Raw genomic sequence first — 288,358 nt, 5'->3', positions numbered from 1 at the left:
TTGATGAAACTGGATGTGAAAAATATTCCAGAATATTATAGTTAATATATCCCTGTGATGATGTGTTGCGTTGTTCTAGAATTGTAAATCGAGTGAAAATTAGGGGAAGATCGACTGAGTTTCGGACGAAATCGGTAGGTTTTGAGACACACAGAAAAGCAGTGGCGAGTGCCACCATGATTGAACAATATTTAACTATTAATTAAATGCCCAAGACAAGTGGCAACTGCCATTAGCACATGTGGTGCCCGCCACCTACATGAAGGGGCGCCTGCCGCCTTATGGAAAAGGGAAAGTGGCGCTAGCCACTAGGTGGTGGTGACTGCCCCCTTAATTTAATTCATTCTCATGTAGCCCATGTAGCCTTAATGTAATTCATTCTCTTAATTAAATTATAAATATGGTTAGTAGTAGCACATGTAATTAATGAAAGATTAACTGATTAGTGAGAAAGAGAAATAGGTGGCGTCAGCCACCATATGGAAGAGGGAGAGTGGCGCTAGCCACTAGGTGGTGGTGAGTGCTCCCTTCTAAATAGTGAGTGCCCCTTATTTATGTAGTGCCTTTATTATATTAATATCAATTCCCGTAGTTAGTATCATTAATTAATTAATTAACTAATTCGTGTACATATAGTAGTTAGCAGAAATCATTTCATGATTAAATTACAGTGATAATTAGTAATGTAAAAGCACGTGTGGTTAATTAATGAAACATAAAATTAGTTGGTTGAAAATAAATAGTAAAATTAATAGAGGATTAATGGTAGCAGAAAATTACTAGCCGTGAGTATCCGTAGAAAATAATTAACAAAAGAGTAGTACAATAGCTAGCAATGAAAATATTAGAACATCATCAAAGCTGAAAATAATAGTAATTTAGCAAAAAATAAATTAGTGGAATATAGTCGAACTGCCCGATTAATTATACAGAGTGGTTGAGAATATTTCGGTTGAAACCAAGGATTGTACAAAGTTGTTGTAAAGTAAATACTATTGATGTGAAGTTACCAGTGGTGACGAATTTTGTTGTGTGCCTTTATTGAGTGGCAAAAACCGAGTTGTAGGCTTATGTCAACATTGAATTGTTGTTGTTGATGTTGTTCGTTGTAGGCTTATGCCAGTGTTGATTTGTTGCCATTGTTGTTGCATTCATAATATTGTCGCACTCATAGCATAAAAGTTGGGAGCTTATGCTCTGTAAGTTGGCCTGGATTGGAAAAAGTTTAAAGTTGAAGGCTTATGCCTTGTTGATGCCTCTATTAATTGGCAAATTATTAAGTTGGGAGTTTTGCGTCGTTGGTACCACATGCATGTGCCTCGCAATGAGTCGCATTTCAAGTTGCGTCTCTGAGTTGTTGTGATGATGAAATAGTTGTTATGCCGTGTTGATGATATAGTTGTGAAGCTGAAATAGTTGATATGTTTTGTTGATAGTTTTGTGGTGATAAATGTTGTTTAAAAAGCTGTGAAGTGGTGATTTTGCATGAACTAATTATAATATAGTATTTATCATACATCAGATTATATTGTTTGATATCTCACCACTTCTGCTTGAATGTCACCCCTATGTTAATAACGTACAGTTAATCCAGAGTGAAGGCTAGTTACCTTCAGTAGTTCGAGTCAGGTGTTGGTCTCTCTGATATATAACGCTCGGGGATGAACACTTGTGTTTTATCATTGTTAATATATATTTAGTTGCTGAATTTTAAGTTGAATAGATTAATAAGTGTTTTGTGGTTTTTGAAGTTGTTTTTAGTTGAACAAGATGTTATGTCCTTTGAATTAAAATGGTGATTCCGCTGCTTAATTAATGAAAGTTGCTATTGTGTTCAAAGATCAAAAAATTATGTTGTTATCGATTCATCAGAGTTTTAAGTGTTATGTATCTGTTTTGTATGCGATTATATGTCGTTGTTTTAAGTAGAAAATGTGGCATCCCGTTTATATATTGGAAAATTTGTAAGTCTGATTTTTATAATATTTGCCGGGTAGAAATAGGGTGTTACAATCATTGTGTGTTTTTTCGGAATTTCTTTAAAGGTGATTTTATTATTCTCTTGCTTTATGTGGATGATATGCTAATTGTAGGAAAAGATATTTCAAGAATTAAAGAGTTGAAGAACACTTTAAGTGAATCTTTTGCTATGAAGGATTTAGGAGAGGCTCGAAAAATTCTTGGTATTGAAATTGTTCGAGATCGAAATGAGAAAAAGTTGTACTTGTCACAAGAAATGTATGTGGAAAAGGTCCTTCTGCGTTTTAGTATGGATAAGGCTAAAGCGGTGAGCTTTCCACTTGCTTCTCATTTCAAGCTTAGTCATAACTTATGTCCATCTACAAATAAAGAAAATTTGAGTATGAAGAATACTCCACACTCGTTCGTCGTTGGTAGTTTAATGTATGTTATGGTTTGTACAAGACCCGATATTGCTCATGCCGTGGGAATGATGAGTCATTATCTCTCTAATCCGGGAAAAGATCATTGGGAGGTCGTGAAGTGGATGATGAGATATTTGCGCGGCACTTCCAATTCAAGACTAAATTTAGGATGCAAAAAGCCTATGTTGGTTGGATATACAGATTCAGATTTGGCCCGAAGCTTGGATGATCGAAAATCTACTTTGGGATATATGGTGACTTTTGTCAGGGGAGTCGTGACTTGGAAATCAAAGTTGCAAAAGTGTGTTGCACTCTCTACTACTGAAGTCGAGTTTATATCCATCGTGGAAGCGTCAAAAGAGTTGTTATGGTTGAGGAAATTTGCAATGGAACTTGGTGTGAAATAAGAAAAGTATGTCTTATTTTGTGATAATCAAAGTGCCATTCACTTATCAAAGAATTCCTCATTTCACTCGAGGTCAAAGCATATTGATGTTCGTTATCATTGGATTTGTGACGCATTAGGTTCCAAGTTAATAGAGCTTGAGAAGATTCACACCGATGACAATGGTTCAAATATGTTGACGAAGGTGTTGCCTAGGGGAAAATTGAGTTTTATCGCACGGTAGCCGGATTGGTGTTGCCCTCCAACTACTCGGTCGGGGGAGTTTTTTGGGATTTCCCTCCTATTTTGAGTGGCCCAATTAGATGTGGGTTAGTGACCCATGTGTGTGTAAGCAATTGTTATCACCCAACAAAGAGAATTAGATTATTCATTCATTGTGTGAGAGAAAGAACAAGAAAAATTAAAGAGAAGAGTGAAATCCAGCAGCCCCAATTCTGCACAAATCAGTCGTAGGAAATTGAAGCTTGCGCAAAATCCAACGGTCCGATCGTCCTGACATTTTGACACAACATTCATGACTTATAAGAGCACATTCTGAATGGTGGTGGTCGAATTTAGAGCTTTTTAAGTCGGCATGTCGAGTCCATCTTTGAGGTCAGAATTTCTTAGTGTTTTTGGGTTATTTTGTCTCTCTTGATTCTGCTTGTATTCTAGTATTGATTGCAAATCTTGATGATATTGATGTATAAATCTAACTAGTGTTAGAGAGAACCTTATTTATACCCATTGTTGATTATTGTGGAGATTTTAAGTGGTCTCAAGTCCCTTGGTTTTTTACTCCTAGTTAACGAAGGTTTTTCCATGATAAAATTGTGTTGTGTTGTTTAATGTGTTTTTGTTGATTGTTGTTGCATGTAATATTTGGGAGATTTTATGTTGTTAAATTTTTCGTTGCGTTTGTAATTTTCTCCCAACACCTCACACCCTCAACAACACCTCCATCTTCTCTTAAACCAACAAAATTTCCTTTTCTTATTTCTGTTTGGCATTAAAATCTCGTACATATTTCGAAACTATGTAGGCGCAAGTGCCGAAAGCTTTAGCAAAATAGAGACCAAAATGCCCCCCGGTTGCATTTCACTCGCCTCATCGTAACCACTTCACTCCTCTTGTCGTCGTTGTTGCAATCACACCCATCGCTAGTGCTCTCTCTTTCGTCGAATATAACTCTCCTCTAGATTCTTTAACTTAAAGAAACAACAAGTAAAGATTTTTCTGATTGGCTTAGAACTGTGTTGTTCATTCTTTTGTTTTATTAACATTGTATGCTTATAATCTCAAGGTTTAGAGCCAAATTGAGCCATGTTGTTATTCTTTTGTTTATTCTTTTATTTTATTTTCATATTCTTCTGCTTTGAGGTATAAAAGCTTTTGTTTATGGAAGTGTAAGGGTGTTCTTGGTTTTCCTTTTGCTGTTTTAATAGAGCAGTGTTGTTTTGATTGAAGAAACTAAAATTTAAGTTGTAATACATTTTCCTCTATAATAGACATTATATACATGCTACATAAAATGTTAAAATGTGGAATGTTAAATATGAATTCCTCATGGCCTCAAGTTGTTTTTAGATATTTTAAATTTTTTAAGAATTTGAATAATTAAAATGAGGTGTTAAATTCGATTCCTCTTATACATAAATATTTATTTTTAACAATGAAATTTGAGAAACAAAATGAAAGTTGAATATTTAGTATATAGCATGACAATTAATATTAAAAGAAAAATGAGTGTAAGTATTGTCGCAGCGCGAAAAATACTCGAATGTATCGTAAAATTTTGAAGTGTGACAAGTATAATTTTGAACTTATTATTATAGATTTAGGATTTCAAATCACTCTGAAAAGTAAAAACACAAATCATTACTTTGAGTTATTTTAAGTTATATTTTTTAATGTTCTACTTTATATTTATTATAACATGATGGTTTGTACACAACTTAAATGATATGGTGTCGGCCATTCTAAAATTTTTAGTCCGACTCCACCACTGCGTTGTGAATCTAAAATAATTATCTTTGATTAATTTGTTAGCACATTAGTCAAGACTTTGTACATGCAGCATTGCAGCTCGCCAAGGACTATCCTTTTTCAAAACCAGGTCAATAAATGTAAAATTTGATCCTTTCACCAATTTGATATGTTAGATATCACACCAAAATTCTTTCAAGAAATTGAAATTAACTTCACCTGGTCCAAGACGTGTTTAATCATCACAACCTCAAACCAAATTTCATGTTTAATTTCTTATTCAGCAAACAAGACAATCAAGAGATCATAATCTCAAGAATTAGACATTAAAAATAAAGTTATCCAAACTAGGTCTAAAGGATCCCACAAATTTGAAATGATTAGTAAAGTGATTGAAAATTGAATACCATTAACATAAACACTTACAATTTTATTGTTATGTTATCTACCTATTATTATTAAATTAAAAACAAATATAATTAACAATTCCTTCTCTGAACCATAACACTAGGGGTGTTCGCGGTGCGGTTTGGTTCGGTTTTGAGCATAAAAGTCATCCTAACCGCGAGATAAAAGTGCATGCGGTTCGGTTTGGTTCGGTTAATTTTTAAAAAGTCATCCAAACCAAACCAAACCAATGCGGTTAGAATTGGTTCGGTGGGCTACGGTTTACACCATAAAATAAAAATGTACTAAAATAAAAAAAGAAAATAATTCATTCTTCCATACATATATTACATATATTACAGTACCATTAAAAAGAAGTTTTTCATACTAATTATACCAGAATCATTCATTCTTCCATACATGTATTTTACACCAAAATTACTACCATATAAGTGTATCATGTATTTTACAGTAGCATACTATGTATTTTACATATACTACATACTAAATTACTAATATAACTTTAGTTATTCATACTACATACTATATACAGTTTTTCATACTAATAAACTACATACTACATATACAAGTATCAGATAACTTCAGTTCTAAATATTAATACATTACAACTTCAGGACTAAATATTATCAGTACTACATATACACCCAATGCTTCTCTAGAATGAGTGAGAGAGAAATCAGAGAATGAAGTTGAAATGTTGAATAGGAAGGAAGAATGAAGGAATAGTGAGTCACGTGACGTGAGTGTACAATATTGCAATTGGATTGAAAATATAATTAATTAATTATAGAAATTCAAAATTTTAGTTAAATATGCGGTTCGGTTCGTTTTGGTTCGGTTTGGCAAAAAAATCATCCAAAACCATCCAAACCAAACGCGGTTTTTGCGGTTTTCGGTTTGGATTAGTTCAGTTTGCGGTTTTCCTTTTGGATTGGTTCGGATACGATCACCCCTACATAACACAGACGGATGTCTTTTTTCCACCTCTATAACCTCTACATTCTCACCTTTAAATCTCCTCGTCCTTCAAATCTAGAGCAAGATCGGAAGAAAATGTGTTTTAAAAACCGGACCGAACCGGCTGATTGGACCGGGAATCGGAGAGATCATCGGTCTGGTTTAATTGCTAGATCGGGTGTGATATTGAACCGGTGAGAACCGGCCAAAACCGGAAAAAATCAGTGAACCCGACGGTTCAAATGCATGCTCTTTTTTTCTGCAAAAAACGACGCTGTTTTCATGATTTTTTTAAAAATAAAAAATAAAATATAATTAAATTTTATTTAAACCTTATTTGGAACAACTTTTTCCCTGTTTGCAATTAAACCTGGTTTAAAATTTATTTAAATTTATATTTTGTATTATTTTGTTGTGATTGATGATTATATTTAGAATTTGAATGTAAAGAATAAATATGTGAAATTATGATATTTTGAAATTTTAAAATTTTGTAGGTGTTTTGATATTTTTTAGAGACTGAGTCATTCGATTTGATCGATTTAATAAATATATAGTATTGCAATAGAGACTAGTTTATTCACCGAGTTATCCGATTTAGTCATGCGGTTCGACCAGTGACCCAGTGGTTCAACCAATGAACCAGTGAGCCAGTACTCTCACTGGTTTGATGACTGGTCCGATTTTTAAAACACTTGGAGAAATAGTCCCACATTGGATAGAAATGTGGTGACTTGAACATTTATAAGTGGGAGAATCCAGTCACCTATCACCTTAAGATTTTAGGTGGATAAGTTGTGTGTGTCTCACAAAGGTGCATAATTCTTAACTTTGTATCAATGCTCCTAGTAACTCCCCCCAACAAATAGTATCAGAGACTGGATCAAGAAAGGGACCGACTTACGCGTATCAAAATGTCCAAAAAGTGGTGTGGTGTCCCGTTGTAAGGTGTCAACGGTGGTACAAGTGTGAGGGGGAGCATTGTGGATTCACACTTGAGAAGGGGGGGGAGGGAGCATTGTGGACTCACACTTGAGGGGGGGTGTTAGAATAATAATGCAAGTGTAAGTAAGTGGGAAAATAGTTCTACATATGATAGAAATGTGGTGACTTGAGTATTTATAAGTGAGAGAACCCACTCACCTATCAGCTTAAGGATTTTACCATGATTTTGTGAAGTTGCTATTTGTAGTTTCTCTCTCACCGTAATTTACTACAGTAATATATTTTTCACCAAACAAACACTTCCTATTAGGGGTAGTAAACGGGATTAGGCATGCCCTGAAAAAAAAAACAGAACAAAGCAAAAAATGCGTAGTTGTGGGTGCATCTCCCAAAAAAATAAGGTCGGGGTGGGGTAGGTCCACATACACGACAAATTTTAAACTTAAAAATGTAAAAATTTATGTTAATGTCCACATTCGCAAAAGTCCACATAAAAAACAGGACGAAACGAAACAGACACATTAAAGGATGCGGACCTAAACTTTTAATCCACTTCACACAGAAAAAACAGATAAAAACCGAGTCCGTTTTGAAACTCCCAGGTACTATACCCCCTCATTGTAGTGGCGCCAAAAAGTATGAATATACTTGTGCAAAGCAAGATAGGCCACGCTCCCCTCTACATTATCATACACTCAATATTGTCACTTCATTTTTCCACCTGTCTTGGATCCCACCAATTTCTTAATCATCCATTTGTTTTGAATTTTGTCCATTTATATCTCCAAACACATAAACAACAAAACATTTTCTTGAAGCTTCCATTGTCTTTAACCCTACGAAGAGTATATGAAATGGATGTTCACCATAACTATCGACACATGGATAAAGAAGGCAACATCATATATTATACACAGGAAATCCAGCATAACTTTGCTGTGTTTTTCTATAGCCGACGTGGTCTAAATTTTTTTGTGTGACTCATCAATTCCAAAAATGTTCCTTTCATTTCATCCCCTTAATGTTAATTAATTAAAACCAAACTGTTAGGTTAACTAAAACAACAAGCGGTTGTACACTATCTATGTTCGTTCACTAGAAAAATCACAATCATGAATTTCACATACGTATGCTTTGATGGAATAATAATACGAATAAGTTTAAGAAAAGCATATTCTAAAGTTATATACACGTATTGTAGGACGAGCAATTCTTGCATGGACACTGTCATAAATCTATATTCTTAGGCACAACCAATAAGAAGCTAGTAATTTTTAATTTATTTTTATTTTAATTTTGTTTTTAATTGGATTCATGGGGTGACTGAGATTATGAAGGAGAGAGAAAATTTTTAATTTATTTTTTAATTAATTAAAATTATGTGATTGGTGGTGTGTAAAACAAATTCTTAGGTCCGTGTCCACCTGAGAATTTTCCTTGTAGGACTACGTGTATGAACCACAATCACTCTTATGCATTATTTTTAAAGATAATTTTGATTAAATGTGATAATTTGTTCGATTTGTTCTTTCATTTTTTTTAAAACTGTGTAATTTTTTCTACTAATATCTATATAAAAGCACAAATCAAATAATAAGAAATGATATCTTTTAACATCATACTCAACTTTTAAGAATTACGTTAAATATTTAATATTAAAATTTGTGAATTATATAAGTTCAAACATGTGTCACTAAGAATTTTACAATTTAAATTCGGGCTTATGATCAAGGATGACAACGGGTAGGATCGGATGCAGGTTTCACATTATTTAAACCCGCATCTGAAATTATTACTCGAACTCAAACCCAAAAAGTATTCGAGTGGTAAAATAACACTCACGCTCACACCCGTTGAATTCGATTTTTTTCACCCAAATCCACAGTAAAACACATAAAATACAACAACAACATTGAAATTTTTCATCAATTTTTCTACAACTTATATATATATTTCGGAGTACTTATGTAATTTCATGTCTACACATGTGTGATTTCGGGTGCAGATTTTACACTACCCAAACCCGCACCTGAAATATTGGGTGACACCCGAACCCAAACTCAATCAACTCAATTTTTCACTCATTGACTCATATTCGGGTGCGGGTGGACCCGCAAGTTTAAATCTGTCTGCCATCCTTACTTTCAACTCATTAACTCAGATTCGAGTCTACTTTCAACTTATTAACTCAGGTTCGGGTGCGGGTGGTCCCGTGAGTTTAGATTGTTAACATGACTCCTCATGCTTTGGCTAGAAAGTAATTTCATCATTTTAAGGTTTACCTTAGAAATTAAATTCCCTTCCATCGACTATTTGTTATAATCATGCGGTCACAATGTTCTTAGTTGTTCGATTTTAATCGGGCGACTACAGATATCCGTGGATACGGATATATTTGCCATCCCTACTTCCATTTGAAATCTAAGATTTTTTAACTTATGAGTTTGCTTCTTATTACTCCCTCCGTTTTTTATTATAAGTCGCTTTTAAAAAAAAATATATTTTAATATAAATCGTTTTATAATTTCAATGAATAATTAATGATATTTTTTCTATTATATCCTTAAATATTTATTATTCTCTCTCATTTCTCATTTCAATTATGTAAATTTATCTTAATAAATAAAAAATCGGAGGGAGTAATTAATAGATTATTATTGTTAAATACTCTTTGGTTTTATTCACTGTAATCATATACATTAGTGTTTGAACCCTTCATTTGAAAACATCTTATTATGCCAAACATTTATTCATACAGTGATTCCCCTGAAATCCCTTTCAATAACCAAATCAGGAAGGAGAACAAAAACAGCTCATTCTATCTTGTAAACAAGAGGGAAACACAACCACCATTCCCTCAAACCACTATCATACCACTCATACCTTAGTCTTACAGAGAGTGAGGCATCTTAACATCTAGAATACAGCATAAGAAAATAAAAGATTTGGCACAGAAATAGAACAGAAGCAAGATTATCCATTACTGAATAAAATGACATTCATCTTACAACATTTGATAGAGATTCTTTCTTCCTCACACAAAAATAACAGCAACTAGTAACTAATAATCAAGGTTTTACAATTCTTGATAATCGCCGCAGTTATATGCAGTGATAACAGACATCAAAACCATTGATGTTAAACGCGTCGACCAGCGACATCAAAACATCAAATTGTGGTCGCAGACCTTTTTTGAAACCATACTAATACTAATAATAACTCTTCGGGCTTAAAATTACCCTAATACTAGCAAGGCATGGATCCAAAAAACCATAAATCCAACTGCCTTGGAGGAATACACACTATGTGACTTGATCTTCAGAGACATATCTTCATTCTCACAAGTATATATACTGCTTCATGGTATTACACCAAACCTACACTGTACAAGGATGAAGTCAAAAGACGCGGTTGCTTACAAACTGACCGCATCATCTTCCAGCACTGGTTAGAGTTCTCTCCAACGATTCAGAATTCGACGTCAATGACTGTAAAGGAAGCGACTCTGAACTCGCAGGGACAGCTTCGGTCCCCAACTCTTCATTTGCAGGCAGAGGTTGAGGTGTGTATGTAAAGGAAAGATCTTTGTTTTGAGATAGAGCTATGAGCTCTTTCTCCTCTAACCCTTTGGTTGGCCCCAAGCTGCATCTTTCTGGAGTGTGTTTCGCCAATGCATCTCTAAACTTCTTGATCTGTGTCATGTATTCAAAACCTATCAGTTATCTTCAAATTCAATGTTATAACTAATAACAAATCGAATACAGCCAAATATGTAGACTAACCGTGGCATTGGTGCAGCTAAAGCTGCATACGCGACCCTGCGCGCCTCTATAGAACCGGAAGAAAGGAAGCACATGAACACTAAGGCTGTAACACATGGATTTATGCTCCTCATAGTTCACAGAAAGGAACTCAACATCAGGATTCATCTCAGCAAATTGACATATCTGTCATAACACCAAAAACAAAAGAAAATCAGAACCTTAACAATGAATTTCATCCCTGAATTAGTTATAGCTTACGTGTTAAGATTAAGAACAGTACCTTAGGATGAAGGGCTTTGCATCCACCACAACCAGGAGAGAAAAAATCAACAATCACAAGCTTGTCCCCTGCGTTTAAAAGTGAATCTACAAGATCTTGTGCTGAAGTCACCTCTCTCATGTTAGGCTGAAGACCCTTTTCCCACCATTTCTGAGCTTTCCCTATTCTAAGTGTCATCTACAAAATTTCACAACAGAAACAACATCAATAACCAAATTCCACAAACCCCCCAAAAAAAATCACAAATCATTCCGGTAAAAAAAAAATTGAAATTAGGGTTTTCACTTTTGCAAAAAAATAAAAATAAAATCAAATTAGTATGATTAACATAACTTTATGAACTAAAGGGTCTTAATTATTGATGGAAACCAAATTAAACATAACTAAACATGATTAAACAAAATAAAACATGATTAAACAAAATAAAACATGATTAACATATTAAAATCAAAAGGGTATATTTATTATGATTTAAGAACCAACCTTAGGAGCAGCAGAAACTGAAAACTGTGAATTGACCCTTTTAGGTATTGATCTATTTACACGAAAGATAGCCTTTTTGCCATGAAACTCAGATGAAAAAGAAGATCTGAGAAACTGAGATTTCAGCTTCAAAGATGGAACCATGGAAGCCCTTTGAAGTTGTTGATTTCTGTTTCCATGCCAAGAAGAAACCAAGCTAGTCTTGATCAAAATTTCAGCCATTAAATATCAAATATTTCTTCACAAAAAAAAATCGGTTACGTCTTGTTTCAGATTTTCTCGAGAACAGAAAAATGGAAGAGAGAAAGAAAATGAACACTTTTTGTTCTGAGCACACAAAGCGCAGAAAAAGAGGATTTATCCACAAGCAAAGTGGGACAAGGTTGCGGTTCTGAAAAGGAAACGGAAACAACAGAAAAAATAAATAAAAATTAAAAAGAAAAACAATTTATGTTACATTAAAAATTACATTAAAAACTAGATAAAGTTGAAATATTCTATGGATGGTGTTAGATTCGTATTGGACGGTTACGATGATTTGTGATTTAAGTAGTCGGTTGAATCGGACGGTTGTCGATGAGAGAAGAGGTACACGTGGTTACACGTTATGGTGATGTGGGAAGTAACAAATGGATAAGAGACATTTAAGGTACTGTGGGGTCCACATATTCGGTGAGAGTTTTGATAAATGGTTTTTGGATAAATGGGGCAGTGTGGTTTTGCTTTTTTCTTTTTTTGCCACCTCATTGCCATTCAATTCAATTTCGTCTTTTTCTTGGTTTGAAATTTGAATGAGTTGGTGGTGACAATTGTGGGGAATCAAATCAATTTCTATCACAAAAAAATTAAAATAAAGTTATCGTTGATAAATTTCTATCACAAAAAAATTAAAATAAAGTTAAGGTCGATAAAATTTCTTTATTGAAATTAACTATAGAAGTCGGCACGTCCTATAGTTTATAATTTGAAATAATAAATAAATGAGAAGTCGGCACGTTATATTTTATAAGAGAAAAAAGTAAATGCACTGACAATGTAAAGTATTTTTACACTGTCAAACAATGAGAGACATGCATCAGAATAAATTCAATTTTTAATTTTAAAAAATTGAAATTAAATGTCAAATTAAAGCATTTTGATTGGTTGTATGTGTAAAACTTTTTACATTGACAGTGCACTATCTTTAAACTCTATTTTATAAACATTGTGAGTTTCTATTATTTTTAATTAATAAGAAATTAATATAGAGTGAAGTTCAACTTAATACTTCAAATTATAATTCTCAAAGTTAAACAATTTCTCAACATATCTTATGCATCTCTCACGCGCCATCGAATTGATCATTTTGCTCTCGTGCTTCCGTAGATGCATCTTCGGAAGCACTCTTTTTTTTGTTTAACGTTGTTCTGTTCCGTAGATGCACCTACGAAAGTCTTCCGCATGTGCATCTATAGAATCAGCCTAAACCTAGTAAATCAGAACAGAGGCATTTTTGACCATAAAAGACATTGCATTGATTAATTGATATTATAACGAAATTTCAAACAGAAAATTAAGAAAACTAAGAGATCTAAGAAATTACAACGGTTAAAACAATGTCATCTAATCCATGCATCATTTGAATGCAATCCATGTCGAATTTCACTTCATCCCACCAACATTATGTTTTTCCGAACTCAAACGAGGTCCTTGTTCTAAGCCTCTGGATCATTTTGATTTCTTCTTCGGGTTTGTATTCCCCCTCTAAAAAAGACATGATAGTCCTCTTGAGTTAGTCGAAGGAATGGATATTCCAAAACTTCACCGGCACAAGGGGTTTGACGGGAGAGAAAATGACGTGCCCTTCCCTTATGTGGTATTCCGGTTCAGGATCGGGATGCTTCATTGATGTTCGGTGACATCCATCTGGTCTAATGCGAGACACTTTGTCAAGAATGGTGCTTTCAATGTATTTCAATAAATCGGGATATTTTTCACATATTTTTTTGAAATTGAAATACGGCATCGACATACAATTCTTTTGTCGACGAACTTGCAATACGAGCCCATGCATCCATTATTTGGTCAACAATCACTCCGGGCTTCACCGCTTTCCCACCTTCGGTCGCTACTGGTTTTGTCCCCACATCGGGTTTAACCTTACTTCTCACATTACATGATATGTGATATCGATAAAGTAATGCATCGGAAGAAGGAAATACCTTTGCAAACGCATTCATCAAAGCGGGGTCGCGGTCCGTAACAATCGCCTTAGGCATCTCGACTTGTTCTTTCAAAAGAGCGACACACCTCCAAGGCCCACCTAAAATTATCCTTTTTTTCACACTCCAAAAAAGCAAAACCAACGGCAAATGCCTTCTCGATGGATGTAACACCGACCATCTCAAATAATGGGAGTCGATACTTGTTGGTCTTGTAGGTAGAATCGAGAAGGAGCACTGTCGAGAAAGTGTTGAACAACTTTATAAAATCCGGATAAGTCCAAAAAATATCTCGGACTGTAACCTCGTTATCACAATTTCTGTACCGCACCACGTATTTGTTATCATCCAACATTTTAAACAAATGTTGCATCTCGCTCATATCTCCCCTACTCGCCTTTTTATTTCGGTACCGTTGATTATAGACTTGCCTTATATTTGAAATGTTGTCGGATTCCTTCCTTTTCAATGGGCAAATATATTTTTCGGTTGGACAAAATTCAAGGACATGTCATTAATAGATGTCTTCTCTACCGGATTGAGCCGACATGCAATAGGATGACCTTGTAATTTTGCGCACAAATCATGGTTATGCAAACCACAAACAACAGAGCATCTCTACTTCGTGCTAGCCAACATATAACAATGGATTTTAAATGGACACTCGCATTTTCTAGTACCCGTGTCGTCTCTTTTAAAATTCTTTAGAGGAGGATGGTATTTCCCGCTTCTTTCGCATAATATTGTTACAAACGGGTTTCTTCTTGCCGTACCATTATCCGATCTTCCTATCACCACACCAAAACCAAGATTAGTTGCGTTCCTACGAATCCATGTTAGCATGCTTTCACGATCATCAAAGTCTTGCTTGCTACGAAAGTCACCTCCGACATCTACCACATTTGCGACTACCCTATCGATACTCGTACAAACATCAACTAAAGTAGCTAATTCTCTTGAAATATTATCGGGGTGCACCATACCTATTTTGTCAAAATCACACAGAATTACAAAATGCTGGAAAAAACTGTTGAGACTATTCCGTGGATGCATCTACGGAAGTGTTCATCTTCAACACGTTCCGTAGATGGATCTACGGAAGCTACGTAACTTTTTTGCAGAAAAATTCATTGACAATGTGAACAATGTAGTGGTTGAAAGTGATTATTTACTTGAAATTCAGACTCTTCTTGCTCCCTTTGATTTGTTGCACCAAAAAGTTTGAGGGTTGGAGTGAAATAAGGTATTGATGACGTAGGGTTTTTAGCGTGTGGAGTATGAAAAGTTTGGAGAAATGAAACAATGGGGGGAGTGATCATTCTGGTTCAAACTATATCAGAACTTCCGTAGATGCATCTACGGAATGTGGCGCTAAGCTTTTCCGTAGATGCAACTACGAAAGCTTCCCTTAAGAGATTTTAATGTGTATTTTTTCCCATATATACTAGTTTATTACCCTTTCGTAGATGCATCTACGGAAGGAATCAATTTTTTTTTCAAAATATGGAGTGCTTACGGATGTGCATCTACGAAAGCAGGGGATAAAAATAAAAATTTGCATGGTGTGTAAGATATATTTGAGGTGCGTTGAGAAACTTTCTAAAATTAATATTTTTATTTAATTAATTATTTAAAGATTATAATTCAAAGTAAGTTTAAATTTATTATTAAGCTGGTTAGATTTTAAAAATTATTTAATTTAATTTAATTTTTTTAAAATAACATTTATTCAATCCATCTATTATGAAGTTAAAAAAGTAAAACAGAGAGGATTAAAGAGAGTGGAGGTAGAGATTCATACATTTAATTTTTAGTTTATAATAATTTATTTTCTTTATTAGAGATTAATTCAATTCTCTCACATTTTGAGATTTACGCTATAAAAATTAAAACAATTTAAATTTTAATTTTTTTATCTCATATTATAGAATTTTATTATTTTACATTAGATGACTTTCTTACCTTAAATTTTTAAGAACTTTCTTACCTCACACTAAAGAACTTCGTTATTTTAAATTTTTAAGAACTTTCTTACCTCACACTAGAAGACTTCGTTATTTTAAATCTTTAAGAACTTCCTTGTTTCACATTCAAAATTGTTCTTATCTTAAATCTTTAAAAACTTTGTTGTTTTGTACTATAGGACTTTTAGAGTTTACAAAGATGTTTGTTTACAACAACTCACATAAAATAATAAACTTGATAAAGCTAAATTACAATTGTATAACTTTCTTAAGAAAGATGAGTGAATAAATATAATTGTGTCTAGGTTTGTGCTCTTTTCAAATATTACTCGAAATTTAATTTCTATGTCGAGATTTGTATTAATTTTATCATTATCTTTTGAAATTTAAAAAATTCATATTTAATCCTTCTCATTTTAAAAAATTCTATAATTTAGTAAAGAAATATTTTAGAATATTTTAAACACGTATGAAAAAAATTATTAAAAAATTTAAAAATTTAAGGGTAGTTAAACAGCTTTCAAAATTTTAAAAAATAGTAGAGACTAAAACTGCATGCATAAAATTTTTGTAGGGACTAAAATATGTCATTTTTATTATAGGGACTAAAAATAAAATTTGAGATATTTATAGGGATAAAAGCATACTTAATTTTAAGTTTGGAAAAATTGAGTAATATCTAAAAAGTAATGTTATTTGAATTGCAAAAATGATTTTAATTAAATATGTAGTTTTATAATTAACTCATCTACATTCAATTAAGTTTTGTTAACTCATCTGGATTCACGAATAGATCTAAACGTATCTATGAGATAAAAGCATACTTAATTTTAGGTTTGGAAAAATTAAGTAATATCTAAAAAGTAATGTTATTTGAATTGCAAAAATAATTTTAATTAAATATGTAGTTTTATAATTAACTCATCTACATTCAATTAAGTTTTGTTAACTCATCTGGATTCACGAATAGATCTAAATGTATCTATGAGATACCAACTGTAGACTATTGATTTTAATGTCCATCTTTTAAATATTTCTCTTGCTTGCTGCTGTTTTAAATACTACCATGTAAATATGAATCAATGCTTAAAAGTTGGTGCATATTATTAACATATATTTGTAACTATGTCAATGTTAACCAATTGAAGAATGAATTCAAACTTTACAAATGATGGTTTGGTAGACATGTGTCAAGTTTATGAAGAGTGTATAAGAAAAAGATAATAGATAAAAAGTTAAAGTATATAAAAAAAAATTGAGATAAAGGAAAACATGTGTCAAATTTATTTTGGTTCTACCCAAAATTATGAGGTCTACGTATAGCCCCCAAGAATAGTATTTTGAGATTTTTCGATGTCGACTAAACTTTTAACACAAATTTAACTTCCAACATTTACACCAAATTTTTATCATGGATTCAAATTACAACCTTTCACAACAAATTTTTATTACAAGTTCAGCTTGCAACTTTTATATCTTATAATCTTCAAGAAAATAATTCACACTCAATTTACAATAAACATAATGGCAACAATAATAATTACAGAGTATTATATATTGGGGTTACTCTTTTAGCATCAAAAATATATATGTGAAGTATATGAAAATTTAAACAAACTGAGAGAAGAAGATAAGATTTTCATATTGTTAATATATGCTTTCAAATGAGTATTTGGTCTCTTTTTATACTAAAAAAGTCACAAAGATTCACCCAAAAAAATTATAGAAGATCAAAAATTGGTCCATAATCGATTATGGCAAGACCATAATCAATTATGCAAAGGTGTTTTAGGACATTTTTGCTCATATCTGAATCATAATCGATTATGCTTAATACATAATCAATCAATCGGCGAGACATATTTCATAGTCAATTATACCACAATTGATAATCGATTTGGGGGGGGGGGGGAGCAATTGATAATCAATTATCCATACACCATAATCAATTACGCTTTAATTAAAAAGATTTACGGATTTTCAATGAGTTTTCGAAAGAGTTTAAAAAAGATGAAAATTAAAAGTAGTTTTTATGAGCGTGTATATATAGCACTAAGAGAGTTACACACTATATTACAATATTATCCTTAATAAAATAAAAACTCTTAAAATTTGAATCAAAGTCGTACTTTAAGATCCAGGTTTATTCCTTGATGATATTCATAATATTTAGTCTTGATTGAATCAATCATCAAAAACTTTATTTTACATGTTCATATGTTTGATCTTTGTTGAGTCGATCATCAAAATCTTGTTTAGTCATAAAACAACATATTTACTTTCTAGAGATTTGGTCAAACTTATTAACTTTCGAATATATGATAATTTCTTTTAAGCGGTGGCAGACGGTCATTTTTTGACTTGACATAAATGATCATTTTCCTTTTTTTTTTGTAAATGATTAAAAATTTCCCTACACATGAAAACAAACGTATTAGAGTATCAACTATTCTTAATTATTTTGTTTTCATCAAAATTTTATGGCAAAATACCCTTTTTAGTCCCTTAACTTTACCTCGGGGTCCATTTTGGTCCCATAATTTTTAAAATGTTCAAATAAACCCCTTATCTTTTAAAAAGGTGGCACGTTAGTCCTTTCCGTCAATGTGATGGAAACGGACGTTAGACTGTGCATATGTGGCATCTGACGAGGCTATGTTTTACACGCATGGCAGGATGACGTGGCATATGTTGTCACCAAGTTCCTGAAAAATCTAAAAATTATTCCAAAACTTTGTCTTCACCATGGTTTGAACTCAAGACACTTTAGTAATGGAACAAATGGGTGTACCACTAGGCTATGTTCATTTCATTTGCTTTCTTATCTTTCTGGAGCTACTTATTAACTACTGCTTTAGTTGATTTCATTTGTTTCTCCATTAATAATAATAATAATAATAATAATAATAATAATAATAATAATAATAATATGACTAACACAGTAGTTAATAATAATTTATTATTATTATTATTATTATTATTATTATTACTATTATTATTATTAGTAGTAGTAGTATTACTATTAATATTATTAATATTACTATTAGTATTATTATTATTATTACTACTAGTATTTTTAGTATCAATACTATTATTATTATTATTATTATTATTATTATTAGTATTATTATTATTATTATTACTATTATTATTATTATTATTATTATTATTAGTAGTATTACTATTAATATTATTAATATTACTATTAGTATTATTATTATTACTACTAGTATTTTTAGTATCAATACTATTATTATTATTATTATTATTATTTGTATTATTATTATTATTATTATTATTAATTTTATTATTATTTTTAATACTACTATTATTATTATTACTATTATTATTATTATTATTATTATTATTATCTCTATTATTATTATCTCTATTATTATTATTATTATTATAATTATTATTATTATTAATATTAGTACTATTAATATCAGTACTATTATAATTAGTATTATTATTATTATCACTACTATTACTATTATTATTATTACTATTATTATTAGTGTTATTATTTTTATTATTACTACTATTACTATTAGTATTATTATTACTATTAGTATTATTAGGATTAGTATTTTTAGTATTAGTACTATTATTATTATTATTATTATTAATACTATTATTATTATTAGTATTATTATTAATACTATTATTTTATTATTACTACTATTATTATTAAATTAGTAATATTATTTTTATTATTACTACTATTATTATTAATATTAGTACTATTAGTATCAGTACTATTATTATTAGTACTATTATTTTATTATTACTACTATTGTTATTATTAGTTATATTATTATTATTATTATTATTATTATTATTATTATTATTATTATTATTATTATTATTAATGGAGAAACAAATGAAATCAACTAAAGCAGTAGTTAATAAGTAGCTGCAGAAAGAAAAGAAAGCAAACGAAATGAGCATAGCCTAGTGGTACACCCATTTGTTCCATTACTAAAGTGTCTTGAGTTCAAACCATGGTGAAGACAAAGTTTTGGAATAATTTTTAGAATTTTCAGGAACTTGGTGACAACATATGCCACGTCATCCTGCCATGCGTGTAAAACATAGCCTCGTCAGACGCCACATATGCACAGTCTAACGTCCGTTTCCATCACATTGACGGAAAGGACTAACGTGCCACCTTTTTAATAGATAAGGGGTCTATTTGAACATTTTAAAAATTATGGGACCAAAATGGACCCCGAGGTAAAGTTAAGGGACGAAAAAAGGTATTTTGCCAAATTTTATAAGTAGAGTTATTGTTCTTCAAATTATTTTTTATTAAACATATTACACTCGAAATTTAAAGATTTGAAGGAACTTGTTGAATAAGATGAGATGATAATTTGAAGATATTAGAGTAGGTTGGATTTGAAGGGAGAAAATGTTAATTATAAAGGAAAACATGTTCGGAAAGCACGTGACAAAGACATGTGAATATCAGTTGGAGTGTATATGAGTTGAGTAAATTCACAAAATCCGGTCGGTCAAATCGAACTCAAACTCAAAAAATTCACTAACTTACTAATCAAACATTTATTATTATAATTTTAACGATTTTGGTGAAAATTAATTTAGTTGTTGCAATTTTAGCCTCTTGAACATTTACTATTTTAATGAATCACGACTTAAACTAATTTTGCATATTTTATTGTTCGGTTATTTTGATGCTAATACAATTTTATGTCATGTAACTTTAGTTTGTTGCTAGTATTTTATGATAATTTTTATTAGTTGATGCTATCATTTATTATTTTATGATGCTAAAAATTAATAAAAATACGTTATTTAATTTTGTTATTTAATTTTTTTAAAAAGATATAAATGTTGAGTAATTTTTATAAAAAATACGAGGACTCTTAAATTAATAAAATAGAAAAATTATATGGGCAATCCACTACCCAACTTAAAAATTAGTCGATTTGCCTCTTAACTGACCCATTAATATAACAGATGATTATTTTATCTAATTCAAACGGAAGTGTTACGATAGAAAAATATTACGATAGAACCTTAACCGATCCACGTACAACCTTAAATATTATTATAGAAAAAATTGTTGAAAGAGTTTTTAGGCCATTATAATAGTTTTTTTCCTCTGCGTAATTAAATTTCATGCATATAAACAAGGTAGTTTATTATTAAAAAAAAGAAGGGATTAACCTCTAAAATTGATAGTTAATTTCTTCCAAGATACTAATTCTAAACATGAAAATATTTTCTATATTAGGAATCACCCTATTCCAAGAAATATAATTGTTTCTTTTTTTTACAAATATAAAAAAACATATTTCTATTTAGTAATTTTTAAGCTTTAGGACTCGTAACATGTTATAAAATTCTCCCTACATTCATCAAAAACATATTAATGATGTAATAGTTTAATACAGTATTAAATTAAGGTCTCAACTTTTTGTTTTTGTAAAGAACATATTGAATCAAAGGAGATACTATAAATAAATTACACATTAACTTATAACAAAAATTTATTTAAAATATTAATAACTTACAATTTTACAACACATAGGACTAACTTATTAAAATTCTATAACTTATCAAAGAAGGTATTTGGCATAAATAAATCGTTTTATTTGTTGAGTAGACATTGTCAAAAGAATTAGGTAAACAATAAACAATAAATATAAACATTAAAACTATGAACTTTAAACTAAACCGTGTCAGGCATTCATACTTCATCATAATAGACTAAATGAGAAAAGAATACTATAGTTCTGATAACTAGACAACATGACGTTGGTTTGACCCACAAATTCAAAATCCTTGGGCAGAAAAGAAGCCCATGGTATTTGAGACTTTTCTGTGTTCTCCATTAATCTCAAACCTTCTAGATGGTCCTACTTCTAATTACATTATTCACCTTGCTTTGGTATATTGAATTTTTTATCTCTCTCCAATTTGAAATGCATGTGATTGGGACATTGCTTTGCATCAAGAATTTTCTACTATTTTTTTCACAAATGTTCTATTATAGAATATTGCCAATAGTTAGGGTGCTCAAGTTAATTTTGACGTTTCTACTAGTTGTTTCCAGAATATGTTGTTACTATCGATCGATGCTCATCAATTTAGCATAATGTTTCATCAATTTTTTCTAATTCATGTTGCTGTACTATATCTATTTTTGAAGTTCTTCGGATCTTTCATAATTGATCAGAAGTTAATGGAAACATGATGCAATTAGTGTTAGCTTCATAGCTTCTGGAAAGTTGCAAAATTAAAATATAAAAAAGATGAAGAAAAATTTGATAAGTATGTTAAAGTAACAAGCTGGGATAAGACCAGTTGAAAGTTTGTGTGTGATTCTTCAATTTGTAGATGTATGTCACACTAATGTTTTAAAAATCGAACTAGACCAACGGTAAAATTGACAACCAAAAAGGTCATCGGTTTGATTTGATTGTTATATCGGGTAAGGTATTAGTTAATCAAAACCGGTAAGAACTGACCAATAACAATAAAAGCGGCCAACCAACGATTTTGGAAAACCAATAGATTAAATACTTTTTCAGACAAAACGATGCCGATTTAATAATTTACTTAGAAAAATAAATTAAAGATATAACTAGACTTTGTTCAAATTTTTAGAGACTACAATTATTTTATTATTCAGTTTATGTTGCAATTAGACTTTGTTTGAAGTTTATTTGAATTTGTATTTTTTACTAATTTTTTGTGTGTGATGATTATATTTAAAATTTAAAGAATGAATTTGTGAAATTATGATATTTTAAAATTTTGTAAGTGTCGTGATTTTTTTAAACACATAATCATTCGATTCTACTGATTTAATAAATATATAATTTTGTTATAAAAATTAATTTATTCAACATAGTTATTCGGTGTTCGAGCAGTGATTCAATAATTCGACCAATGAATGACTGATATATTATTTTAAAAGATTGTGTAAAACCATTGTTTTTTCTGTTTTGCTTAATCCAAAGCTCAACTATTATACACTAGATCATTTGATAGCTGAGATAATCCATTACCCTCTTTTGAAATTTTAATTCTTGCTCTTCTGTCTCTGACAACAGGTTTTCATTCTAAGTTTGTCATGTCAATGCTTATTTGTTGAGTGAATGTATGAGAGTTGAGAAGTAGCTATCTTTTAGGCACGAAAGTGCTTTTAAGGGATCAAATGAAATAAAAAACATTACAATGTTCAAACGTTATGTAATATTACAGGTATTAACCTTAAGCAACTCTTTAATCTAGAACTAAGTTCAATTAGCAGCATGTGTTTTAAAGCTTTTTTGTTTAGTTTGTTAATACAATTAAAGCTAGTCGAAGTTAGTAAAGAGTTTGTTAGAACTCAACCAATTTCTATTCATCTATATATTGGAATGCTAGCCAATTGTGAAAATTAAGCTTTGCAATAAATAAAACCATGAATTAGAGATTCACAAGAGTTTTGGAATAAATAAAACCATGAATCTGAGATTCCCAAGAGATTTTCTTAGCTTTAACATGATGTCAACTGTCTTCGATACCTTATCTTCCGCTACCTAATTCTTCTTTATCTTCTTGTACTGGTTTTGTTCAAGCTATTCAAGCTTCCAATAATGGGGAAGTTGTTGAATCACCTCTTGCGTTAAAGAATTGGTCCTCGCCACAGGTTTCAAATTCTACAAGTGGTAGCTCATCATTATCAATCTCCTTTGGTCCAAATCTTTCCACAGAATTGCAAGATAACATCTACTTGTTATGGAACCAACAAATTGAAGGTTTGATCTTGTTAGAACAGAAACACGAAAACATATCAGAGTAGGGTGAAACACGCAAAAGCTTTATTCATTCGGCCAAATTACTTATGTATGCGACTATAGAGTGACCATTGGATTCATTTTTTAACAATTGAGATTTGTTGTAAAATTTTGACACCTTAATGTCATTTGATCATATATATATATATATATATATATATATATATATATATATATATATATATATATATATATATATATATATATATATATATATATATATATATATATATATATATATATATATATATATATTTTCTTAATTCTTAGTTTTCCTCAACAAACAATTATCTCTATCCATAATTTTTTCAACAATATGAGCTATTCTCTCAATAACCTATAGTTATTTCAAGAACACATAATTATCTCAACAATACGAGTTATATTCTAAACAATCCACAATTATCTCAACAACTCATAATTATCTCAACAGTATGAGTCATATTCCACAATCTCCACTTTGACGAATATCAAACCCCTATGAAGACTATCTGCATAAGGTTTCATCCTGAAAATTAGGGAGGTACACCTCCTGCTTAACACTGATAAACATGTAACAAGTCCATACAGTGTTTGAACTTGTCACTGGTGACTGGCTTGGTCAACATATCAGCTGCATTCTCTGAAGTGTGAACCTTTTGAAGTAATATCTGTCAGGACGCCAATAACTCCCTAATCTTTTGGAACCTCACATCAATATATTTGGTCCTAGAATGATACACCTGATTGTTCGTCAAATAGATAACACCCTGACTATCACAATGCAACTGAACTCCACCTTGCTTAACACCCAACTCTTTCACTAACCGAGTAAGCCACACTACTTCCTTGACAACTTCAGCTACTGCCATGTATTATGCTTCAGTTGTAGACATAACTACTATGAATTGAACTAATGACTTCCAGCATATAGGTCCTCTGCAAGAGTAAAGACATACCATGTTGTAGACCTCCTATCATCCAAATCACCTGCATAGTCAGATGCCACATATCCCACAACTGATGCAATACCATGCTCCATGTTGAACATGATACCGCGATCTGTTGTACCCTTCAAGTACCTTAGGATCCACTTAACTACTTGTCAATGTTGCTTCCCTGACTTGGACATGAACTTGCACACTTGACTAACTGCTTGTGCCAAATTCGGTCCAGTGCAAACCCTAACATACATCAAACAATTAAATGCATTGGCATAAGAAATATTAGACATATCTTCAATCTCTAAGTTTGTCTTCGGACATTGTTCCAAAGAGAGCTTAAAATGATTCGCTAGTGGAGTACTCACATGATTTGCTTTACTCATGTCAAATCTGCTCAAAACACCTTCAACATAGCTTTTATGAGACAACCATAATTTATTAGCTCTTTTGTCCCTATGAATTTCCATCCCAAGAATCTTCTCTGCAGTACCCATATCTTTCTTATCATACTCCTTACCCAACTTGATCTTCAACTCATTTACATTATGCAAATGGTTGGAAGCAATCAATATATCATCAACATAAAGTAATAGGAAAATAAAAGAACCATCCCCAAGACTCTTCACATTAACACAACAATCATAATCACACATTCTATAGCCAATCTGGAGCATGTATGAATCAAAGCACTTGTACCACTGCCTTGGAGATTGCTTCAGGCCATACAAAGACCTCTTCAATTTGCAAACAAGTTTGCCATGTCCAGTATCATTGAATCCCTCTGGTTGCTCCATGTAGACTTTCTCATCTAGATTACCATGGAGGAAAACTATTTTCACATCCATCTGCTCTAAATGCATATCTCTGCTAGCTATTAGGGCCAATACTGCTCTACTAGAAGTGTGTCTAACGACTGGACTGAAAATATCATCATAATCAAACCCCTTCTGCTGTGAATACCCCTTTGTAACTAGGCGAGCCTTGAACTTTTCCCTTTCTTTTTCTGTTACTGTTGGATTTTTCTTGTACACCCACTTGCAACCAATAGCCCTCTTTCCCTGTGGCAGTTGAACAATATCCCATGTATCATTCATTTTCAAGGACTCCATATCCCCCACCATAACACACATCCACTTATCTTTCTCTTGGCTAACCATAGCCTCTCGAAAAGTAGAAGGGTCACCTGAACTGGTAAGAAGAGCATATACTGCTAAGTCTTCAAACCGTTATCTCATTGAACGTGTAATACGACGGGGCTCCCTATCACGCACAAGTGTATAGTTTGAATCTTGCATTCCACTTGAGTTTGAGCATGGTTCATCCTGCTGTTGGGCTGCAATCTTCCTTGGACTTACTGGTGGCTCCTCAATTTCCACCTGAATCTTGTCCTGACTGAAATTTTATACCTCAGTATTTGGCACAACTTGTTAGATGACGACAACTTATCTAGAGGGGCGTGAATAGATCCCTTAATATAAATTTCAGTTCTTAAAAGATTTTGAAATGTTAAAAACTATGGCAACCAGAAGTATCGTGTTTAGATTGAAAGTCGTCTAAACTGAACTGATTATTGGAACCTCAGATATGCGAACAGAATTTAGTATATGATAACAATGATATAAAATATTAACCAATTAAATTCTCAATCAGTCGTTCTAATAAAATCACCTAAGCAACTAATTTCCAATGAATTCAATAGAAAAATTTAAAGTATCAATTTCTCAAACACTTGGCGTGCGGTCGATTTTTCAGATTTTCTTTTTATGTTTGTTGATATCAAAATCCTCTTACAATCTATTTAATTGTAAGGCAATCAACAAATCAATAATACTTTTAACAATTAATGGAAAATTTTTACGAACCAATTGTTCAATTAATGTGTTTTAACAATTTGATAATGAGAATTTAAATGTAAGAGATAAAGAGATATAGAGAGAGAGGACACGAGGAGTTGTTTAGGCAGTTCATGATTGTCCTCGCTACGGTTACGTCTTCCCTAAATTCCAATTTGGAATTGAGATATCAATCTTACTATGCAAAAAATTATTTATAAGAGATGTGAGGCAATCTAACCCTATAAACCATATGTTTGATGTTGATCCCCGCACTTCTCTTCCCTTTATCTGAGTTTGATTAAGTCACCCAACAAATACCAATTGATTCACTGTCTTGCGCTACTCAATTTCATGAAACCACCATTCTTCAAAGCTTTCACTCGGTTGAATCTAAATTGCAAGTTGTTGTCACCCTAGATTACTAATTGATTCTCCCGTTCTTCAACGTGTTTCACCCGATCAAACCTAATTGCTTAACTCTTGTCAAAAAACCCAAAATCAACACCTTGATCTTGGAGGAAAAAACCCTCACAATTTTTCCGATGAAACCTCATATGATTCTCAACCCAACCTTAGGTTACAGCTGTCACGGCAAGTAAGTTGAGATTGAGCTATTGATTAACTTAACTCGGAAAAGCAAGAGTTGCAACCGAACTTTATTAATTCCAGTGGAAAGGGAAAATATCAATAAAATCCAACAAGAAAATAAAGCAAAGACATATATGGATATGAGGGTTGGTTATGCAAGGGGGAGATATTAGCACCTCTCACATCCATGGTCTCCATAGGAACCTCTTGAAAATCTGTGTTATGATAAAACTGGGTTGTTTGCAAAAACGATTGGCGTGATGAGAAAAAAAGTATTTTATTATTTTTATGCTTGCCAAGACTTCAAGAGTCCCGTGCCTATGTATCCTCCATGTGCAATGAAGAAGTCATAGCCCCGTAGTTCATGGTAAAAATAACCACGAAATTTGTTGATTGGTTTTAAATTGGAAAGATATTCCATCGTATTCGAGTGGAAAACACAACTTGCCATCCACAAGTATGAGGGAGTGAGTATTTGTATCATCTTGATATCAAGAACTTTTACTTGGACTTTCTCACAAGCACGTCTTAACATTCAAGTGGAAAAATATCAATCAATCACTACAAGAATAGACTAATATCCTCCCTTTACAAAGGTTTTAAAAAAAAGTGCACAAAAAGAAAGTTTGATGAGGTTTGTATTTTTTAGATGTCTTGAAAAGAGTTTGAATATGCTTAAGTGCTTTAGCATTTATTAAGAAAAAGAGATTTTAGGGATCATTTGACAAAGTCAAGGTTTGTTGATAAAAGATTTGAAGTTTGAAGAAAAAGTTTTAAAAATAGGGAGAAGTTTTGAAAATTGAAGAAGTGGGTAGGAGATGAATAGACTATCCTAAAACATAAAGTAAATGATATGAAATAAAATGTCTCATTGTAAGGTAGCCCAAGAGAAATCCTTTATGTGTGCAAGTATACTAACCAAAAGATGGATCAAGCATTTGACATTGGTCAAAATGAGCATTCCCTCCCCTTTAGATTAAGCCACAAGATAAGCAAAGCAAATAAGTAAGCACATAAGCAAATGAATCATCAAGAGAAAGCAAGAGAAGTAGATGAATAACAAGAGTCTCAGAGAAGTATCAAGATCACAGATCCACAGAGGAAATCCCAAGTCTTCAAAGTAAAGATCAAAGTTTTCTCAGAATAAGGCCTAGTCTTGAATTGAAGTTCAAAGGTCCAGATGAATCACAAAAGTTTCATATACAACCACTCCAAGCAAAGGAAAGCACTAAATCTTAAGGTCCAAGATCCAAAATACTCCTCAAGGAAGGGATAGTAACACAAAGTCCACAAGACTAGATAATTTTTTTTTAGGGTTTTATCCATTTTATAGTGTTTTTATTCTTTTTGAATTAAGAAAGCAATAAAAGTAAAAGAGAAAGGCATAATGTAAAAGGAAAAATAAAATGGAAAGAATGTAAATGACATGAAATTAAATGGCAATAAAAGTAAATAGCATATGTCATACCCCAAAATTTGCCCGTATTATTTTAAGTTTGGTCTTTACAAAGATTTTGGTCCATTGTTACTAATACCTTGACATTAACTAATTTTGTTTATTTAAAATATACGATGGTTTACTTTAAACGATTTGTATCTTTTAAATAACAAATATTTGCAAGACATTCATATGTTTTCAAATGCCATTTAGTTTTTAATAAATGAGTTGACACAACTGTTAAGAAGGTAAGACTTGCAGGTGAGAGGTCTCAGGTTCGAATCCCTATCACTAACCTTTTTATTTATTTACTTTACTTTTAGTTTTATTTTCATCTTTTCAAAAAATCACAAAAATGTCTTTTTTATTGTTTAAATTGTATTTGTCATTTTTTATTTTAATCAATTTTCAAAAATATTATTTTTTATTTAAATCTTGATTTCATGTCTTTTTAGTCAAAAAAAAATTGAAAATACAAAAACATTTTAGTTGATTCTATTCCATTTTTATTTTAGGATAATTTCTACTAAATTAAATAAAATAGTTATAGTTTAGAAATCAAATCAATTTTGATTTCAAATTTCAATTATTGTGGATTAATTTGTGACTTTATTCCTTTCTTATTTTAACCTAATTTTTCCTATAAATATAACAAACAAAATCCTCCCAAAAGGACAACAAAACTTTTCTAACCCTAACCTATACAATCTTTCACGTACATATTCCCTGACTCACAAAAACAATTAACCCTTATGCAAAAACTTTTCCAAAAAACCCCTAATTTCTAATCATCACCTTTGTAGTTAACTTTTTGTTTTCGTTGAGTCAAAGTCTCTTTTACATACCATCTCTCATACTGTCAAAACAACCCTATTTCAAAAAAGCCTGCAAAAACCACAGCACAAAATCCTGCTATCTATCGTCACTTCCACAAAAACGCCTCCTTTTTTCAATCACGAACAATCCACACTTCCATTCCACAAAGACATTCTCACAAACAATTCACACTTCCATTCAACAAAGACATTCTTTTTCACGTTTTCATCAAAACAATTCTAAACCCAAATCAATGTTACTTGTACAAGTGTTTTTTTTGTTGTTTTTGTTATTGTGTATTTTTTTGCAGAAAGAAACAAGAAGGGATGGGAGAAATCACAAGTGCGGTGATAGCAGTGGTCACAGTGATTCTAAGTTGGATCACCATGGAAATCGTATGTAAACCTTGCCCTGAACAAGGTTGTGAAGCCATCGATCGGAATCTCAACACCGATTACGGTCCCGACGATGATGTCCTATCACAACACAGACACCACCGCCTGCTTTTCCGATCGACATGCAGAAGCAGATAATCGCAATCCAACTTGATTCATCCGAGCATCACCTTCTCACATCCGATTCACCAACCACAGCGATCAACGACAACACACAGTACCAGCTTGTCATCACCGAATCGGTCTCATAACAAGCGACGCACTGTTGGTGATTTTAGTATCATCAATGTATTTTGGTAGTAATGTGATTTATTATAGGCCAATGCAATTATGCGTTAAGTTTGAAACGAGTTAGGGTAGTGCGGAGTGCACGCTCGTCGAGCCAAACGTGTAACTGAATACGAATAATAGAAACGAGGTTCCGAGAGGCGTAGCCCCTGGCGGGGTGCGGGGCAGCGCCCCGTCGGGGTCCAAGGGGCAGAGCCCCTGGCGGGGTGCGGGGCAGCGCCCTGCCGGGGTCCAAGGGGCAGCGCCCCGTTCGAAAAATTCGTTTGAATAGTTGTACCCTTTCCCAACAGACATGACCGTTTTTTCCCGAAAAAGTGTGTCTGTTTGTTTTCTGTTATTGGTCTCCTATATAAGGAGTCATCTGGCCTCGATTTTGGGACACGAAATATACTTCCTCTCTACATTCTGATCTGTTATCTATTGTCAGAAAACAGATTGCTCTTCGAGAATTATCCCCGCAAATATTTTGTGAACCCAGACAAGAATAGGGTCGAAATACTTTGTTCAGAAAGTGAACGAACACGATTCTTCGAAGATATCCAGGGTTATCATACCAGATTTCTAACACGCACCGAATCCGCCTCCAAATCAAAACAACCTACAGCAGCGTGATTCACCCGTCATTAAGCGTGATGCACTACTACAACAACTTCTTCTCCGAAGGTAATCCGATTCCCTTCCGGCTGTGTAAATCAATCAATGCATAAATACTTAAATGTTTGTTGTTGCTGCTATGATATTATTCGTGGTTAGAGATAATTGATTTTGTGAATAATCTGTTGGTGTTTCCACGAGTAAGTTGAGGGATTTTGTTTAGTAATCTGAAAAATAGAATAGAATAGATTCTGTTTAGTTCTAAAACGGTGTGAGAGGCTGAGATGTTCTGAATAGTGAGAGAAGGGTGTAGCAACCTGCCCAAAAAATTAGACCTTTAGAGTCGCCACCTATTCTGAAGGGCGAATAGGAAACCCTACGCAGTTAAGATATCGGGGTAAGTTATTATAATCAGGTTGAGGGAAGGTGTTAGGCACCCTCAACCCTTTCCTATTGGCTTTGAATCTAAGGTAAAGGTTTATGGCTAAAATGTTCAGGTTTAATAGCTAAGGAAGTGAATAGGGGAAGAATGAGATTTTATGGGAAGGGGGCTCGCCTTGGTTATCCAAGTGCCTACGTATCTCCTTATGGAGAATCAGAGTCAACGTAGTTCGGGCACAGGGTTGTACGCCTTTGAATTGATTATGGAGGTGTTTGAAGGCTTTTTGAATGGCCTATCGTAGTTTGAATTTGATTTGAAAGGCATTTTGGATTGACTTGTCGGAAAGGATGAAAATCCGTAGTATCATGGTTTAGTGTGTTTTGAATGTTTGGGCGTACAACCCTGATTTAATATGGCACCGTTAGATGCGATGACCAATAGATTTGGTCAGTATAGCTAACGGATTAAGGGGCATTGCTGGTTACTCAGATCGATAGATTGATCGTCGCGGGCAGCAAATTAAATATGTTTTAAATTTTACGTATTTTTTATCGCTTTATTCAGATATTTGATCAGTACGACATAGAGAGTCGACTAATTCGAAGGCAGGATGAAATAGATATTCATCCGTCATTTATCCGTTAAAGGGGAAGTTAGAATTGATATTTTTATTATTGGATTTGATTAATTAAATTAATCGATTGTTAATCATTGCGACCAATAGGTTTAGTCGGAACGAGAAACAAATTAAATCCTAAAAAAACTTCGGCCAAATGGCCAATGGGATTGGGTCAACCCTAATTTCTTAATAGACTTTTCTAGGGTTTTTGTGATTTAATAATTAAAAATAATTAAATAAATTAAATCGATATAATCGAAATAATCGGGAAATCTAGTCCTAAAACCTAGTTTTAATCCTAATTATATTTTTTAACCCTAATTGAATAAGTTAATCAAATTAAACATAATTAAATTACATTTAACCTAAATAACTAACTAAATAAATAAATAGAAAACCTGGGCATAATCCTGTGTGGTGTGCCTCTTGGTGGTCCATGGTGTAGCCTCCAATTCCCGTCGTTGGATCTCACGCTGGGAGATCTGACGGTTGAAAAATAAAGAAAAAAAGCACGTCGCACGCGGGGATCGAACCGCTGCTTTGATGGTGATAGGTATACGCCCTTTGCCACTCATGCTGCCATGACAACCTAATAAACTTGTAATGCCAATATAATTTAACACAAACAGAGTCAAGGAATAAAAATTAAAAAAACCCACGCCCCTGTCTTCATCTTCCTCGTTGGGGTTTTTCTTAAAACCCAGGGATTTCCGGCCACGGCTTTTACGCGTGGCCTCCGACCTCCATCCCCAATAACCTACAAATACCCAGTAATAAATCCAACACGATGGCCTAAAGTAACCATAACCGAACCCGTGAAACCAACAGAAGCATTAGTTTCCGTCAATTTCCCTTCGTCCCCAAATCAATGTTTCAAAACCCCAGCCATTGTCGCGGGTCAAAAAATGATCGCCACGAAATGGTAACAAAACAGAGTCGCCACCAAATTTTATTTATTCCAATGGGAATGGGAAAATATTGATAAAACCCACAAATGAAATGGACAAAGATGGTCATCTCAACCAAATTTGGGTTCGGGAGTCGGTTAAGCAAGGGGAAGGTATTAGCCCCCCTTACCTCCATCGTACTCGATGGGACCCATTTAGTTAATTTTGTGATTTATTGTTAGCTTATTATATACTTGCGTTCTAATTACTATATGGACAAGAAAGAAACGGGATTTGGGTTTTTTATTATTGTGCTCGCCAAGACATTTGAATCTTGTGCCAACATATCTTCGATGGAAGAATCAGAGTGATTGTAGTTCTAAGGAACTACAAATTTGTTGGTAGATTTTACAGGTCTAAACGCACTTGTGCGGGAAGACGAGTTTTTTGAATGGTTCGCACTTGGGCGAGATTTGCACTTGGGCAAAGAGAAGATGAGTTTTGAACTGAAATCGTTTTGTGAAAAAGTGGAATTCGAGTACGTAAACAATGGCTTAACAGCCATCGCCTAAAATACTTGAAAGAACATTTGCTAAATTGAGCTTGATGAAGTCTTTAATGGGATACAAGCATTCAAACAAAGGCTTAACGGCCATCGCATAAATGCTTGAAAGAGCAACTTGTACAAGTACGTACAAACCCCTCTTGGGTGGTGAAAGAGATTGAAACGACTCGAGTTTTGAGAAGTCTTCAATGGGATACAAGCATTCAAACAAAGGCTTGACGACCATCGCCTAAATGCTTTAGAACAACTTGTACAAGTACGTACAAACCCTTCTAATTTCATCCATTGTAGACCCAACTCAATTCGATTGTAAAAAGAATTTTCATTAGAAAAAAGAACTTGGTATTGACCAAGGTTTGTTATGAAAATATTCGCACTTGGGCGATGAGAGGGATTCGCACTTGGGCGAGGAAAAGAACAAATTGATGAGTTAAAATTATTTTTAGTGTTTTGTAAAAGAAGGAGGCAAATCGAGTTTGAATGAGTCCTTAATGGAATCTAAGCATTCAAACAAAGGCTTAACGGCCATCGCCCAAATGCTTTAGAACAACTTGTACAAGTACGTACAAACCCTTCTTTTCATCCATTATTGACAAAACTCGATTCGATTCTTAAAAGCATATTTGAAAATTTTGATTGTGACAAAAGAAGTTTGAAGAAGATACTTGGTGTTGACCAAAATTTATGAAGAAATTATTTGAAGTGAGCTCCACCATCGAGAGGTTTATTGAATGAAAAATATTTTTTTAGGTTTAGACCTTTATTGGTGAAACGGTTTAATTAACCAATTAAAATGTATTTAAATATTTAATCAAATTAACTAAAAAAACAACTAAAGTAGTCAAATTAAACATCATTAGTTAGTCAAGAAAACATTAAAACTAACAATAAAAAAAAAAGGTTGTGAGCATGAGACAAAAAAAAAAAACTTTGGCCCAAGACCTTGTACTGGACTGGGTCGGTTTGATCCGAACCCACTTAGAACACACACGGGTTGGAAAACCCTAAAAGAACAAACCAGTCTTTCATGAACCAAAACAAAGAGAAACTAAGTTTTTTTCTCAGCTTTACTCGCGATTTGCTCTGTTTCAGTGAATCAATAACAACACAAAAAAAAAAACCGCTCTCTTCCTCACTCGCTCTCTCGATGAAATTCAAACTACAACATCAAAAGCTCATACGCCAATCTCTCTCGATTCATTCTCTCTCGGTTTAGTTCAGTTATGGCCACAACAACAACAATCGAAACCAAACACATCCCTCTCGTTCTCTTTTGATTCTCTCACGGATTCAAGAACATATTAACATTCAAACAGCTAAGCAATCACAGCATATAAATCCAATTCCCAGCAAGAACCCTAAAAGCCCATTCCAATACGATTCCGAAGAGATTTACAAGATACAAATTTCAATCGATTGAAAGGAAAAATTAACGGAAAAGGAAAAACGAAAGAAAACAGGTACGTTACATTTCGACTTCCTCTTGATCTTCTTCGATCAACTTCTTCTGTTGCTTGAGCTTGTTCTGCGATTCTTGTTCGTCTTTCTTTCTGCGATTTGTGCGCTATTCCTTCTGTAGTTTGAGTTTATGTGTCTACGGTTTGTGTGTTTTCGGTGGGTATGCAGTGATGTTTTGTATGATTGTTTGAGGAGAGTGAGATTAGGTTGTATGTTCTGAGTTGAAGAGTTTGTTGTAGATGAAGGTTTTGTGTGAGGTTTGTTTAGTGAGGATCCGGTTATGGTGTGGTGGTTTAGGTTGTGAGATGAGGGATTGAATGGCAGGGTTGAGCTGAGTTTTTGCAGAGGTTTGAGAGGAAGAATGAGGTTTAGCAGAAGTTTTTTCTTCTTTTTTCTTGTCAATCGTTTTCCCCCTCTGTTGTGCCGATTGTTGTTGTTTATATAGTGTATAGGATTAGGGTTTGGATGAGAACTTGAGATGAAAATTGGGGGGAAACCGGGAGAGCATTTGAACACTTTGGGTGCTCTGTTAAGTTGCTTTTTTTTTTATGCAGGTTTTGGTTTAACTAAAATGGTGAAATTTTTGGTTTGTTGCTGCAGGTTTGTGGAGCAGAGTTTTGTTTTGTGCAGCAGACATGGCATGGGATGAGCAGGTTGTCTGGCGTGGGAAGTTTTGGTGAAGAGGGAAACAACATCTTTTTTTCTCATTTGTTTGTTTTTTCTGTAAAATGGGCCATGTTGTTCTTTTCAATAAATGGGCCTCATGGCTGCATTATTTTCTCTAACAATGCTAAAAATAATAAAATTAATGCATATAATACAATGTATGAATCCTATAGTTTTAATTTTTAAATTAAATTGATAATAACTAAATAACAATTTAATTATTAAATCAATCTAAATAAAAAATTCAAGAAAAAAAATGCAAGTTAATTTATTAACAAGGAAAACGCAAATGATAGAAAATGAATTCAAGATGCAAAACTTAATGAAAAATATGCAAAAATTAAAATGGTTACTAGTTGAAATGATGAGGAGTCGACTTTGAATTTCATACTAATAGAAAAAGACGTAACGCGCAAAGTTGAAACTTAATACGGATGCAGATGAATTAATCGATGCTAATGCGAGTGAATTAGATAAAAAAAACTTAGGTCAAAATTTAGGGTGCGACAGCCATGGCATCATGTTAGAACCGTATCAAAACTCAAATTAATTCATTCAAATCGCTTGCCCACAGGATTATGAACACGACTATGGCTTTTAAACATGGATAATGACGCGCTTATACATGAATTCGATTACAAAACATTTGAGACCAAACCTGGTCGTACGCTTTCGTCTCAGTGCGCTTTGGCCATCGAGGAGAGTTTGAGGGCAGAGCTGCTCGCGATGCAGTCAACAGCTTCCGTCTAGTTGGTGTCGTGCCGTTGTGATTCCGATGTTGCAGAACATTTGCACAAAACAAAAACAGATAATAAAACCAAATATTTCCTGCAAACAGAAATCACACAATACAAACTGGTTCCACAGAGTAAGTTAATAGATTCAAGTGATGATTTTATGGAGATTGAAATTGGTGTATGGTTATGTGTTATGATTGTGAAGCCAATGGTATTGTTAGTTTGATGGTTAGTGTGAATCAAAGTGTTTGATGAGAGATTTATTTTGATCAAAGCTTCAATGGTTTATGGTTGTATAAATGTGATATATAATGGTTAGGAACTTAGGGGATAGTTATGTACAATGCGTTAGAAACAAATGATGGTATATGTATAATGTACTGGATTTAATATGGGGGAAGTGGTGGTTAGAGTATGTGACTGTAAGGAATTTGAATCGGAGTTGTATCGTGAAAGGTGAGTACAAGAGTTAGAAAACCTGGTGGAAATTGTTACTGAGAGTGGAATAAGGGTTAAGATTGTTTTTTTTCGGCCCCTCCCATGCGTACAAAAGTCTTTTCTTTATATTAGTCAAAACTAGGGTTTTCTACACCTAATGGGCCTATTGCCCAATTAACTTAATAATTAAAAAAAACTAAAATTAATCCTAATATAATTAACTAATTTAATTAAATAATGAAGTTAATACTACTACTCCTAATAATATTAAAAAAAATCAATATCCTAATAATATTCTAACCTATTTAAACTCAATAATAATAAAAAAAACCTAAATAATACCCTAATATAATCTTACTTTAAGAAAAATAAATTAAACCGAATATTGATACCTAACCATAATCAAGAGGTAAATAATAAATTATGCGAATAATTATAAGAATGGATAAAACCCAGATATGGAATAGATGGGCCAGATGGTTGGGCTCGGGCACCTTCTAACCTTAATCCCCATTTTAACTCAGGGTATTTTATAAGAGGGTGGGTTTGACAATAGGAATGTCACACCCCATGACTCTTAATTTCGGCCCTTGATGAATTAAAAGACGCGGATTTGATCGGGCAAATTTTGGGGTATGACAGCTGCCCCTGTTCAATCTTCTTAAACCTGAAGAGTCGGATAGGCACGTCTGCCTATCGTGATCTAAAGGTAGAAGATGATTGAACATTGAGAATGTCCTGAAATTTGCATTTGTTGAAGAAGTTTTGTGGGAGATGGGCTTATAGATGCCATCCACGGTAAATACCCCTCTTTTTCTTGGATGTGAAAAAGATGCTTTTGAAAGGAACCACTGTGTTTTGGTTGTAGCACGGCCTGAAAAGGCAACCTGGATTTTATGCAATGTTAGGATGTATGCGATATATGATGCAGCGAGCTTCTCAAAATAAATGAGAGTGATGTATGTATATGCATTATGTATGAATGAGGTATGTTAGTTGAATGACGCACGATTGTTAGTTATGTTAGTTGAAGTATGTTAGTAATTCTGAAAAGAAATATAAAACCTTTGCGTGTTATTGATGATGTTTTGAAAGATATCACTACCGAGGGACTAACGTGATAAGAAACCCAATTGAGAAACCCTTTTGTAGATCCTTGTTGTAAAATCCTTTGTAAAACCCTGTTTGCCTGGAAAAGCTCCTAGAAAGGATGGAATACGTCTTAAAGAAGACTGCCTGGAAGGGCTCCTGAAAAGGACTGATAATATTCATTTGATTGTAGAATGACCACTATGTGGTTGAAATGTATTGATAACTCCGTGTAGAAAATCCTGATATGGGAAAATAAATCCCTGCACCAATAGGATCATTTGCTATGATTATAGTAAATCCACCTGCACCATTAGGATCATTGCTAGGGTTATAGCAACTCACCTGCACCAATAGGATCATTTGCGAGGGTTATCGCAAACTCACCTGCACCATTAGGATCATTTGCTAGGGTTATAGCAAATCCACCTGCACCATTAGGATCATTGCTAGGGTTATAGCAACTCACCTGCACCAATAGGATCATTTGCGAGGGTTATCGCAAACTCACCTGCTCCAATAGGATCATTTGCGAGGGTTATCGCAAACTCACCTGCACCATTAGGATCATTGCTAGGGTTATAGCAACTCACCTGCACCAATAGAATCATTTGCAAGGGTTATCGCAAACTCACCTGCACCAATAGGATCATTTGCGAGGGTTATCGCAAACTCACCTGCACCATTAGGATCATTGATAGGGTTATAGCAACTCACCTGCACCAATAGGATCATTTGCGAGGGTTATCACAAACTCACCTGCACCAATAGGATCATTTGCGAGGGTTATCACAAACTCACCTGCACCATTAGGATCATTGCTAGGGTTATAGCAACTCACCTGCACCAATAGGATTATTGGGTTTTACTGTAACAGTCAGACGGGAACTGACTACCAAACGAGAATTGGATTTTCATGTACCAGTCAGACGGGAACTGACTACCAAACGAGAATTGGATTTTGATGTACCAGTCAGACGGGAACTGACTACCAAACGAGAATTGGATTTTGATGTACCAGTCAGACGGGAACTGACTACCAAACGAGAATTGGATTTTGATGTGATTTTCCAGGATGAGAACTGGACTTTTAAATGATTTGGGCTGCTAATGAAAATTGGACCTCTGTGATATGTATATGCTAATGCTAATGCGTATGTATGTATGCTAATGCTGATGCAATCCCAAGACTTTATCTCCTTAAACCCATTGAACTTTGTTTAAACCATATTTGCACCTATACCTCGGCTATGCTTATGCCGGCTTGGTAATGTTTATGTATGTGGATAATGCTTATGCATATGTTGGTTGATGTAATGAGTGGAAACGAAGTAATGTCTTCTATAAGACTACCTGAAAAGGTTTCTGGAATGGATATGAATATTTGTCTTAAAGAAGATTACCTGAAAAGGTTCTTAGCAAAGAATGAGGAATGTCTTTAAAGACGACTACCTGAAAAGGCTGAAAGATGTATTTAAGAAGGACTACCTAAAAAGGTTCTTAGCAAAGAATGAGGAATGTCTTTAAAGACGACTACCTGAAGAGGCTGAGAGATGTCTTTAAGAAGGACTACCTAAAAAAGTTCTTAGCAAGGATAGAAATTTGTCTTAAAGAAGACCACCTGGAGAGGCTGAAAGATGTCTTAAAAAGACTACCTACAAAGGCTGAAAGATGTCTTAAAAAAGGCTACCTAAAAAGGTTCTTGGGAAGGACGATGATTTGTCTTAAAGAAGACTACCTAGAAAGGTTCTTAGAATGTCTTAAAAGAAGACTACCTGAAAAGGTTCTTGGCAAAAGAATGTCTTACAAAAGACTACCTAAAAGGTTCTTAGGAAAATAATGTCTTAAAGAAGACTACCTGAAAAAGGTTCTTAGGAAAATAATGTCTTAAAGAAGACTACCTGAAAAAGGTTCTTAGGAAAATAATGTCTTAAAGAAGACTACCTGAAAAAGGTTCTTGGAAACGATGACAATTCGTCTTGAATAAGACTGCTTGAGGAGACTCCTAGAAAGGATCGTGAGATTTGTCTTAAAGAAGACTACCTAAAAGGTACGGTGTAATGTATCGACCAATGTATGTAATGCGTGACTTATATGTATTTGCATGATGCTTCAATGATAGGTTGTTAATAACCAAAGCGTATATAGTTCGCTGGAGTTGTAAGGTTGTTGGATGCTAGCGCGATTCCCCAATACCTATTTTTTGAACTTTGAATATCGTAGTTAGGAGAAAGATTTGTTCGATGTTTGTAGAGTGTGAGAACGCCTTTTCCTTATGTTGTGCGCCTTGCCCCATTTTGGCTTTGTCGTATGCTTCGACTTTTAGATTGAAGGGGTATGCCCTTGATTCCTAGGATATGGAGGGTTATCCATAGTGTGCTATCCTTTTGAATTTGAATTCTTCCCATGTTTGACATGCCCCTGATTGCTATTGCTTCGAGATGTGACCCCAAGTCGATTGATCCTTAGGACGAATGCCCCTAGTCAATAGGATGTTCGATTGCATGCCCCTGTGATCCTTGAAATTTTTGCCCCCTGTTTAGGAGAACCCCCTAGATGTGGTTTCCCCCACTTCAGAGTCTTTATTAGAAATGATTACCTTTGATTAAACCAATTTCGAGATTTCCTCGATGCTAAGTGTGTATTCGTAGATGGCGTTGTACCCTTCGAGAAGTAACTCCAATGCGATGCATATGCAAGTTTTGAAATCGAAGTCCGTTATGAATTAGGACTGGATGATGAATGCTTGAAGAAGCGCAGTGGTTAGAAATAGTTTTAACAAACCTAGGAGTCAGTATAACAAAATTCTGCTTGATATGCTTTCGTAGTTGACCTTGCCTCAATTAGGACTTTTAAATGTTGTAACTTGGCCTGGTTCATGTTTTAAGAAACAATGGATATAAGGCTCAAAAGTTATTTGCCCCACCCTTTCTCCTTGATGTACTCCAAATCCTAAACATTCGCTTAATCCAATGAACGTGCTTTGTTTGTAAGAGAATCGTTTTAGTTTCGATGTTGAGCAGAAAGCTTTAGTAAAAATTCAAGCATCGATGATGAATGTGGTAGAGATCCCAGCATTATTGGGAAGCTTCGATGATTTAGCAGTCACAAGGTTATCCTTGGTATTTCGCCTTTGTTTTGTTTTTTATCCCTTATTTTTGCATGATCCAATTCCCTTGAGTTTGATCCATCGGGATGCCCTAAATTTTGCCTAAGTCATTTGGTTTGCTTTTATGGAATTTTCCATTTTGACTTAGCGGGCGTTTTTCTTTTGAATGCTCCTTTTGAGATTGATCCTTGGATATTGAATGTTGTGACTGCCGTGTTGACTTTGATTTGCAAGCTTGGAATTTGATACATCCTCGATCTTGAATGATATATCTGAGGAAGAAGATGTTGTCTCCATTGCTCCCTCATTCTTGGATGAATGCGGGGAAAAGGATATGCGTGAACCTTTGCTTTGCCTGATCCTCTTGACAATCAAAATACACCATTGAATTAATTGAAATCTACCCTGCCCCTGGTTAAAATCAAGGTTTATTTGAAAAGCAGAAACAAACTCCAACTCCTGGCTCGAGGGGGTGACGAGGGATTAACATCCTTATATCTCCACTATTTGGGAATTGAAGCAATGCCTGTACATCCTCGGCTCGGTCTTACCTTGAAAGCATATATTTAGCTGGACTTAGTTATTTGTATTCGTCATTCTCCCTCAAGTTTGTTAATGATTGGGAGTGATAATTTGAAAGATAATTTGAAATGGAAGGTCGTAGTAATGCAAGAGTGGAGCGAAAGAATTGATTTCAAAACATGCATGATTATTTTATTGAATTATTATTCGAAAGGTACAACGTTTTACATCAAATAACACTTTGTGATCGTAGAAGTTACAACTTGAAATGGTAAAACCTATTGATCCTAGGGACAATCTCCTTTGTGAATCCGTTGCCCTTGTTTTACTCCTTAGTTCGTGGATTTGTAGAAGTAAAGGGTAATCTCGAAACCTTCTTTGGGCACGTCAAACCTGTCGGGAATAGATTGTTAGCGGTGAGTTTTCGTCGTATCGGAACTTCATGAGTTTCCTTTGACTGAACCTCTTTTGCTTTTTCTAAGGATAGTATCACACCATTCGCAATCTTCGGAGTTCGTATATTGATGGAGAAAACCTATAACCCTTTTGCCCTTTGGTGTGGAGTTAACATATGTTGCCTTCCCTCCGTCGTAGTCATGCATCTTTGTTCAGGGTATTGCCCCAGTTGAACTGAATCTTGCCCCCAGGTTATCGTAGAGCGTCCTTGTAAGTTTGCTATGTTCATAGATGAACCCCTTTATGGCTAGATACCCCTTGAGTGTATCTATGAGGGAACTTCTTTCTTGAACTAATCCTTGTTTGGCGATAACCTTTGTTGTATGGAAAAGGCATGGGCATGTAATTGGCATGGCAGAAGGCATCCTTTTTTTTGTAGTAAGGCCGAGATCGTTCTCATTAATTTATCCTCCTTTCTCCATATGTGATGATCCTCTTATTTCTTTGGGAGTTTCGGGAAACCGGCTAGCACGGTAAGTATGGATGTGGGCGAAGGTAGAAATGCAAATGTGAATGTAAATGTATGAATGCATGAAAATGCGAATGCACGCGTATGCAAAGGACTCCTTTATATTTTTTTTTGTATATTATGACTCCTTGTATGTAATGCATTGCGGACGTGCGATAGATATAATCCTAAGGATAGCCTATGCGGATTTAGGGATAACATTAGACTCTAATGAGATACTTGCAAGCTAGATGTTATGACACGTTGATGGGAATCCCTTAGATTAAGTGGTACGCGGGAAGTAGTAGCTGACGACCGTTCAGGACAGTCACCAAGTCTCATGACCTTCGAGAGGTCGTTCGACATGTACTTACGAAGTTGTCCCTCGTGGGAAGGTTCTCTATGCGGAACACAACCTATCTAAGGACGATATAAGACAAAGTGAACTCCCTACAGGCTAGGGATTGAAGACGCATAAATGGAAGTCCAAACACTACAAGTCAGAGGATGCGCGAGAATAAACACGGGTTAACCGTTCAAGACAGTTACCAGCTCTCATGGCCATCGCGAAGCCAATCAACGTGCATTAATGAGGATGCCCTTCAGGGGAAGGACACGTTGTTGTAGAAACACATGGGTGTAAAAGAAAATCCCTATTGGCTAGGGGGTTCGTAGAAGCAAGCACAGAGTGACCGTTTGAGACAGTCACTATATCTCATGGCCATCGAGAGACCAATTGACGTATGCTAACGAAGATGTCCTTCGTGCGAGGGATGCAATTTTGGAAAGGAATCCCTATAGGCTAGGGACGAAAGATGTAAGCACGGGGTGACTGTTTAGGACAGTCACTGAATCTCATAGCCATCGAGAGGCAAATTGACGCGCGTAAACGAAGATGTCCCTAGTGAGAAGGACACGTAGTTGTAAAAATACAAGGATATAAAAGTAAAATCCCTACAGGCTAGGGAATGCATAGACGGTGATATCCTTCGTAGGAAAGACGTGGTCTTAGAAATTAGAGTCCCTACAGGTTAGGGACCACGTAGGGATACCTGCAAAATTGAAACGGATAGATATTCGAAGTATATAAATTGCAAACACATGATGAGCACAGAAGCACAAAAGTCCTAGGTTCATAGGTTCGACGTAGCGGCTCTAGGGAGCCTACCCTTTCCATGGGAGTGTTCTAGAAGGTCTCATGGGGTCGTTCGTAGCCGCCAAGACTTTTTGTCTCTTTGGATTTTAGAACAACTCATTTTATCGATGAGGTTCGAATTTTTGGGGTAGGTTCTCAGAGAGATCAGCCAAATACCAAGTCCTGCCCTCAACAAAGTCAAGCCTCGTATTGGACATTTCCGGATATTCAACCCACTCTGAGTGGAATTATCAATAAGACTCGTAGGCGATTCAAGTCCCCCCTGGTCTTAAAGATAATTCCCACACTTAGGTTTTAACAACAGTTTATATATAACCCAGAAGATGTAATAGGAATAAAAATATTCAATTAAATAAATATTTAATTAAATTACAGTAATGAAATTGCAAAGGAAAATAAATAAATAAATAAAATTTAAATATTTAAACTAACCTCGAAATCCGGCCGCTTATAATAAAAAACAATTATTTAAATAAACAGGTATTTATTTAAACTACTATAAATAAATAGCATTGCGGTAATGGAATTGCAAAGGAAGTAAATAAATAAAGTTTAAATATTTTAAAAACTAACCTTGAACTCCGGCTGCTTACAATTTAAAATGCAATACACAACAAATATTTAAATAAACAGATATTATTTAAATAAACATGTATTTATTTAATTGATGTAAAAGGTGAAATAAATAAATAAATGAATAAAAATAAAAATTAAATATTTACAAAAATAAATAAACCCTAAAATTGGCGAACTAGCCAAACCCAATTTTTTTTTTGCCAAAAACCTAAATGCTTCGCCAAAAACCTAAACCCTGCAAAAACCTATAGGGGCATAATAATTCACCATTATAGTGTTTCCCCAGCAGAGTCGCCAGCTGTAGCAACCTGCCCTAAAAATTAGACCTTTAGAGTCGCCACCTATTCTGAAGGGCGAATAGGAAACCCTACGCAGTTAAGAGATCGGGGTAAGTTATTATAATCAGGTGGAGGGAAGGTGTTAGGCACCCTCAACCCTTTCCTATTGGCTTTGAATCTAAGGTAAAGGTTTATGGCTAAAATGTTCAGGTTTAATAGCTAAGTAAGTGAATAGGGGAAAGAATGAGATTTTATGGGAAGGGGACTCGCCTTGGTTATCCAAGTGCCTACGTATCTCCTTATGGAGAATCAGAGTCAACGTAGTTCAGGCACAGGGTTGTACGCCTTTGAATTGATTATGGAGGTGTTTGAAGGCTTTTTGAATGGCCTATCGTAGTTTGAATTTGATTTGAAAGGCATTTTGGATTGACTTGTCGGAAAGGATGAAAATCCGTAGTATCGTGGTTTAGTGTGTTTTGAATGTTTAGGCGTACAACCCTGATTTAATATGGCACCGTTAGATGCGATGACCAATAGATTTGGTCAGTATAGCTAACGAATTAAGGGGCATTGCTGGTTACTCAGTTCGATAGATTGATCGTCGCGGGCAGCAAATTAAATATGTTTTAAATTTTACGTATTTTTTATCGCTTTATTCAGATATTTGATCAGTACGACATAGAGAGCCGACTAATTCGAAGGCAGGATGAAATAGATATTCATCCGTCATTTATCCGTTAAAGGGGAAGTTAGAATTGATATTTTTATTATTGGATTTGATTAATTAAATTAATCGATTGTTAATCATTGCGACCAATAGGTTTAGTCGGAACGAGAAACAAATTAAATCCTAAAAAAACTTCGGCCAAATGGCCAATGAGATTGGGTCAACTCTAATTTCTTAATAGACTTTTCTAGGATTTTTGTGATTTAATAATTAAAACTAATTAAATAAATTAAATTGATATAATCGAAATAATCGGGAAATCTAGTCCTAAAACCTAGTTTTAATCCTAATTATATTTTTTAACCCTAATTGAATAAGTTAATCAAATTAAACATAATTAAATTACATTTAACCTAAATAACTAACTAAATAAATAAATAGAAAACCTGGGCATAATCCTGTGTGGTGTGCCTCTTGGTGGTCCATGGTGTAGCCTCCAATTCCCGTCGTTGGATCTCACGCTGGGAGATCTGACGGTTGACATTCGCAGGTGCACCATAATCACATGCAGGTGAGCGACGCTGGATCTACAGGCTTGTTACCATGAAAAATAAAGAAAAAAAGCTCGTCGCACGCGGGGATCGAACCGCTGCTTTGATGGTGATAGGTATACGCCCTTTGCCACTCATGCTGCCATGATAACCTACTAAACTTGTAATGCCAATATAATTTAACACAAACAGAGAAGGAATAAAAATTAAAAAAACCCACACCACTGTCTTCATCTTCCTCGTTGGGGTTTTCAGAAAACGCAGGGATTTCCGGCCACGGCTTTTACGCGTGGCCTCTGACTCCATCCCCAATAACCTGCAAATACCCAGTAATAAATCCAACACGATGGCCTAAAGTAACCATAACCGAACCCGTGAAACCAACAGAAGCATTAGTTTCCGTCAATTTCCCTTCGTCCCCAAATCAATGTTTCAAAACCCCAGCCATGGCATCATGTTAGAACCGTATCAAAACTCAAATTAATTCATTCAAATCGCTTGCCCACAGGATTATGAACTCGACTATACAAAAAAAATTGTTTTCGGAAGTGCATCTCCGAAACCACCTTTTTTTCATAAATAGTTAACTTTAGAAATGCATTTCCGAAATAAAGGTCGTTTTAGAAATTTTAGCGCGGGTGACCAAGAGGACTAGGACGAAATAAAGGTCGTTTTAGAAATTTTAGCGCGGGTGACCAAGAGGACTAGGACGTCTAATAAAAAATTCTCTTTGCTTTAATACATGCTATCATTCTGAGTTTCAATTGAACTACTTTCTTTTGAAGACCACATATATTTAATGTTTCCCATGGAAGTCCATTAGGGGTGGACAAACGGTGACCAACCGCCGGAATCCGACCGAACCGAAGTGATTTTGGGTCTACGGGTTGGTTATGTTCGGGTTTCGGGTATGAACGTAGCATATAGGTGGGTGTGATTGGGTATAGACGGTCGGGTTCGGTGTTTAATATTTGATCCGTCGGAATCCGTAACCGACCGAATTATCCAGTATAGTATGTTTGTTTCAGAACTGGGCTGGGCTTAAAATGCACTTGGCCCAGAAACTTGTTAAAGCTAAGATTACTAGGGTTATATTATATTTTCAATTTCCACTTCACTTAATCTCTTCCGCTCCTAGGGTTTACAGCCGCCACCACCATCCTCAATTCCTCATCTTCATCCCAATCGAAACGCCGCTCAAGGATTCAAGCTACCATCGTCCTCTTCGTCATCCATCATATGTTCTAGGGTAAGTATCCTACTTTCTCCCCCACTCAATTTTTTTCTTCTTCTTCATGATTCAGTTTCTTACAATAGTTTTACTTATCACCTGTTTTTGTTCATTGATTTACATGTTAAAAGGTGGGTTGTGATGTAGCTTAGGAGTTATGGTCAGCTGAGATTAACTTCACAGTTTTAAGAGGTAGTTTCTCTTCATTTTATCTCTTACATTTGTTTAAGTCCAGTGTTTGGTTGTTCTTCTGTTTTTCTTCTTATATCTCCTCTATTTTCTGCATGTTTATTGAGTTATGCAAGAAGTTGGATATATGCAGAGGTTTAGAGCAACAGGAGCTGGAAATGTGCAAAGTAACGGTAAGCTTTCTTTTGTTTTGAGCATATTCAGTCAAATTTTATACATGTTTGCTTAGTTGTGAAAATTTGAGTTATGTCTTAAGTATGTTTTGGTTTGATTTTGTGTGTATTTGAGTTACCTATTGTGTATAGTGTATGCTTATTGTCTTGAGTATGCTTATTTGAGTTATGTAGTGCTTATTATCAGACAGTAATGTTAAGAATGTACTAAATATTTTCTCTTGTACTACTACATCTTTAGACCTTTTCATTATAAACAGGTTGCTGTTTTTTTACATTTCGTTTGTATATGTTTAATATGTTTCTTTAAGTAAAAAAGAAACAATCTATTTCTGCATATATAAATTAAAGTATTATGGTCTCATGCAAAAAAACTCTTGATTTATATATTATGGTCTCATGCATAGGATTCATATACCTACCTCACTTACATATATATCTCTACTTAAATTAATTGTTTAAATCAATTCAGCCCTGCACATCAAATTTAGCCTTGCTATTCTCTGGTGTGAAGATCACTATAATTTTCAGGTTTTGGTGTGAAGCACTATTTCAAGTAGATTTTTGATCTAATTTAGGAAGTATTTTTCTTGATACAGTATTTTGGTCTGACCAAGTCATTTTAATTATATAATTGTAGTTGATTCTTGATGCAACTGACCATGGGAATGCATAATATATTTGTTATGATGCTGTTGGAACTGTAAAAAAAATATCTCAATGATTTAATGCATCAGTGTGAGCCCTTTCAACTTATTGATTTTTTCAGGTTTATCTCATTTAAAAGTCTCATTGATATAAGTGAATATGAGCTCTCGTTTTTTAACTTATTGCTTTTTTTTTCAACTTAATGATTTAAGGCATTTTGCTTGAAAGTGTTGTGTTGGAAAGACACTAGATAATTTCTTCTTTTTCTGAAAATTTTGAAAATGCTCTCTCATGGAGATAAAATCTTGTCAATTTTCTATTTGAAATTATGCTTTAGGTCTTAATTTGAATTAAATCTTGTCATTATGTTTGAAATATTTTTATCTTTCTAAGTCTTGATGTTTGCTCTATAATTTCCAGGTGATCAGGATGCCATCCAATTTATGTTGAACTAGGTGCTGGAAGTTTGATGGACAACAATTATAATTTATGTTGGCTATTTTATTTTATATTGGCTTGTCATTTTACTTCACTTGTGAATTTGTAATGAATTTAATTCCCTGGCTAGCATGTTCCAACAATGACACTAGGTTGGATGATGGACAACAATATTAGTTATGAGCAAAAATGGCTCAATGATTCTTAGAAGGATAAACTAGAATGGCTAAAAGTAGATCATTTTTACAAAAAATTACAACCTTTTTTATTCAAATAAAATAATTTTTTATTTTTATAAAAAATTAGTTCTTATTGCCATATTAAAATTAAAATAAAATTCAGTTTGTAATTAGATTTAAATTTTGAGTGGCCCAGTTACTACTTTGTTAATCAGAATTTTAAAAAAAAAAAACTATTTGAATTTATTATTTTGGCTGAATTTTGTATTGGCCCAACAATAATTTGAATCCGAAATAAACCGGTTCAATTACCCGAACCGTTTCAATCCGAACCGAAAAAAACCGATTTTAAATAGGGTCGAAATTGGGCCTATATATATCACCCGAGGGTTGGGCCGGATTTGGGTTTTGGGCCCGAACCCGAACCGGCCCGAACCGATGTCCACCCCTAAAGTCCATAGATATTGAATGGAAAAGTGGCTTTTAGTGCTTCTAAAGTTATGCCTAAGCGCAAAGCTAGGCAATCATCTAATAAGGCAGCTGGAAAGGAATCTTCTAGAAGAGGAAGTCGTGTGAAAAATGCAAGCCTTGTTATAGAGTCTGAAAAAGTGATATACTAACCAAAGTTTTCCATAACCCATTTCCTGTTTCTAACGTGATTTAGGTGTTAATTTTTAATCCTAATCATCACTGTCACGTATGCAAAAATGGAGGGGGACCACAACTATCCAAAGGCTATTAAAATTAAGGGACCAGAATAACGGGTAACGGGTTTTGTAATAGGGGGCCAATTGTTTAAAATGTTCAAATTAGGGGACCAAAAGTGCATTTAAGCCTATAATTTAATGTTATAATTTGTCAATTATATCCTTATTTTCTCAATAACTCCACCTCACATTTTTCAATTTGTTATTGGAAAAAGAGAGTGTATGAATGAATTTATTTGGAAAGAGAAAAATAAATAAGGGTATGATAGGAAAAGTAGATATTATGTATAGTGTCGAATTGGTTTCAGTGTAAAAAAACGTGAGAAAAATGTGAGTGAAAAAAATGTTAGTTTTTAAAAATAATATCATCAGAGAATCATCACTTGGCAAAAAACAAATTAGAAATAAAAACGGGGGCCTCACGTGAAAATTCGTACCTGTGACCTTCTATTTGAAGGAATTACTTCCTAAGCAACTGAGCTGTGTTATTTATTTGAAATAAAAAGCCAATTGAAAGTGTATGAAGCATAGGCAAACATTTTTCTATTTATTAAAATATAAATAATTTAAGAGTAAACTATTATATTAAAATAGACTTTAAATTAAATATTTATAAAATTCAGGATGTCAATGTAAATAAACCCAAGATTTTATAAAAATCCAATTTTGAAAATAATTTTAAATTATTGTAAAATGTGGGCAAATTTTGGGGTACAATGTAACAGCCGGAAATTTATTTAATTATTTAAATAAATTATTCAAGGATTTAATATGGAAATTCGATCGAAGTTGGGTTTATTAGTGATATTATAAGATGAGGAATTAGATTATTTAGTCGGTTAATCGGAGAATTAATAAAGTTGATTTTTGTTGAAAAAATAATATTAGTATTAATATTATTATTTAAATTGGTTCAGTTGTGGTGTGGCATATATAGCAATATGGTAGCCTACGATTAGTAGGCCCATTAAGAAATAATAGTAACTATATTATTATTATTATTTGATTTATTGGATTAAAAAGGAGAATACATGGAATAAGGTTTCTATGGAAATAAGGTTTGGCTTTTGAGAGAATAGATCATGAAACGAAGTTGCCGATGAAGAGGAACGAGGCTTTGGCAGCAGAGGAATTGATCGTGGATTTCGGGGAAAAAGGCAAAGGCTTGCACTCAATCGGATATTAGAGGCGATCTTCAATCCAAGGTAAGGGCGGGGTTCAAATCTTATAACCGGGAATATGATGATTGTTATGTGGGATCGGGGTTGTATAATTTCTACCATAATATTGTTTAACAGTGCGATCGTTAAATCGTTAATTATTCGGTTTTGTAAATTGGTGAATTTATGTTGAACTGTTGTTGTTGGTATTGTCGAGTAATATGTTGTTTTATAGTAATTGACCCAATGTTGTGATCTGATAAATTAATGGAATTGAAATCGTGGTATGGCTTTTGTATAATTATCGCAAGTAAGAGTCTGTAGTCGGAAGGAATTAGGAAGAAATTGGAAGGAAGAAACAATCTGGAGACGGGGGCCTCCAAATGGTGGTGGGACCCCCTTGTAACTGAGGCGGGCGCCTCCACGGGCCCTTAGAAATTGGAGACGGACGTCTCCTTAACTGTGACGGGCGCCCTTGGAGTGATATAGGGGGGACGGTCGTCCCCTTGGGTTGGTGCGGGCCACTTTTCCTTCTTCTTTTGCTGTTTACGCGCGCGTGTGTGTGTTTTGATTGTGAGGGCCACATGTTGGGGGTGGGCGGCTCACTTTTTTTTGTAGTCATGAATGTTTAATTTTATCTATTTCTAGTAAATTTAGTTTATTAGCATGATTGACATAAATTGATCATAAGTAATCATGTGATTGATAAAAAAAAATAGGTTGATTAGTATATTAGGTATATATATGTTAGCAGGATTAATTAGTTCAATGGTAGTAGATAATTATATATTAGCAGAGTTAATAATTATAGTAGGTTGAGTATTTTATGAAAGAGCAAAGTTTGGTTAACATTGATCGTGACCCAGTAATAGTGGAATTATATATCTGAATAACAGTGTAATATTTTAGCAGAAACTGGTATTTATCAGAATAGGAAATTGATGACAGTCTAGTTGCTTAGCATGATTTAATTTGTATCAGTGGAGTAATTAGCACAAACATTGTGATTAATTTATAGCAGAAGCAATATAAGTAGTACGTTGGATTTAAATAAAAATTAGTATCGGATTGGTCGAATCAGCCGAATTAGTAGATTTAAGCGGTATAATTAGTTGTCCGGAATTAATTGAAAATTGTCGGAGTCGGTCGTGTATATTGGTAGATATTTTTGATTGATTTTTTTTTTGTTATAATTATGTCGAATAAGTTGATTTGCAGGTGCAGTTGAATTTTCTCGATTTATGGACATGTTTGAGTTGTAGGTCTGATGAACAATGTTAGATTAAGTTGATGCAATTTGTTGCATGTTCAAGTTGTTGTTTTCGTTGTTGTGGTTCTGGTTGTCGTTATCATTGATGTTGCATGGCATACATTTCATTGCTTAAGTTGGCCTTGATGACACCTGTTTAAGTTGGCCTTAATGGCACCACGTTGAAGGCTTATGCCTTGTTGAAATGCCTCGATAACCTGGCATCTGTTTAAGTTGGGAGTTCTGCTCCAAATGGTACCACATGCATTTGCATAGTTGTTCGCATTTTGAGTCGTTGTGAAGTTAATGTTGTTATGAGTTGCTGTTGATATAAGTTGTGTTGGTTTGAGTTGTGAAATAATTATTGTGAGAATTTTTGTTGCTGATGTTTTGTTATAATTGTTGTTACAAATTATTGTTAAAGTTGTTGTTATAACTGTTGTTGCTAGTTGTTATTATAACTGTTGTTTGAAAGTGGTGATAATTGTATGATCTGATCTAATATATTAATTATCATACTTTTGTTTATATTTTTTGATATCTCATCCCTTCTGTTGATGTTTCCCCTACCATGGGAAACAGACAGGTACTCAAGATAGCAGTGGAAGTTTGAAGTGATTTTATGAAGTCTTTAGTTGCTGTTAGTCGAGTTAGTGTCTTGCTCTAATACGTAGCACTCGGAAAGGGATCATGATTGTATTTGTTGTTTTGTTGTTGTTATTATTATAGCTGTTAAATCCAAGTTGAAAATAAGAAGCAATTACTGTTATTTTTAGTTGAATAACAGTTGATGAATAATTATAAGTTGAAGTTTGATCTAGTTGAATAAACTTGTGTATGAATTATAATTTTAAAGATGTAGATGCCAAATGCTATGTATCAAAGATAAATGAAATACAAGTTGTTTGTGGTTTTAAGTTGAAAATGTAATGCCTCATGTTTGATGTTTAAAATTTTCCGCACTCTGATTTTATTATAATTACCGGGTAGAAAATAGGGTGTTACATACGATATCTCTCTATTCTCTATTTTTTTCTCTTTCATCACTTTCTCACTTTTTTCTTCCAAAAAAACAAAACTATTATTGATTTATATATTTTTATATACGAAAAATAGAATTTATGATCCAAATATTTTTTTTTTAAAAATGGTATACGGGAAAAATTTGTTCAAAAATTATATTATTGATCTAAATATTTTTATATACGAAAATTTGATATTGATCCAAATATTTTTGTAAATGATATCTAAACAAAAATAATATTTGTATAGGGAAAAAATATATTATTTAGGAAAAATGGTATTTATGATCCAAATATTTTTTATTTAAAAATGGTATACAAGAAAAAAATCTACTATTGATCTAAATATTTTTATATACGAAATTTACTTTTGATCCAAATATTTTTGTAAATGACACCTAAACAAAAATGAAGTTTGTATACGGGAAAAAAATTTATTATTGATTTAAATATTTTTATATATGAGAAATGATATTTAGGATCAAATATTTTTTATCCAAAAATGGTATACGGGAAAAAATATCTTATTGATCTAAATATTTTTATATACGAAAATTTAATATTTATCTAAATATTTTTTAAATGATACCTAAACAAAAATAATATTTGTATACGGAAAAAAGTTTAATTATTTATGGAAAATGGTATTTATGATTCAAATATTTTTTATTAAAAAATGGTATACGGGAAAAAATCTACTATTGATCTAAATATTTTTATATACGAAATTTACTTTTGATCCAAATATTTTTGTAAATGGTACCTTAACAAAAATGAAATCTGTATACGAGAAAAAAATCTTTTATTAATCTAAATATTTTTATATACGAGAAATGGTATATATGATCAAATATTTTTGATCCAAAAATGATATATGGAAAAAAATATATTATTGATCTAAATATTTTTATATATGAAAATTTAATATTGATCCAAATATTTTTTTAAATGATACCTAAACAAAAATAATATTTGTATACGAAAAAAATATATTATTTATGAAAAATGCTATTTATGATCCAAATATGTTTTATTCAAAAATGGTATACGTAAATGATACCTAAATAAAAATGAAGTTTGTATACGGGAAAAAAATTATTATTGATCTAAATATTTTTATATACGAGAAATGATATTTATGATTAAATATTTTTGATCCAAAAATGATATACTGAAAAAAAAATATATTATTGATTTAAATATTTTTGATCCAAAAATGATATACTAGAAAAAATATATTATTGATTTAAATATTTTTATATATAAAATAATCAATTATGGTGGTGTCTAGAGTGAACCATCATTTAAATCTTGCATAATATTAGATTTTACTTTTCTCTCCTCTCTTTTTCAAAGAAAAATGATGATGTGGCGTGTTGGATTTTTTTATTGTTGATGTGATTGTCAACTAGATATATTTACAAGGTATTGAACCTAAGACCTTACACTTGCCTAGAAGAGTGTATACCACTATACCAGTTGGCTTTTTATGTTTTGTTTTCTCTACAACACTACTAGTATATATTATCTAGTTAACATTAAATAAAGCAAAGCAAAACAAAATACACATGAGAATCCTAGCAATTGGCATGATTGGTTACTTTCTAATTTCTAGTCTAGGATTTTATGATTCCAACATTATTTCTAGTCTTGGATTAATTTAAATCTTATTTTTGGTCAAAATAAATTTAACTAATTTATAATATATAATTATATACAAAAATGCATTAACCTAAAATTAAAAATTAAAAAATAATTAATAATAAAATTAACATAAAAATAATAAATATTAAACTAAAATTAATAATTACTAAAATGCTAAAAACGCTACTTAGTTTATTGTAAATAAATTTAATAATTATTAAACAAATATTATTTAAAAACTAAGAATAATAAAATTATAATAAACTGAAAATAATAAAATTATAATAAACTGAAAATATGAATAAAATTAAAAGTATTAAACATTCATTATTTTAATTTTATTAATTTATTATTATTAATTATTTTAATTTAGTTTATTTAATTTAGTTTAGTTTTTTAACATTAAAAAAATGAATATAACAATATTAATTTAGTTTTATTTAATTTTGTTTAGTTTTTTAACGTTAAAATGTGTTAATTAAGTTAGTTTTATAGATTCAACGTTAAAATGTGTTTTTTAACTCAATTTAATTAAGTTAGTGTTAATTTATTCACTTTAATATATATTAATTTTAGTTTAATATATTAATTTATTTTAAAACTAATGTTAGTATATATACTAAATTAAACTCAGTTTAGTTTAATTTATTTTTAATTAGTTTATTTTAATTAATTTAATTTAATTAATTTGGTTTAGTTTAGTTTTAATTAATTTTGTTTAATTTTAATCTAATTAATTTAGTTTAGTTTAATTTAGTTTTAATTAACTTAGTCTTATTTTATTAGTCTTAGTTAGTTCAGTTTTAAAAAACGTTTGCATGCTATAAAAATAACTAAGTGTATTGGTATTTAATTCGTATAAAATAAAAAATGTGAATATAAAAATTAAAAAAATAATAATTTAAAAAAGAAGCAAAACAGGGGAATCTACAAATGGCATGGATGAAATTTGTGTTTTTTTACAGAGTTGTTTTTTAGATTCGTCCCAAATGACAGTGGCAAAATAATGTTTAACCCAATAAATAATTTATCTAAATGTATGTAATAGAACAGAACGCGTGCGTATGCCCATGTTTGTTATTAATTCTCATAAAAAATTGAGTTGATTACTATATTAATACAAAATTGACTTGATTTTTTTGTTTTACACTACCGAAAATACAAAAGTTAAATGAGAATTGCGTGTGATCGAAGAGATTTGCGGAATTGACGGGGTAGTAAGATAGAAAATTCCCGTGTCCTCTCCAGTCCACCAAAATAAAATACTTACTGTAACTAGTAAGTACTTCTCCAACGCGCTTTTACTTTAATTCCACCTTTTTTTTTCTATCACACATTTCAATAAAATATTCGTATTCCACTAACGACTCTTTTTGGTTGTTGAAATTAAAACAATAATGTAATAACCAGTGCTATCTCAGCTATCTCAAATTCATCTTTAACGCTCAAAATGGGTCTTCAAATTCCACATGACCACAAGGTTGAAGATGTTGACCGACCGATCTGTACAAACGTGGATTTATCTCACCACAAAACAGATGATGAGCATGTGCTTTTAGTGATTCCTGATAACCTTCCCGTAATTTTTTTTACTTGTATATTTATTTTGATCGATTCTGAAACTGATTTCAGATTTATATTATTTACATGTTTCTTACGGCGATGCAGGTTGAATTTAAATTCTCGAGTGATTTGAACAAATTGTCCTCCCAGCCGGATGATAATGAATCATATATTGCTCCTCGCTTGCATAAATTCATTTCAGAACAAGACTTACGCAAGGAAATTCTACGACGCTGTTCTTCTTTTTTAGTCTCAACTGTTGTTTCTATGGCTCTTTTCTACAATATAGGGAGTAGTTTATTACCACATCATAAACAACATATTCACCGCCTTTCCATATGGATGTCCTTTCTAGGGTTGTTGGGTTTTATGGTCTTTGTTTGTGCTGTGGCAGTAATGATTCTTGTTGGTGGAGTATTCACTTGTATGCAGAAAGCTATGCTTATCGTTTTGCTTCTTTGGATGCATATTCAATCTGCTAACTCAATCATTGAAGTTTGCGTTATATTACTCGCTGGATTTTTCATGGCGTGGTATGCTTTTTGGAAAAGGGACTCACCAAATAATGAAAGTGATCTCAAATCATCCAATATGCTAACGAGTTGTCAGCTCAAACAATAAAATGAATGTGTGTTTGTGTTTTCTTTTTGATACAAAGGTGTTGTGTTTCTTCTAGAATTTGTGTTTGTAATTTGCAGCTCATCATCTTGTGATAAAATCAGCTGTGATGTTTTGTTGGATTTTACTTTCCATTGATACTTGTATTGTATTGGCTACTAAAATTTAACTTTGCTAATTTTCTAATTCATATCATCATATGGATTGGCAAAATTGGCACTTTCATAATACTATAGTATATATTACAACTTTGTCTGCTTAATTCTTTGCGAAAAGGGATGTAAATAACACAGGTCCAAGCAATACTTCCTTTGTAATAAATAAGCTTGGTCTGCATATTCGACCCCTCTTGCAAACAATCTGATTCCGAATTCTATAGATTTCTAAGCAAAGTAGTTTTTTTTTCATCTGAACACCTCACTATACACCCAAAGAGAATAGAATGCACGTGAACATTTGCTAATGTTGATGCCCTAATGGTCTAGGTCTATCACTGTCCTCTTCCGGTCATTGAATGAAGAATGCATCATTAGCAATTCGGTAGTTATCACATAATCGAACGGCAGCAGAGAATCACGCTGTTCTTAAAACACCATATCGAAACATCCTTTCTATGACCATAGATTTAAGTTCACTTGGCAGCATCAAAATACATGTCCATTCACTAGATTCTGCAACCAATGTTCAAATGCGTTAAAAACAACATTAATAACACAGAAGAAGAAGAAATCGATGAATGGACTCTTTTCAAATGAGCTCGCGAAAATTAAGATAATAATTAAATTATTATCACCTCGAAAGGAAGCTAGTACCAAGACTATTGATTTTCTTATTTGGCAAACTCTGCAATATAAAAAATTATGCCAACAGAAGAAGAAAATAGACTGATATACTGCTAAATCTAGAAAAAACTACAAACATAATCATTTCGAGTAAAACATATATATTTATAAAAAACAATAACTTGTGACAAAGCTCGATAAGCCAGTTCTGAGGAAGGGGATTGTTAAAAAAGCTTGAGCCCTCATCCTTCCTGAAATTCAAAACTAGCTATTAATTCGGGGCTCACAAAGATGCTGCTACAAGAGTTTCATGGGACGCAATTCTGGTTAGTTGAGTAAGTACTCTGGATCAAATTGCACCAGCTATTTAAATGGATCATATTCTAGCAAACGACTAAAACTTTGGAATTATTTCTGCATAAAATAAAAGAGCAAAATTTTACCTGCATCAGTTTGACTTGAAGACCAGACAAAGCCAATATCAGATAAGCTGTGGAATTAACACCCAGACAACAACTAGATTTCAACAAAAAAAAAGAGACAAAAACAATAAACTAAGAAAATCCCAAAGCATCTATATTTTCATTAGGTTACTGAGTTATATTTCATTTGGATGGTGAAGCATTTGAATTGCATGAGAAAAAAGTATTAAACAAAGCCTGTATATGAAAGTCTTGAAAACTCACCAAATAAAAAATAGAAATCCTCAGTAATCACATTTTTTGCCAAATTCTTAATATACAACACAAGCAGTATTTCCTGCAGTATAGTTCTGCAAGCTCCATCTGTTCAAAAGTGTAAGTCTCATAAGCATACAATTGTACACCATGGAAGCTTTCACAAATTCAATATTTTGACCTTTACTATACCATGCACAATTCCAGTGTCTTATTCCCTATCAAGAACGTGCAATGGATCCGATGCATTTAAATATTTGTAGTCACAAAGGTTCATTAGATTAATCATTTCATCATCAAGAACTCAGTGGTCAAAACCCTGATGAAAAAGTGGCCAGGTGGTGCAGTGAAAGAAGACTAAATTGTCAGCAGCTAGAGCTCCAGTAATGAAAGAGTAGTCAATAGCGGCGCTATCCCGCTATAGCGGAGCGGAGGCCGACCATTGCAGGAAGAGTCTTAGCGGCGCAAAACACTATAGCGGTCGCTATAGGATAAATAGAGGGATAGAGGAGCAGAGTGGTTCCCGGCCCGGAGCAGTTTCTGGCCCGCTATCCTTCTCCCCTCTAAAAAACTGAAATTACCCCCTTAAATTGACATTGTTTTAAGGGTAATTTTGGGGTTTTCAATCTAATTTGAGTTGAGACTCAACCTTAATCTTCTTTCATAGTCGTTTATGCACTTCAAGAGTCATGCGTGAATATATTATGAAATGAAATCTAAGCAAATATTAACAATATCTCATTATTTAATCATTACTATCGCTTTAATACTCTTCATTTAATTTAACTTTTTGTATTTCTAATAATAACTCAATTTATTAGTCTTTGAGAGGGTAACTTCAATTGACTAATTTTTTATTGATTGAACATATTAAATATGGTCAATTACCTTTTATACTAGGCTAATTTAGTCCGTTTTTGCATATATTTCATTTCGAATGGAATATTTTCTAAGAAAACTTCATCGAGAGAGCTCCTAAGATTAAGACTGGGAAATACAAGGCTACTTCTAAATGTATTTCATGGTGTAAGCATGCAAACTGGTTTTCATTATAGTTTGTGAAGGTAAATAAAATGTAAATAACATAATCTTTCCCTTCACTGAACTATGTTAGTGCAGACTGGTAAAACTCTCAGTTTCAATGCTTGCTTTCAAGTGATCATCTTAAGGAAATTAATACAACCAGATAATAATGTATCCTGAAAGAAGTTTAAGTTTCCAGCTTACATTTTACCAACATTTGTCTTCTATTGGACTGAGATAAGATCCATACCTTAAACATTTGAAGGGATAATATTTCCTCAGGAGGCAACTTTCCTCTCTCAAATTCATAAGGTGTCAAAAACTTGTAGGGATCTAAAGTCTCTTTTCTGACTCTTGTAACTCTGGTCTTGTGTCATTATCCTTATGTTCATTCAGGGTTGCTTTTGGAGCAATTTTGATCTGCAAAATTATAAGGAAAAACAAGACTATTGATAGATAAAAAAACAATGTTAATACGCTTCTGCTACCAATATCAAGAAAAGAAAATACCTTTAAGATGGGGCTCATTTTATCTTTGGGATTTCTATCGGGATCAAAGTGGCAGGTTTTCTTCCGTTGGACTCATGAGCCAAATCTTTATCAATAGCAGGGCCAACAATGGCCCCACGCCTGGCATGTTTCCATCCAGAATTTTCTGTTCTTGCTCCATCCTCCTAGAAAGCTTCGATTACTTTCCATTGATAATCAAATTTCACTAAAAGCAGGAAAAAGCATTTCCTATTGGCATTTGGCACCATATAATTATAGTTTGATATTCATTGACAAAATAATTTTGTTTCAATGAAAATTTTCTCACACAGCACGCCAACAATGGCCCCACGCCTGGCACATTTTCGTCAAAATGGAGCCATCCTCCTCAAAATCTTTTATTATTTTCCATTGATATTCAAATTTCACTAAAAGCTGGAAAACATATTCTCCTATTGGTACCATATAATTATAGTTTAATATTCATTGCCAAAATGAATATGTTTCAATGAGAATTTTCTCATACTGAACCACAACAGGAAGGTGCGGCCTAAGCATAGTGTGTAAAGAATGTCATTAAATATATTGATGGATGAAAAACAAAACATAGTGTTGCATACCATTTCAGAAAGATTAGGCTGTCATACAATAAAGAGGCTAAGTTTGATCCCTAACAAGAAGTGGAAACTGGAAATGTTACCTCATCTGAAGATTCCATTTTTGATTCATCACTAGACATATCTGCAGACTGAAGCTTCACAGTTAAAGAATGAGGAGGAGGCACAAGTGGTGCTGGCACCCCTGGAGGTAATGGTGGTGTGGATTGAGGAATGTTCATTTTGTTCATCAAGTGTAGAGCCTATATTAAAGAGGTACAGTCAGTATGACAGGCTAAGTATAAAATGAGCACACAGAAAATGATACATGTGATGGTAAAAGAAACCATAAATCCTTGAAGCTTCATTTGATACTAGACCAACCTGAGTGTAAGAGCATGGAATAACAATAAGAGCATTCACGATGTTGGTCAGTATATTTCCATCTGGTGGAGGATAAGCATACTTGAAAAACAATCACTATCAGGCCTATGGAAAATCGAACAAAATGATTCTACACTTAAAAATCATTTTCTAAAACTAATCAGTCATATGTAATAGTTTCCCTGATTTATAACAGGATACATGGGTATTAGTAAACACGATAAATGCTTGCAATACTTTCACAATTTTAGGAGAAACCCACTAAAAAGAGAGGTGAGCACAGATTTTTGGGGGACTCTAAAATTCATCGACTCAGAAAGTGTTGAAAAAGTGTGTTGCTAAAATAATTCTAGTAAGAATACTCAACACTCAAAACTAATGGGGAGTGACAGTTGACGGAGCCTGAGTTGTATTTGTCAGCTAAACTAAAAGCTTAACAACTAAGCTAAGAAGGCTGACTCAAGTCAAGCATCAATTACATGCAGTCTATGATACAACAAAACAACAACCAAGTCTTATCTTACTAAGTGGGGTCGACTACATGTATCAACTTTCGCCATAATGTTCTATCCAGAACCATGCTTCTATCCAAATTGTTAATCTCGAGATCTTTCTTAATAATTTCTCTTATAGTTTTTCTAGGTCTTCCTCTAAACCCTAAACCCTTCTCTTCATCTAGTTGTTTGACTTCTCTTCATTTGATCTACTCTCCTTATTACTAGGGGTGTGCAAAAAAACTGGTTATCCTTAACCAAATTAGTATCCAAATTATTTTATCTGCTTGCTCCACCATTTCTATACTGCCCTTAATTCCCTTCTCTATCTCCATTTCTCTTTAATCAAGCACTGTGTATGTGCATACTTATATATAATATATCTCTCGAACCACCTTTTCATATCAGGTTTCTCTCTTTGAACTTGAGTAAATGAATTTTTAAGCTTAGGGTTTCTAATATTTAGGGAAACAAACAAGAGTTTGGTTATTTTATTCAGCAATGAAAAATAATTTTTTCACCTATTTGTTGAACAAGTGGACTAATAGGAGTATTGTAACAATCACAAGCTGCAATTCATTGATATTGGTGTTTTCCGCATTGTCCCAGATGATAGATACGGTTGTGCTTCATAGTTTATGCTAATTTTATTTGTTTCAACTCATTAAATTTTAACCATTTGGGAAGTATAGTTAATTGATCGGATTCATTTTCAGTTTCCCCTGCTAAACTAAATGTGATTAAAAATTGGTTTCTCGTTCTGTTATCATATCTACATTTGAAAATAAAAAACTGGTTTTGAGAGATACCGGTTTTAAACCTTTTTTTTTTTAAGAAAATAAAAAATTGATTTTGAGAGAAACTGGTTTTTAACCCTATTTTTTACAAACATTGGTTTTTATGAGAAATCGGTTTACAGCTGAACCGATCCACATATAAACCGATTTTAAAAAAATTAACCAGTTTTAAAGAAATGGTTTTAAGATTCAAACCAAACCATATATATGGTTCAATTTGGTTTGGTTATTGATCCATGCACACCCCTACTTATTACACAATCTACCGATCTTCTCTCTACATGCTCAAACCATCTAAGTCTATTTTCCAACATCTTCTCTACTATAGGTGCTACTTCAACACTCTCTAATATTTTCATTTCTAATCCTATTCTTTCTATAGGCAATTGCATCTATTGGATTATTAAAAATGAATACCAATTTAGCTGGTGCTGTGCTTGAGTTGCCAGCATATCATTTTTGAAACACAGAAAAGCACAATTTCTCAACCTGCATTAGTAGATCAAGCAATTAAAAACTATGCATTGTTTTACGGTATCATTAACTATGTAGCATGAAACTTCAGATTATGTTGCGGTCGCATTAATCACTTCAATTCTCATAAATTATTAGCAATGACTGGGTAGGTATCTCATAGATCACGAACAACAATGAATTGAAAAGAAAAAAAAAACAATATGAAAGATGAATGATACCTTCCACCAGAACAAAAGGCGAGAAAGGGTGTTCTGAGGAATGGCGTCTGGAAGGTGTTTGATTAAAAGCGTAGCCGGCGACTCCAACGCGGAAGTGTATGGCTCTGTGCTGCCTTGAAATCCAAGTTGAAGCGAAGGGTTGGCAGCCACTTTGATTTTACTTGAGTCATGGGAAGACATAACAAAATAAGGATAGACTATGATCTGAAATTAAACAAAACATGAGATTGAAGAAAGTGTTGCGCATTCGAAATTGAAAGAAATTAAAATTTTAATATGTTCGATTCAATGTGAAGAGAGGGTAAAGTTACCGAGTCTGTGACGGAGGGGTTTGGTTTCAGACTTTCAGGTTACTTAACCATAACTTGGTGACTTTAGTCATTTTTATGAATCAAGAAATGATTAATGCATATTATATTAAGAGAATTTCTTTATCGACTTCCCTATCTTCTTGTCATCTCTGGCGAAAATCCTAAAATGTCCTAAACTTTGGAAATACATTTCCGAAGTCACTTTTTTAAGAGAAAAATTTAATTTCGGAAATGCATTTCCGAAAACATGTTTTTTTAATGAAAAAAACTGATTTCGGAAATGTACATCCGAAACAATGTTTTTTTTTCTCCAGAAAATAGGTGAATTCGGAAGTGCATCTCCGAATTCACCCCCTTGGAATAATTCGGAAATGTACTTCCGAAATAAGGTCTGATACAGAAGAAAAATAACAAACAACAACGATTCGATTTATTTAAAGGGTGAAGATTACAAAGATCACATTACATAAAATTAAAGTTACATATTGTTAAACACGGGTAGGTGAGGATGAGTCAATATTTTGATAACATTGGCCCCTATCTTTGAAGTTTCGCATCCAACTCAATCGGACCTTTCGAGGAAAATTGGTCGAACGTTGTCCACAAAACCGCTAAATCCTTGTCGTTCTTGACCTCGAATGGGGTGAACTCAACGTCTCCTTTGTCGTTTAGCGAATGGAGAGCGGTACTCAAGCTTGACGACCCTCCGATTTTCTGAATATTGCAATAGCGTGTTGAGCGACGTTATCAATTCCGCAAACGACGTGTCGCGCGAGAAGCGGAATTGGAACGGCATCGGGTAGTCACTAGTGAAGTAGACGAATGCTAGGTGGGGAAGGTTTGTGTCATTGGTGTTTTGTGGTGCGATGAGGATGAAAAAGATTGTGTTGTATTTATAGACTTATTGGAGTAATAATGGCCCAACAAACCTTATCTTACATTCAATGGATGTTTCCGAAATGAACTTCCGAAATAAGTCTAAAAACATGTATATTTCGGAAATGAACTTCCGAATTATGCAGAAACAGAGGTGAAAAATCAAATTTTGTGCATTGCATTCTGTTTTGAGATAACAATAACAATTACATACAAAATAGGCAAAATAGGCACAACATAACAATGACAACATTAAACATACTTATATTATATATGTATTGAATCGGTTTGATTTTACATGGTAAACGACAATACATACAAAAAATGACATGCACCGGTCATTACAAAAAAACGGTCCGGTTAAAACTAAAATTCGCCGAACCAATCGGTGGCGCTTAGATCTAAAATCGGTATGTTCTTCGACCGCTCTCTATTTTCCTTACGCTCTTGCTTCATCATTTCTTCAAACTCCGTCATTCTTTCAACGAAAGGATCCGGCCAAGTCTCTGCCTCATTTGTATGATGTGCCGTCCACTGACAAGAAGTAGCCGGTATAGGACACCCCGGTTTCTAAAAAACTTGCACAAAGTGGCGCGATCTTAGATACCTGATACATATGATGCAGCTCGACGCGTCCAAAGGCGGTCGGCTATGAAGTGGAAAGAATGTCTCACATAATCCAAATCTCGTCAAATCGACACACACCCGATCGTACGCACTTGCTATGAGATGACCCATATCGGGGAAAGACATCCACTTCGAAGCCGGGGCGATACCGCTTAGTGATGGAACAAGTGAATCATGAAGTTTCTCAAAGTTTTCTTGATTTTTATAGAGTCGGGCGTAGATGTCCATATGCGAAGTCAACTCTGAAATAAGTGCCCATCAAATAAGAGTGTGATTTTCTTCTCCTTTTCCGAGCAAACCCGCAACGGCCCGATATCCACAATTGCCGTCGGCTCCAACATCAACTATGTTATCAATATATTTGTGCATAAAAAGCGACATCTCATCAATGTAGATCATGGGAGATTTTTTGATCGGAGGTGTGCGAGGCGGCTTCGAAATACGCGCTCCTTTGTTACCACTACACTTGGACTTTGGTGTTGGTGAATCTGGGATCAATGCATCAACATGTTCAAAGTAGGATGGAGATCGTTTGGTTGATGTGTCTTCTTGGGTATTTTTCGGCTTTTTCGGCGTACCTTTCGTTTTAACCGATTGAGATGGCGGTTTCAAATCGGTGGTCTCCGGAAATACAATTTTCCGCAATTGTTCTTTTATATGCATTTTCATTGTGTCATCCGCTTTAACAAACTTATCCATTATCACTTCCAACTCGTCAGAGATGGTGATTTTGGAATCATTTTCTTTCGGCGGCTCGAAATCATCAAAACGGAGTTTCTTCCAATGGTCGATTACCTCATCCATGCGTATCGGTGAATTCAACTTCATCTTTTTAGAAAGTATACAAGCACATGGAAGCCCGTATATTTTTCTAATTGTGCACCCGCATTTAGAACTATCCGGACCCGTTGTCTCCGCCCGCTTCGCTTCATGAAACATAAAATTCAATCCCGAACGGGATATGTTGTAAATCAATTGCGAGAATAGATTTTGGCCCTTAAACCGGCGTTCCATAACCGTCTTGCTCCGACCGAAAGATGTTTGAATTTCATTGTGTTGATTTTCAAGCATTTGGTTCACGGTGTCCCATCCCCGACACAAATCCCCCTTGCTATCACCTAACCATCTCTTCAACGCCGCATGTGCGGATTCAACTCGGTTAGTTGTGGTGCAACCAAGATGTCTTACTCGATCCGTCCAAGCACAAACAACTTTTTCCTTTACTTTGTCAAGGATAGTGGATTCGACATAATGACAAAAAGTCTTAATAGAAACGCACAAAGACCTAAAGTGTACCAATTTCTCGGTATACATCTCTTCGGAATGTGCATCTAAAATTTCCCTCCATGCGGCCATAATCCTATCCACCACAACACCGGCTTTGATGACTTTACCGTTTTCACCCGGCCTATCTTTCGTGCCAACCGCGGGTTTGAGCTTACTTCTCACGTTGCATTTTCGACCGAGGGCCCATTTTCAAGACTTTAAGATTGTGTCGTTCATTGTATATTTGCTTGATATTTGAAACGCTATCCGGTTTTTTTGCTTCAAATTGGCAAGTATGTTTCTCGGCGCCACTTTGATTATCGATAAATCCGAAATAACATTCTTCTCTTCGCGGGACAACCGACATGCTGTTGGATGTCCGTGTAGCTTGACATCCAAGGCATGATTATGAATTCCACAAATGACGCTTAAACGCCACAAATCGTCAACCCTCTGAGTCACGCGCAACTTAAACGAACACCCACACTTTCTCGATCTCGTGTCTTCGTGTTTTAACACCCGGTTTGTTGGTACGTACCTCCCACCCCTCCCGCAATTCAAAACGACAAAATCTTTTTGTCTACTATTTCCATTGTCGGACCTTAAAATAACAATGTCAAATCCAAGTTTACTAGCTTCACTACGAACCCAATCAAGCAATTGTTCACGACAAGCGATATTTCATTCCTTCAATTTTTCTTTTTATTAATATTTTATAACATTCTTCTATTTCCATACAAATCAAATATGGTTTTTTCTTCACCCACCTCCTAACCTTCTTGCCCACCCCTGGTGAATTTACCACAATACCCTTTGTTTCGGAAGTTCATTTCCGAAATGGTACTTTTTTTTGGAAAAAAGGTGTTTTCGGAAATGAACTTCCGAAAACGTGTTTTTTTTAATATAAAATATTGATTTCGGAGATGCATCTCCGAAATAAAGTCACTTTTCAGAAAATGTGGTGTTTCGGAAGTTCATCTCCGAGCGCACCCCCCTTGGAGGAATTCGGAAATGCACTTCCGAAAATAGGTCTGGACAGAAGAAAATGAACAATTCGCTTTATTTAATCGGGTGAAAATTACAACGATAATATTACATAAAATTAAAGTTACATATTGTTAAACACGGGTAGGTGGGGATGAGAGAGTGGTGGGGAGAAAAAAAGGCTTCCAAATTTCAAAAGGTTTATTTATTATTTTAATAAAATACGTACAACTGAAAGTAACAAATGACGGAGGAGGTGTAACCGGAGCCGAAACATATGACGGAGGAGGTGGATGTCCGGAGGAAGAAGACCCGGAGGTACGTCCACCGCGAGACAAAGGAGCCAATCAATGTAAGCTATAATTTATCATTATCATCAGGGGACGTCATTACAAAAAATTGGAAAAAAAATCTTATTATTTTTAATCTTGATTTTTTAGAAATGACGTCCCCAGATGATAATCATTAACTATAGCTTACATTGATTGGCTACTTTGTCTCGTGGTGGACGTATCTCCAGTTCTACTTCCTCCAGACATCCACCTCATCCGTCATATGTTCCGACCCGGTTACCACTTCCAAAAACTAACATGATAAATCCAATACAAATACACTGTGCGATACAATCCGAAATCAGAACAAAACAAAACAAAAACATGTTATTCTGCCCGACGAGCGTTACAAAATACACATCAAACAAAAAAAAACACGTTATTCTTCCCGACGAGCGAACTCCTCCGAATGAAGATAATTATACCAATCCTCATCCCACTCAGTCTCAGAACCATCAGCGTTGATCACGACTCTCACGCCTGAAGACTGAGCTTGAGCATCCGGGCCCCGGGCCCCCTGGGAACGAGAAGTAGAGTCGGTCGAAACCTTCTTCTTCTCCTTCACCTCCTTCACCTCCTTCACCTCCTTCACCTCTTTCACCTCTTTCTTTGAAGAATCCTTTCTTCCCTTAGCGCCCTCTCTAGAAGACATGTTCCTGTAAACAATTGAAATCGATTAATATGCGAGACAAAATAAAAAACAAAAAATTTGAACTTCTGATAGATTTCGGAAGTTCATTTCCGAAAACTGGGATGGAGGTGTTTTCGGAAATGAACTTCCGAAACACCCCTGCGATGCAATTTCCTGCAACTTCCATGGCAGACCCCTAAATCAACCTTCAAACCAAATCAAAATGCTTCTAAACAACCTAAATACTACTAACAACCTAGCCATATATCATTTATGCAATTAAAACCCTAAATAACATGCATTTGAATAATAGATCTAAAAATTTCAAAACTTACAAAGTGTTAGGATTGAGGGCTTTTGAATGTTGTTTAGCAGTGTGATTGGAGCCTTGATGCAGCTTTGGAATTCTGTTTGCACAAATTTTCGCCTCTGCCACTTTTTGTTTTGATTTAGGGTAAATGATTGGGGGAGGGGGAGTGTTTTGATAAATCTGCAGAAATCGCAGTATTTCGGAAGTGAACTTTCGAAATAATTGTTTCAGAAATGAACTTCCGAAGTAAGTCAATTTTTTAAAAAAAACACGCTTTCGGAAATGAACTTCCGAAGCAGGGGTAGTTTTGGTTTTTCGCAGGAGGTGACCACCCATAGGGAGGTGGGTAAAGAAATTTTCTCAAATATTCTGTTTTTTTTTAACAAAATATTTTATATCTAATAAATTATTTTATTATGCCTTATCCCAATATAGATCTCATCAAACTGATTTTTTTCAAAGACAAAATCATGGTTAATTTTAATCATTGAAACACTTGCATTACTCATTACTCGTTACTCATATAGGCAAAAGTGATTCAACTTAATTAGGAGTATAATATGTTTGGATTTCTAAAGTAAAAGTGATTCAACTTAATTAAGAGTATAATATGTTTGCCTTAGCTTGCTTAATATGATGTTATTTATCAAAATATTGAATATTGACGGAACGGGTAGTTATTGATCAAAATATTGAATAGTAACAAAAATATGAAATTAACAAAAATATGAAATTACTGATCACAATTTTGAATTTTAACGGGAACATAAATTACTGATCAAAATATTTAATTTTAACGGGAACATAAAGTTACTGATCAAAATATTTAATTTTAACGGAAACATGAAGTTACTGATCAAAATATTTAATATTAATAGGAAAATGAAGTTACTTATCAAAATATTGAATATTAACGGGACATTACTCATTACTTATTACTCATATAGGCAAAAGTGATTCAACTTAATTAGGAGTATAATATGTTTGGATTTCTAAAGTAAAAGTGATTCAACTTAATTAGGAGTATAATATGTTTGCCTTTGCTTGTTTAATATGATGTTATTTATCAAAGAAAAATGCTATATGGTACGAGGTATTTATTTAACGAATTGCAAGAATAATGATGTGTTAGCTTTTTATTGGAGGGTCAACAAGTCACTATTGCCTTGTGTAGACATCATGGGGGTTGTGGCATTACAGTTACACTTCGTGGGTTTCGTCTAGCATTGTTTTTCGTACCATAAATCATTTTCCTTTATCAAAATATTGAATATTGACGGAACATGTAGTTATTGATCAAAATATTGAATAGTAACAAAAATATGAAATTACTGATCACAATTTTGAATTTTAACGGGAACATAAATTTCTGATCAAAATATTTAATTTTAACGGGAACATGAAGTTATTGATCAAAATATTTAATTTTAACAGAAACATGAAGTTACTGATCAAAATATTTAATATTAATAGGAAAATGAAGTTACTTATCAAAATATTGAATATTAACGGGACTTGGAGTTACTGATCAAAAGATTGAATATTAACAGGAACATGAAATTACTGATCCAAATTTTGAATTTTAACGAGAACATAAGTTACTGATCAAAATATTTAATAGCAAGAACATGAAGTTACTGATCAGAATATTTAATTTTAACGGAAATGTGAAATTATTGATCAAAATATTTAATACTAATAAGAACAAGAAGTTATTTATCAAAATATTAAATATTAACGGGACATGGAGTTACTGAATAAAATATTGAATATTAACGGAATATGAAGTGACTGATCAAAATATTGAACATTAACGGAAAAAAATCTATTATTTACAGGGTATCATACATTTTTCTATACATTCAATTATTAATTTTTTCATAGATACCAGACATTTTTCTATACATTCAATTATTAGTTTTTTACGGGTACCAAATATTTTTCTATTAAAAAATATACATCTGAAACAAATGCACGTCCCGTACAGAACCCGTGCGAAAACACAGATTTCTTACCAATTACATATATATATCAAGTCATCAATTACAAATAGTGGCTAATATTCAATCATCATCCCCACATATTCTCTGTACTACATCAAAATTTCAAATATAAAGAAAAATTACTAGTTACATATATATCAAGTCATCAATTACAAATAGTGGCTAGTATTCAATCATCATCCCCACATATTCTCTATACTACATCAAAATTTCAAATATAAAGAAAAATTACTAGTTACATATATATCAAGTCATCAATTACAAATAGTGGCTAGTATTCAATCATCATCCCCACATATTCTCTATTCTACATCAAAATTTCAAATATAAAGAAAAAACAAGAGTGCATGAGTGTTTAGATGATACTGATGGCAATTAATCACGTTAAAATCACCAAACACTACTCATTCATCGGAAATCAAACTAAAAATCAAACTGACTTCCACAGCTCTTGGGTTGCCTTTATGTATGAACTTCCAACTCAAGCAAGCAGTTAGTATTATCACTAACCCAATACTAAGAAAAAACCCAACAGCTTTTAAAATTGCAAACCAAAAAGTAGGCAACTTGAATAAGCCACCGCAAGCCTCGAAAACCCCTGAAGCTGAATCATTTAGCCACGGCATGGCCAAATAAAAGACTACTGAAAAGGTCAATAGCATCCCCACCAATATTTGTAAACTAACTTCCACGACTCTTGGATTCCCTTTATGTATGAACTCCCAACTCAAGTAAGCAATTAGGAATACCATTAACCCAATAATAAGAGAAAACCCAACAGCATGTATAATTGCAAACCAAAACAGAGGCAACTTGAATGAGTCTCCGCAAGCCACATGAACCCCTGAAGCTGAAGTCTTTTCTTCCAGCCGAACAAAATAAATGATTGCTGAACAAAGTAGCCCAAAAAATATTTGGAGTGCATGTTGTAGCGGCAAAATGAGGATAAAAGTTATAATCCAGCATATTATGAAACTGATGATATGTGCTACTTCTAGGAAGAATGCATAAAATGTTTCCTCAGGGGTGTCTGTGATTTTTCCAACTTGAAAGGATTCAAATCGAGTGGTGCAGGTTTTTGTGAGGACACTTAGGATGCCAGCAAATAATATTAGTAAGAATTTATGTTGTGTTGGAGAAAGATCACGCACACTCCCAGCTGCAAAAGAAATAAAAGACCACCAGGTAGAATCATTTTGTTGGAGTCCATTAATTCTTCCATTTGCCTGGAGAAGATCAATGTTGTTTATAAATATAATGCATTTTACTTATCCATCAAATAGCTAAATTTATCACATTCTTACACGCAATTAACTATATCCAAAAGTATGTAAAGCACCTCAACATATCTCATGAGCATCTGAACTGATATCCTATTCGGGTGCTGCATCAGTCCCTCCAACAAATCGTAAAACTGCTCCCAAAATATCAACAGTAAGTACTTTAGTTTCATTTATTTTATAAAAATGAATTTTATAATGTTCCATATTTTTGGGTGTTACATAATTTGTCTTTCCATTGGACACCTTAACCAATGATAAAATGTGTCCAGGTATCATTGGTTAAGATGTTCCATTGAACAACTTAACCAATGATAAAATTCCATAAAATATAAAACAGAAAGTAAATGAAAAATAATTGAAGAAAAAATATAATCCTTTTTCTTAATTGAACAATTCTTGAATCTAAGAAAATTGAACAATTCTATCAAGTTTATATTTATAGGCTGAGGCTTACGAGATCCTATAACAGTGGACAGTTATATCTAACTAAATATAACAGAAAAGGAATTATATTAAGTCTAACAAGCCTAATTAAGTTTGACAGTAATTATATGAGAGTCTGTCTTAATTAACACGAGAAATATTAATGAGATTAAGATACAAGATTACACATTCCTTCCATCACAGAATGAGACAGAACTTAACTATCCGTGTAACTAAATTTATCACATTTTCATACTTGTTTTTTTATCCTATTGATATTCTCAAATAAAATTTTTCGTGAATTAACTATCCGTGCAACTAAATTTATCACATTTTTACACACGATTAACTAATTATCGTTCATGTTACAGAAAAAAAAAAGATGTTCACAAACATTTTTCAGGATGGACCTACATGCTTCAAATACCAATTTCCGTTATATATGCTTCAAACATGAATTTATAATAACCAACGAGTTCAACAAAATATCCAACAGTATATAAAGCACCTGATCAAGTCTCATGGGCCTCACATTTCCACTTGATGCATTCCTCCTCCAGGCCTGCCAGTACATTTTAGAAGAAACAAAAAAGTTCGAATCATCAAAACCAACAAGTAATACTTAAAAGAGCTGCTCATAAAATGGTTTCCAGTTGATTACAGAATTTACACCACAACTTACATAAACAATAAAAAAGGACACCACAACTACATAGATATAACAGCACCCATACTCAAAATGAATTATAATTAGATTTTATAATTTCTAAGAGAGAAGGACAGAGAATTGGGCAATGATCTATAGGCACAAAATTGTTTTGCAAACCAGAAAATGTTAGCTAAAAAGATTTTACTCTAAATCTTCTGAGAAATTTAACTTGCGTTGCTCTTTTGATTTTGTTAATGGTCCCACACCTGAAAATATATGGCCTGAGCATGTGCTTATAAGTGGAGGCAATCATTACCCTACAAGTCGGTTTTGTAGGATTGAGTTAGGCCCAACCCACACATTCTAAGAGATTTGAATAGGTACAAAAGCATAAAAGCAATTTAAGAAAGTCCAGTTAGTTGCACAACTTAAAAGCCCCCCAGAATAAAGTCACAAATTTTTAATCACTTACCAGATCATTGGGATCAGATTCCCCCTGCTCTATACCATGCTGTGGAGCCAAATCTGCCCACCAGATTGGTGCCTGGAAGCATCGAAAGACAAATTATTTAACACCCATAAATTAGTTGCATCTAACAAAGATGATAAATAATAGATATATAATTAAGAGGTGATAAACAATTAATACTGATATCCTACAAGACAATTACTATAACACGGAAGCTATCATAAGAGAGAAGGACGGGAAATTAGCATGTTGTTGCCAATTACATTACTATTTACTATCACTCTTGTATTTAATTAACTACTCCTTAGTCAGTAAATTGTTGGTTAGCTTTAGTTTACTTACTATACGTATTTTGATCGAAACTCAGTTCTTTAATTCCTTTCTCTTAGGATACTAAGATGGTATTAGAGCTTTGTCTTTGAGCTGAGTCTGTCAAAATGAACAATTGTTGTTTCATTCTTCGATTCCTTTTTCTTTGATTTCTACTGTTTCACAGATTTCTGGTTTTTTCCCTCAAAATGACAAATTAGAGCTTTGAATTGTATGCTGATTTTGCAACAAATGTATCCAATCCCCAGTGAATTTCCAGCGGTAGATCTGGTTATGCCACCTTTGGAAGATAACAACAACTTCCATTCATGGAATCAATCTATGCGTCTTGCTCCCACGTCCAAGAACAATATCGCTTTAGTTGATGGTACCTTTACTACTCCAGCAGATCAATACAATAGTCTTATGAATTTGCTTAAAGTCTAAGTCACAAGCTTCATCTGCATCTACCAATGCAGTCTGGACTCAACCAATTCTCTTGTCCTAAACACCTATTCCAACCCTGATTTTGGTAGCCTTCCTTCTCCTAAACCATTAATACGGGAACCACAAATCATATTACCAATAACCTTTGTCATTGCCACTTTATCTGGAGCTGTTTCTCTTTCTGATTTTTGCATCTTAAAGATGTTCTATTTGTCCATAAGTTTTATGCCAATTAAATTTCAGTTCCACAATTAACCAAAGTTAATAATGGTTCAGCTGTCTTTACTTGTAATCTTTGCCATTTTTTGCAGGACAACCCCAAGAGACTGATTGGAACAGCTAGATTAATTGGTGGTCTCTATACAATTGATTTTCCAGCAACCAAGTCTCTAATTCGGTTTGCCCCATTAGTTCCGATTCTATTTCCTCTTGTAATACCAAAAACACCACCGGTTCTACCTTACAGCACATGAGATCATGTCACATTTCTATTAATAGACATCAATGTATAATCATTCAATTTCCTTTCATTTCATTCAATAAAACCAAAATTCCTTGTGAATTCTCATGAACTCCAAAGCAGAAACTCGCAAACCTTTAACCAACTTTATTTCTTTTGTTGAAACGCAATTTGAAACTAAATTATCATTTATAGGATACTCGACATCAGTGTTGTCGATGGTGGATGGCGGTCCTTGGCGGAGAGCCAAAATCCCGCCATACTCACCGCTTTGCGGGCCCGTTATAGAGGATTATGGCGGAAAACCCACAATATCGGGCCGATATTTACCATTGCGGCAAGCCCAAAAACCGCCATGTAAATCCACCATATCAGCCATGGAGCCGCCATTTGATAACAATGCTCAATGACATACAGCACTATTAGGACAATAGATGAAATCCTTTTACATGAAGAAACAAAACCAGCTGAAATAGATACTGCAACAGGTGATCGGATTGCTTTAAGATCTAAGCAGATGAAATTGAAAGGACGGGTAGAAGGAACCTTAACAACAATTACCATTCACTTTCAAGGATAATCTAAGTACAGATTAAAGTCATAGATGACTGTGAATTTAATTCAGAGTGGCAAATAATTCATGTATAAGAAAATTACATGTGCATACTATAACCCAGTAAATCACACAAACAACAGTAGTTCATATCTTTTTCAATCAAAAAACAATACTTACTGAAGAATGTTGTGTGGAATTAGGAAAATTAATCGTGCTCTGGCCCCCATTGGCAATAGAATTCAAAACTGCCCCAATAACCTAAAACCATAATACAGCAATAAATAATGTCTCTTACACAAAACCAAAGCAAAACATTATCACCAACACCTATATGAAAAAGCAAAAAAAATTAATAGAAAGCATGAGTATTAGATAATCAAGGTTAAACAAACCCTAGTAAGGTCTTGAGCAGTGCCTTCAACTTGTTCCCCCACATTAAAAGTCCCAAGAACCACGCCGTGTGAAATTTGCCCAACACGGTTACGAGGAGCACCTGATCCAGCATCGTTTCCTTTCAAATGATACAATTTACCATCAGCATTTAGCACAACACAGCTTAATCTATTAAAGGGGGAGCATGAATGGCTTAAGTTATACCTCGGTTACTGTTTGTAGTAATTGTCTCAACAGAAGCCGTACCAGAAATCTGCGGCGGATTTGGCTGTCTTTCAACTAAATGCAATGTATGCCCATTCCCAACTTCTTACAATGGATAAAGATTATGTTGAACAATAAACTTCAGTGTAAAAATCATTGCGAATCAATTTTGAAGGGAGAAGCTACAAATTCTACTTTCAAGTAGAATTAATTCTTGAGGCAGAATTAATTCCACTTTTGATAAACCAAACACCTCAAAATCACCCAAAATCAATTCTACACCTCTAGAATTGATTCTGGATCTTCCAAAAATCAATCAAAACATGCTATAAATTCTACAATTTGAAGGATACGATACTCAGAAAGAACGAGTTCATCCTTCAAAACTTTTCCTCTAAATATGAGTCGTTGCTGATTAGCCGGTACGCCTATTTCATTTGCAATTTTTTCTTTCAACAAGGAAACGGGCATCTGAAATAATTAAAAAGATCAGATTTAGGGCTATAATCTAATTTACGGATAATATATTACCACCAAGAAGATAGAGTTTAAAATCACATTTTTTTCAACTTGAAAATTGTAGATTCGGGGATCTAAAGTTTTGATATTGAGCTCAACGGTTGAATCACAAGAGTTTGGTGAAACATTGGTGGAACTGGAGCCTTCATTTGAAGATTGACCCTCCATGGCGTTTGTTCAGCTTCAAAGTGTTGGGAGAAAGGAATGCAAGAGAACTAAACCCTCTGAATATTGCACCAAAAACAACTCCAACTCCAACACAATTCAAATGCAAAATCAAGAGTTATTTAAAATATTAACGCATAATATAAAATATGAAATATATCATGGTGTGATAAACAAGTCATCATATTAACAATTGAGTTTATAAGATTATTATTATTTTGTAATTTATTTTAAATTTTCATGTGAATTTAAATACATTTTAGATTCAATTGTAATAAAATGAATAATTTTTTTTTATCAAATTAAATAATACTTAAGACACGTTCAAATAAATAATAATGTTAATAATTCAACAATTATTTTTAGAGTTAAATATACATACTTTTTGTAATATTAGCGAGATTAGATTTTAGCCCCTGTAAAAAAAATGATCCCCCTTTAATTTATGTAGATTCTTTCATCAGATCCTTATTTGCCACTTATGCATCCAAATTCCTCCAAGATTCTCTATTATTTCCCAACGTGGAATTTTTGTTTCACATTTGTACACCATGGCAATTCCAGCATGGACCCTTGTTAATAAATAACTTCATCTCCACTAAGCCTCCATTGTGTTCACCTGGGAACTTGATTTTAGGGTTCTTGTATCCCTTTCCTTCGGCGCCTACCATCGTCCCCCTTCATCGCACATGGTCATGGGTAGAGCAAATCATCATCTGTTGGAAACTCGGTTGGACGATTTTTGCCAACTTGTGGCTGTAACGAGGCAATGAAGATGTGGGTATCAAACACCATTGATAACCCTAAACGAAAATTCTAGAAATGCAGAAATTCATTGGTAAGTGTTTATGTTTTTTCAAAATCATCATCTGTTGGATATTGTTTGTAGTTATATCTTCATTTGATTTATTCGAATTTATGTGATACAAATTTCTGCAGAATGGTTGTGGTATGTTCTTGTGGGATGATGAGCTGGGTGAATTTCAGAGGACTGAGTCGATTCATTACAGATGCTCTAAAATGACAAAAGATGTTTTGAAAGAAATTTTGGAGGAAATTGTTAATGATAATTGGGGAGTACACAGAAGTTCTAAAAAGACTATGAGATTGAAGAAAAAAACTTGCAATGGAGAAGAAGATGAGCTATAACATGATTGTTGCACTTGCTATTTCTTGGATGTTTTTTTCACTAGTTTATAAGTTTATGTAATTTAGGTTAAGGATTCCAAAATTGAATCAATTTATGTAATGTAGTGTATCAGTTGAATTATTCAATGGAAAGTGTTTCTCTGTTTTAAATCAATTGAAAGTGTGTTATTTAAATTGTTGCATATTCAACTATTATTATTCTGTTACCATTGTATTGTGCAGTTATATCAGTACAAACAAAATCAAATGAAGGACACGAAGATACCATTGCACTAAATATTATAGGTATGTTACATAAGATAGCATTGCACTAAATATTATAGATTTGTTACATAAGATACCATTGCACTATATAATATAGGTATGTTCCAATTAAAATCAAATGAAGGGCATAAGATACCATTACAAAAAGATACCATTACATGTTATAGGTCATCACAAAATAAGAGGTTGCTACAAAATAAGATACATGACCACAAAATAAGAAGTTTTCTGAAAGTTACACAAAATAAAACACATGAGCACTACTTAATCAATCTCTGCTATTTTTCTTCTTCCATTTCTTCAAAGACCTAGTGGACACTCCAAGGTTAGACTCATGAGCACTTGTTGTTTCTTTATGCTCTTTTATTGTAAGGGGTTGGTTAACTGATCTTGGACCTGTAATTGGCTTCTTGAACCAGCTCAATTTTACTCTTTCACTCCTCCTTATCTCCTTAATGCATGGACTGGTTTACTTGCCTTCTTTTTTTTTGGGCTTAGCTTGACTTGTGTCTACAACACAAGACTGAGTTTGACTTTACACAACTTCTTGAATGTTTTCAGACTTTACATTTGTTGGCTCCATATTTTGCACATTTGTTGGCTCCATATTTTCCATATTTGCTGGCTCCACATTTTGAACAACTTTAGGAATGTCCTCAGACTGCACATTAGTTGGTTGAGATTGTGCATCAGTTGGCTCCTCTGCAGTTGTTGCTTTCTTCTGAGCTCTAACCTTTCTCTACACAATACAATCAGAAACACTATAAATTAGCAGTTGAATCAGAAGTAGAAATCAACCAAACTGAAAACATAACAAATCTTACCTTTCTTTTAAGTGCAGCAGGGTCCTGAGTGAGGCTCTTGCATGTCAAAGCATTACGACCAAACTGATCACATTTAGTACACTTGTATGCAACCCCAGGCCTTCTTTTCCTAGCACCCTCCTCACCACTTTCTCGAATCCTTACCTTTCTAGGTCTACCAGGTCCTTGTTTGTATGCTAGGGGTGGCAACTCATTCATCTCCACTTTTGGCCACATGTCCTGGCCATTGATAGGGGACACAGAGAAGCCATAGCAAATTGCATATTTTTCCCTTGTGTAGCACTCATCAACAAAGTCATCATGTGATTGTTTTCTATAACTTAAAGCAACTACAACATGTCTACAAAGGAATTCCCACCAAATCCCAAAAGTTACAGCTACATGTTTTATTGCTATGTCAACTATGAATTCTTGGGTGTTGAAGTTATGTGTCACTTGAAATTTCTCATTCATAGACCAAGTTGGTAACCAATGGCCACTATTGAACACTTCATTGTCCAACCTCCTCCTAGGTATAAACATAACTCTATGTTGCCATTTTTCAAGTTTGTGTGCAGAGGTTGCTACCCTATTCAATATATACTTCCTAATCCACTCACATATACTAAGAATTGGTTTGTCCCTAGCAACTAAAATTGTAGTATTAAAAGATTCAAAGATGTTGTTCATCAATACATCACATTTAGGATAGAAACTAAAGGCATGCTTACACCAACACTTAGTAGGAACAGCCATCAACCAATTCCATGCATCCAAATCAACCTTCTTCAACTCATTCATCTTCTGTACCCAACCTTGATGGTATGTAGCCTTAGAAGCTCCCATCATCAAATCCCTTATTAGGGTTCCTCCACCAAACTTCTTGAAATTAGCATACAAGTGTCTGAGACAAAGTCTATGTTCAATCCTATCAAACATCTCCTCAAAGACAGAAACCAGACCATGAAATTAAAGTACCAACAAGCAATTTGGTAAAAAATAAAAAGTGCACAACAATTATGCAACAAAGGTTATGCAACAAATCTAAAGCCATTACCTTTTGTTGATTAGATATAAAAACATATCTTTTGTCTTGACCAATATCCTCCATCAAGATTTGAATGAACCATCTCCAACTTTCTTTAGTTTCATTTTCAACCACACCAAGTGCCAAGGGGAAGTATTGATCATTTGGATCCCTTCCAACAGCAATTAGAAGTTGGCCACCATACTTAGTTTTCAAATGACATCCATCTACCCTAACAAAAGGCCTACATCCATTAATTAACCCTTTATTACAGCCATCAAAACAGAAGTAGAAAGATCCAAACCTAGGTTGGATAGATGGGTTTGGCCTTTCAACATTTATCTTCACAGTGTTGCCACTATTTACTCTTCTTAATTCAGCTTCATACTGTTGCACCCCAAAATTTGTCCTCTTTATTTGAGCTATAAGTTATCAAAGACGTTTATTTCGTCGTTCAAAGAGGGAAGAAAAATAGTAAAGAGTTTTCATGGTTTTTAAGGAAATGTGACGTGAAGATTGGTTTATACGATGATGATACGAAGAAATTCATAAGTATTAGCTGGAAGGTGTTATGAGCTTGGTTCTTGCTTAGTCGAGACGATTTCGATGTTCCCTACAACTTTCATGTTTGGCTCAGGAACCAATTCTATGAAGAAAGGGGTCGAATTAGCAAATTACTGGAGCGTTCGCAGTGAAAATGGTGTTGAATGTAGGTTTTCGGGCCTTAGAAAATTCATATCTCATGATCCGTCCAGCGGATTCGCTCGAAATTTTAACTGCAGCTCCGTGACATTATTCTCGAGATTTCATATGTTCGGACCGGAGACCAATTATGCACCGAAAATGCCCAGTATTTTTAAGATTGTCGTGATTTTTTAGTGGAAAGTGTGTTTTCGGGTATGTCGCGACAAGTTTGAAAACTCGTAACTTCTTCAATTTTTATGGTATGAAGTCCATTCCAGCGGCATTTTCTCAGAAATTTCGTTAGCTTCGATTCTTTGTAACACATGCTTGTTCAGATTTCGTAACACATGATGATTTTTTATTGCGGATGATGGAACTATGATAATTGATGATGATAATTGTTTGTTGATTGAATGATTCGTGTTGATCTTGATTATTTGATTGAATTCGAGATTTACCGGTGAATTGTTGTTGATGATACATGCATGTTGCTTATGACACAAGAAATTGCATGCTAAGTGTTTGATAATTTGAGTGCGTGAAGTGTTTGTGCTTAATTTTGAGTTTTAGCATGGGATAATGAGTAGTTGATTGATGATACATGTCGATTGTGTTTAATAGAATAAATTTTAGTTTCGGTGATGAGTTAATCTTGATGTTGTGTTCATAACGCTTATGCTCTAATTCTTGCATGATAAGTGTTTGTTGAAATGCTTAATTGAGATTTTTGAGTGGGAATTCACGAAGCCTTGTTGTTATTGAGCCTTATTTGTTGATACTTGTTGATAATGATCAAGTCCAGAATTGGTTGAAATATCCCTTTATCACTTGCATCATACTTGTTCATGTTTTGTTGGCATGTCGCGTGTCGACTCGTTGCTATTGTTTACATTTTCCAAAGCATGAAATGTTTGTTCACAAGGTGTTTAAATTGTGCACTCATTGATATGTGAAGTCATGGATTAATCGTGAATGCTTGATCTTGCTTTCGATACTCATAATTGCTAATTCATACTCATGTTGCGACATCGACGCGTCGATTGTTTGTGTATCATTTGATGTTAATGTTCATGCGTGAATTGAATCCTACATGTTTCACAATGTAAATGCTCTTGGCTTTTAAAATTGCATGTCGTATTGTTGTTCGTTTTATCGAAAAGCTGTTTTTTGCTGTTTTTGCCTGTGTAGGTCGACCTAGGTTGAAGGTAGGTCGACCTAAAACCTTCATGTTTGCTTCTGGACCATTTAGGTCAACCCGGGCTGAGTTTAGGTCGACCTAAAATCTTCATGTTTGCTTCTGGACCATTTAGGTCGACCCGGGCTGAGTTTAGGTCGACCCAAAACCTTCACGTTTGCTTCTGGACCATTTAGGCCGACCTAGGTTGAGGGTAGGTCGACCTAGAGCTGTGTTTTTGTTTGTTTTACTTCCTAACTTCAATCTTTCATATCTTTTTACTCGTAACTCCGATTTCCGCATTCTTTATATCGTTGGAAAGTTTGTGAAACGTGCTATCTCATGAGATGATTGATATTGTTTGATTGTTGGTTATTCATTTTTGTTTTCCCTTTGACATTTGTTTTTTTTTATTTCATGTTTGCGTCAATTGTTCATTTTCTCTTAGCTTATAATGCAATAACGCAATTTCGATTGCGGTGTTTGTTATCTCTAACTTGTGTGCTAGTGTGCAAGGCATTTGTAAAGTTACCGAGCGACGCTTACTTCATTTGTGTTCCGCTTTATTTTCGGGACACAATCTCATTTCCTCATTTCGTGTTCTCATCTTGGAGACGCGTCTTTTTTTACTTTATACCTGTTTGTTTGGATTGCTTGTTCCTCTTGTAGGTGTATTGTGATTATGCTCGACACATACGTTGACGTGTGATTTATTTTCACGACGTCGACCCTCATTTGCTTATGTGGCTAATCAGTGTGCTGACCATTTGCTATTGCCTTTGCTAGCTCGCTTGCGGGATCTCTGGTTTTCTTTCTTATTCTGATGCAGTTTACGGATCATAATCCGTTTAGTATTGATCTTGTTTCACTCTATCTCTTCTCGCACTTTATCTCTTTTTAGCATCATCCTATAACATGAGAAGTAGGACTTAGGCATTCATCTGGCCAAGCCCTCGAAAGAGGCTCTGTATTTGTTGGTGTGTTTATATTTGTGCTTTGCGGCAGGGAGTCATGGTGTAATAAGACCTTTAAAGGCACTTCGTTAAGTCCTTATATAAGGCATGCGGAAAGGGTTAGTGTCATACCCCAAAATTTCCCCATCTCATTTCATCTTTCAAAGCTCATATCAAAGTTCAAGACTTAAGGACATACTCTCCTAAACAATGACCTCCTAAACCAGAGTTTTGATTTCTCTGAAGAAACTTACTAAATCAAGGTCCCCAATGGATTTCAGATGACTTATGATGCTTTAAACTATATTCATGACAAAATTCAGGCTTCAATTCTAAGGATTGCCTAGTCAATTGCTCAGAAAGTCAACAGTCGACTAGTTTGACCTAAAAGTCAACTGTGGTCAAAGTACAGTCAAAATTCCTGATTTTTTTGTCAACATCCTTATTTTGAATTATCATTCATCATTTGATCAAGTATTGATCATGATTCATCAAGGAAAGTTCATAAATCAACAAAACCTAAAGTTTCTAAATTAGGGTTTTTTGACCTAAAGTCAACTCAACTTTGACCAGCCATAACTTTCACATGGAAAATCAGAAATTTCCCATCCAAGTCTCATTTTGAAGGAAATTTAATTCTCTACAACTTTGTCTCTCACATGCCAAGGCTAGAAATGCTTCATTTGAGAGATATGGATCAAAAGATTACAGGTCCTTTTTGAAAGTCAACCAAAAGCAGTTTTTTTGTCAAAGCCAATATCATCAAGATAAAATTCTGAAATGGAAAAAAGCTTCCAAAGTGGCTTGTAGAGGACATCTTGAGGTTTCCAAAAATTCCTAGAATTCCCCCATATCTTAAAAATTGAGGGAGATATGCCTCGTCAAAGTTGGACAATTTTGAGAGGAAAAATGTGAAACAAAAGGCTTCAAAATGAATTTTCTTGCAAAGGAACCCAACTTTTTTTGGCCCAATCTTGATCATCAAGTTATCCAAAACTCCAAATATTATTTCCACGAATTTGTGAATTTTATTTGATTTTATATGAATTATTAATCATTTAAAAGTGATAAATAGTTTATGTAAATCATGTAAAAATCAAATATTTGATTGGAAGGCATATAGGAATCAAATCTAATCATCAATAACACCCCATAATCAATATAATTTCATGCAAAACAAGATTCGTTGAAAAAGAGTGAAATTTGACAAATTTGGAAAGAATGGCACATGATTGAAATCAAATATCAATCTCACAAGTTAGGAGGATTTGATCCAATTTGGTTGACCTAATTCAATTCCTATATATACCTAAGTACAATCAAATGCTAAAGAACGAAGTTTCTGGCCTCAAGAATCCTAATTGAACTCTTCAAATTTCAAGGGGAAAACCAAATTCGTTTTCCAATTTGCAGCTGGATTCAAGGCGTTTGTAGAATCGAACCAGCTTCCTGGGTGTTCACTGAAGCCATTTGGATCTTCCTCAAGGTCTCACGCTCCCAGAATCGTCACCTGTTAGTCACGGTTTGTCCATTATTTTCAAGGATCGAATTATACAATTTACGCATCATTGGCTTGATTTGATTTCATATTTGCGTTTGTGTTGATGTTTAGATACTTCCTGGACAATTTAATTGGAGTTTGGGTGCAGGTGTAAGGTTTTTCCATGGCTAGGGTTCTAAACCTCGATTTGGGGATTTTGTGTTTTAGCAAAAAATGGACCAAATAAGGGGGTCCATCATGCTTGGGGAGAAGTTTCTAACTATTCTATGCCTTTACCTGAGATTTATATTGCGTATTAGACTAAGTTTAATTCGCAGGTACTGTAGCTACGGACGAAATCCGTAGGGGAAACCTTTAGCAACGGATTTGTCTGTAGGTAAATGTGTTGCAGGTCTAAGGCAACGGACGGAGAAAGGAGATGACCAAGTGGCAACGTCCCATTGGTCCTATTCAAATGGAAAAGGCGCGCGTTGTTTTTTGGTCTGTCCATGGATCCTGCGCTCTCGCTTCATGGGTGACCACCATGAGTACTCAGTTTGTAGCCGTTTGATCCTGCCACCATCAGATCTAACGCTTGTAAAGATGCAGTCCCACGATACGCCTTCAGATCAGTACCACACAGAATCATTACGCTAAGTTTTTAATTTGTTTTATTTTTCTTTTATCCTAATTGGTTTTATTTATTTTATTTATTTTCTTTTCAAACTACAAGACCTTAGTCAAACCTTTTTTAAGAAACTCTTTTAAAACCATTTTTTTCTTTCTTTTAATAAATTTAATTAGTTTATTAATTTTTAATTTAGATAATGATTTTATTAGTTTAAGTAATTTTAATTATATAATGATTTTAGTTAGCTTATTAATTTTTATTAGATTAGTTTTTTTAAGAGTAATTAGAATAATTAATTTAATTAGGTTTTTAGGATAATTGGGTAATTAATATTAGGTTAACTTAATTAAATAATTTAATCAGGATTAGGTTTTTTTTAATTAATTAGGTTTAGATTTAATTAACTAAATTAGGTTATTTAGTTTAAAAATTAGGATTAAATTCATAATAATTAAATTAGGGTTCATAAAAATAATTTAATCAGGATTAGTCGATTCTAAAATTAATTAGGTTAAAACCAACAATTAATTTTTAGGTTTATTAGCCTCGATTAATTTAGAAACCCTAGTAGCCTTAGGTATTTTTAGGTAGGTGTTGTCCATTAATTAATGTGTCGAGTTTTCTCATAAAACCTTCATTCCCTAAAAATCAGGGTTTACCCTGAATGTTTTCAAAACCTTTGCCTTTTTCAGAACCTCTTTTATTTCTTATCAATGCCTTTTATTTGCCACAAAAAGTTTTCTACCTTTTCTCTTCTTTTTCAGGGTTGATCAAGGATTCGACGAAGGCTCGAGACATTTGCATTAACTATTTTGCCTCTTATTTTTCTTGCCTTTATTCTTTTTCTACCTTTATTTTCCCTTGCCCACAGGGGTTTATTGTAATAGCGTAGGACTTTTAAATTCTGCCTTTAATTTCTGTATTTTTTTAAACTACGTGGTTAGTAATCTTAGGGAGTGCAAGCCTTGAAATAACCTAAAATAACTAATTATAAGATAAATATCACTGAACTGAACCACATGATTGTTTCACTCACACACCTTTAGGGTAATCCCTTTTGTTGCCTGTTGCCTGTTGCCTGTTGCCTTTGTTACCTGCTGCCTTTAATTACGATCAAATAGTCAAGTCCCTCGATTCCGAGGATACCTAAAGCAAATGTTGCCCTCAGTTCATTCATCATCAAATTTGTCCCTCGATGTTGCCTCGATTTTGGATGAGATTTGAGAAGGTTAGAAATCAGATTTGAAATTGGTTGACATTATGACATTGATTAATCAAGGCAAAGATGGTGATTTTCAGATTGATGAGAATAGTGTTATGAGATGTCATAATCGAGTCTGTATTCCGGATGTTGCAGATTTGAGAAAGAGAATTCTTGAGGAAGGGAATAGAAGTGGTTTGAGTATTCATCCTGGTGCTACTAAAATGTATCAAGATTTAAGGAAGTTATTTTGGTGGCAAGGTATGAAGAAGGATATAGCGGAATTTTTTTATTCATGTTTGACTTGCCAAAAGTCAAAGATTGAACATCAAAAGTCGTCTGGTTTGATGCAACCGTTATCTATTCCCGAGTGGAAGTGGGATAGTATTTCTATGGATTTTGTTTCGGGTTTGCCGAGAACATCGAGTAATTGTGAAGCAATTTGGGTCATTGTGGATAGATTGACAAAATGTGCTTATTTTGTTCCGATGAGGATGGATTAATCGATGGAGAGACTTGCTAAGTTATACATCGAGAGGATTGTGTGTTTGCATGGTATTCCGTCAAGTATTATTTCGGATAGAGACCCGAGGCTTGCTTCTAGATTTTGGGAAGGTTTGCAAAGTGCTTTAGGTACGAAGTTGCGTTTGAGTTCGGCATATCATCTGCAAACTGATGGTCAATCAGAGAGGACTATTCAGTCGCTTGAAGTTCTTTTGAGGTCTTGTGTTTTGGAACAAGGAGGAGCTTGGGATAGTTTCTTACCTTTGATTGAGTTTACGTATAACAACAGTTTTCATTCTAGTATTGGAATGACACCTTTTGAAGCTCTTTATGGTATAAGGTGTAGAACTCCTTTGTGTTGGTATGAGTCGTGAGAGAGTGTTGTGGTTGGACCTGAGTTAATTCAAGAGACTACGGATAAAATTAAGATGATTCAAGAGAAGATGAAGGCTTCTCAAAGTCGTCAGAAGATTTATCATGATAAGAGGAGGAAAGCTCTTGAGTTTGAGAAGGATGAACATGTGTTTCTTCGAGTTACGCCAATAACGGGTGTTGGTAGAGCAGTGAAGTCGCGTAAGTTGACGCCGTGTTTCATTGGTCCTTATCAAATTTTGGAGAGGGTAGGTGAAGTGGCATATAGGATTGCATTGCCACCGTCTCTTTCTAATCTTCATGATGTGTTCCATCTGTCTCAATTGAGGAGGTACATTGCTGATCCATCGCATGTTGTTCAATTAGATGATGTTCAAGTGAAATATAATTTGACGGTTGATACATCACCTATGCGAATTGAAGATCGAGAGGTGAAGAAGCTTCGTTGTAAGGAGATTGCCTTGGTGAAAGTGATATGGGGTGGAGTTGCCGATGGCAATATCACTTGGGAACTCGAGGATAAGATGAGGGAATTGTATCCGGAGTTGTTTGTTTGAGGTAATTTTAGGGGCCAAAAATATTTTAAGTGGGGAGAGTTATAACACCCTATTTTTATTAGATTTTATTTAATTAGGATTATTTGATATTTGATAATTGCTTGTGTGTTTTATTTAATTATTGACTGAGTAATAATTATTTAATTATGTGCTAATGTGTTATTTAGCTAATTAATAAATGGTAGCGTTATAATATAATTAGCTATTGGGCTTATTTGAATTAGAAAGGAAATAATGGATGGGTTAGGCCCAATGAGATAATGAGAGTTAGAGTAGAATCTTATGACTTAACCTACTTACAATAGAAAAAGGGAGAAAAGTTAGAAAGAAGAGAAAGAAGCTAGAGAAGAGCAAAAGAGGGGATTTGTAGATTTTCTTGAAGCGGGTGGATCGAAGCTAGAGGTAAGGGTTAGAATACAAGTTAATATAGATTATATGATTGGGTAATATTTGTTGTGTATGTATTCTCTTCATCTTTACAATTCCATGAAAATGTATAAACCCTAACTTTTGTGCTAATTTCTATGGATTCACATGATTAAACATGATTTTGATGAGTGTTATGGATTAATAATGATTAATACTTGTTGTAATCGCTGTTTATTTATGACTGGAAGTAATTTTGAGTGGTGGGTGTGTGATTTCACAGTGCTGTATTTTCTGGTTTTTTCTGCAAAATCGCATGTCCGCTAAGCGGACCCAGCCCGCTAAGCGGACCCAGCCCGCTAAGCGGATACTTTTTGTTTTAAAAAAAATAAAGGAAGCTCGCTAACCGGACCCAGCCCGCAAAGCGGAGCCTCTTTTGTGATTCGCTTTTGGAAGGGACCGCTTGAAGCGGGGTTATTGAATTTTAATTGCATAAGCGCGCTTGATGGCCGCTGAGCGGACCCTGTTTTACAAAACTTATCCAAACTTTGAAATGATGTATCTTTTGATTCGTAACTCCTTTTATGCTCCGTTTGAAGCGATAGGAAGCTATTTTAATGTTCTATATGATGGTGTAGGATTGATTGGCACTTGATTGATTTAATTATGATGTTGTTATGTGACATAACATGTAATTGTCTTATGTGCTTATGTTTTGGGTATGTGATGAATAACAATTGTTGAAATACTTTGGTGAGATATATATTCATGATGTTGTGATTGGATATATGATGGTTGTTATACCTTGTTGCAATTGTTATTTTGGTATGTGAATCTTGTACAATTGGTGGATAATTCAATGTGTGAATCATTGAGGTATGCGGTATGTTAAGATTCGTGTAGATAATCTTAATTACATATGTGTTGAGATAATTGTACATGCATTCATGGTCGGCTTTATGATGGAAGTGATGGAACTTAGGGTTCACAACTAGACGTTGATCCTTAATTTGGAAATAGGCGTAATGGCTTTGGTCTTGTCCAGATTGGAAGCGCGGCTTGGATTCTAGATATTGAATCGGAAAGCGTTGAAACATTGGGTTCACTTGGTACCACATGCATTGAGTTGCATTTAGTACATTTGAGTCACATTGTATGCTATGTGATTGTTTTGTGTTGATGTAATTGCTTTGTGTGTTAATTGATACCTGGTGTATAATTGTATATTCTTGAGAAGAGTGATGAATTGTGAAATGTATGTTTGTTTATGTTGCATTTCCCATTATTATATTTTCTATAATAATTTGAATTCTCACCCTTCTATTTGAATGTTACCCTTGGTTGGTAACGTGCAGGTTCAGACGAGTAGTTTCTTGTTAGTGTCTTAGCCGGAGAGCTCCGAGTTTTGTTGTTTGATTAGGTAGTGAGTCATATGCTCTGATCATGTAACACTTTGGGGGGTTTTCTTAGACTTATGCTTATATTTAGATATTGCTATTTCCTATGCCTTGTTGGATATTCAGATGTATTTGTTTGAGATTATGGATATGTTGTTTTAAAGGCCTTGTAGCCTAGATTTATGAATTCAAGTAGCATGAATGTTAATGTTATTTTGAATTGGTAGATGAATACGGTATGAGACATATTCATTGAATTTTATGTGATAGCAATTCTTTTGTTTTCCGCAAGCGTTTATGCATAAAATATGGAAGCATGAGATTTACATTAATGTGTTACAATATGATCTTTGCATATTATGAATGTTGTATGTATGTTATTTTAGGATTTTCATTTTGTGGAAATCAACATATGGCGCCCTTTTTCCTTATGCATGATTACTCTGTGAAATTTTATGTTATATTTTGGGTTAGAAAAGGGGTGTTACATTCATGAACTTATCGAATAGTTGATGAACCATAAAGACTCGTACACGTGGGTATTTGGAGACGAAACCAAATTTGAATCGGTCAATGAAGCTTTTGTTCCTTGGTTGGGCGCTTACGCACTGATTTCAAAATAGATGAGATTCCCGGAAATGGGACATCTTATTGCATGTGCATATGACATGGTATGCATTGACTTGACGCGTTATGTTTTTTCGGAAACCTTTTTCCTGCTCCGCACCGCACCTCCTACAAATCCAATTGATCGTATTATATATGTTGGATGGCTCGCAAAATCGCGTCATTTTGTGCAAGTTTACTTGAAACCGGGATGCCCCATACCACCTACGTCACCGGAATGAGATCTTCATCATACCGAACTTGCCGAGACGTGGCTGAATGTTTTTGTTGATATGATGCATGAATTCGAAAGATTGAAGAATATCGAAAAAATCTCTAATTCGGAAAAGTCAAAATTGGAACCAACAATAGATTTAGCCGACAACAGTTCTTTTGATGTATTTTCTAGTTTCAAAGTGTAATATATGCACTCTATATTCTATAACATTGCAATATAATCATTTTTGTCAAGTATTAGTTTATGTGTTTATGTGTTTGTGTCTTTTTCCTTCTACTACTACTACTGCTGCAACTGCTACTGCATTTTGAGTTTTGTTATAAAAATATAAAATTAACAGGAAAATTTTTGTAGATGCATCTACGAAATGGAGAAATCCATGACCCTTCCTTGGATATATCTACGGAATATTCTGTGACTGAAATTGTATGGTCCATATTCACCAAAGGCTTCTATAAAGTTGGGGTTTCTAGGGTTGCATCACACACAAACACAAGCACAAACACAAAAATGGCTCACATAAGGTCGTGTTCAGGGCAGCGAACGTCATCCAAGCGTCTCGATCCTGAACCGTTTATCTCAAAAGGGATGGGCATGTTGTTTTTTTTCCGCCAAACCCCCCGTGCCAGTTAAATTTTGGAACATCCAATCCTTTGACCAACTCAAGAGGACTCTAATATGTTTTTTAAAGGGGGAGTACAAACCCGGCGAAGTCATCAAAAGGATCCAGAGGCTTAAAACAAGGACCTCGCCTGAGACCGGAGAAAAAGAACGTTGGTGAGATGACGTGGAAGGCAACGTTGATTCCGTTCTAATGATGCATGAATCAGATGACATTGTTTTGATTGTTGTAATTTCTTAGATTTCTATTTCGTAGATTTTTTAATTTTTTGTTGGAAATTTCGATGTAATGCCGATTTTAAACAATGAATGGATCTTTTATCGTTACAAATGGTAGTTCTGGTTCTGGGTTTATTCCGTAGATGCATCTACGGAAGTGTTCCGTATGTGCATCTACGGAACAAAACGCCGTTAAACAAAAAAAGAAGTACTTCTAGAGATGCATATAAGAAAACTGGAAGATATTTTTATCAATTCGGTGGTGCGTGAGAGATGCATGGGTAAATGAGATATTGTCTAAAAATATTAACTTTATTAATATTATTACTTTTAATTAAAATGACATGAAAATAAAATTAGTCAACCTTAAACTTACAAATCATCACTTACAACACCACACCATTAAAAATTAGTTTTAAATTAAAAAGTAAGGAGATTAAAATTTAAAAGAAAAACGAAATTATAGTTTTTTAAATGGAGACTAAAACTAAAAGAAGATTTCTTAACTCACCCATATGTATCTTATGCATCACCGAATTGACAATATTGTCATCGTGCTTTCGTAAATGCATCTTCGAAAATACTTTTTTTTAACTTATTTTATTCCGTAGGTGTATTTATGGAAGTCTTAAAACATAGTAATTCTTTGGATTTTTCCAATTATTTGGGAAAATCCTCAATTAATTGAGAAAATTCCAAATTAATTAAGCTCATGGTATATTCCGTAGATGTATCTACGGAAGGGGTTGAAAATAGATACGCTTCCGTAGATGCATCTACGAAAAAAACCAATTTTTTTTTAAAATATAGAATGTTTTCAAATGTGCATCTAAGATAGCTGGGGACAAAAATAAAATTTTGCGTGGTGTTTAAGAGGTCAATGATATCAGCTGAGAATGGTCAACTAAAAAAAAATAAAAGGATCAAAATTATATTAAAATCTATACTTATATTAGAACAAGAGAAATGCTAGGCTTAAAGTTACAACTACACCGTATATACATACAGTTAGACTTGTCTTTCTTATTTTTTAATACTTATTTTCGTGTATTGGTTTCTGTGTCACAGAATAAAAGGTTTTGGAAAATGCTACGGTCTGTGAAGCACCGGTACTCCGTTTTAGGTAAAATACTGGTACCAGTACGCGTACGGTACACGTATGGTACGCACCGAAGTCGTACCAATTTTATTTTTTTTCTTTGGTACACCAACCGGTACACATTTGGTACACGTATCAATTTTTTTTTTCGGTTTTAAATTTTTCTTTGATATTCAACATAATTTTATGATTTATTAATACTTTTAAGTGTAATTTATTTAAGCAAACTATTTTTTAATTTTATTATTTTATTATTATTTAAATAATATAATTATTTAGTTATTTTTATAATTATATTTTTAAAACATTATACTAACATACCTGTACTTTAGTTTTTCTAAAAATACCGTACCCCGTACCAGTACCGGGTACTGGGTACGTACTGGTACCTATGCAACACAGGGTAGGTGTATATAGTATGTAACTAAATTTGGTGTATACATAGGACACCTGTTAGAACAATGCTTACTAATATTAGAAAGAAAATATCGTGATTTCAAATTATAAAATAATAAAAAATTACTGTAAGATTTAATAAAAAGTGGGAGGAAGTCAACTTGTGGACAGTGGAATAAAAGATGAATATTAAGATTAAACACAATGAGGATCCGTTTAGTAAATTGGTAAAAGGACGGTCGTACGAGTTGGTTCGTCAAGTGATCTTCTTCAACCTTAATCAACACACCATGTTGTAGCTATTGTTTTAATTTCCACACCAAAAGGAAGTTGATAATGTGAAACGAATATTTTGATTGAAATGTGTAATAGGGAGAAGGTGAAATTAGAGTAAAAACGCGTTAGAGAAATATTAATATATTATTTCGGTAGAGTCGACTGTCGTAGTGGAATCAAACAGTAGCGGAGGACACGGGAATTATACTTCTAGAAGCTTCTTTTAAGTTATTCTCTTTCTTTGACCGAATTTCATCCAAACCACCTCAATCATTAGTCGTTAGATCACAATCTGACAATTCTCGTTTAAGTTTTATATTTTTGATATGTTAAGCCGTTTGATCATGATCAGATGATTAAAGGAAACCTGTGATTGCATAAAGTTCTCTTTTTAGACATTTCTGTTCTTGGATCATTAACCAATTTGTTATTTGTTCTTTGTTCTTTTCAGAAAAAAAGACCCATCACTCAACAACACAGACTAATTTGGAAAAGAGAATATTCTTGAGATCGATCATGCAGGTAATTGTTTATGAACTAATAATTACTATATCTCTCTTTTTTATGAGCTTTGTTAGAATCAATCAAGTAACTTATGGATGTTTATGTTTATGCATCCAGACAGCATCATCGGGGGGAAATTTGGTGCCCCTCAATGAAATACAGTTGGAGGAATTCCACAGGGTAAGTCTTAAGTTGCTTTTATGCTTTTGTACTTTATTCAGTATACAAATCAAACTAACAACACGAATTTGTACACATATATCATTGCTAATTCTATCTCCTCCTCTTTTATTAGATGCTGCCGTTAGTTATTAGCCATGTCTTTTATTTATCATCTTTGTTACCAATTTTCCCTCTGTTTCAACCAAAAAAACTGAATTGTAGCTGTAAAATCGACTCCATAAGGCTGGTTTTATATAGAGATTTTCTCAATCAATACAGGGTCAATTGGGCTGCAATTAGTTATATCCGCTGTCTAAAAATCTCTTTTTTCTCATGTATGTGGATGCATTTAATGTCTACCTCAGATATTTTGGGGAAAATTCCTAACTAACAGCAGTTGCCTGTTTGTTTCCATTTATGTGTAATTTGCACATATTTTTTACCTTAGACTTTGCTCTTCTGAGGGTCTCAGGGTTTATTCCTGTTATGTGTTAACAATTTTTATGTTCGGTTAGTCCGTACAAAGTATCTGCAATCTGCAAATATCTGTGGCCTGAGACTATGCTTCTTTCAAGATCTTATGTTCGAATCCTACTATGTGCTAACAATTCTTATGTTCGGTCAGTCCATATAGAACTTTACTCTGACTTTAAATAAGCCACTGCTAATGGATTGTGGAATTGGTCTCCTTAGATTAGTCGGTCTCATGGTTGGATACCAAGTTTTTTTTCTAAAAAAATCATTTGGTTTTGATGATTTTGTTTCTTAACTGGCAGAGACAAAGTATATCAGCTGGAAATGAGATGCTCATGAGACCTGATCAGGTGCTGTTACTTTATAACTAATTATACTTAAAATAAAACATTTTTGTTGATTAATTGATACACTAGAAAAAGTAACATGATATCTACAACCACATTCACGCTTTCGTGCCTTAATTTGTAATATGGTTGTTATGCACAAGGTATGCAAACTTCAACAGGTGTTCAAGCGCTTTGATAAAAATGATGATGGGAAAGTATTGCCGGTTGAATTGCAACAATGCATGGAGGCTTTGGGTGTGACGATTTCACCACAGGATGCAGAGTTTGCAGTCGCAAATCTAGACAGGGAAGGTGATGGGCTGCTGGATTTTGATGATTTTTTATTGCTTGTGGAAGCTGGAAGGAACAAGGAAGATAATGTGAGCCATCTTTTACTTGATAGCATTTGTCATTTGAATGAACTAGTCATAATTGCTAATTCCATGGTTCTTTGCAAATATAGTCATCCGCGAATCGGCCTTTACATAGTTCATGGATAAGCTTAATAATTAATAAGCTTAAGCGTTTTGGGGATAAGACTAAGGTGAGTCATATTCATCTGTTAGTATTCTCTCTATTAAATAAAATGCCTTCCATCTGAAACATTATCGATGATTGTATTTCTTTCTCTTCTCCAGGTACGTCAAGGTACCAATGCACTACTTCCTTTATCCTCAAACGATTTGGTTAACACGACACTCAAACAAAATGATTTTACTTGGACGGCTTTTAAGGGTTTTCTACGTGGGAGTGTGCATAATCTTTCTCCAAAACAACATGGGTTCTTACTATTGTTGTTCGGCGGCATCCTAAGTTACCTCACAAGAAACTCTACCTCTCCATTTGAATCCTTCAAAGTTGGAAAAACCAGAACCACATCAGAGTCACTATTAAGCTTAGAGGAAGCATTTTATGCTTTCCCACTAGAACTGGCACATATATCTGGGTTCATGATATGCTATGTCGTAATGTGGTTGCTTGTTTTGCCGCTACAACCTGGAATACTGATATTTTTGGGGCTACTATTGATTTTTTCACCAATTTTTTATTTTGGTCAGCTGGCGAGAATGGTTTCAATTTCAGGGGTTCATGTGGATTGTGGTGGCTTCTTCAAGTTGCCTCTGTTTTGGTTTACAACTCTAGGTGCTGTTGGGCTTTCTCTTGCTTTTGGGTTAGTGATGTTGCTAGTTGTTTACTTGAGCTGGAGGTTCATACATAAAGGGAAACCAAAAATTATAGAAGTTAGATTAGATGATTTGTCATCTTTCACTTTGGATGAATGATTGACCTTATAGAGTTGAGTGTTTGGTGATTTCAATAGTTTTTCCTTTCTATTTTTGGAACTTTGATTTAGAATAAGGAACAATGGAACATGTGAATGATGATTGAACGTGTGTAAGTTATTTTATTTTATTTTATTTTAAGAAATTAGTAGAATATTCATGCTTAGAAAACTATTGAAACAAAACAATTTTTTTTATAAATAAAACTGCATATCTTGTTTAAGGTCATACTTATAAGACTATTTTTGAGAATTGTCTCCTATGTAATTTAAAAGGCCATGCAAATTGCTATGGATGATAATTCTATAGTTCTTTTCATCCATAATTTCAACTTCTAGGGACATGATTGACGAAATTATAATAGCCAATCTTGTCACATTATCCAAACCTTCATTTTTTTCTATATTTCTCTTAATTATTATTGGTGTTTTCAATCTTTAACTTCAATTATGTTGTTGTCATATATCTTAGATCTATCGATTACATTTGATCTTCAACATTTTTCCTCATAATCATTGAATTCATCAACTACTCCATCAATCCCAAATTATAAGACGTTTTGAGTATTTCACATGAATTAAGAAACTTAATTATTACTTTATAGAAAAAAACAACCTGAACCACAAAAGGTATGATTTGATCCATAGTGCACTATTTTCCATTTAATCACAAACTTATTTAGGCGTTGGAGTTCTAATCTTGCAGATTCACGCCGTGCAACTGAATATAAGTAACTTGCACCACCACATCAAAGACTTTGCAAAAAACAAAAAGATATATATCATGCAGATTCACGTCGTACAACTAAATAGAAGTAGCTTGCACCACCACATCAAAGACTTTGCAAAGAACAAAAAGATGAAAATATACAGTTGCAAGGAGATGAATGATGGTGCCATATGATGAGAGAGGTTAAGGTGAAAGTGAAAGAAGAGGAAGGGGCGTCGGCGTGAGTTAGGGTTTTTTAGAGAAGAAAGGATGATACTCTGAAATTCATTCGTGTGTTTGGAGGGTAAATGTGTGGTGATGTGTCTCATTAACTGAGTAAAAAAATGTTTTGATTTTCTATTTAGGCGGGTTAGGGTACCCGCGATCCACTTTTTATTACCTGGACCGCCATGAATCCAGCTGAACTCGTCTACATCACCCATTGGACCCGCTTGACCGTTTAGACCGTCCCAACCTTTTTTTTTCGGGTTTTCTCGGGTTGGGTTTTTGGTTTTTGTCCAACCCTATGTGTGTGTTGCCTTAGTACCTCAAGATCTACCCTTGCTTCATTTACATTTAGTTGATAAAAAAACAAGATAAAACGTTAAACGGAGAACCAAGCGAGCTTTTACAACTTCACATCAACTTCAAGTTCTTTTGATTTGCTTGATTTAACTTTGTCTAGCACTTTCAATTGAAACTTGAAACACTTTATCTTATACCTACTTCTTGAATGATGATACTAGATAATTCTTTCTTGTTCACTTGTCATCATCAAAACCATTGGAAGATATTACTTGCACAACACATAGAAACACAGAGTCACCTCAACAAAATGGAATAGTTGAAAGAAAACATCAATACCTCCTAAATGTAGGTAAATCGTTACTATATCAATCCAAACTTCCAAAAATCTTTTGGTCATATGGAGTCTCATATGCTACCTTCATTATCAAAAGAGTCAATACGCATTTACTAAATAATAAACCACCATATCAAATGCTTCATAATTTATTACTTGATATGAGTAAAATAAAATATTTTGGCTAAGTTTCTCTGCTTCCACCTTATAAAATCATAGAACTAAACTTACTTGCAAAGCAAGAACGACTTTGTTTTTGGGATATGTTGTGGGGGTTTAAAGGATCAGTCATATTAGACATTCCTCCTCAAGAGATATTTATCTCTAGGATTGTCACTTTTCATGAACATATACTACCATATCAAATTCAAAATCCATTTGCTACATAATTGATAATAATTCAGTGACTTGCATCACAAGTCAGAGTTCAATTCACCTGATTGCATACTTGATCCACCTATTCCAGATCATATTCCTTCAACTCCTATCATATTTACCACTATTCCAAAAACTGATAATTTTCAACTATCCTCTTCACCCCCTTCTCATTGTGCATCATCAAGTGTAAGACATCAATCATCACATCTTAAGGAATATATATGTGCTTCATTCAATGGCCCACTAGATTAATCCTCTTTAAGAACTCTTCATTCATTTTCCAATTTCCTTTTCTTATTCAAAATTATCTCATTCTTAATGTCGTTTTAGCCTTTCAATTACCACACACACTAAACCTAAATCATATAACGAGACTAACAATTTTGATCGTTGACACTAACACTCCCAAAGTTTTTAGAAACATCTAAAAATTATATGTATAAATGACATTTAACTACCATTTTTGTGTGTCAACAAAAATAGTAGTTGATATATATAAATTCAAGAGAGGTTAATTCATTTTTTTAAAACATGCAGGAAATGTTGATCTCATTTTAACGTACCTACTAGTAAGAAACTCGGGCTATCACACGGGTCCCGTCTGAATTCACATCACATTTCTACCGAACCATTATTTGTAAAGTTTGAATTCATTCTTCAATTGGTTAATATTGACATAGTTACAAATATATGCTAATAATATGCACAAACTTTTAAGCATTGGTTCGTACTTATAATAAATCGTATATCTGATTCTCTAACTTCAACTATATAAAACAGTAGTAAGAGAAATATTTAATATATGGACATTTTAATAAACAATCTACAGCTGGTATCTCATAGATACGTTTATATCTACCCGTGAATTCATATGAGTTAACAAAACTCAGTTGAATTCACCTGAGTTAATTTTAAAAATATAGATTTGAATAAAATCATTTTTCCAATTAAATTTTTAGATATTAATCAATTTTTATAAACCTAAAATTTATAACAACATCCCGTCAAATATTAGTTTTAAATCATTCTTATTATATCATATTTACAATTTTTACAAACCTACAATATATAACAGCTCCCGGTCAAATTTCAGTTATAAATGAATACCTACATTCCAGGGTATCTTGAAATTTTAGTTTCAAATGAATATTTTCTCTATTTTTTTGTCTAGGAGAATTTCATAATAGAAGTTTAACTCTCCAAAATTTTAAAAATTTAAAATTATTTGATATTTCATTGAATAATTTTAAATAAAAATATAATACATTTTTTTTAAAAATGTAACTTATAATATTAATTTTAAATTTATATAAAACTTAATCTCCTTGATAATAATTAAAATTAAAATTAATTGTTTATAATAACTTCTTAGAAATATTTTTGAAAATTAACATATTCTCACTCGTAAAATTATGCTTACATATATTTTTACTTTTTTTTTTTAGTATAAACTTGAGAATAAATGACAAAGGAAACTGAATTGCTTACAAAATTGAGAAAAAATATTAAGTTAGAGATGACAGCACATTTGAAGAATAACACATCTTACATAAAAAAATAAAGTGAGAAAAATAGTTGTTGCTATGCAATTGTCCATCAAAATTGATATATCTACTATTAAAAACAGAAGGAATTGTTTATAAACTCTAGGGACAATGATCTTGTCATGCGAAAGCAGAAGTATTTCTTCATATATACCATTTTTCTTTATAACATAGTGAAAATACATATACAAAACAAACATATATATTATCTACACCAAACCTTCTTATTCCTTTCTTTTTCATACTATATATATAATATTCATCACTATATATATATATATATATATATATATATATATATATATATATATATATATATATATATATATATATATATATATATATATATATATATATATATATATATATATATATATATATGACATATCATATGAGAATGCTATATTTATATGAGAATGTGAAAATGAATCTGAACCATTGAATTTTAAAATAAATGGTAGAGATTATGGGTGCGTTTGATTTGCCAAAAAATGAGGTACTGGACAGGACAACTTTTTTTGTACTCTGTTTGATGCAGAAACTAATCATAGTACTGGACAAAAAATTTGGCAAGGTACTGGACAAAACCATACTTTCTTGTCCCCCACTAAACCATGGGACAACTTTTTGTCTCAAGCACTAATTATCAAAAAAAAAAATTATTTTTTACTCTCTTTCTTATTATTTAATATTTTAATTCATAAATATAATATTAATATTTTATATATCAAAAAAATGTTATAATAAAATTTATACTATTGTCCAGTCCAGTAACCATCAAACACAGTACAATACCAAAAGTTATTCTGTACTGTCTAGTACTGTTCTGTCCAGTATTTCATATTTTGCAAATCAAACGCACCCTATGGGTGAATCTTTTTTTTCTCTCTCCTATATTTTGAATTAAATGAAGTAGGAGAGAGAAAAAAAAGATTCACTCATAATATCCACAATTTATTTTAAAATCCAATGGTTAAGATTCATTCTCACATTCTCATATAAATATGACATTCTCATATGATATGCCCTATATATATATATATATATATATATATATATATATATATATATATATATATATATATATATATATATATATATATATATATATATATATATATATATATATATATATATATATATATATATATATATATATATATATATATATATATATATATATATATATATATATATATATCATACAATATAATAAAGCAAGATGAGTTTTTTGGCAAGTTTGCCATTTGTCATCTAATTAGCATGCTTACTATTTTAAAAATAACTATTAATAGTAATATTTCTATAATTATCTTTAATTATTTAATTAATTTATAAATTCCTAATTAATCTATTTTTTTAATTATTAAACAAAATATTTAATAATTAACTTGGGAATAGGAAAAAAACCTTACAATTTTCAAAGTTCAATTTTTTAAGATGTCAAAACAAGAATTGAAAATAAACCCTTGATATTTATGTGTTTTTATCGATTGGGATTCACCATACCGCTTCAAGGCAAACTTTTGAATTTTAATTTTTCTTCTCCCAATCCCTAATCATATCCTCACCAATGTTATTTCTCTTCTTCCAATTCCTAATTATCTCTTCATTAATGTTATTTCTTCTTTCAATTCATATACAACAATTGAATCGTCAGTCCTATTTTCCAGGTACTTATTTCAAATTCTATTGCTTTTACCTATTTATAAATAAATCAATTTCATTGATTCTCAATCACACTTCTTCTGATCGTACATCTCTGCCTAATTTGTACTTTTGACTTCTCGATTCTTTATCTTCTTATTTTTACCATGCCAAGTTTTCAAAATGTTTTTTTTATCGTTTTCTCTTCGTTTCTGGGGTTTTGCATTTTTATGGTAAACATGGATGGATTTGGTGGCGGGGATGATATTGAAGGATTTCCGAATAAACTAGATCATCATCAATTTCCGGATATTTCCAGAGGTTTAATTTCAACTGTTTTTGGTTTTTTATTTTATAATTTGGTGTTTGATAATGAATTACTTGATTCAGATTGTTTAATTAGATCTGGTGTGATTTAGACAATGATTTTCTTTTAGTATGATCATTAGCTAGAGTTCATAGTTTTGTAGAATTATGAAAATTTCCCTATTGATTAGATTATTAGTTAGGAATTGTATTTTTCGGTGAGTTTTTGTTTTAATTTTTGAGTTTGTGATGTTATTAGAGGTTCTGGTTGATTATAAAAGTGTTTCATTTGTGCAATTGCAGTTTGATGTCCTCCCACGACTTAACGGGATAGTAGAATGTTATTTTTATTTGCATTAATTTGTTCCATAATTTAGTGTAAGACTTGCTACTATGATGTGAATGATATTTCTTTATTTTTCCGAAATAAAAATGCATCTACTGTTTTGGTTTTTTGATATTTACGACAATGTAATGTGTATTTTTTCATGTGAATTAGTTTTAAGAGATTGGTGTTAGGTCTTTGACTGGCGTTTTTTTTCCTTATTTTAGCAGAAGGTGCAGTTTCAATATGCATTTTTTTGGCAAGAATGCTTGCGTAGAAGAAGTTTAATTGGAAGGATTGACTAAATATGTGAAATGACTTAATTGTGTGGAGTAGTTTGAATTCTGAATTTTTCAATATTGGAAGTGAAGAAAAAAGAATTGCCAACATTTCAATTCCACTACCACGAACTGGTTTGACTCCCATACGCTGCTAGACCAAATTCCCATTTTTCACCATTTCATCTGCACCCTTCACAATTACTTGCTTTGGTCTAAGTCTCTTTCAATTCTTTCTCTTAATTTTGTTAAGTTGCTTATTTTGTTGTTATGTAAAATCCAGTCAAGACAATGAAATTTGTTTGTTTTGTTGTGACTGTAGGAGAATCTGAGTTGAATGGATATGAAAATAAACTAACTTAACTTCAATACAATAAAGGGAGTTTCCTGTGGTATTCTTGCAGCTTACACATTTGTTTCTGCGTCATTTCCCTTATTGCTGCTATTCATGTTCAAATTCAACTTCGGTACCATGATCAAAACAGTGATTATGTTTGATTTATTTATTTATATTATTATCAATGACGACGTTTCAATATCAGTGTCGTGCTTATTATATATAGGAAACAATTGGTATAGAGCAAGAAATTTTGAATTCTCTATTATATAAAAATTCTGATATATATTCTTTATTTTCTTTCTTTTGATGTTTGATAAAATACACAAATTATTAAGTTTCAATAATGTATATCATGTTTTTTTTTTAATTATGAAAGTTAAATGTGATCGACACTGTTAATATGCTTTTCCTTGCAGAGGTTGCCGCTGTGTCTCCAAGTAGGTGAAGCTTCGAAAGCTATTTTAAATGCTTTGAGATATTGATCAATTTGTTGTGTCTCGTGTAGCTTGATTTTTCTTGTGATCCTTTATGTGGTTGCAATTTGAACCATCTTGGACTGGGAAAATATATTGATGGTGCTATTATGAGGTTGGGGTGAGATCGATTTTTCTCTATTCTAAATAGTGTTTTTATTTAGAAAGTATCAAATAGGATTGTTAGGTTAAAGAGGTGTGGTTAAATATCAATGTAAAATAACTTCACATGATAATATATTATTTTTAAAATAGGATTGTTAGTGTTTTTATTTTTAAAATATTATTTATATTCAATTTTTTTATACTGATATATTATTTGAGTTTAAAATGCGACAACAATAATAATACACTATTAATATTAATATTATAAGGAAAAACAATCAATGTTAATAATACACATTTATTATTATTATTTATATATTATTATTGTTATTTATTTTAGAAATTTAACATAAGTAATTATTATTATTTTAGATTTTTGTAATGAGCATTTATTAAGATTTTATCTATGTGATATGGGGCCAATAACGAGGCAGGAAAATCATTTCAATTTTATATATGAGTGATAAACTTTTGTTAAATAAAAATCTCAATTATCATAACAACTATAAAAAAAATATTTATTTGTATTAAATAGAATAAAAAAATTATTTATTTGTATAAAATCGAATAAGATCTTTTTGTGTTATGTCTTTTTGATTCCATTTATCACTATATTTTTTGTTTAATACAAATTATAAAATCATATTACTATTATTGTCAAATTCAAATGTTATGCTTTTAATTATAATGACTTTGGTATAATACCCTTAATTGTAATTTTATACTAGATCGCTAACTAATTTTAGAATAATAAATATTATACCCAACATTAGAGTCCTCATTGCAATTTATACATGCTTTCCATATATCAAGTAAAAGAGATACCAATGTAAAAGAGGGACTAATTTTGTTCAGTAGCACATATTAATCAAAAGTTTGATTTTGTGTGTTTATATTTATTATTAAAAACGATGAAAACAAAATCATTTTTTAAGTAATGTATTATAATTAATGTATTTTAGTATTTCAACGATGACTCTCCATTATTGCCATTAAGATTTAACCTAACCATCTTTATTAAAAATAAATAAAAATAATTTTTTTAATACCTGTATTCTCATTAATGTATTTCATTATTCCAACAACGACTCTCCCTATTCAAAATCCAAAATAATCAATTCTTACCTTTATTGGTGTTACCATTTAACATAATCAACTTTATTGAAAAAATATAAAAATCAATTTTAATTTATTAATATAATTCGGATATTGTATTCCAAGGCATTACCATACACATATTGAGTCATTATAATAGTATGAGCACCAAATAAAAAACAATAATTTTTTCAAACTAAATAGGATAATTTCTAGAAATTTTGCTTTAAAAAAATTTTTTTTTTTTTATTTTTACCACAAAAAAATTATAATTGTTTTACTAAATCCTAACATAAAAATTGATGATAGAAAAACTTAAAATTATTTAAAATTATATCAATTCACTTCTGTAATCTACTTAATCTAAATGTAAGGTTGTCATGATGACAACCTTTGGTACAACCCTAAACCTAATGCTGATATGTCATTCTAATATAACAAACCTAATGCTGATATGTCATTCTAATATAACACAAATGCTGACATGTCAACCTCTTATAATTTCACATATTAATTAAAATTATCATTATTTATAAACTTTTTTTAATACCAATTATATTATTTTTTGGTAATATTACAATTGTGGGTAATATGTTATTTTTGCAGTGGAGAGTCATGTCTAAATTTCAATAAATCAGTATAAAGCATCTTAGTCAATCACACACTGATATATATATATATATATATATATATATATATATATATATATATATATATATATATATATATATATATATATATATATATATATATATATATATATATATATATATATATATATATATATATATATAATTCTATATAATTCTATATTAAGTTTCCAATTATTTTTAATATTTTATACAAGTAAATATTTTATATTTTTCTAAATGTAGCTAAAATTTTACAACTTATATTATCATTAAATACTATAAAACTTTAAATTACTTTTTATATTTTATAAATTATTCTAATAATAATAAACATAATAATTATAATTATAATTAAAATAATTACAATAAAATAATAATAATAATAATAATAATATTCTGCCATCACTATTAACAATAATAATATAAACAATAAATTATAATATAATACTCATGTAATAATAAAAAGTAAAATAATAATAATATAATATAATATTCATCTACTATGATTAAGATAAATATTAATTATTAAAAATATAATCTAATTATTAATTATGATAATAATAATAATATTATATAATATTCATATACCACTAAAAAATAATAGTATTAATTTTTTAAAAAGTATATAGTTAAATATTTTATATAAATAAACAAAATAATAATAATAATAATAATAAACAGAATAATTTTTAAAAAATTCATACATTGTATATAGATCAATAATTCAAATGAAATTTTATTGAAATCATTATAACTAATTAATTTATGTGTAAGTTTTTAAAAATTTTAAAAATGATTAATATAATTTACTATTATATTTATAACAGACCAATAAATTACAACAATACTAATATGAATAATAAATTATAATACTCATATAATATTAAAAAAATTATAAAAATAATAGTAATAATATAATATAATATTCAGCTACTACGATTAAAATAATATTAATAATAATAATAATATAATATTCAATCATCACAATTAACAATAATAATATAATTAATAAGTTATAATATAATATTCATCTAATAAAAAATTATAATAATAATAATTATTATTATTATCAATTATTATAATAATAATTATATATTATTCAGATACTACGATTAAAAGTAATATGATTTATAAAAATTATAAGTATTTATCTATTTTGCAATAATAGTATATAAAAAATATAAATACAATTTTAATATATATTAATTTTTAATAAAGTATATAAATAAATAATTTATATGAATAAAATAATAATGATTAAAATAACAACAATAATAAAAAACATAAAATTTTTAAAAATTTTCATACAATTTATATAAATCAATAATTCAAATGATATTTTATTTAAAGCATTATAACTAATTATTTTAATGGGTAATATTTTTATATTATTAGAGCTAATTAAAACTAATTTATTTTATATTATTATAACTAATTTATTTTAATTCATTATAACTAATAAATTTATGTGTAACGTTTTAATACATTTAAATATAATCAATATAATTTACTATTAGATTTATAACAGACTAATAATTTACAATTATTAAGTATAACTTCTATATAAAACATTATTGAAAATAAACGATACCTCATTAAATGTTTTTTATGGTGGTGTTTTTTGATCTTTTCAATTTCTTCAATAAGAAATTTTTTATTCAATATAAATAGGTTACATCTACCACCTAACCTACCACTTTTCTTCTTCTTTTCTTTGTTACAAGATCTATTTTTCATTTTATAATGATATTTTGATTACTTTTTCTGAGAGTTCTCTTATATTTTAATTATTTTTTAATTTACGTTGCAGGCTAGCTAATGAATTTGATTTATGTTCCAAGTTAAAGAATCCACTTTATTTATCCTATAAATAATTTAAATATTTTTCTATGATGTTTTGTAATAATTTGTTTTGAGCATCAATATAATATTTCTCTATCTAATTTTATGATTTTCTTTTCTTTTTATTGTTTTTTTTAATATAATTATTTTTGTTATGTGAGCAAAAAGAAGAGGATAAAGAAAACTCATATTAGTTTTGCATCCTTATTACTTGAAAATCATGAGAAAAATTGCAGTTTATGTAAGTATATTTTTAATAGTAATCTTTGAGAAAAATGTGTATTTGATTTAAATTTATTGGAGATCTTCGATAAACAAAAATGAAGAATCTAATAATACAAAAAATGTATCATTTGTCAATAAAAAAATGTATTTCTGATTCACGTAATATAATGAGAATTATAAATATGTAAGTAGGAAAATAATGAGAATATAATATTTGAAAAAAAGTAACATAACAGTAATAAAAAAGGTAAAAAGAAATCAAATAAATGAGAAAGAAACATTTATATACAATCATATATTAATGTCATCAATTTTTATTTATATTTTTTCATTGAATGAAAAAGTTCATATAAGTATATTATCTTAAAACACGTGCAACACACAAGTTATATATATAGCCTCAAAATTAATACTATAAATTTAATTTAATTTTTATACAAATAAAGATCCAAGTAATATGTCTATGAAAGTAGATATAATATAAATATGTGTAATTTAATCTCACATATAATTAACTAAAAAGTATTTTTTTTTCTAATTTATTGTCTTTCATATTAAAAAATTAATATTTTAATTACAAACATAATTTAAATGGCCTACGAAATAAATTTAAATGCAAATAAAAAATTAAATATCAATTGTTACGAAAAAATGTAATTTTATTTCAAATATACCCGTGCGAAGCACGGGCCGGCAATCTAGTATATATATATATATATATATATATATATATATATATATATATATATATATATATATATATATATATATATATATATATATATATATGGCCGGTCCTGACATTTTAGAGGCTCTTGGCAAATAATAAAAATAAATCTATAATAAAATATATTATTTTTCAGAAAAGAACATCATCTATTTAAATTATAAATAATAACAACACCATCAAAATTAGTCATTTATCCATATAACTAATATAAAAAAATTCTTTATTTTTATTAATATTAGATCTAGAACCTTCTCAAATAATTTTGAGGCCCCGTACCGATAGAGATGTATATTTAAAATTAGAGTAAATATTTTATAAATTTGTAATAATTTTTTATTTTTGTATGGACCAATCCTTCAAAATTAAAGTAAATATTTTATAAATATCTATTTATAATTTATATAATACCGTGAAGAAAGAAGAACTAAAAATATTCTAAAGTTATTAAGTTAATATTATTATTACTTTAGAATTTTATATATATTTTTAAAATTAAAAATTTTCAAAATTTTGAGACAATACGATAAATTCTTCAAGATTTTATTAGAACATATATAATATTGTAAAGAAAGTCGAACTAATTATGCTAAAATTGTAAGATTTTAAAAATATTTCGGTAGATTAGACTAAATTCTTGTTCAAAAGTCTTTAAAAATATTAATTCAATTATATATACTTAATCATAATGAGTTAATTAAAATTAATACTAATATTAATAAATTTTAAAATAAAATTGTCCATGATTTAACATACAACCCATAGTTTAATTTTAATATTGTATAATGATAAATAATATATAGCAGTCTTAGATAACAAATTAAAAAAGATATAAAGATAATATATAGCAGTTTTAGATAACAAATTAAAAAAAGATATAAAGATATGTAGCAGCTTTAGATAACAATAATATATATAGTTAAAAAAGAAGATTATTGCTGCCAATTCCAAGATTCGAGTATATAGTTAAAAAAGAAGATTATTGCTGCCAATTCCAAGATTCGAGCATGCATCACTTTATTACATGGAGAGGCACACAACCACTGAGCCGAAAATGATTTTGTTTATTGTACCGCTACATAACTTATATATAAATACTTTAGTTTATAATATCTAAGGCCCAAATAAAAAATTATGAGGCCCCTAGTTTTTAGAGGCCCTAGGCTATGGGCCTGCTTGCCCTGGCTCAGGGCTGGCCTAGTATATATATATATATATACCATTTTTTTTCTTTATAGCATAACGAAAGTACATATACTTCTATGTTGCAAAAACATCATTTTCAAAACTAACTTCAATAGTTATGTTATTCCTATCTTCAGGACTGGCCCTGGGTCAGGGCAAGCAGGTCCACAATCTAGGGTCTCAAAAAATAGGAGGGCCTCAATTTGGGAGGTGTAATTAAGAAATTAGAATAGTGAAATGATAAATATATATTCATAACCCAACTAAATCTACAATTCATTAATTGTGGCCCAGCGGTAAATGCTTTGTTTGGAAAGTTAATAGTCTCCGGTTCATTTCTATTATCTTTTTAAGTGGTTGAATTTAAAAAGAAAAACAGACGAATTGATTTCGTACGCATAAGTATTCTCTTTTATTTATGTGGTAGGTAATGCCACTTAATTATATTGCTTGCTTGTGACTTAATATTTCTCAAATTTAATTATATTGGAATTTTGAATTCTTTAAAGATTTACAGTTAATTTTCTTATCCGTCTCAAAAAAAATTTTATTCTTAAAAACAACTAAGACTTCATATTTTTTATCGTATCTTTGAGATTCTTTTTCATTTTAGAGGTGAATAAAAATCAATTTTATACTAAGGGTCCATTTTCTTTATTTACCCTGGGCCTCTAAAAGTTCGGGACCGGCCCTGCTATCTTGTTCTAGAAAATTGTATACCTTCTTTATCAAGAGTTAACAACTCTATTTATTGATTCCTAGCCTCTTCAAGTTGTTTCCAAACAGCACAACGATATGCTAATCTGACTTATGGCACCATACTTCATTAATACTTTAACCGATTTATTTTCTCTCTTTATAACAAAGAACTTAAAATGAAAAGAAGAAAAGAAATTGTATTGTCATGGAATGGATGGTTACATTTATTGAAAAAGCTAGATAACTCAATATAGATCAGAAGTTGTATAATTCAAAAATTAGTTTATATATAATATTAAGATGAGAATCTCAATGAATTAAAAATTTTATATTATATGAAAGCAAAAGTCTCATTGTTAAATTAGTAAAATAAATTTGAAATCAATTGTTGATATACAAAACTTAACATAGGGGCCATTGAAATAACTACACATAGTAGAGAACTCAATCCAATGTAATTACAACAAAACAATTTGAATGGCAAGAAAAGAGATTTCAATTCTTAGAATCTCAAGTTCTTAAATTAAAATCTCAAGTTCTACTTGCTTCTTCAAAGATTCAAAAAATGGAGTCAACGTCTAAATGAATTCACACACTCATCGTCTAACTCCTCCTGCTTCTCATTTCATTATATACATTACGGGAAGACTTTTCTCTTTCCAACACATTATTAGAAGCCAATATTTAAATCAATATACAAAATAAAATTTTGGTTATCTTACCCTATAGATAAAAAAATGTTGTAAAGAATGGTGGATGGTAACTACATTGCATCTTGCTGTACATTGAAACTAATTTCACTCCAAAAATTGCATACCTCATCATGATAGTGAGTATTCTGGGGCACTTGATATTTAGGCTGCTTCCATGTTTCAAATGTTGGAATGCACCACCCAACATCAACAAATATCTTTTTACACTATCATAAATAAAGGTGGTTTGGGTGCTTCAGGATTCAGCCATGGGAGCGTTAGCCTTAAATTTATTGAGTACAAATGGCTCCAAGGATCCCCATGTTCTTCCAACTTTTAATTTGACATTCAGAGGAACTGTAGACGCATGTGTGTAAACAATCAGTCAAAACCTAAATTACTTTTACCAATCTATATCTTCAACCAAAAAGAATAATCTATTTAAGGAATACAAACCAAGAAGTGATAATGCATTCTCCATGCTGGTCTGCAACAATATTGTTGCTTCTTTCACCAAATAGGGATCAACTTCAAGCATTAATTCATCATGTACCTAGTTAACATTTACTTAAATTATTAACACAAAGAGAAAACATCAAAAAATTAGAGAATACAAATCATTTAAAACTAACCTGTAACAGAATCCGGCAACGATTTCTAAGCATGTGGAACTTGGTTGCACCTGAAGAACTTGACTCCGGGCTATCAACGCCAGTAACAATTTCAGAGTAAATTTTAATCATTGCAATTCTAATTATGTCGACAGCAGATCCCTGAGAGAAAGGGGAGAAGACAACTTTATAAATGAATTCTGATATCTATGAAGGAAACACTAATATGAACATTGATATCTTTGAAGGAAACATATGCCGATTAGGAAAAGGGAAAAAAATAGTACACCTGAGAAATGGAATTGACAGCTTGCCTCTGGGCTCTTATTTTTCTGTACTGCTGCCAAAATTTATTTTTGACAAAAATCATTTCCGTCCCATGTTTACTTGCTCCATCTACTCCATCTCAAGCATTCATTGTGAGAAGTACTTGTTATAATTTTCTGCATGGAAAATGCTTTTTGTTAAGCTTCTAGAGCTTCCTTCTCAATTCAGACTCTTCGGGATCTTCCTCCTTTACTAAGAAAGAGAGACCAAAGAAAGATTCATAAGATTTAAACAAAAATAAGTAATGCAAGGAAAAAATTGAATCCAATTAAGGTCAATACCAATATTAAGTGTTAAGAATAATGCTTAGGTGGTGTACCTATAAAAACATCAATGAAATCATCACCAAAGCCAAGACATACCCATATTCCGGAGTTGACACAAGCTGAGTTAAATATTATAGTGCTGCCGCGGTATTTTTTCAAATTATTACCGATGTCAATGTTTCAGTTGTCAGTGTCTTGTTTTCGGTGTCTGTGCTTCATATATTCTAACACAATAGAACTTAATAAAAAAATTTGTTTCAATGAATTAGATTTATAGTCATATTATTTTGATGAAATGTATATCTGATAGGTCTGTAACGTATAGCGTAAATATAGTACTGCAAGTGCACAGCCTATCGAAGTAATATATAAGATTATCGAACCACAGAGACCAATCATCAATCTATCAACTCTATTGCTAAGGTGCTTATCTAAGGTGAACAAGAATATTGTTGTGAGTGCAGTGCAACAAGGTAAGTGAGCGAAGTTAATAACAGTTTAAAGCGACAGGTTGGAATGTAAATCATGAAACCTAACTATGGAGTTCTTTTCGGTAGCCCGTTCCATAAGAACTCCATAGTTAAGCGTGCTTGACTTGGAGCAATTCTGGGATGGGTGACCTTCTGGAAAGTTTTCCGGAAAGCGTGCGAGTGAGGTCAAAGCATGCTGAAAAGATCTGTGTTGGTTTTTGGGGTCAGTCGATCATCCTAAAAGCAATATGAGGCGTTACACATTCATTCATAATCATATGGTGGCTATATGAGGCGTTACACATGCATTCATAATCATATGGTGGTTGTATCCCGGTGGTGTTTGGATCAGTGGTAGATAATTCCCATTGTGTGGAATTGGTGAGTTGGCGGTGGCCGTATCTCGGTGGTGTTTGGATCGGTGAGATGGGTGAATCCCATGATTGGTACCATATGCATAGAGTCATTGCATTTGTATGTGTTGTTATAACATGATTGAAAAATTTCCAGTGTTATATCGTGGTGATGTGGTTTGTGTTTGGTTGCATTCGTAATTGTTGGCGAATAATTTCTAAAACTTATAATATGTTGCAATAGGGTGAACAATTTATTTATGATGTTTTGTTGTTTATGAACTCATAATATAGTTTAATTGTGAATATGTCTCACCCTTACTGTTGATCATTTTCAAATTAAGGATTATCGACGTTGTGCTTGGTGAGGATAGCTCGTAAAGCTAATCCGTTTAGTTTTCGGTCGTGTCGGTGTCATGTTCTGATCTTGTAACACTGGGGAACGTTTGTTTTAGAGTTATTTTGACACACTCTTATTTTATAGGTTTGGATAATTTCTAGTTGAGTTATGAGTTGGTGATTTGGTACTGATAACTGATGTTTACGTTATTCAGACTTTGAAATTTATTTCCGCTGTGCTAAACATGGTTGCTGAATAATGTGATTTATATTCCTCAGAAAGCATGATAAATGATATTTTTATTTTTATTAACGAGTTGTAGCATCCTTCTTACATGTATTACTCTGAATTTATTTTATATTCCGTGGGGATTAGAAGGGTGTTACATAAATAATTAAGAAAATAATATATTTTTATAATAATTAAGAAATAGAGTTGCTTATTACTAATTTATTTGGAAATAAGAAAACATTTTCATTATTTTTAAAAAAAATATTGATTATTGTATAGTATATTTTTAAATTTAAAAATAAATGATGAATAAAAAAATGACAAATATCAATTCAAAAGGTAGGTTGTTTTCATTTTCCCGTGTGACTTTTCATTGCTCAAGTAATTTGAATTATATTTTTCACACAAATATGTAGTGTAATACTCCCTCTGTTTTTTTATTATAAGTCGTTTTAGACTTTTCACACAGATTAAGAAAAGGAAAGTGCTTTTTTTTTTTACAGAAAATAAATGATATTCATTCATTCAAATTGATAGAGTACATCGTTGCAATACAAATTCAAAATCGCCAAAAACAAAAAGGATGAATCTGCGAACAAATCCACAGCATCCATGTTAATAGCATAAAACGGCAAATTGCATATGCCTACAAATATTAATGTGTATTAATTGTATTGAGATGTCCGAAATATTCATGCTTCCGGATCTGTAGCGTTGACGGCACCAAAGTCATTGATTGAATCTGCACTAGATCGAAACTAATCTTTCAACCTGAAACAAATGAACACCGCACAAAAACGGAAAAACAAAATACCCGCACAAAGACGAGAAATCAAAATACACCACAGAAATATGGGAAATCAAAACAAACGATGACCCACAAAATCACAAAAAAGACAAAAAGAAAAGGTGTGAAAATCACTTATTTAAGTAATAGATAAACAAAAACGATTTGGAGGGGTGATTTTGGATCAAAATTGATCCTAAATCACCCCTCTTTGAGAGAGAGGAAGGAAAAAGAAGAAAAGTTACGGCTAGGATAGAAGAGGAGGAGGCAAAGACAAGAGTATTTTTACAAAAAAAAAAAAAATTTATTATTCTCAGATGGTTACAGGAAAGTGCTTAATATTAAGAAAATATTAAAACAAGAAAGGCAAGAATAAATCTCAACCATTCAATATCACAACCACCCCATGATTCTTATTAAAAAGGAAATTAAATAAAAAAATATCCACTAAATTAATGACACATATGTACATTCTTGTTTTTCTTATTCAAATGTTTTCGTACTAAATAACATTACTCTTAAGAAAAATAATAATTATTGTATGAAAATGAGAAATTATGAAGGTTTTTACAAAATTATATTTCATTAATGACATGTGGAAGATAAATTTATATAATTGAAAGGAGAGAATAATAAATATTTAAGGATATAATAGGAAAAGTAGCATTAATTATTCATTGAAATTGTAAAGCGACTTATATTTAAATATAATTTTTTTTCCAAAACGATTTATAATAAAAAACGAAGGGAGTAGTTACTTAGTATTCACTTAGATTTAAAATATTAGAGATTTAAATAAAAAATAAATAAAATGGAAAATTGAGAGACACATCAGCAACATTAATTATCAAATGCATATAATTGAAGTAGTAGTGTAAATAATCATTTTTAATTCTGAAATTAAAAACATTAAGTCATTTAGTCAAAGTATACCTGATTTTTCAGGTACTCTAACTTTTCTACATTTATAATAGATTCTACAATTTAAAATAATTTTATTCTTTATTTAAATAAATTATAATGCTATATTAGTTAAAGCAAAATGACATCGTTTTTTATTTCTCAAAAATATAATCATTGTCAGTATTGAAAATACAAAAAAAAACTATATTTTGTAGCTTATATTTTAAAATTATTTGTTTTAATATTTAATTCATAAGTTACTTTCAAATTAATTACAAATAATTAAATATTTTTAAATTAATTATAATAAATGCAAAAATTCTTAATAATTTAAATTTTATGCATTTATTTGGAAACTTCTTTAGAAATATTGCGATAATTATCCGACAATTAGTTTTATGATTATGTTGTTGGGTCAACCTAAATAAATAAAAAATAAAAAAGGATTTTTCTAACCTATCCAACATTGCATAGGATAAGGAACAATTAATACACCACTTTTTAAATATAAATTACCATATTAATTATTATTTATGTTGATCTATTCATTATGTGGGAGAGATTAAAAAAATAGTTATTGATGATATTTAATGATTTAGATAGTCATCAATTCATTTGTTTTTCAAAATGGTTATTAAGTTCTGCTAGGGTTTGTTCTTTCTTCCCCCACTGAGAAGCTTTGATCTCTATCTTTTTCTAGTGAGTTTTGGGTCCGTTCTATCACAGAATGGCGGGTACTAATTTCAACGATCTAACTTTGCAAGATGAAGAGGAGGAAGGAGGATTTTGTTTCGATGTGGAGGATGAAGTAACGGAGGCGGGAGATATTCGGTTGTGTCTAGTAGGAAGATTCTTATGCGACAAGCCTATCCATGTTATGTCAATGAAGAAGAGAGTTGCAGATATGTGGCGTCCGGTTAAAGGGGTCATCATCAAGAAGGCCTTGGAAGGTTTGTTTTTGTTTCAATTTTCTCATAAGCTTGATATGGAGGCAGCGCTGAAAGGAGGACCGTGGACATTTGGAAGCCATTTGCTGATCATTGAAAGAGTCCAGATAGGTATTCAAATCGAAAATATCCCATTGTTTCATGTGGATTTCTGGGTGCAGATTCACAATCTCCCGGCTGGTCTCATGTTGGAGAAAGTGGGCAAAGCCATTGCAAATTATATTGGACTATTCGTGGAATATGATAAGAATAACAACTCAAGTTTTTGGAGGCAGTATATGCGACTGAGAGTAAAAGTGGATGTCCGACAACCATTAAAGAAGAATACAAGAGTCAAAAATAAAGGTGGAGAATGGTGTACCGTTACGTTCAAATATGAAAATCTGGGATTGTTTTGTTTTGTCTGTGGAATTTTGGGACATTCAGAACAAAAGTGTGAAGTTCGATTCGCAATGCAAGAGGATGATGGAATTAGAGGTTGGTCAAACGAGATAAGAGTTGAAAATAGAAGATTCATGAGTGCTTCTAATTCCAAGTGGTTGAGAGAAGAGAATGTGGATACAAGGCAGTCTGTTGGAGAAGGTAGCATGGCGCGTGAATATCACTCCCAGGAAGTAGCGTCAGATACTCAAGGTCCGCAGGCAGGGACCCACCAGGCGCTGGTTGTTGGTGAAGGATCAAAAAACATGGCACTTAATTACGCAGATTCTGCATTGAAATGTCAAATCAGCCCATTAATGCAAATTAACAAATTGGAGAAAACAGATCCGATGCGCAATAATTCCTTTGTGATTGCGGAAGGAATCTTTGGAGACAGGCAGGCAAGACAATCATGTGCTTTTAATAACAATGCTCCCCCAATCCCTAGTGGTGGTGACGTCACGGGTCAGTGGCTGTCGAATGATCCCCCACGGTTGGAACACAACACTAACGGCCCACCTTTGCTATGCCAACCAATCACAAGCCCATATTACCCCCCCATGCAAAATCAAAATATTTCTAAACAAAACCAAATTGTTTTTTCCCAGCCCAAAGTCGTGAATACACCTCACAGTGCTAGTAACCCACATATCCAAAAAACCAGTAATTTGAAAACCAGAACCAATAAATTTAAACCAAAATCTACTGCTACAAAAAATACCACCATTAACCAAGTTACTCAATACCCACCTCACAGTGCTAACACAGTTATTCCACATTTGAACATGACATCCCAACCATCCCAGTCTGAAGATTTAGACAGTGACTATGGCGAGAATCAGTTGGAACGAAAGAGGCGCAGAGAGCAAGTTTCCAGCAGTAGCACAAATGATGCTCAACCGATCCAGTCTTTTTTATCGGCAGGTCCTGGCAGCCAGGACTGCCGGGACAAATGAAGATTCTCAGCTGGAATTGTCGGGGCCTGAGCAACCCGCGTGCAATTCCGAATTTGCGACAGCTAGCTCAAAAACATCGTCCTGATGTTTTATTTCTGTCGGAAACATTATCGAAGAAGCAGAAACTTGAAAGTATCCGTGTTATGTTACAATTCGACTCTTGTTTATCGGTTGATGTTGTCGGAAGAAGCGGTGGATTGGCGGTGCTGTGGAGGGACTCTGCTAATTGTAGAGTTGTCAACTTCTCTAGGAATTATGTGAATATTTTGGTTGAGGATGAGATGAAAGGAGTTTGGCGACTTACTTGTTATTATGGCTATCCGGAGAGAAATCGGAGAAGAGAGGCGTGGTCTATGCTTCGTGAACTTAGAGATTTGTCGCATGAGCCATGGTGTGTCATTGGTGATTTCAATGATTTGCTTTCACAACAGGATAAAGTCGGCATACACCAACATCCCAACTGGTTATGCGCCGGCTTTCGGGAAGCTGTTACGGATTGCAATTTGTTAGATATGCCTTTGGAAGGTCACCCCTTCACGTGGATTAAGAGTCGAGGCTCTGATCATGTTATCGAAGAACGGCTAGATCGAGCTCTAGTAACGCAGGAGTGGTTGGATATTTTTTCGGAAGCTAAGTTAGTTAATTTACTAGCATCGCATTCGGACCATAGTCCTATTCTTTTGCACTGCGACCCGATTAATCGGACTCAGCTAAGGAAGTATTCTTTCAAATTCGAGAACGCTTGGCTTAAAAATGATGAAATTGAAGATGTCGTAAGGAAAGGGTGGCAGGCTGCTAATAACAGTGGGGTGCTGAACCGTATAAGCAACTGTGCGAAGGAGTTGACAAGATGGAATAAGGTGAATGGAAAAGAACAGCGCTACACACTGTCACTTCATATGGCTGTTAGAACAAGATTTGTTCTGATCAATTATCTTAGTTTTGATGATAACAATAATATGAATTTTGCTTAAGATAATATGGTACTCTAATCCAATGCAATTTCCTTTTCAGGAAATATATAAAGAGTACACATAATTCAGCGCTCAGAAGCTTTGTCTCAAAGGGTTCAGCATGCAACATCAGAACATGGTCTGGCAAGACATCAGAAGATGGTCGAAGCAGAATCAGAACATGGGTCTATGGAAGCATCAGAAGAACAAGAGAACAGAAGCACTGAAGTTCTGATGGTATCACGCTCAGAAGCACTTCAAGGTCAGAAGATCAGAAGATGCTATGCACCAAGCTGTTTGACTCTGATGATATTCAAACGTTGTATTCACAAACATCAGATCAGAAGAAAGTACAAGTGGCAAGCTACGCTGACTGACAAAAGGAACGTTAAAAGCTATTCTAGGCTACGTCAGTAGACACAGCGTGAACAAGGCTCGAGGTAGTTGACAAAAGCGTATAACATTAAATGCGATGCTGTACGGAACACGCAAAGCATTAAATGCATTCAACGGTCATCTTCTCCAAACGCCTATAAATATGAAGTTCTGATGAGAAGCAAGGTTAACGATTCTGCACCAAATCAACTCATATTAAACTTGCTCAAACGCTGTTCAAATCAAAGCTCAGAATCTTCATCTTCATCAAAGCTCACTACATTGCTGTTGTAATATATTAGTGAGATTAAGCTAAAACGTTAAGAGAAATATCACAGTTGTGATTATCGCTTTCAAGAAGCATTTGTAATACTCTTAGAATTGATTACATTAAGTTGTAAGGAACTAGAGTGATCGTGTGGATCAGAATACTCTAGGAAGTCTTAGGAGTGAACTAAGCAGTTGTAACTAGAGTGATCGTGTGGATCAGTAGACTCTAGAAAAGTCTTAGAGGGTATCTAAGCAGTTGTTCCTGGAGTGATCAGTGTGTGATCAGAAGACTCTGGAAGACTTAGTTGCTGACTAAGTGGAGAACCATTGTAATCCGTGCGATTAGTGGATTAAATCCTCAGTTGAGGTAAATCATCTCTGCGGGGGTGGACTGGAGTAGTTTAGTTAACAACGAACCAGGATAAAAATAACTGTGCAATTTATTTTTATCTGTCAAGTTTTTAAAGCTACACTTATTCAAACCCCCCCTTTCTAAGTGTTTTTCTATCCTTCAATTGGTATCAGAGCGCCGGTTCTAAGGTGCAAGCACTTAACCGTGTTTAGAAAAGATTCAGGAAGAGAAAAACGCTTCAGTAAAAGATGGCTGGTGAAATTCCAACAGACCCACCTGCAACTACATCCGGCTCTGCTGAGCAATACAACGGTAACATTGGTTATACTAGACCGCCGGTATTTGATGGTGAAAACTTTGAATACTGGAAAGATAAACTGGAAAGTTACTTTCTGGGTCTAGATGGTGATCTATGGGATCTTCTGATGGATGGTTACAAACATCCAGTAAATGCCAGAGGCGTAAAGCTGACAAGGCAAGAAATGAATGATGATCAGAAAAAGCTTTTCAGGAATCATCATAAATGCAGAACTGTTTTGCTGAATGCTATCTCTCATGCTGAGTATGAGAAGATATCTAACAGGGAAACGGCCTATGACATATATGAGTCCTTGAAAATGACTCATGAAGGAAATGCTCAAGTCAAGGAGACTAAAGCTCTAGCTTTAATCCAGAAGTATGAAGCCTTCAAGATGGAGGATGATGAAGACATTGAAAAGATGTTTTCAAGATTTCAAACTCTTACTGCTGGATTGAGAGTTCTTGACAAGGGATACACCAAGGCTGATCACGTAAAGAAGATCATCAGAAGCTTACCCAGAAGATGGGGTCCTATGGTGACTGCATTCAAGATTGCAAAGAATCTGAATGAAGTCTCTCTGGAAGAGCTTATCAGTGCCTTGAGAAGTCATGAAATAGAGCTGGACGCAAATGAGCCTCAAAAGAAAGGTAAGTCTATTGCATTAAAATCCAATATCAAGAAATGCACTAACGCTTTTCAGGCTAGAGAAGAAGATCCTGAAGAATCAGAATCTGAAGAAGAAGATGAACTGTCCCTGATCTCCAGAAGGCTAAATCAACTCTGGAAGACCAAGCAAAGGAAGTTCAGAGGCTTCAGAAGTTCAAGGAAATTTGAACGTGGAGAATCTTCTGATGAAAGAAGATTTGACAAGAAGAAGGTCATGTGCTATGAATGCAATGAGCCTGGACACTTCAAGAATGAATGTCCAAATCTTCAGAAGGAAAATCCCAAGAAGAAGTTTCATAAGAAGAAAAGTCTTATGGCAACCTGGGATGAGTCAGAAAATGATTCAGACTCTGAAGATGAGCAGGCTAACTGTGCGCTGATGGCGACAGAAGATGACAGATCAGAATCTACATCAGAATCAGATTCTGAAGAGATATCCTTGACTGCAAAAAGGACAAAGCACAACATGTCATGGTACCTGGACTCTGGATGCTCACGACACATGACAGGAAGAAGGTCTATGTTCCAAGACCTGGTGCTTAAATCTGGAGGAGAAGTCAAGTTTGGAGGAGATCAGAAGGGCAAGATAATTGGCTCTGGAACTATAAAGTCTGGTAACTCTCCTTCCATTTCTAATGTTCTTCTTGTAGAAGGATTAACACATAACCTCTTATCTATCAGTCAATTGAGTGTCAATGGTTATGATATAATCTTTAATCAAGAGTCTTGCAAGGCTGTAAATCAGAAGGATGGCTCAATCCTATTTACAGGCAAGAGGAAGAACAACATTTATAAGACAGATCTGCAAGATCTTATGAGTCAGAAGGTGACTTGTCTTATGTCTGTTTCTGAAGAGCAGTGGGTCTGGCACAGAAGATTAGGTCATGCTAGTTTGAGAAAGATTTCTCAGATTAACAAACTGAATCTTGTCAGAGGACTCCCTAATCTGAAATTCAAATCAGATGCTCTTTGTGAAGCATGTCAGAAGGGAAAGTTCTCCAAACCTGCATTCAAGTCCAAGAATGTTGTTTCTACCTCAAGGCCATTAGAACTCTTGCACATTGATCTGTTTGGCCCAGTCAAAACAGTATCTGTCAGAGGGAAGAAATATGGATTAGTCATCGTAGATGATTATAGCCGCTGGACATGGGTAAAATTCTTGAAACACAAGGATGAGACTCATTCAGTGTTCTTTGATTTCTGCATTCAGATTCAATCTGAAAAAGAGTGTAAAATCATAAAGGTCAGAAGTGATCATGGTGGTGAATTTGAGAACAGATCCTTTGAAGAATTCTTCAAAGAAAATGGTATTGCCCATGATTTCTCTTGTCCTAGAACTCCACAGCAAAATGGGGTTGTAGAACGAAAGAATAGGACTCTGCAAGAAATGGCCAGAACCATGATCAATGAAACCAATATGGCTAAGCATTTCTGGGCAGAAGCAATAAACACTGCATGTTATATTCAGAATAGAATCTCTATCAGACCTATTCTAAATAAGACTCCTTATGAACTGTGGAAGAATAGAAAGCCCAACATTTCATATTTCCATCCTTTTGGATGTGTATGCTTTATTCTGAACACTAAAGATCATCTTGGTAAGTTTGATTCCAAAGCACAAAAATGTTTCCTTCTTGGATATTCTGAACGCTCAAAAGGCTACAGAGTATACAATACTGAAACTTTGACTGTAGAAGAATCAATCAATATCAGGTTTGATGATAAGCTTGGTTCTGAAAAACCAAAGCAGTTTGATAATTTTGCAGATTGTGATATTGATATATCAGAAGTTGTTGAGCCAAGAAGCAACGCATCAGAAGCAGAGCTTCTCAGAAGCAAAGAATCGGAAGATCAAGTATCAGCTTCTCTGGAGAATCTAAGCATTTCTGAAGAACCATCTGTCAGGAGACCATCCAGACTCATCTCTGGTCATTCAGAAGATGTCATTCTTGGAAAGAAGGATGATCCAATCAGAACAAGAGCATTCCTTAAGAACAATGCAGACTGTCAATTAGGTCTTGTATCTTTGATCGAGCCAACTTCTGTTGATCATGCTCTAGAAGATCCAGACTGGATAATTGCTATGCAAGAAGAACTGAATCAGTTTACAAGGAATGATGTTTGGGATCTTGTTCCTAGACCAGATGGATTCAATATAATCGGTACAAAATGGGTCTTCAGAAACAAGCTCAGTGAGAAAGGTGAAGTGGTAAGGAACAAAGCCAGACTGGTGGCTCAGGGTTATAGTCAGCAAGAAGGGATTGACTATACAGAAACCTTTGCACCAGTGGCCAGGTTAGAATCTATTCGTCTATTAATTTCATTTGCCACTCAACATAACATCACTCTCTATCAAATGGATGTTAAGAGTGCCTTCTTAAATGGTTATATAGATGAAGAAGTTTATGTCCATCAACCTCCTGGTTTTGAAGACTCTATGTCTCCTAATCATGTTTTTAAACTAAAGAAATCATTGTATGGATTGAAACAGGCTCCCAGAGCTTGGTATGAACGCTTAAGTTCTTTCCTTCTGGATAATGGTTTCACTAGAGGAAAAGTGGACACTACTCTCTTTTGTAAAACCTTTAAAAGGGATATTTTAATTTGTCAAATATATGTAGATGATATTATTTTTGGAACATCTAATGCTACACTTGGAAAGGAGTTTGCTGAGTCTATGCAGGCTGAGTTTGAAATGAGCATGATGGGAGAACTCAAGTATTTCCTTGGAATACAAATAAATCAAACATCAGAAGGAACGTATGTTCACCAAACCAAGTATGTGAAGGAACTTCTGAAAAAGTTTAATCTTCTGGACTGCAAAGAAGCCAAAACTCCTATGCATCCAACATGCATCCTAGGTAAGGATGAGGTAAGTAAGAAGGTAGATCAGAAGTTATACAGAGGTATGATTGGATCTCTTCTATATCTGACTGCTTCTAGACCTGACATTCTGTTCAGTGTTTGTTTGTGTGCTAGATTCCAATCAGATCCTAGAGAATCTCATTTAACTGCTGTTAAGAGAATTCTAAGGTATCTGAAAGGTACTACTAATGTTGGCTTAGTTTACAGAAAATCTAAAGAATACAACTTAGTAGGATTCTGCGATGCTGACTATGCTGGAGATAGAATTGAAAGAAAGAGTACTTCAGGAAGTTGCCAATTTCTTGGAAGTCATTTGATCTCCTGGTACAGCAAGAAGCAAGCAACTATTGCTCTATCAACAACAGAAGCAGAATATGTCGCTGCTGCTGGTTGCAGTACACAGATGCTCTGGATGAAGAGTCAGTTAGAAGATTATCAGATATTTGAGAGTAACATTCCTATATTCTGTGATAATACTTCTGCTATATGTTTATCTAAGAATCCTATTCTTCATTCAAAAGCTAAACATATTGAGATTAAACATCATTTCATAAGGGACTATGTTCAGAAGGGTGTTATATCTTTAAACTTTGTTGATACAGACCATCAATGGGCTGATATTTTTACAAAACCCCTGGCTGAAGATAGGTTTAAGTTCATTCTGAAGAACATCAGTATGGATTTATGCCCAGAATGAGGAGATGAGAAGTTCTCATGTATGAGTATCTTCTGAAATGAAAATGGACTATTTTTTTATCAGAAGTTCTGATTGAAATCTTTTAGAAATTATAATTCGGTTATTCCTGACGTTTCATTGTCTAAGTTGATTCAGAACCTCTTTTAAAGCAAAACAGCTGTAATGTTTTATCTCGGGATGGTAAACACGTGTTCACTATTCCTGGACAAGCGTGCGTGCAGTTGAGGGGACGTCTACTTAGGTAACTGTGCAAATCACGTCTTTTGTCTTTATTATCTCTCCTCATGTCACATAACATTAAATGCTTTTCATCATTAACTCCCTTTCAGTTTTCTTTTCATATTCCTCAAACGTTTCTTTTCCCTCTTATATTTCTCTCACTTTGCATACAGTTTCTTTTTCGTTCTCTCTCTCTTTGCATTCATATCATAAACCCTAGCAGTTTCAAATATCTGCAAATCCATTATGAACTCCTCATCAAGCCCAGGAAACCATGAAAAAGATCAAAACAACAAAAGGAAAGCTGATGAAACATCTCCCTCCAAACCCAAAAAGATAAAGATCACCTATGACCCTCTCAAGGTGAATCCATTCGAAGCAATGTTATCTGGAAACTAGGGTCTTAGGATTTGGTCTTAGTAGTTTTTCTTTCCTTGCTGCATCTGTTTTCCTGCATTCCTCTCCTGTAATCCTTCGTTTGTTTATCAATGAAAAGTTTCTTTGTTTTTACATTCCAGTGATTTTATTTGTCGTTATTCATCTGAATCTTTTGAAAAATTCTTTTTGATGTTATGACAAAAAGGGGGAGAAGATAAATGATAAATGATTTGATTAAATCTATCAGTTGCTGGGTAAAGCTCCCACACATTTACTAACAAGAACTGCAAGTTCTATATGGTTTAAGTGTTTTGCAGGTATAAAGAAGTGAAGAGAATCTTCAAAGCAAACACAAGAAGCAAAACCATGGAAACTGAAGCAAGCTTAGTGCTGTCAAGCTTCAGAGATCAGAAGCACTGATAATAGAATTTGATCCATATTTGTCTATTTGATCTGACAAAATTCTATTTGCTCTGATACATTATTTTAGCCTATATGGCTCTGATACATATCATGTGTTCAAATATACATTTTATGTTCTAACTCGTTCATGCTGACTTTTGTCGTGTAGTTTTTGTTCTGTAACATTTCAGGATGTAGAGATGCTCAGATGATGCTCTGGTACATTCAACAATGTTCTGATACAAATCTAGCATGAAGTGATGTTGGTAAAAATTCAAAGCTCTGAAGCTATCCGAGGGAAGCAGAAATCAGAAGCTGCGAAGGTTCTAAAGATCCAGAAAACTCAAGTTCTGAAGCTGTCCTAAATGGAAGCAGAAATCAGAAGCTGTGAATGTTCTGAAGATCAAAGAAATTCAAGTTCTGAAGCTGTCCTAGATGGAAGCAGAAGTCAGAAGCTGTGAATGTTCAGAAGATCAAAGAAATTCAAGTTCTGAAGCTGTCCTAGATGGAAGCAGGAATCAGAAGCTGTGAGTGTTCTAGGGATCTAAAGAAATTCTAGTTCTGAAGCTGTCCAATGGAAGCAGAAGTCAGAAGCTATGAATTCTCTAAAGACAAGAAGCTTATATGATCGTCTCTACCGAAATAATCAGGGAAGTCTTTTATTAAAGTTCTTCGAGTATTTATTTCAGGGGGAGACATATTCATATGCTTATGCTATAGCTGTGTAATTTGTCTTTTGCCGTCTATTCTTTCTGATCGCAAATTCATATCATTTATATATGTTTTTGTCATCATCAAAAAGGGGGAGATTGTTAGAACAAGATTTGTTCTGATCAATTATCTTAGTTTTGATGATAACAATAATATGAATTTTGCTTAAGATAATATGGTACTCTAATCCAATGCAATTTCCTTTTCAGGAAATATATAAAGAGTACACATAATTCAGCGCTCAGAAGCTTTGTCTCAAAGGGTTCAGCATGCAACATCAGAACATGGTCTGGCAAGACATCAGAAGATGGTCGAAGCAGAATCAGAACATGGGTCTATGGAAGCATCAGAAGAACAAGAGAACAGAAGCACTGAAGTTCTGATGGTATCACGCTCAGAAGCACTTCAAGGTCAGAAGATCAGAAGATGCTATGCACCAAGCTGTTTGACTCTGATGATATTCAAACGTTGTATTCACAAACATCAGATCAGAAGAAAGTACAAGTGGCAAGCTACGCTGACTGACAAAAGGAACGTTAAAAGCTATTCTAGGCTACGTCAGTAGACACAGCGTGAACAAGGCTCGAGGTAGTTGACAAAAGCGTATAACATTAAATGCGATGCTGTACGGAACACGCAAAGCATTAAATGCATTCAACGGTCATCTTCTCCAAACGCCTATAAATATGAAGTTCTGATGAGAAGCAAGGTTAACGATTCTGCACCAAATCAACTCATATTAAACTTGCTCAAACGCTGTTCAAATCAAAGCTCAGAATCTTCATCTTCATCAAAGCTCACTACATTGCTGTTGTAATATATTAGTGAGATTAAGCTAAAACGTTAAGAGAAATATCACAGTTGTGATTATCGCTTTCAAGAAGCATTTGTAATACTCTTAGAATTGATTACATTAAGTTGTAAGGAACTAGAGTGATCGTGTGGATCAGAATACTCTAGGAAGTCTTAGGAGTGAACTAAGCAGTTGTAACTAGAGTGATCGTGTGGATCAGTAGACTCTAGAAAAGTCTTAGAGGGTATCTAAGCAGTTGTTCCTGGAGTGATCAGTGTGTGATCAGAAGACTCTGGAAGACTTAGTTGCTGACTAAGTGGAGAACCATTGTAATCCGTGCGATTAGTGGATTAAATCCTCAGTTGAGGTAAATCATCTCTGCGGGGGTGGACTGGAGTAGTTTAGTTAACAACGAACCAGGATAAAAATAACTGTGCAATTTATTTTTATCTGTCAAGTTTTTAAAGCTACACTTATTCAAACTCCCCCTTTCTAAGTGTTTTTCTATCCTTCAATGGCAGCCATGGAAGCGGCGAGATCGGCAAATGACGAAGGGGCAGCAGCTAGATTTATTGAGGCACAAAGGGAGTATAACAAAATTCTGATCCAGGAGGAGATTTTTTGGAAACAAAGAGCAAAAATGCATTGGCTACAATATGGCGACTCGAATACAAAGTTTTTCCATAGGTCGGCTACTGTTCGGAAGAGATTCAAGAGAATAGATTCGCTTATGGATGAAACAGGGGCCGTGGTAAAAGAACAAGAGGATCTAAGTCGGATCGCAAAAACTTATTTTGAAGAACTGTTTGCTGCAGAGCCGGGGCTGTATGATCCGGTCTTGGATTGTGTTCAGCCGGTTATTACTCAGTATGACAATAGTAAGTTGATCTCGCATATCACTAAAGTGGAATTATATGAAGCTCTTACTCAGATGCATCCGGATAAGTCTCCGGGTCCCGACGGGTTTAATCCGGCTTTCTACCAACACTTTTGGTATTTGTGTGGTGATGATATCTATCATGCGGTGACTTCGTGGATGACCAGGGGTTTTTTCCCACCTGAGCTTAATGAGACTAACATATGTCTTATACCTAAATGTCCTAATCCTAAGAATATGAAGGATCTCAGGCCCATCTCTCTTTGTAATGTTGTGTACAAGTTAATTTCTAAGGTACTTGCTAATCGGTTGAAGCTGGTTTTAGATAAGTGTGTTTCGGAGGAGCAATCGGCTTTCGTTGAAGGGAGATCCATTCTTGACAACGCTATGGTAGCTACTGAAATTATTCATGCGTTGAAAAGAAAGACGAGTGGTAACATGGCTAATCTGGCGCTAAAGATTGATATTAGTAAAGCCTATGATAGAGTTGACTGGGGCTTTTTGAGAGAGATCATGAGGCGTATGGGGTTTGATGAGAGATGGATTCATTGGTTGTTGATGTGTGTAACTTCGGTGCATTATTCGGTGCTCGTTAATTCTGATAGAGCCGGACCCATTTTTCCTGGAAGGGGATTGAGACAAGGCGATCCTTTGTCACCTTATCTGTTTATTCTGGTCTCTGAAGGCCTGTCTGCTCTCATTAAAAGAGCCGTTTCACGCGGAGATCTTCATGGCGCACATATATGCAGGGGGGCACCTAGTGTGTCTCACTTGCTTTTTGCTGACGATTGTTTTCTGTTTTGCAGGGAAAATATTATGGAGGCGTCTAACCTTATGGGGATTTTAAAAATTTATGCTGTTGCGACGGGTCAAGTGATTAATCTTTCTAAATCCGAAGTGTTTTTCAGTCGTAACCTGAGTAGGCCAGCTCAAGAGGATTTAGCCAAATTGATGGGGTGAGACGTGTTATAGGAACCGGGACTTATTTGGGTCTACCGTCAATGATTGGGAGAAGTAAGAAGGCAGTGTTCTCTTTTATTAAGGATCGGATATGGAGAAGAATCAATTCTTGGAGCGGTAGGTCTTTATCTAAAGCGGGGAAAGAGGTTATGATTAAATCAGTGCTTCAGTCGATTCCGGCTTATATTATGAGTATCTACTTGATTCCGGATGGGGTGGTGAACGACATTGAAAAAATGCTTAACTCGTTTTGGTGGGGGGGGAGGTCGCAATAACAAAGGCATAAGGTGGATGGCTTGGGAGAGAATGACTATGTCGAAGACGGAGGGAGGTTTGGGATTTAGGGATTTCAAAGCTTTCAATATGGCTATGGTGGCAAAACAAGGTTGGAATTTTTTGGCGAAGCCCAATTCTCTTGTATCTAGGATCTTCAAAGCAAGGTACTTCCCTCACTCATCTTATATAGATTCAAAGGTTGGCAACAATCTGAGTTTTGTTTGGCGTAGTTTGTGGAAAGCTAAGGAGGTGTTAAAGATTGGGAGTAGGTGGAGTATAGGAGATGGAAGAAGTATCAAGGTGATGCATGATCCATGGCTTCGTGAGAAAGGAAGTCGATGGGTTGGAGGACCACAAAACCAAGATGCGCATGATCTTTATGTTAAGGATCTCTTTCTTCCCAATGTCAAACAATGGGATGTGGGTAAAGTGACTAATCTTTTTGATCATGTGGGGGCTGAATCTATCCTTAAAGTTCCTTTGGTGGAAGAGGTTAAGGAGGACAGGTTGGTTTGGCAAGAGGAGCAAAATGGTGAATATAGTGTGAAATCGGGTTATAGGATTTGGAGAGAGAAGCAAAGTAGCTCTCGGGATCTTTGGGTGGAAGGAAATTGGAAGAAGTTGTGGAGTATATCTGCTCCTTCTAGAGCGAAGCATCTTTTATGGCGGATTTGTAGAGGTTGTCTTCCAACTCGTATAAAGCTGCAACAACACCATGTAATTTGCCCCTCTCTTTGCCCTTGGTGTGAGTTAGAGGAAGAGGACGAGTGGCACATTTTCTTTGGTTGTATTTCTACGGGTCAAAGTTGGCGGGCAGCAGGTTTGTCCTCTTTAATTGATACTCGTTTACATTCTTTCCATGATGCTAAGTCAATTATTTTGGACATCTGTAGCCGTGAGGACCGAAGGGATGCAGGAAGATTTGCGGTCATGCTTGAGACTCTTTGGAAAAGTAGGAATAATGTGGTATGGCTGGATAGTCGAGAGGATGCAATAAGAATTGGCTTACAAGCCTACCACAATTGGTATGATTGGTTTCAAGCCAAAGAGGAGCTTGTGGTGTGCGATAATAATACTAATTTCGTTGATTGGATTCCACCTATGGTTAACCGGGTGAAATGCAATGTTGATGCAGGTTTTAATAATGTTCGTGGATCGACTAATAGAGGGTGGTGCTTTAGAGATCATTTGGGAAGATTCGTCAGTGCAGGTGCTTCGTGGGATGTGGGACTCTTGTCCGTTTTTGAAGCCGAAGCTATTGCCTTAAAGGAAGCTATCCAGCATGCTATTTCCTCCCAATTTTCTCATGTTACATTTGAATGTGATTGCCAAGTTATTGTCAATTCTATCCATACTAAGCATGTTGGATCCTCTGAATTTAGTTTTATCATTAAGTCTGTTCAGAATTTGTTGTGCTCTTTTCCGAACTTTGAGGTTAAGTTCATTAAGCGCCAAGCGAATTCGGTTGCCCATACGTTAGCTAAGGCGGCCAACTCTTGGACTAGGCGTATGTTCTTTAACATAATTCCTCCTTGTATTGAACAATGTTTGATTAATGAAATGTGTTAAGTTTGCTTTTGTCAACAAAAAAAAAAAGTTCACAGATATCAGAAGAATTCTAAATATCAAAATAGTTATTGTTTATAACTTCCATGACTTGTTTTGTTATACTTGTAGGTCGAAACAGGAAGGATTTTTAAAAACATTCCTCCATTAAATTAATTAGCTAGGAAGTCATTGAAGAGTTTTTAGATTTTCCAAACTTGTAATTAGTATCCACTTCTTTAAATTCCGGAACATTGTCGTTTCCAAAACCTACACTGTCACCGAAAATGACCGTCCTTTAGTTGTTGTTATGACCTTCAGTTCGGTGATGTCAATGACAGTCAATTACTGTTGTTGTTTTCAGCCACTTGAGGTTGATCCATCACCACTATTGTGGTACTCGTGAAATTCATCTAAAGTTGCATATCTTGTTTAGTTAGTGTTAGTGTATTTCATGCATTGTTATGTAACACCAAAATTCAAAATAAAATTAGAGATGGAAGAATTTTCCAGTATCAGCTATGGTAAAAACGATGCAGTGCTTGTTTGAATATTGATGAGAATGAGCAACCAAAACATTGAATATCGTACCTTTCTATCCTGATCTATTTTACAATTCAAATACATATATACATCATTTTAAAATTACAATTCATATACCTGCATACATCACTTTAAAATTATCATCTATTTATAAAATAAAATCATATAAAAACGATAATTCATACATTTCTTTGCACCATCACTAGGGGTGGCAAACTCGTCCCGTTTAGGCCCGTCCCGTAAAAGTCCGCGGAAAAATAGGGCGGGGCGGGCATATTTAATTGTGCGGATCGAAAACCAAACCTTGTCTTGCCCTGCAAAAATGTAAGTGCGTGGCGGAAAAAGCCCGCAGGCATTGAACATTTTAGGCCTAAAAATAATAAAATTGTATGAAAAAGCTAATGCCCGCAAAAGTCCGCAAAAAACGGGGCGGGGCGGACACATTATAGGGAGCGGACCTGAAACCTTGCTGGACCTAAAATCTTGCTCCACCCCGCGTAAAAATACAGGCAAAACTGACTTTCCCCGCCGGCCGGGCTCGTTTTGCCACCCATAACCATCACTACACCAAAAACACCATCTCCACTAATTACAAACTCATAACAATATTGACCCAAATGAGGAGAAAAAAAACACTCAGTCTTCTCCTTTTACTCTCTCCATATTTATCCCTCGATAAGAACATTTTATAATTCACACAATTCGCCAACGAAAGCCCCAATGTCAGGCAAACCCTTAGACCCGACTGATACATCTCACTCAAAGTCCCAATCCTCATTCGATTCTCACCATCATTCATCAAATCAACAACTTGATTAGTAACAACCACAACCAACCCAAATCTCTCCGCCGACGATTTCAATCCACCGGAAACCTTGAAAAACAACAGTGACCTGCGCCTAATGTCGATTCTAGAGTTATCAATTTTAGATCTAAACAAAGCAGCAATATAATCAACAACAGGCAACAATCGTGATATCCAGTAAGCAAAATCTCAATATCCGGCAATAGGTTAACAAATTTCTCATCGGAATAAATTGCACAGAAGACGACACGAGAGATAGGATCGGAGCTGAAAAGATTTGGATGAGATGAAAGGATGGAGCGAGAGAGTTATTTTAGGCAGCATACAGGGAAAGGGAAACTACGATTTAAAGAGTGAGGACGTGATTTTATTTGAGTTTCTATTAAATGCATTGAGGATAGAGAAAATTAATTTTCAATTGAAAAATGAAATATGCCTTTTTAATTTGTGCAATGATGTATTTTCAATAAGTTGAATTTGAATTTGACATTTAATAAATTTAAATAAAATAAAAAATTACTTAAAGACATTGAGGATAGAGAAAATTAATTTTCAATTGAAAAATGAAATATCCCTCGTTTTTGTTTATCTATTACTTAAGTAAGTGATTTTCACACCTTCTCTTTTTGTCTTTTTTGTGATTTCGTGGGTCATCGTTTGTTTTGATTTTCCATATTTTTGTGGTGTATTTTGATTTCTCGTCTTTGTGCGGGTATTTTGTTTTTCCATTTTTGTGCGGTGTTCATTTGTTTCAGGTTGAAAGATTAGTTTCGATCTAGTGCAGATTCAATCAATGACTTTGGTGCCGTCAACGCTACAGATCGGGAAGCATGAATATTTCGGACATCTCAATACAGTCAATACATTAATATTTGTAGGCATATGCAATTTGCCGTTTTATGCTATTAATATGGATGTTGTGGATTTGTTCGCAGATTCATCCTTTTCGTTTTTGGCGAGTTTGAATTTGTATTGCAACGATGTACTCTATCGATTTGAATGAATGAATATCATTTATTTTCTGTCAAAAAAAATAAAAAATAAAAAATAAGTAAAAAAGTGACACATCAGATGCATGAACGTGTAATAAGTTATGCAAATTAGGTTTAGTCTATTCAAATTTAAATCCACTAATTAATTAGTGGAACAATAATAATGAGTAGAATAATGATCAGTTTAGTGCTCATAGTTAATAATAGGCTAAATTACAGTTTTGGTCCCCTTATTTTTGTGTTTTCACGATTTTAGTCCTCTATTTTAATTTTAAACACTTTTAGTCCCCTTTTCCCACGTTGGCTACAAAAAAACGCTTATGTGTCACATTTTAAATTACTTTTTATCTTCATCTTCACTTTTAGTCTCTATCCCCACTTGAGGATGAACTACATATTTTAAAAAGTGACACATAAGTGTTTTTTTTTAGCTAAAATTGAAATGATGGACCAAAAGTGTTTAAAAACAAAATAGGAGGACTAAAATCGTGAAAACACCAAAATAGGGAGACTAAAACTGTAATTTAACCTTAATGATAATATAGAATTAAAAAAATTATAAAATGTAACAAAAATGATTGGTATGACACATAGCTGTATTTATGATCAAATATGCATGTAATTACAGCACAGTGCAATTAGTCATTTATACCCTTGAAATCAAATTAGATTAAACATCAACTACTATAATAAGAATTCTAATACCTCATATAATTACATTTAAGTCCCATTCTAATACATAGATTAATGTTAATTTAGGGTTAAAACAGTCATTATGGGATACTTTCATTTTAATTATTTTTTTACGTTATCATTAATGCTAATACACTCATCTCATTGGTACTTGACATCAAGTATCCATCTTTTCCAATACCCAACATTTTTTCAGATATCCCAGACGCCTTATTTCCTTCTTTCCACATCCCCTAATCAATTTTTTTTCAGGTACCAATGAATCATGCTAGCTGTCGCCACTTCGGTTTCTTAATCATCGTCTATATTAAATCTACCATTCCCAGACCATTGTATCTTCCATCTTCATCCCTAAACAGTAGGAAAAAATTTTGTAGCAAGAAATTCCAACTTTGCATTGAACGACGTATTGGAATGCACCCAGCAATACTGACTTTTCCTTGAAAATATTCCATTTTGCTTTGAAACAACAACCATCTTTCCAATTCCTATAAACCCTAAATAATACTATAAAAAATGGCAGTATGGTCCTTCAAACCAAGCATCTTCCATATCACATATTATATAAATTTTTTGAGCTACATTTTCTAATTCTCTAATTTCTTTGAAATTGATTGTTATAGCATTTTTTCTCAGTTTTGAAATCATTCTTCGCCGTTATCTAAGAGGCTTCGTTATTCCTCTGCTAGTTCTCCCATTCGTTTTCCTACTCTCTCATTCTTGGATCTACTTTGTAATATCTTCCCTCGCATGATTAATTGGTACTTTTTCATTTTTTATTTATTTTATTTTTTGGCATTTATATCACTACAAGAAAAGTGTGATATAGCCACCAAATGTTGCGACGTGATTATCACGTGGCTCAAAAAAGTGAGTTGCGACGTGATAATCACGTCACTAAAAGTTTTTTATATTAAAAAACTAAAACCAACGTTGGCACATGGGGTGTCTTTAAATAATATTTATAAAAAAAAGTTGCGAAATGAAAAACACGTCGCAACCTTTAAATAAAATAAAAAAAATTAAAAGCAGATAAAGTAGTCTGACAAAGGGGGGAAATTCAAAGGGGGGAATTTCAAATTTTCATTTTTTTTTGTTGCGGCGTGTATTTCACGTCGCAACTTTTTTTTGTTAAACACGCCAGCATTTATGTACAGTCATGTGTGCAGTTGACTGACACATTTATTACTGTGTAGAAGTTGCGACGTGATTTTCACTTCGCAACGTAGACACGTGAAAATCACGTCGCTAAAGGCATTATACCAATTCGTTGGAACTCCTCTTCCCAGAACCCCCTTTCTCCTCTTTCTTTCTTTCTTTCTTTTCCTCTTCTCCTCTTCTCCTTCTTCCCCCAAACCCTCTTCCTATCCTCCATAATCAACCATCCTCCCTCCTCAATCCACCATTTTCATTCTCAAATTCATCATCACAACCCCCCATTTCTAGGTAAACATTCAAACCTCACTTGTTCTTGTCAATTTTTTATTTTATTTTTTGTAAAAATCTGATTTTAATATATATTTGTAGGTGAAGCATTATTGATTTTGATTCAAGGATAAGGAGGAGCTCACTCAATATTGTTCAACTTCATTGAGGTATTTTTTTTTTCAATTTTATTTATATAATTTTTGAGATTTTTTTATGTGATTATTGATATATATATATATATATGTTATAGATTAATTTGTGAGATTTTTTTATGAGATTTTTGTAGTATGTATATATAATTTTTAGAATGTTAATTTGATATATAATTTTTAGAATGTTAATTATTAGAATGTTATAATAATTAGAATGTATATTATTTATAGTATGTATATATATAGATTAATTTATAGAATGTATATTATTTATAGTATGTATATATATATATATATATAGATTAATTTATAGAATGTATATTATTTATAGAATGTTAATTTTTATGTGATTATATAATATGTATAGTATGTATAATATGTATAATTATAGATTATGTATAGTATGTATAATTTTTAGAATGTTATAGTTATAGATTATATAATATGTATAGATTATGTATAATTTATAGTATGTTATAATTTTTAGAATGTATAATATGTATAATTTTTAATTTTTTAGAATGTAATATTATGTATAGTATGTATAATTTTTAGAATGTTATAATTATAGATTTTATAAAAACGAAAATATTATATATAATATGTATTATTGTTAGAATGTATATATTGTTAGAATGTTAGAATGTATATAATATTGTTAGAATATTGTTAGAATGTATACATTGGTAGAATGTATATATTGTTTATCTACTTCTATTGTAGAAAATTATTTACTTATAGTTGATATAAGTAAATGTTTAATTATTGTTACTAAAAAGAGAATGATTGGATATATGTGCAGTATGGAATATTATTTGTATTATCGTAGTTGGATGTACGATAGAGTGGAACCAGGAAGACGTGCACTTAAACCCAATTTTATAGAAGGAGTTAACGGGTTTATCACGTGGACGTTTGCTCAAGAATGTTGTCGAAGCGAAGGAGGAGTTAGGTGTCCATGTCTTAAATGTGAATGTAGACCTATAATTAGTGACCCAGATGAAGTGGTCAGGCATTTGTATAGAAGGGGTTTCATGGAAAATTATTGGGTCTGGACGTATAATGGTGAAAAATTGCCGAGTAACGTACCAGACACTAGCAGTACGCATGCTTCAAGTAGTCGTCCGTCAATGGAATATGAGGAAAGACCGCCTATTGAATATGAGGAAAACTTTAATCAGATCGGTGACATGGTTGAGGATGCTTTTGGTGTGAATGTGACCTATGATCAACCTGAAGATTGTGATGGGGAAGAGATGCCGAACGAAGAAGCGCAGAGATTTTATCAATTGTTGAATGAGATGAATACGCCGTTGTTTGACGGTTCGTCTGACTCCAAGTTATCAATGTGTGAGATTATTGGCCGCCAAGTCAAATTGGAATGTTCCTGATCAGTGTTTGGAATTCTTTGTAAAAATGATGTTGGACTCAATTGCAATGAAAGACAACTTACCTACAACATTTTATGAAGCAAAGAAGTTGGTGTCGAAGTTGGGCTTAAGAGTAAGAAAGATTGATTGTTGCATTAATGGTTGTATGTTGTTTTATGACAATGAGTTTGGTACTCAAGATGGATTGTTGGAGGAATGCAAATTTTATATGAGTCCAAGATATAAAGTTCGCAGTAGAGCCATTAACACTAATCAAGACCGTGTAGCAGAAAAGTCCATGTTTTATCTTCCGATAATTCCAAGGTTAAAAAGAATGTTTGCTTTAATGCACAGTGCAAGTCAGATGACATGGCATCATACAAACAAAACAAGTCCAGACACTATGCGGCATCCATCTGATGGCGAGGCATGGAAACACTTTGATCGAATACATCCTGATTTTGCCGCAGAACCTAGAAATGTCAGGCTTGGATTATGCTCAGATGGTTTTGCTCCTTATGCTCAAGCGTCGGGAAGTGCGTATTCTTGTTGGCCAGTTATTGTAACCCCTTACAACCTTCCTCCCGAGATGTGCATGAAAAAACCATATATGTTTTTGACGTGCGTCATTCCAGGACCTTCGAGTCCAAAAGCCGAAATTGATGTGTATTTACAACCTTTAATTGATGATTTGAAGAGGTTGTGGATTGGTGGAGAATGGACTTATGATATATCACGTAAACAAAATTTTACTATGCGAGCTGCCTTGATGTGGACCATCAACGACTTTCCAGCATATGGCATGTTATCTGGTTGGGGTACACATGGCAGAATGGGTTGCCCGCATTGTATGAAAGAGACGAAGGCGATTACGTTGGATAAAGGGGGGAAAAGCTCGTGGTTTGACTGTCACCGCAGATTTCTACCAAAAAATCATCCGTATAGAAAGAACAAGACAAATTTCATAAAAGACAAACAGGTAACAGATATGCCTCCGCCCCGATTGTCACCAGGTGCTGTATGGGACAAAGTTTGTGGGCTACCAAAAATTACAGATACTGGAAAGGCATGTAGAATTAAAGGATATGAGGTCGATCACAATTGGACAAAGAGAAGTATATTTTGGGATCTTCCATATTGGAAAGATAATTTGTTGCGCCATAATCTAGATGTTATGCATATTGAGAAGAATTTTTTTGATAATGTATTTAACACTGTGATGGATGTTAAAGACAAGACGAAAGATAATGAGAAGGCTAGACATGACATGGAAAAATGGTGCAATCGAAAAGAGTTGGAGTTGAAGCCTCAACCAAATGGGAAATTATTGAAACCGAAGGCTTGTTTCAGTCTAACCTCCCAAGAAGGTAAAGCGGTTTGTCGATGGTTAAAAGAATTGAGAATGCCCGACGGCTATTCTTCAAATTTAGCAAGGTGTGCTGACGCCAACACTGGGAAGTTGCATGGTATGAAAAGTCATGATTGCCATGTTTTTATGGAACAATTGCTACCAATTGCATTTGGTTCTCTACCTAAACATGTGCTTAATCCACTGACTGAAATTAGTCAATTTTTCAGAGATATTTGTGCTTCAGCTTTAAAAGTAGATGACGTCATTAAGTTGGATCGAAATATTCCAGTCATTCTATGCAAGTTGGAACAAGTATTTCCGCCTGGTTTTTTTGACTTCATGGAACATTTACCTGTGCATCTCGCCTATGAAGCTTATCTTGGAGGACCTGTTCAATATAGGTGGATGTATCCGTTTGAAAGGTTCATGGGTGATTCAAAACGATCAGTGAAAAATAAGGCTAGAGTTGAAGGATCGATATGTGCACATTACTTGCACCGAGAAACATCACATTTTTGCAGTCACTATTTCAAGCATTTGATGTTAACTCCAAGAATCATTCGAAATCCTGTCAATGTTAGTGAAAGGAGTCAATTCACTTTATCGGTCTTCGGGCTTCCAGGCCGTTCATCTGGAAAAAAGGGTGTGCATTGGTTGACTCAACAAGAAATGCAATCTGCCCATGTTCATGTCTTGATCAACTGCGTTGAAGTTAAACCATTTCTTGAGTAAGTATACATACCCCTAAATTTTAATTTTCTTTACAATCATAAAACTCATTACTCTGAAACTTATAATGTGTTTCTTTTTAGGGAATTCAACAACACCTATTTTCATACTACCGGTGTACAATCAACATCTGGTGTTATCCATGCTCAATTCCCAGCATGGTTTAAGGAGAGAATGTATAGCATTGTTGCACCGACTCCCGAAATACTCCATTTGAGAAACTTGTCTCAAGGCCCTATTCAAAGCGCAAATGAATGGCACACATACTTCGTGAATGGATATAAATTTCACACTCATACATGGACTGAAGGGAAAAAGACCATAAATAGTGGTGTTTTTGTGAAAGGAGTTACAGATGGTGGTGAAGATGACTTCTATGGTTTTGTCAAACATATCTATGAGTTGGTGTACACTTACTTGGACTCGGAAAATAAAGTTGTCTTGTTTTATTGTGAATGGTATGATCCAACTAGAGGCACAAAAATAGATAGGACATATGGTACTGTTGAGATTCAAATGGACCGGAGGTACAAAGAGTATGACCCTTTCATAATGTCACATATTGTTAGGCAAGTTTACTATGTTCCTTATCCTTCATTTGTGCCACGAAAACGAGGGTGGTGTGTTGTCATAAAAACAAAACCAATGGGTCATATTGAATCTGACGATCTAGTGGAAGAAGATCTTGCTTTCCAAGTTGATGAAGTGGAACAAATTAATGATGTGGTTGCAGATGAACAAACTACAAGTTTGTCTGATACAATGGTTGAGGGGCATCTAGTTGATTCGTCTATATTGGATGAAGAGCATGAAGATATTGCATCTGAGGACAATATCACATCAAATGATGAGAATGATGTGGATGACGAGCACGAAGATTTAGAATAATGAATATGTGTTGTTGAAAATGTATTTTTATAATTTCACTTAATGAACTATGTATTGAATGTGTTAATGACAACCAGTTGTTGAGATTATATTTTTATAATTTTACTTAGTGAACCATTTGCTGAATATATTTATATTAATTGTGTAATCTCTATAAATAGGTAAAATGCCACCCCGACTTGATAAAGGTAAGGGTGTAGCTGATGATAGTGGTAAGAAGAAGCACCAACGCCCACGATTAGTAGTATGTCAGTCACCTCAGTTGGCCACGTGTCCTCCCCCGCAGAGTCAGGTTAATCGTATGTCCATGGCCAGTACTCAGGGTTTTCTGCCACTACTCTCCTCTCAGTATCCATATGACAGTCCGTCTTTTATTACCCCACCACCACCTGGTTACCCATCCTTCCAGCAGACACAGATGCCCCCATCCTTCCAGCAGACACAGATGCCCCCATCCTTCTAGGAGACACAGATGCCCCCATCCTTCCAGCAGACACATGTGCCCCCATCCTTCCAGCAGACACATGTGCCCCCATCCTTCCGGCAGACCGGAGGATCTAGTTTTCCACCTCCCACACAGACTGGTCCCTCATCTTTCCAGCAGACTGGAGGATCTAGTTTTCCATCTCCCACACAGACTTGTCCCACCCCACATCCCCCACAGGATGATGATCAGGCGGAGGATGAGACTGCGGAGGATGAGACTGCGGATGATCAGTTGGATGGGAGTGATCTTCGAGGGGATGATGATCCGAGTCAGATTCATATCATTGACGGGAGATTTTTTATTAGGCCCGAAGGAAGCTCGTAAGTTTCTTATTTATCAATTTTTATTTAAGTATACATTTCCATTTTTTGTAACTTTATAATTAATGTTAATTCAATTAATGTTGTTTAGATTCACACCGAGTCGGACTGCTGCCAAAGTTATAAGTTATATAATTCAGCAGAATTATAAAAAGCTTATAAAGACTTTTAAAGATGTTAAGGGCGATGATAGAGATCATTGGTTTGCGAAATTTCAGGTATACTTAATTTATTGTTTAAGTTATTGTTATTTAAATAACTTTTTCACTACAATTATCTAACTTTTATTTTATCTACTTTTAATGCAGGAAAAATGTGTGTGGGAACCAATGAAAGAGAGACAGATTAAAAAAAATTATTATGGCAGAACTGCAAGACGACTTTCTGACATGCTACGACGTGTTAGAAAGCGTTGGGAACTTCATGGCATCCGTCCTAGTTGGATAGGAGAAGAAATCTTTCGGGAACTTCTTAAATATTGGGAGAGTGATGAGTTTGCGGCCAAATCTGAAAATGCAAAGAAGATGAGAGCATCTGAAAAGGGTGGTTGCCTTAATGCTGTTGGAAGTATAAGCACGGCTGAGCATGTTCGTCGCATGGTAATAATTATTACCACTTCTCAAAGTTATAATTTCAATTAATAATTGATATTATTAATTATAGTTTATTTTGTTATTTAGACTAAGGAATTAAATAGACCTCCACTTATGACCGAGCTGGTTGCGAGGACTCGGAAAAAGAAAACAGGAGCTTTTGTTGACAGTCGTACACAAAAAGTTATGGTAAGTTATTTAAGCTATCGGTATTATTTTTTTAAGCTATCTGTATTATTTGGTTAAGCTATCGGTATTATATTTGGTTAAGTTATCGGTATTATTTGGTTAAGTTGGGTATTATATTTGGTTAAGTTATCGGTATTATATTTGGTTAAGCTATCGGTATTATTTGGTTAAGTTGAGTATTATATTTGGTTAAGCTATCCGTATTATATTTGGTTAAGCTATCGGTATTATTTGGTTAAAGTTGAGTATTATATTTGGTTAAGCTATCCGTATTATATTTGGTTAAGCTATCAGTATTATTTGGTTAAAGTTGGGTATTATATTTGGTTAAGCTATCTGTATTATATTTGGTTAAGCTATCGGTATTTCTTTAAGCGATGAATTGTGATGTATTTGGTGGTGATTGTGAAGTGTCGATAAAGTGTTGATATATATGAATCAAATTGGTGATCAAAGTTAGAATGTATGTGTTATAATGTATGAGTTAAATCGGGATTATTATTCTGATTTATTAATTAATTTCGACAGGTAGAATGTATGTGTTATAATGTATGAATTAAATCGGTATTATTATTCTGATTTATTAATTAATTCTGACAGGTAGAATGTATGTGTTATAATTTTCATGTGGCATGTGACATGTTGTGGCGTGAAAATCATGTGGCAACTAAATTTGTGGCGTGAAATTCATGTGGCAACTAAATTATATTTAACTTTTTTTAGTATGTGTAGGATGATTATCAGGCATTGCTTGTACAATTTCTGACTGCTAATCCTCAGTATACTCCAAGACCGGGAGAGCCGCTTCATCCAGATGTAGATTTTTATCTTTGGAGTAAAGTCATTGGCGGCAAGGGGCCTAACGGGTGTTTTTTTGGTGGTGGAAATTTGGCAGGCACCTTGAGATCTGATGATAGAACTCTATATCAAAGAGTTCTCGACGGGGAAGGAGGTTCACGTCCTGTAACTTTAACAGATGAACAGAGAGACACTGTAAGACAATTGGCGATAAATGAGGTGAGGCGTGAGGCGGCGGAACGTGAAGCGGCACTGAAAGCCCAAATGGAGGCCCAAATGAGGGCAATGCAGAGTGAGCATCAGCGGGAAATGGAGGTCATGGCGAAAAGACAATCGGATATGGAGGCACAAATGCGACAATTTATGCAATCCTTTGGTGGAAACCAAAATATGGGGAGTTCTGCGCCGACTGATCAGGAAAATCTAAATGAGGATGAGTTTCCCGACCCGGATTGATTGTTGATTTAGTTTAGTTTTTATTTTGTTGTTATAACTTTTAATTTTGAATTTGTGTAAACTATTAATTAAATTATAATTACATTATTTAGTAATATTAGATTTATAATTTTACTTTCTTAATTTTAATATTAGATTTATATTTAGTTTATTGAATTAATTTATAAATTTTAATATATTTAGTTTATTAATTTAATTATATATATATATATATATATATATTTGGTTTTTTCAAAAAAAAAATATTAGTGACGTGATTTCCATGTCACTAAGTAGTGACATGAAAATCACGTCGCAATATTAGACATTAAATGCGCATTTCAGTTGACTCCTAGGCAAATTTAGTGACGTGATTGCCATGTCACTAAGTAGTGACATGTAAATCACGTCGCAACTAAAGTTGTTTTTCTGACCCAAACGCTGCTACGCCTGCTCTGACTGAAAATGCATTAATCTCTGACCCAAATTTTGTGATGTGATTTTCACTTCACTAAATAGTGAAGTGAAAATCACGTCACTAAAAGTTGCCACCTTGCCTCCTGCGACGTGAATTTTCACTTCGCAAATATTGGTTTGTGATGTGATTTTTTGGTTAGTGGCGTGATATTCACGTCACTACTGAGGCTTTTTTTTGTAGTGTATATTTATAGAAAAGGAAGATGGATAGGGTTTCTGAAACTCCTCACTTTCTCTCATTAACAAATGATTAATTTTCTTTCTTTCTTGAAAATCTAGAAGAACATGAAGAATAATTTAGGGTTTCAAAAGAATGAGGAAGCTCTCCCATCTCTTTTTAAGTGAAATTTTGTGTGTCGATTCCATTATTATTTTTCTTTCATGCCTTATGTTAAAATCAAAATCAGCAGGATATTGCAGAATCAACGCAAATACTATTTTGCACATATAATTTATTTAGTATTAATGTTCACATTATTGTTAAAAAAATTATCGATTTTAATTGGATGTGGTCGTTCAATATCTTTATAATTTTTTTTATTTTGATTTGATGCAGATTCTTTTTGGAATTGTTAAAAATTGGTTGAATTTGGGGTATATTGCTACTAAGGGTTCTCCATCTTTCACATATAAGGTAAGAAAAGAAGTTTAATGATTTGACTATTTTTCAATTGTATGGTGTTACTTTTTATTTGTAATTATGACAGACTGAAAATTGATTTAGGAAAATTTAGAATCAATTATTTTAATTTATCCTTTGCTAATGTTGATAATCACCTCATATTATTTGTTGCGTGTTTCATCATCAAACGTGGAACATGAAGTAATTTTGAGCCATATGGTTGCATTGTACTCAAGAGGAGGAACATGAATCCATCTTATGAAGCAGAAATCGTTTGCCATATTCAACCATTCAAAAGTCAAATTGGATCGAACCTGATACTAGTATGTTGTTACTTTTTATTTGTAATTATGACAGTACTAATAATGAGACTGAAAATTGATTTAGGAAAATTTAGAATCAATTATTTTAATTTATCCTTTGCTAATGTTGATAATCACCTCCTATTATTTGTTGCGTGTTTCATCATCAAACGTGGAACATGAACCTGATACTAGTATGTTGTTACTTTTTATTTGTAATTATGACAGTACTAATAATGAGACTGAAAATTGATTTAGGAAAATTTAGAATCAATTATTTTAATTTATCCTTTGCTAACGTGGAACATGAAGTAAATTTGAGCAATAACGTGGAACATGAAGTAAATTTGAGCAATTTTGAGCCATATGGTTGCATTGTACTAAGAGGAGGAACATGAATCCATCTTATGAAGCAGAAATCGTTTGCCATATTCAACCATTCAAAAGTCAAATTGGATCGAACCTGGTACTAGTATGTTAATGAGCAATATCACAACCAACTGAACTACACTTTTTGTTGATACCAAATGTTTTTTATTTACCTTTCTTATTAATCTTTTAACTGAATAAAAACTGTACATATTAATTACTATTTTTTTTTGTTTTATATATATGTTAAATTTTTGTCTTATTAATCTTATTAATCTTTTTTTGTTAATTTATATATGTTAACATTTTTTTTTGAATAAAAACTGTTAACATTTTTTTTGTTTTATATATATGTTAAATTTTTTTTATATTAACGTTAACATCATTTATTTTGTTTTATACTAATTTTTTTTATATTAACGTTAATCAATATTTTTTTTTATAAATTAACAAATAAATCAATTTTTGAATATCATTTAAAAACAAACATTTTTATAAACTACATTTTATTCATTTTATAAAGCAACAAAATTTTATAAATTAACATTTTATAAACAAACATTTTTGTAAACTACATTTTATTCATTTTATAAAGTAACAAAATTTTATAAATTAACATTTTATAAACAAACATTTTTATAAACTACATTTATTCATTTTTAACTAACTATTTTTTGCTAATTTATATATGTTAACATTTTTTTTTTGAATAAAAACTGTTAACATTTTTTTTGTTTTATATATGTTAAAAAAAATTTATATTAACGTTAACAACATTTATTTTGTTTTATACTAAATTTTTTTATATTAACGTTAATCTATATATTTTTTTATAAATTAACAAATAAATAAATTTTTGAATATCATTTAAAAACAAACATTTTTATAAACTACATTTTATTCATTTTATAAAGCAACAAAATTTTATAAATTAACATTTTATAAACAAACATTTTTATAAACTACATTTTATTCATTTTATAAAGTAACAAAATTTTATAAATTAACATTTTATAAACAAACATTTTTATAAACTACATTTATTCATTTTTAACTAACTATTTTTTGCTAATTTATATATGTTAACATTCTTTTTGAATAAAAACTGTTAACATTTTTTTTTGTTTTATATATATGTTAAAAAAAATTTATATTAACGTTAACAACATTTATTTTGTTTTATACTAAATTTTTTTATATTAACGTTAATCTATATATTTTTTTATAAATTAACAAATAAATAAATTTTTGAATATCATTTAAAAACAAACATTTTTATAAACTACATTTTATTCATTTTATAAAGTAACAAAATTTTATAAACTAACAATATATATTAAATTGGGGTTAGTTTATAATTATATACTATATAAAACGTTAATTATTGTTAATTTATAATTAGGGTTAGTTTATAATTATATACTATATAAAACGTTAATTAGGGTTAGTTTATAAAAATAGTTAAAACGTAAATAATATATATTAAATAGAAATCATGGAAATTACTTGTTTAAAAATTACTTTATAAGAAATAATTTTGGTTTTTCTGATATTATTCATTGATAACTGTTTAAAAATGAAATTAAAAATAAAAATTAATTTAATATTTAAAAAATAATCTAACGTGTCAGCTCAGTCAAGGTTTAAAAGTATGAAAAGAACGAGTTTAGAAATAGAAAAAACCGATTTGAGATAAATATTGGCAGAAGCACTAATATGATCTGGTTAAATTTTGTAAGGGATTAAATTGAGTCAATTTTTTTTGTGAGGGACTAATTTGACTCATGTAATATTTATGAGGGACTAAAATGGGTCTTCACTCTTAAAATTATTTTATTGCAACTGAAATTAGTGAAACGGTTAAAATTATTTTATTGACTAATTTTAAACCATATCCCTTATACATTCATGTTGCGTATTTATGAACAAAAATAAATTATTATGATATTTATGAACAAAAATAAATTATTATGATATTTATTAATGTATAATTATAAAAGATGAAAAATATTTAGGGTAATAATGCTAAAAAATATAATGGATATGAATTGAGAAATTAAAGTTTAGTATAAAATAAACTTTATATACAATAGAAAAAGAAATAAAATATAAAAGTGAAATTATTGTACATCTTAAATATGATTTATAAAATAATTTTAATGACATTTCTTTTATGATCAAAATATTTTTAATAAAGATAAGAGAATGATGTTAAAAATATAAATTTCTGCCGAAAATTAGTGTTCAGTTATTATGATATTTTTTTTGTAGTGTACATTTAAAACATTAATTAATTCTATTTTATTTTGATTTTTCAAATTTGTTTTTGACTTAGAACGTAATTTTTATCACTTCTATAATAATTAATCAAATCTATTAAGTATGATTTCTCTTAACTTTATCCAAATAAACAAATATTATAAATTTAATGAAAAATAATATATCAAGAAAAAAAATTGAGTTGAAATAAGTTATGTTTCTTTATAATAAAATGTTAACATTTATACTAAAAAAATAATACACATATTTTTTCTTATAAAAAGCCATGAGTCTATGAATACACAAATTTCTTATGAAAATACAAATTAGTTATTTTTGTTATATATTATATACATTTTTAACTTATTTACTATTAATTTATAACGATATTGTGTGATCTGTGCGAACACACACGTAGATGGCTATTTAATTATTTTCTTTATTTTTCTATTAAAATATATATTTTTGATCGGTCGACACTTCTTAATTTATATATCTTTTATATATATTTTTAACCAGCAATATACTATATATATTTACTATTTATATTGCACACAGATAGATAATTGATTTTATATATATATATATATATATATATATATATATATATATATATATATATATATATATATATATATATATATATATGCTTTTGATATACGAGAGATAAACAATGATTAGAAAAAGTGAACTGTTCATACAATTATTTGTATGGGTGACGTATACTAAATCATATAAACGGAAAAAAGTGAACTGTTCATACAATTATTTTTATTATTTCAAAATGAAATATATTTTGTTTCAATTTAAAATTTCTAAATCAGCTTTTAATTTTAATTTTTATATTAAAAGTTTTATAAATATTGCAAAATAAAAATAAAAATCTTGGAATAAAGAAAAATAATGACCAATTCAATACTACTCCAGCCAGCATAAAAATAATTGAATTGCATTTTTATTTTTGGTTGAGTCACAATTAATAATTAAATTACAATTATATTATATTAATTTACTATTTATAACGACATTGTACGAACAGTGCGAACGCACGGGTAAATGGTTTCTTAATTATTTTTTTTATTTTTCTATTAAAATATACATTTTTCGACGGGTCAAAGCTACTTAATCTGTATATATTTTATTTATATTTTTAACCATCACTATATTATATTTATTTACTACTGATAGATGACTACTTAATTATTTCTTTTATTTTTTATATGTACATATTAACCTATAATTGATATTTTTGAAAAAAGAAATCTATTAATATATTGAAATTTTTATTTAAAATAAGTGAAAAAGATTTCAAATGCTTATATTAAAATAGGGGTATGAGTGACAATGAACAAAATTTTGGTACCTGTTACCAAATCAAATACATATAATCACATATATGATGATTACTCATTGTAAATTTATAACGATATTGTATGATTCACATATATGATGATTACTCATTGTAAATTTATAACGATATTGTATGATTCGTATGACTGCTTAATTATTTCATTTATTTTTTCTACTAAAGTTTATATTTCTAACTAGATTAAATTAATATTTATATAACAACTATAATTTGAAATGTTTTTTTTTAATTTGCGTATCTTTTATATATATTTATTAACCATCATTATATATTTATTTATTATTTAATTAGAAGGGTTAACTTGAAATGACCAGGTACTTTAATTTTATATATTTACATAGATTTTAATTTGTTTATTTCAATTTCGAATACTCAACACTTTCTTCAAACCCATGTTCTGTTTAATTTCATATCATACCTATCATTCTTATTTTGTTACGTCTTCCCATGACTCAAGTAAAATCAAAGTGGCTGCCAACCCTTCGCTTCAACTTGGATTTCAAAGAACCACAGAGCCAATCACTTGCGCTTTTAATCAAACACCTTCCAGACGCTATTCCTCATGTCACCCTTTCTCGACTCTTGTCCCATTACGGAGCTTCCTCCGTTCGCCCTGGTTCTGGGGAAAGAAGGTATCATTCACCAATTCATTTATGTTCATGATCTATGAAACACTCGAACACAACACTTGCTAATAATTTATGATAATTGAAGTCATTGAATGCAACCGTAACATAATCTGAAGTGTCATGCTGCATAGTCTATAATTGCTTGATCTAATGCAGGTTGAGAAATTGTGCTTTTCTGTATTTCAAAAATGATATGTTGGCATATCAAGCACAGCGCCAACTAAATGGGTATTCATTTTTAATAATCCAATAGATGCAATTGGTTTACAGAAATATATTTCGATATCCTTTCAGTTATTAACCGATTTTACAACATTATAATTGTAAGCAAAATACGTATAAATCCATTCTTTTGATGATTTTATCTTTGTTTACTTGGGGTTAATCAGGTTGAAAGTTCTTGGTAAAGTCTTGTCAGCCGAGAAAGCTTGTAAACCAATTGCAAATGAGGAAAAAAGCAGCACAGCTCAGCTGGGAAAAGACTCTAAAACACCAGCGGTGAAGAATGGAAATGTAACCAAACTTATTGATGGAGACACAAAATCAGGAGGCCTAACTATTCCTGAGCCAATTGCCCATAGACTTGGTGTTGATTATCCATTTCCTCCTCATCTTGAGTATGCTTCTAATTGTCACTTTTCAGTTATTATTATTTATTGCCTTTTTGCATTATATCAGTGTATATCAAATAATGCCTAAAATGGAGGCTTGACTTGAGTCAGCCTTCTTAGCTTAGTTGTTAAGCTTTTAGTTTAACTGTCAGATACAACTCAGGTTCCGTCGTCACCTGTCAAGCCTTATTAGTTTTAAGTGTTGAGTATTTTTACTAGAATTACTTTAGCAACACACCTTTTCAACACTTTCAGAAGATTAGATCAGATAGAGATGAGTCAAATAGTTAGAGGTATAGGAAGACCTAAGAAAACAATAAGAGAAGTATTAAGAAAGACCTCGAGATAAACAATTTAGATAAAAACATTGTCCTTGATAGAACATTATGACGGTGTAGCCAACCCCATAGTGGGATAAGGCTTGGTTGTTGTAAACTTTTTCAACACCTGTGCTCACCTCTTTTTTCTGTGGGTTTCTCATAAAATTGTGAAAGTATTGCAAGCATTTATCATGTTTACTAATACTACCATGTATACTATTATCAATCAGGGAAATTATTACGTATGAATAGTTTTAGAAAATGATTTTTAAGTCTAGAATCATTTTGTTTGGTTTTCCAGAGGCCTAGTAGTGACTGTTTTTCAGGTATGCTTATCCTCCACTAGATGGAAATATACTGACCAACATCGAGAATGCTCTAATTGTTGTTCCCAGCTTTTACACTCAGGTTGGTCTAGTATCTAATGATGCTTTAAGAATTTATTGGTTTCTTATACCAGCACATGTATCATTTTTTGTGTGCTCATTTTATACTTGACCCGTCATATTGACTGTACCTCTTTAATATAGATTCTATACTTGATGAACAAAATGAACATTCCTCTACCCACGCCACCATTACCTCCAGGTGTGCCAGCCCCACCTGTGCCTCCTCCTCATTCTGTAAATGAGGAGCCTCAATCTGCAGATATGTCGAGTGATGAATCAGAAATGGGATCTTCAGATGAGGTAACATCTTTACTTCTTGCTAGGGATCAAACTGAGCCTCTTTATTTTATGGATCTTTTCTATGACAGCATAATATTTCTGAATTGGTTTGCGATATTATGTTTTGTTTTTCATCCAGCAATATATTTAATTGACATATTTGTTACCCAGTCTATTGATTCCTGGAAAATACCATTATGCTTAGGCCGCACCTAACTGTTGTTATTCAGTATAAGAAAATTTTCATAGAAACAAAGTTATTTTGTAAATGAATGTCAAACTATAACTATATGGTGCCAATAGAAGATAACTTTTTCCTGCTTTTAGTGAAATTTGATTATCAATGGAAACTAATAAAAGAGTTTTAGGAGGATGGAGCAAGAACAGACAATTCTGGACGAAGATGTGGCCCTGCTATTGATAAAGATGTGGCTCACGAGTCTGTTGGAGTTAAACCTGTCTCTTTGAACCCAAAAGAAATCCTGATGATAAAAAAGAACCGCATCTTAAAAGTATTTTCTTTTCTCAAGATTGGTAGCAGGAGCATATTATCATTGTGTTTTAGCTATTAATAATTTTGTCTTTCCTTATAATTCTGCAGATCAAAATTGCTCCCAAAGCAAAACTGAATGAACATAAGGATAATGACACAAGACCAGAGTTACAAGAGCCAGATAAGAGACTTTAGATCCCAACAAGTTTTTGACACCTGATGAATTTGAGAGAGGAAAGTTGCCTCTTGAGGAATATTATCCAATAGAAGACAAAAGTTGGTAAAATGCAAGCTGGAAACTTAAACTTCTTTCAGGATACATTACTATCTGGTTGTATTAATTTCCTTAAGAGACTTACACTTTTGAACTGACGGGCCATGCAGAACTTTACAGCAGGAAATCCTGCTTGTGTTGTATATTACGAATTTGGCAGAAGATGTGATTACTGAGGTCTTCTTTTTTTGTTTAAATATTAGTTATTGTCTGGGTGTTAGTTCCACAGCTTATCTGATATTCGCTCTGTTTCTTCAGGGTCCTTTTTTAGCAGTACCGAGGCCGCTAAGTCTGGTCTTCAAGCCAAACTGATGCAGGTAAAATCTTGATTATTCACTGGTAAATTTTTGCTCTTTTTATTTTATATGCAGATATACTACCTAAAATTAGCCGCTTGCTAGAAAATGATCCATTTAAATTACTGGTGCAACTTGATCCATAGTACTTATTCAACTAACCAGTAATAACGTCTCATGAAAGTCTTGTAGCAGCAAATTTGGGAGCTCAGAATTAATAACTAGTTTTGAAAGGATGAGAGGTCAGGCTTTTATATCATTCCCCTCCACAGACCTGGCTCATCGAGCTCTTGTTTGTCAAAGTTATTGTTTTTGTATAAATATTTGGGGTTAATACCACTTTATCCTCTCTAATGTAAGCGATTTTCTTTAGTCCGTGCAATATATATTTTTGGATTACCCCTGTAATAACTTTTTTTTGAATTCCTCCTAAGCGTACAAATTAAACACTGAATTTGGGGGTAAATAAAAAATATATATTACAGGGATAACTTGTGCTCTTAGGGGGGCAAAAGGCATAAATTTTAACATTTCAAGGAGGTGATCTAAATTTCATTTTACAGGGGTTAAAACGAATTTTACCTATATTACAGGAGGTATCCTATGTTTAACGCAAATATTTATGATTTATTCGAAATGATTATGTTTGAAGATTTTTCTAGGCTTAGTATTATATCAGTCTATTTTCTTCTTCTCTTGGCAAATAAGAAAATCAATAGTCTTGGTACTAGCTTTCTTTGGAGGTGAAGTGCAAATAATTTAATTATTCATCTTAATTTTCGCGAGCTCTGCTGAAAAGAGTCCATTCATCAATTTTTTCTTATGTCTTATTAATGTTGTTTTTAATGCATATGAACATTTGTTGCAGAATCTAGTGAATGGACATGTATTTAGAGGCAAGCCAATGATCATTCAGTTTGGCCAAAATCCTGCTGCTGCCAAGTGAACTTAAATCTATGGACACAAGAGGATGTTTTCATTTGGTGTTTTAAGAACAAGGTGACTGCTGCTCGTGGTTTGATTATGTGATAACTACCCATTGCTAATGATGCATTCTTCATTCAATGACCAGGAGAGGACTCTGATAGTGTGAATAAGGGTTTGTTCATAGTATAAGTGAAACAAATCTGAAATTGATGTGTACTCATTAAATGTATTTATTTAGTGCAATTATCTGTATATCCTTGTAACTTCTATATATACAAGAAATAACAATGAGAAAGACATCAAGTCAATTTTTCTGACATGGTATTAGAAGGGTTCAATCAAACCTGTGAATCGCTATTGGTTTCCGTCTCGTGATTTCATCACTGTTGTTGTTCCGTGATTTTAATTCGGTGTTTATCGCAATTGATTCCTGTTTGATTGCTAGTTGTTCAGTGCTCACTGGCAGATTGTGGTTTCGATTTGTTTCAGTATTCTCGGCAAATCAGTTTCTCTATTCTCAACGATTTTTTTGGTATCTTCGGTGATTCTATTTTGTGATTGCTGTTCTCGGTGATTGTTCGATGGTCGATTGTTCGTGGTTACTGGGTTCACTATTGTCATTGGATTGTTCGTGGTTTCTGGGTAGTGGATTGTTCATGGTTTCTGGTTTCACTGCGCACTACTGTATGTGGTTTGGTATCATATTTATTCAATATTCAATTGTTGCAGTTTAAAAAAAAACAAAAGATTTGTTGCACAGTGCGTTATTATATTCTTTAGAGTAAAAGTGTTATATAACATGGCCATGGAAATTGAAAAAAATTATTTTTGTGTCCGTTTAACCGGCAAGAATTATTCTGCATGGAAATTTCAGTTCATGATGTATGTTAAAGGAAAGGGATTATGGAGTCATTTAGATGGTGTTTCTAAGGCACCGACGGATAAAACTCCTTTAGGTGAGTGGGAAACTAAAGATGCTCAAATCATCATCTGGATTCTCAACAGTATTGATCCTCAGATGATCAATAATTTGCGCTTTTTCAACTGCTCAAGAAATGTGGAATTATTTGAAGCGCATTTACAACCAGGACAATTCGACAAAACGTTTTCAGTTGGAGCTAAAGATAGCCAACTACAAACAAGGTAATTTGTCTATTCAAGAATATTATTCTGGTTTTTAAATCTCTGGATAGAACACTTTGCTATTATACATGCTAATGTTCCCAAGACCTCTCTCGCGGCTGTTTAAGAAGTTTACAACACAAGTGGACGAGATCAATTTCTCATGAAACTTCGTCCAGAATTTGAGGTTGTCAGAGGTGCTTTGCTAAATAGGGATCCCGTTCCTTCTTTGGATACTTGTGTTGGTGAGCTTCTCAGGGAGGAACAATGTCTGCTTACTCAAGGAACCATGTCTCATGATGTTGTTAGTTCCGAACCTGTGGCAATTGCATACGCTGCTCAGAATAGAGGAAAGGATCGTGATATGCGACAAATCCAATGTTTTTCTTGCAAACAATTTGGACATGTTGCTCGCAGTTGTAGTAAGAAGTTTTGCAACTATTGCAAAACAGTGTCATATCATCTCTGAGTGTCCCACACGTCCTCCCCGACCAGCACAACGTCCAGCCCATGCATTTCATGCTACTACCAATTCTGCAGTTGGACCTTCCAGTACTGATGCATCTAATGATGGTGCCCTATAGCCTGAAATGATTCAACAAATGGTACTCTCTACTCTTTCAGTCTTGGGAATTCAGGGTAGGCTTATAATGTTTCTCAACCGTGATTTCTTGATTCTGGTGCATCCAATCACATGACAGGTTCCTCTGAATACTTGCACAATTTACATTCTTATAATGGTAATCAGCAAGTACAGATTGCTGATGGTAATAAACTCTCTATCACTGATGTTGGTGACTTAAACTCTAGCTTTCATGACGTGCTTGTATCACCCAGACTTGCTTCCAACTTATTGTCGGTTGGTCAATTGGTGGATAACAACTATAACGTTAATTTTTCTCGTGCTGGTTGTCTTGTGCAGGAGCAGGTGTCGAGGAAGGTGATCGCGAAGGGGCCTAAAGTGAGAAGATTGTTTCCGCTCCACTTTAGTTCTAGTCATTTATCTTTTGTTTGTAATAATGTTTTGAACTCGTATGGGGATTGGCATAGAAAATTGGGTCATCCAAATTCTGTTGTTTTGTCTCATTTATTTAAAATTGGTTTGTTGGGGAATAAACATGTTTGTACTGCTTATATTTCATGTTCTGTTTGCAAATTGGCTAAAAGTAAAACACTTCCTTTTCCGCCAGGTGCTCATCGGACCTCCACTTGTTTTGAGTTGAGATGATTCATAGTGATGTGTAGGGAATGTCTCCTGCAGCCTCTAATGCTCACTATAAATATTTTGTCACATTTATTAATGACTACATTCGTTTTACTTGGATATATTTTCTTCAATCTAAGTCTGAAGTGTTTTTCTATGTTTCAGAAGTTTTTGGCATATTTTGAAGCTCAATTTCAAGCAAGTGTTAAAATTCTTCGATCCGACTCTGGAGGTGAGTATATGTCTCATAAGTTTCAGGAGTACCTTCAACAAAAAGGGATCTTATCTCAACGATCTTGTCCTAATACCCCCAAACAAAACGGGATGGCAGAGCGAAAGAATCGTCATTTGCTTGATGTAGCGCGCACCTTATTTCTTCAAGCATCTGTGCCATCCCGATTTTGGGTAGAGGCTCTTTCCACAACCGTTTTCTTGATCAATCGTCTTCCTTCTATGGTTATTGATTTTAATTCTCCCTTCTTTCGTCTTATTAAAACTCAGCCTGATTATAGTAATTTACATACTTTTGGATGTGTGTGTTTTGTTCACTTACCTCCGTTTGAACGAAATAAGCTTGGAGCACAATCTATTCAATGTGCATTTATGGGGTATAGCAATTCTCATAAGGGTTTTGTGTGTTATGATGTTTCTAATCACCGTTTTCGAGTTTCTGGGAATGTTAAATTTTTTGATAATCAATTTATGTTTCATTCTCTTTCTGCAGTCACAAATGAAATTTCTATTCTTCCTAATTTTTCTATTACGCCTCGATCTATCGAACGTTACAAACCAGGAATCACATATGTCAGACAACGCAGAAAATAGGTTCCCACTACCCCTCCCGACATAGATCCGCCATCTGATTCTGAATCGGTCGAACCACGATGTTCAGGTCGAATATCTAAAGCACCAGATAGATATTCACCAGACAGGTATGATTCCTCACATACTTCTTTGACGGCCTCACTGTCTAGCATATCTATTCCTACTTGTTATGCACAGGGTGTTAAAGACGTGCGCTGGATAAAAGCAATAAATGAGGAACTTCAGGCTCTTCAAGAGAATTTTACATGGGATATTGTCTCTTGTCCCCCCGATATCAAACTAATAGGTTACAAAGGTGTATTCTGTAAAACTGAATTTTGATGGGTCTCTCAACCGTTTTAAGGCTCGATTGGTTGCCTTAGAAAATAAGCAGGAATACGGAATTGATTATGATGAGACATTTGTACCAGTTGCCAAAATGACATATGTTCGTACGGTACTCTCTATAGCTGCTTCTAACGGGTGGTCTCTTTATCAAATGGATGTGAAAAAGGATTTTCTTCATGGTGACCTGACGGAAGGTATTTATATGACTCCTCCTCAAGGTTTATTCTCGTCATCTAAGGGTGTGTGCAAGCTCAAACGCTCCTTATACGGTTTAAAACAAGCGCCTAGAGCATGGTATGAAAAATTCCGCTCCACTCTGCTTGGACTCTCCTTTACTCAGAGTCAGTATGATTCTTCTCTATTTATTCATAGAACATCCACTGGAATTGTCCTACTTCTTCTGTATGTTGATGATATGATTATTACTGGTTCTAATCATACTTCAATTCAAAGCCTTAAACAGCAGTTACAAGCATCGTTTCATATGAAAGATCTCGGTAATTTACATTATTTTCTTGGTCTTGGTCTTGAGGTTCATTCTATGGCTGGTCTTCAATCGGCTAATCCAGTGGATACTCCGCTTGGGGTTAATGTTAAATACCATCGTGATGATGGTGAACTCGTGGGTAGCCTTAATTACTTAACTATTACTCACCCTAACATATCTTTTGCTGTTCAACAAGTAAGTCAATTCATGCACTCTCCTCGCTATCTTTACTTGGCAGCAGTTCGACGCATAATTCGCTACTTGAAGGGAAGCTCTCATCGTGGTTTAATCTTTCCCACAGGAATTGCTCCTAAATTGTGTGCTTATAGTGATGCCGATTGGGCAGGGTGTCCTGATACTCGGAGATCTGTCACTGGTTGGTACATGTTTTTTGGCTCGTCATTGATATCATGGAAAAGTAAGAAACAAGCGAGAGTCTCTAAATCTTCTACTGAATCTGAGTATCGTACCGTGTCTGCTGCTTGTTCTGAAATAATTTAGCTTCGTGGTCTTTTGGCTGAACTTGGATTTCCTCAAATAGAGCCAACTTCACTTTATACTGACAATACAAGTGTCACCCAAATCGTTGTGAATCCCGTATTTCATGAACGAACCAAACATATCGAAGTCGATTGTCATTCAATTCGTGACGCGTATGATGACAAACTAATATCACTTCCTCATGTCAGTACTCAGTTGCAGGTTGCAGATATTCTTACCAAGGCTGTTCCGCGTCCACGTCATCAGTTTCTGGTTAGCAAATTGATGCTCATTGACCAACATCATCAATTTGAGGGGGATGTGAATAAGGGTTTATTCCTAGAATAAGGGTTTGTTCCTAGAATAAGTGAAACAAATCATAAATTGATTTGTACTCATTAAATGTATTTATTTAGTGTAATTACCTGTATATCCTTGTAACTTTTATATATACAAGAAATAACAATGAGAAAGACATCAAGCCAATTTTCTTGACAGATAGACCTAGACCATTAGGGCATCAACATTCGCACCTATTCATGTGCATTCTATTCTCCTTGGGTGTATAGTGAGGTGTTCAAATGAAAAAAAAAAACTAATTTGCTTAGGAATCTAGAATTCAGAATCAGATTGTTTGCAAGAGCGGTTGAATATGCAGACCAAGCTTATTTATTACAAAGGAAGTATTACTCTAGGTTTTCATATTTATTTACCATACGAGTAGTTTGGACCTATGTTATTTACATCCCTTTACGCAAAGAATTAAGCAAACAAAGTTGTAATATACATACAGTAGGATGAAAGTGCCACAATTTTGCCAATCCATATGATCAAATGGATTAGAAATTTGGCAAAGCTAAAGTTTGGTAACCAATACAATACAAGTATTAAATGGAAAGTAAAATTCAAGAAAACATTACACAGCTGATATTATCATATGATGAGCTGCAAATTACAAACACAAAGTCTATGGATGAAACACAGCACAACCAATCATTCATATTACTGTTTGAGCTGACAGCTTATTACCTTTATTCGTATCACTTTCATCAGTTGGTGATTCCTTTTTCCAAAAAGCATACCACGCCATGAAAACTCCGCCGAGTAATATTACGCAAACTTCGAGGATTGACTTAGCAGATTGAATATGCATCCAAAGAAGCAAAATGATAAGCATAGCTTTCTGCGTAGAAGAGAATACTCCACCAGCAAGAATCATTACAGCAACAGCTGAAACAAACACAATAAAACCCAACAACCCTAGGAAGGATGACCATATGTAAAAGCGGTGAATACGTTGCTTTTGCATAGGTAATAATATGGTGCTCCATATATTGTAGAAAAGACCAATAAAAACAACAGTCGAGACTAAAAAAGATGACCAACGACGTAGAAGTTCCTTGCGTAAGTCCTGTTTCGAAATAAATTTGTGCAAGCGAGGAGCAACATATGATTCATTATTATTCGGCTGGGAGGACAATTTCTTCGAATCACTTGAGAAATCAAAATCAAACTGCATCGGATGGATGAAACATATAAATTTAATAAATCTTGAAACCAATTTCAGAATCGCACAAAACAAATTACAAGTAAGATAAGTTACCGGAATATCTAAGTGCGCGTCATGAGGATCTTTTTTATGAAGGGATAAATGGACGTTCGTACAGATCGGTCGGTCATCTTCTACAAGCTTGTCGTCATGTGGAATTTGAGGATCCATTTTGAGCGTTAAAGATGAAATTGAGTTAGTACTAGTAGGCTATTATTGTTTTAATTTCAACCACAAAAGAGACTCTTGTGAATGGGAAACGAATATTTTATTGAAAACAAAAAAAAAAGAATTAAAGTAAAAGCGCGTTACAGTAATATTTTACTTTATTTCGGTGGTGTGGTAGAAACGTCTGCAAATTATAGTTTTCTATCTTACCTCGTGATTTCCGCAAATCTCTTCAATCAGCAATCAGGGGTAACCGTTAGATTACAATGGGACGGTTCTCATTTAACTTTTATATTTTCGATAGTATAAAATTAAAAAATCAAATATTTTGTATTAATAAAAAAAAGAGTATAATAGTTATGCTGATGGAAGCTTAATGATGTACTCATATATGCCTTGAATCATATATTGACCAATGAGATCAAGTTTTATTAAAAAATTCATCTACAAGTTGATTATGACCAAAACTCTAATTCTTGTACTAGTTGAATAGGAACTTGCGTTGAACTTTTGATAAATCCGTGTGCTTTGAATGTGATTGAGAAATGAAGATAATTGGACATCTTGTTGCTTAATGACCTTGAGTCATAAGGGAACCCTAACTCTGATCCTTGATCCTAATGTCAAGTTATTGATCAATGATGTATGAGATGTATGACGACCTAATCTAGATATGCATGTAAATGTGAAGCTTAAGCCAGATATAAGTAATATTAGGAGGGAAAACATTGGGGTGCAACAATGTCCATAATCACAAAATCCACTAGAAAGATAAATTTGTCAATAGCCACCAGTACATCTTCGGCTACCCCATGGGACTTTATGGTGTGATCAGCAAATTTTGATTTTGTCCCTATATCGCTCCCCTTTCCAATACCAAGCTTTTGGAAGGTAGATAACGACGTTAAGCTCACACTAGCACCCGAATAAATTAAAACCTTCTTGAAAGTTCTGTCTTTTATAGTGCAAGGTATTGCTATCGATCCAGGATCCTTCTGCTTAATTGGAATTCTCCTTTTTGGTGAGATTTCACAACATTTATCATTATCGAGTACCAGTTCATCTCCTATTGGTTTCTTTTTAGATAACATCTCTTTCATGAATTCCTGGTACATTTGACATTATATCGAGTGCGTCGAAGAAAGGCATATTGATCTCTAAATTTTTTAGCAATGTGACAACTTTATCAAAATCTTTCTCTTTTGGATCCTTCTTTGTCACTCTCTGAGGATATGATAGTTTAATCACCAGTTTAGTTTCCTTTTTATTTTTTATCTTCAGTTGGCTTCACTGGTGGTATAACTTCATCCGACTTTTTCTTATTCTCTCTCACTTTCAGATCTACCTCTATGACCAAGCCATCCTTTGTTGCCTTATCATCTTCATATATTGACACCTTCTGACTTCTTGTTGTGACAGCATTAACATTCTCATGGTTTTTTGGATTTATCACTATGGAGCTCGAAAAAGTGCCTTGTGCTTGTAGAGATAATTGTTGTGCTATCTGTCCTACTTGAATTTCCAAATTTTTTATTAAATTTGTGGTGTTTCTGTGATTGCTTCTTGTCTCTACTTGAAATTGGGAACTTTGGGCAGCTATTTTCTCTATAACTACTTCCCACTCAGCCTTTTGTGGAGCTTGTTGCTGTTGTTCTTTCTAGGAGAAGTTAGGATGATTCTTCCACCATGGATTATAAGTGCTCGAATAAGGATTATTCTGCTTCAAGAATTTTATCTCTTCAATTTGATGCGGAGTCGCAAGACAATACACAATATAATGAGGTCCACTACAAATTCTGCAGCTACCATTTTGAGCAGGCTGAATTTGGGCTACCTGTTGGGTGCCTACATTCATAGCCTTCGTTTTTTTTCTACTTCAGCAGCAACTGTATCTTCTATCCTTATTTTGTTGGTTTCCAACTTCAAATCAATTACTACTTCATGCTTGCTTGCACACTGATCGTATAACTCTAGGTTCTCATTTGTCGATATAGCTTCAATGATCTTCTTGATAACAGTGGCTGCTGAGAAATTAGATGAGCCACCGACTGTTGTATCAATCAATTGTTTGGTCTTGATTCTAAGACCATTCACAAACATTTGCATCTACTCAGTTTGATCCATATTATGTGTAGGACAAGCCACTAGGAGCCTTTTGAACCTTTTATAAGCATTTCCTAGGGACTCTCCCTCTTTCTGTTTAAAATTCAGGATCTCGTATATTTTTGTCAGAAACACCGATGCTGGAAAATATTCCTCCAAAAAGGCAGTCTCCATATGTTCCCAAGAAGTGATACTACCAGTTGGAAAGGAATAAAGCCACTCTTCAGCATCTTCCGTTGGCGTAAGCGGAAACATTCACAACTTCTTTGCTTCATCAGTAGGCCCATCAATCTTGAGAGTATTGCTCATAGTAAGAAATCTTAGAAAATGTTTGTTGGTATCTTCATTAACCTTTCCGGTGAAAGGTCTTCTCTCAAGTTGAGTGATGGTGCTCGGATGCAGCTGGAAGTTTGGCATATTCACCAGTTGGTTTACAATTGTCAATCTACCACCTGATGCGTTTTCTCGACCATAATCACCAAGAAGTCTCTGAGCTGGTGGTGGATTTGCAGCCATAGTCACAATCTCTTTATCTGAATCAGAATTGAATTGTCGGAGGTATGCTCTGGTTTAAATTCCAGTCTTGCACGTTTGACTTGTCTGAGTCTTGCATGCAAAGTTCCTTCGATTTCTGAGTCAAAAGAAAATTCATCTTATGGAGCTCCTCGCACAAAGAGGCCAGACACAGATTAACCACTAAAATAAAATAACAAAAATTAAATTTTAATTGCAGAGCAACAACATTTCAATTGAACTAAAATCAAAACTCTATATTTTGGTAGTCCCCGACAACGACGCCAAAAATTGATCAAAAAATAGAAAGTGTACTATTTTGCGTATGTAGTAATAAGGGATAAATTCCCAGAATTCCGATCTCAAGGACTGCGCATAATATCGAGTTTGAATAATGTTCAATTAAACAAAAACTAGAATTTGGGTTTTGTTTTTCAAATTATAAATTAAAAGTAAGTAAATATAACTGAATAAGAGATTGGCTTTGACCAATATGAGGAACATGCTAGGACAAGGCGTATGATTTAACATGTAAAACTCTAAATACTTATTTCAATAACGAGTTACAAATAATCAACTACCGATTCTTAAGTTTATTTCCCCCTAAAACCTTAGTGGGAAAAATTTAAACATTCAATCCTAATCCCACGACCATAGAAATTAGTGATGAAATTAAGTCTTTGAATTATCAAGAATGTACCGGTTACTTATAGGGTATCCCTAGTCCTAGGTGATATCTACTATAGTATAATCAATTAAAGGATTTAACAACGACGGTCCAACCCTAATTGGTAACCACGAATCAATCCCTACTGGTCTGACAGGAAAAACATTAAAAACATTAAACGATTAAATTGATTATGAGAAACAAAAGTATTACTGAAAATAAGGAATCAAAGTGGCTTACAATGTCAAATCAGGGACATCCCCTATTATTGGGGGGTTCAGCTACTCATATTGTTCAAAATAATTTCAATAACATAAAATTGAGACATTACAAATTAATGACGAACTCTAATCTTCAATTGCTTTCGCTCATGAAAAGTCTCGGTTCTCCAATAATCTCATATGCTTCAATCTTTAATCGTAAAATTCTTCTCTATGTTCTCTTTTGACAAAAATCCCTTTTTATAATCATAAAAACTCTCCTAAATAGTGAAAATTCATTGGCCTGGTTTGAAATGCCAAAATACCCTTTCAGATCAAAACTTGGCCCAAAAATAAGAAAAGATTGGAATCAACGCACTGGGCTGCCACGGGCCGTGTCCCATGCCACGGGTGGCCATGGCAGACTTCTGTAACTTATAATTTTTCTTTCAGGTCCCATACCTTCCAACTCGGGCCGTGCTACATGCCACTGCCGACCGTGTTGCTCCATTTCTTTTGGTCTTAAAGGGATAGCCTGCATCCTGACACGGGTGGTCGCGGCAGTCCTCCTGTAACATGGCCAATTTTCCTCAAATTCATATTTTTTTTACTTTCGCGCCCACAGTCTCTTGCATCCTTTACTTGCACCTAAAGATTCATCAAAAACAACCAACCAAAGCATAAAACGCATAAAAGATGAAATAAAACTTAAAACAATAAAACTCAAAAAAAACGTACGAAAGATGAAAATGACTCAAATGATAACAAATACGAAACAAATTGGTGCAGCTTACCTATATTATTTTTGAACATGTGACAGAAACATAGTAAAAATGATGACTGATCAATGAGAAGGATGACTAAAAAGATGAACAAATGCACGTGACAATGCTAGAAACATCGTTCCCCACGAAGAGAAGAGAATGAAAATGCCTTATTCGAAATCCCTCTAAGGTTACGAAACTAGATCAACGACAATTATTTTACACCAAATAGATCATCTTCAAATAGTACAAAGGACAATGACATGCCAGCTTTGTGTTCGTCTACCAAGGAATGTCGAGCATTTGGAAAGTTTTCTTACTCAAAATGGACGCCAAGATATTTAAGACCTCTTTCAGATAGATTGTCTTGACCTAATGATCAAACCATTTTTGAAGTGTCATAAATATGGTCATGTTAAGATCACATTCATACTCACTCCAATGGAAGATCCTGGATTAATGGACTACTGTTCCAGTCTAGGCCAAGGCCTAATCCATCTAATTCCAACAACTTATATTCCATAGTAGTGGCCTAACCACCAAAATTGTTAGATTTATCCAATAGTTATATGCGACAATTATCGACACTCATAACTGAAGGACAACTCAAGGGCATTGACTCCACAAAATGGTCATGCCCTAACATCTCACCAGATCAAGGTCGCCCAAGCACCCCAATAATTGTTGGATCAGACTGATATGTATGGTTGGCTGATACAGATTTTATTGGATGTCAAGCTGAATGTTGTGACATCAGTATCTGATAGCATGGGTTGTTATGGTTTCTGTTATGTTTCCTTATTAATCTCAGGCTATATTTTAGGAAACTAACTATTTTGTGCTGACTATATATCAGTAAGAGACCGAGCCATGACCTGAATTTTAACACCCTGATTTGTGGAAATTAGGATAACTTGGTTAACCCTAATTTATGTTCTTTAGGCCTAAGGCCCAGGTTCTACATATAAGAAGACTGCTAGTCCTACTTTCAGAGGCAGAGAATTGAAGTGAAGCATACTGCGTGTTGCATTTTTGTTTTAGGATTGTTTTTGTTCTTAGTGTTCTCTTGTGAGCCAAGTAATTGTCACTTTGATAATTGTATTGGAGTAGGGTGTTTTGAGTTGTAATTTGTTGTGTCACTCTAAGCTTTTAAGCACGAGTGATGTGTCTCTTGATTGAAGTTTTTAAGCAATATCAAGATTTGTTTGAAGTGTGTCTTCAAGTTGAATTTATTTGTGGTTGTTTGGTTGTTATCACTGTTGTGATTGAGGGGGAGTGAGTAGGAACTCAGGTCTAGTATTAGATTGAGATTACATTGGGTAGGTTTTAAGTGAGGGGTGTAAACTGGTAATTTAACTCTGAATTAATACTACTTATAATGGATTTTCTCCCTGGCTTGGTAGCCCCCAGAGTAGGTGTTGTTGTACTTCGAAATGGGTAAACAATTCCATGTGTTCCTTCCTGTTATTGTTTACTTACTACTTAATTTAATAATTTGTTCAGTAGTGAATGTCATAACATCCGATACTACAATTCTAACATAAACCTAATAATTTCTATCGCCACTGACTTAAAAATCAAAAGATTTGCAGATAAACTTTCACTGTCAACACATAATAGATAATATATTTTATAGTTGACACATACATACCTTAATTTTTTTAAGAGATGTGCTATTTTTACACTCTTTTTATACACTTGGTATCCTACACCGTATAAAATTGCAAAGCAAAATACACTTGCACAAAAACCAAAGCATGATAAATTATTAAAAAACAAAATTGGTATCATGTATAGATACTATTACGGTGTATGGTGTTAGAAATTGTGTCATCATATCATTTCTGTTTTTTTTAAATCGACTAAATAAAAATATGTTCCAAATTTTTAATTCTTTGAAATTTATGAAAACTTAAAAAAATTATGCATTTTTAAATATTTTCTTAAAAATGGAATGTATTTTTAATTTTAGATATTGTAAAAGGAAATTCTATGTAAATAAATGCAGTTTGGACATTTTATTAATCTTAAATAGACAAAACTTTTTTTATTTATTTTATTTTTAAGTTGCATCTCTTTCATCTTGTTGTTAATACTTCTAATACTTAATTCTAAATTTGTATGTCACATATTTTAATTTTTTTTAAAGAAAAACGTTACTTTTTATTTCAAAAACAATAGAAATTGAATGGTATAACAATTGTCCTCTTAATTAGTGAGAATGAATCAAACCAATTTGAAAATAGTTTCGAACTCGATTTGAAAATTAAATTGTTAAACTATATTTATAAATCAAATGAGTTGAATATATGCTAAAAACTAAATTCGTTAACTAAATGAGCTGAATTTAAACTATATATAGTTCAAATCATTGAGCTCATGAGTCAACTTAATTATATAGGAGATGAATTATATTGTTTTTAAGAGTAAGTTTAAAGATTTTCTCCAAAGCTTAGTCATATATTTTCTTTTAATCTAACTGTTTTAATTGATAATTTATATTCTTAAGTAAGCAAAATATTTCTAAAAATAATTACACAAATAAAATCAATCTTATAACTTTTATTTTATTTATATATTTTTTATTTTAAAAATATTAATTTAAAATGTCAAATATATATAAAAAAATAGACTTTAGAAAAATAATTTTTAAGTCCGTGAAACAAGCGAGTTGAACCTAATAAGATGAACTTAACGAATTGAACCAAATTATTTGTGAACTTTTAATGAGTCGAATTTGAGTTAAAAAAAAATCTGAACAAAATCGAACCGATATTTAAGTTGAGTAAATTTTTAACGAGTTGAACCGAACTGAGGCGAGTTGAACTCGACTCATTTCTAACTCTACTCTACTGTTACTCCATCTTAACTGGTAATTAAAAGATGAATATTAAGTTATTAAGATTTAATATGAGTAGGATAGGTTTGGGTTGGGGGTATAACGAGGATGTCATCAAATTTGTTGCGATGTGGAATTTGAAGACGCGTTTGAAGTGTAAAAGATGAAATTGAGTTAGTACTAGCTGCTATTGATTTAATTTTCAGACCAAAAGAAATTTGTTAATGGGAAACCAATATTTCATTGAAAAAATGGTAGTAGAATTAAAGTAAAACCGCGTTAGAGAAATAGTAGAATTAAAGTAAAACCAATATTTCTTTTAGAAGTTCATGCTGATTATCCCAAACCCCTTCAATCACGCGATCATGTGTGGGAAATCGTTGGATTACAATCGTAACCTTGTGATTACCGTGAAATTGTGATTGAATAAAATTCTCTGTTAGATATTTCTGTTCATTTTCTCCTCTCTCTGTTCCGTAACTTAACTTGCATAATTAACCTTTGTTCAGTTCTGAGCAGACACATCACAACAAAAACAAAAACTAATCAGCAAAAGAGAAGATTCTTGAGATCGATCGATGCAGGTAATAATTGTTTATCAGCTAGCATTAATTTCTATATCTTTCTTATCTATCATAACTAACTTATGGATGTTATGTGAATGCGCATAGATATCACCATGGGAGGGAAGTTTGGTTCCGCCGCAACTACAGCTGGATGAAGAATTCAATGAGGTAAGTTTTAAAACTTGTGACTTAATTGTGGTATTAGTTTTCATGTTATGCACCTAATTGGACTTACTTAAATTGCTTTTATGCTTTTGTTCCTATTTGAATCAAAAGAACAACATAATTTTGTGCACATAGATAGATCATTGACATAAGCATGCTGTTTATCCAGATTATATCAACTGGAATTCATAGGCGCGCCATGTTTGATGAGGTGCGTTACATACCTTTAGATATTTTGTTGTTCAGTTGGTTGGAAATTATAAATTGATATTTGAAGCATGTATGTGGATGCTTCTAAAGTGTATTACATCTGAATTACATCTGAAACAACACTGATGATTGTATTTCTTGATCTTTTCCAGAATGGAAGACTTATTAGACACCAACTAAATCTTTCTTCAAAACAGTATGGGTTCCTACTAATGTTATTCACTGGCATCCTAAGTTACCTCATAAAATCCTGTACCGCCCGTTTTGAATCCTTTCAACCTGAAACAGCCACAGAGTCACAGTCACTATTAAGCTTCGAGAGAGCATTTTATGCTTTCTTTCCTGAAGTAATACATATCACCGGGTTCATAATATGCTGGATTATAACTTTTATCCTCACTTTGCCATTACAACTTGTACTCCAAATATTTTTTGGTCTACTTTGGCTTTATTCAGCAATCATTTATTTTGTTCAGCTGGTGGAAAAGACTTCAGCCTCAAGGATTCATGTGACTTCCGGAGACTCACTCAAGTTGCCTTTATTTTGGTTTGCAATTATACAGGCTGTTGGATTTTCTCTTATTGCTGGGTTACTATTATTCATAATCGTTTATTTGAGCTGGAAGTTGGTACATAAAGGTAACCCAAGAGCTGTGGAAGTTAATGTCCAACAAAATGATTCTACCTGGTGGTTTTTTATTTCTTTTGCAGCTGGGAGTCTGCATAATCTTTCTCGAACACAACATGGGTTCTTACTGATGCTATTCGGTGGCATCCTAAGTGGCCTCACTAAAACCTGCGCCACTCGATTTGAATCCTTCAATGTTGGAAAAACCACAAACACCCCAGAGGAAGCATTTTATGCTTTTTTTCCTGAAGTAGCACATATCACCGGGTTCATTATATGCTGGATTATAACTTTCATCCTGATTTTGCCGCTACAACTTGTATTCCAAATAATTTTTGGACTACTTTGGCTTTGTTCATCAATCATTTATTTTGTTCACCTGGTGCAAAAGACATCAGCTTCAGGGGTTCATGTTGCTTCCGAAGAATCATTCAAGTTGCCTGTGTATTGGTTTGCAATTATACAAGCGGTTGGATTTTCTCTGATTATTGGGTTACTACTATTCATAATTGTTTATTTGAGCTGGAAGTACATACATAAAGGTAACTGTGAGATATTTGATCGAACTCTAGTATGACCGAATGGTAGCTTCTTGGTTCGACAGGATTAATCATGAAGTCGAAGGTTGTTCACATGCTTGTGTCGAAGATGCTAGAGTGTCGAAGATGCTAGGGTTGTTAGCATGTTAAATTATGTTTTAGTGTTTAAACCCTAATTTGTTAAGTTAGCTTGTTTATTAAGTTGACTTGTGTAATGGGCCTTGAGGAAAAAACTCATTAGTTAGTATGTGAGATTTTATTATAAATAGCATACATGTCCTTTATTCTTCCCTTGTATTATATTTTATTCTTGGCATTGAATTCACAACAAATTGGTGCGGTGAGCGTGGAGAAGATGTCTTCCACAAAGTATGAGATTGAAAAGTTCAACGGAGTGAATGATTTCGGTCTGTGGCGCTTGAAGAGAGAGACAGCCATGAATGCTGCATTAACGGCAACGGAGAAGACAACTATGATCGAGAAAGCACACGGCGCAATTTTATTGAGACTTGGTGATAAGGTTCTGTCATACCCCAAAATTTTTCCATCTCATTCCTCTTATTCAAACTCATACCAAGGTACAATGCTCAAAGACACCTCCTCCTAAGCAAAGGCTCAAAGAACTAGGGTTTATGGTCTCCTGAAGAAAATCAATGAACCAAGGGCTCCAAGGAATTTCATATGACTTATGATGTTTCAAACTACCCCCATGGCAAAATTCAGGTCTTAATTCAAGGAGTTGATCACTCAATTGCTCAGAAAGTCAATAGTCGATTGATTTGACCTAAAAGTCAACTGTGGTCAAAGTACAGTAAAAACTCTTGATTTTTTGTCAACATCCTTATTTTGAAGTATCATTCACCATTTGATCAAGAATTGATCATGGTTCATCAAAGAAAGATCAGAAATCAACAATTTCAAAAGTTTCTAAATTAGGGTTTTCTTAGGAGAAAGTCAACTGAACTTTGACCAGCCATAACTCCCACATGGAATATCAGAAATTTTCCATCCAAAGCTCATTTTGAAGGAAATTGAATTCTCTACAAATTTGTCTCTCACATGCCAAGTCTAAAAATGCTTCATTTGAGAGATATGAATCAAAACATTATAGGTCCTTTTTGAAAGTCAATCAAAAGCAGTTTTTTGTCAAAGCCAATATCATCAAGATAAATTCTTCAAATGGAAAAAAGATTCCAAAGTGGCTTGTAGAGGATATCTTGAGGTTTTCAAAAAGTCCTAGAAAACCTCCATATCTTAAAAATTGAGGGAGATATGCCTTGTCAAAGTTTGTCGATTTTAAGGGAAAAAATGTGAAGTAAAAGACTTCAAAATGGATTTCTTTGCAAAGAGGCCCAATATTTTATGATCCAAACTTGCTATACAAGTCATCTAGAAGCTCCAATCTCTATGCCACGAAATTTTGATTATTATTTGATTTTTTAGTGAATTTTATTCATTAAAAATTGATTAAAATCAAAGATTTAAAGAAATTATGGAGAGATTTGATTTAATTTTAATTACCAATCATTCCAATCATCAAATCACACCATATATGATACAAATTTCGTGCACATGGATATTGTTGAGAAAAGATTGAGATTTTTACAAATTTGGAAACATGTACAAAGTATGATTCAATCAAATATTAATCTCCTAATTTGACAAGATTTATCTCAAATTTGGTGACCTAAATCCATCCTCTATAAGTATATGGCACATCCAGATCACAAGGAGAGGAATTTCGGCTCAAGAAAGATGTGTAAAAACTCAAGAAATTCAAGAAGTAAGTCAAATTCGGTTTCTGAAATTTGCGTGGATTCAAGGCGTTTTGAGGATTGCAATACATTCTTGGATCATTCCTGAAGCTCTTGGGACTGTTACCATCGATTTGAACATTCAGAGGCGAACATACACATCACGGTTTGCTCTTGTATTTTTCAACTTTCGATTTTAATATTTGTGCATCATAAACGAATTTCAATTACATATGTGTGTTTAGATTGATGTTTGGATGCTTCCTGGATAGTTTGATTTTGTTTTTGACATAGATTAGAGGAACCACCATTGCTAGGGTTCGTAACCTTTAAAAAGGGGCTTTTTGGTTAGGAACGATTTCAGGTCAAATTATCAGGTCCAATGAGTTCATAAGATGAATTATGACTGATCTGGACTATTGGCTTGCGTTTATTGCTGATGATGTACAGGTTCCGAGGGCCAAAGCATATGGCTACACTCAGAAAACCGTGGGTATAACCTATTGCCACGCACCAAAACCGTGGCTATAGGTCTGTGTATTCGTGAAGAAGAAGAAGCTATGGCGCGTGATCTTTTTTGAATTCTTCCTGAAATTTAAGTTTTCTATATATTTTAATTGAAGGCAAATTACTATCAACGTGTACATGCAGCACAGATGGTGGAGGGAAAACGCTAGTGAGCCATGAGTCTTGGGTTCGATTCCTGTTGCTTGTGTTTATCTTTCAACATTTTCTTTGGTTACCTTCACTCACAGATTCAGTGCGCGCCATCAAAGCATGCTTATAATACACCCTCAGCGCTCCACCGCTTGATGAGTATGTCTCAAGATCAAAAGGGCCAGAGTGTGCTAGTTCACAGTGGACTATCCCTCAGCGCTCCACCGCTTGATGAGTATGTCTCCAGATCAAAAGGGCCAGAGTGTGCTAGTCCACAGTGGACTATCACAAGCCATACCACACATGATCCAAGCTGAGTTATTCTAATTTCTTTTAATTTTAATTCTATAAATACTTTTATTTTATTTTCTTATTTTCTTCTTTATTACAATTATTATTATTCATATTTTTATTTTATCTTAGTAAATTAGTTTGTATGTATAATAATTTCATACTTATTTATTTTCTATCGAAAACTCGATTTTCTTTCGTAATAATTGTTTATATATTTAAAATTCAATTTTATTTTCATACATGCTTCTAATCCATTAAATAATTAGGATTTACATCCAATAATTAATTAATTATTATTTTAATCAAACTTACGATTTTCTTAACCTTAAATGTTTATTTAAATTATTATTTTTTCATACCTTATGGTTTTAACCCTGGTTTGTCCCGGTAAACCAGGGTTGTAGATCAGTTAATGCACTAAGATTTCTCTTCTTCATGCCTAATTGTCAGGGTTAATCAAAGATCCTCCGACTACGAACCATATCAGATCAAAGCTAAGTCCCCGATTCTATTTCTTTTTACATTTACTTTTGCCTTTTAATTTAAATATTTATTTTTTGGCCTTTAAATTAATTATTTATTTTTGCCTTGTTAATTTAAAGTTAGGGTTTTATATTCAATATCAATGAACTGGCCATACACTCACCCCTTTGTGTTTGTTTTTCCTTTTCCCAATTTTCAGGGTTAGCCAACCGTCAAAGCTCGATTAGTCGGTAACCCTAAAACCTAACCTAATTAATTTTTCTTTCTTTTAAATTATTACTTGCGTCAGACCTATTGCACTGTTGGTTCTATTATTCCTCTTTTCCCCATCCCCATAATATTTTTGTATCTGCTTCGAGGTTGTATTGTGTGGCCTTGAAGGCACTTAAACCTGTCATATTATATTATTGTGTGGTTAGTAATCCTAGGGAGTGATAACCCTGAACTGAATTAGAATCACCTAATTACAAGATAATATAATTGAATTCGATCACGTGATTGTTGCACCCACGCACCTTTTATGGTACCCCTCTTGTTTCCTGTTGTCTATTGTCTGTTGCCTTGTGTATTTTTCAGTGCAGAATAGCCAAGTCCCTCGAATACGAGGATACCTCGGCAATGTTGCCCTCGGTTCATTCAAAGATCATAAGTTCCTAATGATGCTGCCTTCGATTCGCCAAATATGATCTCGTCCCTCGAAGTTGCCTACGAAGTGCTGAGGTATCCTCTGGTTGCCTAAACGAAAGGCTATTCTGATCCTTCCCTTAGACTACCTGCCCCTCTATGGCATGGGACAGTCTTATGGCGAACGATAATTCGACGACCCTTCAACCTCCAAATGAAAGGACTTCCTTACCCTCCTATGGTATGGATAACCCTGAAAGGCTAAAAGAACATTTTTCATCTAACCAGGTAATTTTCCTCTAATTGCTTTGCTCTGGCTTAAATCTTTTTCTTACACTTTTTCATAAACCTTCAAAAAGGCTACGCTCATTTACGAGCTAAAGTCCTTATTTCTCTTCTTCTACATTTCTGAACTTTTGAAAACAAAAAGATCAAAGCATTTAAGAGACCATGGAAAACCATGGATGCAAAGGGTGCTTTACACCTTCCCTTTGTATAAATTACCCCCCGAACTCAAAATTTCTTTAAAGGTTTTTTCTGTTCTTTTAGCCTTTCTGTTAATTTGGATAAAATAAAAGTCGGTGGCGACTCTTGCTTACCGCGACATTTTCAAATAAAGTCAGTTCACCGTATTACAGGTTCTCAGAGAGGTATCCAAGGAGACGACGACATCAGGGTTATGGATGAAACTTGAAAGTTTGTACATGACCAAATCACTGGTAAATTGACTCTACCTGAAGCAAGCTTTGTATTCATTCAAGATGATTGAAGATAAAGTGTTAGCTGAGCAATTGAATATGTTCAACAAGCTGATTCTTGATCTTGAAAATATTGATGTGAAGATCGATGATGAAGATCAAGCGTTGTTACTATTGTGTGCTTTGCCTCGATCACATGCTCACTTCAAAGAAACTCTCCTGTATGGAAGGGAGTCCCTGACCTTTGAAGAAGTTCAATTAGCCCTAAATTATAAGGACTTAAACGAACGAAAGGAGCATAAACCTTTGACGGTTCGTGAAGGTTTGGCCGTTAAAGGAAAATTCTTGCGAAAGGATGGTAAGTTCGACAAGAAGAAAGGCAAAAGTCAGTCGAAGTCTTATATATAAGAGACGCGTGTTACGACGGTATACACCTACCGTCCTTATATTTTAAAAAAGTTATTAAATATAACGATAGATATACCACTACCGCCCTAAAAATCAGTTCACGACAGTTTAAAAATTGCCCTAAATTGTATTTTACGACGGTGAACCAACCGTCGCACCCACTTACTTAAAAATTATGAAACTTCACAACAGTGAATATACCGTCATCACCCCATACCTTTCACAAGCAGATAAAAGGTTTGCGACGGTGATTTCACCCGTCGTCATCTTTAAATGCATCTTTCGCGTTAAAATTTAATCCGCTTTTTGTGTTTTTTTATATTTTTTATTAATAAAAATATATATATTATGATTAAAATATTATAAAATTTATTATGATAAAATTTATTATGATAAAATTTATTTAATTAATAAAGTTGATTTAATTTAATAATAGAATTATATTGCGACAATTAAAGGCAACCAACGCCCCTTTTGGTTAAGTGAAACCAAAATACATAGAATCCCTTTTTGGTGAAAGTTACAAATTAGTTTCATATCCTACAACGGCTGCAAGAACGGACCGCACTCAAATTTGTCGACTGTTCTCCTCCAACCGCCGTGTTCCTTTACCAATTTTTGAATCCACACGGCTATGATTTCTAATTTCTACCTATTTTCATTTTCTTTCAGAATCGTAAACCTTTGTCATTTTTTCATCGAAACTGAAACCGTATTCCATTTTCCAAAAATTTCAAAACATTCTTATTCTATCAAATCTCATAATCTCAGAATCATTTTTCTCGCACATCTCATTTAAAAGAAACTCAACAAAGGTATGTTTTACTCGCATTTTTATGTTTTGTATTTCTGTGATGATTTAGGGTTTATTCAGTTTAATGCCCACGAAATCATTTTTTGATTATGTTTGTTTTGATTTTGGGATTTAGGTTTTGTTTCTATTTCCAAACTACTCGTACTTCTTATGTCTATTTCAGGAGAAATTTTTTGGTTTGAGAGAAATTTTCCAGATTATGGATGCTAATAGAAGTGGTGTAATAACTTTCGAAGAACTCAAAGCTAGTCTAAGAAGATATGTGTATATCCTTTGGTTTGGTTCTTGTAGAGTGTAAGAGTAAGAAGGTTTCATTGAAGAAGAGAATTTTGATTTGCAGAGTGTAAGAGTAAGAAGGTCCTATTTTTAAGTTAATAGTTCATATAGGGCTTTTTACAATGATTTCGTAAAGGTTAATGAAACCTCTAATGTCATATTGTCACTTGTTTCTTTACTTTGATTTACAATGCCTTCCATTTGTTTGTTTATGTATGTTGATTTACAATGATGTCAGGTATCTCAAGATCAGAGCCTCCGCGAGCAGGTTCCTGTTCTGAAACTTTTCAAATACTTTAATAGCAGATTTTGATAGACTAACTTGACAAAGTGCAGATTGATTCTGATTCCATATATTTCAAAATCTGGTGAGAATTCATGGCCATGGACTAACTTATTTCTTCTCTGTTGTTGTTTCATCATGCTGTTTTATTGTAATTTTTATGTTACTGTCAAAATATTGTGGCAGATGTATAATTGATGGATGTTATGACTAGTCGGACTGGGAAACTTAGAGTGACAACAGCAGCAGTGAGGATCGTGAAACTGTACACATTCCAAACCATAAATTTACAATGAATGTTGTGCAGAATCTCAGTCACAAAACACATTGCAGAATCAAAACTCACCTAGTAATTAGTCATTTCGATGTAAATAAGATCAATGTAAGAAAGGTTCATCGAGATCTCGAACATCAACGTCAAGATGACTAAGGTGAGATTTAGTGTTTTTAATTGCTGAAATTTGAAATGTAATTTCATATATATTATAAAAAATAATAAAAATAGTAGTAGTAAAAGTAAAAAGAAGTAGAAGTAATTCCTCCACTTTTGACTCAATCTTCACCTTTTAAACTCTCACATACTCCACTCACAAACCTTTCACAGAACAAAAATATTTCTGCTTGTTCAATCTCCATCATCAACTGCCTGTTCATCTTTTTCCGGTGTCTTTTGGGAGAGTATTCATAGGAATTATCATTGAGGTAAGCACTTAAAGGAATTATCATTAATTGAAAATCTAAAATTTAAGATTTTGGTTTAAAGTAAAAGAATGGAATTGCTAGTGCTACTGTGTAATGAGTAACGGAGTGTGTACAATTAAGGGATACTATTCTTAAACTAACCTGCTACTTATTCATCTCAATATGAGCTTCATACGTAATATATTTGTTAGTCTCTGTCTTCCATCAACATTTTGATTACTCATAATTTATTACTATATGGTGGTTGGATAATACGACTGTATCTGATAGATATAAGGATGCCTATTACTACTATTACTTCCTGGTGACATATGAGTGCATTGTGAATGTAATTCAAGGTGACTTATTTATGGTGTAGTGCGTGAGTACATGCAGTAGGATAAAGTGTGAGATATCAAAGAGTAAACGAAATTAATATATATTATATAATGTACATTGTCATGAAGCTTTGAATTAGTCCTAATAAATATTATTGCTATTAAATTTGCTCTGTTATGTGTTTAGTTTAATTTTGTTAGCTATATACTTGAGTAGAAATTTGTTTTTATGCAACTTGATGGTTATTGTTTTATTAATGTTTAGTTCACCAGTACAATATTAATTTATGGCTTAGTCTTAAAACAATTTGGCAATTTGGATGCTATTTAGCATATTACGTTTTATCGTATTAGTTAATGGTTCATTGTGGGCATGTGCTTGCTTGTGATACAAAATTGTGTCCTTGTAATTCTTATGGGAGTTACACTTAACATCTTTAAAATGAATCTTTTTGTATTTGACAAGCAGAGAAGGTTACTAAAAGAAAGGGCAAAAACAAAGAGAAGTCAAACCCGAGTGATGAAACTGAGAAAGAAACCGACTTGAAGAGTTTGTGGACAGAGTTGAAGAACCGCGTGCCGAGATGCTCGTAGTTCTGGATTCAGTGTGGCTCTGCTCATCAAGATCAATGTTAGAAGGCATACAAGGTATTTCATATGGTTTAACTTTTCTAAAAGACTCTGATTTTGCTTCATCTGAGTCATTTTCATTGCTGCTAGTGTATGTAACATCACTTTTATTTACTTTAATCTCATCACATACCTAAAGCACAAGTTTCAAACTAGAGTTATATTGTTAACACAAAAAAACTTTGATCAATAACCAAAACTGTTATCATGTGTTACCAATACATGATGGCTACACATAAACAAAATACATGATAGCTTGGAAAGAGACATAGTGCCAAATAAGTTTAATTTAAGAAAATCTCAAAAAGAAACTTCAATCTAGTTTAAGTAGTGACATTCAATATATCCAACTCTTCTTTAAACTATTGATTCATAACGTGGGCTGTATTTGTATTTATAGCTAATCATGCGCTTACTAATTGGTTTTCTGGCTAAATCTACATAGACACTCTTTAAAGGTTTTGGTTTATTTATTGTTTTTGAAATTTGATTTTCAGGTGGAATGAAAGGTTAAGCTGACAGAGATGAGTCATCTCCTTATGCTGCTATGCTTACAACACATGATGTTGCCACCCGATGCAAGATAACTAGATGATTCATCTCCTTATGATGCTAAGCAGTTATGCCTACCTGTTACCAATAGATTTGTTGGTTTGATACTTTGATTGATCCTATAGATGGTTGATTCTGTTTGTGATGTTTACATGTTACATTATGTTTGATTCGTTTATTGGTGAAGTATTTCCTTTTTTGAAGCATTAACAAATATTCTTTGTTCATGAATCCAATTGGAAGGAGTTTAGAGGAATTGCAGTCAGATATAATTTCAAGTACTTATTATTGTTTTAATCTTCTTAGAACAACACTTGTTGCATCTACAATTTGTGTGGCTACGGAGCTATGCATCTATTTTCACATCTTTTATTACCAACGGAGCTCTCTTTAATAAGTTTGGTAGAAGAACATTCTTTCTATAAAGCTGCATTAGAATTTTTTTTGTTACAATTGCTTCAGGTTAATTCTAAATTTTAATGTATTCCTAAGTTAAGTAATGTTTGATATTAAGAAATGTCTTTGTTAAGTTATTGAATATCACTTTTTTTCAATATATTTTTGAATGTACTAGTTAATATTTAATCATTGGTTAGTTTTTTTAAAATTATTTTATTTAGGGGGGGTTACAAACCCCCATAATTTATTTTAAAATTAAATGTAATATAAATAACGACAGTTTGAAACCGTTGCAAATAGGATTAGAAAAAGAATTCAAACTAAAATACACGACGGTTTGTAACCGTCACTACTTGTAATTTACAGAATTAAAAAAGTAATTCAAACTAAAATTCACGACGGTATGTAACCGTCACTGCTTGCAATTTAGGACTGTTTCATACCCGTCGCAATTGATAATGACGGTTGGAGCGACGATTTTAGCAACCGTCGCAATACACCCTAGCAACACACGTTTCCGCGACAGTTACACAACCGTCGCGCTTTGCAATTTGTGGTTGTTAAAACCGTCGTAACCTGCCAAAACTAGTCGTCGCAATTCGCCAGTTTTCTTGTAGTAGTGGCGAAGCATCTGGCATTCGATGCTAACATTGTAAGAAGGATGGTCACTAGAGAAAGGTGTGCCCTGAACGCCTGAAAGATAATGGAGGTAAGGATAATGGTAATGCAGCAATTGTTCAAGATGATTTCAAATCATCTGATGTTCTTGTAGTTTCTAGAAGTGACTCGAGAAGAGAGTGGATTATGGATTTAGGTTGCACTTGGCACATGACTCTAGATAAAGACTTGTTCGAGGAATTATGTGATCAAGATGGTGGATCAGTACTGCTGGGAAACAACAAAGCTTGCAAGATTGCAGGTGTTGGATCTGTGAGATTCAAGCTCCATGATGAGTTAATAAGGTTGTTGACTGAAGTCAGGTATGTTCCTGATTTGAAGAGAAATCTGCTTTCTCTTGGTGAATTCGACAAGAAAGAATATGTTTTCCAAGGAGAGAAAAGTATCCTAAGAGTCATGAAGGGGTCGAAGGAAATCTTGAGAGGCGTGAAGAAACAAGGCTTGTATACCCTTGAGGCTGAAGTTTTAAGTGGTTCGACAAATGTTTCATCTACGAAACCGTTGTCGATGATAGAAATCTGGCATATGAGATTGGGCCATGTCAGTGAAAGGGGACTGGTCGAATTAGGGAAACAAAATCTGCTTGGTGGAGACAAAATCGAAAAGCTAAAGTTTTATGTACCCTGTGTACTAGGAAAATCTTGCAGAGTGAAGTTCAACAAAGGCAAACAAAGAACACATGGATCCTTTGATTACATCCATGCTGATCTTTGGGGGCTTGCAAGGTGTCCATCACATTTAGGAGCAAGGTATTTTCTATCCATAGTTGATGACCATTCCAGGAAGTTGTGGGTATTCATCCAGAAGACTAAGGATGAAACTTTTGAGAATTTCAAAAGTTGGAAGACTCTGGTCGAAAATCAGACTGGCAGAAAGGTCAAGAGGTTGAGAACCGACAATGGTCTTGAATTTTGCAATGAGGCGTTCGACAGTTTTTGTGCGGCCTCTGGCATTGCAAGGCACAAAACTACTGCAAGTACTCCACAACAAAATGGTTTGGCTGAAAGGTTTAATCAAACTATTTTGGAGAGAGACCGATGCATGTTGACTAGTTCTGGATTAAAGAAGGTGTTCTGGGCTGAGGCTGTCTCGACAGCAACATATCTGATAAACAGATGTCCTTCGACAGCGTTAGATATGAAGACACCTGAAGAAGTTTGGTCGGGACATCCACCAGATCTCGACAGACTGAGAGTATTTGGCTGTGTAGCCTATGGTCACATTAGGCAAGACAAGGTCAAACTTAGAGCTTTGAAATGCATGTTCATGGGATACCATGAAGGAGTCAAAGCTTATAGGTTATGGTGCCTAGAGCCAGGTCAGAGGAGGTGTATCACCAGTCGAGATGTAGTTTTCAATGAAGCTGAAATGACTTTTAAGAAAACTGATGATGTTGGTCGAAATGCAGGAACATCTGACGAAGAACTAGAACAGGTAGAGAATCCTGTTGAGGTGGAGCATATTGATGCTGAATTGCATATCCCAGATGAAGTCGAAGAAGAAGCAGAAGATGCTGAGGAAGTTGAGGAAAATGTCGATGACTACCTATTGTCGAGAGATAGGTCGAGAAGAGTCATCAAGGCACTTCAGAGACTTGGGTATGTAGATCTTATAGCTTATGCCTTAATCTCTGCAAGTGATGTTCTAGATGAAGAACCTAGAGATTATAAGGAAGTTATGAGGAGTCGAAATAAGACTGAATGGCTGAAGGCCATGAATGATGAGATGAAATCTCTTCATGATAATCACACTTGGAAACTGATCAAGAAACATGCTGGGGCATGGTTAGTCAACTGTAAATGGATTTTCAAAGTTAAGGAAGGAATTGAAGGAATGACGTCGAAAAGATATAAGGGAAGGTTGGTCGCAAGGGGTTTCACTCATAAAGAAGGTGTTGACTTCAATGATGTGTTTTTCCTGTTGTGAAGCATAGGTCAATTCGAATGTTGCTTGCCATGGTGGCACAGTTCGATCTTGAACTAGAACAGATGAATGTGAAAACTGCGTCCTTGTATGGTGATCTAGATGAAACGATCCTGATGAGGCAACCTGAAGGGTATGTCGAAAAGGGGAAGGAAGAATATGTGTGCAAGATGAAGAGATTTTTATATGGGCTGAAACAATCTCCTCGACAGTGGAATAGGAGATTCGACAAGTTCATGGCACGCATAAGTTTCGTTAGAAGCCAGTTCGACCACTGTGTTTACTTCAGATTTCGACCTGGTAATTCATTTGTTATTTTGTTGCTTTATGTGGATGATATTCTCATAGCAAGCAACAATGTCGAAGATGTGATGAGGGTGAAGGCTGAACTCAATAAGGAGTTCGATATGAAGGATCTGGGAGCTGCTTCCAGGATTCTTGGAATTGACATACGAAGAGATAGAAAGAAGTCGAAGTTATGCTTATCTCAAGAAGCATATCTACGAAAGATTCTCGAAAAGTTTGGTGTGTCGAATTCGAAGCCAGTTGTGACTCCGACAAACCCTCAATTCAAGCTGAGTATTTATCAGTATCCCAGTACTGATGTTGAAAGAGCCTATATGAACAACATCCCATATGCTAATATAGTTTGTTCTTTGATATGTTATGGTTTGTACTAGACCCAACATAGCATATGCAGCAAGTCTTGTAAGCAGGTACATGGCGAATCCTGGAAAGGCTCACTGGCAAGCATTGAAGTGGATTTTACGGTACATAAATGGGTCTCTGAACAGGGTCCTAATTTATGGTGGAGACTTGGGTGAAGATAGTAAAGCAATAAGCGAAGGATATGTCGACTCTGATTATGCAGGTTGTATGAATTCTAGAAAATCTATTTTTGGATATGTTTTCACTATGTTTGGCACTACAATTAGTTAGAAAGCAACACTTCAGAAGGTTGTTGCTCTATCAACCAATGAAGTGGAGTATATTTCCCTAACTGAAGCTTTGAAAGAAGTATTGTGGCTTGAAGGTCTTGTGAAGGAGCTGAAACTTCAAGGTCGAGGTATCACTGTTAAATGTGATAGTCAAAGTGCAATACACTTGTCGAAGAAATCAACATATCATGAGCGAACTAAGCACATCGATGTGAGGTTGCATTTCGTCAAAGAAGTAATCGAGTGTGGAGAAGTCCAAGTGCTGAAGGTTTTGACTGAGGACAATGCTGCTGATATGATCACCAAGACATTACTGAGTTGCAAGTTTTTCCACTGTATGCAGTTGATAAAGCTGCATGAAGAAAGCTAGTTGTTCTCTTGATGTTGTAGAGTTAGGTCCAAGGTGGATATTTGTGAGATATTGGATCGAACTATAGTATGGCCGAAGGGTAGCTTCTTGGTTCGACAGGATTAAGCATGAAGTCGAAGGTTGTTCACATGCTTGTGTCAAAGATGCTAGGGTTGTTAGCATGTTAAATTAGGTTTTAGTGTTTAAACCCTAATTTGTTAAGTTAGCTTTTTATTAAGTTGGCTTGTGTAATGGGCCTTGTGGGAAAAGTCCATTAGTTAGTATGTTAGGTTTTATTATAAATAGCATACTAGTCTCTCATCATTGCAACGCTGCAAATCCTGATTTAGGGTGAGAGAGGTTATTTGTTATTTTTGCAAACTTGTAATCTTGTTTCCTAAGAGAAAGTAAAAGAATAGCAGTTATAACCAATTTTTGTGTTCTTCTTATCTTCCCTAATTCCCTATTATATTTTGTTCTTGGTATCTTTTTTCACAACAGTAGTTGGATTTCTGTTGAATGAGTGCCATTTAAAACAATGTTTGGTGATTCGATGTGATCCATCGTCATCTAAACACTCATGTAATCTTGTTTTTCCTTTTTTATTTAGAATTTTGATTTTGTAGAGGGAACATGCATGGTTGGGTCACACTAAGCTACTACCCTAGATCTAAATGGCATAAAAAGATCAAACATAAAATAGTTTTTCAGATTTTCATTAACCAACCAACAAGATAATTCATACAATATATAGCTACGGTTTAAAGGAGCTATTGGGCCATGGACCACTAGACCCAATATAACAAAGATATAAGACAAAGATAATTTCTTTATAGACCCTCCAATCTTCTTGGAAACCCATGGCGAAATTCCAAAAATGCTCCTATATTTCGGAAGTGCATCTCCGAAATTATTTTTTTATGAAAAAAATGTGATTTCGAAGATGCACTTCTGAAAGCACCTTATTTTTAAAAAAAAGATGATTTCGGAGATGCACTTCCGGAAACACTCTTTTTTGGGAAAATGGGTGTTTTCGGAGATGCATATCCGAAATATTCTAATTTTTTATCTTGAAATTTTTCGGATATGTATATCCGAAAAAACTCAATAATAATTAAAAAAATTAAAATTAAGGTGAATCAATAATTAATAGTATAATTAATTGTATTAATTAAAATATATTATTAAATATATATAATTATAATCAAGATATAATAATAATATTAGTCTAATAAATATTTAAATCAACATCTTATTTTTATATATAAAACTAATAATTATAATAATAATAAAGATATTTATGATACATAAAAAATTATTTACTATAATAATAAAGATATTTTTAAATGTATTTACTATTCATTTTATTTTTTATGATACATAAAAAAATTATTTCATAAACTAATTTTCAAAAACAATTTATAGCTAAACAAATTTATTTTATAAACAAAATTTTCAAAACAATTTTAGAGTTAATAATAATATGATGGTAATGTCATGAAAATAACTATTGACATTCAATAAGTAATTAAATTCAACAAAATATTATAATTTTATATAGTTGAATACGAGTAAAAGTCAATATAACTATAGTTTTTTTTTATCAACGTCAATTTACAAATTTTTGTAAATTCCATGTATGTTAAGTTTATTTTTATATGTTTATGGGATATATTTATTTTATATTTATGAGTGATATTTTTTATATTTATTTTTTAATTTATAATTGGAATTAGAATAGAAATATCTACCATATAATTATCATTATTATTATTCATAACTTATAAATTATATCAATTTTATGATATCTGAATTAATAAATATCTCAATTTTTTTTATGTTTTGGGATTTTGATTAATTCGGATATGCATATCCGAAAAACCCCCAAATGGTCAGAGGTTTTTTCGATATGCATATCCGAATTAAACAAAATTCCAATTTTTTTTTTGGTGTTTTCGGAGATGCATCTCCGAATTAACCAAAATCCCATTTTTTTGGAGATGCATCTCCAAAGGATATTTTCGGGTTTCCAGCAGAGGTTTTCACAACTGGGGGGTCCGTAAAGAAATTTCCAAGACAGTTTCTTTATAGACCCCCTGTGGGGATAACCCCTGTTGAAAACTCCAAAATACCCCTGCTTCGGAGATGCATCTCCGAAGTATTTTTTTTCCAGATTTTCCCAGAATTTGGAGATGCATCTCCGAGAGCACTTAAATTTCAAATTAAACGTTGGATTTTAACTATCAGGTGATTTTTCGGAGATGCATCTCCAAAAAAAACTCTTCATAAACATTTTCCCTCCTTCACTATTTCATCATTTTCCTCAAAACCAAAACATAAACCCTCTCCAAAACCTCCATCATTCTCAATCAATTTTTCATCTTCAAATCAAGTTTCAAGCGATTGATCATACTAAAGGGAGCATAGAAAGCTACAGTTTGAGGTAAACATCGTTCATTTAACATCTTATTCCACTACATTGTTGATTTGAGAATGAAGAAAACTGCGTCAGATCGGAAGTACACTTCCGAAATAAACAACCTAATAAATTTCAGAAATGCACTTTCAAAATAAGGTCTGGGAGAGTTAAAAAAACAGCTTTAACAACATTTTTGTATTTTTGCATACGTTAGGAATGGTGCATCCGGACAACATTATCACCGATGAGTTAGAAATTCCTGATCAGTGCATCTTAATGCACAATCTCCCATGTTTGCACTTAATCATTTCTTTGTTTTTTCTCTGTTATTTTTATGTTTTAGTTTGTTTTTCTAATTTATTTTATTTTTGGTTTAATTTGATTTTCGCATATAATTTTCAGCTTTAACAGTTTTCACGGAATCAATCATAATTGGAGCTCCAGAAATCCGATTAACGCGTTCTAGTAATCGTCGGAAATCTAAGAGAAAGAGCTACAACTTTCGTGTTGGAGTAGAAGTCAGATTCGGAGCTCATATATTTCATAATTGCGTTTGAAGCTGATGCATTATTTTGTTTTAGTTGTGGGTCGTTAGTTGGGTCTGGGTTATGTTTTTGACCCAGTTGGGTTGTAAACTGTTCGGTTCTCTCTAGTACCTAGGTCTGGCCGTACTGTTGAGGCCTATTCACCATTCACGAAATTTTTCTTATGTTTTGAAGAACTCATGGAGAACTAAGTCCAAGGGTTGATCTATTGTTCATGTTCAACCGAATCTTTGAGGTTTTTTAATTTTAATCCCAATTCTTTTCCCTTTCAATAATCTTCTATATGTGTTGCATGCTTAATTCAATTCATACATAATATTATTGATTTAATTCGATTGGTTTATGTTTCTTGATCTGTTTCGCGATTTAGCGTTGCTTTATCGTTAACTTGCGTTTGTCAAATCATGTTTGCTTAATTCATAAGTGCTGAATCTGTTTGCTTTATTCGGGTAATAGGAATATAAATCGTATAGTACCAATTTCGCTTGTTTATTGTTGCTGTAATCGAATAGGGGATAGAATTCGCTTAGGGATTATATTTATGATTACCAATGATAAGTGGGGAACCCGAATAGTAGAACAGCTTATTTTATAATCACTTTTCATAATCACTTAATTTAAATTTCTTTATTAATACAATCCTAAACCAAACCCCCCCCCATTAATCGTTACTGTAATTAGTTAATAAGAATAAGAATCCTTGTGATACGACTCGAGTCATTGTCGCTATATTACGTTTTCAAAATACTCGTTTTTTATTCGCGCGCGACAGCGTATCAGTTCCGGAAGAGGTAACGGGCCTAAAGAGCCGGTTAACGATGTTAAAATCATTACCTTTGCGGTGGATGTTCGACAACAATTTACAAATAATATGAGTTTCGCTTGTCGTGAACAATTGCTTGATTGGATCCGAAGTGAATCTAGTAAACTTGGATTTGACATTGTGATATTAAGGTTCGACAATGGAAGTAGTACACAGAAATCTTTTGTCATGTTGAATGCGAGAGGGGTGGGAACTATGTACCAACAAAACGGGAGTTAAAACACGATGACACGGGATCGAGAAAGTGTCCATGTCCGTTTAAGTTGCGCGTAACTCGTAGGATTGATGATTTGTGGCGTTTTAGCGTCATTTGTGGAGTTCATAATCATGCCTTGGAAACTAAGCTACACGGGCATCCAATTGCGTATCGGTTGTCTCGCGAAGAGAAGGATGTTATTTCGGAATTATCAACAATCAAAGTGGTGCCGAGAAACATACTTGTCGATTTGAAGCGAAAAAAACCGGAGAGTGTTTCAAATATCAAGCAGGTATACAATGAATGTATAATCTTAAAGTCATGAAATTGGGCCCGAGGTCAGAAATGCAACATAGTCGGAGACATTTTTCCGCTTCATAGTCGCCCGTCTTTGGAAGCGTCTACCCGCATCATTTGTATCGGGTATCTAAGATCGCGCCACTTTGTGCAAGTTTTTTATGAAACCGGGTTGTCCTATTTCGGCTACTTCTTGTTAGTGGACGGTACATCATACGAAAGAGGCGGAAACTTGGTCGGATCCTTTTTTTGAAAGAATGGCGGAGTTTGAATAAATGACGAAGCAAGAGCGTGAGGAAAATAGAGAGCGGTCTAAGAAGTTACCGGTTTTAGAACTAAGCGGTGAGGACTTGTTAGGAGCATTTTAGATTTTACCGGATATTTTTTGTTTGTAATGACCGGATGTGTGTCATTTTTTGTATGTATTATCATTTAGAATGTAACATCAAACCGATTTAATACATATATAATATACCTATATTTAATGTTGTCATTTTTATGTTATGCTCATTACATGTGCTTGTATTGGTTCAATTTGTGGAATTTGTCCAAATAGACTACACACATCAAAAATCAATTTTCTGTTCTGTCTCTACTAAATTCGGAAGCATATTTCCGAAAATTTAATGCTTCAAGGCTGTTTTCAGAAGTGCATTTCTTAAACATCCACTGAAAACAAGAGAAGGTTTGTTGGGTCATTATTACTCCAATAAGTCTATAAATAATACACTATACCTTTTCATCAACATCAAGCCACAAACAGAAATGACACAAATCTACCCCCACCTAGCTTTTGTCTACTTCAGCAGTGGTTACCCGATGTCGTTCCAATTTTGCTTATCGTGTGACACACCATTCGCGGAATTGATTACGTCGCTTAACTCTCTCTTGCAATATCCGGAAAATCGGAAGGTTGTCATGCTTGAGTACCACTCGCCTTCGCCTAACGACGAGGGAGACGTCCAGTTCACCCCATTTGAAGTCAAGAATGACGAAGATTTAGCAGTTTTGTGGACAACTTTCGACCTATTTTCTTCAAAGGGTCCGATCGAGTTGGATGTGAAACTTCAAAGATCGGGAGCCGACGTTATCAAAATGTTGACTCATCCTCAACTACCAGTGTTTAACAATATGTAACTTTAATTTCATGTTGTGTAATCTTTGTAATTTTCATGCTTTATGATAAATCGAAACGTTGTTCCTTTATTTTAAGTTTTTTGTATCAGACAATAGTTTGGAAGTGCATCTCTGAAATATTCCTAGGGGGATGAATTCAGAAGTGCATCTCCGAAGTCACATTTTTTCTGGAAAAAAGTGTTTTCGGAAGTGCATCTCAAAAATCACTTTTTTATAAAAAAATAATAAGATGTTTTCGGAAGTGCACGTCCGAAACCACTTTTTTTTTTCTTCATAAAAAGATGGCTTCGGAGATGCACTTCCAAAATATAGGGGCATTTTTGAATTTTGCCGCGTATCCAAGAAGGTTGGGGTCCATAAAGAAATTGTCAAAAAATTTTGTTAAATTTTGTTCCACCAAGTGTTGAACACATATCCCTTACATTAACAAAATACTACCCATCCACTAAACCACTTCTATTCTTCATATACTAATTACAATGCATTTCTATATATTACATAATACAATATATTACATAATTCAGTAATTTATTTATTAAATAGATTTTGTTTTGTTTTGAGTTTTGATATTAATTTTTATTTTGATCTAAAAAATAATAATAAATAATAATATATGCAATAATAAAGTAATAATTTATTTATTAAATAGATTAATTATTTAATAAATTAACTAATTATTAAATAGTTAAAATATGTAATAAACTAATAATTTTAAATATTAATTAGCTAAGGTATATTTAACTATTGAAATATATTTTTAAAATGTAATTGGATATTTCAACCATTAATATTTGAAATATTAATAATTGATAAATTTAATAGTTAAAATATTAATAGTTTATATATTAAATAGTTGAAATATTTAATATACCTTAACTATTTAAAATTTAATAGTTAAAATATTAATAGTTTATATATATTAAATATTTTAAATTTAATTAGTTTATTAAATTCTATAGTTAAATATAACTTAACTATTTAATATTTAAAATAATTAGTTTTTTAAATATATCTTAACTATTTAAAATAACCAATTATTTAGTAGTTATTTAATATTTAGTTAAAATAATTAAGTTTAAAAAGCAAACAGCATTGAAAAAACGCAACCCAATTTAAAAAACCAAACAACATTTAAAAAACCAAATAGCATGCATTGCATTTAAAAACCAAACAACATTTAAAAACCAAATATCATAGGTGGCTTAGATGAACAACGTTCAATATTTGAAAAGATCATGGAAGCTGTCAAGAAACAAAGAAGAAGGTTGTTTTTTTACATGGTTATGGAGGGATCGGTAAAACTTTCATGTGGAGAACACTATCAAGTGCACTTCGTTTGAAGAATTTTTTTTCTGAGTGTTGCTTTAAGTGGCATAGCTTCATTATTATTGCCAAGCGGAAGAACTGCCCATTCAAAGTTCAAAATACATGTGCCAACACTTGACAACTCAACTTACAATATTGACGAAAACACCGAAAGCTCATAATTATTCGAGACAACCAATGTCATAATATGGGATGAAGCACCTATGGCTCATAAAACTGCTTTGAGGCATTGGATAAAACTCGTAAAGATGTCATGAGCAAGAAGGGTCTTGCGAATAAAATCTTTGGTGGCAAAGTAGTTCTTTTCGGAGGAGATTTCAGACAGGTTCTTCCTGTTGTTCCAAGAGCAGGGCGTTCTGATATTGTTCATGCATCAATATGCTCATCTTATATATGAGACGATTGTTAGGTTCTAACACTAACCAAAACACGAGACTTCAGCAGGGAAGAGATAGTACAAGTTCTAAGGAAATAGCGGAGTTTTTAAAATGGATCTTAAATGTTGGGGATGGTAAGATATATGAACCAAATGATTAATTGCCAATTTTTCTGATCCTATAAAGGCTATTATTGAAAGCACATATCCCAATTTGGTTCATGTATTCCAAGATGTTGCATATCTACAAGGAAAAGTAATTCTTGCCTCAACCATTGAAGTTGTGGACAAAATCAATCATTATGTATTGGACCTAATACCAGGTAAAAATTATTTAACTTTCATTTATGCATACATACAACAAAACAATGTATCATGTTGAATTTCCTAATGTCCATATGTTATTGTTTGATTGCTTTTTAGGAGAAGAGAAAGAGTATCTTCGGAATTTCTTAGCATACTAAGAACATCAGGTCTACCAAATCATAGGATCAAATTGAAAGTTGGTACCCCCATTATGCTCATGAAAAATTTGGACCAAACTGATGGATTGTGCAATGAAACAAGATTAATTGTTACAAGATTAGCAAATCACGTCATCGAGGCAAAAATTATGTCTAGAAAGAATATAGGTAACATTTTTTACATTTCTCGAATGTCTATGTCACCTTCTGAATCAATGTGGCCATTTAAGTTGATTAGGAGAAAATTCCCGATCATTGTCTCTTGCGCAACGACAATTAAATCCCAAGGTCAATCATTTGATAGTGTTAGATTGTATTTTCCTTCTCCTGGTTTTAGCCATGGAAAATTGTATGTCGCAATTTCAAGAGTTACTACCAAAAATGGTCTTAAAATCTTAATACATGACAAGGAGAATGTCTCGTGCCCGACCACTACAAATGTTGTATACAAGGAGGTTTTTTAAGCACTTTGTTAGATGGTAATTTTTTTCACCATATCTTTGTATCTGTAGATGTCACACACTTTATTATTTTTTTTCAAAGTTTTGCAAAATTGATATCTTATTTTATACATTTCACAATACAAGTATATGATGCAGGTTGTTGTTACTGGCTGGTTCCGGTCATTTAAAAAAATAGCATTTGAAATTTGTACCATCTATATGTTTATTGTTTTACTTAAAGAGTTAAAATTTTGGATGTATTATTAGCTCTTACATTGTTAACTATTATGTTTTTGGGATTAACATAGACTAAAATTTGGTTGCATTTTGGTTAAATATATATCTTTGATATATATAAAGGAACTTTGCAAGTCATAATTAGATACATGTAATGTGAAATTCGGACCAGATCGCACGAGTTTCCTACTAGTTTTGTATTATATTCTTCTCAAGCGTGTCTTTTACATTGTAACATAACATAGATACTATACATATAGATTACAAGCATATAAATATCACTTGCATAGAGTTAAGGTAAATTTAAATTTATATATTATTAACAAGAATGCTAAGCTTACACCAAGTTTTGACACTACGCCGTATTTTATACGGGTTTTTCAATTTTTATAATATTTTATTTTCACCTAGAAATTTGTGCTTGTATTTTTTTATCCTACCCTCACATAATATCATGCGGTGTAGATTTGAGGTGTATGTTTTAGTGTAACTATAGCATTCCTCTATTATTAATAACAGAAATTATTTAAAAATACTTGACAAAATTTGACAAATACAAGCTCATGATGTAAGTGGGAATAGCTTGTGCTACAGCTTTAATCAGAACCTCTTTGTCGGCACTAGAGAGAAACTTTTCTTTCCAACCCTTCACTTTCTTCCAGACTCGATCGACAACAAGCCGAAAAACCTCCTTTTTTGATCTCCCAAAAACCATCGGAAGCCCCAAGTATCTGGAATGACTATTAACTCCTCTAAACCCCAACTTTGCTTTTATTCTCTCTCTGGATTCTTCTCCAATATTGCTGCTGAAGGAGACTTCGGATTTGTCAGCATTTATGCTCTGACCCGAAGCCTGTTGATAAGCCTCCAATACCTGCTGAATACAATATGCTTCCATTTCACTTGCTCTGGCGAAAAGCAAGCTATCATCTGCAAAAAAAGAGGTGAGAAATGGATGGAGAATTTCTGGCTACTTTGATTCCATGGATCCTCCTCGCATCAGCTTCGTTCTTTAACATACCAGACATCACATCTGCATAAATAACAAATAAATAAGGTGAGAGTGGGTCTCCTTGACGGAGACCCCTAGCCGTGATGAAACGTTTACTTGGCTGGCCATTGATCAACAATTGGTATGAGACCGTCGAGATACAATTGTGAATAAGAGAAACGAGAGTTGGGGGAAACTCCATTCTTTTCAAGTATTCAACCACAAAGCTCCACTCCAGTGTATCATACGCTTTAGACATATCTAGCTTCAGTGCCATTGTTCCTTTTCTCCCTTCCTTCTTTTGTTTCATCCAATGAAAGCACTCCATTTCTATTAAGGCGTTGTCAGTAATGAGTCTTCCCTTAATGAAAGCATTTTGCTCTTCGCTAATAATATCAGGAAAGAAAGACTTCAGTCCATTAGCAATTGATTTGGTGACGATCTTCATAATGACATTGCATAGGCTAATCGGACGGAAGTCCCTGGGGTTAGCAGGATTCTTTATCTTTGGGATGAGAGTAATGAAAGTATTGTTGATGGCTGTAGGGTCCCCATTTTCATTGAGAATTTCCAGCACGAAACGAATCACTTCATTTCCAACAATGGGCCAGAATTGTTGAAAGAATAGGGCCGGTAATCCATTCGGACCCGGGGATTCGGTGGGATGCATTTCAAATAAAGCTTCAAAGACCTCCTCACCTGTGAACTGTCTAGCACATAAATGCTTATCTCTATTAGAAAGTTTCCCACGTATGAAGCTGCAAACCTCATTCGTATTAGTAGGATTGGAAGAGGTAAAGATGTCTTTAAAATAAGAAATAAGAATTCGCTCACAATTCTCACGCCCTTCATCCAGTTTCCATTCTCGTCCTTCAATCTTTTAATTTGATTTGTCTTCCTCCTTTGATCCGCTTTAAGGTGAAAAAACTTGGTATTTCTATCGCCGTCCTTGATCCACACCGCTCGACTCCTCTGTCTCCATAAAGTCTCCTCAATTTTCAACACCATATCTCTTTGACTCTCAATAGCTTTAAACTGCTGAATTTCCAAAGAATCCCCTGACCACCTTTTATCTTCTTTGATGAGTTCCTCCAACCGTAGAATCTCCTTCCTTATGGTGTTAGATCGCAAGTCCTTAAATTCATGTTGAAGATCTTGCATAGATCTGAGCCGCTGAGGAATAGATCCTGAATTTCGCCTCCACAATTGATTGATTAAATCCCTACATATCTCATCCTTGGTCCAGGCTTCCTCGAAACGGAACAGATATCTCCGTTTGACAGTTGGTTCTTCTCGTTGAATAAAAACCCGCAATGCAGCATGGTCAGAGCCATAACGTTCAAGATGGAAAACTTTTGTAAGAGGAAAGTTGTGCATAAACTCAAAAGAGACCAAACTTTTATCAAGTCTGCACTGAATATTAGCGATCCCTTCTCTCCTATTCGTCCAAATGAATGGATACCCTTTGAAGAACACTTCCTGCAAGCCGCAAACTTCCTTAGTATTTCTGCCCCGCTGAAGCTGAGACGCAGATCTGCTAATTCCTCCCAATTTATCGGCTTCAGAAATAGTGTCATTCAGATCACCAAAGAAAATAATTTTTGGGCTCCCTTCCTCTTTTAAGGCTTGTATCAGATTCCATGTTTCCTTTTTTCTAGCTTCATCAGGATATCCATAGATACCCGCAAAGAACCAGGCTTCGTCCTCATCCTCGTTAAGACAGTTACCTGCTATATGGTTCTGAGAATAAGAGCTGATATTGATATCTGAATCGTCCTTCCACCACAAGCATAAGCCACCAGCTCTATCCCTCCCTACTCCACTGCAGTCAACAATAACATCAAATTTGAAATTAAATCTCCTTTTTAACTTTAGCATCTCTTCCTTCTTGAGCCTTGTCCCAATAAGAAAGACAAGTTGGGGATTTTCCACCTTGAGAAGCCTCGCAAGGCCTCGAACTGCACGAGGGCTCCCCAAACCTCTGCAGTTCCAGCTTATGGTTTTCATTGGGGAAGGCGGTGTTGGCCCTCCAACACCACCTCTGGTAATTTGTTAGGAACTTCACTACCCTCCATAGCTTGCTTCCTTTTTTTGTCTCCATTAGCAATATCGTCCAATGGGCCCTCTGTAATCATAACATCCACCAATTGTCGCTTGGTTATCTTTGGCTAGAAGTTTTCCCCGATGTCGCTCCCGAATTCTTTGCACGTTTTCTCCGTGTCCATTTTTTTTGAACACTCTCTGCTTTCAAGATCGTCTTGGGTTTGTTTATTCCTATGGACAACATAACAACACCTAGTGTTTCAGCAACAGTTTCAACGTCAAATTGGTTTTTTGGACCTACCCCTTCCTCCTCATTTCCTCTACTCTGTTGGTTCTCAGAAACATTGACTTGTTGAACTTCTACATCCTCTCCTTTATCCTCCCCCTTGGTCTCACACCGACTTTGACTAGAAGATGCATTAAAGAGATCTTTACTGCACAGGCTAGAACTAGAATCACGTTTCTTCGCTTCATCAGTGAGTTTGGGTAGAGGAGAAGCCCTCAGCCACTGCCCCAAAGCCAAATCTTGTTCTTCAATATCTTCAAACCCCTCCTCATTGAGTTCCTCAATAGCCTCACAATCCTTTATTTGATGTCCCATTCGTCCACATATGAAACAAAAAGTAGGGAGTCTTTCATACTTAAATTGAACCCTAATCTTCTTTTCCTTAAATGTAACAACAGTGCCACACTTTCGTGGCTCCTTCAGATCCAGAGTGACTTTAACACGCAAAAATCTACCATTCCTATGAGCTTCTTTTACATCCATTTCTTCAAAGGTACCTATAATATTCCCCAATTTTTTGCCATAGTATCAGATCTGAGAACGAGAGGAAGATCATATATTCTTACCCAGAAGGAACTGAAGTGTAAATCCAATTCTGACGGCTGCTCTTCACCAAAAATGCGTTTTAGGACCAGAAGTGCTCTATCGAAGCTCCAAGGACCGGTTTTGAGGACATACTCCATATCTCTCCTCGAGCTGAATTTGAAGAGAAACAAGTTCTTGCTTAGATCCTGAACTTCCACGGTGTGTTTCAGCTTCCAGGCATTCACCATCGTACTCTTGAATGCTCTAGAGTTGAAATTGCTTTCTGTCCACAGTTTCCCAGCTAGGGTTCTCTGGATCGATTCGTCTTCAAAAACTTCCTTCTCATCCGCAACCACACCTTCTTCTTCTTCCTTTGAAAGAGCGAAATCTTTCCATTTCTCCATTTTTGGAAAGACAACCACAAGAGCCAATTAAGGAACAAGTCACCGATGAAACGGGGAAAGAGAACCTAAACTTCAGCTAGGTTGGACTACCAGAGACTCTGGGGATGGGAACAACCACTACGACCAAAAGAAGAGGGCGGAGAAAACACGATAACATAGACTAAAATTTGGTTGCATTTTGGTTAAATTTATATATCTTTGATATGGAAAATGCTTATTAGTAAGAAAATAGAAAAATAAGAAAGGCAAGAATAGATCTCAACCATCTATTATCACCACAACCCCATGATCCCTATTAAAAAGAAAGTTAAATTTAAAATTAATTTAAAATTTACCACTAAAATAGTGACACATACTCATTCTTGCATTTCTTCTTCAAATTGCTTCGTACTAAATAACACTACTCCTTTGATATATATAAAGAAACTTTGCAAGTCATAATCAGATACATGTAATGTGAAATTCGGACCAGATCGCACGAGTTTCCTACTAGTTTTGTATTATAATCTTCTCAAGTGTGTCTTTTACATTGTAACATAACATAGATACTATACATATAGATTACAAGCATATAAATATCATATATAAATATCACTTGCATAGAGTTAAGGTAAATTTAAATTTCTATATTAATTAACAAGAATGCTAAGCTTACATCAAGTTTTGACACTACACCGTATTTTATACGGTTTTTCAATTTTTATAATATTTTATTTTCATCTAGAAATTTGTGCTTGTATTTTTTTTATCCTACCCTCACATAATATCATACTTGAGGTGTATGTTTTAGTATAACTATAGCACTCCTCTATTATTAATAACAGAAATTATTTAAAAATACTTGACAAAATTTGACTAATACAAAAATTTCATTGATACGTTAAATACTAGTAGAAAGAAAGGGCAAATTAAAGTAAAAATGCGTTGACAAAGTAGAATTAGTCCAGGAAAAGATTAATATTTTAATTTACCGGGAACAGGTTAATCATGATTGAAGAATTTTACACTCATTTTTCTTCTTCTTGTGAAATTCCTGCAATCAGGCATTGACACGTGGACGTGTGGAATATCTAAATGCAGTGTGAGTTTTTATTTAAGTTTTGTATTGTTAGAATTGAAGCAGCAACGAACCTTCCAGTGTGTATGATATGTGGAACTTGAAAACTAAAATATTAATCGAAAATAGGAGAGAATGAAGCAAGACGCGTAAGAAAAATATTAATAAAAAAATTTATTTAATCAAATTTTTTAAAGAAAAAAATCCATTTGCTCTTTGTTTTTTGCATAACGTTTTGTTCTTTTTGTCAGAAAACACAAGACAAACTAATCAGGGAAAGACAAGGTTGTTGAGATCGATGGATGAATTGAATGAGGTAAGTTCTAAAACTTGTGACTTCATTGGACTTGCTAAAATTGCTTTTCTGTTTTTGGACTTGCCAATTCTCTGTTCTTCTCTCTTATGATTGATTGTCTCTTATAGCGATTGTCTTTTAGTATGCCGATTCTATGTCCTTGTCTTAGGATACATGTATTAATTGAGATGCTGGTATTAGTTATTAACCATGTCTTTTATCTATCATCAATTTGTTAGGACTTTTTCCCTCCTTTTGGGAGTAGCTCTTTTAAGTACTGCTCAATGGTTTTGTTGATGTTGTGGACTTTTTGTTTCTTATGAAAAGGACTCGCAGATGCGTGCCCAGGATGTATCAGCTGGAAATGAGAGGCTCATGAGACGTGATCTGGTGCGTTACAATGTCTAATTTATTAATATTCAATATTTTATGTAAGTTATTGTCTCTTAAATGGATGCATTTAATGGTGCGTTAGTTGGTTTAGTGGTGATTGACGCTAGACTTGGTAGGTCGAACCACGGTTCGATCCCTCTCAACTGCGATCAGGAGGGAGCTGGAACCACTTGATGCCAGAACTGATCCCCGAACCGGATTAAACCAGTGGTGTTAAATAAAAAAAAATGGATGCATGATGGTGAATTCAATGGAGTGCGCAGATTAAGTAGATAGTGAAGCCATTGAATTTAGCAAGAGAGACTAGCTAGGTTGATATTCAGCATCGGAGGAGGATGTAGAAATAGTGGATTGTTTCTTAGATTTTCAGGAAATGAGAGCAGGGCCAAGAAATACACAATAACCGTTGATGGGTTTTCATCTTCGAGTGTCCAAACAACACTCGCATTTGGAAACCGCAAAACCAAATAGACATAGGGAAATGGATGCAGGAAACAATAAACCTTTACCTTGAGATGCTTTATGTACCTGGGCTCATGAGTTGCAGCATGAAAATGAGATCCAAGAGGCTTGGAAACATGGTGGGTGACTTGTTGAGCGGAGAAAGCAATGTCAGGCAGTGTATGATTGAGGTAGATAATGTTTCCAACAGAGTTGGTGCGTTGCAGTGGTAATCCTCCAAGTAACCAGGTCTTTTAATAATTCCAGTGGAATGCCCTGTGGGATGAACAATGGAAAGAGAAGGAACACGTGGGGAAGGCGAAGGTGAGGATAAAGTAGGTGCAGTAGGAAGGCCAGAAGAAGAGGTAAAAGGGACTGATGCAACATGATCAGTGGTTGGAGCAGCAGGAACACGAGTTAGTTAAATACAAGAGTGATAGTATATGGTAATGTAATTGGCAAATGCATGCTAATATCTTGTCCTTCTCTCTTATGAGTTATGATAGCTTGTATGTTATAGTAAATGTCTTGTAGGATACCGGTATTAATTGTTTATCACCTCTTAATTATATATTTCTTATTTATCATCTTTGTTAGATGCAACTGATATATGGTTGTTAAATAATGTGTGTTTCAATGAGTCCAGGCACCACTATGGAGGGAAGGTTTGGCTCCAGAGCATGTTATAGAGCTGGGGGAATTGGATCCTGATCTGGTAAGTGATTAAAAATTTGTGACTTTTTTGCGGGGCTTTTAAGTTGTGCAACTAACTGGACTATCTTAAATTGCTATTATGCTTTTGGACCTATCTGAATCAAAAGAACAAGGCAAGTTAAATTTCTTGGAAGATTTTGAGTAAAATCTTTTGCAAAACAATTTTGTGCATATAGATCTTACCCACTTCTGTTATCCTCTCTGATGATAGCTTGTCTCTTATAGTAATTGTCTTGTAGGATAATTTTGTATTTGCTTAGCAGCTCTTTGTTAGATGCAACTAACTTGTAAATGTTATGTCAATACATTCAGATACCACCAGGGTGGGAAGCTCTGGTGCTAGAGCTTGAAAGGGAGCCAGAGGAATCCAATGTAGTAAGTGCAGAGTTGATTGGTTTTTTTTTTGTTGCAAGATTATTTTTGAATTTATAGATTATTTATTTTGGTCTGCATAATAGCCCGATTTTCACCTCTTAAAGACGGATAAGTAGGATATCGCAGTGATCCCGCAATCGGATACCTTAAATAGATATCATCTGAGCTAACTTAATCGAATTCATATTTTTTACAACTATTAAATTATCTCACCCTTATAATATACTCCCTCCGTCCCAAATTATAAGAGAAAATCACTTTTTAGATTTATTGAATAATTAATATATCTGGTCTATATATATAGTTCAGATACATTAATTATTCAATGAATCTAAAAAATCATTTTCTCTTATAATTTGGGATAGAGGGAGTACTTTTATATGTTAATTTAAATATTTATAACTTAAAGCTTATAATACATTTTTACATGTTAATTTAAATAATTTATAACTTAAAGCTTATAATTTTTTTTCTTTCAACTTTACGGATGTAATTTTCATTTAAAAAATATAAATTAATTAAATACATATTTTTCACAGCATTTTATAATTAAAAGTTAAATCCACATTAAATTTTTGTAAATAATTTCTCTTTCGATGTGTCTAGGATTATGCAGCTAATTTATGTTATGCAACTAATTTATGGGTGTTAAATAATTTGTCTTTCGATGCGTCCAGGCATCAATCGGGGGGGCAGATTTGGCTCCACAGCATGGTATAGAGCAGGGGGAATTTGATCCTGATGATCTGGTAAGTGATTAAAATTCTGTTACTTCATTGTACTATTAGTTTTTAAGTTGTGCAACTAACTGGAATTTCTTAAATTGCTTTATGCTTTTGTACCTATTCAAATCAAAAGAACAAGGCAAGTTAAATTTCTTGAAAGATGTAGAGTAAAATCTTTTTGGCTAACATCTTCTGTTTTGCAAAACAATTTTGTGCATATAGATCATTGCCCAATTCTCTGTCCTTCTCTCTTATAATAGCTTCTCTCTTACAGTAATTGTCTTATCATCTTTGTTAGGTAGGACTTTTGCCCTCTTTTTCAACCAACCCCCCAAAAAACTGAGTTGTAGCTGTAAAACACAGGGTGAATTGGGCTGCAAATAATTATATCCTTATTTATGCTACCTAGAAATCTCTTATTTCTCATGTAAGTGGATGCATTTAATGTACTAATTGATTTTGATTATTTTGTCTCTTATGAACGTACTGGCAGAGGGCGTTCTGGCGCTGGCAGAGGCAGAACATACCAGCCGGAAATGAGAGACTCATAAGACGTGCTCAGGTGCGTTTTATATACTTTTGGATGTTTTTTGATCTCTTGATTATTATAAATTGATGTTTGAAGCATTTCTAACTTTTTTCTACACTCGCTATAATTAGTGAATCGCGTGTAAAGATATGATTAATACAACGTTGTACCAATGGATAATTCAATTTACACTAAAAATAATCAATTTCTATAGTTGGATTAACCACAATTTAGATCGTTAATTGAATTAACTGTTGCTTAATTAAATTAATCTTATTTTTATAATTGATTAATCTTATGTACATTAAATATAATGTCTTACTGGATAGATGAATAAAAATGCATTACATTTGAAAACAAACATTAATGAAGTTTTTCTCCAGGCAAGTGGAAGAATTATTGGAGTTGAACAAAGTGATTCTACCCGGAAGTCTTTTATGGCTTATGCAACTGAGAGTCTGCGAAATCTTCCTTCAAAACAACTTAAGACTTACCTAGGGATATTCAGTGTCACCCTCTGTGGCCTCACAAAAACCTCTACCAATCAATTTGATCCCTTCAAAGTTATAAAATCCAGATACACCCCTGAGGAAGCATTTCGTGCCTACTACCCAGAAGTGGTACATATGACAATGTTTATAATAAGCTTTATTATAATATTTATCATGGTTTTACCGCTGCGACTCAGATTCCAAATATTGACGGGGATGCTATTGACTGTTTCAACGGTCTTTTATTTGGCCATGCTGTGGCTAAATGCTTCAGCTTCAGGAGTTTACGTGGCTTGCGGCAGCTTATTCAAGCTGCCTCTGATTTGGTTTGCAACTTTAGAAGCTGTTGGGCTTTCTCTTGCTACGGGGCTTGTGATATTGCCAATTGCTTACTTTGGATGGAAGTACATACATAAAGGGAACCCAAGAGCCGTGGGAGTTAGTTTTGACGGATTCATGTCTTTACTTTAGTTTGGGATGAAGGAGTGACTTTTAGAGTGAGTGATTTCACCGTGATTAATTGCCATCATCATATAAACTATAAACTAGTGTGATACCCGTCCGCACGGATACCCCGTTCTGACATGTTTATTTGGTTCAATATTGTATTTTTTTTATAGCAAAAACATATTTTGATCAGTTGATCAATAGCGTTAATATTTAATATTAGGGTTAAATACGTTTTTAGTCCCTATAAATATGAAACCTTGTATTTTTAGTCCCTATAAAAGTTTTCTTCATTGAATGGTCCTTATAAAATTATTATGCACATAATTTCATTGCCAAACCAATGTGTATTTTAAAATGATTATTTTGCAGACATTTTCATAATGTTTTAAAAAGTTTCTGGAAAAAAAAGTAATTCAAAATTTACTTTCTAAGTTGAGATTTTCATTACTTTTATCATTATTTTTTGAAATTTGAAAAAAATCATATTTAATTCTTCTCATTTTAAAAAATTCTAAAACTTAGTAAATAAATATTTTACAGTATTCTAAACATATATAAAAAAATGTATTCAAAAATTTAAAAATTACAGGATAATTAAACAGTTTTTAAAATTTTAAAAAATAGCAGAGACTGAAATTGCGTGCATAAAAGTTTTAGAAGGACCATTCATTGAAGGAAAATTTTATAGGGACTAAAAATGCAGGGTCGCATATTTGTAGGGACTAAAAACGTATTTAACCCTTAATATTTTGATCAATAATTTTAGGTTACCGTTAATATTCAATATTTTGATCATTAACTTCATGTTCCCGTTAATATTCAATATTTTGATCAATAAACATCATTTTCTCATTAATATTCAATATTTTATTCAATAATTTCATATTCCCGTTAAAAAATATGGAGGATACCCGTGTGCTCGCACGGGTACCCATTCTGGCACGCTTATGTAATTATTATCATGATGCATTTCATTCAGTAAAGATACATAATAAAATTAAAAATGAAATTGATAAAGAATAGAATATATATGATGTAGTAGCAAAATTATAAGCGTCCGCACGGGTATTCATTCTGAGACGCTAATATTGGGGTACCCGTGCATTCGCACGGGTACCCGTGTATTACGCACATTTGTTTTTAAAATATAATAAGAACAAAAAGAAAAAAATTAATATTAATAAATCGAAAGATTTTATTATTTTCAAGAGTGATAATTAGTGCATGCATAAAATTTTTTTACATATAAAAATATTTTAATTAACAGAATATTTTATAGTTAAAAATGGTCATGATAACGAATATAAATATAATTTAAAAACAATCATTGTTAAAAGCATAAATTAAAAATAATTAATTTTATATATATGATATTTGTTGTTCGCGGAAGTAATATCAAATTTAAATCAAATTCTACCATTAGATTTAATTGAAATTCCCTGGACTTCAGTATTTTTTTCCCAATTAAATTAGTTGATTTTTTTTTATGTTTAGCTGATTTTCTCCATAGAAAAGGATGTAGATCACCAATTAAATTAGCTAAAAACCACATCAATCTATCCATTTGAACGGTCACCCGTGGTATCAGATATTGAAAATTGGCCGAACTGAGTTGTTAATTTTATGGGTTAAATACGTTTTTAGTCCCTATAAATATGCGACCTGCATTTTTAGTCCCTATAAAATTTTCTTTTAATGAATGGTCCTTCTAAAACTTTTATGCACGCAATTTCAGTCTCTGCTATTTTTTAAAATTTTAAAAACTGTTTAATTATCCTGTAATTTTTAAATTTTTGAATAAATTTTTTTATATATGTTTAGAATACTGTAAAATATTTATTTACTAAGTTTTAGAATTTTTTAAAATGAGAAGAATTAAATATGATTTTTTCAAATTTCAAAAAATAATGATAAAAGTAATGAAAATCTCAGCTTAGAAAGTAAATTTTGAATTACTTTTTTTTCCAGAAACTTTTTAAAACATTATGAACATGTCTGCACAATAATCATTTTAAAATACACATTGGTTTGGCAGTAGGGACTGAAATTATGTGCATAATAATTTTATAAGGACCATTCATTGAAAAAAACTTTTATAGGGACTAAAAATACAAGGCCTCATATTTATAGGGACTAAAAACGTATTTAACCCTAATTTTATTTATCTTAATTTTATTTATCTTTTTGCTCGATGAACAACTTCCGACCCAACACCGCTTCACATTGACTGTTGTACACCCCTACCTATACATTTCTTTATTGAAAACTAGCAAGAGAATGTAATTATAAATAATAAATAAATATAATATAGTAATGGTTAATAAAAGTATATAAAAGATATATAAATTAAGTAGTCTCGTTCAGTCAAAAATAAATATTTTACTAAAAAAAATAGATGACTAAATAAATTTTGATTTTTAATTATAAACCAATTGAGATAAAAGTTTGAAAAATTTTAAAAAATTTAATATGTGGATTAAAAACCTATATTCTGTCGCCCCGTTAGAACATATGATCTATAGTATCTGTTCAATTTAAGTAAATATTTTGTCCGCCCGTTAGAATTTAAGTGAATATTTTGTCGGCCCGTTAGAAAAAAGGTTCGGCCCGTCAGACATCCCTATAATTTTAAAATTTTCATGTATTGTAAATTTATATGATTCTATTCATATATTAAATAAATATTTAATGATATGTTTTAAAAATAATCATAATGAATATGAGAATAAATTTAATTTAATTTCTTATTTATTAATTAAAAAATATTTAAAAAAGTAGTAACCATCACTGTTGCGTAAGAACTATAAATTAAAGTTAATAAACGATGATTTAATTAAAATATTTAGGGTTAATGGTTTAAAATAAAATATATCATAAATATTAAATTTTTGATTTTAAAAATTCCAAAAATTAAATATTAATAATAGTATATTATTATTATTGAATAATAAGGATTAATAGTAATAAAAAATAGATATTAAACTTGAATATTATTTACTCAGAATATTGATATTAATAGTGTATCGTTATTATTGTCACATTCACAATATCGATGTTAATAGCATATCGTTATTATTGTCACTTTACTCAATGATATATATAAAAAGACAGTGTGAGTTATAATTGATGTATTGCAATAAAGAGAAATAAAAATTACAGTTCCGTTTGAAATAAAGTAAAAAAAAAAAAAATCATAATAATGATTACATTTAACTATAAACATTAAGGTATCATATTTTAAATTTAAAAAGTGAGTCACTCAACATCATTAATCAAGTTGGGAAATGAAAAGGTTTATAAAGTGAAAAATAATTTGGTCAATTTCTACATTAATATCCCGAGCAAATATTACATTAAAATTCGACTTTTAATTATATCAATATTAATCAGGGTTATATTTGTGAATTGACCGCTAATTAATTAATTTACTATTTAAGTAATTTTTAAGTATTTAAATTAACCTTATCTCAATTATTTGAAAATAAAATTTAATTTAATGAATTAATTAAATCATGGTTCTAAAAGTTTGTCAATTTTTTTTCTTCTTAATTGATTTTATAGGTAAACATCATCAGAAAAATTCAAAAGAGGAAAAAAAAACTTTAATAAATATTACTTCTTAATAACACATATTAATCACACGTAAATAAAATTAATTGTTAATAACACATAGAAATCTAAAATAGCCTTCAAACTTGCAAAAAGATTTCAAAAGCCATCTGCATTAATTTGTATAGGTTGCACCACTATTAACAGGTCATTGAAATACAAAGATTCTGTTTTTGGAAACGTAGGATAGTTGGTAAAGAAATAAATAAAAGATAGTGTAATGATTATAAAATTTCTTAATGACATAAATAAAAAGGTAGTGCATTTTTTTTTGCCTTATAAAAATAATGCATTTTAGAACCATTGGTATTGACAGAAAAATATAATAACGTGATATCAATAACTTGTAGAATGCAAAAAAAAACTTTTGGATAATAATTAGGATTGAAAAACCAAAAAAAGTTAACCGGCTAAAGTAAAAAAATTCATTGGTGTAAAATGCAAAAGATTTTGTTTTTGGAAACGTAAGATAGTTGGTAAAGAAATAAATAAAAGATAGTGTGATGATTGTAAGATTTCATAGGTTTTAATGACATAACTAAAAAGGTAGCGCATTTTTTTGTCTTATAAAAATAATGCATTTTAGAACAATTGGTATTGACAGGAAATATAATAACGTGATATCAATAACTTGTAGAATGCAAAAAAAAATCTTTTGAATAATAATTAGGATTGGAAAAAAAAATTTTAAAAAATTTAACAGGCTAAAGTAAAAAAATTCAATATAATCTAATACAATAAACATATTTCAGATAATTTATTACACATTTAGAATTTAGAAAATTCAATGTAATTAATTTAAAAATACAATAAAAAAATTACATTGCAGTGCATTTTATAGTGGATCTGAATCAATAATCATTTTATTAAAGAAATTGTTAATCATTTTTAATACAAAACATCACGGTTGTGTATTTTCAAAATTGTTAATCATTTTTAATATAAAACATCACTGTTGTGTATATTCTGGTTTCTTGTCTCTGACAACATCACTATTGTGATTACATAATAACTTTGTAATATAATTTGTAAAAATTAAGATAATTATAAAATACCAAGAAAAAATAAGAGTGTGACATATCACCCGTAAGAAATGCCAAAACAATGATATTAATTTATTTTGTCAAAAGTCTTTTTTACCCATAGAATAAGAAAAGTTTTAGTTGTTTAATAACAGGGTTTATCATGTAAATTAAAGGTAATTTAAATTTTTTGATATTATAATTATGAAGGGAGAGAGTAATTATAATAGTTCAAATGACAAGCAAAACCTGTTTGTAAGGATGAGTGTTTTTGACAGCTCACTGTAGTAAATGGACACATACAAATCCGCAGCAGCAACTTCATGGTGCATATTCAAAAAAGTTATAATCTTCTAAGCTGAGATAGATAAAATGTCTAGTAAGGAATTATATATGGAAATCAAACAAACCTAAAACATTGGAAATATCAATAAGAATCTTAATAAATCAATCAAATACATAAGAATTAATAAAATTTGTAGTCTTCTCTGGCAAACACTCAAGTTCGACATGAATGTCGAAGTATCGCAAAACACTATATGTATGAATGGGATTAATAAACTTAGTATCATCATAGCATATAAAAATGATAAACTTTACCAATAAGGCATATCTTTGTCATCAACCTAGCGGATTGAGTAACATATGATATCCATTTCTCTAGTGGGGGCCCTCCTTTCTTCATTTCTTGGAAATTTGAAACCCCGTCACCAACACAGACATTTCATCGAACACTTAGTAGGCTAATACTGCTTGAGCAACCACAACCTGAGATAAACATCACAACACTGTAATTCTTTCTATGGAAAAAATTTCATGCAAGAAAATCATAGCTTTGATGTTGAGCTAAAGTAGTGCGATAGAAACAAACAGAATCAGATTGGTCAAGAATGGTAGAAGTAATTTTTGAAACAAAATAACTCACTAATCGGCAAGCTATATATACCTTTAGTGAACCCGATTTCCAAAAAATTAAAGGATCAAAACTGTTACAGTTTCAGGAACCTCAATGTAAAGCTCTGGTATTCCAGATCTGTTGAATTTTGTCAGCCTAGCGGATTTGCCTCCCTTCCCCATCTTTCCGGATCATGGAGAAACCTAATCACATAATTAAACATATAAAACTTAAAATTTAGAAACATATGCAAAAATGAAATTTAAAAGCAGAAGAAAGCCTAAATAGAATGAGTAAGAGTAGCCATAAATTGATTAATTGGAAACGGCGAAAAATCAGGTACCAACGCAACTTCTTTCATCTTCTCCAACAAAGCTTCAATAGTACTCTTTCTGCAACTAACCGATGAAGAGAAGAAACCAAACCATGTAGCGACTAAAGAAAAAGATAAAATGTCTAGCAAGGAATTATATGTGGAAATCAAACAAACCTAAAGCATTGGAAATATCAATAAGAATCTTCAAAGCAAAAGAATAATTACAACAACAAAATCATAGAATGTAAAAGAGATTTCAAAATAGAGAAACTTGTTTTTGAATTTTGTACTGTTAGGGCCTTTGATAATCACCGATTATACCAGATCCAACACCGTTGGAAAATGACCTTCCTTTCCGGAGTAACCACGACTCCACTGTTACCAGATCGGCATCCATCATCATCAAACACCACTCCTCTTTTCACTTTGGGGATGAAGACGGAAGATGCAATGGTCTGGGGTTGGGGTTTACGGATGAAGATGGAACATGCAATTGTCTGTAGATGGCAGAATTAATATTGAGGAAGAATAAGAAAACGAAGGGGCGACGGCTAGCACGATTCATTGGAAGCTGCAAAAAATTGATTTTGGGAGGTGGAAAGAAGGAAAATACGCGCATGGGATATCTGAAAGAAGGTTGGGTATTGGAAAAGGCTATGTGATGATTGAATTAGTATTAATAATAACATAAAAAAATTATTAAAAGGTAATTAACCCGTAATGACTGTTTTAACCTTAAAATACCATTAATCTATGGATTAGATTAGGATTTAAATGTAAATAAATGAGGCATTAGAATTCTTAATATAGTAGTTGATGCCAAGAAAGAAGAAAATGAATTATAATTAATGAAAACAATATTGCCACAGTAAAAATTTGAATTTTTTATTGACATGCCAAATGACATACTACTATATTTTAACCAATCAATTTGTGACATTTTATGGTAGCCATTAGGCAACATTGGCACCAAGGCATATGCATTATGTTATTCTGATTTGGCATTTCAATTTTTTCCCTTATAAAACCTCTTAAACACAAACACACAAACCATTGTATCTCCCATTCTCTCTCTTTCTTTTTCTTATCCATAACTCTTCATTATCCATTTTTCTTAGTGTGAGCAAATCATCAACTGGTCCCTGCAAATCACCCTTCCAATCCTTCCATTGACGAAATCGCTAGCTAGAAACTTATTCTTTATAAGTTAACCTTTCAAGCTACCCTAAATTGATCATAGTCAAGGTTATGCTAATGCGACTTAAACTTTTTGCAGTTTAGAAGATTAAGATTAGGTGTAGCACATGAAATCCATGCATCAAGAAGATCTTCTTGGCACAAAGTTGTTTTAAGCCATGTAAATTTTACATTGTATCAAAATATCAATACCACTGGCTGCCTGTTCCGTTTGAGTAGGAACAACTTACTTTATATTGCATCCCGTTTGAACCTTCAATCCCATCATATTCTATCCTCTTGCTTTAATAGTTTGAATTTCTTCGCGGAGAGCTTGAAGCAACATACTGAGTCAAAACAGTTGCATTACTAACTACGTTCCATTGTTCGGTTTCTATTGCCACCCCACAGTTGTTATAATGCATTGTAGAACCAACAACTTTTTCGGGCCTTGTAGCAAGACTTGAAGAAATTAAACCACAAATGTACATCAGATGATAGGACATTATAATTACCATATTCTATACGATAAAGTTTTAATTCGAAGGTATTTGTGTTCTAACATTTTACTGCCAATTTATAAATACTCAAGTTAGAAACCAAACCTTGAATGTTTTGAGAAATTTGTAAAGGAATCCGGGTCATAGGAAGAATATCACTACTCCTATCTACATGTGGTTTCTCAACTTCTTTGATGCAATATTTGGATAGATCCTCTGCAACCTCAGTCGTATTCTGCATCATGTTATCACAATACAATAGACATGTTCTGCATGTACATGCACGAAGACGTGTGTTGTCGCTCGGGTGGAGCAACAGTTCCCCGTTTTCCTGAATTTCCACTAAGCGTGTCCAGTATGATAAAGCTCCGACTCCAATATATGACAAGACCACCTGCAAAAAAATCTACATCATAAAGCTTTAATCTGGTAAACACCTCTACTAATACAGCTGTTTTGTACTTTATAGTATATGTGGGCTTGTCTTGATATATCATTCAATAAAGTTTATTCAAAATCAATAACAAAAAAATTATGGATCAATGTATAAGATGTGCTTATTTTTATTTTAGTATTAAACATAATAAGTTGTCATAAAAAGCATTAAAACAATAAAAACCCTTTAAATCAATTATTTTCAGTCAGCCAAAAAGAGATTATAGAAAATTTAGTGACATATATGCTTGAAGATTTTATTGAATTTTAGAGGAAGAAGGAGACAAGTTAAGAGAATCTAGAGAAGGGTTAGTTGACATGAGTGGATAAATAGTGGCTACAACCTACTGTCCATAAAATATCAAGTTGGAACATTCTCCACTGATTGTGGAAACTCAAGCTTAGGCAAGAGCTCAGAGGCAGCCTGGTCAAATGAGACAAAGTTGAGATAATTTTTGTTTCCATTCACAATATTTGACAGACATGTTACTTCCTGATCTACCACTTTCTTTTGGAGAATTTTGGACCAAAACTCATCATTTTCATTGAGGTTAAGTGATCTTAATATATCAACTATTTTTTCCAGGGATGCTACATTCCTACCAGCACCACAGCCCATGGTTGTTGCAGCACTCACTGCATTTGCAATTGCTAATGTATTAACCATTGGCAAATTATGTATAAAACCTTATGAAATAGCAACTACAAAACTGTCTCTAGACCCAACAGAGTCAACAATGTTCACCTGATGATATAATTTATAAATCCAATTATTAGTTAGCCAATAATAGTTAGTAATATCCATAACAGCATAACCTAATCATCAACAATAATAGTTAATAAACACATATGAGTCAGCACATATGATTTTTCAATTGAAGTGAAATTATACAAGTGAAGCAGCAATCATCTTTAAACTTGAAACCGCACATCTTCGAAATCATCAAACTAATCATCGTCAATTTTCTCAGAACTCAAATTTGGTGGAATGAAAGCCCTGTACATCATTTCCATGTTTGGAACTCCCTTAAGCCCCGAAGCTGCTGCAACATCAAGTGATTAATTTTGAAAAAAGGATCAAATCTCTTTGCAGACAAACCGAATAATATTGACATTATTGAAAGAGGAAGCAATAATGGTGCATAGTAGAATTTCTACACCCCAAAGTATCCAAACATGGTTATCTGGTACAATATCAACCTGCTATTATACTATTGTTTATGTGCGGCCACATTCTTCCATAACTTATATGCTGGTACATTACTTTAGTGCCTGTTGAAATAAAAAGATTCAAACATAAGCATGGAGAACATAAATCTAGTTGTCATCACATACATGTTAGATCCTCGTTAGACTATTTACAATGGAGGTGTTGAATTTTTTTTCAATAGTTGAATTGGTACAATGGTGTGTTGAATCATATGTTGAAAGTGATGTGGATTATTTAGTGTTGAAAACATTCAACATGTTGAATGAGAAATTAGTGGGGGCCACATAATATTTTTGGCAAATTATTATTGGTTGTTGTGAGTGTTTATATTTTTATTTCATGATAATTATTTAATGTCATTTAATTTATAGTAAATAAATTTTTTATTTATTTTTATTTTCACCAAAATTCATCATTTTTTTTGTCTATAAATAGAGACTTGGTTCATTTGATTTGGACACACCAAAAAATTCCACTTTTTTCATAATTTTTCATAATTTCAATTGATAATAATATTAATATATAATTAATAATATTAAAATTCATCATTTTTCATAATTTCAATTGATAATAATATTAATATATAATTAATTTTAGGGTTAATACATATTCACCCTCCTGACAATAGGGCGAGATTCGGTTTTCCCCCTTTTAATTATTTTTTTTATCTCCCCCTTAGACTATTTACAATGGAGGTGTTGAATTTTTTTTTCAATAGTTGAATTAGTACAATGGTGTGTTGAATCATATGTTGAAAGTGATGTGGATTATTTAGTGTTGAAAACATTCAACATGTTGAATGAGAAATTAGTGGGGGCCACATAATATTTTTGGCAAATTATTATTGGTTGTTGTGAGTGTTTATATTTTTATTTCATGATAATTATTTAATGTCATTTATTTTATAGTAAATAAATTTTTTATTTATTTTTATTTTCACCAAAATTCATCATTTTTTTTTGTCTATAAATAGAGACTTGGTTCATTTGATTTGGCCACACCAAAAAATTCCACTTTTTTCATAATTTTTCATAATTTCAATTGATAATAATATTAATATATAATTAATAATACTAAAATTCATCATTTTTCATAATTTCAATTGATAATAATATTAATATATAAATAATTTTAATATATAATCATAAAACAAAAATATAAAAGAAAATAAGAATATGAAATAAAAGTAGTGGGGTAGGGTGTTGAATTTTATTAAACAAAAGTTACAAAACTATTGTAGTGAGTAAAAGTTGAATGTGTGTTGAATTATTAGGTGGAAGAGAGAGAAGATGATGTGAAGTATAAAAAGTGAAAAAGTAGGGTGTTGAATTTGGAAACCATTGTAAATAGTCTTATAAAATCATGGACAACATAAGTCTACACAAATTATAAGGACATAACTCAATAACAAAATTTAGGATCTAGATTTAAAACATTAGATTTTAAGCAAATTTCACCATTTTACATCAATCCTTTTGTTTTTCCTTTTCCAGACCCCGATAAATCTTGCAGATCAACTAACTCCATATGTAACCAATAATTGTTCTGTTCAGCCAGGCTAAACATTGGATTTGGCTTTATCACTTCAAATCAGGACTTACAAATTGACCACATGAACATTTAGCAACATGGAATAACAATAAGTATTCTTAATCCAATTAGAACTTAGACTTCGTGAAATTCTTAATTTTAATCTCTTCGCTATTGAGAAAGTGTAATAATTTCTGTTAACAAAGCAAATTACCAAGAATTCAACAACCTCCCTTGTCTGCATGTGCTTGTTGAAACCAAGACCAAATAAAATTTTAGCAGCACACTTTTCTGTTGTTGATGACATGTATCCATCGCTTCCATCAGCTAACTCCTTCTCTTTCTGATTTATGTTTTTGAATACACAAGTTTGAAGAAGTTGCTCAAATTCATGGACACCAATGGCTTGTCGCAAACCTTTGTTATAATCTGCATTCATAGTTTTACAAACAAAACACACAAACATCACAACCGTAACGGAATAAACGACATCGTTTTAAAAGCTAGTTGAATCAGAATAACGAACCTTGAGGAATCACGAAGCGTTGATGTCGCAGATTTTCGCCACTGGTCTCGCCATATCGTCCAATCGGTTACCACAAACAGCAAAGCCCGAGGGTTGTGATACTATAGAAGAAGAAGTGGAACATGCTATAAATATCACAATCATTATTGAGAATAGAGCAGTTACAAAACTCTTCATTATATAATTGCTGCATAGTGGAAGATGGAGGGAGACAAACTCAACGTTTTGCACAGTGGAAGGTGGAGGGAGAGAAGTTGAGAAATCAATAGTGACGTGGCGCCTCCTGGAAGAAAGTTGAAGAATGGAATACTCTTCTCACAAGAAGCCACTTGGCAGCACCAGATTGAAAGTTCAAAAAGATACAATTTTCTTATATTATAGATATTCATGTACTCTTGTTTTTTCTTTCTAGATTTCGAATTTTGATTTAGTATATGGAACATGTGGGATGATGATTGAATGTATGTAAGTTATTTTTTATGAAACACTTTAATCAGTATTGTTGGTTCATGACTTGATGTATGGAAGATTCATATAACTTTTCCTATATCATTCACAAATGATAGCATGTACAAAACACAAGCATGATCAACCATAATTTCCAAGTTCTTCTGTACCCGCTTATATCACCACATAAATAAAAAAGTTATCACTGCAACCAACTTCTACATAACATGTCTCAATTGAAGAGTTTTTTTTATTAGAGAAAAGACACGTATATTAAAATAGCCACATCCAAGCATTAGAAGGATGGCCAAGAATGAAACAAAATAAGTTTAGTTTATTATCCGCTTTTTTAGTGTTGCAGGTAGATGTGTAATCAATTTGGTTTGAATCGGATTTGGTTTAAAAAATGTATGGACGAAGATAATTTTATTGGTTTTGTTTTTAGTATTTTTCAAAAATGGAACCAAACTAAGCTAATCGATTTGGTTTGATTTAATTTGGTTCGGTTGATCGGCTTACAATATTTTTTTTCAATCATTATATTCTTCGAATCACTATCATATTTTTTGGTATATTTTATGCTATTATTTTTTTTTAAAATAATACATTTCGTGTAATTTATTTCATGCTTTATTTTTTCAAACAAATTACAAGTTGTTCTTAATCTATTCGAACCAACATGATTTCCATTGCATCAGGCAATAAGTTCTCTATCAAATATAAAAGTTGGCACTTGGCATCAGAAGATTGAGAAGAGATTTGAAAGTTTAACAAATAAATCACAACAAAAAATTTAATTGACAATTTCGTTTTTAGTCCCTAAAAGAATTTCTTTCAAAGAATGATCTTCCAAATATTTTTCATCCACACATTTGGTCTATGATATTAATTGGAGCTAACGGATTATGATGTGGCATCACATGTGGATTAAAATTTAAAATTCCCAGTTAATGTGATGTGTCCCGGCAAAAAATAAAATAAAATTAAGCGTAGAAACGCTTAAATGACAATGAAGTCGCCACCAAAATTTATTTATAAAAGAGAAAATATTGATAAAATCCTAAAAGAAAAAAATGGTCATCGCAACAAAATTCGAGTTCGGGAGTCGATTATGCGCGGGGAAGTTATTAGCACCCCACGACATCCATTGTAAACAACAGTTACCTTTTGTTAGTTTTCACAAATATAAGTGTTTGCCTTAAAGTATTCGATTTCTCTTAATTATTATGACATATTTTCAAAAAGAAAGAGAAAGAAATAAATAAGTTTTTTTTATTATGGTGCTTGATAAGACATTTAATATTGCTCATATGTATCCTTAGGTGCAATGAGGAATTCAAAGCTACGTTGTTTTTGATAGCAAACTTTGTTGGTTGAGTGATTTTAACTGTAAAATGAATTTAGTCGCGTTAGGGCAGAAAAAGACTCACTGATTGAGGTCGACAGGCTCATCCAAATAGACATTTTTCGTTAACATGAATAGATGAACTATCATGCATGGGCAAATGGTTATTTTTCACATTTGAAACGTCCTCTTAAAAGGCCAAGCTCTTGCTGTTGATCAACTGTTGTACTTTAGATTTGAACGCCCTATAATCTTCAACGGAGTGCCCCAATGATCCAACATGATATTCACATTTAACATTTAGGTCATACCCAGGCAGGAACATTAGTGTCAAGGGCTTAAGAGGTTGGGAAATCACCAATGAGTTTTGAATCAAATGTGACAAGAGTTGACTATATGGTATATGAATTGTGTAACATCCGGAATTTAATTATTTATTTAATTAAATTGTATAAGGAAATTATTTGTTGGAATTAGTCGAAGTTAGAATTATTGACATTATTATAAGAGGCGTAATTGGAATTATATGTTGTGTTGGGCGGATAAATTAATGATCGAGAAATTAGTCGGTTTAATCGAAGAATAATATTAGAGATAATATTATTACTATAATGGACTATTATTAATTTAAGTTGATTTAAGCCGTAGAGAATGATATTGAATATGTTGAGTTGGTGGTTCGGACGATTTATTTTATAGTCGGTAGTTAGTCAATTTGGTGGAGAGAAATAATAATAGAATTAATATTATGGATTATGAGAGTGTTTTATTTAAGTGGGCTTAGACGTTGCGTTGGTGATAGTAATCATGGGGGTGTTAATTAGTAAGCCCAAATGAAGATTATAATTATAATAATAATTATAATAAAATAAAGGAAATAAGAAGAGAAGTTAGGTCTCAGTAGACGTGGAGAAAGAAGAAAAGTTGGAGAAAGAGGAGAGGTGAAGAAGAGAGCTATGGCGGAAGAGAAAAGCTAGAGGAAGTCCAATTTTCGCAGCAAGTTTCTGCAGTGAGACACCTTAGTAAAACGGACGTTTCTCCCAATCCAACCGTTGGATCGTCGCGGTTCTTGGACACAACGTTCCTGACTCGTAGAGGTAACTTCTGACCGGAGCGATTTTCGTTTTGATGATTTTAAGTTCGTCTGACAAAGCGATTTCCGAACAGGTTTTTGGTGCGTCTCTGCACGTTGTTAGAAAAGATTTTCGGAGAAAAGTTGGAAGTGGCGGCATAAGCTATGGCAACCGGGAGAGTAGAGCAATCTCATATCCAAGGTAAGGGTGGGGTTCTAGCTCTATAAACAGGATTATGATGAATGATATGTGGGGGTTATGGTTGTATGATTGCCTTTGTTTTGTGTGTTGGGATTGTATTGTTGAATGTTGAAATTGATTGACGTATGTGAATAAGGTTATAAAAGTTCAATCAATGGTTGTGGGAAATTAACCTAGGGTTTATAATTATTATTATTGAGGAATTAGTTGTAGAAAATTGCTAGATGTTGGTGGAGTATAACTATGATATTGTTATGTTCTTGTGATGGTCGAAATTGAATTGTACTGGAATCGAAGGAAGAAAATTGAGTTTTAATTTTGTTGGAAGATGCTGTCAGCGCAGGTAAGCGCCAAGGTTTGGACACGGCACGAACTGAAGGTTTCTGTGGTGTTCGGGGCGCAAAGAGAGATTCGCGGCGCGTGCTATACGAGTTTTAGAAATATGTTTTGATTTCTGGCTGTTGATGTTTTATGTTGGTTGTTGGGATCAAGCCTTAGTAGGATTAACTTGAGAAGAATTATAATTATTATTAGTGAAGAAATTGGTTTAAATTAATTAGAATATTATACCGTTGGAATTGATTAATTTAATTAGTGGAAATTATAGTGATGATTCTTAGTGATGAGATATGTAGTTAACGGATTAAGTTGTATGAAGATGGAGTTGGTGTGAAGAAGAAATAGCACTAGTAATAACGATGATATATGTAGCAGGCTGAATTAGTAGCATAATTGGAATTAATAATAGAATTAACGAATAGTAGAATTGGAATTAGAATGATAAGAATTGTTGGTAGTAGATTAATTAATAAATTGAAGAATTAGTACCTAGATGTTTAGGGGCTGTTTTGTAATGATTAAGTTGATGCAATTGGTGCATGTTTAAGTTGTTATTTTCGTTGCTGTTGTTCTGGTTGTTGTTGTTGATACGTTGATTAAGTTGCAGGTCTTATGACCAATATTGTTTAAGTTATTGATGATGCGTTGATTAAGTTGCAGGTCTTATGACCAATGTTGATTAAGTTGTTTGCGGTTGTTGCATTGTTGTGTTGTAACGTTGTAGTTGTTGTTATTGTTGCATGCATACATTTGCATATTACGTTGGCCTGGATTGGCAAAATGTTTAAGTTGGCCTTGACGGCACCTGTTTAAGTTGGCCTTGATGGCACCTGTTTAAGTTGAAATGCCTCGATAACCTGGCATATGTTTAAGTTGGGAGTTCTGCTCCAATGGTACCACATGCATTTGCACAGTTGAGTCGCATTTGAAGTTGTTGTTGTTATTACGTTGTTGTTGTTATTACGTTGTTGTTGTTATTACGTTGTTGTTGTTGTTATAAGTTGTTGTTGTTATACATGTTGCTAATAATTGTTATTATACTTGTTGTTGGTAAATAATTATTATAACTGTTGTTGCTATTTGTTATTATAACTGTTGTTTGAATATGAAGTGGTGAAGTTGTATGATCTAATCTTAATATATTATTCATCATACGCTTGTTTATATTGTTGGATATCTCACCCTTCTGAATGATGTTTCCCTACCATGGGAAATTGACAGGTACTCAAGATAGCGGTGGAAGTTTGAAGTGAATTTATGAAGTCTTTAGTTGCTGTTATTCGAGTTAGTGTGTTGCTCTGATACGTAGCACTCGGGGGGATAAAGCGATTGTTTAATTTATTATTTTACTTGCTGAATTTTTAAGTGAATTATGTTTTAAATTGTAATTTAAAGTTACCGTGCAATGATGCTACGACTTGATTTGAATATTTATGAAGTTTGATGATTCCGCTGTGAGTTAATTATTTAATTTGAAAAAAAAAGTGATTTTTAATAATGATTTAATTGTCCATTTTAAGTTACGTGCTATGTATCTATATGAAGGAAAATAAGTCGTAATTGTTTTTGAATGACGAATATGTGATACCTCAAATGAATTTGTTTGGAATTTATACTCTGATTTTTATTATAAATTACCGGGTAGAATTGGGGTGTTACATTAGTGGTATCAGAGCAGGTCGGTCCGTCCGGCCAGAGTCGTCTAATGTTGTTTATTCCTCTGTACGCGACAAGTGTGTGAAACACTGTCAGTACTTGTTGTTTTCTGGTTGTTGCAGGTATTAGTTTGAGCAAATTGGGGGAGAAGCGTTGCTTCTCAGATGTGTTTTAGTTGGAAGTTGCAGAGAGGATTATTATCTTGGTGTTTCGGAAACTGAAGTTCACCGAAAGAATTGGCTCTCGAGTTATAAAAAGTTTGGGAGCGAGGAGTTATGTTAAGGACTGTTTGGAAAGTGATTAAGTTGAAGAGAATGAGTTTTTGAGTGAAATTTCCGTAAGCAAAACGCAGGAAAATTTCTGAATCATTGTGAAACTTCGAAAATTCATAACTGGAGTTCTGGACGTCCGATTTGAGTCCCGTTTGAAGCGTTGGAAAGCTAACGAGATGAATTTTCTTATAAAAATAGTGGCAGCATCTGTAACAAATTTATTGGTGGCAGGATTTTGTTGGAAAGAAATGAAATTGTTCGTTTGAGTAGATATCGTGTCAACTGTTGACGAAGGGACAATGATTAAGTGTAGCATTATTGTAGATCTTATTATGGATTGTTAGTAAGTAATTATAAGAGTTGTTGCAGTTGTTAGAAGTACGAAGAGCATAACTTCAAGAATGAGGAGTGCTGATGATGATAGCACAAGGGAATTTTGTTCTGATAGTATCACAAGGCGTGTGGTAGTATGAAGTCGTAAGACGTCGGTGTTAGGGGATTCAGATGGTTTTGCAGATGTTGAACTATGATGCTTTTGGTGGTCTAAGTGCAATTTCTGAAGGAACATTTTGTAGTTGGTAATAATGGTTATACTCCATTACGATTGTCGGATATTTATTGACAAATTAAGGACTTGATCACCCTTAATCTCTTGTTGATAGTAGACGGAATTGTATTGGATGTTATAGACTTATTTTACTATCTCGATGATGTAGAAAGCGGTTAATGTTGGAAAAAAAACTGAGGCTCGGGTAAAGCTTGTAAATTATAAGTTGATAGAAACTCTAATGAGGACGGTGAATTAAGATTGATGATCAGAGTTGCGCAGCTGAAGCGTGATGTGCCAGAGTGTTGTGTTTCCTTGTAAATAGTGCTGATTGAAATAGGATTTCTTGTAAGTAATTTGGTCAACGATGAGTTGAGTGGTTATCGGTCAAGTTATGTTGTCAGATTAGTATTATAATAATTTAGTCGTTGTTGCAGTAATGTTGTTGTTGGTTACCGTAGGTAGCGAGTGATATCCTGAGATATAACGAAGTTGATTAAATTGGTTACTTTGAGGTTATTATGGAAGTGACCTGACAAAATGATGATGTGGAATGAAGTTGAGGTTGGAATTGGTGGATAGAATTTTCGAGGACGAAAATATTCTAAGTGGGGGAGAGTTGTAACATCCGGAATTTAATTATTTATTTAATTAAATTGTATAAGGAAATTATTTGTTGGAATTAGTCGAAGTTAGAATTATTGACATTATTATAAGAGGCGTAATTGGAATTATATGTTGTGTTGGGCGGATAAATTAATGATCGAGAAATTAGTCGGTTTAATCGAAGAATAATATTAGAGATAATATTATTACTATAATGGACTATTATTAATTTAAGTTGATTTAAGCCGTAGAGAATGATATTGAATATGTTGAGTTGGTGGTTCGGACGATTTATTTTATAGTCGGTAGTTAGTCAATTTGGTGGAGAGAAATAATAATAGAATTAATATTATGGATTATGAGAGTGTTTTATTTAAGTGGGCTTAGACGTTGCGTTGGTGATAGTAATCATGGGGGTGTTAATTAGTAAGCCCAAATGAAGATTATAATTATAATAATAATTATAATAAAATAAAGGAAATAAGAAGAGAAGTTAGGTCTCAGTAGACGTGGAGAAAGAAGAAAAGTTGGAGAAAGAGGAGAGGTGAAGAAGAGAGCTATGGCGGAAGAGAAAAGCTAGAGGAAGTCCAATTTTCGCAGCAAGTTTCTGCAGTGAGACACCTTAGTAAAACGGACGTTTCTCCCAATCCAACCGTTGGATCGTCGCGGTTCTTGGACACAACGTTCCTGACTCGTAGAGGTAACTTCTGACCGGAGCGATTTTCGTTTTGATGATTTTAAGTTCGTCTGACAAAGCGATTTTCGAACAGGTTTTTGGTGCGTCTCTGCACGTTGTTAGAAAAGATTTTCGGAGAAAAGTTGGAAGTGGCGGCATAAGCTATGGCAACCGGGAGAGTAGAGCAATCTCATATCCAAGGTAAGGGTGGGGTTCTAGCTCTATAAACGGGATTATGATGAATGATATGTGGGGGTTATGGTTGTATGATTGCCTTTGTTTTGTGTGTTGGGATTGTATTGTTGAATGTTGAAATTGATTGACGTATGTGAATAAGGTTATAAAAGTTCAATCAATGGTTGTGGGAAATTAACCTAGGGTTTATAATTATTATTATTGAGGAATTAGTTGTAGAAAATTGCTAGATGTTGGTGGAGTATAACTATGATATTGTTATGTTCTTGTGATGGTCGAAATTGAATTGTACTGGAATCGAAGGAAGAAAATTGAGTTTTAATTTTGTTGGAAGATGCTGTCAGCGCAGGTAAGCGCCAAGGTTTGGACACGGCACGAACTGAAGGTTTCTGTGGTGTTCGGGGCGCAAAGAGAGATTCGCGGCGCGTGCTATACGAGTTTTAGAAATATGTTTTGATTTCTGGCTGTTGATGTTTTATGTTGGTTGTTGGGATCAAGCCTTAGTAGGATTAACTTGAGAAGAATTATAATTATTATTAGTGAAGAAATTGGTTTAAATTAATTAGAATATTATACCGTTGGAATTGATTAATTTAATTAGTGGAAATTATAGTGATGATTCTTAGTGATGAGATATGTAGTTAACGGATTAAGTTGTATGAAGATGGAGTTGGTGTGAAGAAGAAATAGCACTAGTAATAACGATGATATATGTAGCAGGCTGAATTAGTAGCATAATTGGAATTAATAATAGAATTAACGAATAGTAGAATTGGAATTAGAATGATAAGAATTGTTGGTAGTAGATTAATTAATAAATTGAAGAATTAGTACCTAGATGTTTAGGGGCTGTTTTGTAATGATTAAGTTGATGCAATTGGTGCATGTTTAAGTTGTTATTTTCGTTGCTGTTGTTCTGGTTGTTGTTGTTGATACGTTGATTAAGTTGCAGGTCTTATGACCAATATTGTTTAAGTTATTGATGATGCGTTGATTAAGTTGCAGGTCTTATGACCAATGTTGATTAAGTTGTTTGCGGTTGTTGCATTGTTGTGTTGTAACGTTGTAGTTGTTGTTATTGTTGCATGCATACATTTGCATATTACGTTGGCCTGGATTGGCAAAATGTTTAAGTTGGCCTTGACGGCACCTGTTTAAGTTGGCCTTGATGGCACCTGTTTAAGTTGAAATGCCTCGATAACCTGGCATATGTTTAAGTTGGGAGTTCTGCTCCAATGGTACCACATGCATTTGCACAGTTGAGTCGCATTTGAAGTTGTTGTTGTTATTACGTTGTTGTTGTTATTACGTTGTTGTTGTTATTACGTTGTTGTTGTTGTTATAAGTTGTTGTTGTTATACATGTTGCTAATAATTGTTATTATACTTGTTGTTGGTAAATAATTATTATAACTGTTGTTGCTATTTGTTATTATAATTGTTGTTTGAATATGAAGTGGTGAAGTTGTATGATCTAATCTTAATATATTATTCATCATACGCTTGTTTATATTGTTGGATATCTCACCCTTCTGAATGATGTTTCCCTACCATGGGAAATTGACAGGTACTCAAGATAGCGGTGGAAGTTTGAAGTGAATTTATGAAGTCTTTAGTTGCTGTTATTCGAGTTAGTGTGTTGCTCTGATACGTAGCACTCGGGGGGGATAAAGCGATTGTTTAATTTATTATTTTACTTGCTGAATTTTTAAGTGAATTATGTTTTAAATTGTAATTTAAAGTTACCGTGCAATGATGCTACGACTTGATTTGAATATTTATGAAGTTTGATGATTCCGCTGTGAGTTAATTATTTAATTTGAAAAAAAAAAAGTGATTTTTAATAATGATTTAATTGTCCATTTTAAGTTACGTGCTATGTATCTATATGAAGGAAAATAAGTCGTAATTGTTTTTGAATGACGAATATGTGATACCTCAAATGAATTTGTTTGGAATTTATACTCTGATTTTTATTATAAATTACCGGGTAGAATTGGGGTGTTACAAATTGGGTCAAAGTGGGCATTCCTTCTTTCGTGATAATTTTAAGGCTTCAACTAATTCTCGTTCTGGTTCTGATTCTGACTCTAGTAACCTGGAGGAGGAATAGACAAAAGATGCTGATATGGAGACCTAGAAGGCGTTGATTGGGGATAGTGAACTGGCGATGCGGGTGCTACATATGGATATGGATAGTATGGTACAGCAGGTGGTTGCGGATGGACTGGGAGGAGATAAGATTTTACTGGTGCATGGTAAGAATTCCAGACATTGGCCCTGAAGGTGTTAGTCTCACCCTCTTACTTCTTCTCAGAGTTACTGGAAAACATCGGTGTGCCATTTTTCCTACTCGAAGTGCCCTGAACTTTCCACTCATGCGACCACTTTCTACATGTTCCCCTATTACCACCAAATATGAGAATCCTGAGGATAAACTTCCTATTATCTTCTCATAATAAGGGTCTTGTAGTGTGTTCATGAATGTGCCAACCATTTCTCTCCTGAGAGTGGGGTTGTACTTGGGTTTTCAATTCCCTCAACCGTTGTGCATATTCTTTAAAGGTTTTATTGCTCTTCTGGACTAAGTTTTACAATTGCATGCGATTTGGGCTCTATGTCCATATTATATTTGTATTGCTTTAAAAAAGCATCAACTAAGTCCTTCCAAGACTGAATGTGACTCGTCTCTAACTGCATGTACCAATTCAATGATGCTCCACTCAAACTGTCTTGAAAGAAGTGAATCAACAGCTTATCGTTGTGGGCATATAAGGATATTTTATGGAAAAACATCAACAAGTGGTTCTTTAGGCAGCTAAGACCCTTGTACTTTTCAAAATCAAGTACTTTGAATTTAGGAGGGATAGCTACATCTAGAACCAAGCACATGTCAAAAGCGTCGAGGCAATATGCATCATGCCCCTCAATAGCCTTAAGCCTTTCTTCCAACATACGATATTTCTTCTTTGTTTCATTATCTTGAGGAATCTCGATGTTCACTATTATGGGCGCGTCTTAAGGATTTGGCATGTAGTACGCGAATCGAGGATCCTTTACAGTTCCTCGAGGTGATGGATGTCTAGGTCGAACTGTAACTCGGTAGGAGAACTGACTTTTTTTATTTTCGCAAACAATGTTGTGGTGAGCAAGAGTCGCCACCAAATTTTATTTTATCCAATAACTCGAAAGGGCAAAAAGAACAGAAAAAGACCTTTAAGAAAAAACGGGCTCGGGGGGTAGATTATGAAAAGGGAATGTATTAGCACCATTTTCATTCGTAGTTATCTACGGGCTCTTAATTTTGCTTAGCTCATGTTTGTTTGTTTTGAAAAGAAGTTTAAGGACTTTAGCTTAAAAGCGTAGCCTTAGCCTTTGAAAAGAGAGGTGCGAAAATCTTTTTTAATTGAGTAGGCAAATTAAGAGCTCTACCCTAAGTTTGGTCTTTTTCTATGCTTTTTGCTCTCCTAAGAGAGATAGGGTTATCCTTACCATTTGGGGTAGGTAGTCCCATTGATTGGATGTACGGGACAATCGAAGGGTCACCGGAGGTCGTTGAAGGCAACAAGTAGAGGCACTTTTAGCAAATTTGAAGGGACAATCATCTTTCGTAGGCAACCATTCGAGGGACTAGATCATATATTCGTAGGCAACATCGAGGTTCATCGAGGGACTTATGATTATTGATGATTTTAAATCGTCGGGACTTTTGCTAATGGGTACCTCTATATTCGAGGGACACGACCATTTAATTATTCGTAAGGCAACCAAGAGGGGCGTACCCTAGAGGTGAGTGCAAGTGTGTTGTGTTCAGATATTTACTCTTGAGTTAGTGAGCTATGTTCAATTGTTATCTTACCATACAATCCTATTAGCATACATCTAAGCAGTTTATATAGGTGCGAAAAATAAATGCGGAAAAATAGAAGAGTCCGCTATTACATGACTTTGGGAGAGATACATAATAAGGAGGTGCAGAAAATAAAGCCCTAATTAAAACTATTACAATCCATGGGCAGTTACAATAATTGGTAAAAACGCGAAGATAATAAAATAAAGGATTCAATAAGTAAATGTCCATAATAGTTAGTCCAACTACTCAAAGTGTGGCACCTCGTATAAACAAGATAATGTTAGCGAAATAACAATGCATAAAATGATGTCTGAATAACGAAACAAATATGAACAAATACAGACTAAAAATAATAATAAAGAAATTTAAAATACAAACCATATTAAATTCTAACTGAAAATTATGACCAAGCACATATATTTTTTGTATTTTTAATATTTAAAATAAAAAAACTAATTAACTAACATCTTTTTGTGTTTTTGATATTTTAAAAAAACTAATTAATCTAACAATATTTTTTTTTTATGAATTAAAACAAGACTAGAAGAAATTAACAATTAAAATAGTATACAAAAGATGGCAAAAGAGGAATATAAAAAAAAAAGACTGGGCTTAAAATGTCAGGTCCAAGAATAAATCCTAAAGCTCATGAATCAGGGGGTATACTCATTGCAGGCAGGATGTATGGCAAAGAAAAATGAGTGGGCCTTATACTTAAGCCCATAATACATTTCAAAACGTGAAACCCTAAGGACTTCTATGTGGTCCTCCCCAAACTTCTTCAATTCAAACTCTCTGTTCTCATCTACTTCTAACAACAACTCTCAGCCATCTTCTTCGTTCAACTCTCAATCACTTCAGAACATCACAAAACTATGACCAAACTTTTCTCTGTTTCTAAAAGCCAAGCAAATACTCTCTACTCTTACTACGTTCTCTCACGATTCAAATTCTCAACAAGCAAGTACACACACAAAAAGAAAATGAGATAAAAAATGGGGAGAGAAGGTTACCTCTGTGGCCGACGATTCGATTCATTGTGATCTGATGTGTTCTCATTTGGAATGTATTGTGAAGACCCTGGTATCTGCGATTGAAAACTCATCGATTGGGTTGTGAAGCTTCTTTTGATTCTTCCCTCTTATCTGCAAAACAATAAACAAAAAAAATGGCAAATTGTATGATTAATTTTATTCTACTGTGCTTGTTTCTGTCATGTTATGCGGCTGAGAAGTTGACGGTGTTGCAGACTTGCAGTGTTTACGGCAAGGTTGTTTCGTGATTGCCGGATTCGTGGCTATGAGAAAATTTGTTCTTCGAATCCAATTCGATTAGACCGAGTTTCATTAAAAAAAACCCAATGCTGTACTTACTCTGATTCTTTAATTTTTGTCTTTATTGCTTCATTGTACCTGAAAAAAAACAAGACAGCAAATTGATGTTAATTGTGTTTGGTTTATGTGATGGGAGGGAATTGAAGATCTTTTTGAATCTGGCAATTTGGTTTAAATTTATGATATGGTATGAGTGTCAATGGTTTGAAATGGGTTGGTTGTAGAAATCGTGAATGACTTTCTTTATATTGAAGGAGATGGATATTCCCTTATTGTTAAGTGGTATTGAAAGATTTTGGTTTATGCTGCGTTGGTGAGTGAGAAGGATTTCACCTGTTAGTGACTATATGAAAAGAAAAAAAAAAGGAAAAAGTTTGCCTTTTCTTCTTTACTCAAATTGAGAGAAATAAAAACAAGGTTTATTTTTAAAAAAGTTAATTGTTGGACAAAATGTTAGTTTACAGTATGAAAAGATTTGTAAAAGGGTATATAAAAACGTGAATTATTAACTTGTGAGTGTATGTACGAGGTATAAAGATTGTTGGATCAACTATGAATAAAATGAGAAAAACATATTGGTAGTGTGAATTTATTAGAGCCAATTGACCTAAACAATGTTTGTATAAAGTTGTACATTTAAAAGTTTAAATTATGATTATCATGTGGTTTAGGCAAAAATAATAAAAACATAATAAAGTGATGCCTCATATGTAAATTATCGGCCAAAACAAGTTTTCTAAAAAACGTAGAAAGTATGTGTAAAAAAGTATGAATAAATTGTGAGAATGGTTAGAAAATTGTTGATGTTTTGGAAATTTAGAGAATTGTTTTTTTGTTGATGGAGGAAAGTTTCACAAAATTGTTGGTGGAAAGAAGAGAGTGGAGAGCCTCTATTTATAGACTGGGATTAGGTCAACATCAGTCCAAAATAAGGAAAAAGTCCAACCCAGAGGCCCATGAAATTTCTTGGTCCCCAAGATTAAGAACCTGGACGTACTTGTGTCCAGGTTCGTCCAGGTGCAAAAAAGATCAAAAATAGTTTTAAAAAAGGAAATGCACCAAGCAAGAATTGAACCCGTGACCTTTTGTTTGCAAGTTTTTCCTTCTTACCAATTGGGCTATGTTATTTATTTGAAATAAAAAAGCCAATGGGAAGCATATGCAAACATCTTTCTTTCTATTAAAACATAACAATTTAAGAGTAAACGGTTATATTTTAAAATAGACTTTAAATCGAATATTTATAAAAATAGGATATCAATGTAAATGAACCCTAGATTTTTATTAAACCCAATTTTTGAAATAGCTTTGAATTTTTTAAAAGTGTGGGCAAATTTTGGAATATGACACGGACAATGGGATTTTCTTGAATAACGGGGACCTCGTTCCTGTTAGTCATTGGGATCTCCATAGGTTAAGGATGAGACAGGCCACTAGCTTGCAGTAGAGTATAACCAAGAGGGAGCCCGCACATGGGGAACATACCATTTTCCCCATGGTCTCTTGTTGATCTGGGGTTCAACCATGTGGATGTGACAAAGTGATTGTTTGTGTTGCTATCGTTGGTTGAGGGTTATCCTCTTTTCTTGCCATAACTTTCAAGGCTTCCAGAATTTGTTCCACCTTGCCTTTGAACTGATCGATGTCTCCTCTGAGACCTTCTTGAACTTGTTCTAACTCATCCATAATTCTTCGGGAATTGCTTTGTGTTCTTTACTAGTGTTGGGGAATCAATTTTCTCAGTTGATTGGTTTTTTCTGATGATGGAAAAGTAAAAATGAGTTTGTGAATGAAAGTGTGGATTCATGTGAATGAATGTAGATTCATGAGTTTTTTATTTTTCATATGCCAAAATACTTTTATGAAAATGCAATATCATGTCATGAATGGATGCATAAGGGGTATAAATTATTGGGTTTGAATCAAACCAACATGGGAGGTTATTTAAGATAAGGTAGTTCTAAGTGGTTTCTACCAAGTGTCCTTACCAAGGATAGCTTTATGGTTTCGTTTAAGAAAATGCCTAAAATCATCAATCTTATTTGAAACTTCGCCACAATAATAGGCTAGCCATTTCATGGCTAAAATCTCAAAGGATATCTTCAATGCGAAGCCTTACGACAAACCTAGTAAAATGTACATCTGATAGGTCGGTATTACGCGATCTCCATATTCAATATTCGACACAAGTTCTAGACAAAGTTCCTAGAGTCACGGACCTTGATCGAAATTTTCCACAATAATGGGCTAGCCATTTCATGACAAAGATTCCGAATAGATATACTCTAGGTGGAGTCTTCGCATTGACCTAGTGAGATATGCATCTCATAGGACAACACTATGCAATCTCTGATCTTAATGATAATTTTTTGGTTCTAGACAAGGCTCCTTGAATTACAGATCTTATTCGGAATTATTCCATTGTAACGAACTAGCCATTAACAACAACATTAATGAAAATGATCTACTCTAGGTGGGGTCTTCATGTCAATCAAGCAAGATGTGCATCTCGAAGACCGGTAATACGCAACCACGGTACTTAAACTTAAGTTTTTAGACTCGGATATAGAGTCTCACTCAAAAGTGTGTAGGTGAAAACAATTCCCATAAAGCAATCAATCCATATAGCAACAATCAATCCATATAGCAAATAAATATGCAAACAAACATTCGATCAACGAAGATAATAAAAAACACAATAGAGAAAAATAAAACAAAGCTAACACTAATAGTAAAAATAGCTACACTAGGCTTGACTCTTTAAAATTCCCCAATGAAGTCACCAACTCTCGCGACACAAAAAAAAAAAATCGAGCGAATAAACACTAAAATGACAATGAAATCACCACCGAATTTTATTTTTAAAGGGGAAGACATCGATAAAACCTTAAAAGAACAAAAATATGAACATCACAATCCAATTCAAGTTTGGGAGTTGATTATGTGCAGGAAAATATATTACCTTAAGGGTCTGTTTGGTTCAAATGAAGGGGATGAGAGAAATTTTAATGGAGGGAAAGGAAGGGAAGGGGATGGGAGGTGAGAGATTTTTTTTAACTAGATAAGTGTTTAGTTCAAAAGAGGAGATGAGAGGAGAAATGAGAGATTTTAATTCAAAATATGTTTGGTTCAGGAGGGGAGGAGAAATGCTTTATTTATGTTTTGGACTAGCCCAATTGCTTCAATTGGCCCAATCCACTCATTGGTATAAACTGGCCCAAAAAGCATTGGCCCAATCCATAGGGCTGGTAGGAAAGCGGTCTCCCCTTCAACTGAGCACGGTTAAGGATTAGCCGAACACGCTGAGACTCCGTCCCTGGTAATGGCTAATACCCCCTGCACGACTAATCAAGACCATATAAATATCTATTACATATTAAAATATCTATTACATATCATGTTAAAGATTTTTATTAAATATATAATATATTCTACTTTTAAAATGTATTAAATATAGTTATTTAATAACAATACTACTAATATTTTTAACTACACATGTTATATTGAACATATGTTAACCATAAAGTTACTATTTTTTTAAGTACACATTTTAAACTACACATATTGGAAATATTATTTAATAAAAATACTACTATTAAATAAATACTATTAATAAAAATATTATTTTTTATTCAACTACTAAACATGTACCATATAAATATCTATTACATATTAAAAAGTACTACTTATTTTTATTTAAATATCTATTACATGTTAAAGATTTTTATTAAATACATAATATAGTCTACTTTTAAAATGTATATTCTACTATTAAATATCTATTACATATCATATAAACATAACTTCTACATTCATTAAGATTAATATGTATATTATTTTTATTAATAATTTCTATTTTTAAAAACAATAATATATATTACATAGTAAAACATATTCCATTAGAATTTTTTTAATAAAATTATTTTTATAAAATATATACAAAAATAATGTATTTTTAATTATAGTTTGTTTATATTTCTATTTTTCAAAAAAAATAACTTACTTTATATAAACATAAAAAACCATTTTCATTGCATAAAAATATTTTGTTTTTAAAAAAATTTAATATAATTATAAAAAAATAATTTTCTATGTATAAAAATATTCTCTTTTTAATATTTGTATTTCATAATTCATAATATAAAAATATTATCTTTTTATTATAAACATAAAAAATTTATTTTCTATATATGCAAAAATAATTCTGTTTTTTATTTATATATTTATACATTTTCATTTTTTATAATTTTTAATATATTTTATATTCTGTTTTAATATATATATATATATATATATATATATATATATATATATATATATATATATATATATATATATATATATATATATATATATATATATATATATATATATATATATATATATATATATATATATATATATATATCACAATAAAAAAAATTACTAAAATTAAACCTAACTAACAACTAAATAAATTCAGAAATTTCCTTTAAATCACAATAAAAATAACAACTAAATCTCCTTCTTTACTAAAAGAAGTTGTTAATTTTCTTCACAATAAAACCTAACTAACAACTAAATAAATCACAATAAATTTTTTTTAAAAAGTTACTAAAATACCTCTTCTTCAAATCTCCTTCAATCTTCTAGTACCAATATAATTTTCTTCACAATTCTTCAATCTACAATTCTTCAACAAAAAAACCCTAAATTAAATTCAGAAATTTAAAAATTCTTAAAATGCAAAATTATACAAATAAAATATAAATTTAGTTACCTGTTAGGAGAAATATTAGAGATTGATTGAATTAATTTGAGATTTGAGAGAGCACTTGGGAGAGCAACAATGGAAGAACCGGGGCTCTGCGAGGGAGAAGAGAGCAAGCAGAAGAGAAGAAAATGAATGTTCAATCTGAAACGTAAATGTTTTGGTTTTCTGAATTGATATATAAGGAAATCAGCGACGTGGTCTTCACGTCGCAACTTTGCCACGTGGGTTGCACGTCGCTACCCTCAAACGGTCATAATAATAATTACACACTCTGCCACATCTGTAAAAGTGGCAGAGTTATTTTCCCAGTAAAATATTGCGACGTGGGAGTAACGTCACAACTCAAATTCAAAAAATTTCAAAACTCCCTCCAACTACAACGTTAAAGTTTTTATTTTATTTTATTTTTTTATTTTTATGTAGCAACGTGACACCCACGTCGCAAATCTTTTTAAAAAAAAGAAACCTCTGACTTCTCTGATTATAACGTTGGATTGATTTTTTTAATATAAAAGTTTATTGTGACGTGGGAATCACGTCGCAACTACTCACGTGATTGCCACGTCGCTAATTTATGTCGCAGGAGACCACCTTTCTTGTAGTGTAACAGGCTTTCGGAAAAGTCAGATTCATGCCTAAAAATAAGCCTATGGTAGGCCACAAGCCAGACTTAAGCTTTATAATTTTTAGCAGGGCAGGTTCAGACTTGACAATGCCTAACTCGGCTCAGCCTATTCTCACCCTTACTCCAAATCCCCCAATTCGAAGAAACCCAAAAAAATGTGATTTAGAAGGATTTTGCTCCCCTCCTCTCCCCTCCTTTTTATCTCCTAAAATTTGAGTCAAACATATTTAATTAAAAATTCCCCCTCCCCTCTCATCCCCTTCTCTCCTCTCCATCTACCCCGAACCAAACACACCCTTAGTTAATTTTCACAAATATAAAAATTAGTTTAAAGTGTTCGATTTTTCCTAATTATTATGACATATTTATGAAAGAAAAAAAAGAGAAAAAATAATTTTGACATTTTATTTGTAGATAAAAATAATTCAAAGTCAATATGTCCCTACCTTAACTTTTTTTTTGTTTACTTAACTTTATGAAAGAACTCAATTATAAAATATATCAGTATAGTTATGGAAATATTCACAATTTTTAATACTTCAAATTTTTTAAAAAGTTGCAAAATAAATCCTTATTTTTATATTTAAAAAGTAAAAACGAAATGTATTTTTAGTTTTGGATATTTAAAAAATATACATGAACAAATCTTAAATATGTAGGAGTTATATTTTAAAATCACATCCCTTTCAAGTCTAATGATAGATTATCACATAACAACTATTAATATGAGAGAGAAAATAATAGATCCAATAGTTGATAATAGGGGCATGATAAAAACATGAGAGAGAAAAAGCATCAGAGGATCCAAATCCTCCAACTAATGCTTTAGAGAGTATTTAATTTGTTTTGTGCATATTTTATTCCCTTCCTTGTTGAAAGGTAAGACCGTAGGAGGAGAAAAATAAATATTTTAATATGGTGGTGGAGTGGATGGTGGAATAGAAGTTTACCGCGGGTCAAGGAAGCGCGTAAATTATACTATCTTTCAGAAATTTCTTCCTCCTCTTTTCATCTTTTTTGTATTCTTAATTACACACTACTCTTCTGAGAAAGCAAATCAGAGCACAGTGCAAAGCAAACTAAGAGGAGAAGACCAAATTCTTCTGTGATGCAGGTATCAATTGTTTTTCACCTATTCATTATATATCTTTCTCTCTTATGTATAGTTAACTAGAATAAAAGAACTGATTTTCATTGATGGATCAAAATCATTGTGTTTTACAATATGAGAGAGTTTTGTACATTTGAAATGAGAAGAGGAAATCATGCTTAAGAATTTCAACTCCATTGTCACTTCTTAAGCACTTCAATTTAGTTTCAAACTGCGTTTCAATAAAAGAAATAAAGTTGGTTAAATGTTTGCGAATTTCTGTTTTGGAGTTCATGAGAATTCACAAGGAATTTTGGTTTTATTGAATGAAATGAAAAGAAATTGAATGATTATACATTGATGTCTATTAAAAGAAATGTCTTATTTATCATCTTTGTTAGATGCAACTAAATTATAGGTGTTAAATAATTTGTCTTTCAACGTCTAGGACTATGCTACTAATTTATGGGTTTTAAATAATGTCTTTCAATGCGTCGCAGGCACCAATCTGGGGGGCAGATTTGGCTCCATGGCATGGTATAGAGCAGGAGGAATTTGATCTTGATGATTGGGTAAGCGATTAAAAATTTGTGACTTAATTGTGGTATTAGTTTTTAAGATCTTTGTTAGATGCAAATAATTTGTTTTTCGATGCGTCTAGGATTATGCAACTAATTTATGGGTTCTAAATAATATCTTTCGATGCGTCGCAGGCATCAGTCGGGGAGGCAGATTTGGCTCCACAGCATGAAATAGAGCAGGGGGAATTTGATCCTGTTGATTGGGTAAGTGATTAAAAATTTGTGCTTTTGTACCTATTCAATTCAAAAGAGCAACACAAGTTAAATTTCTTGGAAGATTTAGAGTAAAATCTTTTTGCCTAACATTTTCAATTTTGCAAAACAGTTTTGTGCATATATATCATTGCCCAAGTCTCTGTTCTTCTCACTTAGAATTTATAAAATCTAATTAGAATTCATTTGTAGTATGGGTGCTGTTATATATGTAGTTGTGGTGTCCTTTTTTTGTTTATGTAAGTTCTGGTGTAAGTTTTGTATCATTTTGTGAGTAGCCTTTTTAAGTATGGGTCTCGATAACTTCAAATAAAAAAAAAAACTATAAGAAGTTAATCATTTAAATTTCCGATTTTGATGATTTGAACTTTTTTGTTTCTTATAAAATGTACTGGCAGAACTGGAGCGGGAATACATCATAAAAAAAAAATCTATAAGAAGTTAATCATTTAAATTTCCGATTTTGATGATTTGAACTTTTTTGTTTCTTATAAAATGTACTGGCAGAACTGGAGCAGGAATACATCAAGTGAAAATGAGAGGCCCATGGGATTCGATCAGGTGCTTTATATGCTTTTGAATATTTTGTTGAGCTGGTTGGTTATTATATAATTGATGTTTGAAGGATATATAACTGCAATTGATGATTGTTTAAACTAATTTTTTATTTGAATTTTTTTTTTCAAAATTCTTTGTAAAAAAATTTAAACATTAATATGAAATAATATAAAAATCATTTTTTTAAAAATCTAAAACTAAAGTGCTTATTGTTGATATTTCGGGAGCAGTTTTATGATTGGTTGGACGGGCAGACACATAACCCGAATAGAATATCAGCTCAGATGCCCGCGAGATATGTTCAGGTCATATTTTTGGATATTTTGTTGAGCTGGTTGGTTATTATAAATTTATGTGCGAAGCATATATAGGTGTGTGCAATTGATATTTGAAGCATGTATGTCCATCTTGAAAAATGTTCGTGGACATTTTTTTTGCCACATGAACTGCAATTAGTTAATTGCATGTAAGAATGTGATAAATTTACTTAGTTAATTCAGTTCATATAAAAAAATATTAATTTAAATCATTGAATTAACTATAAATGAATTAATCATTTGTTACAGTATATTAATCACATTCTTATTTGTGATCAAATAGGTTGTTAGAATTAGTTGTTATATTTGTTATAAATAGTCATTAGTTAGTTAATTTTATTACAAGTTAATTAAGATAGATTTGTTCCTTGATCATAACTACGGTATAAAATAAAATGTATCATGTATTTATTATTTTATTATAATAATCATCTTATTGTTTAAAGGCTTAATTGCAATTTTGGTCCCTCTATTATACTTTTTTTGGATTTTGGTCCCCCTATTTTCAAATCTGGAATTTTAGTCCCTTTATTTTAATTTTTTGAGGATTTTGGTCCCCTTGCAAATTCGAAGGCAATCTTTAATGAAATATAACTCACATTGATGACATGTTCAACATGAATCTTGAATAAAATTAGTTTTTTTTTAACATTTCAATGCTGAACTGACACTAACACATCATTAATGTGAGTGTCATTTCATTTAAAATTGTCTTCGAATTTGTAGGGACCAAAATCTTCAAAAAAAAAAACTAATATATATAGGGACTAAAATTCCGGATTTTAAAATAGGGAGACCAAAACTAAAAAAAAAAAATAATAGGGGGACTAAAATTGCAATTATGCCTTGTTTAAATTAATACCATCCAATTTATTTATCTCTTAGTTAATTTCTCTCTTTCTTAACCTCAAGAATGCTTTTCAACATAGGTGTTGTTGAAATAAGCAAAAAAAGAGATGCACAACTATCATTTTGTTTAAATATACTGCCTTATTTGATGAATAAGTAAAATGCATTACATTTAAAAACAACATTGATCTTCTCCAGGAAAATGGAAGAAATAATGGACTCCAACAAAATGATTCTATCTGGTGGTCTTTTATTTCTTTTGCAGCTGGGAGTGTGCGAAATCTTTCTCCAACACAACATAGATTCTTACTAATGTTATTCGCAGGCACCCTAAGTGTCCTCACAAAAACCTGCACCACTCAATTTGAATCCTTTCAATTTGGAAAAACCACATACACCCCTGAGGAAGCATTTTATACATTCTTCCTGGAAGTAGCACATATCATCAGTTTCATAATATGCTGGATTATAACTTTTATCCTCATTTTGCCGCTACAACATGCACTCCAAATATTTTTTGGGCTACTTTGTTCAGCAATCATTTATTTTGTTCGGATGGAAGAAAAGACTTCGACTTCAGGGGTTCATGTGGCTTGGGGAGACTCACTTAAGGTGCCTCTGTTTTGGTTTGCATTTATACAGGCTGTTGGGTTTTCTCTTATTATTGGGTTAATGGTATTGCTAATTGTTTGTTTGAGTTGGGAGTTCATACATAAAGAAAACCCTAGAGCTGTGGAAGTTAGTTCACAAATATTGGTGGGGATGCTATTGTCCATTTATTTGGCCATGTGGATGTGGTGGCCAAATTATTCAGCTTCAGGGGTTTACGTGGCTTGCGGCGGCTTATTCAAGTCGCCTATGTTTTGGGTTGCAATTTTAGAAGTTGTTGGGATTTTTATTATTAGTGGGTTAGTGACGTTGCTAATTGCTTACCTGAGTTGGAAGTTCATATATAAAGGGAACCCAAGAGCTGTGGCAGTTAGTTTGATTTCCGATGAATGAGTCGAGTGTTTGGTGATTTGAACGTGATTAATTGCCATCATTATCATCATCATCATCTAAACACTCATGTACTATTGTTTTTTCTTTATATTTGGAATTTTGATTTGATACTAGCCCTATTTGTAGTTGATGACTTGTTATATTGTACTTCATACTTGTCCTATCATTTTTCAAAGTTATTCACTACTGATAATAAACACCTTATGTCATTTTTCCTATACCATTCACTCATAATAGCATGTACAAAACAAAAGCATGATAGGTTAGATTAATTATTTAATTAAATAATTATGAATTTGACATAATCATGCATTGTTAATAGATTAATATTAAATTATATCATGGCTATATTATTACAAATAATAATTTTACCTCTTTTTAAAAAACTTTAAATGCAGTTTTGACCTTCTAAATTTCTCAATTGTTTGATTTTGGTCCTTCAAGTTTTCTATGGCTTAATTTTGGCCCTCTAAATTTTAATTGTTTGATTTTGATTCCTCAAATTTGTCCCCTTTTGCATTTGATAGCAGGGCCGGCCCAACCTGTTTCGAGGCCTAAAACAAATTTTAAAGTGAGACCTTTAAAATGTATTTTAAAATATTAATTTAGAGGTTACTAAGAGTTGAACCAAAGACATAAAGAAAAAGAGACCTATATTTTACCAACTCTATTACAATATTATATGTAACTCAAGCGTCATTATATATTTTTATAACTAATTGAAAAAAAATTGAGGCCTTTTTTAGGCCTAAACTTTTGAGGCCTAAAGCCCTAGCTTTAGTAGCTTGGCCCTTGGGCCGGCCTTGTTTGATAGTCCCCTAATGACATATATACTAATTTTTTTGTTTTTTGTTTTTATAATTTTCTTCTTTACCATTCTATTTTCTTCTCTTTTTAATAGTTAAGCTTTGAATGTAATATTTTAAAAATCTTAAATATTTCATTCAACTTAAAATATATGGACAAACATGCAATATACCTTATAAAAAATGGAAATTTTATAAGGATAATATGATTGCTAGACTTTGAGACGTTATGTTTAACTATGAGGGAGTTCTTGGCCAAAGAATTTGTTATTTTAATTAAGTAGTAGTCTATTTTATTTTGTTAAAATAATTTGTAAAAAAAGAGAAATTTAGTCAACATGTTATTAGGGGACTATCAAATGCAAAAGAGGATAAATTTGAGGGGTCAAAATCAAACAATTGAAACTTGGGGGACAAAATCAAGCAATTATAAAACATGAGGACCAAAATCAAGCAATTGAAACTTGAGGGACCAAAATCAAACAATTGAGAAATTTTGAGGGTCAAAACTGCATTTAAGCCTTTTAAAAATGAATTTTACAGTTTGATGAAATGACTTTATTTATTTTAAACCAAATTAACAGAAAAAACTTCAAAAACTAACAACGAGAAATTTAGAAATTATTCCTTTATGATAAATATATTGTTTTAACAAATATTCAATCTATAATATTGAGTGTCATGACCACCAAAATTTAAAACTTAAATTTTTTTTAAATAGTCATTTAGATCTTACTCTTTTACTAACAATGCATATATATTTTAGATTTGTGTATAAGATTAATTATATGAAATGGAAAATAAACTTACATAATAATTTAAAAGTATATATATATATATATATATATATATATATATATATATATATTTATATATATATAAATTAAGGATATAACGATATTTTAGGCGGGGCGGAGACTCCACAGGGCGAGAGATATTTATGCCACCCCCGTCCCCGAAATCTTTCGGGGAGACTTTGTTCTCCTTCTCTGTCCTCGCAGAAGAAAATTCCTCGTCTCTAGATCTCCAAACGAAAAATTCCTACAGAGATTGCTAACGGAGACAGATTGATATCCCTATATGTATAACCTATATACACTATACACGTGTGTAAAAGAATATTCTATATATATATATATATATATATATATATATATATATATATATATATATATATATATATATATATATATATATCAAAATACATTATTTACAACGATATAATGGCTTTTTTTTACAACAAAAAAAAAACAAAGGATTAACCTGAACGGATTTAAACGGTGTTTGATCGTTAACCACCTATAATTTAAAAGAAATTTAAATTAAAATAACACAATACCAACAACATTACTCCCTCCGTCTCATATTAAGTGTCTCATTTGTACTTTTTCTATGTCTCAAAATAAATGTCTCTTTAGAATACCAATGCAACATTTATTATTTTTTTCCACTACTATACCCATATATATTAACTTTCACGTTTTTCAACTATTCCACTACCTATAATAAATAAGGGTACTTTAGTAAATGATACTAATTTTTTCATTAAAATCAACACATCCAATATTTTTTTAAGAACCGCTAGGGGTAGGAATAGGCTGGGCCGAGCTAGGCTTTGCCAAGCCTGAGCCTGGCCTGCTATAATATTCAAAGCCTAAGCCTGGCCTGTAGCCTATCATAGGCTTATTTTTTTGGCCTGGGCCTGGCCTTTTTGAAGGCCTGATTGGCCTATTAGCCTACTTAAAAGCCTATTTCATTTGAACATTTGTAAATAAGTCATTCAACTCGTCTTTATATAGACTAACAAATTAAAAGATCAATGAGATTAAATGTTTGTTTGCATTAGTTTATTTGAGTTTACCTAGTAGCATAAATTTTGTGATATTATTTGTTTGAGAGAACTTATCGAAACAACTTATGACGTTGTTCATAAGATTCTTTTCATCTAATTTTCATAATTTCTTCAAGATAACTAAAATTTATTTTTATATTTTTAATTCAAAGTAAAAAATATAATATAATAATAATAAAATTATTCATATGTATTTAAATAGGCTGGCCTCTTAGGCTTAAAAGGCTTTTTATGTGGCCTGTGGCCTAGCCTTTTTAGCTAAATAGGCTTATAAAAAAGCCTAGGCCTTTTCTATTTATCTAAAAGGCCTGGCCTGACCTAGGCCTATGTAGGCTGGGCCGTAGGCCCCTGTTAGTCGGCCTGGCCTATTCCCACCCCTAAGAACCGCGCAAAGCTCAAAATTTGACACTTATTATGAGAAGGAGGTTGTAAAAATTCATCAACAACATAAACCTAATCTCCGATTCTCACACTTTCATTAACTCATACCAAAATTAGCTACCTTTAATTCTGTATACCTTTGATACCTTTTCTCGCTATCTGTATCTTAACCATGATTCTCTCTTCCATATATCTTCAAAATGCACTAAAATACCAAAGTCACAAAACACCAAATTTAAGGAGTCCTTTCCCCATTAATTCACCATTTGCTTTTCACTCCAATAGCAACGTATTTATTATCTACGGATTTGACTACACCTTCTCCGTCACAGCCTCGGTAACTTTACCTTTTCTTCACATTGAATCGAATACATGAAATTTTAATTTGTTTATTTCAATTTCGAAAGCTTAACATTTTCTTCAACCACATGTTTTGTTTAATTTCAGATCATACGATCCTTATTTTGTTATGTTTTCCCATGACTCAAGAAAAATCAAAGTGGCTGCCAACCCTTGGCTTCAACTTAGATTTCAAGGAACCATAGAGCCAATCACTTGCGCTTTGGAGTCACCGGCTACGCTTTTAATCAAACACCTTCCAGACGCTATTCCTCGTGACACCCTTTCTCGACTCTTGTTCTGGTGGAAGGTATCATTAACCAATTCATATTGTTTTTTTTTTCAATTCATTTATGTTCATGATCTATTCCTCAATGAAACACTGACACTTGCTAATAACCTATATGAGAATGGAAGTGATAGTCTGAAGTGTATAGTTCATAATTGCTTGATCTAATGCAGGTTGAGACATTATGCTTTTGTGGATTTCAAAAATGATATGCTGGCATCGTAAGCACAGCGCGAACTAAATGGGCATTCAATTTTAATAATCCAATAGATGCAATTGGTTTACAGAAATATATTTCGATATCCTTTTTAGTTATTAACTGATTTTACAACATTATAATTATAAGCAAAATACGTATAATTCCCTTCTTTTGATGAGTTATCTTTGTTTACTTGGGGTTAATCAGGTTGAAATTTCTTGGTAAAGTCTTGTCAGCCGAGAAAGCTAGTAAGCCAATTGCAAATGAGGAAAAAAGCAGCGCAGCTCAGCTGGGAAAAGACTCTATAACACCAGTGGTGAAGAATGAAAATGTAACCAAACCTATTGACGGAGACACAAAATCAGGAGGCCTTCCTATTCCTGAGCCAATTGCCCATAAACTTGGTGTTGATTATCCATTTCCTCCTCATATTGAGTATGCTTCTAATTATCACTTTTCAGTTTTTTGTATTTGTTGCATTTTCGCATTATATCAGTGTATATCATATACTGCATGTAATTGAGGCTTGACTTGAGTCACCCTTCTTAACTTAGTTGTTAAGCTTTTAGTTTAACTGTCAGATACAACTCAGGTTCTGTCGTCACATGTCAAGCCTTCTTAGTTTTGAGTGTTGAGTATTCTTACTAGAATTATTTTAGCAACACACTTTTTCAACACTTTCTTTGATTCGGTGAATTTCACGAGAGTCCCCCAAAAACCTGTGCTCACCTCTCTTTCTGGTGTGATTCTCATAAAATTGTGAAAGTATTGGAAGTATTTATCATGTTTACTAATACTACCATGTATCCAGTTATCAATCAGGGAAACTATTACATATGATTAGTTTTAGAAAATGGTTTTTAAGTCTAGAATCATTTTGTTCGATTTTCCATAGGCCTAATAATGATTGTTTTTCAGGTATGCTTATCCTCCACCAGATGGAAATATACAGACCAGCATCGTGAATGCTCTAATTGCTGTTCCCCGCTTTTACACTCAGGTTGGTCTAGTATCAAATGAAGCTTCAAGGATTTATTGGTTTCCTTTTACCAGCTCATGTATCATTTTCTGTGTGCTCATTTTATACTTAATCTGTCGTATTGACTGTACCTCTTTAATATAAGTTATACACTTGATGAACAAAATGAACATTCCTTACACACGCCACCATTTCCTCCAGGGGTGCCAGCCCCACCTGAGCCGACTCATTCTTTAACTGCAAAGCTGCAGTCTGCAGATATGTCAGCCTAATCTTCAGAAGAGGTAACATCTCCACTGCTTGTTAGGAATCAAACTTAGGGTGTGTTTGGATTGGTGGTGAACAGAATTGATTCTAGCATAATTGAGTCTGGTAGAATTGATTTTAACAGAATTGAGTTTAGCAGAATTGATTTATGTTTGGATACATTTATGTAAAAGTGAGTTGAACAATAAATTTTAGTGTAAAAATTACCCATAATCAATTATGGAGATAGAAGCTACAAATTCTAGCTTCAAGTAGAATCAATTCTGTAGGCAGAATAAATTCTACTTTTGATAAAACAAACACCTTAAAATCACCCAGAATCAATTCTACACTTCTAGAATTGATTCTGGGTCTTCCAAAAGCCAATCCAAACATGCTATTAGCCTATTTATTTTATGGATCTTTTGCATGACAGGCTAATCTTTCTGAAATGGTATGCGACATTATGTTTTATTTTTCATTCAGCAATATATTTAATGACATTTTTTATAGTCTATTGTTTCATGGAAAATAGTACCTTTTTATCAGTACACACTATGCTTTGGCCGCATCTTCCTGTTGTCGTTCTGTATGAACAAAATTCCATTGAAACAAAATTATTTTGCCAATGAATATCAAACTATAACTATATGGTGCCAATAGGAGAATATATTTTACTGCTTTTAGTGAAATTTGATTGTCAATGGAAAGTAATAAAAGCTTTTTAGGAGGATGGAGCAAGAACAGAAAATTCTGGACGAAAACGTGCCAGGTGTGGGGCCATTGTTGGCCCTGCTATCGATGAAGATGTGGCTCATGAGTCCATTGGAGTACTTTGATCCTGAAAGAAATCCCAATGATAAAAAAGAAATCCCAAAACCCTCTCCACCTAAATCTCTCTATTCTTTTCACTCAATCATTTCCTTTATTCAAAGCTCTCCCCTCACCTCCAAACTCCCAAAGCATAAATGTATTTTCTTTTCTTGAGATTGGTAGCAGCCTAGCAGGAGCATATTAACATTGTTTTAGCTATCAATAGTTTTGTTTTTCCTTATACTTTTGCATATCAAAATTGCTCCCAAAGCAACCTTGAATGAACATAAGGATAATGACAACACCAGAGTTACAAGAGCCAGAAAAGAGACTTTAGATACCAACAAGTTTTTGACACCTGATGACTTTGAGAGAGGACAGTTGCCTCCTGAGGAAATATTATACCTTCAAATGTTTAAGGTACGGATCTTATCTCAGTCCAATAGAAAACAAAAGTTGGTAAAATAGAAGCTGGAAGGTTATGGTTGAGTCTCAACTCAAATTTTATTGGAAACCCCAAAATTACCCTTAAAACGTTGTAACTTTAAGGGGTAATCAGTTTTTTAGAGGGGGGGGGGGGGGAGGATAGCTGGCCAGAAACTGCTCCAGACCGGGAACCTCTCTGCTCCGCTATCCCGCTATTTACCCTATAGCGACCGCTAAGGCTCTTCTCTTCCCATAGATGTCGGCCTCTGCTCCACTATAGTGGGATAGCACCTCTATTGGCCGCCATTGACTACTCTTTCATTACTGGAACTCTTGCTGCTGACAATTTAGTCTTCTTTCACTGCACCAGCTGGCCACGCTTAATGTTTTTCATCAGGGTTTTGACCACTGAGTTCTTGATGAAAATATGATTAATCTAATGCATCTTTGTGACTACAAATATTTAAATGCATCTGATGCATTGCACGTTCCTGATAAGGACTAATACACTGGAATTGTGCATGGTATAATAATTGTCAAAATATTGAATTTGTGATAGCTTCCATGGTGTACAAATTACAATTGTATGTTTATGAGACTTACACTTTTGAACTGATGGGTTATGCAGAACTATACAGCAGGAAATCCTGCTTCTGTGTTGTTTATTAAGAATTTGGCAAAAGACGTGACTGCTGACAATTTCTATTTTTTATTTGGTATGTTTTCAAGACTTTCATATTTTGGTTTTGTTTAATACTTTTTTCTCATGCAATTCAAATGCTTGACCATCCAAAAGAAATATAACTCAGTAACCTAATGAAAATATAGATGCTTTGGGATTTTCTTTTTGTTGAAATATAGTTATTGTCTGGGTGTTAATTCCACAGCTTGTCTGATATTTCCTTTGTTTCTTCAGGGTCCTTCTTTGAAAGTACCGAAGCTGCTGAGTCTGGTCTTCAAGTCAAACTGATGCAGGTAAAAACTTGATTGTTCACTGGTAAATTGTTGCTCTTTTTATTTTATGCAGAAATAAGTAATACCTGTGAATAGGAATTAGTTTAAATGTAATTATTTAGTGTAATTACCGATATAGCCCTGTAACCTTTATATATACGAGAAATAATAATGAGAAAAGTATCAAGCCAAGAATTATTGACATGGTATCAGTAGGTTTTCGATCAAACCTGTGAGTTTTAGGTTAATCTTGGCTTTATTCAGCGACACCCCACTGGGTCGCTCTTGAAATCGTCTCGGTAGATCTCGTTTCTCGGTAATTGAAATCATCTCGGTTCTCGGTAATCTCTTCCAAGATTGCGATTCTAATCTCGTGTTATCGTATCGGTGTCAGCAAATATTCTGATTTAGGGTTTTGACTCTGTGTCGGCAATTATTCTGAATTAGGGTTTTGACTCTGTGTCGGCAATTATTCTGAATTAGAGTTTTGACTCTGTGTCGGCAATTATTCTGAATTAGGGTTTTGACTTGGTGTCGGCGAGTATCCTGAATTGGGGTGTTGATTTGGTGTCGGCAAGTATTTTCTTCAGTGTTCCGTTGGTGTTTCTTGTTTCACGTTAACAAAATTGTTACGTTAACAAAATTGTTACGTTAACAAAATTGTTCTTAAGTCATCTCTGATATTATGGCTTCCGAAGAAGAGATAGATCATATTTGTGTTCGTTTTACCGGAAAGAATTATCTTGTTTGGGAATTTCAGTTTCGGATGTATGTCAAAGGGAAAGGATTATGGAGTCACTTGGACGATGTCTCTTTGGCACCGTTAGAGACAACTGACTTAGATGCATGGGAAATAGAAGATGCTCAGATTATCACTTGGATTCTCGGTACTATTGATCCTCACATGATTAATAATTTGCGATCTTTTTCCACTGCCCAAGAAATGTGGAACTACTTGAAGCGTATCTATAACCTAGACAATGCGGCCAAACGTTTTCAGTTGGAGCTAGACATTGCCAATTACAAACAAGGCAATCTGTCTGTTCAAGAATATTATTCTGGTTTTTTGAATTTGTGGACAGAACACTCTGCAATTATACATGTTGATGTTCCCAAAAGTTCTCTCGCGGATGTCCAAGAGGTCTACAATACTAGTAGGCGAGATCAATTTCTCATGAAGCTTCGTGCAGAATTTGAGGTTGTCAGAGGTGCTTTGCTGAATAGGAATCCCGTTCCCTCTTTAGATACATGTGTTGGTGAACTTCTCAGAGAGGAACAACGTCTTGCTACTCAAGGATTCATGTCTCACGATGTTGTCATTTCTGAGTCTGCTATGTTTGCATATGCTCCTCAGAGTAGAGGTAAAGGTCGTGATATTCGACATGTCCAATGTTTCTCTTGCAAACAATTTGGACATTTTGCTCAGAGTTGTAGTAAGAAGTTTTGTAATTATTGCAAGAAGCGGGGCCATATTATCTCTGATTGTCCCACCCGTCCTCCACGATCAGCACAACGTTCGGTGCAAGCATTTCCTGCTAGTACAAGCTCTGCAGTTGGTCCTTCCATCACCAATCCATCTAATGGTGGTGCTCTCCAACCTGAAATAATCCAACAGATGGTACTTTCCGCTCTATCAACCTTGGGAATTCAGGGTAAGTCTTCGAATGTTTCCTGCCCGTGGTTTCTTGATTCTGGTGCATCCAATCACATGACCGCCTCTTCTGAATACTTGCACAATTTACATTCTTACCATGGTAATCAGAAAATTCAAATTGCGGATGGTAATGCTCTCTCTATCACGAATGTTGGTGACCTCAACTCTGATTTTCGGGATGTGTTTGTAGCACCTGGCCTTGCTTCCAATTTATTATCTGTTGGTCAATTGGTTGATAATAATTGTAATGTAAATTTTTCTCGTGATGGTTGCCTTGTGCAGGAACAGGTGTCGGGGAAGGTGGTTGCGAAGGGGCCTAAAGTGGGAAGACTGTTTCCACTTCAGTTTATTTCTAGTCATTTATCTCTTGTTTGTAAAAATGTCTTGAATTCTTATGAGGATTGGCATAGAAAATTGGGTCATCCTAACTCTGCTGTTTTATCTCATTTATTTAAAAATGGTTTATTGGGAAATAAAAGTGTTGTTTCTAATGCCTCTCTTTCATGTTCTGTTTGCAAATTAGCTAAAAGTAAAACACTTCCTTTTCCGTCTGGTGCTTATCGGGCTTCCTCTTGTTTTGAACTGATTCATAGTGATGTATGGGGTATGTCTCCTGTAGTTTCTCATGCTCGCTATAAATATTTTGTCACATTTATTGATGATTATAGTCGTTTTACTTGGATATATTTTCTTCGGTCTAAATCTGAAGTGTTTTCTATGTTTAAGAAATTTCTGACATATGTTGAAACTCAATTTCATGAAAATGTTAAAATTTTTCGCTCTGATTCTGGTGGTGAGTACATGTCTCGTGAGTTTCAAGAATTTCTTCAACAAAAAGGCATTTTGTCTCAACAATCTTGTCCCAATACCCCCCAACAAAATGGGATGGCAGAACGCAAGAATCGTCATTTGCTTGATGTGACCCGCACTTTACTTCTTCAAGCTTTTGTACCACCCAGATTTTGGGTGGAGGCTCTTTCCACGGCTGTCTTTTTGATCAATCGTCTTCCTTCTACGGTTATTGATCTCGATTCTCCTTTTTTTCGTCTTTTTAAAATTCAGCCTAATTATAATGATTTACATACTTTTGGATGTGTTTGTTTTGTTCACTTACCTCCATTTGAAAGGCATAAGCTTGGAGCGCAATCTGTTCAATGTGCGTTTATGGGGTATAGTCACTCTCATAAGGGATTTGTGTGTTATGATGTCACTAACCATCGTTTTCGCATTTCTAGGAATGTGACATTTTTTGATAATCAGTTTATGTTTCCATGTGTTTCTGCTGTCATGAATGATATTGTTACTCTTCCTAAGTTTTCTATTATGCCTCAATCTATAGAACGCTATAAACCAGGTCATGTATATGTCAGAAAACACAAACAGCAGGTTCCCACACCCCTTCCCGACGCTGAACCGCCACCTGATCCAGTAACGGTTGAACCACGACGTTCTGGTCGAATATCTCGAGCACCAGATAGATATTCACCAGACAGGTATGATTCCTCACATACTTCTCTGACTGCCACACTCTCTAGCATATCTATTCCTACTTGCTATTCACAGGCTGTTAAAGATGTACGTTGGATAAAAGCAATGAATGAGGAACTTCAAGCTCTTCAAGAGAATTTCACATGGGATATTGTCTCTTGTCCTCCTGATGTTAAACCCATTGGCTGCAAATGGGTGTATTCTGTGAAATTGAATTCTGATGGGTCCCTCAACCGTTTCAAGGCTCGCTTGGTTGCCTTTGGAAACAAACAGGAATATGGAATTGATTATGATGAGACATTTGCACCGGTTGCCAAAATGACATCTGTTCGTACGGTACTCTCTATAGCTGCTTCTAATGGGTGGGCTCTTCATCAATTAGATGTGAAAAATGCTTTTCTTCATGGTGACCTGGCGGAAGATATTTATATGACTCCTCCTCAAGGTTTATTTCCGTCATCTAAGGGTGTGTGCAAGCTCAAACGCTCCTTATACGGTTTGAAACAAGCGCCTAGAGCATGGTATGAAAAATTTCGCTCCACTCTACTTGGGTTTTCCTTTACTCAGAGTCAGTACGATTCTTCTCTATTTATTCATAGAACATCTACTGGAATTGTCCTACTTCTTCTGTATGTTGATGATATGATTATTACTGGTTCTGATCATGCTTCCATTCAAAGCCTTAAACAGCAGCTACAAGCAGCGTTTCATATGAAAGATCTTGGTAATTTGCATTATTTTCTTGGTCTTGAGGTTCATTCTACACCCAAGGGCATATTCCTCCATCAACACAAGTATGCCACAGATTTAATTTCTATGGCCGGTCTGCAATCGGCTAATCCAGTGGATACTCCTCTTGAGGTTAATGTTAAATATCATCGTGATGATGGTGATCTGTTGCATGATCCCTTATTGTATCGTCAACTCGTGGGTAGCCTTAATTACTTGACTATTACTCGCCCTGACATATCATTTGCTGTTCAACAAGTCAGTCAATTCATGCACTCTCCTCGCCACCTTCACTTGGCAGCAGTTCGTCGTATAATTCGTTACTTGAAGGGAAGCTCTCATCGTGGTTTATTCTTTCCTACTGGAGTTCCTCCTAAATTGAGTGCTTATAGTGATGCTGATTGGGCAGGGTGCCCTGATACTCGACGATCTGTCACTGGTTGGTGCATGTTTCTTGGCTCTTCATTGATCTCATGGAAAAGTAAGAAACAAGCGAGAGTCTCTAAATCTTCTACTGAATCTGAGTATCGTGCCATGTCTGCTGCTTGTTCTGAAATAATTTGGCTTCGTGGTCTTTTGGCTGAACTTGGATTTCCTCAAATAGAGCCAACTTCACTTTATGCTGACAATACCAGTGCCATCCAAATTGTTGCGAATCCTGTTTTTCATGAACGCACCAAACATATTGAAGTTGATTGTCACTCAATCCGTGACGCTTATGATGACAGAATAATATCACTTCCTCATGTCAGTACTCAGTTGCAGATTGCAGATATTCTTACCAAGGCTGTTCCGCGTCCACGTCATCAGTTTCTTGTTAGCAAATTGATGCTTATTGACAAGCAGCATCAATTTGAGGGGGGATGTGAATAGGAATTAGTTTAAATGTAATTATTTAGTGTAATTACCGATATAGCCCTGTAACCTTTATATATACGAGAAATAATAATGAGAAAAGTATCAAGCCAAGAATTATTGACAATACCTAAATTTTAGCCGCGTGCTAGAAAATGATCCATTTAAATAACAACTGGTGCAACTTGATTCAGAGTACTTATTCAGCATATGTGTGAGCCCAGAATTAGTAGCTAGTTTTGAATTTCAAGAAGGAAGGATGAGGGGTCAAGCTTTTTTAATATTCCCTTCCACAAAACTGGCTCATCGAGCTCTCGTATGTTTCTCACAAGTTATTGTTTCTTGCCTTAGTATTATAACACACTATTTTTCTGTTAGTATAATTTTTTTTTTGTGCAAAGTTTGCCAAATAAGAAATCAATATTGGTACTAGCTTTCATGCGAGATCATAACAACAGCATATGCAATTTGAAGTGCTAATAATTTAATTATTCATCTTAATTTTCATGAGCTCTACTAAAAAGAGTCAACTCATCCATTTTTTTCTGTTTTATTAATGTTATTTTTATTGCATATGAACATTGGTTGCAGAATCTAGTGAATGGACATGTATTTGAAATCCTGCTGCTGCCAAGTGAACTTAAATCTATGAACATAGAAAGGATGTTTCCATATGGTGTTTTAAGAACAACGTGATTCTTTGCGGCTCGTGGTTTGATTACGTGATAGCTGGTTTGATTACGTGACAGCACACCGATAGACCTAGACCATCAGCGCATCAACATTTGCAGTAGTCACGTGCATTCTATTCTCCTTGGGTGTATAGTGAGGTGTTCAGATGAAAAAATAAAACTAGTTTGCTTAGGAATCTAGAATTCAGAATCAGATTGTTTGTAAGAGGGGTTGAATATGCAGACCAAGCTTACTTATTACAATGGAAGTATGTTTCTTTCATATTTATTTATTATTAGCAAGGAATTATGCAGACAAATTGTAATATATAGTAGGATGAAAATGCCAACATATGATATTGATTAGAAAATTTTAAATTTCAGAATATAAACTCAGGTAGCCAATACAAGTATTAAATGGCAAGTAAAATCCAACAAAAACATTACACAGCTGATTTTATCATATGTTTGAGCTGCAAATTACAAACACAAAGTCTTCGGATGAAACACAACACTGATATTAAAAAAACCCCACATTCATATTGTTGTTTGAGCTGACAGCTTATTAGCATCTGTATTCGTATCACTTTCATTAGTTGGGGATTCCTTTTTCCAAAAAGCATACCACGCCATGAAAACTCCGCCGAGTAATATTACGCAAACTTCGAGGATTGAGTTAGCAGATTGAATATGCATCCAAAGAAGCAAAATGATAAGCATAGCTTTCTGTGTAGAAGAGAATACTCCACCCACGAGAATCATTACAGCCACAGCTGAAACAAACACAATAAAACCCAACAACCCTAGAAAGGACATCCATGTAGAAAGTCGGTGAATATGTTGTTTTTGATGTGGTAATAAACTACTCCATATATTGTAGAAAAGACCAATAGAAACAACAGTTGAGACTAAAAAAGAAGAACAGCGTCGTAGAATTTCCTTGCGTAAGTCTTGTTCTGAAATGAATTTGTGCAAGCGAGGAGCAATATATGATTCATTATTATTCGGCTGGGAGGATAATTTCTTCGAATCACTTGAGAAATCAAAATCAAACTGCATGCAAAAAACATATAAACAATATAAATCTGAAATCAGTCTCAGAATGGAACAAAACAAATACAAGATAAATTACCTTACGGTTATCAGGAATCACTAAAAGCACATCATGTGGATCTGTTTTGTGATGAGATAAATCGACGTTCCTACAGATCGGTTGGTCATCATCTCCAAGCTTGTTGACATGTGGAATCTGAAGATCCATTTTGAGCGTCAAAGATGAGATTGTTTTAATTTCCACACCAAAAGAGACCAAGAAAGAGACTTGTTAATGGAATTAAAGTAAAAGCGCGTTACAGAGCGCGTACTTATTTTATTTGGACTGAGTGGTACTTTTAGGAACTTGTGCTAATTAATTTTCCTTTTTACCCCGTGATTTCCGCAAATCTCTTCACTCGGACGATTCACTCGGACGATTCCCATTTAAGTCTTACTCTTTGGTATAATAAAATAAAATAAAAAATCAAATCTATTTTGTATTAATATCGTAACCTTGTGATTACGGTGATGATGTGACTGCTTGAAGTTCTCCTTTAGACATTTCTTTTGAAAATTTCTCACCCCACCCCATTGTATTTAGGCGCACCATCGAATTTACAAATTTGTCATCGTGTTTTCGTAGATGGATTTTCGGAAGTACTCTTTTTTTCTTTATGTTTACTTTGTTCCGTAGATGCACATACGGAAGTATTTCGTGATCCATCCACAGAAGCAGACAAGAACAGAAGCATTTTGAACCATAAAAAACTTATGCATTGATTCATTGATTAATCGATATTACAAAAGAATTTCAAATAGAAAATTAAGAAAGCTAATAAATCTAAGAAATTACAACGATTAAAACAATGTCATCTAATCCATGCATCATTTGAATGCAATTCATGTCACATTTCACTTCAAACCACCAACGTTCCATTTTTTCGGTCGCAAACGAGGTACTTGTTCTAAGCCTCTGGATCCTTTTGATTTCTTCTCCGGGTCCGTACTCCCCCTCTAAAAAAGACATGATAGTCCTCTTGAGTTGGTCGAAGGAATGGATATTCCAACACTTCACCGGCACGGGGGGTTTGATGGGAGAGAAAATGACATGTCCATCCCTTATGCGGTATTCTGATTCAGGATTAGGACGCTTCATTGATGTTCGGTGACATCCATCCGGCCTAATGCGAGACATTTTTGTGTTTGTGTTTCTGTGTAATGCAAACCTAAAAACCCCAAATTTATAGAAGCCTTTGATTTGTTGCACCAAAAAGTTTGAGTCTTGGAGTGATATAAGGTATTGATGAAGTAGGGTTTTTAGCGTGTGGAGTATGTGGTGGTTGGAGAAATGAAACAATGGAAGGAGTGATCATGCTGGTTCAAACTATATCAGACACTTCCGTAGATGCATCTGCGGAAGAATGTGCCGCTAAGAGCATTCCGTAGATGCATCTACGAAATAATCCCTGAACTGATTTTATGTGTATTTTCTCCCAATATATACTAGTATATTACAATTCCGTAGATGCATCTAGGGAAGAAATCAAAATTTTTCAAAATATGTGGTGCTTCTGGAGATCCATCTATAGAAGTTGGGGGCAAAAATGAAAATTCATGTGGTGTGTAAGAGATCCATGGGGTTGGTTAAAAAATTTTCTTTCTTTTAATTGTTTCCTCCTTTTTTTTAAGCATGAAAAAAAAAACTAAATTGGTCCCTCACACCGAATTTAATTAACAAAACTAAATTAGTTTTTTTTTTAAAAATAAACCAAAAGAGAACATTAAGAAAACAAAACCAAGATACGGAAAAAAAAAGGAGGGTTTAGGCATGTCCCTAAAGCTAGCTATGTTTGGATACGTAAAAAAAAATAACGGAACGAGATGGAATGGAACAAAGCGGAATGAAATAAAGATGACATTCCATTGTTTAGATACGTCATGATGAAATAGAATAATTTTGTTATTCCGTCAAAATTGGAAGGATATAAAAAATGATGGAAAGTGATGGAATGAGATGTATGCATTTCATCTGATACCGCTCAATTCCATTCTTTTTAAATCAATCCAAATGATGGAACATAACTTTATTTCATTTCATTCCGCTCAATTTTATATTTTTCCATCAATTCAAACATACGCTAAAAGTACATACAATACAACTTTTTCCTAGTTCTGCTAGGGTTTGGTCATACTTCTCCCACTGAGAAGCTTGTTTTTCTGGATCACTCCTTTCTTTTTCTTTTCCTGGTTTTTGGTCCGATCTTTCGAGTTATCTTACAGAATGGCAGATCTGAATGTCAATGTCAATGAGTTATCGCTAGAAGGGGACGAGGAGGAAGGAGGGTTTTGTTTTGATGTGGATGAAGATGGTGAAGAAGTCGGAGATCTAAGATTGTGTCTCGTAGGAAGATTTTTGTGTGATAAACTGATCCATGTTATGTCTATGAAGAAGAGAGTGGCGGATATGTGGAGACCGGTCAAGGGGGTTATTATCAAGCAGGCGGTGGAGGGTTTGTTCTTATTTCAATTTTCCCATAAGTTAGATATGGAGGCTGCGTTGAGAGAAGGGCCGTGGACTTTTGGGAGCCATTTGTTGATCATCGAGAAGGTACAAATCGGAGTTCAGATTGAAAGTATCCCTCTGTTCCATGTCGAGTTTTTGGTACAGGTTCATAATATTCCCGCAGGACTAATGCTGGAGAAAGTGGGCAAAACAATTGCTAATTTTATAGGTACTTTTGTGGAGTACGATAAGCATAATAATTCTAGTTTCTGGAGGCAGTATATGTGGTTGAGGGTGAAGGTAGATATCCGTAATCCTTTGAAGAAAAATACCAGAGTAAAAAATAGAGGTGGAGAATGGTGCACAGTTACTTTTAAGTATGAAAACCTTGGCCTATTCTGTTTTGTATGTGGAATTTTGGGTCATTCGGATCAAAGGTGCGAAGTCCGATTTGCGATGGAGGAAGATAATGGAGTTAGGGAATGGTCTAATGATATTAGGGTGGAGAATAGGAGATACAATAATGCTTCTAGTTCAAAGTGGTTGAAGGAGGAAGGAGCTGGTAGTGAGAAGAATGGGTCAACGAGTAGTAGTGGTACACAGCATGCCGCGCGTGAGAATCACCACCATGATGAAGCGTGTGATTCACAAATCCAACAAGAAGGGGCCCCACAAAATGTGAGTATTTCTGATGAAACAGCTGGTGGATCCCGTGAAAAGTCAATAGCATTAATGAGCCATCAAGTCAGGCCATCATTGGCCATTATACGCGGCCAGGTCCCACCCCAACAAAATCATCACGTAATGATTGCTGATGGAATCAAAGGAAACAATCAGACAAGGCAATCATTTGCATTAAATGGCATTGTTCCCCCTCCAACAAAACCGTGTAGTGAAGCACCTGTATGGATGATGGACCCCACCACTTTCCAGCGACAGCATGTTACCGACCCACTAACCCCGATTCCACCAATCCAAAGCCCACACTTGTCTATCATGCAAAATAATGAATCAACAAAAAATGCCCAGATTGTGTTTTCTCAGCCCAATCGTATTTCCAGTCCAAATACAACCAATACCACCAATATTTTCCAGACTCAAAAAACCAATAACTTACACCCCAAACCCCATAAATTCAAACCTAAAAATTCTATCAGTACTAAGCATGCTAGCAACAACTTTGCAAACCAGTATATCCCTCATCCTGTTAACCATAATGCTGTCCCTGCGAATCTTCCCAGTTATTCTGAAGGTGCTGACAGTGAAAATATTCAAGGTCAGTTGGAACGAAAGCGGCGTCGGCAACAGGTCTCTAGCAGTAGTGGAGAGAGTGTCGAAGATGTCCAATCTTTTTTATCGGCAGTTCCTGGCAGCCAGGACTGCCGGGACAAATGAAGATTCTAAGTTGGAATTGCCGGGGCTTGAGCAACCCGCGTGCAATTCCGAATCTACGTCAGCTCACTCAGAAGCATCATCCTGATGTTTTGTTTCTCTCTGAAACGTTGGCGAAAAAATAGAAGTTGGAGAGTGTCCGTGTCACCTTAAAATTTGATTCTTGCTTAACCGTTGACGTCGTCGGAAGAAGCGGAGGATTGGCGGTAATGTGGAAAGATACTGTTACGTGCAATGTTGTGAACTATTCTAGAAATTTTGTCAACTTAGTTGTGCAAGATGAAGTGAAGGAGGATTGGCGCCTTACTTGTTATTATGGCTTTCCGGAGAGACATCGACGGAGTGATGCATGGAATATGTTGCGAGAGTTGCGTGATTTGTCTAATGCCCCTTGGTGTGTTATCGGTGACTTTAATGATCTTCTTTCACAACAAGATAAGAGGGGCCTTCATCCTCACCCGAATTGGCTGTGTAGTGGTTTTCGTGAAGCGGTTACCGATTGCAATCTTTTGGACCTTCCGTTAGAAGGCCATCAGTTTACTTGGAGCAAGAGTCGAGGCTCTGAACATGCTATTGAGGAACGCTTGGACCGGGGTCTTGTCACTCAAGAATGGATGGATATTTTCCCAGAGGCTAAATTGTTTAACTTGCTAGCTTCACATTCAGACCATTCTCCCTTTCTGCTGCAATGTGAACCACCCCCACCGTCTCGCCGCAAGAACTATTCTTTCAGATTCGAAAACGCATGGCTGAAGGAAGATGAGCTAAATGATATTGTCAGTAAAGGGTGGAAACTTGATGAACAAGGTGGAGTTCTAAAGAGTCTTAGTAATTGTGCGGCGGAACTCTCGAAGTGGAATAAGCTAAAGTTTTCTCAGCAGTATAAAGATCTTAACCTCCATATGGCAGCCATGGAAGCCGCACGGCTTTCTCATGATGAAGATGCGGCAAGGAGGTTCTTTGATGCGCAGAAGGAATATAATAAAATTCTGATCCGCGAGGAGATGTTCTGGAAACAGCGGGCTAAAATGCATTGGCTTCGACACGGTGATTCGAACTCTAAGTTCTTCCACAGGTCTGCTACAGCCCGTAGGAATTTTAAAAGAATTGATGGTTTGGTGGATGAGGCAGGGGTAGCGGCCAATAGTCAGGAAGAGCTGTGTGGTATAGCCAAATCGTACTTTGATTGTTTGTTTGAAGCCAGACAAGGAAATTATGAACCGGTGCTGAAGTGTATCCATCCGGTTATTTCTCAAAATGATAATGTCAGGTTGTTATCTCATGTTACCAAGGCTGAACTTTATGAGGCGCTTATCCATATGCATCCGGACAAATCACTGGGTCCCGATGGATTTAATCCAGCTTTCTATCAACATTTTTGGGATCTTTGTGGAGATGATATATTCATGGCAGCTTCTTTATGGTTACAAAGAGGCTTTTTCCGCCTGAGCTAAATGAGACTAATATTTGCCTTATTCCCAAGTGTGTTAAACCGAACACTATGAAAGATCTTAGACCTATCTCTCTGTGTAATGTAGTGTACAAGTTGGTTGCCAAAATGCTTGCCAATAGATTGAAACTTGTGTTGAACAAATGTGTCTCGGAGGAACAGTCGGCGTTTGTTGAAGGCCGATCCATTCTTGATAATGCTTTGGTTGCTACGGAGATTGTTCATGCCTTAAAGAGAAAGACAAGTGGCAATACTGCCCATTTGGCTTTAAAGATTGATATTAGCAAAGCATACGATAGAGTGGATTGGGGGTTCCTTCGTACTATTCTTCTTAGATTGGGCTTTGATGAGAGATGGATACATTGGCTTATGATGTGTGTGACTTCGGTGCATTATTCTGTTCTTGTTAATTCGGATAGGGTTGGACCAATTATTCCAGGAAGAGGTCTGAGACAAGGAGATCCCCTTTCTCCATATCTATTTATACTCGTGTCTGAAGGACTTTCTGCTCTTATTAAAGGAGTTGTTTCTCGAGGAGATCTTCATGGAGCACATATCTGCAGGAGGGCACCCAGTGTGTCCCACTTGCTTTTTGCTGACGATTGCTTTTTATTTTGCAGGGCAAATCTGGTGGAGGTGACAAACCTGATGAATATTCTTGATACTTATACTGAGGCGACAGGTCAGGAGATCAATTTGGCAAAGTCTGAAGTGTTTTTTAGCCGGAATTTGAGTGGTCCGGCCCAGGAGGATCTAGCCAGATTAATGGGGGTAAAACATGTATTGGGCACAGGAATGTATTTGGGGTTACCTTCGATGATCGGTAGAAGTAAGAAGGCGGTGTTCTCATTTATCAAAGATAGAATTTGGAAACGCATCAATACTTGGAGTGGTAGGTCTTTGTCAAGAGCAGGAAAGGAGGTTATGATTAAATCAGTCCTCCAGTCGATACCGGCCTATATTATGAGTGTATATTTGATTCCGGATGGGGTGGTGAATGATATTGAAAGAATGCTTAATTCGTTTTGGTGGGGAGGTGGTCGTAATAACAAAGGTATTAGGTGGTTGGCTTGGGATAGGATGACTAACTCGAAAAGTGAAAGAGGTGTGGGCTTTAGGGATTTTAGAGCTTTTAATATGGCTATGGTTGCAAAGCAAGGGTGGAATATTGTTTCAAAACCTGACACTCTTGTGGCTAGGATCTTTAAAGCAAGGTATTTTCCTAATTCATCTTATCTTGATTCTAAGATTGGTAACAATCCAAGTTATGCTTGGCGGAGTTTGTGGAAGGCTAAGGAAGTTCTTAGAATTGGTAGTCGGTGGAGTATTGGAAGTGGAAGTAGTATAAAGGTGATGTATGATCTGTGGATCCGGGAGAAAGATGGATGGTGGGCAAATGGTCCGCAAGGTCCAAATGTGTATAACCTCTTTGTTAAGGATCTTATGCTTCCAACCATCAAGCAATGGGATGTTATTAAGGTAAAACAACTTTTCGATAATGAAGGGGCTGAAGCCATTCTTAGAGTTCCCTTAGTGGAGGATGTAGTGAATGATAGGTTGATTTGGCACGAGGAGAAGAATGGGGAGTATAGTGTGAAATCGGGCTATAAACTGTGGAAAGGAAGGCTTAGTAGTTCTCGGAACCACGGTATGGAGAGTAGGTGGAAGAATATTTGGAGTATTTCCGCGCCACCTAGAGCTAAGCATTTACTATGGAGAATTTGTAATGGATGCCTCCCAACGCGCTTAAAGCTTCAACAACATCATGTTCAGTGCCCGTCTTTATGCCCTTGGTGTGAGGTGGATGATGAAGATGAGTGGCATGTATTTTTCGGATGTTTTTGCACTCTTCAAAGTTGGCGGGCAGCAGGTTTGTCCTCTATATTAGATCCCCGGTTACATAATTTTCATGATGCTAAGTCCCTTATCTTTGATGTGTGTAGCCGTGAGGACCGTAGGGATGCGGGTAGATTTGCTGTTCTGTTGGAGGTGCTTTGAAGAAGTAGGAATAATGTGGTTTGGCAGGATACTCGGGATGATGCTATGAGGATTGGTTTACAGGCCTACCATAGTTGGTATGATTGGTTCTCAGCTAGAGAAGAGAACATCTCAGGTGCTGTTAATAATATCTTAACCGTGTGGAGTCCGCCTTTGAATAATTATCTTAAATGTAATGTTGACGCAGGTTTCAGTAATGTGCATGGTACTACAAATAAAGGGTGGTGTTTTAGGGATCACTTGGGAAGATTTGTTTCAGCTGGTGTTTCCTGGGATGCGGGATTTTTTTCCGTTATTGAAGCGGAAGCTATCGCCTTGAAGGAAGCTATCCAGAATGTGATTTCCCTCCATCTATCTCATGTTATTTTTGAAAGTGACTGTCAACTTGTCATTAAGTCTATTCACGATTCAAAAGTGGGTAGTTCTGAATTTAGTGCTATTATTAATTCCATTCGGCAGTTATTAGCTTTGTTTCCGAACTTTGAGGTAAAGTTCATTAGGCGCCAAGCGAATTCGGTTGCCCATGCTTTAGCTAAGGCGGCCAATTCTTGGGCTAGGCGTAGCTTCTTTAATAGTGTACCTCCTTGTATTGAACCTTATTTGTTGAATGATATCAGTTAAGTTTGCTTTTGTCAAAAAAAAAAAACATACGCTAAAAGAAGTTAGTGTTATAATTTTTTGGGTCATACATGTAATAAATTAATGTGTTAGGGTCATTATTTAATTAGCCAAATTAAAGTGATCTATTTAATGTTAGGTTTATGACTAAGAATGTAATTGTCATGAAAAATATTGTATAGATACCAAAAGTCTTATTTCTATTTTTGTGATGGGTAAAGTTGGATAAACATACTCTTCATGAAAGGACATGTGATTCTTATAAATAAGGGGTTATGGTGCCCAATTGTAGACACTACAAAAAAAATATCATTGAATATTTATTCTCTTGGAATGTCATTATCCTGTCAAGATCATTGTCTTCTCATTAACATTTTATGAATCCTAAAGATACGCTTCCGTTTTTTATTTTATATTGAATTGAGTATGAATTATAAAGTATTGATTAATTAGAATTTTCCAACAAAGTGGTATCAGAGTCACCCCTATTTTATTCATGTGTGAATTTTGATAATTCTTGATATTATAGAATTTCAAAATATTGGATTATAGCTGTAATTAAATTAATTTATTTTTACTTTTAAAATGTTGGACATGAATGCAATACATAATAAATCAAAATTACATTAAAATGTAATCTGCACATTGGTAGGCGTGCTATACCGTTTGCGCAGTCGTGAGTCTAATGTTTAATGTGTTTATAGATACAAATAGTTTATGCAGTGCCGGTCCAACACATATGGAGGCTTAAGGCGAATTTTAAAATGAAATTTTTTTTGTCGATAATTATATTTTAAATTAATATTTTACTTTACAAAAACAAAATTATTTATTAAACTATTATGATCAATTATCTTTAATTAATATATTTTTTAAATTAATATTTTATTTTACAAAAACAAAATTATTTATTAAATTGTTATAATCAATTATGTTTAATTAATATATTTTTTAATTAATAATAAAATCAATATATTTAATTTTTGTTGAATCATTCTTGATATTAAATTTTTTTATTAACGTCTACTTAAAAAAGAATTTTTTTTACAAACACAAAAATTAATAATTGGTGCATTAATTATACTTGTATTATTTTTATAAATTTAATAATATACTCTTGAGAGAGTGAATGAGTAATAGTAAAAAAAATCTTTACAAAATGAGGTGAAATGAATAATAACTACATGCAACAAGTTTTTACTTATAGTTGAAATTATGAAAATGAAATTATACTGAATAAGAAAGAAATGATATATTGCTACTGGGTAGTAACATTTATTGCTATTTACTGTCACGTAAAAGTCACATATCGAAACTGATGTAATGGGTATGTGACAAGTAATATTTATTGTTAATTTATAGGAAAAGAAGGTAAATAAACTCTAACAATTGCCTAGCATGTCTATAGGTAAATATACTAATAGAAGCATTTAGTATATATTGAGTATTATTGGCAAATAAAATATGAGGCCCTAGGCAATTGCCTAGCTTGCCTATAGCTTGGGCCGGGGCTGAGTTTATGTTTTTGTGTTTACCATTGGAGGTGTTAATATGCATGTGTTAAATATTTGTATATGACTTATGATTAAACATGAGTGTAAATAATTCACATGATGAATTCTGTAATTAGCATAAGAAATCTATGCTTGTTTCTGCTATTATAGAATTTCGCTTTCATGATAATATATTTAAAGTTTAAAACACTTGTAAATAAAATTGTTACTTTTGAAGAAGACTTCCGGTAAAGTTACTGTACTTTGGTTAATTCATTAACGGCAGTTTTTGTTTTTTTTTAAAGGGATGTTTCTTTAATTTTTTTTAATGATTGGTGTAACAAATTAATCCCATTAGGTATCTCATCCATGAATCAATGTGAAAATTCAATTCAAGAGGCACGTACTATTTTAAATAAAAACTAATAATAATAAATAATAATAATAATAATAATAATAATAATAATAATAATAATAATAATAATAATAATAATAATAATAATAATAATAATAATAATAATAATAATAATAATAATAATAATAATGTAGTACTTGAAAATTCAACTTAAGGGTTACAATCTTGGGATATATATGTTAGCACACAATCCCTCTCATATATTCATGAAAATTAATATAAGGTATAAATATATTTCAATTTTAAAAATTAATTCAATTCAATTTGTCATAATTTTAAATTAAAATTATTTGACATTTTAAATGATTCTATTGAGACTAGAAATCACCAAAGTGACAGTTCTTTTATGGATTTGATCATGAAAAATGTTAAATGTTAGTGTGCATATGATTCTATGTGAGTATTAGTTGGCCCAAAGAAAAATTGATATTTGACATGATTATATACACACTTGTAATGATAAACATGTGATAATTTTAAGGCTTCACATGTGAATGATAAATTAATCCAAAGAGGGGTTTATTATTTGACATGTTTTATTATCAATGTTGGATTGTTATAGAAAATTTCTTTAGCCACCTCCCTATGGGGGTCACCCCCAGCGAAAATCCCAAAATACCCCTGCTTCAGAAATGAACTTCCGAAGCGCTTTTTTTTTTTAAAAAATTTCCACAATTCGGAAGTGCATCTCCGAAAACACCTCATGGGGGGTGTCTTCGGAGATGAACTTCCGAAAACACCTCATGGGGGTGAATTCGGAAATGAACTTCCGAATTATGCAGAAACTGTGTTTTTTTTATGTTTTTTCTTAAACAGTCTCGCATTTTAATTAAACGCAAACGCCAAATAAAATAAGCAACAGATAAACTGAAAATACTAATATGATAAATCCAATCCAAATAATATATACAAACCGAAAATAATAATAATACTGTGCGAAAGATACAATCCGAATATCAAAAAATAAATAAACCCGACCACTACTGGGTGTGCCTAACCCTCTCACCCTGGGCCCTCCTCTGCCGCCTGTACCCCGCCGCACGGCCCGCATCAGTGACGATTATCTCCATCACGGCGACTGCCTCTGGACCGCCCTGATGAACGACACCTCGATCCAACGCGTCCCGCCCAAGCATCTCTATCCGCTGGCAGATCGGCATGAGATCAATGGCGTGGTCATCCTCGGCCTGCTGGTTCTCCAGGATCTCCTCATGTGCTGGCCTAGGAGCGCCGGGAACGTCGGGTCTCAGCAGAGGATGGGACACCCGGTAGAACCATGTGACGTACCCCTCCTCACTGTGACAGTCCTGTGTGACCCGAGTGAGACGGTACTCCTGCGGTACCACATGCTGCTGCCACTCCGCCCATATGGCAGTGAGCTGCACTCGGGTCACTCTGTCGGGAGCAGCCTCAAAGGGTGACCTGGGTATCCGCTGCACGAATCCGAACTGACGCATGCACCGCTCAGGGAGATACCAGACCATGATGCCGGTCCCGCATGCCAACCAGCCTGAATATAAAAGCAATGTCGTCAAAGGGGACAATCTGAGCGTAGTCGACGAACGGCCTCCAGGTGACGTCGTCGTGCATCGTGCGGTCCAAGTACAAACGGTATGGTCCCACCGCATCGTTCCCCCTCTGGAGAGCGTATCTGGCGGCCCTGGGCATGGCGTCAACGTACGCAGGATCGATGTGGAAGCCGTGGATGCGGGAGAAGTGGGAGATGATCCAGCTCTGAAACACAAACACGATAATGTATTAAAAAAAATACGAAACATAAATAAATAAATAAATACGATAATGTGTTAAAATAAAACGTACCGTAAGTAGTGTGCAGGATCCGACCAACTGTCTCGTCCTCCAGTTGGAGGCCTCATTCAGCTTCTGGTAGAGGTATGCCAGAGTAGCTGCTCCCCAGTTCCACTGGTGAACGATATCCAGGTCCATGAAGTAGCGGTGGTAGTTCACGTCGACGTACCTAGCACTCTTGTCCACAAAGCATGCAACGCCTACCACATGCATGTACCAGCACCGGAGAGCGCAGCCGCGGTGATAGTGTGTGAACAGCTTGTCACCCGCATCCTCGGATTCGGCCGCCGACACCAAGTGGTGCTCGAAATAGGCGCTCAGTGTGGTGAACCGGATATGAGGCCCAGAAGTCGTGGCGCACTCAAAGTGAGCAACCTCGTGCTCCATGCCCAAATAGAGCGTCATCCACTCAATGGCCTCGACCCTCTGGATCTTGGAGTGGTGCAACAGCGGCCCCCTAATCGGCAGGTGGAGAAGACACTGCACGTCATGCAAGGTGATCGTCATCTCCCCAACCGGCAAGTGGAAAGAGGACGTCTCCTTGTGCCAGCGCTCCACAAATGCCCCCTGCATGCCGGTGCTGATGGTGGTGTACCCCGTCATGCAGAGCCCGCTGAGCCCTGAACCTCGCACATGGTCGTTAAACCACTCAGCTGCTGGTTTAAACAGACTGAAAATCTTGCGGGCGTGGTTGACCATTTTCAGCGGCTCTCTCTCCTGTTACAAAAAAAAACAAATAAGCGACATATATTAAATAAGCGACATATATTAAATAAGCGACAAATAAACGGTTAAATTATAAAAAATGGTGACAAATAAACGGTTAAATTAAAAAAAATACCTCTCCCTCCCAAATCCGCCGAGCGACGTGATCGTGGTAGTGAATCAACACGGAAGTGTCAAAGGGCCCTCCCGGATAGCCGTCCTCCTGCTCATCCTCCTCCCCGGCTGGAGGGTCAACATCCGGTACACCCTCCGGCTCGTGGTATGGCACTGGCACCTCCTCCTCCTGCTGCTCCTCCTCCTCCTCTCGCTGGCGGGAAGAAGATACCCGAGCCAGCCGAATCCTAGATCCAGATGAAGAGGTACCCTCTCCCACGTCCTCGGGTACTCGCACACGGCGTCCCCGACCACGCCCCCGTCCCTGTGTCGACGCCAGCTGCGCCGCCGCCCGCTCGCGTCTAGCCGACACAGTTTGGGTCTCCCTACCCTGTCTGATGCGTGCTGGTTGGTTGCCTGACATGTTCCTGTAAACAATCGAAATCGATTAATATGCGAGACAAAATAAAAAACAAAAAAATGCACTTCTGATACAGTTCGGAAGTTCATTTCCGAAAACTGGGATGGAGGTGTTTTCGGAAATGAACTTCCGAAACACCCCTGCGCAGAGCTTCTCTCTGCAACCTCCAATGGCAGACCCAAAAAACCTACACCAAAACTATTTTTATGCCTACTAAACATCCTAATATCAGTACTAACCTATCTTAATGTGATTTTTTCAGTTTCTAAACACCTTAATAGAGTTTATTCAAATAGATCTAAAGCTTGAAAAAACAATGATAAACTTACCAATTAGTGTTTGATGATGAGTTTGGTTGAGATTGGAAGAAGACTTGGGCAATCTCTTTGATCTTACACTTGCTTTTTGTAAAAATTTGAAGAGGGGTTGTGTTTTGATTTAAATTAGGGTAAAATGTTTGGGGAGGGGGAGTGTTTTGATAAATCTGCAAAACGCGCAGTATTTCGGAAGTTCATCTCCGAAATGCTGTTTTCGGAAATGAACTTCCGAAATAAGACAATTTTTTCAAAAAAAAAGGCGTTTTCAGAGATGCATCTCCGAAACCACCTTTTTCCTTGCATTTCGGAAGTTCATTTCCGAAGTCAGGGGTAGTATGGAGTTTTCACCAGAGGTGGACTAGAAGGTAGGGAGGTTGGCAAAGAAATTTTCTTGTTATAACAAGAGTATCACTAGCAATTAATATTATTGTCCAAAGACTTGATATTGATGGTGCACTAGATATCTTGAGATGAGTTATGACATTATTTGAGCATATATTATTTGAGTTTATTTATGATTTATTTCAAATTGTTAGTTCTAGTTTTTAATGATGCCAATTTTAAGGACAGGAAGGAAAACATTTTAATTATTTTTAGCTGCATGGATCTTGACCTTGCATTAATGATAAATCATCCCTTTCTCCTATTGACTTCAGTACCTTTAATGAAAGGAAAATCATGAGAAGTGGGATCGCTCTAATCGCATGAGTCTTATGATCATAAAGTGCGGCTTTCCAAAGGCATTCAAGGGCACTATATCTGAAGATATAACAAGTGCCAAAGACTTTCTTGCTTAAATTGAAAAGCACTTTGTGAAAAGCAATAAGGCGGAAACAAACACACTTCTTCAAAGCTTGATTTCTATAAAGTATAAAGGCAAAGGAAACATAAAAAAAATCTATTATGGAAATATCTATTTTTTTCTTTTTTCCAATAATATTTTGATATTTTCTAATTCATTTGAATTCTCATGATAAATTGGTGACATATCTGCGGTCCACGTCAGAACCCGTGCGGACGCGCGGGTTTTCCACTAGTTTTAATAGAAATTCAATCTAAAAAGATAAATTGAATTAAAATTAAAATATTAATATCATTCAATGGTTAGTATATATATAAAAAATTATTAATTGTAAAATGATATATGAAATGAATGTATATATATTTTGATTTTTCGAATGGGAATGATGCAAATGAATGTATAAGATGCTACACATATATTTTTTATTTTCTATGCAAGAAAATTTAGGGTGCAACACTTATCGAATCGAAGGCTTGAAATGGACAATGATTAATCTTAGTCGCCATCAACTACTTCACCAAATTGATCGAAGTTGTTTCTTACGCAAACGTAACAAAACAAGTGGTTGCCCGCTTTATCAAATTAACTGTCAGAGGTTATTTGGTGTTTTGCCATTCTTGCTAAGCGAGGTTCAGAGCTTGCTTAGCGTGCATACAATAGTTCCCATTAAGAAATGTCATTTCATCCTACAAGTAGTTTTGGCCGCCTAAACCTCGCTTAGTGCACCTCAAGCTCGCTTAGCAAACAAATCCTTTATTTGTCTTGATGTAACTTAACCTTGAAACTTCCGATACACCATATCTCGTTTAGCGTGCATCTTAGGGAGCTTTGGTGCTTGACTGAGGTTATTTTGCTTTTAAGCATTCTTCTAATGGACTTTTCTAACTTAGTGAGACCCTCTTATGGGTTAAGCGAGTTTTAGTGCTTGAATAGTGCATTTTTTCTGGTTTGACAAAACTCTAAAAGACATTATAAGTGAGATTAGAAATTCTGAAGATAAAGTGATTGTTATGAGAAGAGACTTCATAAAAAGTCTACCTAATATACCAAGAACAAGAGGTGGTTGTCTAACATTATACGGGCTTTCAAAAATGCGTCATATATATGGGATCATTAACAAGTTTTGACCTTAATTAAAAATTCGGGGTTTAGAATGATTCAAATAGTGGAGACACTAACGAAATCAGAGAATTTTTCAAATAACTTTTAAGTATTGGAGATATCAAAGTTCGTGAAGCTAGTCTGTCAAAAAAAAAAAAGTTCCTGAAGCTAATGATGATTATGCGAAAATAGATATTCTAAGAGAAATATTGATGACCCAATTTCAAGATCCAATTTTGACTATTGTGCAAAATATTTACTCAAATTTCATGAAAAATTATAAGGTTTAGAGTACTTAAAATGTAGAGAGATATTGACTTCTACCATTGAAGTAGGTGATGAAATCAATGTTCATGTATTCAAATTAATGCCTGGTTATTTTTTTAGCAAGTTTGTATTTCAGATCAGATTCAATTGATAGATCAAAGCTATATGACAACAACACAGGTGAAGTTAAAGAAGATATATATATGACAACAACACAGTTGAAGTTACAAACTGACACCAATAGCTTATGAGAAATATAGAAGGAAAAAAATTGAAGGTTAGAACAATATTGGTTATTATAAGTTGGTCAATCATGTTCTTGAAGTTTAAATTATGGATGAAAAGAACTATAGAAATATCATCTATACTCCACACATCCATACGTCTCCATCGCAATTTGTATGGCCTTTTAAATTACACAAGAGACAATTCTAAAAAATAATCTTATATGCATGACCTTAAACAATAAAATGGAGTTTTATTTATAAAAAAATTGCTTTGTTTCAATAGTTTTCTAATCATAAATTTTTGATAAATATATTACAAATGCAGTGTCAACCACCTTATCGGTGTGTAAGCATGGATATTCTATTAATTTTATTTAAAAAAATTACTTACACACATTCAATCATCATTCAAATGTTCCATTGTTCCCTATACTTAACCAATTTCCAGAAAATAGAAAGGAAAAACTATTGAAATCAGCAAACACTCAAGTCTATAAGGTCACTCATTCATCCAAAATTAAAGGCGACAAATCATCTGATCTAACTTCTATAACTTTTGGTTTCCCTTTATGTATGAACCTCCAGCTCAAGTAAACAACTAGCAATAACACTAACCCAATAGCAAGAGAAAGCCCAACAGCACCTAAAGTTGCAAACCAAATCAGAGGCAACTTGAAGACGCCACCGCAATCCACATGAACTCCCGAAATTGAAGCCATTCTCACCAGCTGACCAAAGTAAAAGATTGGTGAAAAAATCAACAGTAGCCCCAAAAATATCTGTATTCCTGGATGTAGCGGCAAAACAAGCAACCACATCATAATATAGCTTATCATGAACCCAGATATATGTGCCAGTTCTAGTGGGAAAGCATAAAATGCTTCCTCTAAGCTTAATAGTGACTCTGGTGTGTTTGTGGTTTTGCCAAATTGGAAGGATTCAAATGGATTGGTAGAGTTTCTTGTGAGGTAACTTAGGATGCCACCGAACAACAATAGCAAGAATCCATGTTGTTTTGGAGAAAGATTACGCACACTCCCACGTAGAAAACCCATAAAAGCCTTCCAAGTAAAATCATTTTGTTGCAGTGTCGTGTTTACCAAATCGTTTGAGGATAAAGGAAGTAGTACATTGGTTCTTGGACTTATCTGGAGAAGAGAAAAAAATATAATCATCAATAAAATGTTTCAGATGAAATGCTTTTTATTTAATAGAGAGAATACTGGAAGATAAAGATGACTCACCTTAGGATTATTCCCAAAACGCTTAGGCTTATTAATTATTAAGCTTATCCATGGACGATGTAAAGGCAGATTCGTAGAGGGCTATATTTGCAAAGAACCATGAAATTAGCAATTATGACTAGTTCATTCAAATGACAAATGCTATCAAGTAAAAGATGACTCACATTATCTTCCTCGTTCCTTCCAGCTTCCACAAGCCACACAAAATCATCAAAATCCAACAGCCCATCACCTTCCTTGTCAAGAAATGCCACTGCAACTGCTGCATCCTGTGGGGAAAACATCTCACCCAAAGCCTCCATGCATTGTTGTAACTCAGCCGGCAAAACTTTCCCATCATCATCTTTATCAAAGAGCTTGAACACGTGTTCTAATTCGCTTACCTTGTGCACAACAACCGTATCACAAATTAATATCTGACTTTATAAGGCATGTAAACGTGAATGTGGTTGCAGATATCATGTTACTTTTTCTAGTGTATCAACTAATCAACAAAAATGTTTTATTTTAAGTATAATTAGTTATAAAGTAACAGCACCTACCTGATCAGGTCTCATGAGCCTCTCATTTCCAGCTGATATACTCTGCCTCTGCCTCTGCCAGTTCGTTAAGAAACAAAATCATCAAAACCAATGTGTAGTACTATGATGGGCTAATGTTTTTTTTTTTAAACTTATAATCCAAGAGACCGACTAATCTAAAGAGACCAATCCCATTGTCCACTAGTACGAGCTTATTTAAAACCAGAGCAAAATTGAGTATGGAATGACCTAACATAAGAATTGTTAGAACCTAACAAGATTCGAACCTGAGGAAACACACTTTCAGGTCTAGAATTTCTGCAGATTACACATACTTTGTATAAACTAACCCAACACAAAAATTGTTAACACCTAACAAGAATAAAACATGAGACCCTGAGAAGAGCAAGGTCTCAGGTAAAAAATATCTGCAAATTACACATAAATGGAAACATACGGGCAACTGCTGTTAGTTAGGAATTTTCTCAAAAATATCTGCAGTAGACATTAAATGCATCCACTTACATGAGAAATAAGAGATTTCTAGATAGGGGATATTATTATTTGCAGCTCAATTGACCCTGTTTAAGGTCATGTATTGAGAAAATCTCTATGGAAAATCTCAATTGACCCTGTTTAATCTCTATACAAATTTGTGTAGTTAGTTTGATTTGAATAGAGCAAACAAAAGTATAAAAGCAACTTAAGACTTACCCTGTGGAATTCCTCCAGCTGTATTTCATTCAGGGGAACCAAATTCCCACCAGATGATGCTGTCTGGATGCATAAACATAAACATCCATAAGTTACTTGATTCATTCTAACAAAGCTCATAATTATAAATAAGAAAAGATACCATTAATAGCTGATGAACAATTAATACCTGCATCGATCGATTGAAAGAATATTCTCTTTTCCAAATTTGTTTGTGTCTTTTTCTGAAAAGAACAGAGAAATAAAGAGTGTGTTTGGTTAATGATACAAGTGATTTCACTATAATGAACAGAAATGTCGAAAACACAACTTTATGCTGTTTTTTCATGTAATCATACGGTTACGTCATTCTCCGATCTTGATCCAACGGCTTAACAAAATAGATTTTAATTTTAATTTTGTAATATGAAAAATATGAAGCTTAAATGAGAATCGTTTGATTGTGATCTAATTGACTTATGATTGAGGGGGTTTTCGTTGAAATTTGGTCAAAGAAAGAGAATAACTTAACAGAAAGTTGTAAAAGGATAATTTCCGTAACCCTCGCTACCCTTTATTAATCTTACTATAAAGCGTTTTCACATTGTGTTGAAAATTACACAATAGCTACAACATGTTGCGTTGATATAAAGCTTAAAGACGATCACTTGAAGAAACGACTCCTAGAACCGTCGTTTTACCCATTCACCAAACGGATCCTCACCATGTTTATCCACACGTTGACTTCCTCCCACTTTTTATAAAATCTTACAGTAATTTTTTTATTGAAAATAATTCTGTATTTGGGAGTTTTAAAAATAAAATGAATTTCAGAAGTTTTGATTTTGATTTTAAAAATTAAAATGAGGAAAAAAATGAGAAAGAGTGAAACACTTTTTTATTAATGACAAATTTATAATTGTGTAACTTTAAAATAATTTTTAAAATTAATATTACCAAACATGTTTTTTTTTCTTTAAAATTCTTTTTCAAAATTGATTTAGAAACTTGTTTTTAAAAACTAAAAACTAAAATCCTTTCAAACAAGCTATAATTCTCATATAGATGATTAGGTTGAATACATAGCACATGGCCTTGATTCAAATAACACTGTTCAAATTGTCTAAAAACTTCTTGAACAAGTTTCTAAGATGATTGTTGATGCACTTCCATTATGTTAGTTTCTACGGTCTTTAACTCCATATTTTTCAAGGCTTATCTCCATTTTATTTTGATTCGAACTAGCTTGTTGGTTCCTTTTAAGATTATCTTTGCATCTAACTCAAAAAGGTCATTTGAATCTTCGAATTCGAATTTCAAGTATAACAGAGCCCGTAGAATGCTAATTGATAAAAGTAAGTTTGACATTTGACGTTTTTACCAATAGTTCAAAGATTTCACACTTCCTCGAACTTTATGAAAAGTAATTGTTATTTTTTTAATCAATCAACAACTTTGTATGGGGAAGCATCATACAACTTTGTATGGGGAAGCATCATGCTTGCACTGAATTTTCTTTAACTGCTCACTTTGACATTTCAGTGCATAACATGTGTAAATTGCGATTATTATTGAAAAAAACAAGTGTGAGTCAAAATGTTAAAAAACAACGGCAAGAAATCTCATATTGATTAGAAAAGTAGAGCTTGAGCACTTCATAAGTGAAAGGACTCATACACCTATCACCTTAATATTTTTTGTGAATATGTGATGTGTCTCTCACAATGTGTCTTGCTCATAAAGAATGACCCCAATATAAAAATATTCTCTCGTGATAACTTCCAAATTGATGACTTTAACAGTTATGAGGTTTCATGCAAAATTTTGAGTTTACCCCATTTGTATAACTGTTTTTGTCGAACGGCCAGGCGAAAAAACTATGACTTTGGTTGAAATTCCTTTCACTAGGGAAACCAGGTTCATGTAGTTCTAATGACTTAGCAAACTTTGAGTTTTTTTGTATCCTGAAGCTTAGTCGAGGTAAACTCTAAATAGATAAGGTCAACATTAAAACTTGTCAAGACCTTAGTATTATGTCCTAGGATTCCCTAGTTGATCCTGCAAGTAACCTTTAATAAGAAACTAGAGGTTATTTATCAAAAATCTGGGTAAACAAATTTGCACGCCCAGTGGAACCTTTGTGCTAGTCCTTGTGCAGTTTATAAGTATTTGAGTCCAGAATTGTTCTCTCTAAAATCTAGTCGCTGGTTTATGAATTTAAGGAGTGGTAAAGGTCTTTCAGAAAATGGTATGCCCACACACTAATAATTCACAGAATAATCCCCAAAGTAGTGGAGAACCAACAGTTGCATCAACAACCAGAGAATGACCTATTTTGACCCCCGTTGAGGCATCAGATCCATTAGCATCACAAACTTCGACAACGACGATACCACCAGAACAAAATGTGAGTCCTTCCCAAAATACTAAGTTCCCCAAGACCAACTTATGGTGAACACAGAATACTATTTTGTTTCGGCTTTCCAATGCCAATAGATAATAGGACGTATCCATACGATATGCCGTTATCAGTTATGACAGGCCTTCAGAATAATGCGTCGAACTATACAGACAACACAATGGCAATCACACCACCTTTTGCCCATCATGCTTCGGCGTCGACCATGAATAATTTGGTTGGAACGCTGCCTCCTTTTGAATGGACAAGTTACATCCCTCAAACGACCCCATCGTTGAATACGGCGTCTATGGTGTCTATCAGGCAGCAGATGGACAAAAGTAACAATGAAATGGTAAATGCTTTAACACAGCAAATTAGGACGATCAATCCCTTGATCAATAACACAAACTAGAGTTATGAAATGCTCACAAATCAGATGGCTTGAATAGTCGACTTCTTCGGCATCCCACAGCCTGAAATGAGACCAAATTTCCAAATTTCAAATGTCAAGACTATACAAGTTGATCTTAGAATGGTGATTTGGCATTAAGAGATAGAATGACATCTTTTGCATTAAATGCAAATGGTTAAAATGACTAACCATGGTTAAAATCTTCTATGCTTCTTATCTCTTTCTATTCTGATCACAAACCAGAAGTATCTTCCAATTATTGCTTGTTTATGTCATTGCTTGCATCATAAGGTAAAATAGTTCATAACTTTGTGAAAAATGACTTGAAATTTCAAGTGAAATGATCACTAATGGCAAAATTCAAAACCATAGCTATGCTCCATATTTTTTCATGCTCTTGGACATTTTGGAAAGCTCTTGTTATGTACTTCAAAACCCTAGTTGAAAGTTTCTTCAAGATCTTTAAGGAAATGGGTGAAAAAGATCCATGAACTTTGAAGAAAATGAGGTTTTAAGTGAATTTTTTCACAAGATACCAACTTTGAAGCTCCATATCTCTTAAATGGTTGATCTTATGGAAAAAAAATTATATGTGACAAAGTTGTTCATTGGATCAAAATCTACAACTTTCATGTTGGAAGTTTTTCAGTTTGTAGGTGAAATTTTGAGATATTCCCTTCCAAAGTTTGAAAAAAAACCATTGAAAACACTTAGAAATTTTTCTAAGTATGAAAAGTCAAACTTTAATTGTGTTTATTATATCAACTTGTTTTTCTAATTTACTAAACATGTGAATCTTGCATGCATTGAAATTTAATTGTGTTTATTATATCAACTTGTTTTTGTTGAAATACACAGGCCCAAATAGACAAGCCCATTAACCTTCACTCTCTAAGCCCTTTTACTTATTTTTCTGCCTTTCCTTTTTTATCCTTTCTGTTACGTGTAACAGCTACTTATGTTACTATTAATAGCCAACCCTTGGTCACTTGTAAAGCTTATCCAAGAATAATAATAATATTCAGTTTTTTAGCATATTCATTTTCCTTTTTCAATGCTTCTGTGTGCATATTTCAACATGGCATCAGAAAGATAACTCTGACTTTTTTTCCTTCTTTGTTTTCAAATCCCCACCTCCATTGATTCACTTTGTTCACCTTCTTCTTTCATTTTTCTGCTTCCACCGTCACCTTCGCCTTTTCTTTCGTTTCCATTGTCTTCTTTCTCCCACCCATCTATATGACCAATTCCGACGATCACTCTCCTTCCCCAAAGAACTCTCCCAAACGCATTAACATGAATCCTCCCAACAACCCCAAGATGCGATCTTTTCAGCAAGATATGCTAGATCCCTATTATATGCATCCCAGTGACAACCCTGGGTTATCGATTGTCACTCCTCCCCTCAACAACACCAACTTTCATTCATGGTCCCGATTCCTGAAATTGGCTCTCATGTCCAAGAACAAATTATGGTTTATTGGTGGAACCCTAAATCGTCCAGACATTTCTGATCCCAACCATGTCCTCTGGAACCGCTGCAACAACATGGTCATGGCATGTGTAACGCTCGGAAATTCGATTATTCGCTTAATTTAGACGTTTGGAGTGTTTAGTGAAATTTTTCGTATTTTGTGACGATTTAGTCGGTATTAGTTCGGGATAGCGGATCGACAATTAATTGAGATTTTTAATATTTTTAGTATTAGAAATATTATTAGAGTGTCGCGTATTATTTTGGGAATTTTTAGAGCAAATTAAATTAGACTGTAAAATATGAGGTGATAAGTAAATAGAGAGTTTTAATAAGATAAAATTAATTGGGCTTAATGTTGTGTTGCTCGTGTGAATTAGTTTGGCCCAAAGTAGAATTAGTGAGGTAATATCTTAGGTTTAGAAACAGTCAGTAAAGGCATAACTTTAGAAGAGGAAGCAATTAGCAGAGAATTGAGAGAGGCACAGTGCACGCGTAAGAAAGAAGAATTTTGGGGATTTTCGATCGGGACGAATTAGATCAACCTTCGATCCAAAGGTAAGGGTGGGGTTCTTGCTCTATAAACGGGGACATGATGGATTGTATGTGGGTTTGGGAATTTTTATTGTCTCTGTGATCGATTGAATTTTCTGCTATGTGTGAATGTTTGTGTGTTAATGTGTTGGAAAACCTAGTTTTGAAAATCTACTGTTTGATGTTATTGTTGGTTGTGCTATGTGATGGTTTGGATGTATTAATGTTCATGAATCGATGAATATAATGTGCTCGAAAATTAATATTGTGGTATTGGTGAATTTTGTGTTGTATTAAAATTGAATCTAGAAACAAAACTGGGTCTGAGAAGAAGAAGAAGAAAAGTTAGGGACGTGGCCCCCTTGGGCTAGAAGTGGGCGCCACCAGTTGAAATGAAAAATAAATAAATAAAGCGAGGGTGGGGGCCCCTTGGACCTGGGGTGGGCACCACCTCTGTTGTTTGAAGGGGACGGTTGTCCCATATTATATATTTTCTTTTATTTTGGTTTTGTGACCTTTCCATTATGTATGAACTGAGTACTAATTTAGAAAAAAAATTATTCTGGATTAGTACTAGTAATAATTAGGAATATTGTAGGATTAAAATTACAGCTTAAACCAAATCGCAACCTTAAGATAAATTAGTAAGTAATTGATTAAAATGAAGTAGCAAATGAGTAATTATTAAATAGAGAAGTAGTAGTAGTGTAATTCCAAAATGTTTGAACTAAACATTTAGCAGAATAAATTGGTAACAGTGACAGATAAAATTGTTGAGGTAGCAGGGATACTGGGATAGCACACCAGTGATAGTAACTTGAATAATAGAAGACCGGAATTAATTTAGCCAAGTAGTATAATTAGGTGAGTCCGGAATTGATTCGGTATCTGTAAGTTGGCGACGTTTTCATCGATGTTTTGACTTGTTGCATATTTTGAGATATTGTGAATTTTGTGATGTTGCAGGAAATTAAAGCGACGAGTAATTATCAATAATGATTGATATATTTTGGCGAAGTAGGCGAATGCCTTATGCGACGTTGTTTTGTGATTGATTGTGGTTTGTTGCATGTCATAGTGTCTCATGAATCGCATGTTATAGCGACGACTTGGATTGGAAAAATAGCGACGAAGGCTTATGCCTGTTTTTTATGCCTCTTTTTATTGGCAATTGGCGATGGGGGCTGAAGCCCTGGGTACCACATGCATGATGCATTAGTCGTGTCTCATTCATTTGTTTTATTGCGACGTTGTGCGTGATTATGTGATTTTGATTTTGAATTGGTTGATTGAAATTGAAACTTAAGATATATATTATGACTTGAACCGTAATATAATTTTTATCATGACTTTATTTATATTGTTTGGTATCTCACCCTTTTCTTGGTTTCGCCGTTGCCTTTATATTGGTAACGTGCAGGTGAAGCTAGTAAGTGAAGATTTAGCCGCCGTGAGTTGAGTCGGTTGTCGCTTTGATACGTAGCATTCGGGGGGACAAAAAGATTGTTTTTATTATTGTTTTAATTGCTGAATTTTATTTGGTTTTGGTTTAATTTGTAACTTGAAGTTACCGTGCAAAGATGCTACAACATTATTTGAATATTCTTGAAGTTTGCTGATTCCGCTGCGAGTTAATTATTGAATTTGAACAAAGTGATTTTTAGTAATGATTTGATTTATCGTTTTAAATTCATGTGCTATGTATCTATATGAAGGCAAGTAAGCCATAAATGTTTTTGAAATAACGAATATGTGATACCTCAAATGAACTTGTTTGGAATTTATACTCTAATTTTTTCCGTATAATTTATCGGGTAGATTTGGGGTGTTACAGCATGGATCACCAATTCCATTGATAAAGAAATTTCAGAAAGCGTTCTTTGGATTGATTCAACTAAAGAAATCTGGGAAGAACTCCATGAACGTTATCATCAAGGAGATATATTCCGGATCTCAGACCTTCAAGAAGAAATATATGCGCAAAAACAAGGTGATCAATCCATTACTTAATACTTCACAACTTTAAAAAAATTATGGCAAGAATTTGACAACTTTCGTCCTCTCCCTAGTTGTCAATGTGATCCTGTTTGCCATTGCCAACTCTTACCAACCATCAAAAAGTATAGGGAAAATGACAATGTCATACGATTCCTAAAAGGCCTCAATGATCAATATGCCCCTGTTAGATCTCAGATTATGCTTCTTAGTCCACTTCCAAGTGTTAATAAAGTCTTCTCTATGTTAATTCAACAAGAAAGACAATCTTCCAACCCTGCTTCAGATGACAAATTGATAGCTCACATTCAAAACCCTTCCTCCAAAGGACGGTCTCTTGATGCTAATGCTAAACCCTCCTACAATTCAAAATCAAAAGGCCTCAAAATTTGCACATATTGCAATAAACCTGGTCATACTATTGAAGTGGACTTTATCAAACTTCCCATCACCAATATTAAGAAATGTAGATACTCTCAAAATTTTACAATTACTGTGAGAGTATCTACAAATTTCTTCATATTATAGTGAACTTTATCAAACTTCTCATCACCAATATTGAATCAATCAATCACAGCCACCACTATTCCTTACTCGCTAAAACAACTAATAGTTAGATTCACCAATTCCAACCAATATAGGATACTATAACTTTTGACAGCAAACACATTCTAATTAAACCACAATAATTCAAATGTCCAAGCCCTTGCTAACAAACATCAATTTCTGCAGAAAAATTGCATCCAACCAACTTTCGGAGCATCCAACTTAGGTGATTTCACTGCCAAATGATCAATAGGTGTCATAAGAACAACACAAACACCCTTATCTTAGTTTATAGAATGTTTTGAATATAATTAGAAATGGATATTTGTTTTGCTCGGCCAATAAATTTCATTTAGTCAATTATAAAAAGAGATAAAGCTTAGTGCAAATTATTTTGTTAGACAAGGGTAAATTAGGGAGTTTGGATGTAGCTTCTAAACTTATTTAGGTACTTGAAAAATATGATTTTTTTTTTAAAGTTTGGTAAATGTCCATCACTGGACCAACATTGAGACTTTAAACAATATGAAACTTAAATAAGACTCTAGTCTGATTGCGATCTCACGGTTACCCACGGCCGTGTGATTGAAACGAGTTGTCAAAATCCCGATCAAAGAAAGTGACTAATAAATGGGCAGAAGTTTCCAAGAGCATAATTTCCATGCCCCCCTACCCACTCCACCAAAATAAAAATATTAATCTTTCGATTACACATTTCAATGCAATTTTCGTTTCAGAGGAACAAATTTCTTTTGCTGTGGAAATTAAAACAGTAGCTTCTAACTCAATCTTTTCTTTTACGGCTCAAAATGGATCTTCAACATCCAAATGACAACAAGCTTGAAGACGATGACCAAACCATCTGTATGAACGTTGATTTATCCCTTCACAAAACAGATCCTTATCATGCGCTCTTAGATATTCCGGTAACTTATCTTACTTGTATTTGTTTTGTTCGATTCTGAAATTGGTTTCAAGGTTTATATTGTTTATATGTTTCATCCATCCGATGCAGTTTGATTTTGATTTCTCAAGTGATTCGAAGAAATTGTCCACCCAGCCGGATAATAATGAATCATATGTTACTCCTCGCTTGCACAAATTTATTTCGAAACAGGACTTACGCAAGGAACTTCTACGTCGTTGGTCATCTTTTTTAGTCTCGACTGTTGTTTTTATTGGTCTTTTCTACAATATATGGAGCACCATATTATTACCTATGCAAAAGCAACGTATTCACCGCTTTTACATATGGTCATCCTTCCTAGGGTTGTTGGGTTTTATTGTGTTTGTTTCAGCTGTTGCTGTAATGATTCTTGCTGGTGGAGTATTCTCTTCTACGCAGAAAGCTATGCTTATCATTTTGCTTCTTTGGATGCATATTCAATCTGCTAACTCAATCCTCGAAGTTTGCGTAATATTACTCGGCGGAGTTTTCATGGCGTGGTATGCTTTTTGGAAAAAGGAATCACCAACTGATGAAAGTGATATCCAATCATCAAACATGTTAGCTAATAAGTTGTCAGCTCAAACAATAAAATGAAGGGTCTGGCTAACCAGTGCCCTCAGGGCAATGGTTAAGCATTCCAAAAAAAGAAAATATTTTATAAAAAATTTAATTTTTCAATTTTTAAGATATTAAATACGGAGATTGGCGAGATAAATTTATTATTTTTAAAGTCTTAATCATTATCTTGAAGACACTGGTTAGCATTTCCCTAAAATGAATGTTCGTGTATCTGTTTTCTTTTTTATGAAGCACATTCACGACAAGGATGTGGCTGCCCTGATAAGAATTTGAAAAATAAATGAAGTAGTAAAGGTAATTGGTTTATGTGTTAGTGTATGTGTCGTCATTTTTTAGAAGTGTAGGTGCTACGTAATTTCTTTTTAATACTAGTCTTGTGTTTCTTCTAGAATTTGTGTTTGTAATTTATAGGTGTCGATGTTACATAATTTCCTTTTAATACCATTGTCGTGTTTCTTCTAGAATTTGTGTTTGTAATTTGCAATTCATCTTACTTGTGTTTCTTCTAGAATTTGTGTTTGTAGTTTGTAGGTTGTGTTTCTTCTAGAATTAATGTTTGTAATTTGCAATTCATCTTACTTGTGTTTCATCGAGAATTTGTGTTTGTAATTTGTAGGTGTCGATGTTACATAATTTCTTTTTAATACTAGTGTTGTGTTTCTTCTAGAATTTGTGTTTGTAATTTGCAATTTATCTTATGATAAAATCAACTCTGTAATTTGTTGTTTGATTTTACTTTATATTTAATAGTTGTATTGAGTACCAAAGTTTCTATTCTTAAATTTTAACTTTGATAGTGTTTTAATTTATAACATCATAGCATTCTCCCAATTTTATATATATATATATATATATATATATATATATATATATATATATGGCATATCATATGAGAATGACTTTTTTATATGAGAATGTGAGAATGAACATGGATATTTGCGAGGAGAATGCACCACACTATACACCCAAGGAGAATGCACATGGATATTTGCGAATGATGATGCCCTGATGGTCGAGGTCTATTACAGTCCTCTCCCATTGAATGACGAATGCATCCTTAGCAATTAGGTAGTTACCATGTAATCAAACAGCGAGCAGCGGAGAATAACTCGGTTCTTAAAACACCATATGAAAACATCCTTTCTATGTATATAGATTTACGTTCCCTTGGCAGCAGCAGGATTCCGGCCAAACTGAATGATCATTGGCTTGCCTTTAAATACATGTCCGTTCACTAGATTCTGCAACCAATGTTCATATGCAATAAAAATAACATTAATAAGGCAGAAGAAGAAAATTGATGAATTGACTCTTTTCAGCAGAGCTCATGAAATTATGCCAACAGAAAAAATTATGCCAACAGAAGAAGAAATTAAACTGACTAATAACTTCAAAGATAATCATTTCAAACAAATCATATATTTTTATTAAATAAAACAATATCTTGTGAGAAACATACGAGAGCTTGGTGAGCCAGTTCCGTGGAGGGGAATGTTAAAAAGGCCTGACCCTTCATCCTTCCTTCCTGAAATTCAAAACTAGCTATTAATTTTGGGCTCACAAATATGCTTCTACAGTTTACAAGACTTTCATGGGTCATTAATACTGTTTAGTTGAATAAGCACTATGGATCGAGATGCACCGGTTACTATTTAAATGGACCATTTTCTAGCAAGCGACTAAAATTTAAGTATTATCTATCAAGTACGGACACCTGACACTGCTAATGTAAAAAAACATAGGACACTAACCTCATTTTATATATAATAATATTTGACCATCATTTATCCATCCCATCTACTATAGAAAAAAGTTTTAAATGTTCTAATCAAATTTAATATTTTTAACCCTTCATAGATGAACATTGATTTGACACATCTTTATTATATAAGTTGTGTAGGAGCAAAGGAAAATTTTTTTGGGACACTTGCCTCAATTTTCCAACAAGTGTCAAACACCGCATCAGACACCGCGACATGCCTAATTCTAGAGGTGTCCGTAATTCATACATTATTTTTTGCATACCATAAAAGAGCAAAAATTTGTCACGGAATAATCAAGATTTTACCTGCATCAGTTTGACTTGAAGACCAGACTTAGCAGCCTCGGTACTTCCAAAGAAGGACCCTGAAGAAACAAAGGAAATATCAGGTAAGCTGTGGAATTAACACTCAAACAATAACTATATACTAAGAAAATCTCAAAGCATCTATATTTTATTAGGTTACCAAGTTATATTTCATTTTTGTATGAGAAAAAAGTATTAAACAATGCCTAAATTTAAAAGTCTTGAAAACTCACCAAATAAAAAATAGAAATCGTCAGCAATCACATCTTTTGCCAAATTCTTAATATACAACACAGAAGCAGGATTTCCTGCTGTATAGTTCTGCACAGTCCATCAGTTCAAAAATGTAAGTCTCATCAACATACAATTGTACACCATGGAAGCTCTCATAAATTCAACAATTTGACCATCATTAAGACATGCACAATTCCAATGTATTAGTCCTTTTCATGAACGTGCAGTGCATCAGATGCATTTAAATATTAGTAGTCAAAAAGATCCATTAGATCAATCATTTCAACATCAAGAACTTAGCAGACGAAACCCTAATAAAAAACAATAAGAGGGGCAAGGTGGTGCAGTGAAAGAAGACTAAAGTGTCAGCAACAAGAGTTCCATTAATGAAACTAAAGTTTATTCCCTCCGGAGTGAATTATAAGCAAAAATAGTTAACATTTCCTAGAATAAAATAAAAAACAAATATAAACAATTTCTCTCTTATTTAATGACAGTATCTCTTCTCTTTAATATAATAATACCCTTCTTTTAATTTAACTAATTGTATTTCTAATAATGACTCAATTTATTAGTCCGAGGGTAACTTGGACAATTTATTTTTTTAATTGAAATTGAACATATTGTTGGAATTTCTGCCTTCATTGCGGTCCGCCCCTAGTCGCCTTAATTGCGGCATTTTGCTTGCCTTAATTGCAGCCTCCAGCATGTTCATTGTGTTGGGTTTGAAGGGGTGCATTTAGTTTCACATTGCTTAGAGATATGACCTATGTTGTGTTTATAAGTGGGAGCAATTCTCACCTTACAAGTCGGTTTTGCAGGGATGAGTTAGGCCCAACCCAAATTTTGAGATGGTATCAAAGCCTATCCTAGATCACTTGCTGGGCTTCCCGCATCGTCCACGCTCTTGGCTCATTGAGGCCCGTGCGTGAGGGTGTGTTGAAATTTCGCCTTCACTGCGGTCCGCCCCTAGTCGCCTTAATTGCGGCATTTGGCTTGCTTTATTTGCAGCCTCCAACATGTTCATTGTGTTGGGGTTGAAGGGGTGGATTTAATCTCACATTGCTTAGAGATATGGCATATGTTGTGTTTATAAGTGGGAGCAATCCTCACCTTATAAGCTGGTTTTGTAGGAATGAGTTAGGCCCAATCCAAATTCTAAAACATATTGAATATGATCAACTACCTTTTTTTAATAGACGTAATTTAGTCCATTTTTGCTTATATTTCATTCTGAAAGGAGTCTTTTTCTAAGAAAAACTCATCAAGGGAGAATCTAAAGATTAAGACTGGGAAATACAAGGCTACTTCTAAATTTATTTATAGGTGTAAGCTGACAAACTTGTTTCCAATATATAGACATGACAGTTCCGAAATGTAAATAACATAATTTCCCCTCCACTGAACCATGCTAGTGCAGACAGTTTCAACACTTGACTTCAAGTGATCATCTTAAGAAAATTAATACAACTAATTAATAATGTATCCTAAAAGAAGTTAAGTTTCCAACTTATATTTAGAAACTTTTGACTTCTAATAGGCTGAGATAAGATCCATACCTTAAACATTGGAAGAGATAATATTTCCTCAGGAGGCAACTTTCCTCTCTCTAATTCATCCGGAGTCAAAAACTTGTTGGGGTCTAGAGTCTCTTTTTCTGGCTCTTGTAACTCTGGACTTGTGTCATTATCCTTATGTTCATTCAGGGTTGCTTTGGGAGCAATTTTGATCTGCAGAATTATAACGAAAGAAAAAATTATTAATAGCTAAAACACAATGTTAATATGCTCCTGCTACCAATCTTGAGAAAAGAAAATACCTTTAAGATGGGGTTCTTTTTTATCATCGGGATTTCTTTCGGGATCAAAGTGGCGGGTTTTACTCCAACGGACTCATGAGCCACATCTTTATCAATAGCAGGGCCAACAATGGCCCCACGCCTGGCACGCTTTCGTCCAGAATTTTCTGCTCTTGCTCCATCCTCCTAAAAAAGCTTTTATTACTTTCCATTGACAATCAAATTTCACTAAAAGCAGGAAAAAGTATATCTCCTATTGGCACCATATAATTATAGTTTGATATTCTTTTACAAAATAATTTTGCTTCAATGAAAGAGGTATTTTCCATGAAAAATAGACTAGAGTAAAGAATATGTCACTAAATATATTGCTGGATGAAAAACAAAACATAATGTCACATAACAATTCAGAAAGATTAGGCTGCCATACAAAAGATCCAGAAACTAAAGAGGCTCAGTTTGATCCCTAGCAAGCAGTGAAGATGTTACCTCATCTGAAGATCCCATTTCCGATTCATCACTAGACATATCTGCAGATTGAGGCATCGCAGTTACAGAATGAGGAGGAGGCAAAGGTGGGGCTGGCACCTCTGGAGGTAATGGTGGGGTGGGTAGTGCCATACGAAAGGGGGGAGGAATGTTCATTTTGTTCATCAAGTGCAGAACCTATATTAAAGAGGTACAGTCAATATGACTGGTTCAGTTATAAAAGGAGAACACAGAAAATGATGCGTACTGGTTAAAGGAGCCAATAAATCCTTGAAACTTAATTTGAAACCAGACCAACCTGAGTGTAAAAGCGAGGAACAGCAATTAGAGCATTCACGATGTTGGTCAGTATATTTCCATCCGGTGGAGGATAAGCATACCTGAAAAACAATCAATGTTAGGCTTATGGCAAACCGAACGCAACGACTCTATACTTAAAAATTATTTTCTAAAACTAATCATATATAATAAATTCCCTTATTGTTAACAGGATACATAGCAGTACTAGTAAACATGATAAATGCTTGCAATACTTTCACAATTTTATGAGAACCCCACTAAAAAGAGAGGTGAGCACAGGTTTTTGGGGTACTCGCGTGAAATTCATTGAATCAAAGAAAGTGTTGAAAAAATGTGTTGCTAAAATAACTGTAGTAAGAATATTTAACACTCAAAACTACTAAGGCTTGACAGTTGACGGAACCTGATTTGTATCTGTCAGTTAAATTAAAAGCTTAACAACTAAGCTAAGAAGGCAGATTCAAGTCAACTCTCAATTACAGGCATTATATGATATACATTGATATAATGCGAAAATGCAAAAAATACTAACAAATAAAAAGTGACAATTAGAAGCATACTCAAGATGAGGAGGAAATGGATAATCAACACCAAGTCTATGGGCAATTGGCTCCGGAATAGGGAGGCCTCCGGATTTGGTGTCTCCATCAATAGATTTAGTTACATTTTCATTCTTTACTACTGGTGAATTAGAATCTTTTCCCAGCTGAGCTCCGCTGCTTTTTTCCTCATTCGCAATTGGCTTACTAGCTTTCTCGGCTGACAAGACTTTACCAAGAAATTTCAACCTAATTAACCCCAAGGAAACAAAAATACAACCATCAAAAGAATGGATTTATTTTTGACTCAGTTTTTGTAAACCAATTGCATCTATTGGATGGTTAAAAATGAATACCCATTTAGTTGGCGCTGTGCTTGAGATGCCAGCATGTCATTTTTGAAATCCACAAAAGCACAATTTCTCAACCTGCATTAAATCAAGCAATTATGAGCTATGCATTGTTTGACAGTAATCATGAACTATATAGCACTCACATTTCATGTTCAGGTTTAATTCAATCACTTCCATTCTCATAAATTATTAGCAAGTGTCATTGTTGTGTTAGAGTGTTTCATAGATCATGAACATAAATGAACTGGGAAAAAACAATATGAGTTGGTGAATGATACCTTCCACCGGAACAAGGGCGAACAGAGGAAGCGCCGTAATGGGACAAGAGTCGAGAAAGTGTGTCATGAGGAATAGCGTCTGGAAGGTGTTTGATTAAAAGCGTAGCCGGTGACTCCAACGCGGAAGTGATTGGCTCTGTGGTGCCTTGAAATCCAAGTTGGAGCGAAGGGTTAGCAGCCATGAAATGCTAAACAATTTTTGCCACTTTGATTTTTCCTGTGTCATGAGAAGACATAACAAAATGAGGGTCGTATTTGAAGACAGTGTTGAGCATTTGAAATTGAAAGAAACAAATTTAAAATTTGAAGAGAGGGTAAAGTTACCGAGGCTTTGACGGAGAAGGTGGATTCAAATCCCTAGATAAATATCTGGAAGTGTTGGTGTTGGAGTTCAAAGCAAAAGGTGAATTGATGAATGAAAGTGCGAGAGTGGGGATTGTGAAAATCGAAAGTTTCGAGCCTGACACGAGTGTATGCGACTCGTTGAAACTTGGTGTTCCGATCCTTAAGCTTGTGTTATTCACACCTTTTTTAAAAAAAAAAAAAAACTATTTTAATCAAACAAAATGTGATATACTAATTAAAAAAAAAAACTATTCTGTACTTGGTGATCAACTGAACCAACCTCCTAAAAAAGACACCCAAGAAATAAAAAATAGGCCTAAACTAAGCTAACATCAGTGGGGCAATATGCTATTAAGTTTAAGACTACTCCAACCTCTATAAACTAATGTATTGATGATATCCTCCTCTATATGGTGTTATTTACTTTATTTTCAAGACAAACATCATTTCTATGTTTTCAAATAGCATACATCGTTTCCAGTGCTACACTCTTTAACATTTGCGCCTTCGAACTTTTGTCTTTCGTAGCTCTAATAAGTCATTGCAGTTCCTCTGCCCATTCACCCGGGTAATGCATAACATGCAATCAACTAAGCACACATTTTGCCAGACTTTTTTCTAAGTACCACAATAAAAAACAAATGTGACAGGCTAGCCACAAGACGAACACAACTCTAGGTCGCGCCATGTTTCGAAACAGAATATGCCTCAACTTCGCCATCGGATAGTCCTCTTTTATGTATCTGTATACTCTCTTCGTGTCAAACTTTTGCCTCATGTTATTCCACCCTTGTAGGCGTTGGAGAGTATCTCTTTGCTTGAGGATTATTTTCAAAATCCACAAGCGGTTTTACTTCGATTGGACAATCATCAAATGGTCCCTCTTTATGAAATAATGGTTAATCCAACAAATCCACATGCTATCTACTTTCATACTAATGTTCCATAATAGTTTCGTTATGTTGGCTCTATTCCATTCGTCAAGCGAGATCAAGTTCAGTACCCCTTGAGCAGTAAGGGCACAAACTTGATCCCAAGCAACTGGGGATTTCCTAGTAGTATTTTCTCCACCCGTCCACAAGAAAGAACGACAAATGGTGTTTATCTTTTAGATTACCTTTTTGGGAAGCGACAAACATTGCATCCAAAAATTTGTCACAACAAATGTTACACTTCTAATTAATTGCAGTTTACCATCAAAGCTTAGTAGTTTTCCACTCCACGTTTTTATGCAAAGCCCTATATGATCTATCAAAGGCAAATAATGGTAGATAGTTATTTTCTTACTCGTAAGAGGTACTCCTAAGTACCTGAATGGTAGGCTCCTTCACCAAATGATGTTTTCTCTTTGATATTGTATTCCATTCCCCCAAAATAAACCTTACACTTTAAGGGATTCACATTAAGTCTAGTTGAGTTAGAAAAAACTTAAAGCCTTTCCATCACTAACTTTATTGATCTGATATCTCCTCGAGTAAAGATCAATAAGTCGTCTGCAAAACTCATGTTGATGATGTGGAGGTCCTCACACTTAGAGTGGAAGTTAAAGTTAAGTACTTTCCTCAGCTGCTACAACATTCTGTGCAGATACTCCATCACTAGCACAAAGAGCGAGGGAAAGACTGGGTCACCTCGTCTAAGGCCTCGCTTCGCCTTCATCACCTTTGTGTGCTCCCCTTGAATGTTAAACCTGTAGGACACAGAAGTTACAACCAACATAACCCATCAGATGAATTTTCTAGGTAAGCCAAACTCCTTTAAAATTTGTTGCAAAGTGTTCTAGTCAACGATATCACATGCTTTCTGGAGGTCAAGCTGCAACATGCACTTTGGGACCCCACTTTTCCTGTTATACCCTGTGTAATACGGTGAACTGACTTTATTTGAAATGTTGCGGTAAGCAAGAGTCGCCACCGACTTTTATTTTATCCAATTAGTAAAGGCTAAAAGAACAGGAAAAGACCTTTGAAAGATTTTGAGTTCGGGGGGTAAGTTATACAAAGGGAAGGTGTAAGGCACCCTTTGCATCCATGGTTATCCATGGGCTCTTAATTGCTTAGCTCGCTTTTGTATTGTTTGAAATGTTTGAAAATGAGGTGTGAAAAGTAAAAACTTTGAAGAAGAACTTTAGCTTGTAAATAAGCGTAGTCTTTTTGAATTTGATTTTGAAAAGAGCGGGAAAAAGATTTTGAATTTAGAGCAAGCAATTAATAGCAACTACCCTAAGTTTGAAAAATTGTTCTTTTAGCTTTTCGGGCGAAAGGATCTATCCACGCCATAAGAGGGCAGGAAGTCTTTCAATTGGATGTTTAAGGGTCATCGAGAATAATCGTTCGCCATAAGACTGTCCCATGCCATAAAGAGGGCAGGTAGTCTGAGGGAAGGATATAATAGTCATTTTTTATCCTTAGGCATCATGCGAGGATACCTTAGCAATAGGGACAATCAACTCTTTATAAGGCAACCTCGAGGGAGTTTCAATAACTTTGAAGGCAACAGGCAACATTGCTTTAGGTATCCTCGAAATCGAGGGACTTTGACTATTTAGCATACTTAGAGGCAACAGGTTTATAAAGCAACAGGCAACAGTAATAAGGCAACAAGGCAACCAGAGGGATTACCGTAAAGGTGCGTGTGTGGCACAATCATGTGGTTAACTTCGATGACATTTATCTTGTAATTAGGTGATCTACGTTCAATTCATGGTTATCACTCCCTAAATTACTAACCACGCAATTAAAATAAAATAAAAGCAGAAATAAAATTTCCTACGCTATTACAATAAACACCTGCGGGGATGGGGGATGGGGGAATTAAAAGGCAGAAAAACAAGAGGGATCAATAATTAGTTTTAAACATCCTCGGAAGCTTTAGAAAAAATAATAGGGGTTAGTGTATTGACTATTCGAGGCAAACCCTATTTTGGGGAAAAGGCAAAAAGTAAAATAATATCTAAATAAAATAAAATAAGGATTGGAAACTTAGCTCTGATGGTGCGTAGTCGGAAGATCTTGGCTAACCCTGAAAAATAAAGAAGAGAAAAGTAGAAAAAAATTTGTGGCAAGTACAAGACATTGATAATAAATAAAAGAGGAATTATGTAATTAAAAATAAAAATAAATATATGAAAAAAAAAGTTAGAAAACTTAGCTTTTTAGTTGGTAAGGCGCGTGGTCGAAAGATGTCTGATAATAAACCCTGAAAAAGATACAGACAAATATTTTTTTAGTGTATGGCTAATTCTCGCAGACCCTGATTAGGGCACAAGTTAACCATGGTTAATAGAATAAATGAAAGCCAAATTAATTAATTATTGGTTTTCAACCTAATTAATTAAATCGGCCAAAAGAAAAGTTCGATTTAATAACCTAACCCTAATGTATATTTTAAATCAATTAATAAAGGCGTTTATAATTAGTTAAATAAATAAACAAACTAAATTAATTTAAAACATTTAAATAAAAAATTTTAAAGTAAATAAATATTTTTATTTTTTTGATATATATAAAAAAGGGAAATTTAGAACAATTTTTGTTAAAGAAATAAATTAAAAGAATTTTGGAAACAAATAAAATAAATAAGCAAAACAAAATAGAAAAGAGAAAGCTATATTATGTAATTAAAAAAATAAGAAAAATAAAAAAAAAGGACTTAGCTAGGATTCTGTGTGATACTGGGCAGAGGGTCCATGGTGAATTGCAAACTCTAGGGCGTTAGATTGAAAGAAGAGTGAAATCTGATGCTGAGAGATGGTGGTGCATCGTAGCATGCTTGAGCGTGTTGCATTGGATCAGCAAACAACTTGCAACATTGAAACGTTAAAAATATAACGTCGGCGGCCAGGTTCGAACTAATGCCCCTTCGCTCACCAACAAAGGTCTTGCTTCTTGCCAACTCGACTGAGAGGAACCTGTGTCAAACGAGCGCGCGTGAACCAATTAGTAGTAAAACAATATGGTTAGTGATGAAACGCGCGCGAGATTTGAATTAACCAACGGAGTGGCGACACGCATCATCTTCTAGCTTGGAACCTGCAAACATTCTAACAGCGTTTTGCTACGAAGTAGCTGCGTGAAAACTCGTAGCCTTAAGACCTGCGATTCACAAAACTTTAAACAAGCATAAAAATGAAAAACGAAACCATGGCTGAGTTCGTATTGCACTTGCGATTTCGACTATGCCCATAACTCGGTCCAATTCACCCTGTACCAGAAAGCCCTGAAGTGAAACCCTAATAATCAATCAATGGTGACTCACAATAAAACCACGCAATGACCAAATTAATCGCCCAGAATCGTTCTAAACATCATAACAATTGATAATATACGATCAAAATTCAATTATGGATGATGGATCGAGGAAATCAAAATTGAGTTAGATGCTACAAACGTGAATGGTAATTGCGCAGCTCTGGGCCTGTTAGTTGTTGGTAATCGACCTGGAATTACTCAATAGGCTTCAGGGAATCCACTATGATGCTTCTTTTGGCTTAAAACGACTTGAATATTCTACTGCAAGTTCACTTGGATTTTGGACTTCTTGCTCCAAGAATCGGGTTTCTGAAGCTACCAAAGACCTTCTTTTTCGTCCCCTGGGGTCAGGATTCTTTTGGTTTATATATAAGATGAATTAGGTTAACTTGTTTTAGAAAGAATCACATCTAATCCAATTTTTGTTTTTGAGAAAGTATGAGAGAGATACGACCAGTCAAAGTTGGTTTGACTTTTACTTAGAAACCCTAATCTAGCAACTTTAGGTTTTTAATGATTTTTGAGCTTTCCTTGATGAACCATGATCAATTCTTGATCAAATTGTGAATGATACTTTAATATGAGGATGTTGACCAAAAATCAGGAATTTTGACTATACTTTGACTATAGTTTGACTTTTAGGTCAACTAGTCGATTGTTGATCATTTGGGTCATTGAGTGAGCAATCTTTTGAATCAGAGCTTGAAACTTGGCATGAGGATCATTTGAATCATATGAGAGGCCATGGAGTCCATGGGAGGCATCAGAACCTGTCTTTTCTTTGAGAAAGGGAAAACCCTAGTTGGAAGGTTGTTGTTTAGGAGAGTGTATACTCAATCGAGTATTGAGACTTTGATATTCAAATGAGCTTGAGTATGAAAATGTAGTGGGAAAATTTAGGGGTATAATAGATTACTGTCGCGTAAAGGTATAATAGATTACACTTTTGTATGCGTGTTTACGGTGATTTCCGGTAAACAACCGCTAGTCCTCCAAACTATAATAAATATGATTTGGTTACTCGCAGGATCGACTAGATTGATCCTAGGACATGGTCAAACGAAAGGTTTATTGATGTGATTTGGTTCATACCTGTTTGTTTTGATTTCGAGAAATTTATGTTCAAATGACTAATCATTCGAGATAACGCTGGTTATATGAGTTAGTGTAACTTTGACGCATAAATCGTAATAAGAAAACATGTAAATTGCGAGAATGTAAATTGCAAGAAAATTAACATGCAAGAATGTAAGTCGCAAGAATATAAATTGCAGGAAAGTAATGTGCATGAAATTAAATGACTTCGAAAGTAAAAGTTTAAACAAAGAAAGTAAAGAAATCGAAAAGATATTTGATAAAAGTAAATACACATGTATTCAAATTGGTGGTGTCATACGTACATTTCTCAGCGAACTCTTTCTCTTAACACTTGATACTTGAGCAATATGTGAGTGATTTGTACAAAATGAACACACGAAATCCTATCATTAAGACTCCTATTTATACTAAATTTGACCCTAACGGTCATACAATAATCTAATGCCACGTTATCCACGAGAACTCTGGGGATGCCATCTGTCTATGTGCAGTTACATAAACCGTTTCGCAATTCAAATCTTCCCGCTCAAGTCCTTTTCGACATGTGGCCATATAGTTATATTCGAAAATGTTACGGAAATACATTAAGCTTCAGTACTTTATGTAATTTTCCGCGAAATGTCTAAGTCTTGGCAAAGATATCTTCCGTGTTAGCTTCGATACTTCTCTCCTTCGTTTCAACTTAAACATCTTCTTGAAGCATGGCCATCAGTAGCCATTTTTTAAATCTTCGAAGATGGTCATCAGTAACCATCATTCTTCGAACTTAAAACCTTCGAAGATCAACTTCTTAAACGAAATCTCCAGCTAACAAATTGCCCCCAATAAATGCCTGTTTCGATAAACGAGAGAAATGTGCGTTTCTTGCCATAATGGGATTTCGTTTTGCTTTCTTAGAGTCCCGAGACTAATAATTGACGTCATAATCAATTATGACTCTATTTCCAAAACGTCTTGTCGCTTTCAAAAACGTCTTCTCAGCAGTTACATTCCCACGTCTTGACCTTACTTTATGATCATTACTCCTATATCCTAGGAATAGAGCTGGTGACTATTCGACCGCCGTTGGATTAAATCATTACTTGCCGCGTGTCCTTTAGTTTTTACCCAAAAGATTTGAAAGGGTTTCCGTTAAACCTTTAAATACTTAGTCTTTTCCTCTCTTTTTCCTTTTCAGTTCTATTCCTTCAAACTCTTTTCAGAAAAGACCGTACTTAGTTGCCTCCAAACTTCTTCCTCAAATCAAACATCTTTCAATGGCGTCTTCTTCAAATGCTCTCCAACCAGTTCTGAAGCTTCAGAAACCTATGCAAATGGGGAACCAAGAATACATACCAAATCCGAATACTGCGGAGGAACGCGCCATTTACGCTTCTCAGGTAATCATCCCTTTTGAACTTTCTGGAAAAACTTATGCTTTCATGGGCCCGTTACCAGGAGAAAATAGTTCATCAAATAAATTCTCTCCTGCGTATTATAAGACTAGGCCTCTGGTTAGCAAGATTAAAATAGACGATGAAGGTAATCCAATCTTAGAGGATTCTAATCCTACAGAAAGGGCTTCGACTGCACCTCCCGTAGCCTTAGAGAAAATTAGGTTAGATTATGTAACCAATTTTGTGAAGGTTTTTAGGTCAATCCCTTTAGCAAAAGATCCCGAACTGTACTATTCTTGGTTAGCCAAAGTGGAGAAACAGAAGGCTTCTTTCTGGCAAGAGTTAGGGATTTATGACCTAATTCAATTGTCCAAGACTGGTTTAGAGTATAACCAAACTATGTTGGTAGCGTCAGTCCATTTCTGGGACGCTTCTCACAATACCTTTCACCTTCCATGTGGAATGATTACTCCAACCCTTTTCGACGTAGCTGCCATCACAGGGCTTCGACCGACTGGCGAAACCTTTGATCCTAATGTCTTGGATGTTGATACTATCAACTTCAACGAAGCTACAGTCACTTATACTGCTTTCATCGAGCAATATCATGATCAGGCAAATGCTGCAGTCTCTGATGTAGAACATATTGCTTTCCTGGCATTATGGCTTTCGAGGTGTGTTTTCTGCTCCAGGTCCATACAAGTAGCGAAAAGATATCTTTGCGTGGCTAATCAGTTACATGATGGTAAGAAACTGAACCTGAGCCAATTGATTCTAGGATTTCTTTATGAAAACCTTGGTGAAGCTGTAGATCTTGTAAAGACTTACACAACAGGATCTCTCCTTTTTGCTGGTCCCTTCTGGTTATTACAATTGTGGCTTAATGCCACCTTCGAAGCTCACCTCCCATTCTGAGGCGTCGTCAACGAAGAAGTTCCAGAAATCAAAAATCGAGCTGTCGAAGGGACTAGATTGGCCTTGTTAACCCCGAAAGAAGAAACTGGGAAACTTCGTGAACATTTCTTAGCATATGTAATGATGTTTGCTAAACGTTACCAGTTCAGTTCTTCGATGGCTCCATTTGTACGAAGAGCTGTAGGTCCTGAATGGTTTACTCGAGAGTTTCCTGCGACATCTCCGGATCACCAAGCTGAGTCTTTGGCTATTTGGGAAGCTTTTCTTACCCCGAGGTTATTCTATCACCGCCTTCGACCTTCTAAAGGTCAATGTATCCTCGTTTGCTATCAGCCAAATCTTGTGTCGAGACAGTTTGGGTTGGTCCAAGTGAAGCCCAAGTGTCTGTATGACAAAAGGAACCACATGTGCTTTCGTACTTTATATCTAACTGAAGATGAATGTGATACGAAGATAGCCAGATATACTGATGTTTTCACCCTTTCTCCTATCTCTTTCGTTCCTGCTTTCTATTCCACTCCAGATTTTCAACAATGGTGGTCAGATTATTATACCACACAAATCTATGATGTCGAAGGCCTTACTCGAGAACTAACTGAAGCTTTTACTGCTGTGCAGGATAAATTCCACAAAGGTACCTCCACTCATATTAAAGAAATCCAAGCTTTTCAAAAGTTCTTTGAAACTATTTACAGGCCTGATGATCTTAGTCGGACCGTTCGCGAAGCTGCTGTTATTTTACGTGAAAAGTTTTCTGCAAAACTGGATAAGTTGAAATTGCCCCCGTCTGTTCGACCAGAACTACGTTATGAAGTGGCATTTAAACTTAATCCTCCAAAATTCCCTCCACTACCAAGTGCTGATTTTGGTGTGGCTTTAAGTCCTCCTTTCCCAGACTGGTTCGTGTGTGGGAATGCTTTCAAAATTCTTCAAGAGAGTACCAAAAAATGCGCTGAACGAGTGGTCCCGACTAAGCATACCCTGGATACTTTCAAAGGGCATCTTCATATAGATTTTGAACACGTTCGTGTCTTGACTCCAATACCCGAAGGTTTGGGTCTAGTTAACCTTTAGACTGACTCTTCTTTCTCTTATCGAAATAATAATTCCAATCTTTGTTACAGCTGTTGCTCGAAAGAGAAAGGTTAAAGCAACTCCTGCGCAGAAAGATTCTGAGGCCTCGAAGAGCAATAAGCCAAGTGGGAGCGATTCTATTACGACTGACGCGAAACCCACGGTACACACACATTTCATATTCCAACTTGCATGTCTTACGAATAGCGCTTACTTTTCTCCTTTTCACTTTTCAGAATTCGAAGCCTCCAATGCCTTCGAAGCGAAAAGTTCTTCCCACTACCACTCCAGACGTTGCTTCAGATGAGGAAGACAAGTCTCCCCCTCGTACCAGGCAATGGCATAAAAAGAGACAGAAGGTCACCACTCCTGTGGGCAAAGGGAAAGGACCCGGGTCTTCGAAGATTACCTCTTCGAGTGATAAGGTGTCTTCGGAAGAATCGCCTTTAAAAGCCACTAGTAATGCTCTCGTGATGGAAAGCCACAATTCAAGTCCAGCCACTAATACAGCTAAGGTATCTAGGCTTTACCACATAATCATTTCTATAAATTTTATTTTGAATGATTAAGTTAACGTCACCTTATGATTGCAGGATGATATTGGAACAGCTACTTCTGATTTCAACTCCTTCAACGCTGCCGTTGTCCTTGGTAATCCCCAAGGTGAGCAAAGAAGTCTTTTGCTTATGTCGAATAATTCTCTTGCAACTCTTACACCACAATTAACCATATTTGTTCATTTTTGCAGATGTCCCTCAACACACCTCTCATATACTTTCACCAGTCCTCGAAGACGCTCCTCCTCTTGCCACTATCAATACTGTATCCTCTGTTGAAGGAAGCCATTCGACTGATGATTCTCCTCCTACTCGCAAAGACGCAAACATGGGTGAAGAGGACCAATTCTCAGGCGAAGATAATGCAGCTATACCATCGACTGGGAGTGAGGCCACCGTATCTGATCAAGGTGTCGTGGAAGAAACCTCTAAGTTGATCGAAATTGACCTCTGTGGAAATTCAAATTTCGAAACTGTAGTTATTCCTGAAACTACTCCAATGCCTGCCCCAGCCATACCTACTCCTTCAGAATTGGAGCAACTTAGGCAAACTGATCCTCTCAGCTTTCTTAAAACCATGATGAACATTGATAGTACTTCAGCTCTTGCGTCCGAAGCTTCTCCAACTGTTCAGACCAAGTCTGGAGACAAAGAGGACACCCCTGGCCTCCTTCATCAAATAAAGGAGAATTTCTTCGAAACGAACCTCGTCAAAATCTTAAGTAAGGACTCCACGAGATGTCATGGCTTGAAGCAACTCTTGAAGAAAGTGGATTTACTTCTGGTTTCGAAAGAGGTCTCAGATGTGATTGTACTTCTGGGCTCTTTAATCGACCAGCTTCAGTCTAACATTCTTCGACAGAACAAAGTTAATGAGCAGCTTGCTGCAAAAATGGCCTCTCATAGTTCTTCATGGAAAGCTGCCACTGAGGCAACCAACAAGGGTGACGCTCTTAGGTTGGAACGTTTGAAGAACCAAGAAGAATATGATGAGTGTGAGAAAAATATACAATCTTGGAAGCAAGAGATTAAGAAACTCGAAGAGAAGATACAGGAAGCTGAGTCTCGCCAAGCAACCATTCAACAAACCAATGATCAAGAGATAGCTGAAGTAGCGCGACTAGGTATCCAACACTTCGAAGCTGCGCAGAAATTGGTGCCAGAGATCGAAGAGTTAAAGAAGCAACGAGCATTGCTTGAGCTTCGTATGTCTTCGTGGGAGGTTCAATATTCGAAGATCAAAGATAGCCTTCCTAGGGATTTCAGTTAATTTTCTTCGAACTTTGTATTACTTTTTTGTGGCGTAAATCCCTTTGTTTTGTAATCGCTCATTTTCAGAATATATGTATGCAAAACTCGTCTTTTTATGTGTTCACATTTTGCTCTGAGATGACCAATGGTAATGTTTAGCAATACTTCAAAATATTATCAATATATTTCTTTTTACGCCACAGTAACCTTAATGAATGCCTCACGTGGCTCGATTGCCCTTCGCAGCCCTAGACTTGACGTTTCTCCTCCCCTTAGCCGTAGTCATCATTATTTGCTGACGTCATTTCTTCTCAAACGTCTCTTTAAGACGTGCGTGCATCAGTTTTATGATTACGTTCCAACTTCCAAGGGCGGGAAACGGCGGTGACCATAACTTCTCTCTGGAAACACCAAACGCAGTCTAATCAATCATTAAAACTGAAACGTTTCCTTATCGCTCCTTTTGACTATATAAAGGGTTAGTGTCCCATTCTTTTCTTCACGCTTTTTTCAAACCTTCACTTCAGAATTCTCTTCTTCCTTCTCGTGTTCTTTTCAACCACAATCTTTTTCAACCTTTAGCATGGCACTCAACAGCAACCTAACCTATGCTAACATTAGAACTCTTATTAAAAAAGAGTTCAAACCCTGCCCAGAAGAATTCAGCAGGCATTACATCAGCCTTCGTGCTCTTTTCCACAACCAGGGGATGGGATTTTACCCAACAATTTTAGAAGGGAATGTTTATCCCAAGATGCTTGCTGACTTCTGGATGTTTGCGTACCTACGCATTGATCCTGAAGGAAGAACTACTATAGTTTCTGAAGTTCGAGGGGCTGAAGTTTCTATCACGCCCTCCACCATCTCTGACTTGTTGCGCTGCAGCAACACTGGAGCAACCTTTGATGATAACAGCTTCACCATGACCACTTCTGTCTTACTGAAGGGTCTCATGGAGAATGATCCATATAGCGCCAAAGTCATCAGGATTTGGCATCAACTTCTAGTGGGTAACTTTTACCCACGAAGCTGTGATGAGAACAACATTATGGTGGAGGACTTAGAGTTCATCTCTTGTGCTTTGCGAGGGGTGAAGATCAACTTTCCTTTGTTGATCTTCAAACGACTCGTGGAGACTGTCGCTTTAACTTCCTCTCGAGAGGGTTCAGTAAGTTGCCTTCCTTTTGGGAGGTTTTTATCCTACTTGTTCCTCAAGAGAGGTGTAGTGCGAAGGATGCGAGATTTGGGGCGCATGAACATGTTCGAAGCAGAGGGTCTTCATATGCTGTCTTTGGAAGACTTAGAACAAAGGTGTCATACCCCAATTTTTGACCCTAAGATCACGCATCATTTGCATACCAATCATCAATCAAGAAGTTTTAACCTAGATCTCTACTTGCAATGCTGTGCTCAATTCATCTGCAAAGGAATCATCGAGCACCCATGTTTTAGTTTGTATATATTCCTTTACTAACCAAAATACCAAAAATATTGCCTTGTGCTCTTGTATGTTTGTGTTTTGTAGGTACCAAGTCAAAATACCCATCAAAGGAGCATTTTTCAACATTTTCACTGTGCAAATCGATTTGCATAAGGTGTAAATCGATTTACACAACTGTTTCTGCACCAGATTTGCTTCTGCCATCAGTGCAAATCGATTTGCATAAGACAGCAATCGATTTGCATAACTGTTTTTGCCCCAGATTTTGCCTTTTTTCAGCCATGTAAATAGATTTGCATAATGTGCAAATCGATTGCACCAGCACGAATTTGGAAAAATGAAGGCAAATTTCAGCTTTTTGAAGTGTTGACATCATTTGCAAGCATGGGAAGCATGACTTGGTTCTTACATTTGATTTCCTACATCATCTAATCATGTACCCTCATGTGATTGCATCAAGACCATTGGATTTCATTTTTGGCTCCAAATCACTTTTCCAAGCCTAATTCTATTTTCCAATCCTAACTCCAAGCCACAAAATTTCCCAAGCCTAAGTGCTATAAATTGAGGCACTCCCCTCTTCATTTTTCAAGCTTTGATAGCCAAGAAACTTATTGCAAATTCTCTCCTCACCTCTTCCAAACCCATCACTCAAAGCTCTTTTTCTTCCACACAAATTAGTGAGTCACATCTTGAACCTCACTAATTTAGAGCTAAACCTCAACATAAACACTAGTTTTTTGCATCAATTGTGAGAGATCAAGGCTTGTGGTTGTGTGTTCTTGAAGAAGATTCAAAGTTTGTGAAGATGTGGTAAAATTCTTGATCCTTTACATGATTCAAGATGTGATCCATTGTTGTTTATGCTTGATGCACCTTTGGTGCTACATTGATGAGATTTGCTTGCTTAATTGATACATTTTCGTGCAC

General features: G+C 33.9%; 14 protein-coding genes, 5 long non-coding RNA genes and 1 pseudogene across 48 annotated transcripts; 12 read left to right on the top strand and 8 right to left on the bottom strand.

Annotated features, from left to right (window-relative positions):
- Positions 1-10,022: 10,022 nt before the first annotated feature.
- Positions 10,023-11,969, bottom strand: LOC131609914 (thioredoxin-like 1-1, chloroplastic). The gene is made up of 4 exons (XM_058881742.1): positions 11,593-11,969; positions 11,110-11,286; positions 10,848-11,012; positions 10,023-10,757 (listed from the first exon to the last, which is right to left on the bottom strand). Exons 1-4 carry the CDS (start codon positions 11,812-11,814, stop codon positions 10,497-10,499), a joined length of 825 nt encoding a protein of 274 aa, XP_058737725.1. The 5' UTR covers positions 11,815-11,969; the 3' UTR covers positions 10,023-10,496.
- A 21,964-nt stretch (positions 11,970-33,933) lies between these two features.
- Positions 33,934-35,182, top strand: LOC131612302 (uncharacterized). The gene is made up of 2 exons (XR_009287343.1): positions 33,934-34,361; positions 34,960-35,182. It is a non-coding gene; the product is annotated as an uncharacterized LOC131612302 (long non-coding RNA).
- A 10,918-nt stretch (positions 35,183-46,100) lies between these two features.
- Positions 46,101-47,982, top strand: LOC131612301 (uncharacterized). Its single transcript, XR_009287342.1, has 3 exons — positions 46,101-46,301; positions 46,415-46,645; positions 47,714-47,982. It is a non-coding gene; the product is annotated as an uncharacterized LOC131612301 (long non-coding RNA).
- Positions 47,983-54,998: 7,016 nt separating this feature from the next.
- LOC131609911 (uncharacterized) lies at positions 54,999-56,135 on the top strand. The gene is made up of 2 exons (XM_058881739.1): positions 54,999-55,271; positions 55,361-56,135. The coding sequence occupies exons 1-2, from the start codon at positions 55,143-55,145 to the stop codon at positions 55,874-55,876; spliced, it is 645 nt and encodes a 214-aa protein (XP_058737722.1). The 5' UTR covers positions 54,999-55,142; the 3' UTR covers positions 55,877-56,135.
- LOC131609913 (uncharacterized) lies at positions 56,078-58,771 on the bottom strand. The gene is made up of 2 exons (XR_009286367.1): positions 56,667-58,771; positions 56,078-56,544 (listed from the first exon to the last, which is right to left on the bottom strand). It is a non-coding gene; the product is annotated as an uncharacterized LOC131609913 (long non-coding RNA).
- A 115-nt stretch (positions 58,772-58,886) lies between these two features.
- Positions 58,887-62,185, bottom strand: LOC131609912 (uncharacterized). 7 transcript variants are annotated; one of them, XR_009286366.1, is made up of 4 exons: positions 61,811-62,115; positions 61,533-61,604; positions 59,825-59,886; positions 59,077-59,703 (listed from the first exon to the last, which is right to left on the bottom strand). XR_009286366.1 is itself a non-coding variant. In XM_058881741.1 (3 exons), exons 1-3 carry the CDS (start codon positions 61,988-61,990, stop codon positions 59,068-59,070), a joined length of 342 nt encoding a protein of 113 aa, XP_058737724.1. In that variant the 5' UTR covers positions 61,991-62,115; the 3' UTR covers positions 58,887-59,067. The 7 variants fall into 7 exon arrangements, 2 of the variants coding, with proteins under 2 accessions (XP_058737724.1, XP_058737723.1); XM_058881741.1 differs by lacking the exons at positions 59,825-59,886; positions 61,533-61,604 and adding an exon at positions 58,887-59,070 and having other exon boundaries at positions 59,545-59,703; XR_009286364.1 differs by having other exon boundaries at positions 59,077-59,886.
- Positions 62,186-69,368: 7,183 nt separating this feature from the next.
- On the bottom strand, positions 69,369-75,145 carry LOC131609908 (uncharacterized). 2 transcript variants are annotated; one of them, XM_058881737.1, is made up of 9 exons: positions 74,902-75,145; positions 74,697-74,814; positions 74,344-74,448; positions 74,139-74,257; positions 73,924-74,004; positions 71,978-72,049; positions 71,365-71,418; positions 70,490-70,564; positions 69,369-70,376 (listed from the first exon to the last, which is right to left on the bottom strand). In XM_058881737.1, the coding sequence occupies exons 1-9, from the start codon at positions 75,028-75,030 to the stop codon at positions 69,555-69,557; spliced, it is 1,575 nt and encodes a 524-aa protein (XP_058737720.1). In that variant the 5' UTR covers positions 75,031-75,145; the 3' UTR covers positions 69,369-69,554. The 2 variants fall into 2 exon arrangements, with proteins under 2 accessions (XP_058737720.1, XP_058737721.1); XM_058881738.1 differs by having other exon boundaries at positions 74,344-74,445.
- A 1,830-nt stretch (positions 75,146-76,975) lies between these two features.
- LOC131614611 (uncharacterized) lies at positions 76,976-80,969 on the bottom strand. The gene is made up of 4 exons (XM_058886174.1): positions 80,893-80,969; positions 78,301-78,514; positions 77,265-78,185; positions 76,976-77,179 (listed from the first exon to the last, which is right to left on the bottom strand). Exons 1-4 carry the CDS (start codon positions 80,967-80,969, stop codon positions 76,976-76,978), a joined length of 1,416 nt encoding a protein of 471 aa, XP_058742157.1.
- A 10,262-nt stretch (positions 80,970-91,231) lies between these two features.
- Positions 91,232-93,956, top strand: LOC131612300 (uncharacterized). Of its 3 annotated transcripts, XM_058884103.1 has the most exons (7): positions 91,232-91,271; positions 91,496-91,566; positions 91,666-91,728; positions 92,487-92,534; positions 92,675-92,893; positions 92,977-93,057; positions 93,152-93,956. In XM_058884103.1, the coding sequence occupies exons 2-7, from the start codon at positions 91,561-91,563 to the stop codon at positions 93,794-93,796; spliced, it is 1,062 nt and encodes a 353-aa protein (XP_058740086.1). In that variant the 5' UTR covers positions 91,232-91,271; positions 91,496-91,560; the 3' UTR covers positions 93,797-93,956. The 3 variants fall into 3 exon arrangements, with proteins under 3 accessions (XP_058740086.1, XP_058740087.1, XP_058740085.1); XM_058884104.1 differs by lacking the exon at positions 91,232-91,271 and having other exon boundaries at positions 91,343-91,566; positions 92,693-92,893; XM_058884102.1 differs by lacking the exon at positions 91,232-91,271 and having other exon boundaries at positions 91,345-91,566.
- A 50,675-nt stretch (positions 93,957-144,631) lies between these two features.
- Positions 144,632-149,731, top strand: LOC131609901 (U11/U12 small nuclear ribonucleoprotein 65 kDa protein-like; annotated as a pseudogene).
- Positions 149,732-153,590: 3,859 nt separating this feature from the next.
- LOC131609905 (uncharacterized) lies at positions 153,591-242,498 on the bottom strand. Of its 3 annotated transcripts, none has more exons than XM_058881730.1 (2): positions 242,180-242,498; positions 153,591-154,457 (listed from the first exon to the last, which is right to left on the bottom strand). In XM_058881730.1, exons 1-2 carry the CDS (start codon positions 242,306-242,308, stop codon positions 153,942-153,944), a joined length of 645 nt encoding a protein of 214 aa, XP_058737713.1. In that variant the 5' UTR covers positions 242,309-242,498; the 3' UTR covers positions 153,591-153,941. The 3 variants fall into 3 exon arrangements, with proteins under 3 accessions (XP_058737713.1, XP_058737715.1, XP_058737712.1); XM_058881732.1 differs by lacking the exon at positions 242,180-242,498 and adding an exon at positions 154,548-154,746 and having other exon boundaries at positions 153,707-154,457; XM_058881729.1 differs by lacking the exon at positions 153,591-154,457 and adding an exon at positions 241,478-242,100 and having other exon boundaries at positions 242,180-242,475.
- Positions 161,857-164,123, top strand: LOC131609900 (uncharacterized). Of its 3 annotated transcripts, none has more exons than XM_058881719.1 (5): positions 161,857-161,920; positions 162,257-162,331; positions 162,419-162,481; positions 162,648-162,689; positions 162,841-164,123. In XM_058881719.1, the coding sequence occupies exons 2-5, from the start codon at positions 162,326-162,328 to the stop codon at positions 163,891-163,893; spliced, it is 1,164 nt and encodes a 387-aa protein (XP_058737702.1). In that variant the 5' UTR covers positions 161,857-161,920; positions 162,257-162,325; the 3' UTR covers positions 163,894-164,123. The 3 variants fall into 3 exon arrangements, with proteins under 3 accessions (XP_058737702.1, XP_058737701.1, XP_058737700.1); XM_058881718.1 differs by lacking the exon at positions 161,857-161,920 and adding an exon at positions 161,935-162,165; XM_058881717.1 differs by lacking the exon at positions 161,857-161,920 and having other exon boundaries at positions 161,935-162,331.
- LOC131609907 (uncharacterized) lies at positions 169,282-172,594 on the top strand. 6 transcript variants are annotated; one of them, XR_009286358.1, is made up of 5 exons: positions 169,282-169,588; positions 169,751-170,231; positions 170,333-170,577; positions 171,635-171,813; positions 172,293-172,594. It is a non-coding gene; the product is annotated as an uncharacterized LOC131609907 (long non-coding RNA). The 6 variants fall into 6 exon arrangements; XR_009286361.1 differs by having other exon boundaries at positions 169,282-169,930; positions 170,102-170,231; XR_009286360.1 differs by having other exon boundaries at positions 169,282-169,936; positions 170,102-170,231.
- LOC131609903 (uncharacterized) lies at positions 190,261-194,805 on the top strand. 4 transcript variants are annotated; one of them, XM_058881726.1, is made up of 8 exons: positions 190,261-190,352; positions 190,455-190,519; positions 190,826-190,888; positions 191,979-192,047; positions 192,359-192,421; positions 193,099-193,170; positions 193,640-193,708; positions 194,059-194,805. In XM_058881726.1, exons 2-8 carry the CDS (start codon positions 190,502-190,504, stop codon positions 194,635-194,637), a joined length of 933 nt encoding a protein of 310 aa, XP_058737709.1. In that variant the 5' UTR covers positions 190,261-190,352; positions 190,455-190,501; the 3' UTR covers positions 194,638-194,805. The 4 variants fall into 4 exon arrangements, with proteins under 4 accessions (XP_058737709.1, XP_058737710.1, XP_058737708.1 ...); XM_058881727.1 differs by having other exon boundaries at positions 190,285-190,352; positions 190,835-190,888; XM_058881725.1 differs by lacking the exon at positions 190,261-190,352 and having other exon boundaries at positions 190,361-190,519.
- On the top strand, positions 224,676-228,634 carry LOC131609902 (uncharacterized). Of its 5 annotated transcripts, XM_058881721.1 has the most exons (6): positions 224,676-224,870; positions 225,347-225,418; positions 225,560-225,631; positions 226,148-226,201; positions 226,429-226,503; positions 227,563-228,633. In XM_058881721.1, the coding sequence occupies exons 1-6, from the start codon at positions 224,865-224,867 to the stop codon at positions 228,364-228,366; spliced, it is 1,083 nt and encodes a 360-aa protein (XP_058737704.1). In that variant the 5' UTR covers positions 224,676-224,864; the 3' UTR covers positions 228,367-228,633. The 5 variants fall into 5 exon arrangements, with proteins under 5 accessions (XP_058737704.1, XP_058737703.1, XP_058737707.1 ...); XM_058881720.1 differs by lacking the exon at positions 224,676-224,870 and having other exon boundaries at positions 224,878-225,418; positions 227,563-228,634; XM_058881724.1 differs by lacking the exon at positions 224,676-224,870 and having other exon boundaries at positions 224,878-225,418; positions 225,508-225,631; positions 227,563-228,630.
- Positions 231,489-234,434, top strand: LOC131609906 (U11/U12 small nuclear ribonucleoprotein 65 kDa protein-like). 4 transcript variants are annotated; one of them, XM_058881735.1, is made up of 6 exons: positions 231,489-231,742; positions 231,853-232,054; positions 232,207-232,254; positions 232,440-232,667; positions 233,151-233,232; positions 233,413-234,434. In XM_058881735.1, the coding sequence occupies exons 3-6, from the start codon at positions 232,244-232,246 to the stop codon at positions 233,446-233,448; spliced, it is 357 nt and encodes a 118-aa protein (XP_058737718.1). In that variant the 5' UTR covers positions 231,489-231,742; positions 231,853-232,054; positions 232,207-232,243; the 3' UTR covers positions 233,449-234,434. The 4 variants fall into 4 exon arrangements, with proteins under 4 accessions (XP_058737718.1, XP_058737719.1, XP_058737717.1 ...); XM_058881736.1 differs by having other exon boundaries at positions 233,357-234,434; XM_058881734.1 differs by having other exon boundaries at positions 231,895-232,054; positions 233,151-234,434.
- A 15,541-nt stretch (positions 242,499-258,039) lies between the features above and the next one.
- LOC131609899 (uncharacterized) lies at positions 258,040-260,726 on the bottom strand. 2 transcript variants are annotated; one of them, XM_058881716.1, is made up of 6 exons: positions 260,363-260,726; positions 260,194-260,256; positions 259,501-259,548; positions 259,123-259,341; positions 258,959-259,039; positions 258,040-258,862 (listed from the first exon to the last, which is right to left on the bottom strand). In XM_058881716.1, exons 1-6 carry the CDS (start codon positions 260,519-260,521, stop codon positions 258,218-258,220), a joined length of 1,215 nt encoding a protein of 404 aa, XP_058737699.1. In that variant the 5' UTR covers positions 260,522-260,726; the 3' UTR covers positions 258,040-258,217. The 2 variants fall into 2 exon arrangements, with proteins under 2 accessions (XP_058737699.1, XP_058737698.1); XM_058881715.1 differs by having other exon boundaries at positions 259,501-259,554; positions 260,363-260,719.
- A 3,356-nt stretch (positions 260,727-264,082) lies between these two features.
- Positions 264,083-266,682, top strand: LOC131609898 (uncharacterized). The gene is made up of 2 exons (XR_009286352.1): positions 264,083-265,017; positions 266,414-266,682. It is a non-coding gene; the product is annotated as an uncharacterized LOC131609898 (long non-coding RNA).
- Positions 266,683-268,136: 1,454 nt separating this feature from the next.
- On the top strand, positions 268,137-269,375 carry LOC131609897 (uncharacterized). Its single transcript, XM_058881714.1, has 2 exons — positions 268,137-268,460; positions 268,550-269,375. The coding sequence occupies exons 1-2, from the start codon at positions 268,344-268,346 to the stop codon at positions 269,075-269,077; spliced, it is 645 nt and encodes a 214-aa protein (XP_058737697.1). The 5' UTR covers positions 268,137-268,343; the 3' UTR covers positions 269,078-269,375.
- A 601-nt stretch (positions 269,376-269,976) lies between these two features.
- Positions 269,977-275,656, bottom strand: LOC131609895 (U11/U12 small nuclear ribonucleoprotein 65 kDa protein). The gene is made up of 12 exons (XM_058881713.1): positions 275,446-275,656; positions 275,122-275,338; positions 274,847-274,918; positions 274,512-274,739; positions 273,950-274,031; positions 273,652-273,828; positions 273,184-273,348; positions 272,924-273,094; positions 271,364-271,451; positions 271,131-271,189; positions 270,522-270,587; positions 269,977-270,303 (listed from the first exon to the last, which is right to left on the bottom strand). Exons 2-12 carry the CDS (start codon positions 275,301-275,303, stop codon positions 270,220-270,222), a joined length of 1,374 nt encoding a protein of 457 aa, XP_058737696.1. The 5' UTR covers positions 275,304-275,338; positions 275,446-275,656; the 3' UTR covers positions 269,977-270,219.
- Positions 275,657-288,358: the final 12,702 nt, after the last annotated feature.

The sequence above is a fragment of the Vicia villosa genome, linkage group LG6, assembly GCF_029867415.1.
Source record: "Vicia villosa cultivar HV-30 ecotype Madison, WI linkage group LG6, Vvil1.0, whole genome shotgun sequence".
Classification (NCBI taxonomy): domain Eukaryota; kingdom Viridiplantae; phylum Streptophyta; class Magnoliopsida; order Fabales; family Fabaceae; genus Vicia; species Vicia villosa.
Note: the sequence above shows the minus strand (reverse complement) of the source record. Positions and strands in the feature narration are given on the sequence as shown.

What these genes read in the sequence shown, in the direction of transcription:
- LOC131609914 (XM_058881742.1), bottom strand. Translation starts at nt 11,814, where the DNA reads ATGGCTGAAATTTTGATCAAGACTAGCTTGGTTTCTTCTTGGCATGGA. An exon ending in GCAAAGCCCTTCATCCTAAG is followed by an intron (nt 11,013 to 11,109) that starts GTACTGTTCTTA and finishes GTGTTATGACAG; the next exon opens with ATATGTCAATTTGCTGAGAT. An exon ending in TTAGCTGCACCAATGCCACG is followed by an intron (nt 10,758 to 10,847) that starts GTTAGTCTACAT and finishes TACATGACACAG; the next exon opens with ATCAAGAAGTTTAGAGATGC.
- LOC131609911 (XM_058881739.1), top strand. Translation starts at nt 55,143, where the DNA reads ATGGGTCTTCAAATTCCACATGACCACAAGGTTGAAGATGTTGACCGA. An exon ending in TGATTCCTGATAACCTTCCC is followed by an intron (nt 55,272 to 55,360) that starts GTAATTTTTTTT and finishes ACGGCGATGCAG; the next exon opens with GTTGAATTTAAATTCTCGAG.
- LOC131609912 (XM_058881740.1), bottom strand. Translation starts at nt 61,990, where the DNA reads ATGTCTTCCCATGACTCAAGTAAAATCAAAGTGGCTGCCAACCCTTCG. An exon ending in GCCTTTTGTTCTGGTGGAAG is followed by an intron (nt 59,704 to 61,810) that starts GTATCATTCATC and finishes TCTTTAATATAG; the next exon opens with GCTCTACACTTGATGAACAA. An exon ending in AAATGGAATCTTCAGATGAG is followed by an intron (nt 59,395 to 59,544) that starts GTAACATTTCCA and finishes CACTATGCTTAG; the next exon opens with GCCGCACCTTCCTGTTGTGG.
- LOC131609908 (XM_058881737.1), bottom strand. Translation starts at nt 75,030, where the DNA reads ATGGAGGGTCAATCTTCAAATGAAGGCTCCAGTTCCACCAATGTTTCA. An exon ending in TACTACAAACAGTAACCGAG is followed by an intron (nt 74,258 to 74,343) that starts GTATAACTTAAG and finishes ATCATTTGAAAG; the next exon opens with GAAACGATGCTGGATCAGGT. An exon ending in CTGCTCAAGACCTTACTAGG is followed by an intron (nt 74,005 to 74,138) that starts GTTTGTTTAACC and finishes TTATGGTTTTAG; the next exon opens with GTTATTGGGGCAGTTTTGAA.
- LOC131614611 (XM_058886174.1), bottom strand. Translation starts at nt 80,969, where the DNA reads ATGATCCGTAAACTGCATCAGAATAAGAAAGAAAACCAGAGATCCCGC. An exon ending in AGCAAAGGCAATAGCAAATG is followed by an intron (nt 78,515 to 80,892) that starts GTCAGCACACTG and finishes TAATGGATGTAG; the next exon opens with GCCTTTTGTTAGGGTAGATG. An exon ending in TTATATCTAATCAACAAAAG is followed by an intron (nt 78,186 to 78,300) that starts GTAATGGCTTTA and finishes TCTGTCTTTGAG; the next exon opens with GAGATGTTTGATAGGATTGA.
- LOC131612300 (XM_058884103.1), top strand. An exon ending in TGCTCATGAGACCTGATCAG is followed by an intron (nt 92,535 to 92,674) that starts GTGCTGTTACTT and finishes GTTATGCACAAG; the next exon opens with GTATGCAAACTTCAACAGGT. An exon ending in GTTTTGGGGATAAGACTAAG is followed by an intron (nt 93,058 to 93,151) that starts GTGAGTCATATT and finishes TCTCTTCTCCAG; the next exon opens with GTACGTCAAGGTACCAATGC.
- LOC131609900 (XM_058881719.1), top strand. An exon ending in TGGATGAAGAATTCAATGAG is followed by an intron (nt 162,482 to 162,647) that starts GTAAGTTTTAAA and finishes CTGTTTATCCAG; the next exon opens with ATTATATCAACTGGAATTCA. An exon ending in GGCGCGCCATGTTTGATGAG is followed by an intron (nt 162,690 to 162,840) that starts GTGCGTTACATA and finishes GATCTTTTCCAG; the next exon opens with AATGGAAGACTTATTAGACA.
- LOC131609903 (XM_058881726.1), top strand. An exon ending in GGGAATTGGATCCTGATCTG is followed by an intron (nt 192,048 to 192,358) that starts GTAAGTGATTAA and finishes CAATACATTCAG; the next exon opens with ATACCACCAGGGTGGGAAGC. An exon ending in AATTTGATCCTGATGATCTG is followed by an intron (nt 193,171 to 193,639) that starts GTAAGTGATTAA and finishes ACGTACTGGCAG; the next exon opens with AGGGCGTTCTGGCGCTGGCA.
- LOC131609902 (XM_058881720.1), top strand. Translation starts at nt 225,326, where the DNA reads ATGTCTTTCAATGCGTCGCAGGCACCAATCTGGGGGGCAGATTTGGCT. An exon ending in AATTTGATCCTGTTGATTGG is followed by an intron (nt 225,632 to 226,147) that starts GTAAGTGATTAA and finishes ATGTACTGGCAG; the next exon opens with AACTGGAGCAGGAATACATC. An exon ending in TGCCCGCGAGATATGTTCAG is followed by an intron (nt 226,504 to 227,562) that starts GTCATATTTTTG and finishes GATCTTCTCCAG; the next exon opens with GAAAATGGAAGAAATAATGG.
- LOC131609906 (XM_058881734.1), top strand. An exon ending in CCATTTCCTCCTCATATTGA is followed by an intron (nt 232,668 to 233,150) that starts GTATGCTTCTAA and finishes ATTGTTTTTCAG; the next exon opens with GTATGCTTATCCTCCACCAG.
- LOC131609905 (XM_058881730.1), bottom strand. Translation starts at nt 242,308, where the DNA reads ATGGATCTTCAGATTCCACATGTCAACAAGCTTGGAGATGATGACCAA. An exon ending in TGATTCCTGATAACCGTAAG is followed by an intron (nt 154,458 to 242,179) that starts GTAATTTATCTT and finishes CATCCGATGCAG; the next exon opens with TTTGATTTTGATTTCTCAAG.
- LOC131609899 (XM_058881715.1), bottom strand. Translation starts at nt 260,521, where the DNA reads ATGAAAAAACAGCATAAAGTTGTGTTTTCGACATTTCTGTTCATTATA. An exon ending in GGCTCATGAGACCTGATCAG is followed by an intron (nt 259,342 to 259,500) that starts GTAGGTGCTGTT and finishes GTTGTGCACAAG; the next exon opens with GTAAGCGAATTAGAACACGT. An exon ending in GTTTTGGGAATAATCCTAAG is followed by an intron (nt 258,863 to 258,958) that starts GTGAGTCATCTT and finishes TCTCTTCTCCAG; the next exon opens with ATAAGTCCAAGAACCAATGT.
- LOC131609897 (XM_058881714.1), top strand. Translation starts at nt 268,344, where the DNA reads ATGGATCTTCAACATCCAAATGACAACAAGCTTGAAGACGATGACCAA. An exon ending in ATGCGCTCTTAGATATTCCG is followed by an intron (nt 268,461 to 268,549) that starts GTAACTTATCTT and finishes CATCCGATGCAG; the next exon opens with TTTGATTTTGATTTCTCAAG.
- LOC131609895 (XM_058881713.1), bottom strand. Translation starts at nt 275,303, where the DNA reads ATGGCTGCTAACCCTTCGCTCCAACTTGGATTTCAAGGCACCACAGAG. An exon ending in AAATGGGATCTTCAGATGAG is followed by an intron (nt 273,349 to 273,651) that starts GTAACATCTTCA and finishes AAGCTTTTTTAG; the next exon opens with GAGGATGGAGCAAGAGCAGA. An exon ending in CGATTTCTATTTTTTATTTG is followed by an intron (nt 271,190 to 271,363) that starts GTGAGTTTTCAA and finishes TTGTTTCTTCAG; the next exon opens with GGTCCTTCTTTGGAAGTACC.